At 33.2% G+C, this 288,358-nt stretch overlaps 16 protein-coding genes, 1 long non-coding RNA gene and 3 other non-coding genes across 26 annotated transcripts; 8 read left to right on the forward strand and 12 right to left on the reverse strand.

Moving 5' to 3' along the window:
- Positions 1–5,514: 5,514 nt before the first annotated feature.
- LOC102613537 (uncharacterized) lies at positions 5,515–10,166 on the forward strand. The gene is made up of 11 exons (XM_006493642.4): positions 5,515–5,687; positions 5,786–5,875; positions 6,280–6,375; positions 6,485–6,560; positions 6,653–6,751; positions 6,878–6,951; positions 7,051–7,158; positions 7,265–7,402; positions 7,710–7,806; positions 8,376–8,590; positions 9,690–10,166. The coding sequence occupies exons 1-11, from the start codon at positions 5,619–5,621 to the stop codon at positions 9,756–9,758; spliced, it is 1,131 nt and encodes a 376-aa protein (XP_006493705.2). The 5' UTR covers positions 5,515–5,618; the 3' UTR covers positions 9,759–10,166.
- Positions 10,167–10,794: 628 nt separating this feature from the next.
- Positions 10,795–10,978, forward strand: MIR2275B (microRNA MIR2275b). The gene is given in 1 exon segment (NR_161545.1): positions 10,795–10,978. It is a non-coding gene; the product is annotated as a microRNA MIR2275b (primary transcript).
- Positions 10,979–11,967: 989 nt separating this feature from the next.
- LOC102613832 (protein disulfide isomerase pTAC5, chloroplastic) lies at positions 11,968–16,690 on the forward strand. Of its 2 annotated transcripts, none has more exons than XM_006493643.4 (7): positions 11,968–12,445; positions 12,733–12,900; positions 14,001–14,096; positions 14,231–14,371; positions 15,517–15,760; positions 16,232–16,269; positions 16,371–16,690. In XM_006493643.4, exons 1-7 carry the CDS (start codon positions 12,083–12,085, stop codon positions 16,464–16,466), a joined length of 1,146 nt encoding a protein of 381 aa, XP_006493706.2. In that variant the 5' UTR covers positions 11,968–12,082; the 3' UTR covers positions 16,467–16,690. The 2 variants fall into 2 exon arrangements, with proteins under 2 accessions (XP_006493706.2, XP_006493707.2); XM_006493644.4 differs by having other exon boundaries at positions 11,969–12,445; positions 14,234–14,371.
- Positions 16,691–17,511: 821 nt separating this feature from the next.
- Positions 17,512–29,770, reverse strand: LOC102614323 (glutathione reductase, cytosolic). Its single transcript, XM_006493645.4, has 17 exons — positions 29,545–29,770; positions 28,977–29,139; positions 28,252–28,316; positions 26,467–26,536; positions 25,950–26,021; positions 25,045–25,248; positions 24,010–24,083; positions 23,817–23,900; positions 22,992–23,079; positions 22,771–22,852; positions 21,949–22,022; positions 21,409–21,516; positions 21,212–21,276; positions 20,200–20,313; positions 19,390–19,489; positions 18,366–18,419; positions 17,512–17,897 (listed from the first exon to the last, which is right to left on the reverse strand). The coding sequence occupies exons 2-17, from the start codon at positions 29,118–29,120 to the stop codon at positions 17,799–17,801; spliced, it is 1,497 nt and encodes a 498-aa protein (XP_006493708.2). The 5' UTR covers positions 29,121–29,139; positions 29,545–29,770; the 3' UTR covers positions 17,512–17,798.
- Positions 29,771–44,896: 15,126 nt separating this feature from the next.
- Positions 44,897–55,291, reverse strand: LOC102614613 (uncharacterized). Its single transcript, XM_006493646.3, has 18 exons — positions 54,614–55,291; positions 53,554–53,664; positions 53,322–53,378; positions 53,118–53,194; positions 52,927–53,026; positions 52,223–52,296; positions 51,112–51,212; positions 50,921–51,024; positions 50,275–50,328; positions 50,111–50,166; positions 49,959–49,997; positions 48,410–48,551; positions 47,997–48,181; positions 47,792–47,859; positions 47,560–47,632; positions 46,742–46,803; positions 45,425–46,652; positions 44,897–45,322 (listed from the first exon to the last, which is right to left on the reverse strand). The coding sequence occupies exons 1-18, from the start codon at positions 54,692–54,694 to the stop codon at positions 45,064–45,066; spliced, it is 2,871 nt and encodes a 956-aa protein (XP_006493709.2). The 5' UTR covers positions 54,695–55,291; the 3' UTR covers positions 44,897–45,063.
- An 11,415-nt stretch (positions 55,292–66,706) lies between these two features.
- On the reverse strand, positions 66,707–69,657 carry LOC102615119 (uncharacterized). Of its 4 annotated transcripts, none has more exons than XM_015525796.3 (5): positions 69,515–69,657; positions 69,273–69,396; positions 68,342–68,588; positions 67,183–67,305; positions 66,707–67,063 (listed from the first exon to the last, which is right to left on the reverse strand). In XM_015525796.3, exons 1-5 carry the CDS (start codon positions 69,592–69,594, stop codon positions 66,942–66,944), a joined length of 696 nt encoding a protein of 231 aa, XP_015381282.2. In that variant the 5' UTR covers positions 69,595–69,657; the 3' UTR covers positions 66,707–66,941. The 4 variants fall into 4 exon arrangements, with proteins under 4 accessions (XP_015381282.2, XP_052290140.1, XP_006493711.2 ...); XM_052434180.1 differs by having other exon boundaries at positions 66,707–67,066; XM_006493648.4 differs by having other exon boundaries at positions 68,342–68,603.
- Positions 69,658–94,876: 25,219 nt separating this feature from the next.
- Positions 94,877–194,451, reverse strand: LOC102616562 (putative F-box protein PP2-B12). Of its 3 annotated transcripts, none has more exons than XM_052433363.1 (5): positions 194,115–194,451; positions 97,970–98,071; positions 96,041–96,233; positions 95,499–95,617; positions 94,877–95,311 (listed from the first exon to the last, which is right to left on the reverse strand). In XM_052433363.1, the coding sequence occupies exons 2-5, from the start codon at positions 98,065–98,067 to the stop codon at positions 94,903–94,905; spliced, it is 819 nt and encodes a 272-aa protein (XP_052289323.1). In that variant the 5' UTR covers positions 98,068–98,071; positions 194,115–194,451; the 3' UTR covers positions 94,877–94,902. The 3 variants fall into 3 exon arrangements, with proteins under 3 accessions (XP_052289323.1, XP_015381278.2, XP_006493716.2); XM_015525792.3 differs by lacking the exon at positions 194,115–194,451 and adding an exon at positions 98,824–99,134; XM_006493653.4 differs by lacking the exon at positions 194,115–194,451 and adding an exon at positions 98,724–98,966.
- Positions 103,801–104,622, forward strand: LOC107175277 (uncharacterized). Its single transcript, XM_015526680.2, has one exon. The coding sequence runs from the start codon at positions 103,801–103,803 to the stop codon at positions 104,620–104,622; it is 822 nt and encodes a 273-aa protein (XP_015382166.2).
- On the forward strand, positions 107,242–107,880 carry LOC127899902 (secreted RxLR effector protein 161-like). The gene has a single exon (XM_052434050.1). The coding sequence runs from the start codon at positions 107,242–107,244 to the stop codon at positions 107,878–107,880; it is 639 nt and encodes a 212-aa protein (XP_052290010.1).
- LOC127899903 (F-box protein PP2-B10-like) lies at positions 110,222–113,154 on the reverse strand. The gene is made up of 3 exons (XM_052434051.1): positions 112,879–113,154; positions 112,392–112,405; positions 110,222–110,477 (listed from the first exon to the last, which is right to left on the reverse strand). Exons 1-3 carry the CDS (start codon positions 113,152–113,154, stop codon positions 110,222–110,224), a joined length of 546 nt encoding a protein of 181 aa, XP_052290011.1.
- LOC127899904 (uncharacterized) lies at positions 114,732–120,434 on the reverse strand. Its single transcript, XM_052434052.1, has 2 exons — positions 119,994–120,434; positions 114,732–114,885 (listed from the first exon to the last, which is right to left on the reverse strand). The coding sequence occupies exons 1-2, from the start codon at positions 120,128–120,130 to the stop codon at positions 114,732–114,734; spliced, it is 291 nt and encodes a 96-aa protein (XP_052290012.1). The 5' UTR covers positions 120,131–120,434.
- On the reverse strand, positions 124,787–126,488 carry LOC102615993 (putative F-box protein PP2-B12). Its single transcript, XM_006493651.4, has 3 exons — positions 126,125–126,488; positions 125,591–125,709; positions 124,787–125,493 (listed from the first exon to the last, which is right to left on the reverse strand). The coding sequence occupies exons 1-3, from the start codon at positions 126,392–126,394 to the stop codon at positions 125,094–125,096; spliced, it is 789 nt and encodes a 262-aa protein (XP_006493714.2). The 5' UTR covers positions 126,395–126,488; the 3' UTR covers positions 124,787–125,093.
- On the forward strand, positions 128,594–130,396 carry LOC127899702 (uncharacterized). Its single transcript, XR_008051660.1, has 3 exons — positions 128,594–129,046; positions 129,801–129,897; positions 130,011–130,396. It is a non-coding gene; the product is annotated as an uncharacterized LOC127899702 (long non-coding RNA).
- On the reverse strand, positions 162,623–164,244 carry LOC102628501 (F-box protein PP2-B10-like). Its single transcript, XM_006471365.4, has 3 exons — positions 163,888–164,244; positions 163,313–163,431; positions 162,623–163,220 (listed from the first exon to the last, which is right to left on the reverse strand). The coding sequence occupies exons 1-3, from the start codon at positions 164,086–164,088 to the stop codon at positions 162,821–162,823; spliced, it is 720 nt and encodes a 239-aa protein (XP_006471428.2). The 5' UTR covers positions 164,089–164,244; the 3' UTR covers positions 162,623–162,820.
- Positions 188,335–194,160, reverse strand: LOC102623496 (putative F-box protein PP2-B12). The gene is made up of 5 exons (XM_025092274.2): positions 194,017–194,160; positions 193,259–193,360; positions 189,592–189,784; positions 189,025–189,143; positions 188,335–188,835 (listed from the first exon to the last, which is right to left on the reverse strand). Exons 1-5 carry the CDS (start codon positions 194,025–194,027, stop codon positions 188,427–188,429), a joined length of 834 nt encoding a protein of 277 aa, XP_024948042.2. The 5' UTR covers positions 194,028–194,160; the 3' UTR covers positions 188,335–188,426.
- Positions 194,452–207,678: 13,227 nt separating the features above from the next.
- LOC102615696 (F-box protein PP2-B10-like) lies at positions 207,679–208,326 on the reverse strand. The gene is made up of 2 exons (XM_052434053.1): positions 208,247–208,326; positions 207,679–208,075 (listed from the first exon to the last, which is right to left on the reverse strand). The coding sequence occupies exons 1-2, from the start codon at positions 208,324–208,326 to the stop codon at positions 207,679–207,681; spliced, it is 477 nt and encodes a 158-aa protein (XP_052290013.1).
- A 7,780-nt stretch (positions 208,327–216,106) lies between these two features.
- On the forward strand, positions 216,107–219,234 carry LOC127899905 (uncharacterized). Its single transcript, XM_052434054.1, has 8 exons — positions 216,107–216,669; positions 216,906–217,230; positions 217,310–217,534; positions 217,625–217,717; positions 217,803–217,907; positions 217,988–218,245; positions 218,475–218,531; positions 218,705–219,234. The coding sequence occupies exons 1-8, from the start codon at positions 216,107–216,109 to the stop codon at positions 218,990–218,992; spliced, it is 1,914 nt and encodes a 637-aa protein (XP_052290014.1). The 3' UTR covers positions 218,993–219,234.
- Positions 219,235–242,633: 23,399 nt separating this feature from the next.
- On the reverse strand, positions 242,634–244,262 carry LOC102622116 (F-box protein PP2-B10-like). Its single transcript, XM_025092276.2, has 3 exons — positions 243,849–244,262; positions 243,352–243,470; positions 242,634–243,152 (listed from the first exon to the last, which is right to left on the reverse strand). The coding sequence occupies exons 1-3, from the start codon at positions 244,116–244,118 to the stop codon at positions 242,753–242,755; spliced, it is 789 nt and encodes a 262-aa protein (XP_024948044.2). The 5' UTR covers positions 244,119–244,262; the 3' UTR covers positions 242,634–242,752.
- A 16,238-nt stretch (positions 244,263–260,500) lies between these two features.
- LOC127900185 (small nucleolar RNA R71) lies at positions 260,501–260,604 on the forward strand. The gene has a single exon (XR_008052199.1). It is a non-coding gene; the product is annotated as a small nucleolar RNA R71 (small nucleolar RNA).
- Positions 260,605–283,060: 22,456 nt separating this feature from the next.
- On the reverse strand, positions 283,061–283,164 carry LOC127900113 (small nucleolar RNA R71). The gene has a single exon (XR_008052136.1). It is a non-coding gene; the product is annotated as a small nucleolar RNA R71 (small nucleolar RNA).
- Between the last annotated feature and the right edge of the window lie 5,194 nt (positions 283,165–288,358).

Consider the following 288,358-nt stretch of genomic DNA (forward strand, 5'->3'; position numbering starts at 1 on the left):
CTGAACATTGTCTTTTGCTATTAATAGCTGCATCAACATTAATCTTTACCCATCCTTGGGGTGGAGGGGTCCAGACTTTTGGTTTTTTCTTCTGCATTATTTCCGAGTTTAGTAGTTCTAGAAATTTTGTTCTTCTAAAACCTTCTTTAACTGCTTCAGCTTTGGTCATTACTAGAATTGGGTCTAACTTCAACCCTTAAAAAATAAATCTATTTCTAGCATGCCAATTCGCCCAACACATTGTCACCATAAGCTCTAAGTCAGCTTTACTAAGCTTTTTCTGTAACATCATCAAATCCCCTAAAAAGTCTGGATTTCCCATCTTTTGAATTGCACTTGCCATAGTTGAGAGTTGCCAGACCTTCTTCGCTGCTTTGCAAGTGATTAGAGCATGCAAAGTATTTTCCAATCTATTCCTACACTGCTTGCAATGAGCTTCTTGAACAATTCTACGCTTCCACAAATTCTTAACTGGTGGTAGTAAGTTTTTTGCTGCCTTCCATATGAAATCTTAATTTTTTTTCAGGGAGGATAAGGGTTCAGATTATACTTCAGTTCCTTCTTTTGATGTTAGAGCATTTTGGTGAATCCAGGAATTTCATATTTTAAAGCCACTTGGTATCCACTTTTGACTGAATATTTCCCTTTTCTATCATAATGCCAAATAACTTCGTTCTTTCTTTGTCTCCTTGGTAATGAGATGCTTAAAATTGCATCTGCATCTTCCTTTTGAAACATCTATTGAATGAAATAAGTCTTCCACTTATTTTCATTATCTATTAATATTGATACAGTGATATCATGAGGCATTTTTTTGCTAGAAAAAGGCTTGAATGTAGATGGTATTGGAATCTAGTTATCTTTGTACACTGAGATGTTTTTTCCATTACCAATTCTCCATCTGTATCCATTAAGAATTACTTGTCGTCCCCAAAGTATGTTCCTCCAAATATAGGATGGATTTGACCCCATTAGTGCATTAAGAAAATTAGTATTTTTAAAGGACCTAGCCTTTAGAGATGTTGTTGCTAGATTGGATTTTGAATCAATCTCTAACCTTGCTTAGCCACCAAGCCTTGGTTGAAACTCGAGATGTCTCTAAATCCCATTACTCCTCGAATCTTAGCTTGACTCATCATTTCCCATATGGTCCAGGCAATACCCATTTTTTCTTCTTCTTTTTTGTTTTGCTCCACCAAAATCTCGATATAGATCTCTGAATATCATCACACAAATCAATAGGTGTCTTGAAAACACTTATGGTATAGGCTGAAACAACTTGTGCCACTACTTTGATTAGAACTTGTTTCCCTCCATACGAGAAAAGCTTTTACTGCCAACTGGCAATCTTGCTCTCAACTTTCAGTTTAATCTCATTGAAAAAATTATTCTTTTTCTTCCCAATCATCGAAGGTAACCCTAGATATTTGTCATGCTTCAATACCACATTGAGTTGAAAAATTCTTTTGATGGCTGAAACTTGGTTTACATGAACATTGCCATTGAAGAACATGCATGACTTGTCAAAATTGAAGATTTGTCCCGAGGCAATAGCATAGCAATCAAATATGTCTTTGAGATGTTGGCAGTCTTTAGGCGAGGCTCTAGAAAAGACTAGGCTGTCATTTGCAAATAGGAGGTGAGAGATGGAAATATATCGAGCGAATATCAACCCTTGTATTCATTTTTTCCTCTCGGCCTATATTAACAGATTAGAAAAGGCTTATGCACATATTATAAACAGATAAGGGGATAAAGGGCATACTTGCCTCAATCCTCTTTGAGGGATAATCATACCCTTAGGTATTCCATTTATAATTATAGAGAAAGATGAAGTGGTAATACAATTCATAACTAAGTCTACCCACTTCATGGCAAAGCCTAATCTAAGCATTGTCTGTTTTTAAAAACCCTAATCCACCCTATCAGAAGCTTTATTAATATCTAGGTTCAAAGCAACCAAGCCCTTTTTCTTGCCCTTGCTATGCCTAATCTTATGGAGACATTCACATCCAACAACGATATTGTCGGTTATTAATGTGTTAGGGATGAATGCACTCTGTGACCAATCAATTACAACATGCAGGATAGTTTTCAATCTATTCGCAATAGTTTTGGCAATAATTCTATAAATGACATTATAGAGACTTATTGGCCTAAATTCAATCATTTTTCTAGGCTTCGCATTCTTTGGAATTAAAGAATATAAGTGTGGTTCAAGGGGGCAATGGTACATGCTTCATTTAGAATATGAAGGCATGTGTTGATGACTCCTTCCTTGACAGATGGCCAGTGCTTTTGATAGAAAGCACCCAGTAATCCATCAGGCCCTAGAGCCTTAGTTGGACACATTTTGTTTAGGGCCTCCATTATCTCCTTCTTTGTATATAGTTGAGTCAGGTATTCATTCATTTATATTGATAGCTTAGGAACCATTCCTCTTAGTGCCTCTTCTATTTGATCTTGAGTAGGATTAGAGGTTGAAAATAATTTTGCAAAGTACCCATAGAACTCTTTATCAATATCTTCATTCTCTGCTACTTAATTTCCTTGAGCATCTTTTATCCCCCAAATTTGTTCTTCCTCTTTGTCGATGAAGCTTTTTGGTGAAAAAATTTATGTTTTTATCTCTCTTCCTAAGCTAGTCCGCTCTAGACCTCTGCTTCTAGAAAATCTCTTCATCTAGTAAAAGATTGTGGATATGTCTTTCTATGTTTTTTAACTCTTCACCACTTTCATACTGTCTTTTTTGCTACTGGAGCTCCTTTATTCTGTTCATCAGCATCTCCAATTTCCTCTTGCTGCCCCCAAAAAATTTCTTACTCTCCAGTGCATTAATTCAGCTAGCAAGGCTTTACTAACTTGTTTAAAAAGTTCTACTACTTACCTCCTACCCATTCTCCATGTTTGACCCATTCTTCCTTAACAATGATCCTACATTCATCGTAAGAACTCCACATATCTTCATAATGGGTTCTTGATTATGTTCTTCTATCGTATTGCCTTCTATCATCCCCGTCTATTGTTTCCATAAATACTAGATTGTGATTCGAACACCAAGTAACCATGTTTATTGCAGCCTGGTCTTGAAAAAAATTTGTCAAGTCTTTACTACACAAAAATCTATCCAAACGTTCTTCAACTAAATGGTAACCAAATCTCCTATTAGACCATGTGAAAAAGTGGTCCAAATAACCCAAATCTCTCAAATTACAGTCCTGAACAACCTCTCTAAAATCACCAATCATACTAACTTCCTTATCATTTCCTCCATTTTTCTCATCCAAATGCAGAATCTCATTCAAATCTCCAAAACACAGCCAATGAGATAAAGACATACCTCTTAGTCTTCTTAGTAGAGTCCAAGTGTGTTTTTTTTTACTCGTTTATGAATGCTCGTACACTCTAGTGCATCTCATTTGTTTCCCCGTTTCGGTTTCTACCTCAACATCAATGTGGTGGTTGCTGAAAGATGTGATATTCACATTTGTTTCAGAATTCCATAGCATGGCTAAACCTCCACTCTTACTAGTAGTACTAACAACAAAACAATTTTTCATCTTCAATTTCTTACCAACTTTATTCATTTGTACATACTTCAGTTTAGTTTCATATAGGAAAATTAACTAAGGTCTATACAATTAGAGGAATTTTTTAAGAGCCATGAACGTCCGGTCATTCCCTATCCCTCGAACGTTCCAACTTAACATTTTCATAGCTGTCAACGAGGCTAATATTCAGCCTCCGCTGATTGAATTGCATTGTGAGTGTTTTCATCATTTTCCACCATTTTTGTGCCATTTTAGTTTATTTTGTAGTTGTGAGGAGACAAATTGCAAGTGCTTGCTTTAGCTATAGAGGTTTTGTAAGGGCTTAGGATTTGTGCTTTCTTTTAATTTGGGCTTGACTTTGGTAATTCACAACCTACCATTTTCCCCTAGATTGACCCTTCTTTTATGTGCCCTTTGGTGCTTGCACTTCGAGCTTGCATCTTTCACTTTCTTCTCTTGGGCCTAATATTTTTGGCTCCAAGAACACCATATTTTCTAATAGCTTTGTGACATCAATTAATATTTTGACTCTTGCATATAGGCCAATACATTCCTCATCATCATTAGTTTATACTTTTAGAACTTCTATGATCAGTCCCTATAGCTTTTGAACATTTTCTCGCTCCATGCACATTATAGATACATTGTGAATTTGTACCCAAAAAACAACATGTGTGAATTCTTCCTTCCTCATATTCCCGATTCCACTAGGTTCTTTAAACACAATCAAAGCCCTATTGAAATGCCATGGCCCTCCAGCTATTAGTTTTCGTTTATCTACTTCCTAGCCAAATTTGAACAAAAATATATTATTACCCAAGCTCTCGATTTTCACCTCTTTTGTTGTTTTCCATGCTTGAGTTAATGTAAATTTGATCCCTTCCATATGGATGTTTCTTGCTAACAATATTTTTCCCACTAATGAATTTGCCATTATGCAACCTCATTTTCCTTACATTCCACTTATGAGTGATAGCTTGCGTTCACTGTCATCTTGTATAGAAATTGTTTTGCATTTATGTATTAACTCCTCTGTGTCCATGAGAGTTGGATACTGTGTCCATGAGAGTTGGACACAAGTTAACTCTTTACCTACTAACTACCCGTGTTTGCTCCCAGTGTTTCACTCACCTTTGACCACTCTCTTGGATGCACTCTCCCGAATTAACACCCCTGACAAAATTAAACACTCATTCTAAAGAGTGAGATATGAAGCCATTAAAACTCCGACCTACTCCATTCTCTTGTTCTCTTTCTCTCGAAAGAGAACATTCAAGAAGGAGGTTTATCCATTTGTGACATTAATGAAGGCCTTAATTAAATGGCCAACCCAATAAAATTGACCTAAAAAAAAGAGAGTTCTAAACTGGATCTCGTATCTTTCTAACTTAATTTTATGCTAAATTATGTTTTATTTATTTATTTTCATTTTTTGTGTTTTGTTAATATGAGTATATTTTGGAATATCAAGCAAAAAGAGATTAAAGTAAAGTTTGTTTGAAACAAATAAAGGAAAAGAGCAGATCCATGAGTCGGTCGACGGTCACAAAGCAAAAATCAACTGGATTCAACGTGGGGCTACATGTTAAAAGCAAGGAAAGATGAAGAATTTGAAGATATATAAAGAGTTTGAGGATTTACGAGAAGTTTCTGATCATGTCATTATTCATTACTGTTTGTGTGCAAAAGCAGGGATTAGGCGGCAGTCAATGCGCCAACTGAAGGGTCTTCCAAGCCATAAAACATTAAACTGACTCCAAGCATACACTTTCATATCCTAAATACAACCGTTCCCAGCATAAAACAATGAACCTCATTCTGATTTGGGGTGTAATAAGAGTTAGTGTAAGTGTTTATAGAAGAAGTTTTTAAAATTTTAATGTTCTCGACTGAACCCAATTAACAGTAATGCAGACAGCCCAGCCCAATTCTGTCTTTCAATCAAAAATAATAGTAATAATACTGAAAAAAAAAAACGAAACGACGTCGCCTGCAATACCCGAATCTGATAGATAGAAATTTCCTCCTCCTCGTGAAACCTCAGATCAGACTGTGTGTTTCGTCACAATGGATTTTCCGACTCGCAGAATTTTCCATCTCATTGTTTTTTCTTCTCTCCTTTGCTTCCAAATTAGGGTTTGTTATTTCTCTTTTGTGCTTTTGTATTATTCAGTGTAAATATGAATTTTTGATCGTACGATTTTATAGTCTGTTTTGGTTCCAATTTTATCCAGGCTCAGGCTGAACCTTCCGGTTCTGTGTTCTTTATCGATAATCCGACGCGTCAATTTATTCGCACTCCTTCACAAAACGATGTCGCTCAGGTTCGTTCGATATTGCCATATTACCTTCAACAATTAATGAAATTTTGGTTGTTTAATTGATTATTTTAAGGCTAAGACATTGATCATTCACAATGTTAGGCAAGGACTGAATTTGAATTTTGAAATATTAATATGTGAGCATTTGATTAGCACACGTCAGATCGACTCTATGAGTGCTTTTTTTTTAATTTAATTTGTTAGTTATGGATATGTAATGAATCTATGGAGATTTCGAATTGATGATTTCAATAGTTTGCCTTGCATTCTTGTTTTCTACATTTAATGAATTAGATTCTGGAATAAAAGCAATGCATTGTAGTTTTGTTATTATTTGATATTAAAGGTTTATTATTCTTGCCTTTATTGTTTAAATATGTTGTTGTCCTATGGCTTTTCACTTTCAGTCTCGTTCTATGTCGCTTTCGGAAGTCAGCGCTGCTGTGTCAGTCTTGCTTGGTTTTGCACCGCCTGCTTCACTTTCAGCTGATGGCTCATCTAAGGTCATCAAAATTCTATGCTGCTTTTTATCTTTATCATTTTCAGCCTTTGTTTTTTGTGTCTTGTCTAGTTGACGTTTCCCTTAAGAAATTGTTTTTTTGTTTTTCTCAGTTGAATGAGGTTCTCGTGCCAAATCCATTCGATAGACCTCGCGCTGTTTTCATGTTGGAAGTCAGAGGAGTTGGTGGTACTGACCCTGCTTTGAATAATGAATTTTCAACTTCTTTTCACCATTTTTTAGTCGTACTTGAAGATGAATTGAATAAATTCTTTCCTCAGATCCTAAGCTCACGGATGACCTTGATAACACTCAGTTATTTGATGCCTATCACAGCAAGATTATTCCTGGTCCAAGAAAAGCTGATATTCAAATTCCAGGTAGCTTAGCTGTTGTAAACATGTGTATTTGCAGGTTTCTTATATGCATATTGACCATTCATTGTATTAAGATTATTTTAGCACAAAACTTGGTGAGGATTGTTAATTTTCTTTATCTTGTTTCAGATGAAGATCAAGTTTCAGTAGTGTTTTTGGATGAACTATCAGAAGATCGCACTGACAAGGAAATTCGCAATTTTGTTAGTCATCACTCAATCTCATCCTCTACAATAGTTGGTTAAATTATCCTTCTATATTTGCACAATCTATACATTTATCAGTTTCCTTTATGTATATAGGCATCTTGGTTGGGTGGATCATATGTTGCTGATACCTTGGAACCACTGAATGGAGAGTTGATCATCCCTGTGGCCGATGGCGACCATGTGAAACTTCACATGTCAAAGGTTCTATGCCAAATTCAAAATTGTGTTTATCTATTAATGCACTTGCTGATATTACTTTGTAGCATTTAAGCTTGAATTAGAAGAGTAACATCTCAGTTGTTTGCAGAAAGCAGAAAAGGATTTTGCATTGAAGCTTCTGGTTCTGTCCCAGAATATTAAAAGGGCAGTGGATGTACACGAACATTTAGCTCAGAGTATTCGAAGACCGGCTGAGTTAATGATGGGTAGTTTTGATGGCATTAAGGTGAGGGCACTTTCTCTTGGCATTAGAAGTTAAATTGTACTGTGCTTTTTATTTGTTACAAATTATACTGAACAAGGAAATCCAGAGGGGAAAAAAATGGTAGTTGCTGAAAGGGATCATGGAGTGTTTCTGTGTATGCATATAAACATTTAAGTTTGGTTAAGTAATGCATGTGTACAAGGTTGGCATGAATTTAAGGATACTCTCTTTTGGTTGATTGTGTATAAACTATCTTGATGTTTGTATTCATTACCATTTTATTGATGTTAGTATGCTTTACCATTTTCTTCTCTTTATATCTCTTTAGGCTTTGCAAGAGCAGTATGGGTTAGGTCAGCAAGGAATGAAGATACTACTTGCAACACTTTCCAGGATATTTGATTCCTTGCAAACAGCATATGAAGGTATGCTTTTGTTATTTACTGTGTAGTCTGCATGGCATGATAAAATCATTTTTAAAATGGCAGTCCTCCATCATACCAAGTTATTATGAAAGAGGAATAACCTCTTTTTCTGCCAGCCTACTAGCTTTTTGTGCAAAATATGGACCTCAATTTATGTCTGGCATAACTGCTGAAGTAATGGACCATCAGCATTTTTATTTCCTTTACCATTTGATCATATTTTATTATTTTTTATCCGCATTATTATGAATTTTCATGCAAAATTATTTGCTGAAAAAACTTGGTCTACTACATTGGATTTAACAGTTTTAATCTGTTTTATGGTTTGCATGATGACTTGAAAACTTTGCGTATAGAGATTGGTATTTGAGTTCTAGCCTTCAATCTCAAGCATTTGCCATGTATAGGAGGAGTTTTAAGATACTGTTGTTTATGGAAAAAATTAGCGACATTGTTGATCAAGTATTGTGTCTTTTGATCTCCTATACATTATTGTTGTTTATATATTTTAATTTGTTAATTAAATTTTCCATAATTGCGAATGTTTATTGTAATTGATGATTGGGCAGGTCAAATTGTTGGAGTTGTCTTCTTTAATGAGACACCATCTCCACAGTCGGAATCTGTGTTAAATTTGATGTATACTTCTAGGCCATCTCCACGAATGTTAGCAGAAACAGAAGGCTCACGCAACGCTACCTTGGCTGCTGCTGAAGTTTTATTGGTTAGACGGACTCTAGCTTGGCTAACAGGAATTATTCTTATTATTGCGACTCTCTTTGGGGTAAGACTCTATGTTAACAAGGACCTAGAAACTGTTTTGCATCTTAAAAATAAAAATTTTATGTTAGTGCCAGGAAGATGTAGTAATATATATATTTTTAACTGAATAGCTTTTTTAAATTCTATATATAAATATTCTTATAGAATAGAATATTGTCAAATATGAATTCTTTTGCTAATAAGATATTATTCGTATATTCAAAAACTAGTCCTGCATTTGAGACTAGCTTTTAACATGCCATAGTAATTCCTACAAACTTCCTTCTAGGTCAACAGCATTTCATTATTTCTGATTTTCTAACTTAAAGATAGCAGTTGATGCTTGATTAATGCTACAAAGTATGGTGCCAATTGCAGTTTTTGTTTCATTATCTTTGTATTTATTTATGTTTAGAAGAAATTGTGGCATATGTTTAAATAGAGGGTTAATCGTAGCAGTTGCAATAATGTTAAAGTAATTTCCAAAATTTGACAAACATGAAATCTACAAAATGTGTTGTAACTTGCAATATTTAGTAATATTAATTAGTTTTAAGCAGTGTTTTATTGCATGATAGTTGATTTAACTAGGCTTTTAGTTGAGAACAAAGTTTGTTGGTGTGCTGCAGAAATACATGTCTTATATTTAACTAATTTCATTATAATTCCAAAACTTGGGTTGTCTTCCAAAAAAAATATTTGTTCTTGTATACAACATGATAAACTGTTCCCGTACAAGTGAGTCACTTCTGAAAGGAAAGCCTGGAGAAAGAAGTTAACTGACAGTAACATTAGATTGTCTTGACTTTTGACAAAGTGACATGCCATTTGAAAAGCAAATTAGCATGAACATTTATCACATGACTGCAATTTAGTTCATAGGACTTGTTGAGAGATGGGGCTCATCAGTCACAACATATGTAGAAACTATAAAGGTTCATTAGGAACTCATCAGATCTCTATAGTTGTGATTGACACCTGGATGCTGCAACACAGATGATAATGTTGATATATACAGGCTTTTTGCACTCTCCATTAGAATTTTTTACATGGATTAATGCGTTAATTGTTTATCGCTGTGGCCGGCTATATAAGTTCTGTTTCTTGCTTTGTCGTTGTAGATTTACTTCCTTCTGAACATGCCACTTACAAGGGACACTCTTCTGTACTCCAATGTCAAGCTCGACTAAGTTGAAGAAAGCAACTTAATATATCTTTCAACTTTGAGAAGCTGCTCAGGACAGTATTGAACTCATTTACTTGTGGGTTTATCTGTAGATGTCTTGTTATTAGTGATGCTCTTTTTACATTGTTAGGAAGCCAATTCCTTGAACAGCGTTCTCTCTCTAGTCGCATGCTCTCTTTTAGTTGTTAGTAGCTGCATCGACGAGGGGCATTGGCTTATAAAGAATCACTAGTCATCTCTTTATATATCAATTGTAGGGGTGAGCGAAAGTGTAATTTGTGATAAAAGTTATGATGTGTATTTTGGGTGATTTTGCTTATGATGTTTGTTGAGTTAATGCATGATTTTGAAAACATTTGTGTATTCAGATCAGATTCAGAATAATTGAAAGGCCAAGATTCCCGTTTATAAACCCTCTTATGCGTTGTCAACAAATTTTCGGATTTGATGAAGGCGTAAGGAGTTTACGCCATAAAACGTTTTATGTAAACTTAGTAAAAGGAAGGTTTTATGTAAACTTCTACTACTTAGTACTTATAGTTTTATTCCTAGGATTGGTAAACATATTTGATATTAGATTATTACATTTAAAAAAACTAATTCAAAAATTTTAAAATTTCACCCATGTTAGACTTCTTGTTTTGAAGAAATTTTACTAAGTCAACTAATTGGCTCTCACAAACATGCGCATAAGATTTAGTATTTAATTTTAGTACTTGAAAACAGTTATTTTATGAATTTTGTAAATACAACCTCAAAATAATAATAATAATAATTGTATTGTGTTAAGAGCTATATTCAAGGTTTTTTTTTCAATGTTATAAAAAATCTCGTCCAGCAAGACCTATACGGCTGCCCTTTTTAACAGAAAGCAAATCTTAACTGATGTACTGCACAATCTGCTTCGCTGCAGCATGAAAGTTCATGCTTTCCAAGCCACTAGTGACAAATTTGCATGCCTCTTCCTCTCATTTATCATGCTTATAAATATCCCATTGCTGCATGAATAATTCAAGAAAAGAGTTTAGAGAAACTCCTCTCCATTTGCATTTCTTTATCAGTTGTATGTAAGAATTGGATGGAACTAAACAGATTAACTAGTAAATAGTAAGATCGAAATATTCTTTTTCTGTTTAGTTTCCTCCAATATTTTATCTCCAACTTCTAAACTATACAACGCAAAAATAAAGTTCTAAGTAATTGGAGGACCAAAACAGACATGTCCATTAAAACATTCTGTTTATTTGGTTCCTCCAATATCTTGCCCCCCAGCTTTTAACCTTGAAACACGAGTTCCGTATGGAATTATTAATTTATAAGTTGTATGTAAGAATTAGAGGCGGCTAAACAAGTTAGTAGAATGAAATTACATTCTGTTTAGTTTCCTCTAATATCTTATCTCCAACTTCTAAACTACAATAATTTTTTTTTTTCAATTTTTTTTTTTTTTTAGTTTTAATTTTTTCAAAGTCTGAATGAAGAGGCCGATATAAAATCGACCTGAACCTGTAAGTAATCCAAGAACAGTTCTCAAATGGAGTTACATTTCCTTTTCCATGATGTGGACCTCTTTCGTAGAAGAGCAAAATTTATGTATTTGTTGGTATTTTTAAACTTACAAGGATTTGGTTAATAATAATCCATAAATATCACAGAAATATTAGCTTCGATGTACAGTTTTTGCCCTAGTTACTAGAAATATAAATAAGTAAACAAATCTTTCTTGTTAATTGTTAATTATCACTACTAATTAAATTTTAATAAATAGAGGCGTGTTTTGAAATTATAATCATGAAGGATTTAACATGAAATTATAAGGGTTTAAAAATTTTTAACCTTTGGATAATGTGAGAGTTAGATTTAATTTTTTGAGTTAATTTTTATTTTTGTCATAACGAAAAGAAGAAAAAAGACTATAGCTTGCACTTTTATCCTTATCTGATCTAACTTATGAGAAAAAAGGATTAACAGTTTTAAAGTTTTTAGATCAATAGACAACCAAATATAACTTTAGATGAAATTAAAATTTTAATCTTAAAAATTAATCTTGTCCTGCCCTTATCCCACCAGGCAGCCGCCAAATGCAGCCTAGGAGTAGAGGCGCGTACTAAAATTTTTGGATCTCATTGATATTTTACAAATTACAAGGACCTAATAATAAAATATAAATAGTTCTGAAATATCTACCGTAGATTAGCTTCCCGCCACATGTAACAGAATCGTGTGGTTCAAACATTTAACGCAAATTATCTTCTTCCTCCTCTTCTTCTTTTTCTTCATCGTCTTTAGTCTCTGCACTTTTTCTCCATCAAATCTCGATTCACCGACATGTCGTCTTCTCTTATCCCTCTCTCTCTCAATCCTCCTCTTCTTTCCTTTCACCTTCATCGTACGACATGTAGTCCTCCTCTCCTCATCTCATTTTCCAGAGCCTCCAAATTCCCAATCCGCGCCACTTCTTCGAGCTCGGATCATGAAGAAATCCGGTGGCTCCGCGAGGAACAGCGCTGGCTACGCGAAGAGCAGCGGTGGTTCCGCGAGGAGCAGCGGTGGATCCGCGAGCGCGAGTCGCTGCTCCGCGAGATTTCGGAGCTTAAATTGCAAATTAAAGCTCTAGAGAATCGCAATTTAAGTGATGGAGCCTCCGTTTCTGTTTCCGATACCATATCAAACATCGCCGGCTTGTTACAGGTGAATATTGTAATCTTGTTAAGGTATTTGATATATATATATTAAAAGACATATTGTGAAAAAATGACTATTTTTAAATATAGTTATGCTTTTAATAGAATGATTCTGGAAATTAAAATTTTCAAATTCACTTACAATTTCTCTTTTTTATTTTAGAAAAAAATGATTTTCTTTTTTTCTTTTGGGGGGGGGGGGCAACTTTGCAGATAAAATTGATATCTAGGATTAATGATCTGAGTTTGATATTAGTTTAAATGAAGGTATGAATGTTTGTTTTATTGAAGCAGATGTTGAAGGAGAAAAATATGATTGCAGAGAGAGCGACAGTAGCCGAGAAGGAAAAATTTGAAGAAGAGGAACAACAAAAGGAAGTGGTTAAGGTTTTGGAAGGTGAGAAAAAGAAGAGGAAGGCATTGAGAGTAGGCAGTGAAGGAGAAGATGTCAAAGCGATGCAGGTGTGCTTAGCATTTTTGGAAAGGCGAGTTTTTTTTTTAATTATTGTTTTAGAATTGTGTAGAGTGTATGTTTAATTGTATTGATGCAGACATACAATTTACTAGGATATAATGAGGTATCTGGGTTGCAGGGTTTGTTTAATTGTGTTGCAAGGAATGAGCACAACTCTTTGATGAAATTAATTAATAATCCTTAAAGGTGGATACTTTGCTGCCTGGCATTCACATCATGTCTGATATTCATATTTCAGCAAAGTTGAAGCATCGACATATGTCATTTTGGATTTAAGGCCTTTTAATGGGTTAAAATATCTAAATTAGGGGAGTGGATTAGTAGGGAGGGATAGGTTGTTAGACAGAGAGTGAAGACTGAGATTAGTGAACTTATTGCATGCTTGAGATCAACATTTCAAGATCCTGCAATGGAAGGGCTTCTTTGGCTCTAAGTTCTGGACATTAATATCCATGATTCAGCATCAAAAGCATTGGTGTTGATATTCAAGGGTTAGCTTCTAGCATGGAACAAAATATAAATCAAAACAGAAGAAAAAAATGATTGGAAGACATGAAAGAAATCTAAAAGTCTTAATAGTTGAATTTGAAGCCTTAAAATTGATGAAGCTATTTGACAATTTAGATAGTAACATTCAGGAAAGTTGTATTAAATTTCTGGGAACAAGGCTGACAAATTAAATGCATTTTGATGTAAATTGAACCTCTTTTGTTTGTAGAAATCTATGTCAACATTCCTTGATTATCACATATGTTGTTTTCAGGTACTAATTTTAATTCAATTTTGATATGAAGCTTCCTGGATCGAGGTGACATGTTGAAAGTTTGCTGTATACTTCTATTATTCTCAAGTGTTTTCATTTAATATATATTCCTGATCATCTGTATTAGGTTTTTAACTATAGGCAGTTGTCTATCCTTTATATATTGGGTGTAAATTTGATACCAAATTCAGGTTATTTAGTTTAAAGTCTTTCCCATTCTCTTTTTCTTTTTCCTATTGTACTTGTTCATAAGTAATTGTATTAATGATTTTGAAAGTGGATGTGTCATAGGTTTTGATTTGCTCCATGGTTTGACCATGACAGGAAGAATTGCTAAAGTTGGGATTTTTCTCAGGCGAGGAGGACATGGAGTATTCTAGCTTTTCGACTGGAACTGAACGTGCTGTGAAGACTTGGCAAGTAAGTTGTAAATTTTTCCAAAGGTTATATCACACAGCTGATGCAAAATCCTCAAAATTACCATAAATTCAACAACATTCCCAATATACTGCAATATCTGTGAAATTATTACTTATTAGATCATATTTGGTTAGCAGGCAGCAATGGGTGTCACTGAAGATGGAATAATGACTTCAGAACTTCTTGAAAGTTTATATATGGAGCATCGAGTCGAAGATAATGACACAAACATGAATGCTGATCAGAAAGGAATCATTCAGACTATTCCACCGAAGGTAAGGTTAAGTTACAGTGTTTCCAACATCCTAGCGATTATGACTTTTGTGTGTTTTTGTTGGATCATTTGCTTATCTGGTTGGTGAATTCGCCTTTTAATTGCACAGCTTCAATGTGATTTGTGTGCTTTTAGCTAATATGCCAATCAGGCCATTCTATTTTAATTTATGGATTCATGTTTGCGCAGATATGCTTTTGATTTTATTCGTGTCTGCTAATTTGGTGCAACAGAAAATATCCCTACCAACCAATAGAGCCCCCTCTTAAGAGGGGGATTGTGTTGCTGTATTTCTGTTAATCATTTTATCTATGTATATCTGGTTAAATTTTGAAATGGCATATACCATAGGGGACACTACCTCCAAAATAGAACATGTACAGCTGATTCATCCAGGGGATTGAGAACCTGTAGTTCGCTGACAACAGTGTAAGAAGTTGGCTCATATGCACGTCTTAAGCTGTCTCAGAATTTTGCTTAGACATTAGGATTGAGAAGCTCAACTTGAATCACAATGCTATTATCTAATCTACCGAAAGAAATTAGATAGAAATGTTTTGGTGCGAAACCTTAGTTATATTACTTACATCGTTGAAGTTAGAAACCCAACTTGGATTTTGTGTTTCATTGACCACTCCTGACATTCTGTAAACATAGGTAGACCATGTTGATTCTAAAATTCGTCCTGGAATTTTGAAAATTGTCATAAATCTCCATTAGATCCCTCTAATTTTATAATTTACCAGAATCCTGCCCTAGGGCTGAAGGTCTCTGCCTATTAGTAAGTTTTCCTGGCTGATAATTAAGCCAAAACTTGGGGGATAATAATGAAATTTGCTCTTGATTTTAATATGCATTCTGGAAAGGGGGGAAATGGAAATCCAAAATGCATTCTTTTGTGAATTTTTAGTCTAATGGTTTGTGTTGATTAATTTTGTTGTGGATGCTAAGTGCACACTTGATACAACCAGCTGTAGATATTAGCAAATTCTGATTATTCATTAATAGTTGTTTTCCTTCTCTTAGTTGCCCTATATAGTTAGCTGATGGCATGATAAATATGCATATAAAGTAGCCGAAAATTGCCTTAGAAGTTTTGAAATTTCCTGAACGAACTTGAGTTCATTAAGTTTTAATGTCTTTCAGGAAGGCACAAATGGAGCTCCAATTGCTTCTATTACTGAAATCTCGGAAATTAAGCAGACAGTTGTGAAAGAAGGTGCAACAGAAGTTGATTTATCTGAAAGGCGAGTTTTCCTACTTGGAGAGAATCGGTGGGAAGAACCCTCTAGACTTGCTGGCAGGGGTAATCAAGATGCTGGAAGCAAAGCCAAGAAAGCCACAACCCAGTGTCTTACTTGTCGTGGGGAGGGCCGTCTGATGTGCCTAGGTACTTTTGTCACTGCTCAGATTGAATCTCCATTTTGAATAAATAAATTTTTGTTTTGGAGATGAAGAAAGAACATAGATTAGATACTGTCTTAGAAGAATTAGATCACAGCTTTAGTCAAAACTAATTCAAATCATGAAACTATCAGAGGACGGGATAAAGAATCTTGCTTCTGAAGCAGGATTTCTTATAATACAGAAACCTCTAACTATGCTAAATATTTTACAAGTTTCCTAATCAATGGAAGTGTCCAAATCACTTTTTGAAACAGTTTAGGTGATGTTAAGTTTTTCAGTTGCGATTAAATTTTGTTGGTTATATTGGTCATTATTTTGTCCGACGGAATTAACCATGACCGGGCATGACCTGTAGGTCAAGGTTATTTAATTTACAAAACAACTTTATGCATGTAACCCAACTTGCCTGCAAATCTTTTTTTAAAAAATATTTTTTTTATTCTTGTCCCCACAGAATGTGATGGAACGGGAGAGCCCAACATTGAACCACAGGTACAAGGATTTTTTCTCAATTTTTTTTTTTTTTGTATGTTTCAATGCTGTCGTTATTGTTCGTCAAGATTTGGTTCATATGAGTCAGTTCTGTGATGCAGTTTATAGAATGGGTAGATGAGGGAATGAAATGTCCTTATTGCGAGGGCCTTGGATATACAATTTGCGACGTTTGTGAAGGAAAAGCCGTGGTTTAATGTGCATAACAACATTTTTAATGCATGTAATATCATTTTTTGAACAATAGGTTTATCATAGCCAATGATACATGATATAAAGATAGCAATGATGATATCTAATGATATCTAAGCTGTGTATATGTGCTTAAATAATTTCCCGGCGGCTAAGAGATGGCCGTTCAAATTCAATGTTGTAGCCATCAGAATTCAAGTTTTGCAATCATGCATCATTTACTATTCTACCAAGTGCTCAGTAAATATTATAATCAAATTTGGATTGATCATTGCCAATCGACCTTCAATTTTTATCTCATTAGGTTCCAAAGTGGCTTGCAGTATTATATGTTTCATAATGAGTTATATTTGTCGATATACACCCTAGTTTGTTCAGTTTCACCTTCTTATAACGAGGAATAATTTGAAAAAAAACACAAACAATCAACTATATTTAATAGCCGCATTTGCACAAACAGAGAGAGAATGAGTATGGTTATGTCAACTCAAGAGCTTCAGGGCTTTTCTTCAACCAATTTAGCATCATCTGGATGGTGTGGTTCAACTAATTTGGGATTAGCTTATCCCCAACTGTGATGGCATCTTAAGAAGAGACTTGCTGGAGTCAGATGTTACAAATACAATCTCTGAAGACATTGGCAATAAGTGATATCAACCATGCACTTCTCTTCAGTCTGATAAGACAAGTTGATAATTCTTGTGAACAATGAACAGTCGAAGAGGCTTCAAAAGATAAAATAACCGTTTGCATTTCGCAGCAACAAATCGCCATAGGAGTTAGTCATGAAAATGATTATGAAGAGTGATGAACCTCGTTGAAGAATCTTGAAATAGGGAGACCTTATGTGATGGTTTCATCAAAGGATTGGAACTTCGGTAGAAAACAAAAAGTAAAAACATGAGGAATATAATCCTTTAACCATCGAAGGGTAAACCCAAATGAAAATAAAACTGAATAAATAATGCAACAAGCTCATTAGTGTGACTTGTGGAATTCAGGAAAGACCAAACTCGACTACTGGCATCCGCCGAATGATCATGAGAATCAGAAGGACACTATAGATATTATTCAAATAAAAAGATACGAAGATAAGGAATAAAATTACATTGTTGTTTGCACCATCAGAATGAAAACCATTGTACAATATTTTCAAAGATGAAACTTTTATTTAGGTGAAAATAAAAACCACAAAACTGGGCTACTCCTGCTATACCAGCATTTTCCCCCCCTTTTTTCCTGTGTTTGGTAAATGCGAAATACCTATATTCAAGCAAATAATGTTCCAACATAGTATAAATATCAAACCCGCTTCCTCTCTGATATTTGATTGAACCTTACAGATTTGTCTTTGGATTGCTGCTTGCGGCAGCAACACGTCTCGTCACAGACCGCATGGTCACGAATTCCTCAGCAGAGGAAGGATGTATTCCCACCTGTAGAGCCATCATTAATTACTTTAACAGTAACATAGCCACCAATAATAGTACTAAGAGCCCAAAAATTGTTGAAAGTGATATGGACTTGTCATCAGTGAAACGCAACGACTTAAAACCAAAAATTTATCACAAACTGGGATCATTCCATTAGTTTGGGGAAATTCATCCACACTCTTCCTCACAATGCTGACACGATCACATAGTTAACTCATGCACAATATTCATTGAAGTTACTCTATAGGTAACACCATTTTGAGACTCTTTGCATTTCAAAGACACCACTATTTGAATTCCCCACACCATTACTTCAAATCTAACTGGTCACATCATGTCAAAGGTCAAGTCAAAGAACAAATGAGAAAGGTCAAGTCAAAGAACAAATGAGATATATGTTTAGAGCCTATCAAGGAAAATATGCATTATAGGAAGCGATGCAAACATATAAATTATGCCTATCAAGCATACCGTGCTGTCAAATTGTGCCTTCGTAGCTCCACATTTCAGTGCAACAGCAATACCCTGTGAACAGAAACCCCCAATTTGATACCATGATTCAAAAATTAACAACAAATCTTAGACAGGATGATCCTAACAAGCCTCCAAGCCTAAAACCAGGGCAGTTTACCTTGCTCCAAATGGATCTTATAGTAAATCAAGAACTATATCAGATATAATCCAAATTGTTATATGTTTATCTGCAGACATTTATGGATTTGTCAAAAATATCATTTTAATGGCCTCCTCATTTGGCCAAATGTACATTGTTTTGGTGTCATGCATATCAAAAGAATTTTCAACAAACATAATACCATGCCAATTAATCTGATGCATTTAGCAATTTATATATAATCTATTGTATGGAGATTATCTATTTCCGCAGACTAGAAATAGATCAACTGCAATGCGAGAGTGGAAATTGGATTAATCTATGATATTGAAAATTACACTGTAGAACTGGGGTAAGCAAGCTAATCTATTTATATTATATACACTTCCATTCTGAACTCGTCCCGCTTGTAGATCCCCCTCCAATTGTCAAGGATATTTACACCAATAATCCCATTAAGTTAAATGTGGTAAGGTTACCCTCTAATAGAACATTTTCTAGCAAGAATTATGTCGTTGAGTCACAAAATTTCATTGGATCTGCTAATTCAAAGTTTTGAACTTTACCACACCAAGGATTATTGACAAATGACAAACATGTTTGGAATAATTTCAGAACTCTTCTGACAATGTCCGCCAAAATCACTACCATCCTCTTAAAATTCTATGCAAGTAGTAATCATTCGCTCTCCATCAAATTACATAACCAAAAGTACCCTTTTATTTATTACAAGATGACTGTTTATTCTTATTAACTACCAAAATTTATTATAATTAACTATCAAAATGAATCTCATCTCACTATTTAGGGTATTTTAGGAAGCTCAAAATGGAAATTTATGTCCAAGCAATCAACCTAACCAAGTCAAAAGCACGATCATACCTGCAATATCTCAGGTGCTTCTGGCCCACACATTGATGCTCCAAGAACTTTATCCGTCTCGGCATCCACCACTAGCTTCATTACTGTCTTCTCTTGCCGTCTAATAGCAAAATATACAAAAATTAACTTTAGACAGTCAAAGACCAAACATTAATACATAAGAACTGCATGCAGAACTATCTGGCATTCTACAAAACATAAGTAAAAGGTTAAAATCAATTAAAATAATAGCACTAATCAATAGAATTCATAGGGATAAACATACATAAGTTTCCTCAATTTTCTTGCTGGCAACCAATTTACTAAATATAAACAGCATAAGTTTCCTCAATTTCCTTGCTGACAACCAATTTATTAAATAAGTCAAAATAATAAGCGTAACCCCAGTACATTCAAAGACCATAACAGCAGATCCACATGATCAAGGCTATTTTTTACATAAATTTTGAAGGGGTCATCTGTCACTCCTTAACCTGTTGTCTTACTTTTTCACAAGATACGAAGTTGATATTTCCTCATGCAAAGGAAGAATAGATCTTACGAGTTCATAAGCCAGCGACCTCTCAGCTTAACTATTTCTATGGAATGTGCAAGCTGTGTTTATCATAAAACCCAATACCAATATCATTATTGATATCTCAGGGACTCTCTGGAGCCAAAAACAAATGCTGACTAGCAAAGATTTCTCATTCAAGAGGCTTTTAACCCCACTTCTTTGATGCATATTATTCTCTATAGCTTGGCAATTTGATCCATTGTAAGATTTTAATATTAATTTATTGAAATGAGATCTCAATTCACCATACATACCCAGAGATAGTGTTCCTCATGGGATTGAAGCTTGATGTGAAAACAAGGATATCACCCTTTCCTTGCTCTATGGCCTGCTCCTCACTGAGACCCACTACAGAGAGAGGAGGTATGCTGCAATAGGCGAAACCGTCAGTCTCAGAAGAAAAGAAACTAAAAAGAACTTTTTCATTTTCTTAGAGATTTTCAACCCTTGCACTTTCAATTGAAGCAATTTGCCCTGCGCTTTTCTAGTTTAAAATTACACCATTTGTTAAACATCCAGAGGTTAAAAGTGATACAATTAGAGAGAAGAAATCAATACATTGTAAATGTATTGGTATAATCTGAGAGGAGAAGTTAATACATTGAAAATTTGAGAGCTTCACCATACTATAACCACAGGAAAGTACTTCCCTTTTTATAATCCTTTGACTCTCAATTTATATGGAAGGGATATTTGAGATATGAAAGAAAAATCAAAATGAAATTACTTAAAGCAAAAGCGTGAGAGTGTAAAATGACAAAACCACTAAAATGAAACTAATGGCATCCTATTAGATCAAGAAGTCAAAGAGAGGGGATGCTATGAGAGGAGAATGGGGAATTGCCACTTAGGCAATCACTTTGTACAAGCCTGCAATGCACAACAAGAATATTTACCATGTTTTTCTTCATTATTGAATATAAATATATAATGAAAGATAAGCCTTCCTTTGATTGACATGCATCAGAATTTAGTTATGGTTACTAACAGCCTCTCAAGTAGTTGACCAGAAACATTACGTTTTGCTAAAGGCTAAATCTATGGTGCAAAAATCATCTGACAAGCGAAGTGTCTGGAAGAGGGAAAAATGACAAATAGCTTAAGAGTTGAGAGACCATTTGAGTTTGAAACACTTGAGTTTGAAATAAAATTGTGTGATCTAATTAACTTCAATAAAGTTTGGCTAAAGTGATTGTAAGTAGTAAATGTTAGAGAAAGGGAGGGAGAAAAGAGAGAAAAGAAAGAGAAAAAGAAACTAATTGTTACCAAAATACAGCACAGGGTACATCCCTGTAGTCTGGTTTGCAGGGTTGTCCACCAAAAACAGTTTTCTGCAGGAAGTGTAACAATATAATATTTCAGAATGACATACGATAATTAACATGCATGCCAAAAAGAGAGCCCAAATAAAAACTAAAATTTCAAATAATATTAAATTGAAAGAATGCACATGAAAAACGTACTGCAAAGCATGTTCCCTCCATCAAGGCGACAGGGGTAAGATTCATTCGATTAGTTACATCACCAACAGCCCATATACTAGGTACGTTTGTGCGTGAGTTCTCGTCCACCTGCAAGAAAATCAGGGGGGAAGACATCGCTGATATTATGATTCAAATAATTTACCCACTCCTTTTCTTAACAGATCAGCATTGCAACCATTTCATGCAATCTTTGAGTCTTGCACCATATATAGCAATAAACACTATGGATATACTCAGAACAACTATAATTAACAAACCAGCTATTGTCTGTTTTGTGACCTCAAAAGATTTTTTCTTTTTTAAAAAAAAAAATTGCAGTTCCGCATTAGAATTAGTTGTTCACACTGCATGGAGCCAGCTCAGGGCTCAAAACACAGAAAAAGGAACTGCTGGATAAAATTTCAGAGTTAAATAATTCAGAATAACAGATAAACAAACAGATGCATGAGGAAAAATGAATTGGATCAGTCACAAACATTGAATAAAGCAAAAGGAATATCAGAAGAGTAAGGAAGTGACCTTCACAGCTCCTGTTTGATCAACTTCCACACCAACAGCTTTCAAATTCAACCTTTTTGTATTAGGTGCCCTGCCTGTTAAATGCAAAAGTTTACTGATATTTTCTAGAAACAAGTTAAACAAACTTTTTCTTGTTCTTTCCTTTTTTTGATTTTTCTGAAAAGCCACTTTCATGTTTGAGTGAATTTATGTGACAGTACAGGACATACAGATAAAAAGAACATTAATGCAAGGGAGGTCAGCAGCACTCCCCATTTTTGTAAAATTCATAAACTTGAAAATACATGGAACTTCATTTAAAAAGAAAATTTGGGTAATCCAAAAAGGAATGTCCGCATACAGCAATGAAAATTTAACTGGATACTAGGATAACCAATTCAATCACTTTTTTTCATTTTAAGGTAGTACAGACTTTGGCTTACTTCACTGAAAGAACAATAAGCAGAAAGACATGCACACCAAAGATCTAATTTTTGGCCGTCCTAAAAAAGAAATGCTGTTATGCACATAAGGAGATGATACATATATATGTACAAAAGCATGTGAATATGTGTGTATAGGGTGGGAGAGGACTTAGTCAAACATCCGTGAAACAAATGCCATCAGGAAGATGATAATGTTTGTGAGCATGGGCATGTTTCATAAGTAAAGTGAAAGGAGAGAGGACACTTTGCGAATAAAATGAGGAAAAAACCTGACAGATGAATACATGAAGAAAAGGCCAGAATCTTCAAAATGGAAAGGTAATAACAAGCCTACTTTAGAATGAGCATTGAAGAATTGTTCAGATGTATTTCTACTCCTATATGTGAAGGTACTTACCAGTGGCAAAGAGTACAACATCTGCAACAATCTCTTCACCATGATCTGTAATAACTTTTATACTCTCCTCTGACTTAATCAACTGAAGATTAGATATTGCTATCAGCATAAGATCATATTAAATAAATAAAAAGTATAATATTAAGAAGATGATAACAAATGACAAAATCCTTAGAAAAATAAACAGGAGCCTAGTGAATCAAGAGAATTCCAATAAGTACCTCCTTTATGGTAGTCCTCGGGTGCAAATTAATTCCCCTCCCTTCCAGATTTCTGGCAACTACTGCCCGCATTTCATCATCAAACCCTCTGCAGACGACAAAGTAAAGAGTGTTGGAAACAAAAAGTTCAGACAGAATATCCTTATAACAAGAAGGAATGGAAGGGCCAGACTCAGTAAGAAATACTCTCATGATATAGGAAATGAAAAAGCAAGTCTATAACTTCTAATTATCATCCAAAATATAAGATTGGAAAAAAAAAAAAGCTACTGTTTTATTTCAGTAAAAAAAAATTAAAGGAAACAGTTCAGAAAAAGGCAAAGGGAAAGTGCCCGTTGTCAATTGCATACCCATTACATTTATTCACAAGCTAAACAATATGTGGGCTCTCCACTATGAGGCCAAAAAACAAAGAATATTTTGAAACTCAGCTATCAAATAAACACCACCTTACTCTGACATGGTTCACATCTCCATTCATAAGGATTGGTAAGTTTGCAATGCCAGGGGCTAACTACATCAATCAGTGCAAAGATAACTTAACAATTTCACAAAAAGAGGTTACATTTTCTACATGTCCTGATTCATTCAAAATTTTGCCAATAACAAGATATAGTATGATCCAAAGTTCCAACTGGCCAGACCCACTGAATACCAAAGCAAGAAATTAAGATACCACAGTAAATTTTGAATTCATATTTCTGAATAAGAGCATAGTGCACCTTGTAACTAATACTAAAAGACAATCAATCTAAGTTCACTGCTAACTTCTAAGATTGAGGGCCTGGCATCAGAGTGAAAATGAACATAAGCATGAAAAATAACCTTAATGGAAGTTCCTTTCTAAATAATAGATCCACAGTAGAACCCATCCCTCGCCATATGGAAGCAAACTCAACAGCAATGTACCTACATAACATGAGAGGATAATCATCTAAGATTATCAACAGGCCAAGTGAATGCAACTAAAAATTGTAAAAGAAACAGACAAAAACAGACTAAGGGAGAGTAGTCTCACCCTCCACCAAGCACCACAGCACGCTTGGGTAATTCTTCCAAGCTCAATGCCTCGTCAGAGGTTATAGCCAGCTCCTAAAAATTCAAAGGCAAAGGATGAATGAATGAAGAGAGGAAAAAAGAGTCTGCAATGCCAATATCTAAGTCATTAAGCAATAAATAGTTTTGTCTGGATCATAGAATTAAATTGAATATTTCAAACAGAAGTCACAACTAAGGAACAATGAATAAAAAAAAATGATCTGCTACCCATCAAACTAGAAAGATTTTCACAAGTGCAGAAAATGATGCAAAAAATATGGGAAAAAAACAATATGACTTAGATCAGATTGAGATAACCGGAAACTGAAGCTGACTGAACAGAATAATATGTTAAAAGAGAGAGAGACAGAAAGAAACGTAGTTTCACTCTTAGCTCACCTACAGTAGTTCTTGTGGGCCTGTTGCTAGAACTAAGATTTACAAATTTTCCTTTATGCACCAGCTTAGCTGAAATCATTCAGCTACTGATATCTAAATTTAAAGTAAGTTGCTGACTGAAGAGAAAAAATTTCTGGCCACTAGCACACACAGTTACATGACCGCATTACTACAGTACAAGTGTAGCATAGCTTGCCAGAAATTCCTCACATGAATCATCCAGTATGACCAGAACAAGGTTTGATAATATAGATATGAGTGATTCAGTGTACACACATAATTCATCCAATTTCCTTCAACAACTTGTGTACAGATGCTTCCTCCAAAAATACTTCAGAAGAACAAACGTTAAGCCTGACTTCTGATGGTGCAAAAATGCAATTTCATAGAACAAACTGAACTGGTTTCTATATATCAGAAAATTCCAAAGCTTATAGCTTTTATTTATTCGCGACAGAGGCAATAGATCCTTAATGACATCGCAAAAACTAACATATACACTGATAATAATCACTTCGCATTTTAAACCTACTTGTAATACGTGAAAAAGCAGCCAGCATGAATATTGTGATGAATTAATTTTCAATCATGCGATATCTGAAAACCAAAAGATTACCTGGCCAGGAATAGGAGCACGTTGAGCCCTACTTCCAGTTGCGATCAATATGTGCTTTGCTGAGTAACTTAACTTAGTGCCATCTAGTTGTGTGACCTCAACTTCATTTGGACCAACTATCTTTCCCTCCCCTTCATATAATTTTACCCCAGCATTAGATAATAATCGCTTGTAAATTCCATTTAGTCTGAGTATTTCATCTGTCTGCAATTTCAAAAAATAAGAAAAATTAGCAATCAAAACATACAAAAACGAAGAGTAATTCTACATCCATGTGTTAATCTGACTTATTAAAAAAAAAAGTAAAAATTAACCAAAAAAATTCTTAAAGTAGAGGTAGGGAAAAAAATGCGAGCTAAAATAAAGTATAAAATAGGCAGTTTTGTAAGAGAAACTTTCTGACTAACACTAATATGACTCATTTACCCCAAACATAATAGCTGAACCATAAATGAACTGAAAAAAAAGGAACAACTACATTCTGTAAACTTAATGCCAATCCATTCCTCAAAACCCATGAGATGTACATTCTTGTAGCATAAGGGGGGGGAGGGGGGGGAGGGGGGGGTGTGTGTAAAAAAAAAAGTTTGTCTTTTTTTTTTTTTTTCTCAGAAGAACTGAATCAAAGAAACCACAAAAGAACAAAAATTAAAACAGAAAGGCCTTCATCACATTCATTTACTCTTGCGTAATCCATATAAAATTTATACAAACCTATTTTATCCAAATATAAATCAACTGAAAGCTGCACTTAATTTCTAACATCAACACAGATGTTGTCAATTTCATTTGATTCTCCAAACTTGTTGCTAAACAAATAACATTATTGGGCAAATAAACATGAGTAATGGAAGACTATGACACCACAAATACAAAGGTTTTTGAACAAATAAATGAATCCAAACCTTCTTTTGCAGAAGTTTTTTCCAGTCGAAGTCAATTTTCTCATGTACCTCCCATCCATAACTCCTTGCATCCTAAAACACAAGCAGCAGAATCATCAAATCACTTTAAAATCAACATATAAAAGGGGGGAAAAAAAGAATTTCTTAAAACATAATACAAAAATTTAGCAACTACCAAAAACCAAAATTTGATGACCCAATTGAATGCATAAGTAAATTTCATATCCATTTCATGAAAATATTAAATAAACTCTCCTATTATGTGATTATCCAGTGTTAAAACATAAATATATATCTTAAAACATATCTTTAGGCGCAGATGATCACATCTACTAAAGGTCCATATAAAGATGAATCTTTTTCCACTGGAGAGCCCAAAAATAAAACAAAAAAGCAGGATGGTGAAAGACTTTTAGTTGCTGCTATCAAGAAAGAACTTCAGTTTCAGCTATGCAATCCCTAAAACCCCAGCAAAGTTTACCATCTAATCCTTATGTGAAATACAATCTCATCTCACCTCAAGTTCACCTCCAAATGATGCTCCATAGACCAATATCTTTTTGGGTACACAACCACGAATGACACAGCTGAAAAATAAGAAGTTGAGAGATATCATGATCATTAGCACTTTACTTCTATAGGTTAATTAATTTTCAGTCACTATTATTACCCGTTAATACTCAACAAACAATCAATCACATTTCAAACATCTAATAGATAAACATTGCTTTTGAGCAACAAGTCAAACAAATCATTATTCACCTAAAGACAGCAGCACCATATCTAAAAGAATTATATCCACAAATAAATTTTCCTAATTTAACACAATTAAGCTTCTTCACTGCTAACAACAGAGACCAGCAAGCAGCCCTAAATAAAAGACCCCACATGATATTCTCCCATTATTATTATTATTATTTTTTGGGGGGGTTCCATACTCAATTGAACGAAACATTTATATTGACTAATGCTCACGTTCATGCCAGGAACCACATCTCGTTAATGTTTGAAAACATCTAGCTCATTCATAACTTACCACAACTCTAGTTACTTTCAGAAATTACAAGTAATATTTGTTCATATATTGTCATTACACGGGACAGTCAAAGTTACTGATGCTCAATCTCTTTACCCATTTCATTTTGCAGGTCATTCTATGAAAAACTGAAAAAAAAAAAAAAAAAAATGATTCAGAGTCAATAGCAACATACATTAATTTATCTAGCTATAAAATTTCAACTGCATCTCATTGTCAACCTCATCTTAGAATTTTTCTCCCCCCAAACATGTAACTCATTTTTTTTTTTATCAGCATCCCATCGCAGTCAAAATGAATATAAAAATCAGTACCTGCACCCACTATTTACCACTTGAAAGGTGTCTCTCAATTAATTCAATTAAAGTGCACCAAATCACTTTCTTTTGGGTGAAGGAGGGAGCCACCTAATTCTTGGTTCAGCATTTACTAATACAACATGAAAAGGCTAATGGTCACAAGATGATGACACCAAAAGAACACCTAAAATTCGTCACTAAGACACTTGCTAAATCTCTCAATGTACCATGAGGGAGAACAATCAGAAATTTCCTCCAAAAACAAGTATAGATAGAAACTGTCCTTTTTATATTTGATCAGACTGAAAGTGATCATACACGACCCCCAAAGCCTCTCAATCCATGAGACAACAATCAGAAATTACATTTGCAACAAGTAAAAACAGAAACTCCCATTTTCCAACTTGATTAGACTTATGCTAAAGATCACAAGCCTGAGCAAGAGCCCCTTTATTTAGCACATAGTCCAGCTCTACGATTTAGATTGTACTTTATTAAAAAGCCCCACTTCCTATTATGAGGCGTCCAACTACATAAAAGACCCACGGTGATTTGAAGTAAATGATAAGGATTTCTGACAACCAGTACAACATGATCTTGTTCATTGCTTTAGCATCCAACTAAGACGTAATGAGATATTTCGAAATGTCCGATAATCTAATTCATCGCTAACAGAAGGTTGGCCATCTTGATTTTAAAAATTACTGCAAAGAGCATCTGAGTGGTTTATCATCCAACTAATGGTAAAAACTATATTGCAGATTATACCATATCCCACTAGCTCATCAGTTACCGAGAGAACTTCAGCCATATTGTTAAGTAGGTACCGCAAAGTATAAATGGAAATAAATTAAGTAAAGAAATATAAAATGAAAACATAGAAATTGAGATGTGATTTGAAGAACAAATATTATGATGGCAAGTGAGCTACTGAAAAGGACAGTAAAGCAATAGTCTATCAACTTACGTTCCACCAACTCCCCCAATTACTTCAGAGCTGATTGGATGAAAAGGAAGCTCGCATATCCCAACCTTGAAAGATGAAATTCAAAAAAGGTCAGCCAATAATTAACCATAATGAACTTTATTTAAATAATACTAAGAATTATGACGAATCAAAAGACCAAATGGGGACATGCACAATCCATTTCATAATGAAACTATCAGTTCAAAATAATTTAGTGCATTACTATTATGAATGCAAGTGTATACATACAAGAAATCAAGTCAATGAGAAGGGAAAAAGCATTTCCAAGAAGGTAAAGTAGAGTTGATCTTCCAGAGACCAACTGAAATCGAATTTGGCAAAACAAATCATTTGAAATCAGCTTTACCAATGGAATAAAGTAAGACATTGCAATAACTGGACCGAGGGAAAAAAAAAAAAAGTTTTCCTTAAGTTGAGTGCAACAAAACTCGCCAATCTGATTCTCTTCTTCTGACGAGTAAACATAACTTAGACCACAACTAGGTGGAATCTACTCAAATTGTAACGTAACGTTGTAACTCTTACCATATATCAGCATAATTTAAATTCTCATATATGCAGGAATCTAGACATTCTTCATAATACTAATTGAAGAGATTTCTAAAACAAAACAAATAGCACAAGTGTGTCTTCTTTTCTATCCATGTCCACAAATAACAACAAATATTTACTTTCACTGATTTAAATCTCATAACAACATATACCTTGGCTCCAAAATTAGCTGAAAATCGAGCAGCACGAACACCACCACTTCCAGCTCCAATAACAAACAAGTCGAAGTCAAAATGAGTTTGTTCTTCTTGATTGGGCTGGCTCAGCTCGCCATCGTTAAGCATCTTCCTTGCCATCGCTCTTTAATCAATTCAACTGAAGCCACACAAACAAACAAATTACAACCTAAATAAAACTATCAATAAACAAAAAGAGGAAAAAAAAAAGAGCAGCTAAGGGTAACATTGTGTCTGGATAATCAGAAAATGAAAATCACTTCATTATCATTAAACCGAACAAATTAAAAAAAAAAAAAAACCCCACATATTTTTAAAATCTGTTTGGTTTAACGAGAAAGCGGAAGAAAACGATAGAAAGAGAAATAAAACGTTAATGTTGATTTCGTTGCCTGTGATTGAATAATAGTAGTCTAAATTAGCCTCAGTGAAGTGGACGAAAGCCGAAGTTTATGATCTTAATGATTAATTCGGTTAATTTATTAATAATTTTCCTACGGTTTTTCTCGGGAAACAAACAGAAAAAATAAGGAAGAGATCGTACCTAAGAGATGAGTTAAGGAATTGAAAGAAAAAGCAGAGGCTGCTGCAGCAATGACAAATGACTATGCTGTCGTAATTGATTAAATAAAAACGAACGAAAATAATTTATTTATGAATGGAAAAACAAGAATGCGATCGCCGAAGAGCCACGAAAGTGGATTATAAAATTACTAATAATGATATAATAATATTAATAATTGTAATAAATTTAGATTCCCGACTTAATTAATATTTTAAATAGATTTGTAATTTTTGTTATGGTAATGAGAGACTAGATAGAGTGAGCAAATCGAAGAAGGAAGTGATTCAAAATGAGTAAATTTACGGATATAGCCAAAAAACTTGTCTAATTTACAATAATAGCCCAATCAATTTCCCTGTTTTTGGAGGTTATTGCCGGGTGTATTTCAGTTTCTACTTTGTCGGTTTCATGGGTTAATATTATTTGTTCTGAATGTGTTTTATATAATAAAATGTTGATTTGTTTGCGTATATGTGGGCACGCGTTTGTATTAAAATATATATATATATATATATATATATATATATATGGGAAATAATCACCGCACCATTTCTTTTTTGCCTTATTTTCATCCAACCATTAAAAAATTCTAACATGCTCTCTGCATCACCTTTTTTTTTAATTTGTATCAATTAGTCACTTTTTAACTAACACCGTTAAATAATTTAAATAAAATGATAATTTTACCCCTAAATAAATTAAAAAATTATTTTATTTTACAAAAACTTTGAAAAATAAGAAAATTATAATTATAAAAATACTCCTAAATTTAATAAAAAAAATAAATCTAAAAATTAGAATTTTTATTTTTAATAAAAATCTAAATAAAAATTATAATTATAAAAATAATTACAAAATTTTGGGATTTAATAAAAATCCCCTGAATTATTAAAATTTTGAGATTTGTTTTTTAATAAATAAATTCAGTTATTTTAATAAAAATTTACAAAATTATAATTTTTAATAAATAAATTCAGTCATTTTTATTAAAAATTTGAAAATTAAAATTTTTTAATAAAAATAATTATTAAAATTTTACAAAATCTAAATTAAATAAAAATTGTCATTTAATTTATTTAGGTGTAAAATTATCATTTCATTTAAATTATTTAACGGTGTTAGTTAAAAAGTGGCTAGTTGATACAAATTCAAAACAAAAGGTGGTGCAGATAACATGTTAGAATTTTTTAGTAGTTCGATGAACATAAGGCAAAAAAGAGGTGGTGCAGTGATAATTTCCCTATATATATATATATATATGTATGTATGTATCTTGGTAAATAAAACACTTTGTCGGAATAAACAAAACAAAACCTATCAAAAATTAATTTGTTATGGTATTTAAGGTTGATTCACGATTTTATAGATGAAACTCAAAAATTTAGGTGAGGTCGGGAAACTAAAAGCAACCATCTATCATCGATAAAATTTTAGGTTTCGCCTATGCATATTAAGTAATTCTCTAATTAGATTTTAGTATTATTGTTATTATATTAGACTTCGTAAAATCAATTTTTGTAAAAATTTATTTTTGAGGATTATGGGGACTGGGGAGGGTAGGGCATTTTATGTTTAGAAAATTGTCATGGTTGAAGTGTTTGTGCATATAAGGGTGTATCATGTAATTTGTATGATTTTGCTACTCATTGCAAGGTATTCAAGTAAGACAAGCTTCTGCCACTCAGTCTTTAGCTGAATGTGAGAGCATACGGTTCAAGTCCTTAGGTAACATTCTCCCTCAATTAATCATGATTGAATGAAAGTCAGCTGCAGTCTTTCTCTCTTGCGAAATGCAAGTGTAGCATACAACCCTTGGATAACGTATGTAAATTGTAGTCCAATAAGTAATTGTTTGTTGAAATAACAGTAGCAGTTATACTATACATAATTGTTTGCTAAAATAGCAATTGTAAATATCTGATGTAATATTAGTTGTTTGATTGTATTATTAGTATAAAAAAAAAAAAAGATAAACTTCCAACTGCAACATCGTTCCATAAATATCATTCACGAAGATCTCATAGATGATAATCAAGGGCAAGCTCAGGAATTTTTTGTATACTTGGGCTGAATTAATTTTTTTTTAAGAATGAAATTTATTTTAAAGACAAACAAACCTTAAAAAAAATATTGTTTATACATAAGTCAAAAAAGTAATTCAAATGCAATTAGAAACTATCGAATTTGTGCCTTACGATGCTACAAAGCCGTAGGTTTCCTATCTTCACGAGTTCATAATTTATGAAGAGAGAGAACATAAAAATTCTAAAATAAAATGGAATGTGGAAGAAGGAATTGAGGAAAATGATGATAGGAGCTGTTTAAAAATTAAAACAATGATGAAGTGGTAGTTTTGGAAACTGCAGTGGGAATTTAGTAAAATTATAACAGCAGCAGATATGTATATACTGTGGATGTAATGTTGCAAAATTGAAACACTGGCAGTTTTGTAAATAAAACGAAATTTTTCCCCAAAATTTGGCTGGATAAAGCCATCTTTCGCCTATAAAGAGCTTCGCCGATCGCCACCAATGACATCGCCTATAAAAGAACTTCGCCGAAGCCACTAATGACAATGACAACACTCGTAGGATGTTTTTGGAAGTTAGAATTGAATTGCATTAATTTTTAAGATTAGATTAGGTTAGATTGGATTATATATGTAATATTATCTTTTATTTGATATAATATTGGACAGGCTTATACTAATTTAATTTAATAAAGTTAAATAACTATTTAAGTAATGTAATATTTTTAAATTATATTGATAATTATTGACTTTAATATTTAATATTCAATGCTACTCTAAAGAGACAGTTAATTATTTTTTATGTTTAATATTCAATACTACTTTAAATAAATTAATGAATAAATTTTGATATTCTATATAAAATAAAATTACATGTTAAAATTTTATGAAATTAATTTCTATGTTTAATTTTTATTAAAATATTAGGTTAAATGAAAAATAAAAGAGTGATAAAGAGGATACAAATTCTTCATTTAATTTTATCCCACCTAAACCCATACAAATTTGAGGACAAATAATCCCAATTGTTTTGGGCTAAATTTTAGTTTATCCTATTAGTTCACGACAACCAAACATACATTGGGATTAGACTATTTTATTAATCTCAAAATCTAATCCAATCCCACAATTTAACCAAGCTCCTAAACATAACCCTAAGGACTAGAGGCGGATCCACTTCAAGCATTGGGGGGCTTGAAGAAAATAATTTTGAAAAATTTTAAAAAAATATTTGAGTTACCAATTAGCTTTCTTTAAATTTATTAAAGTAGTCCAGTTAAATTTACAAAAATAGTCTCATAATCTCATAAACTAAAATATTTAAACTTTAACTTTGAGAATTATACAAACTAATACTTTAATTAAAAATAAAATAAAAGCCTGCAATAGCTATACAGGTGGTTTGGCTATTATTTAATTTAGCTTCCTTGAAATATATTATAATAACCTCTATAAACTCATTAACACATAAAATTTTAGTTTTCAAATGTTATCACTATATAATTTAGGATTTAGCTACTGATAAATCATAATTTTGAATCCGTCGTGGTAAAGACAATACTTGCAATCTTGTATAGAAACCTATAATGATCATTTCCAAGATAACAAGGATCCAATCGGCAATAACTATGAGGATAAAAATCCTACAAAATCATATTGTTCGGTAAACATTTGTTACTTTGATTACGAAGGAAAGTTAATTTTATTTCACACTTGTATAATGAAAAACCTAAAATATCATTATTACTTCTGTGAAAATTATAATTCAAAAGTTATATTTACTATACATTACTAATTTTTATTTTACAACTAAAATTTCTATTTTAATTTTTTTTTTTACAAAAACTTATTACCAACCAATGGCTTACTCTATACTTTTAGTAATTTAAATAAATCCAGTAAATTAATAAAAGAGATCCATCAAATATGAAAGCACACTTTGGTCTTTGGAGCTGAAGAACCATTTTTTTCTAAAATATTTTTTATTATTATTTATTTTTATAAAAATAAGGAGTGAGTAAAGATCAAATTAATTTTTTTTTTAAACAAATAAGTAAATATGGCCAATCCGTAAATTTACGATCAAAATGGGGATGAGATGGGAAAGCAAATTTTGGAATCTGGACCAACGGATTTGAAATGTTTGAACATTGAATGAATGGGGTGTCTATTTCTGACTCTGACACATCCACAATCAGGTCAAGGTCTTTAAAATTATAACTGTAATTTAATTATTATTTTTTTTCTAAAAACGTGTAGAAAAATATTATTATTTTTTTCTTTTGAAATATTGTTCTAACAAACTATTTTAATCTTCCAAAAAAATAGAAAGATATTTTTTAATTAATTTTCATTTTTTTAATTGGAGTATGGGGCACAGAATCGAAAGCCACACGTGATAGACCATACAGTTCTTAATTTTCTACGGGGAACGATAATTCTGTCCTCTATTTTTCTGTTATTTATTTATTTTCTATTATTTGTTCAAAGCTTCAAACATAAAATCTTAAACTGAGAAAGCAGAATTAGAGAAATTGATCTTCAACATTTTGACCAAATCCACCGTCCACAACCCAACTGACATTTTCAGACAGTGCCTGTAGTATAATATTACTAGTGTGCCCGCCATGCACATCAAACTTTTATTGAATTAGTTTCATAAGATCAAATCGAACAATTAGATTGAATAATTCTAAAAGGTTTTAAGTAAATTGGATACTGTTAAAACCAAAAGCTTAGGGGGAAGCATATTAATAGTTATTAATATGCTTCCAACACTTTTGCACGCATTTATTATTCATTTGAAGAATTTACGAGGGTAGTTAAAATCAGCGGCCAAAATGTTTGAAAGGATTAGATGACTTGTGCTTTATTATAGGTGCAATAGTGCAAGTTTTCTGTCTTTAAACAGAAGGCATTTCATTGCTTTCTAAGCATCCCAAATTCGAGTGAGTAATTTAAGTGAAGAATTGCTTTTAGAGTAAGTAATTGGGAGATTTTTTCTCTCAGTGTATATGGGAGTACTGAGTATATTTAGATTTTGAAAAAAATATATATATTCAAATATTATATTATATTAATTACTAGTAAAATAATTATTTTCTCGTGCTTTCGTGAGTTTAGTCATTGTTGCCGAAACAAGCTTAAATTCTTGGTGTCTTTTTTAAAAAAAAAAAAAAATTGGTATACTTAATTTTGCAGTCCGCACATGACAAGTAGTATCAAAGCAATCGGTTTAAACTTGAGATTATTTGTAGCTTGTGCAATGATGTGGTTTTGTACATGTTTAAGGTAGTATTTACTTATCGGTTTAGAGTGAGAATCTTAAGAAATAGGAATCCGGAGAATGCGAGTGTAAATTAGGAGTGACAATACAGTGTTTACTTGCACTGGAATAGGAATATGGAATAAGAATTAAAATCTCATTTGTGTGTTTATTTTGTCCTGGATTGAAAGTGAATTGTTTCAAATACAGTTTTACCCTATTTAAAGAATTATAGTTTGTAATTACAAAATGAGTTAAAAAAATTTGTAAAATAAAGTATGTATTTGAGGTAGCGTTTATATTTTAGATTGAAATGAAAATTCTGAGGAGTGGAAATCTTGAAATTGAGAGTGTGGATGGGAGTGACAATAGATTATTTACTTGCACTAAAATAACAGTATGAAATCAGAATCAGAATCCAATTTATATGTTTACTTTTCTTAAATTATGAGTAAATTGTTTCAAATTAAAATCTTATCCCTTTTTTTAAAGAATTATAGTTTTTTATTACAAAGTTAATAAAAAATATATATGAAAGATAAAATATGTATTTTATTATATTTGTAAATTAATAATAATTATTAATATTCTTAGTTATGTAAATCACAATTTTTTATTAATTTTAATTATGTAAATTAAAAATTAATGATAACAACAACACAAATAAAACATTATTGTTAATAGCATAGTACATAATTAATATTTCCTTAAAATAAACTATTTATTATTATTAATTTTAAATAAATATAATACTATTATTTTCAAATAAAAATAATATTATTATTTTTAAGTAATTATAACTCAAAATCAATGTAAAATTATTATTTTTGACTAAATATAATAATATTATATTTAAAATAAGTTTAATATTATTTAAATAAATATGATATTATTACATTAAATTTAATAAGATAAGGGTAAAAAATTAAGAAATGAGAGTAGATTTTCACCCACTCCTCCCTTAAAATATGTAAGTAAACACTAGAGTGGGAGGAATCTATACTACTCACTCCAACTCTAATAAATAAATATAGCATGAGTTACTTAAATCTTATATCATAACCCTTCTTATGAAGTTAATTGTCCAAAAGAAAAACCAAATTAACAAATAACTTGCTTAACACAATGAACCAATCTTTATATTGGAACAACAATCGTGCGCAAGATTATTGTATTGTAGACATCATCTAATTTGCTTCCACAGACACTTTTCTATTCCTAGCTTCTTCCCTATGGCGTTCTAGAGAGATTCATCTTTCAATCTTCACAAAATTAAATAAATAAAAGAGCAAATGTGTTTGTTTTATTTTAAAAATCGGAATGAACGAAATTTTCATTTGGTGATTTGGTACTAGAATTTGTGTGCATAAGTATTTATATAACTTTGTCTTGTCTCTATGGCAAGTGGTGTAGGTCTTGTCTCTATGGCAAGTTTTTATTAATTACCTCTAGAGTATAGTCTTAATTTTCTGTTGTCTATTTTGGCTTTTATCTTCTCAATTCTATGGCTGGTTCAAGTAGTAGTTCAGAGTTAGATATGAATAATGATTATGCCCGACTAGCAATTGAAGAGGAGGAGGATGGTGGGCTAATCGTTGCTAGTGATGAGGCTATGGAAAATGGAGGAAATCAGACTTGATTCTCGCTATTGTCTAGTGGGAAGATTTTTGACAGAAAAGGTGATCAATTTCGGTGCAATGAAGAACACAATGGCATCCTTATAGCACCCTGGTAAGGGAGTTTGCATTAAGGAATTGTCTCATATGCTCTTCCTTTTCCAATTTTTCCATGAAATCGATATCAAAAGGGTGTTAGAATCTGGTCCTTGGACGTTTGATCAACACATTCTTATTGTTCGAAGACTCGGAGAGGATGAACAACCTCATAATGTACCTTTATTTCATACATCATTCTGGGTCCAAGTTTACAATCTACCTATTGGCTTTCAGTCAGAGAAAGTGCTGTAGAGTATTGGCAGCTACATCATATCCTTTCTGGAATCATATGTCAACAACCTTACTGGAATTCGGAGGAATTATATGTGCCTCAAGGTATCAATTGATGTAAGACACCCCCTTAAACGTCGAATGCGCATTAAGAAAGCAGGAGGAAAATGGTTTTGGGTGGACTTCAAGTATGAAAGACTGCACATCTTTTGCCACATTTGCGTTCTCCTTGGGCACACTAAGAGGACTTGCCCAACGCTCTATGAAAGTGCAGAACCTGTGGCTAAATCATATGGTTAGTGGATGAGGGCTCCAAATCGAAAAAACTCTATGAATTCTGGTGATCGGTGGCTAAGATCAGCACCACTAGGGAAAGAAGACCAGAGTTTTGGAAACTACACCAAATCTGCCGAAGTTATAGCAGTTGACTTCGATGGTGCCACAAAATCTGTAATTGATGGAAGTAATAATCATGGAATGGCAACTAATGGTGGGATTGTGCTCAATAAGGAAATGCAAATCATATTGACACCATGTACTTAATCGTGTAATATTGGAAAAGCTACGAAGGAAGGTGCTATGGTCACGACCATTTCAAAGGAAACTGAATCTGAATTTAACTCAGGCTTAATAGTAACGGACGCTAAAATGAAGAGAGCAGCATTTGGGCCACATGATAAGTTAAGACTTGATGTTTCAAACATTTCAAATTTGGTGGAAGTGATAGGGGATTTAAAAAACGAACTAGCGGTGGGACCTGTACACCAGGCCCACCGAGAGCAATGAGTTGTCTAAGTTGGAACTATTGTGGGCTAGGCCACCAACGGACAGTTCAAGTTCTGATGGATTTGGGCAAGAGCAAAAATCCTAGTTTTATTTTCTTAATGAAAACTTTGTATTGTAGAGACAAGCTAGAAGCCATTAAGGTTAAATTGGGCTATGAGGGATTATTTGTGGTAGATAAAGTGGGCCGGAGTGGTGGGCTTGCATTCTTTTGGAAGTCTAAATACAAAGTTAATTTACTAAAATATGGGAGAAATTTCATTAACATTGCAATTGAGGAGTTAGGTTTGGGGAAATGGCGTGCCACTAGTTTTTATGGCTTCCCTGAATCATACCGACGTCGGGATTTATGGAACTTGCTTCGATCACTTGCTTCCTTCTCAAAGTTGTCATAGGTTTGTTTAAGGGATTTTAATAATCTCTTAGAATCGAGTGAGAAACGTGGAAATCGAGCGCACCTAACCTAGAAGCTTCATGGTTTCCAAGACGCTGTGGCTAATTCAGAGTTAGTGGATTTAGATATGGAAGGGTACGAATTCACGTGGGAAAGGTTTCAAGGCACTACAGATTGGGTGGAGGAGTGTTTGGATAGAGCTTTAGCGACTGCAACTTGGATTCGACTTTTCCCCAAAGCTAGAGTTGTTTGCCTTGAAGCATCATGTTCCGACCACCTTCCAATTCTTTTAGAGCCAGTTCCTTTGGCTCTTAATTCCAAATTGCAACAATTTTGTTTTGAGAATATGTGGCTTCGTGAACCCGATTGTAAAGAGACTGTTAAGGCTAACTGGAACGATACAGGGGGCTATTTAATTCAAGATAAAATCTCTGCTTGTGGTAATGAATTGAGGCGTTGGGGAGACCACCTCACTCGTGACTTTAAAGGTCGCATTTTCAAGTGCAAGAAGAGAATGAGCCTATTACGAGGACGACGCGACCAAGCTAGTTTGGAGGAGTTTACAGAGGTTCGGAACCAATATAACGAGTTGCTACATAACCGCGGGGTATTTTGGAAACAAAGGTCCAAGTCACTTTGGTTGAAAGAGGGTGACCTGAACTCCCGATATTTTCATGCTCAGGCCTCAACGAGGAAGCAACAGAACAAAATAAGCAAGCTTCGGGATGACAAGGGCCAGTGGTGTACTCATCCGGACAAAGTTAATGATTTAATTAGGGAGTACTTCACACATTTATTTTCTTCTGGTTGTAGTGTGTATGATGAAGTTCTGGATTGTGTCAATGTCCAAATTAATGCTGAAAAGAACCAGACCCTCATGGAGCCTTTCACAGCTGCAGATGTTTGTGACGCCATCTTTAGTATGCATCCTGATAAATCACCGGGTTCTGATGGTATGAATCCTACTTTTTATAAAAAAATTTGGCATATTGTTGGTAATGATATATCTACAGCTTGCTTGGACTGTATTTCTGATCGTGCATTCCCTACTACTTTAAATGATACATCCATTGTGTTGATACTTAAAAAGGCACAGCCTGAACGGTTGGACGATGTGAGACCAATAGCATTGTACAATGTCCTATACAAAATTATTGCAAAAATGTTGGCTAATCGTATGAAGGTAGTTATGGGATCTGCTGTTTCTGAAGTTCAAAGTGCCTTTGTACCTAGTCGAGCAATAACAGATAATATCCTAATTTCGGCAGAAATTCTGCATTATCTAAAACGGAAGAGACAAGGTAAGGAGTGGGTAGCAGCTCTCAAGATTGATATGTCTAAAGCATATGACCGGATTGAATGGGGATTTCTTAAAGCAATTATGCTTAGAATGGGTTTTGCTGCTGATTGGGTGGACTTAATAATGTTGTGTGTTACTACTGTTAATTACAAGGTTATCCGTGAAGGTATAGAAGTGGGACCTATCGTGCCTAGCCGTGGACTTCGTCAGGGCGACCCTTTATCGCCGTACCTTTTTATCATTTGCGCAGAAGGGCTAAACTTGCTGATCTATCATTATGAACAGGCAGGACTATTACATAGTGTTATAGTGGTTAGGGGAGCACCTTCTATTACACACCTTTTTTTCGCTGATGATTGCTTCATATTCTTCAAAGCTGCTGACAAGGAGGCTTGCTTAGTGAAGAATATTTTGGCTATGTATGGGTCCACTTCGGGCCAGATAGCTAATTACAACAAATCCTCAATATCTTTCAGTGCCAACACCAAGGAGGAAGCTATCAGACATGTGTGTGGGATTCTTGGAGTTGAAGTTATAGAAGGCCATGGTTTCTATCTCGGTTTACCATCTTGTATTGGCAGGCACAAAGCTGCAATTTTCATATATATTTGAGACAAGGTGTGGAAGCGTCTTCAGGGGTGGAACCAAAAGGTACTTTCTAGAGCCGGAAAGGAGATTTTATTGAAGACAATAGCACGGGCAATGCCAAACTTTGCTATGAATGTTTATCTCTTGCCCCTTGAGTTGTGTAGCGACCTCGAAAAAATGATGAACTCGTTTTGGTGGGGTACTCGAGGTAATAGCAGTGAGGGCATCAACTGGTTGAGATGTGATAGATTATATAGACCAAAAGCATATAGGGGACTTGGCTTCAAACAACTCCATAATTTTATATAGCAATGCTAGGCAAACAAGGATGGCGATTACTATCTAATCCCCAGACTCTTGTAAGTAAAATTTTAAAAGCTCGCTATTCTCCTAAATCTTCCTTTGTTGAGGCTTCATTAGGCAGCAACCCAAGCTACGCTTGGAGATCGATCATGGCTGCTCAAAAAGTTATTATTCAGGGCAGTCGGATCCAAGTTGGGGGGGATGGGGGACAACACACTACTATTAGTAATGCTCCTTGGCTCCCTGATAAGGAGAATGGACTTGTTACGACAGAATTGACAGAAGACGTTGCTACAGCCCCTGTAAGTGGCCTTATGATACCGAACCAACGACGTTGGGATTATGATGTGATAATGGACATATTTAACAGAAGGGACTTTGAGCTTATCCTTCATATCCCTCTTAGCTCACGACGTGCTAGTGATAAGTGGTATTGGCTTACTGATCTGAAGGGGATATACTCAGTTCGCAGCTGTTACAAGCTGCTAGACTCTATCAATGAGCCTCCTGACAGCTGTATTTGGCCCAAAATCTGGAAACTAGCAGTTCCTGCAAAGGTCAAGAATTTTATTTGGCATGTTGCAACGAATGTTGTTCCTACTGTTGATAATCTCATTCAACGACGTGTAGAGGTAAACTTCATATGTCTTATATGTAATGCATCAAACGAATTACTTTTGCATATTTTAATAGAATGCCCTTTTGCTAAAACATGTTGGCTGTTATTACTGGTTGGGTTTGTGGGTGCCTGGGTGGCTACACGAATTTTGGTTCTTGGTTGGAGAATTTATTTACTCGTTGTAGCAATGCTAACTGTAATCTTGCGGCCATGATCTGTTGGAGTCTTTGGATTAATCGAAATGGCAAGGTTTGGAGGAATAAATATGGCAGGGTATCTAACATCCTTAATATGGCAGGCCAGCAACTATTCCAGTGGCAGCAAGCTAAGAAAAACACATTCCTTTATATATGAACCTACTGCTTTAAATCATGGTTCAATGTACTGGGAGAGACCTCAGGAGGGTTGGTTTAAATGTAATGTTGATGCTGCGACTTTTCACTCGAGGGGAAAGGTTAGTTTTGGGGCTGTCATCCGGTGCTCAGAGGGCAGGTTTTTTGCAGCAAAATGTGCTCTTTTGCTGGGACGTTTTGAGGCTCGTGAGGCAGAAGCACTAGGTGTCAGAGAAGCTCTCAGTTGGATCAAGAGTATTCATGCTCTTCCAATTATTATTGAAATAGACTGTTTGGAGGTGTTCAATGCTATAACCGACAATACTATCTATCCTAATGGTTTCGGTCTTGTAATAGATGATTGTAGAGCATTAGCTCGCTCCCTAAGAGAAGTGTCTTTCTCTTTTGTTCGTCGATCTGCGAACACTGCCGCCCATATTGTTGCAAAGGTGGGGGGTTCTATGTCAGGTCCGGGTGAGTGAAGACATGTTCCACCTCCCTACTTGTCTACTGCTTTGTCTATTTAATGAAATTCATATTTCCCTAAAAAAAAAAAAGAGCAAATGAAAATTTAAAAGAATTTTCTTAGTCGAAAAGAAACGGATAGAGCCACGAAGGAGAGCAGACTCCGAACGGAAGCTTTTAAAAAGCATTTTATCACAGACTAAAAACAGATTACCTAGGATTCACACAATATATAATAAAATAAATTAATAAATAACTTTACTATTAATAAAATTTATTGTCCGAATATTCAGTCAAAGAAAAATGCTTACACCACCTCAATCCTAGTAGAAACCTATTTTGTCGGTAGGTCAAGAGGAGCTCATAGATGACAAAGGTGGTGTGCAAGAGTGGGTACTGGGTAGTATAAATTTTTCTCCCACTTAAGATACTAGTTATAAAGTATAATATTATCTATGAATACCCACTCCATATCCAAACTTGAAAATTTGACAAAACTATACAGCAAATCTTTTAACACAATTGCTATATATAGTGCTATCAAGGAAAACATAAATGGGTTTCTTTTTGAAATTTGGTCCAAAAAGCCACAAATACTGGAAAATCATTATCGTTCTTTCCAAGTGTATGTCACATTCTTAATTTCTGATGCTCGTTTTAAAATTTGCAAAAAAGGGGGAAGGCAGATCATAAAGTGACAAATGAACCCACATGGTGGCTTTCTTTTTTCTTCAAAGTCTTTTCTCTGCATCTTCTTGTAACTTTAGTAAATGTCAAAAGCAGGACACTTATTGGACGAGATTGCTGGGACCATACGTCTTGACAAGGAGAAGCCGAAACAAAGACTGGGTGACATGCAAAGAGGTCCAACCACAAAGATCCAAGAATTAGGACCACCGTGGATACACATTATCAATGATTACAAATTTTTCACTTGAAAACTGCTCTTTCCAACTCTCACTAATGCACAATCATATTGAACATATACAGTTCCGTAATCATCGTAATTTTTAAATAGTTTTATTTCATTAATCACGTAAATTTAAATTACGAATTGTTGAAAATAAAGAAATAATTTAAATTTCACCTTTTTTCTGTTGCAACCGAATAAATTGCTTACGAGATCCTTTTTTTTTATTCTTAAAAATATTCAAAACCTAAATTTGTGTTATAGGAAAAAAAAAACATGAATCTATTACTGTACGAGCATTTTCTTTTATTTTTTTTTAAACTCATCTCCCGGTTTTTCTTTGTGATCAACACTTACTAGTGGAATGAAGTATCGTTAAAGATTGGATTAGGCTAACCAACAAAGTGTTGGCTCCACCGGCAATGAAGTCCTCTTAAGTGACTTGACTGGGTTTGTTCCCCAGTTCGAGTTGCAGGGAAGTCGCCTTTGTTAGGAAAACATATGCCTCTCGGTTCGAGCGGGGACTTCTAGTCTGGATTGTGATACGGGCTTAAAGATGCCTCCCATAGTTGGGGCCCTCCCCAAGATACCTCGTGGTTAAGATAAAAAAAAAAAAATGATTGGATTAGGCTTCAAACTTCTCCTAGTCAATTTTATTGGAATTAATTATCTTTTCGGTGGTTAAGCCGTATATGAAAACAAAACATCACCGTAGGAGAATGGAAAAAATTAAGTCCTTTAATTTTGTTATTTAATGTGGTCACAAAACCAAATTTATTATAAATTGTTCTTTCCTGAATCTTCCGTAGGTTTGTAATGGCTTGTTGCACTGCTTTCAAAATCAAAAAAAGAAAGAGAAAAGTGAAAAAACAGGGGAGATTTTCTAGTAGGCCCTTTATAAATGCAACGATGGACAGAGACCAAAAGGATGGAAAGATTGAGGAAGAGTTGAAGAAGCCGTGTGACGAAAAAAAAAAAAAAAGGAATATCATGCCAGTACGAGTATATTGGGTATTATGATAAGTTTATGAAGTAAACAAATTTGAAAATTTATTTAATATATTCTATTAAATGATAATAAAAAATCTATGCCGTCCCTAATCAATTAACTTATTTTACAAACCGCAAACATACAGGCGTGTTATGACTATTGTCGCCAGTCAGTTCAGTTAATTAAATAATTTATATATTATTTAATTTTTAATTTTGTCTATTTTCATATTTTCTTGGCCTCAAAACTGAAAAATATAAAGAAATTGGGTAATATGGCATTTGAAAATTTAGTGAAACATATTTTGTGTTACTGATAAGAAAATGCATTGTCTTATATGAGAAATACAAATAATGTATAATCCATAATGTAATAAAAAAAAAGAGTTTGTTAAATAAATAAATTTATCGAGTATTTTAGTTGTTTCAAATATCCCCATGCCGTTTTTGACCACTTTCACACCTAAAAATTTGAGGGGTGCTTCTAGTTAGGGTAATTTTTAAAAATCTCCCCTGAGGTTTGAGGCTGTTGCAAGTAGATGGTGAAAATTATTTTATTTGTAAAAAGCCCCCTACCGTTAGTTAAAATTTTCATTGACTAACTGTTAACTTTGAAAAGACAATATTACCCCCAATATTTACAATTCTAAATATTTACAATTTCATAAGTAATTAAAACAATTATTTTCACCATGATCAAGTTATTGATATTTCCTTAAAATCTTAAAAAAATAAAATTACAAATCTTAAAATAATTTTTTTTAAGTTTGTAATCAAATTACAAATCTTAATTATTTGATATAAAAATGTAATTTTTTAAAGTTTGTAATAAAATTATAAATCTTAATTATTTGATATAAAAATATAATTTTTTTTAAGTTTGTAATTTTAATTTTTTTAAGATTTTAAAAAAATTTTAACTGACGTGAACTTTTTTTTAAGTTTATAATAAAATTACAAATCTTAATTATTTGATATAAAAATGTAATTTTTTAAAGTTTGTAATAAAATTACAAATCTTAATTATTTGATATAAAATATAATTTTTTTTAAGTTTGTAATTTTATTTTTTTTAAGATTTTAAGGAAATTTTAACTGACGTAAACTATTATTGAGGGTAATATTATCTTTTTAAAATCAACAGTTAGTCAATGAAAATTTTAACTAACGGTAAAAGGTCTTTTACAAATAAAATAATTTTCACCATCTACTTGCAACAGCCTCAAACCTCAGGGGAGGTTTTTAAAAATTACCCCTTCTAGTTATTAATAAATTGAATCTCCCACGACTTTCAACTATCTGTACTTTTTCACATTTCATCTGGCACCAATTCATGAGCTTTTTAGCTTGGAGCAATGCAAGCCAAACACCAAATAATCGAAAGCAACGAAAGGACGAATCCACATATGAGTTTAAGCTACAGAATTAACTTGGTTTTTATTGCTTGTCTATGAAAGAAACACTTCCTCAAAGCCTCTTCCGGCATTTTATCTTTTTAGCTGGAAGAGGGTTCAACGAAGCAAACAAATTAACATCTTTACAAAGATGGGGTGGGGGGCACTTACATTTGATAGTTAGCATGAACAATGAAACACAGCAGCTCCGAAACACTTTGCTTTGTTTGCTATCTTTCTAACTCCAAATTCGTGCGATATTGCTGCAGCAGAAGGGGATATGCTTATTCTATCCATTATATTGATCTCAGGAGCCTGGAGAACTGTTTTAGGCATAGATAGCGCCCACTGCATGCCCCAAATTGAGAGAGGCCTCATATATATAAGGGACCGGAAGTGCCCGTCCATTGTCCATGCCTCAGGGGTCTGAAACCAGTATCTGCATATAATGTAAAATACAAGAATAAATATAGAGTAATGCAGTGTTAACCTCCATCAAATGTATACCATAAGTTTTTAACATGTGTTACAAGGAACTTACCCATAGCCCTCTTCTGACCAGCCTGCAGTGAAGATGCCTTCGGCAGTAGTGAATGCCTCTTTCTCCATTCCAGCAAGGATCATGGTAGCTGCCACACCGTACGTTACACCTGTCCATATTTCACGTGACTGCATGCAAGTCTCATCCACTTTCCCATTTGGATGCATTCCATTTACAGCACCCATCCTACCACCTTTAACTTTCATTACATTGAAATCAAAAATTTTCTGGAGGGTACTTTTGATTTGAGCCTCATCAAAAAGCGAGGGTAGGCCCGAAGATGCTGTATACCATTGTCCTGCTAGCTGATCAGTTTGTATAGATTTACTATTACTGCTTGAACCACTATCATAATTAAAATAGGAACCATTCCATAGTTTTTCTTCAAACACTGATTTTGCCTTCAAAAATTTGCCTTTGCAGTATTCAGCAAAAGGCTTGTCACCAAGTTGAAGGGCCATTGCTGCAGCAGCTTGTAGTGCAGCAAGCCATAAGCAGCCACAATATGCACTTACGCCATGCACTGTCCAAGTATCATATGTTTGGTCAGGGAACCCATCGTTTTCAATTAGGCAATCACCATCTCTATCAAACTGCTCCATATACTCCATTGCAGCACGGACAGCAGGCCACACATCAACTCCAAATGACATATCACCAGTTGCAGCAAAATCTCTATAAACCTGAAGCACAAACTTTGGATTGAGATCCTTCCATTGGCTTGTGTCGTGTATATTATATGCATTCATTTCATTCCATGGGTCATGTGTTCCCAAATCATGAGGAACTGCTCCTCTAAGCTTACGAATTCCTGTGTTACCCTCTGCCAAGAACTTTACTTTTCTTCCATCCTCAGACAACACAGCTTTTGCAAAGTCCCGCTGAATATTGAGTTCAATCTTTGGAAACAACTCAAGAAGAGCAAAAGATGCATAGAAGTGCACATCGTATGTACACCACATGACATACTCTACTCCTTCCAAGTACAGAAACCGACCACCATCATCACTGTCATTTTCTTCATTAAGCAATGTGATAGGATGATGTTGGGAGTAACTGTTGCTTCCCTCATGATTAACTACTGATTCATCTTCGCTGTAATAGTCACTAGTTGTAGTATACTTAACAAGAGCACCATCACTTAAGTTAACTTCAGCTTCAGTTCCTTTAACATCTGTCTTTTCTCCATTTCTATGGTTTCTCTTGTCTGGAGCTGGCAAACGAGAATCTGTAAAAACTCAATGCAGTCATAATGCTATCATTATGGCCAAAATCCAAATTAAACATATGAAAAATGCAGTTAGTACAAATGATTACCAATCCAAACTGTTCCACCAGCCACCAAGAAGTAGAGCTCGTTAAATAATGTGAACTTATACCTGCACACCAAAAGATCAGGCATGATTCATCACTATCATGAGTTAAGTAACAGTGTGACCCAAAAACATAATCGTCATAAGGTTAAGGGCCCCCAAAAAAAAAATTCACTTTCAAGGCTTGTGGATGATACACTACAGCTACATAACATAAACAAAAATTACAAGAATTTAATGAATACACTGGGCAAGTAAAGAAAAACTACTTGGCTAAACTGGTTCCAATACCACGTCAAGTAATCACTCCATGCATAAGCTTAAAGTAATAGATGACTCAACTATTGCATTTAAACTCTAAGATTAAAAAAGGAAGCTTAAACTTCAAACAATAACAGTGTAGCCGAAACAGCCAAAGCCATTGTAGAAAATCAACTACATACAAGGGTCCAAAATGCAACTTTTGTAAAGAGGATATTGACATGCATTAATGCCAACAAAACCAAAATGTTAAGACATTACAACCTCCTGTTCTTTGAGATGTATATGAAACATACATGTGCACACCCACAGACATATTCAAGCTCTGAATGATGTACATCAATGCGTGTATTAAAGGCATCATCTACATACATTCTCAGGCTTAAGATAGGATGAGGGTACTGTTTTCGAAAATTGATCTAAAAGAGTAAAATTTCAGGCATTTAAGTATGAAGGACTTCATTAGCTTTGCACTGAGAGGACCCTTGATACAAAAGCATTTTCCCAAACCAAACAAAATGGTTGTAATTACAAGATTATTATAGTTGTATGTAGATTTACCATTCTGGAAGCCTATCATCCCTGAGGATTGGATTCTGCCATTTCTCAATATCTTCTTCCCAACGCTTATAATCTGCATCAAGATTTCGAAAAGCTATGTTAGGTTCCTGCATGAAATACAGTAATCCGCAAACACTTTCATCATCATCATCATCATCATCCAAGTACACTTAAGCAATTAACAAAGAGAATACATTTGAGTATAAAACACATCCAAACCAGAGGTACATACTCATCAAAGCATCATGCACCAAGTCCTGAGCTACCCCTTCAGAAGTGCCATAGAACTTCGTGTATCTCCTGCCAGGATGAGGGAACAATAAAAAAACAAAAATCAACAGTAAAACACCAGAAAATATGGCAAGATACATTTTATATTATGATCAAATGTAACATTTTATGCACAGTTTATAAAACAGGGATTAACTGAATATTACCTGTGGTATGAGCTCCCCTTTAAAAATTTTACTTTTGGTGATGACCAAGCAAGAGCAAATGCAACGGTGCACTTTCCATGAGGTTCCACCCATGCAGAAGCTGAAACTGCAGCACAGAGTGCTTCTCCAGGTGATGATGGCATGCTTGGTCCAGATTTGAAATTCTCCCGATCAAATTGCCCATCCTTGAGATGCAAACATAAATGCGTTAACTAAAATTGTATGGTATGAGCAATGCCTAGTGAATTAATACCTGATAACCAACTTGTTAAGAAGACTACCACAGGGATGACCATAGTCAGTAAGGTGAATGTACACAGGTCCAAATGGACCATTGGTTAATTTAAGCAAAATGCTAACGCAAAACATGCCTTGTAGGATTTAGGAGTCTAAAAAATGCAAGAAATCTTTACCTGCACCATCGTACCCCACATACCCTTCGCCGTGACACAACTCCCTTCTGATAGCCCAAAACATGGCAGAACGGTGACATTTACATTTTGAGTTTCACATGCAGCTACAGCAAAAGTTACAGGAGGATTCCCCCTTGCAGTCCTGAAATATTATCAGAGTATGCAGTCAGTAAAGAAGTTTAAACAGCTTGATAAAATTTAACCAAGACAACAACTTAAAGTCGAGGAATTTGCTTGAGTAACTTTTATGAAAAATTCACAAAATTACAAGAAGTAAACAATAAATTCTAAGTGGTTAAATAAACATGAATTAGTTGTAGACTACGGGACTCGAAGGGGGGGGGGGGGGGGGAAGAGAAAGCCAAGAAGAAAGTTAAAACAAAAATTGCTTGGGGGGAACCGCTTGAGATATAACCATAAATAAAGCCTTCTAAAAGATAGGATTAATATTGAGAATGAAAAAATGAGCATGGGCAAAAACGACTAACAAAAAGGTCTAAACAAATATTTGCAGAAGGAAACTGCATTAGAAATGTAGTTCCTGTACTCCTTAAAAATTTCATATCCTACGGCTGCATACAATTTTTACACACCTCAGGTCATTTTCTAAACACTGCAACCACTGGAATTTCTCAGATAGTATCAAATTTCATGAGAATGGACTTGCCTGTCTAAACAGGTAGAAGGGACTAGGAACTGAAAAAGTTTTGAGGGAAGAAATTGATGTCAGACAAAGCAATGAATCTATATCATATATTATCTAAGAAACATGAATCAACATGAGAAAAGACATCCACAATGAGAACATACAACACAACCACAAGAAGCAGAGAAAAAAGTGGGGGGAGGGGGGGATCTCTCTCTTCCTCATCCTACAGGAATTTGGAGTATGAAAGCTTCTAACGATTACGCAGTCCTTATGGAAAACTTGTTGATTACCAACATTTTATAATCAAACCTTAAAACAAATAAACAGTGGAAAAAACCCTGTTTACCTGTTTGACACCACAGACCCAAAAATTCCTGGATCAAATTCTCTTATCTCAAAAGAAAAAATAAATTAAAGGGGTGAAGTGACCACTTATAAATACATCAAGCGATCAGATCTAGCAATATTGGGCATACTTCCCCCTGCTGCCTTTGCCACCACCTTGGTTAGGGCGGCGGAAAGCGAGGGATAGGCCTTAATTGATCTTACCTTGAATGTAACTACAAATTCTGCAGGTAAGAATATAAACTAAACAAACAGAACATTAGAGCATATCGCGATTTTCATACAATACACTTGCAAATTCCCATCTCATAAGAACCTCAAAAGATATTCTCTTTTATGCCCATTCTTTACTTTTTCTTGGATAAGATTTTTTTTTTTGAAATTTAAATAGTTATGCTTTTCTTGCCTAGATGTATGGGAGGAAGAGATCAGAGGATAATGATAGGCAGGATGTTAGTATGCTCGCCTTCACTTTCATGTCTTAAAACACTGAAATGACCAAGAGAAATATGCAAACCAACCGTCAAATATAGCTAATAAGGTTTGATGACTTGCTTGTGATGTAGAAGTACACCAGAGACTCCATCGTCGCCTCTACCAAAGAAAAGCGAGGAAAGTTAATACAAAATTCAAAACAGTTAACGAAATAAGCAGCCTTGCTATTCAATAGAAAAAGAGAGTGAGAACATAGGTAATATATTACTCACAAGAAGGGTTCATTGACATGATCTCCTGACAAATGTGAGATTCCTCCAATTGAATTCTGCGCATAACAAACAAAGAGGACTGAATATCCAGGAATTGACTACATATATATATATTTTCCAATTTTGTACCATGCAACAAATATGATATTAAGATAAAATCGTACCGCCCATGTAAAAAGAAGGCTGACTTTTGCCCTATCCTTCCCGGTGTTCACCAACTATATCCCCAACAAGAAATAATGATCAGATATTAAACTAATCAAAGAAGTAGCAACAAATGAAAATATAAGTAAAAATAGAAAAAGCAAATGAATCAACTACATCAGCAGACACCGAACTAGTGTAAGTAGCAATGCCAAAAACTGGACAGATATATGATAAACTGACACCCTGTAACCAACCTCTCAATTTCAAATTCTGACACAAAAACATAGAACTACTACATGTCAGCAAGCACCACATGGCGCAGATGAAGACATTTTAGATCTGGGGAAGAGATTGACAATTATGGTCAACTAACAGATTTGTCTTTATTTCTGTCAGAGCCAGAAAACAAAAAATCCACTTCCAATAGCTAAATGGTGCCAAATGCCACCATTGGTTACAAATTCTGGACACAATTTTCATTCCATGACTTCAGATGACAGAATTTCCTTGCTTCACCAAAGGAACTATTCAGGAATCTTCTGATTATATACAATTAGTTACACCCCACTAGCTTGGATCCATATATTTCTAAGAAAAGACTTGTGAAGATACCAAAAATTGCCATCATTTGACTATCTTATTTAAGAATTTGAATGAACATACCGTGTAGACAAAAACAGCAGTGGGAAGACTGCTATCTCTATAGTTATGAGGTATGAAAGGGGATATTTGTCGACAAGATATTTTCAATTCCGGGTCAGGTTCACCTACAATACAAAAAGTAGAATACATATAAATAAGAAGAGGACAAGAGGAATGCTCATTGAACAGAAAGTATGATAAGAAAATGATACCATCATATATTGTCCATGCCCTTGGGAATAACGCATGGTAGGTTGAATGCTGACCACTAAGATTCCAGCCCCAAGAATCAATACCCTGATCTCCAGCTTTTCTGATGGAGCATGTGTGAAATTAGTACAACAGACATCAATTTTTTCTAAGAAGCATAGATAAAAGGCTACATATAGATGCAACAATGTCATACAAAAATTCTGCCTCCACTTATTAATTTTGATTCAACTCACATGATGAAAGACTTTCGTCTTTTATTTTTCATGTTCATTGAAAGTAAGCTCAATGAACTAGATCTTTAATTTTTCATTAATATAGACCTTAGGCACAAGTTCAATCTAAATATAGACAAACCTCGTTTAAAAAGTAAATAAAAATAAAAATAAACATGAACAACATTATTTGGCATGAATAGTTGATCCACTGAAGTACGCGCATAGCCACAAAAGAGAATTAACACTATTAGCTCAAGAAATGCTTGAAAAATAGCATGTGCAGAAGAACAAACTTACAAATGGAAACAAGAAGTCTATGAATTCCTCGGAGGAACAAGGAGCAAGGAGAGAAGAAATAACCCCTTAGGGATTGTCAAATGGTTACACTTCTGACAACCTCGAGGTGCCTCTCTCAGATGGGAGATCTAAGAATACATCCACTCACCACAAGCTGTACGGTTCCCTCACCACTAAGACATGACAAAAATGGGATGCTCTCAATCCCCTATGGGACATCTGCTGCAACTCTTTCAGCAAGACAATTCACTGTAATAACTCTGTTATCTCCCACCAGCACCCGAAGAAATTAAGGACCCCCATCCCCTTAAAGATCATCTAGAGTAGTATGAAAGCCATCTCCAAATTTGCCAAGGAACACAAACCCCACTGAATCTCTCTTTCCCAGCAGAGAGTATAAATACCAAGAAAACATATACAAAGCTAATTCGACGCAATATCCCACAAGCTTGATTGTGGCTTTCAGTTGTGGATGCTAAAATAATATTTTATTCTATTAATCTATCAACAGACTTCTAACTCAGAACATATGATTGCCAATACGTGTATTGTGTTTCAGAAAGAGAAAAACCAAACTCAATTAAATTTTTCCCCTTACCCTAAGCCTTCATGCTGGCCCGGTGCCAAAACAGATGCATAATGTTTATTTCCTCCATCTCGAGATATAAAAATCTGCAATTCCACAATAATATATATCATTGAAAGTACATTCATTGTTCAGAATCCACCTTCTTCAGCATCGTACCATTTTAACGGATACATACAACCATATAGAGCACAAGATATTTAACAGCCAATCTTTCCCATAGATGTCATGTTGCAACACATGAAAATGCATCTGAACAATATAACTCAAGCATAACAGGCAAATATATGATGGGCAATGAAGTTTAGATCACAAAAAAGTTACATGCAACCTAGAATCTTGAATTAAACAGCAACCAAAGAATCTCTAAAGAAATTATCAAGCATCCATCTATTATTTTCTTCTTTTTCAAAGTTGTTTCAATAAAACTAGTAGTTTGGAGAAGCTCAGTTTGATTTGTCAAGCATGCATTTGTCACCTTTTCCGAAATCCTACATTCTAGATGGAATTGAACACTATTCAAGCCCCAAACAAACAATCCTACCACGCCCGCAAGGCCACGCGCCCACACGCACGCGCACACAAACCCCACGAGAGAAGGGACATCCATCAGAAAATATCACCACAAACAAGCATACATGTTTGATAAAATAGCTTATTTGTTTTAAAAAAAATAATAGAGCAGGCAGATAATAAGTGTAAGAGAAGATCTTTACAGAAAACTGATTGGCCATGACAGGTGAAGGTTCACATGTACCAGGAACAATCTGCCATTGCCTGAATTCGCCCCTGAAACCTCTCGATATGCTACCACTCCTGTGACATGAACAGAGGTTGATGAAATTCAGATATATAATAAGATTCGACAGTAGAAAAACTTAAACGATAGCAATGGTCAACTACGTACCCCATTCCTCCCAGAGGCACCCCCTGTGACGCCGATGGCTTACAGCTTATTCGGGTGAAAGGATCAATAGGTGCTTTCTACACAGAACAAGGAGTCATAGTTCAAATTAGCAATCAAGCTTCATTTGGATAATTCATTCACTTTTCGTATGTTATTAAGAGTAAAATACTCTAATTGCAACATCAAGGAAATTAAGAGCATTACCCTTCCATGTGATGCCTCTTCCCTGACATAGGACCATAGCCGTATACCAAGTCGAACCTACATGTATATTTACACACAAATCAGAATATGTAAATCAGGCAAGCGAACATATATCTTAAACAAAGAAAAGGACACAATAAAGAAAAATAGTGATAGATCTTGCAGAAGCGATATAACAGTAGAACTGCATGCCTCTTGAATCAATCAATAAGTATAACAACATAGCATTTACCATTTTAATTGCTTCCATAAAAGTAACACTAAATTCTTTGAGAATATTAGCATGGCTGTTCAATCTCCTTCTCCAAGCTTGCTCAGGTGGGGCAGCACTATCAAAATCAAGCTGCAGAAAAAGTGCAAGTCAAAACATTAGTTCAAACAAAACTGGAAACCAATACAAAGCTTGCAAGGAGGGAAGCAATGCGAAATGAAGGATAAGGGAAGAAGAGAAGAGACAAGGCCACATACTTCCTTCTATTAGTTCAATTGATAATAGCCAAAGAAGAAGCTTGCTACCTGATAGTATTTGGTGTCCCCTAAGGAGGTAATGAATAGAAACTAACTTAATTTAGTACCTTTAACCAGACTTATCTCTTGATCCCTAACACCCATTCATTTAATGACTGGGTTTTTTTTTTTTTTTTTTGGGAGGGAGGGGATTTACAAAATTACTTATCCTTCCCATTTCATTTCCTCTCATAATCTTAAAACCAATCAAGGAAAATGGTCCCCTCCCCCCTACATGCTTCTCTATCCAGCTTCACTTGCATTTTTCAACAAGATCACTCCCTCTTCTCTTTTCCTACTAGCCCACAAGTAAATCTCCATGTCCGACTAAACGAAAACTTAATTACCTTGAATGATCACAAAACAAATATCACTTATAAACAAAACAGATGTCCCATCAACTACCAGTCATAATATTTTGTAACGAATTTTGGATTTGTATACCGGAAAAATTCATCATTCTGTCTCATCTAAAACATCATCACTATCCAGTTTAGCCACAAATTTCGTTCTAGCCTAAACCAGAAGGGAATCTGGAAAACAGACTTATTCATTTTATTCTAAGCTTTATACACAGAACAGGATCAAATATTCAAAAACTTTGAACCTCAAAAGTCAAAGTCTTAACACAAAACGAAATAATCGCAAGTGATTATGATAGAATCAGCAATTTCAAAATAGGAAAAAAACAAAAAAAAAAAGGTACCGGAAAATTCTAATAATAAAAAAAAAACAAAGTACAAAAACAAAAAAGAATTGCAAGTGAAAAGCTAGCAAGAACTTACCAGTTGCAAAGTGGCTCGGCCGACGTATTCTTCAGGAGGCCACGAATGCTTTCTACAGTGAAACAAATTTCCACTAACCATAATTGTTGTCGACAAATTTTACCAAAATATCCTCCTTTCTACACTCAAATTTAAAACACGTTCTTCCTTTAACTGTAAACAAAATTTAAAATCAGAATCTAAGCCAAGCAAAAACCAGAACCAGCTTGTCTTCAAAGATAGCTTCGCTTCCCTTCGCCTTCGCTTAAGCTAAAAACAAAAGAAATATCGGTGTCGTCGACTCCACCGGATGAGGAGTCTAAAGAATAACAAATGTGAAAGTATCGGATCACAAATCTGGGGAATCGAATTTGTTAACAAATAAAATAAATTAATATAAGTCTTCTCGGGAGTTGATTTGATAAAAAAAGGGAGAAAAGTGATGGCGTGACGCGTGGACGGATCAGCCGCCTGTATGCGTAAACTGATGCAGTGACGGGTGACGGGGATCGCCAGGTGGAGTAGTTTGCAAAAGTCTGATAATTTCTATTTCTTTTTGTAAATTTCCTATAATTTGTACAATTTGAGTTTGTTGTCTCTGTGACTCTGTCCACGACTACGAGAGCTTTTAATTTTCTAGTCGGAGAAAGAAAGAGAGAAGAGAGAGAGCGCCATAAATTCAGAAAAGCTTGCGTAAGCAAGCAGCGTTGGCTTTCGCTTTTTGGTTATTTATTTATTTTTATTTTTTTTGTGTTTTCATTTTCTGAAATTATTGATGCGTGTGGTTTGTTGCTCTCAGCTCTATGTAGTGGGGCTTTTTTTTTTCTTTTTTTTCGCTTTTTTTTTTGTTTCTGACGTGTAAATATAAAATTTACTATTTATCCATATATACATATATATATTGGGATCAGACTGCGGTGCAACTGTGATACCGTGCTACAATTACATCCAATCGTTGGATGTACTTAGATTGATGTAGTCTATTGACATCTAATGACTGGATACAACTATAATAAAGTACCATAATTACACCACAAATTTCTCCCATATATATGTTCACAGACGAAAGAAATCTAAAAGACTTAATATATTTGCAAATATTGTAGCTGAAGATTTGCTTTAAAAAGAAATGAAATGATGTCAGGTTACAATTCCGCCGCGATTTTAATATAATTTATAAGGCGTTATAAAATTATTAATATGTATTTTTCTTACTTTTATAAAGCAAAGTCATTTTTGTGTTATTTTCTTTTATATTTAAGAAACAATAATATTTAACGTCTTCTAATTAATTTATAATTTTATTATAATTTATAACTGTTATAAAATTATGTTACGTATATATTTTTAATCTTCTAATGATGAAGATGCTCTTTAATATATATTTTTTTCTATTAGATTAATCTAGCAAATCTCTTCATGTCATTTTCATGATCAAGAAAAGAAAAATAATTTTAACATATTTTTACAATATGATATAAAAAGTTTGATGGGTATTTTAATAAAAATAAAGTCTTCAAATCTAGAAATTAAGATTTGAAAATTTGATGCAAGTCTGTACACGCACTATCTGGCGTCTACAGAGTCCAGAGTATCAAACTGGTTCAAACTTTCAAACCGTGTGCCTCCTGCCAAAAAAGTTCCAGTGGTTTGTAGAACACTAAAAGAACTTGGTACTAGCCAATAAAAATTGCTCCACATAATAGTATTTGCATTTTTTCTTGTATATGATTTTTTTTTAACTTCTCGTTCAACTGAAAATTATTAAAATATAATTAAAATTTTATCCTCTATTCAAAAGATATTTTTATTTCTCTTCTTGAATAAAATTAATTAAATATTTTTCAAATTCTTCACATATGACATTAATTACTCCAAGTTTAGAACAAGAACAAAATAATGTACAAATTTTGCACGAAACATGTACAAATCAAGGACAAAATAGAGACAAAAAAAATAAAAGAAAAATTATTTTTAGAAGATAAATTAATTTTCTTTTCAAATTTGAAGTGATTGCAATCAAATTTTATTTTCTATTCCTTTACCTTTTAGTATTTTGGCACAGATAGTCACTGAATGAAAATTGTTCGAAAACTTCTTGCCTAAACCCATAGACATTCTTAATTTTTTTTTCTTTAATAGGTAATGCTGGTTAGCAAAACATAAATTACCCTTAGTAAAAAAGACAATAACTTGTTTTAACAAATGCCTTTACTCAATCAATTTTTTGTCCTCATTTTTGGAGGTAAATAATTTTTTTTGCAATGGATTAAGCCTTTTTCTTAAATTACATAAAAATATAACCGAGTTAAAAAAAGAAGTTTTTTTTTTTAAAGAGCATACAAGGAAAGTTATTCAAAAAAAAATTTCTCCAATTGTAGAAAATAATTCCGAGAAAAAAAGTCTTATAAAAATGAGTATTATTTATTCAATAAAATAACTTAACTTCTTCATATTAATCACTAATCAACACTATTAACAATAATTTTAATTAAAATTGTTAGATGGTCTTGGACCTCTCTCAACTCCAAAAATTAGGTCAAAGAGATTAGGTTTTCTCTCACACTTATAAAGTCACTACCGCCCATTCCACATTAATGTGGGATAACTCAATAATCTCCCCCTCGCACATCAGACACTGAAAAATAGACACATGTTCTCTTTATTAGACTATTGAGTGGAGATGTTGGTAGACCTAAACTTTAAAACCAGTGATAAGTAGTTTTTGGGGGTTGAGAGAGGTCTAAAACTATCTAATAGAAATCTAAATGAATAATTTTTATAAATTTTATAAGATGCATAGTTGTACAATCTGGTCAAATAAACGAATGAAAATGTGGTGCATATGATAAGAGTGGGTGCATACAACAATAATTTAAGCTGTAGCGCATGATGCTACATGTTGCTGATGCTTTCTCTAGTTACCCACTTTTCCACCGCCACACAATTTGGACCAAAAAATTGTCCACCGAACGACAATGAAAACGAAAAGGAAACTTGAACTTCGAGTTCCGTTGACAATTAGACAACCGACACTGCACACAAGTTCACACAATATGATTGATAAAAACAATCCTAATTGTTGTTTGTTATATGTTAAGATCTTGGCTCTACCTTTATGATCTGTCAAAGGCCACTTACCTAGATTCGCAAGGTCTTCTTGTTTATCATTTTAGCTTTTAGTGGTTTATATTATTAACATTAAACTTATTTTAACGTGTGAATAATTAATAAACAAAATTACTAATGTAAGTAATATACTACGTTTTTAAAGGGTGTTTGAGCTAAGTTAAGTTGTACTGATCTTTTTATAATTAATATTATGTCAAGCGTAAATTTATAGTAATGTATGATTAATAACTAGTTATTTATATGTTCATTACAATAACTATCAATTGCATCATTTTAATTAAAAAAATTAAATGAAACTTAACTTAATTTTGAATTCAAATCTTAAATTTTTTTAATTTGGGTTTAATATCAAGTTGAATTGAGTTGTGATAATCTTTCTATATTATTTTGCCGCGCATTCATTTATCTCAGTATATGATTAAGATTTAATTATATATTATTTCTTATTTAAATACTATCAATTACAGTATTAATAAAAACTCAGTTCAATTTCGAATATGAATTCTTTACAAAATAGTTCATGCATTTGTTGCGAGGACAAAGAGATCAAGTTTGTAAAGGATACAAATATCCCTTCGTTAAAGCTATTCTTGAAGTTGTACGGCGGATAGATTGAAAAGGAGCCAAAAAAATTTAATGTTTGGGTCTGAATCCATTGGTGTCGTGTACTAAAAATTACTTGTTCTTTCTTTACATGGTCTATGATCGAACTTTAAGAAAAATATAATAGCTTCAAATGTTTGCCATTGAAATGGGAAAGATAAAAAAAAAAAAATTGCTTTCGTTAAGTATGTTTTTCTATAAAATGTTATTATTTAAATTTAAAAAAAGCACAAAAATATTTTAGTAGAATTTTTATTTTTATTTTTCATTTTATACACATGTGTCATTATTCTTTTTGTTTTGTTTCTATTTTATCGCCCTCATATATATGGATTGATTTACCAATATAATGATAAGCATATTAAGACAATTAATTGTGGTTATATTAATAATTAAGATGTTGTGATTTTTTATTTACAATTTATGTGAAATAAAATAACTATTCATCAAATACATGCACGTGCGTGTGTTATCGGTAAATATTCTTTGATTCACAAAATAAAAATGTGTTTAACATTAGTTTTAGAATAAGGAGAAGAATACAAATATTCGAACTTAAGGATCTGATAAAATGGCGACAAAATAATTGTAAAATCATATACTTTGTTAAATAAAAGTTAACATTATTTTTTAATTAATCGTATAATACTGTATGGTTTTAACGTAGTTTGTGTCACCATTCTATCACTACTAGCACTCTTTATTTATTTTCCAAAGGTGAAATACAACGGATACAAACACATACTAAAGTATGTCATTACTTTAGAAATTCAAAATCCACGCAAAGTGTTAGATTGTTGAAGGTGGTTGTATAAAGATCATATGTTTGGTATTGACTTTAATAAGATTAATTAATTTTCATTTAAGAAGGATTAAAGATTAGGCTATGATTACAGTATTTCAAAGATATCATGCTCCATATTCTAAATATCATTGAACAAATCAAATAGTTATTTGCTAGAGTCTAAGGTGTAGAATATAATATTATTGTCCCGTAGTCCCTAAAGCTTAATATACATATATATTTTTAAATTACCTAAAGCTTAATAGTTATAGTTTAAGAATATAAACATTTTCATATGCCCAACCCCCGGAGTTATTATTTACAGCACATCTTTCATGGAAGCTTCTCAATATAGTTTTGTATTTAGCCGATCTAGAGGTGCTCATGAGGTCCTTGAGAGCTTGAATTTTAGAGAATATAAACACATTTTCGTATAAGTAGGTAAATTTTTTTTAATTTATTTATTTAATTAATTGCATTTTGATTTATAACTAATATAACATAAATCGCTGGTAGATGGATAACATGTGAGACTTCTGTGGAAGTAGACTTGTTTAAGAGTCGTTCTGCCAAACAAATTAAAGTCCCTTCCAAAATTCCAATCAGCCAGCGATCAATCTGGGCTTAATCATTCAATCTGGGTCCCGCTAACTACTTTTCTTGTTAGCTTTACAAGTAACGAAATAATAGTTCCTTGATCATTAATTTATGGGTGTCAATCAATTGAGTTAGTAAAATTTCTTTAATAAAAACATAAAATTTTAAAATTTGTATCAAGCTATATAAATGGAAATTAAGGACATTGGATTACCTTAAATTAAATAAAAATAATAATATTCTTCAATATTAATTCTCTACCACAAGGTAATAATCACATTCAATACTTACCATCGTTGATTTATGAATAAAAATTTTAATTTTAAAGCATGAGAATTTTTGTGGTACGATATTTTAAAAAAGTATTAATAACATTTAAAATACTGTGGATATTGATGTACCTATTTTTGTTGTACACCATCATAAATGATCTCCACGTGTGCAATGTGCATAACCAATCGAGACAAATGTCAATTTATCTTTTTGTTGTAATGAAAATTTTTATATCATTAATGCTCTTATCAAGAGCGGAATTTATTTATTTATTTATTTTTAATGCAGTATTAAAAAGAGGACAATATACGCAGCCTTATCTAATCCGGATTTGGATCAATGAATCCTTTTCCAAGTACAAGACAGGCTTATTGTATCTTTTTAAAAAGAGAGGGACAAATACGTGGACTTGCTTTTAAAAAGTGGCACCCAGCCATTGGCTTCACAAAGATGAGTAAGACTGAATGAGTGTATTCAATCAATCATTGTCCTAAGGCTATGTTTAGAGTAAATTAAATTGGATTATATTGAATTAGATAAGTATGTTATTAATTGTTGAAGTTGATATTTAATATTTAATGTTACAGTAAATGAAAACTGAATAATTTTTTATGTTTAATATTAAAATAACATACTGGTTAAAATAGAAATTTGAATTAAAATTTTGATATTTAATCTTAAATCAAATACAAGTTTAAAATAGTTCATTGGAAAAAACTTTCAATTAAAGTAAAATCTCCTTATTATCATATTGTTGAGACTAACTACTTTTATTATTATAAGGAGATTATAACTCAGTGAAGGTTAAAAGCTATTATTTTAACATAATTGTCCTTAGTATAAGTAAAATAAATGTTAATACATTAATAATTAATTAATGGAGCTGTAAGTTGCACGAAGCTCTAAACATACTTGAGAAGTTAAAAATATTTGACTGCAATTAAAAAGGGGGTCTATACTAGCGAGTTACTATATATCCACAAGTTCAAAGATGTGGTAACAACTCTAAAAAATAAATGATTACTTAAACAATTTTAGAAAAAAAAAATTTATTTCATGTAAAACATTTAATATAACATATACATTTTTATTATATAAAAATAATTATTGTTATGTAGAGACATTACTTGATCTAGAAAAATATTTTAAAATTTTAAAATTTTAAAAATATAGAAGCTTCAACCCCTTCTCGATTTTCAAAAGGTTTAATTTAGTTTATCTTTTAAAATTCTTAAAATATAAAAAAATGCACATTTTTCAATCATATTTATATTTTCTCTTTCATTTTAATAAAAAACTTTCCTGAATTATAATAAATAATTTAACAAAATTTTGTAAGTTTTAAGTTGGTTTTCATTTTTTAATAAACAATTTTAGTTACTAAATTGTAATTTATTTTCTTGTAATTTATTTTTGATAAAAAGTTTAATCATTTTCTTTTAATTCAGGTTAACGTGGACTAGTGAAGTAGTTAAAGAAAACAAAAATTAAATAAGACAATATTAAAAAAAAATTAAAAAACAAAGGGTATTTGTATTCACTGTTTTCTTATTCAAATTTTTTTAAAATTGTATCATTGTTTGTGCTAGTCCCTTTAGCCTCATGCACGCGTGATATGAATGACACTATATATTTGTTTGTGAAGATAGTACTCATAAATATTTTAATTAACCCTTTTTAATATACAAATTTGTGAATATTTATTTTTAAAATATTCTATCACTCAAAACATTATTTATGTAATATATATTTGGATAAGTATGCCAAATGAATGCTTAAATTTTAAGGTAAAAATTGAATTTAGTCAATATCATTATCGAAGATAAAAGTATTTGTTCCCTTAAAAGTTGCCTTAGTGGATAGTAAAGATGGCCAATGGGCCGGGCGTCACGTGGCACGGCACGGGCACGACACGAGCATGTTTCGGTGAGGCACGAGGCACGGCACGGCACGCACGTGGGCCGTGCCAGGCCTAGAATTTTAGGCATGCGGGACTTAAAGCACGACACGATTAGAGATGGGGCAAAGCACGACACGTGAAAAAATATGGCTCATTGATCGGCTAGCACGGGGCCCGTGGGTCATCAATAGCACGTGGGCCAAAATATATCTAAGTAATTTTTTTTTAACAAAAAATAAATATAAAATGTTATGAAATTAAAGTAAAATATCTTGAAATTAAATGTTTTAATATATTTTTTAGCATAGACTTTTAAAAATTAATTTAAATCATTAAATCTTAGTTTAAATAAATATTCTAATTTTTATGTTTATAATTTATTAAATGAATAAGTAAATATCATGATTTTAATAAATAAAATTATAAATATAATAATTTTATTTATTATATTTATTAAATGAATAACGTTATTTATGATATTTATTTATGTTTATAATTTATTAAATGAATAAGTAAATAATTAAATATCATGATTTTAATAAATAAAATTATAAATATCATAAATTTATAAATTATAAATAAAAAATAAATTTCTTTACAAAATTAATAATGAAATATTTTTCATATTAATATTAAATCATAACTTAGTTAATATTTAATAGAGATACATTTCATTTGTGAATGAAATATTTTTCATTTTAATTTTAATTAATTATTATTATGATCTATGGAATTAAATTTATGTATTGTTGTGTTACGAATTATGATTGATTATTGTGAATAAAATATATAGTTGTGAAATTGTGATAAACTAATAATAAATGTTAATTGCTCTCTTAATAAAAATTAATATGATTATGATTATGAATATTATTATTATTATTATTATTATTATTATTATTATTATTATTATGTTGGTGGGCTTAAAAAAGTATGTTAGGCACATGGGCTTGAATAAAGCACGCCAAACATGTAGGCTTTTTTAAGCATGTTAAAAAAAAAAAGTTTGTGGGTTTTTTTTGGGCACGGTCCACGACACGGCAAGAGTAGGCTCGTGCCATGGGTCGTGCTGGGCTCAACTAAAAAAAGGTAGGCACGGCACGACACGGCCCACCAATTTAGTGGGCCGTGCCGTGCCGGCCCACGAGCCCTTGTGGGCCGACAGTTGCCGGCACGGCCCATTGGCCATAGTTAGTGGATAGGAAAAGAAAGATTTATGGCTTTTCCTTGTGAGTTGTCACCTAAAGAATTGATAAAAAAAAAGAGTGGGACTATTAGCGCCCTCTATATATCTCTTAAAAGAAAGATTTGTGGCTTTCCTTGTGAGTTGTAACCCAAACCATTGCAAAAAATTAAAAAAAAAAATTGTTCTTACAAGCAAATTCCTTTTCTGTGTGATGGAATTACATTAATAACTAAGAAAATAAGAACTTAAGTAGGGAGTTTAAAAATTAACTTGAAGGTTTAGATAAGGTACATAAGGATCTCTTATTTGAGATATACTCGAAAAAAGAATTCAATTGTACAGTGATAAAACTTTAAAAAAAAACTTACCTAAAATATAAGATCCTTTATTACATGGATCTTATCATGGAAGGATCAAAAAAAAAAATTTCACCCCGGTCATAAATACAATTTATATAAAAAGTAAAATAAAGATGCTTTGGATAAATAAGATTCACAATATAATTCTTATTAATGATTATCACAAATTTGAACAAACAATAAACTAATTTAATCAAAAATCATTTTCAAGCACAAAACTTTACTCTTTATTTACAAAACAATAATGACAACAGATCGATTTCAAAAATTGAATAAAAATTTAAAAATTTTATTTGATGTAGTTATAACGAATCCTAATGATAGAAAAATTAGGGAAAATGATCTCTTTAATAAACATATTTGTGAATATTTATTTTTAAAAATATTCTATCACGAAAAGCTTTATTTATATGGTTTCTATTTGGATAAGAAAGTCAAATGAATGCTTAAATTTTAAGGTAAAAAATTGTATTAATCTATATCATTAGCAAAAATAAAAGTATTTGTCTCTTAAAAGTTACTTTTAGTGTGTAGGAAAAAAAATATTTGTGGCTTTCCTTGTCAGCCAAAGGATGAAAAAAAACAAACAACTTTGCTTGCAAGCAAATTGCTTTTATTTGTGTGATGGAATTTCACTTCCATAATGACCGTTATTGTTTAGCATCAAGTCATCAGCAAGCATCATAATATAAAAATTTAAAAAAAAAATCAACAAGTATCATAATATAAAAATAACTACTGGTTGCATTTTGTTTTAATTTTGTTGGCCAAAGGAAGTTGGGAAGAATTTGATTCCCTTGTTGAACTCTAGAACAACAGAGAATAATATCAACCTAGGCGACCATTGACCATTGTAAATATGTTTGCTCCGTTTGTCAACACCTAAACTCAACAAATTTCTTCAACTTGAAGAAAAAGTGTCAATATCAAAAATCATTCATTCGTTATATATCCTATAATACTTTAATGCCTCGCAAAATGGTACATCCAATGACAAGAAGGCAACATAAAATTCCCGTTTGGGTTGGGGTTGTTCGAGATTTTAGAAAAAAGTTGTAGCCAAAAAAGGATATTATCTCCAAATGATAATCTAGTTTATTAGTCTTTCATCGTGAAGGCAAGGGGTCAAAGGTTCTAACACAAAGGATACATTTAATTTGGGGTGAATTGCTTGTGAAAAAAAGTTACTTATTAGTAAGTAAAAATGCTATTTAATATATAAAAATTCTTTTGTAGTAAATTAAATTAGAGTAATATTAGGGATCATTGTAGTTGAGTCTCAATTTAAATCTTAACTGATATGGCATTCATCTATTATGTGATAGGATATTAGTTTTATAAGTTAGCGAATCCATTATCTAATAAATTAGTGATATATTATAACGGTTGAAATTCAGGTTGGAACTGAACTACTAGCATCCCCAATGCCATTGATAAAATGATATAGATTAGCTCTGGACGACCATAAATGTGGATATCAAAAGACTTTTGACTATATAAATGTCCATGCGAAAAAAAAGGCTCTATTTATCTACTACTGTTATGGAGATCTAGAAATAATCTTAATTATGAATCTAATGCATAAGAAGGTAGTAAGTGATTCAAGGTGTAAGTTATGTGAAGAATCTGGTGAAACTATAATACACTCTTTATTTTATCTAAAAAAATAGTCATACATTACACGCTCTATTACTGTGAACAGGCTAGGATGGCATGGAGGCTGACACATTTTGATGATGAGGTTATTTTACATAATCGATTTAATTGCCTTCCTGATATTTTTGAATATATAAAATCAGTCTTGATTGTGAATGAGTTGAATATCTGTTGGTTTTGATTATGTGGGGAATATGGGGTGCTAGAAATAAGGTTTTGTATGAGGGGATTGATGTGTCTTCTTCCAGTGTTGTCTCTTGCAACCTCGGATTGTGGGATTCTGTTGTAAATGGCCTTATGGAAGCTGTCAGTGCAGTTTTAGAGCGTCCACTTTTAATGTCTGTGGCATCGAAGCCTCCACCAGTTGGATGATTTAGAGTTTTAAACTTAATACAGATGATGCCGCATGTGCTGTGGATACTCAGTGCGAGATAGTTGGTTATGCCGATGAGGGTACGAAATCATGCAGGGTCTAGTTATGGCGGTAGAGGTGGATGTTGGAGTGTATTCTGATAATGTTGATGTTGCCCACACAGAAGCCTTATGTTTTAGTTTACGGCTCACTAGGAAGATTGGTTTGTCTTCACAGATTGTTGAATCGGATTCATTACCGGTCATTCAGTTTGTGTTGGCTAAGTAATTTTGGATCATTACTAATTTACAATGTCTGATTTTACAGAAACAAGATTTTTACGTAGGTGGAAGAATTTCTACCACATTTGAGTTGCTTTCTTAAACTTTACTCCAAAGTCACAAATAGTGAGAGTTTTATTTTTAAAAAAATAAGAGAAAATATCTACCATCAACTCGTTTTTTCTAACTTTTTTAAAAATACACAATTTTTTTCTGTTGGAATCCACCTAAAGTTACATTTTGTTTTACTTTTCCACTTCCGTTTGGAATCCGTTAAGAAAATTAACGAAAATTTAACCAAATGACCATTTTACCCCCCAAAGCGAAAATTACAATTTCATCCTAAAAATGTCAAAAATAATTAGATTAAATCTGATTATTTCCCCCATCGATCAATAAAGAAATTAATTTCATAACCATCAAATGCAGGTTTTTTTTTAAATATGTCTGTAATTAAAATACTAAATTATAACAATAATATTAGAAATAATCCAATCTCGCAAACTATCAATTGAATTTAAAATAAATAAAATTTTATTATTCATTGAGTTTTAATCTCTAGTAGTTAAGATTTTTTTATACTTTATTAACATATCAATAATGATATTCATTAAACGAAAATTACAAACGAAATTTTTCGTTAGTTTTATTATTAATTTCATTTTGGAGGGTAAACTGGTTATTTGGTTAAGTTTTCATTAGTTTTCTTAACAAATTTCAAATAAAAGTGGAAAAGTGAATAAAATGTAACTTTAAGTGGATTTCAACAAAAAACAAAATTGTATATTTTTAAAATAGTTGAAAAAAACGAGTGAACGATGAATATTTTTCCAAAAAATAATTGTTCATTAGATCATAGAAATAAATTATCTCGGCAGAGGGGTGGTGGCGCAGTTGGCTTTCGCGTCAGTCTCATAGCTTCTGAGTTATCCTGAGGTTGAGGGTTTGAGTCTCTCTCACCCCATCATGGCTCTTTAATTACAACAAAGAGTACAGCAAAAGACTGCCACTGCAATTACAACAAAAATATAGCAAAAGACAGTCACAGCTGCAGTGGCAGGAGACGCATTCAGTAATCATATGACCATAACTTCCAAATTACAAAATGAAATCTAAGCATTGAACTTTTGTTGCAAAAGTCAGTTTAATCAAAATTGAACCATGATGAGCAAGCTGAAGAAACATATTTTCTAGTTTATGAACAGACTTGAAACAGATGAGCAAGATCAGTGCCATTCTATTCCTCCGAATGTTGTAGATCCAACTCCTTCCCAGGCTTCACCATAGCCCACTGCTTCGCTGTCAACACCTTCCATATCACTGTCCCACCAGCCAAAACCATTTGCATCTGCTACCAGATACCACATGTCAATGTATTATTGATGATCAACCAAACAAATAGGGTCAAAATTGTCTAAAACAAGAGAATAACGAGTCTACTTGTGCAGGGAAATGAGGGGTACTAACAGTGATTATAGCAAGGTCTTGATTTCTTGTTTGTTATTGAGCTCTCTCCTCTTCCTTTCTGCTTAGACTTTGAATCCTCTCCTAGCACTACAAAAGGCTTCCGAGTTGTATGCTTCTGTACATCTGCACAAGGTACACTGAGAAACTCTTAAGCAGAAAAAAAAAAAAAACATCAAGGCAATTGATGACTACCAGTTGGCCTACTTATATGTCACGCAATAAGAGATGTGAAAATGACATAAACAAGATCTTAACATTCCATAACTTCTAAGGAAATCAAAATACAAGTCAACAAGATACATTCTCAGACTTGACATTCTAAACTCCATTTATTTTTCTTACAATGCTTATACCGTTTCTCTCATGTGCTATACAGATATTGATTTGGTGGATATATGTTATGGCTGGTCTCTTTCCATGTCTTCTGCAGTATACATCGATCTGTGCGCGCTAATTAGATAAGTTAATATATTAGGCGCAAGTCAGATTGACATGCTATGATGCCCAGATGAGTCAGATGAAATTTGCAAATGTAAGAAAATAGGTGCCCCGGCTTGGTAGTGATACCAAGTCCAATCATATATGAATTAAAGTTCCATGACAGTAAGACATATAAATAAACTATGTATGTTAAGCATTCTATGTAACTTTAATCAGCTATCAATGCAATATTTAGACCAGCAGGTGACATGTAATCAGAAATTGGGCACTCAAACATTTCAGCCGCTCCTTCCCCCCTGAGAATTGGGGCGGGGCATAGACACATTTGTCAAAAAGGACTTGTAACATTACTGGATTCCTACAACTAAGCGTGAAAAAATTGTCCTGTCTAAGAAGCACATCTTGTGCTATGTGATTTAAATTATGTAATTGTCTTTCTCGATCCGAGATAAATTCTTGAATTTTCTTTATCTTTATCTACTTTCTTTTCTATGGAGCAACATTGTGCTTCTCGTGACCATTTCCTTTAATTTTTGGGTTTCTGAGCACACGTTGCACCTCAAAATTTTATCAGGTTATTTGATCATTGTGAGGCAGAAATTGCAAAATGGTTGAAAAGGAATCCCATATTTACCCCTGAGTTTTGAAGTCCGCGAATTAACAATGATTCAAAGCAAAAGGAAATTGCCAACTAGCTTTCAGAATGCAAATAGCATACCTTCAAATGGCTTCTTCCTTTTTCTTGATTCTTTTGCATTGTATTCGTCAGGAATTTCTATTTCATCAATGCTAATTGGACATGTATCATCATCGCCTTTACTAGTATGCTTGAACTGTTCTAAAACCGCTTTGTCAAGAACATTGCTTCTTTCTTTTTCCTCTACTTTCTTGACACCCGTCTGCCCATTGGTGGTACCAGCGGAGTTTCTGGAACCCACTGGTGTCAGAAATGGACATGACTTTCCCTGTGAACAACTACTCTGTAAACCTCAAATAAACTCTCCAAATTACACAGGACATACCAGTAATGAGTTTGGTTGCTAAAAACAGGCAAATAAAATCTTTAAAAAAAAGTAAAAATTACTCCTAAATTTTTTCTTTTCCTTTCTTTTATTTTTTGACAGAAAAATTTTAGTAAAAGCTTGATGGGCATTGATCTCTTGTACTACCCAAAAAGTTTTACCAGCAGATACTATCAGCAGGAACAACTAAAGTCATTTCTATTTATCTCTTGTAGTGTTTGAAATATATAAACTTGCTTTTGTGATTAGGTTAGAAAAGCATTTGAAATTCCCTTTAGGAAAAGCAATTAATAGGAGCTCTTTCATAAAGTGTTTTTTTTTTTAACAGAAAATGCAAGCTTTCTACAAGATCACTTACAAGCGCACTCAAAGTAAAAACAATAAAACGACATAATTCAGCTACATTTCTTTCAGACAAAGTAATTTCATACCATTAATATATAATTTTCAAATTGCAAAAAGAAAAAAAGTTTTGAAAATAAAACTCTGCTTGGTATCCTTAAAAACGCTTAAAATTAACAACTCAAAAACATGAAAAATGTAAAACCAAGAAACTTTTTTTTCCCCTTTTGGTGTCAATTTCCAGCATTTTCTCAGCAGCCAAAAGGGGGTGAAATAGAAAAGTACCTGAACTGTTTTGGGTAGCACAGAACTTTTGTGCAACTTCCGGTCAAGAAAATCGGATAACGATACACACGAATCTTTCTTTGTAACTAATTCGTCATTCACGTCTTCTTTAGTGTTCTTAAACCTAATTTGTCACACTCAAAATTACAAATGAAGTACGATCTTTAGCAACAATTTTATGAAAAAAAACTGAAAAAATTTGAAAAAGAAAAAAGAAAGGGAAGCGGGTCGTGTTATCTTACGGATTTGAAGACCGAGAGAGGAACGATGAAGTAATGGAGCGTTGCCCTAAAGCCCTAATTTCAATTTGCTTCGATTTCATTTCTGTGCTTGAGTTTTAATTTTTGTTCTTGTTTTTGTTTTCGTTTTTAGCTTTATCGCTTTTGTTTGTTTTACAATTTCGTTTGCCTAAAAGTTTTGCGCGCGCTTTTGAGGGCTGGCGCCAGAGGTTTCAAACTTTTAGCAGTTTTTACCTTTTTGGGCCTACGCCCAATTCGTAGTTACAATGAAGCCCACTAGGAGCTCAGTCAACTAGTCAAGATGGTAAGCAATATTAATGATGATATTCAAAGGTAGTCATTAATAAAAAACATGATAAAAATAGGACTTACGTAAATAAAGATAATTAATAACACCATTGTTGACGATGATGTGGTTGTGAGAAATATGTGAATAAATATCATTCCTGGACAAGAACTCTAGCTCAACAGCCAGTTTTAGGCCTAAGCTTAATTCCTTGTACAATGATTCAATACTTGTTGTAGTGCGAATCAAAATCATTTGGGCGACACATCAACATGCCATCATCTTCGTCTTCATTGAAGAACTCACCCATCTTAATCTCCATCCACCCATCTCTCCTTTCTTGAGATAGTCGAGTCATATTTCTTGAAGGATCTAGAAACATGCTTTCGCCTTTCCTCATTATCGATTCCTTCAATGTAGACGCCAAACTCTATTCGTATCCTTTCAGATGCGTATGCATATTTGAAATCAGAAAACTTGAAAATAAGGTGAGGCACACAGTTGGTTCTAAGGGAAGAACTTCTGGTATCTATCCTTGCTTCAACGTTAAAGCACCACACGAACTTGGCGTCAGCCACCTTCGAAAACCTGTAAATGCATTGAAGCATGGAGCAAATTAAACAGCTCATGGAGTTGATTGTATCTACCAAAAGATAAGAATACAAATGTGTCAATGCCAACATTGAACGAAGCTAGCCGCTGGTAGAGAAGTAAATGTCCAGCACTCTTTTTCATATATAGAAAGCCCTTTTGCCCCAACCATGTAACATTTTTTACCACTCTCCTCCTCCAGGCGAAGTTCTGTTAAAGGAGAATTATAGAAGAGGAGCAAAAAGCATAATGGGATTTACCATCTTTGGTGATGACTTCAAGGTGTTTTAGCTAGTCATTTTTCAGATGTTACAAATAGGGGTGGGCAAAAATCGGGTTCGGGTCAATCCGATCGGGTTTCAGGTTGGGCAAATATTAATTCGAATACAACTCGATCTTACAACCCGATCTGATCCAATATGTATTCGGGTCGGTTCTTATCGAGTAAAAAAACCGGGTAGAATCGGGTTAGGGTTAACGGATCGGATTGAGTTCGGGTTATTTCAGTTCTAATCGGGTTGGGTGAAAGCTTCAAAATTAACGCTAATTATATACCATGAAATGAAAGCTTCAAAATCAAAAGTCACAAAGGGCAAAAACTTGGGTCGAGTACTTGGGTTGGAGGCTTGGCCTTGGAGCAGCAGATCACAGACATGTTTTCGATAGCAGATCGGTGGCAGTTGGCGGCAGCAGATGGGTGGACTTGCAATGGCAGATCACGGACGGCTGGACACGCAACGGCGGGGACTGGTTGAAGTTCGGAGAGACAACAATAGATCGCGACACTGGAGGTGGAGCGTGTGTGGCCTCCGTTGGCGGTGGCCATTAGGAGTCAGCAGATCGCGACACTGCTTTGTGTGTGTGTATCTTGTGAGTTTTGTACTTTTGTTTGTGTGTTCTGTGTTGTGAATCTGTTCTACTGTGAGTGTGATTTGTGTGTGGTGTGCGTGCGTGCGTTTAGGTTTAGGTTTAGTTAGTTTTTTTTTTAAGCAATCGGATCGCCCAATCGGATTTATGATTTTTCATTCGATTGGGTTATATTCGCAACCCGATCCGATCAAAACCCGAAAGTTTTCGGGTCGGTTCAGGTCGGGTTGGGTATTTTGCCCACCCCTAATTACAATGATATGTGGTGCTCACTAATTATGTATAAGGTTTATGACCAATTGTCCAATCATATTTCACAAGGCTACTGTTGTGTTTTAAATATGTTGATGCCAAAAAAGACTTCAATAACTGAATTTATTTTTAATGGGAAAAATAGCAAAAGCTGAGTTTGCACAGTGAATTGAATAGGATTTCTCAACTTCTCATTCACAAAAAATGGTCAGGATTTACTGGTGGGATTCCGACAAGAATTTTCTAATGTAAAAGTTAGATCTTTAGTGTAAACAAGAATTTAATAAATAAAGAAATTACACATACAAATGTAATGCATAGTGCTATCCAGTTATCCTAAAAAAGGATAAGATCAAATTTACTCTCTTTCTCTTATTTTTACCTGATCTTACCCCCTCTCCTGATGTCAATTGTTTGCTTAAATACCTCTCAGGAGGCAGACAATTTTATTCCCCTTAAAATTCACCTATCTTCTTAACATGGGTAGTTAGTTCACATGAAATAAATGAACCCAACAGAGTGTAAGTACAAATGTGCACAACTTTGGACATTCAACTTAATTTCGTTGCCTAAGTCTACAAAGACAGCAAGCAGCAGCAAAATTACGTCACCTTCCTCTCAAGAATTAGAAAGCAGGAGGAGCAGAATCATTTTGCTAAATTTAATGGGCTAATTAATATAGAGCAAATGATTTGATTATTAAGTTGCAAATTAAACTAGATAATAAAAGAAAAGTCAAGTTTGACTTACCATAGTACCATTGTTGATGATGATAGGGTTGTGACACAGATAAAAATAAAGATCCTTCTTGGACAGGGAAGTGATCAGGCTCAAAGATTAAGCATAGACTGAGCTGGAAATGATGTAGAAACTTCTCCCACACAGAATCAGAATCTGCAATGCAAGCATCGCTAGGAGTTGTAAGAGAATTGATTAGGGAAATGCAATTGGGATATCCATTTTATTTCTCTTCTTTCAAACTCACAGTACCTACAACTATAAGTAAGATTTGTTCTTTGTTAAGCTATGTAAGTTCAATGAACAAGGCAAGGTTATTAAATATTAAATTATTAGAAGCAGTAGATGAAATTTTTGACATTTGTTCCACAAGCCTTGAACAAAAACAACAAGAACGCATAGCTTAATGTTAATGCTTGGTTGTAAAGAACGTATAGACATGGTTAGCTTTTCCAGAATGTTATCTAATTCATCATTGCAAGAGAATTAAAAATTCCTATGTAAAAACTGGAAGCACCATCAGTATAGCTAGAGTGGATTGTATATATTTTGTCTCATCCTGTAGTTAGGTTGTTTGGCCACCAAGGAAATTTTGATAATTAGTTAATTAGTATGCACTACTTAATCTTTTAATAATTACACCATTTATTCAAATTATCGTTACCTCTATTGAAAAATCTTTATAAAAATATCATTTTTCTTCTTCTTATAAAAAGTGGTTGGATCATATAATTCAAAAGATTAGATGGTGTATAGTAATATCAGAATTCCTTACTCGTTTCATGAATTTTCATTAAAGCATTGGTGGTTCAAATATAAAATTTCCACTTATATTTGAAAATACGTGAATCAATATTGGTTGCATTAGAAAACGACCTCTATTTTATAAAGCATTGATCTAGCTAGTTATGGTGATTGGTGAGTGATACTATCATGTCCAATTAGTTTGCAACCAGGGTCCAAACCAGGTTCTGGCCTGGGGGCTTGATAACCCCTCGTCAAAAAAAAATTCAAAAAGGTCAGGGGTATAAATTGAAATTTAGCCTATTTCTATGCGAAAGTTACATTTTTGACCCCCTTGTGTTTACAATATTTTCTTGTGTCTATCCTTGAACGTAAATTTCTAATTCTGCCCTTGTCTGCAGCTTCAACTCTATTTTCATGACAAACTCAATAATTGTGTCACATGTATCTAGTTTTCTATGCTATGATTAGCGAAGTTGTTCGCTAAATTATTTATATCTCATTTATGTATATTCTAAATAATAAAACATTGTAGACGTGACTTATACATTATGCACAGTGGGTACTCGAGTTACTTTTGCTCCCCGAATTTCAACTTAATCATAGATCATTTCCAAGAGAAATGTGTTTCAAATCAAAATTTGACTTTCGAAGATGGATTAATTTCAAAGTTTCATCCCTTTGAAATATAATTATAACCATGAAAAAATAAAACAATGTGCCGGTTTGCCAGGTGATACTTTTATTGAACAGTACCTAACAAGAAAAAATATATAACACCACAAACAAGAAAAACAATGAAAAAATAAAAGTTGATTTGCGAGGTGATGAAATATAATTATAACCATCAAAAGCAAAACCAGATATCCCTATTTCAATCTTTCTCTCTCATAGCTATGGTAGTAAAAAATCACAAATCTTTGCTATTGTTCTTACTTTGCCCAAGAAAAAGTTTGCTTGTCAAATGGGGAAAAAAATCTAGAATACTACTTTTGCTTTGCATTTTCCTTTTATGGTTTTACAAATTTTCATATTTATGCAAAAATGAGGAAGCATGGGTTGTAATTACCTTGCAACCTACCTCCCTGCCTCACAAAAACAAACAAAGAGCAACCTCGGCATCAGTCATCACCTTACGTAATCTCAACTTTCACTGTCCATCTCAAACTCCATTAGCTTCAACCTTTACAAATCGCAAGTAAAAAAGCCTTTACTCTCTCTGTCTGTATCATCTAATGCAACTTTTTAACCAAACCCATTATCTCATGCAGTCATTCAATCAGTCACTTGCTCACAAACTCTCCCAAATACAGAATTTTACTCAACACTTAGGGCCTTAAACAAAATTAGAAGAAAAAGAAGAACAAAAGCTGGAATTAAAGGTTTAGGTTGCAATCCTCTAGTTTGCGTGATGACGTCAGGGAGTGGACGGTTTGCGTTGCGTCGTCGCCATTCATGGTCATTGTGGCCGGCTCAAATTCAATCAATGGGTCTATGATTTGGGTGTTGCTTTGCTGTTTGCTCCGTGGTGGTAATGGCCGATTATGTAATGTAGGGAACAATTGACCGACTAGGGTTTGGGTAGTAGCAGTAGCTGATCAATTAAGAGTGTGACAATGAGTTTTGCTAGGTTTTGAGTGCTGATTGTAAGAGTGACGATGATTGTGCCTAGGTTTTGAGTGCCGTTTGTGAGAGTGAGATTAACAATGACTATGGTGAGTGTAGGCTGATTGATTGAGTGTGACAATGAGTATGACTATGTTTTCAGTGCTAATTGTGGAGTGAAAGTGATGATGAGTGTGCATCGAGTTTAAGTGCCTTTGTAAGAATGAGAATGACGATGGTTGTGGTGAGTTGTGTAGTGTTTAGCACTTATAAATTTTTGTTTTGTTTAGATTTTGGTTAAACACAGTTTTGTCTTATATATATTTTTTTATTTCAAACATCATTTCACAAGCTAAACATCGCATTTTAGATTTTCAAAAAATTAAAATAATAATCTTAAATTTGGTAAAACATGGTCAATATCAAACTTCCATCATAATGTTTGTGATTGAGTTAATTTTTATCATGTGCATATCATAAATTCTTGATAGACAAATATTCTGTCACAAGTAAATCAGTAATCGTTTAATGAACCAAAATTCTATTACAATTCCATCATACTTACATGATTAAATGATTTATGTCATAAAGTGGTTGTTATCTGTTTCCAGTTTTCTTGTAGTGTAGCCATGGCCGCCCCTTGTAACCAAACAATCGTAGCTTAGTGCCGCATTTTGTTGTCGGCATAGCCAAACAGCCAAACGATGGCCATGAAATCTCAGTCGTATGTGATACCTCAACCTTGAAACCTCAATAGCAATGGCAGCCGCCGGTCACAAAAGCTTAATGAAATTGTCTTAATTCTGAATTTCTAAATAATTTAAAAAATAAATTCCTGAAATTGAAAACCGAATTTTCCCAAATGAAATTTTTTAAATTCTCAATTTCTATTTTTTTATTTTCGTATTGAAATTAATTGTTGAAAACAACCACAAATTGTTCTTAGTGATTTAACATGAAGAGACTTTGATACCACTTGTTAGAGCAATAATCTTTTTTGTGAAAACCATCACTTATAATCTAGGAACATTCATGTTATATAACTAATAATCAATTAACCAATATGTGAAGGCATACCTGAATCTATAATGCTTAATTGCTCTAGAGTTATGTGGTTTACCTTTCAGATCAAAACGTTCTCTTAGAGAATCCTTTAATTTTCTCTGTGTACTATCTCTAATGGTGGGATGTCAGAAAGAATATAATGATTATACGTGTGACTTATGGACTATAATCACTTTTATATATATATATAATTTTTCATGTTATCTTTAGGTATTCCAATTTCAACCCATGATAGAAATTGAAATTACCTTTAAGTATCTACAATTAAAGGTTCAAACTCATATCACTTTTGATTGAACTTAACATTATATGACAGTTCGCAATACATAATTATTCACATATAAATCTAATGTTTGATTAAGGATCCAACATATAATTTTTGTTTTTCTAGAACTACTTAATTATCATTTATCGATAACTAATTCAAATCCGTATTTTACAAAAATATGAACGTTCACACTTTAAAATGAGTGTTGGTTTAGGTCACATTTGGGATTAAGGTTGGGTAATTATAGCTTTTAACGTATTTGATAAACACTAGCTACTATAATGGAAGATAAATTGATTTAATTTTACACTTTCTGATGAAAAATTTATTATATTTCAACTATTTTTATCAAAATTATTATTTAAAAATTATATTTATTATATACTATTAATTTTTATTTTAGAATTATAATTTTTTATGCACCAGGTGTAACTTGAAAAATACAATACATCAATGCTAATTAGGGCCTTGATTGGATTAACGCTTCTGTACTTGTTATTATGATCAATGCATTTTTGAACCGTCTAGTGGAGTGGTTGAACTAAAGTTTACGTGGTGCATTGATATACGTGAAGGAAAAGATAGAGACCAAAATTTTTCAACGAAAACAATCTTTTGATGAAAAGAGAAGATTATATTTTGGGTCCGCCTAAGTTATGTTTAATATAACTTACGGCTTGGCCGTAAAATTTGGTCCAGCCTCTTATGCTTTATGCTTTATGTTATTTATAATTTATTCATAAATATTATAAAACTTTTTGGATTGTAAAATTTCATTTAACTCCTTATACTTAATTTTATTTTATTGAAACCTTAGAGTATGAATTCATCCTTATAATTTTAAATTTCTAAAATAATCTCCATTTAATTAAAAAATATAATAATTATTAAATGAATTATAATAATAATAATTATTTAATTATAATCATAAATATAATTATATTTTAAAAAATATAATCATCTATTTAAAAATTGATGATTTGACATATTCACATTATGCGATTAATTTGCTTAAAGTTATCCAATAATGCACCACTTTCTCCAATGACTTCCATTAATTGCAATTAATTTTCTCTTGATCACAAAACTTTTCGTACTTTTTTTGCTTGGATGTTCTATTAATGGTGCCATGCCAAAATGTTTAGACAACACCAAAAGTGGCAATGGAAATTGATGTGAGCTTTATTCACAAAAATATTGGTACTGTTGCGTATCAATTTAAAAGCAAGTCATTGGGGAGTTACTATAAGTACACCCACTGAAACTCTTAGCATCATGGGGCTTTTTTTGCAACTGTTAATTGGCTCCATAAATTCTATTACATAAAAGAAATAGTAGGGACTTGTGACTCTAATTGATCCCTCAAATTCGTTTCCTTATGATTTGTAATTCACAAAAAGAATGTAATAAATAAATAAATGATAAATAAATAAATGTTTAACTCGCATATACATATAAATAATGTGAATACGTAAATTGTTTAAAGTTCTCTATCAATTTTCTCTTTATATTGTTAAAAAATATAATCATCTATTTAAAAAATATAATTATTATTTTAAAATATAATTATATTTATCATTATAATAAAATAATAATTATATTTTTTAATTAAATGGAGGTTATTTTGGAAATTTAAAATTATAGGGGGGAAAATTCGTACTCTAGGGTTTCAATAAAATAAAATTGAGTGTAAGGGGTTAAATGAAATTTTACAATCCAAAAAAATTTATAATATTTATGAACAAATTATAAATAACATAGAGTATAGGGGCTGGATAAAATTTTACAGCTAAGCCGTAAGTTACATTAAAGCGGACCCTTATATTTTAAAGAGTAATGCTACATATCTCAAATTTTTTATCCCAAAAAATTATCTCAAATGATGTGTCATTTATCAATTAGTTGGTAAGATAATACAATTAAAACGAGCATTCAAGTAACGACAATTTGACAGTCAATATATTAAATGAGCAGTTTGCCAATTTGGAATTTTAAATGGTATTATTAAGAATTATCAATGCCAGGGTTAGATACGACACTACAAATTTTTGACACGTGCTATGACGTTTTGGAAGTAGGAAATTTTGCCTTCATTTTGCATGACATTTGGTTTTCTGAATTGAGTTGATTCTCATAAGAGAATAATTATTATAAACTATGAAGACGGGAAGCATTACCGATAGAAATTTGCTGCTAGAAGTAGAGCTCAAGTGCATAGTAACATTAAAGATCATTCTTGAACGAGAACTCAACAGCAGAAGATGAGAAAGAAGTAGAAATGATGTCAAAATTTCTTTGAACCTATTTTTGAACTTGGCCATATGCTCCAAACCATGCAATGATTTCCCAGTGACTAAATTAATAATTAAATGTAAATACAAGAACAAGAAGCATCGTTAATACAACATCTTTCAAAATTGTACAGCATTGACTATTCCACCCTAAGGATTTTTCAAAATAGTACATTGTCGACTATTCCACGCTAAAGACCTATGAATACATCTTTACATTATATATTCCTCAGACAATGACATAATTCATTCTATCAACTATTTTAGTACTGATAAGGTATGTGACAACGCGTTGGTAAGATCTCAAATAGAAAGCTCTGTCGTACGACCCACAACTCTCTATTTGAGATGAGCGAGATTGCATGCACAGATGCACTTGATCAAGATCTTCGAAATCAACTGACCCATATTGATTAATAAGAACTTATTTAATATTAAAGTGCTACGATATAAAATCTACATCTGTTGTGAAAAGTCTCGTCGGTAAAGTAAAAGTTAACTATATTTGATAAATATGATTTTAAATAATACTTTTAACAAAGTAAATGAAACAATCACAAGATAGAACATTCAAATCCAATCGTCAGGTACCAATGGGCCTTTAGTCCAATGGGAGAAGCCTTACATTTACAATGTTTAGTGCAAGGGTTCGAGCCTCCATAAGAGCATTATGGAGATTAGTTTCAGTTCTTCCTCAATTATCAATTAATTGACTGGAGACAGTCTCTCCCTTACGAAATGTGAGTGGAGCAGGCACCCCTCGAATATTAGAGAGGGTTTAAAATATCTGGGCATATACTTCAGTGTGTCAATATATGATGGTGGTCCCAGTTATATAGTATGATTGTAAATATTAATTGTAATGTTTGATGTAATGTCAGTAATATCTCTGTATAACAGACTTCAAAAAAAAAAAAAAAAAAATCCAATCGTCAGGTATATCTCCCCAAGGTATAAAACGATGTACTACGGCCACGGGAATGTAACATTTTTTCCCACTCTCTTTCTCCAACACAAGCCTCTGTTAAAGAAGAATGACGCGATATTGTTAGCTATCTTTTTTTATGCAGTCGAAGAAGGTGCAAAGCATATAATGATACGTATATACAAGTTAAAATTAAATCACCTTTGATGAATAACTGTAAGGTTAATTTTGGATTAACTCATCCAGTTAAATAATATTTTTTTAAATATCCTCTAGATTATGATTTTTTATGATGTTATTTGAATTTTTACGGTATTGATAATGAGTTCATTATAAATCCTTGAATTTAAATGTTTTAATCTTTATTATTGATTTAATTTTATAAATTGTAACTAATTACTTAATAATTAATAGATGATATTCAAGTTCATAGATATACTTTTATTTTTATAATGTGACAAATATTTTATAAAGCATCAATAACATCAAAAAAATTGAAAATACAAATATATAAATTAATTTAATTGTGTAAATAACAAATATGAATTATTTAATCTTAACAACACGTGATAATACAGATCATTTCTTTCATTTATAATTGGAACAATATAATTTTGAATTCTAAGTTTTATTCGTTGGCTAAGATTGGTTTGAATTAACTGTTGCAATATTTACTAATCTAATAAGCTTTGTTGACAAAGATATAATAATGAGAGGATAACCAAAGATTAAGTTATGTTAATATTAAGATACATATATTTTTAAAGAAAAATCTAAAAGTTTCAATAGACTATTCTAGTTTCTTTTTATTTTTTAATCTTTAAAAAACATGCTTAACAGATTGATAACTAGTAAGTTAAATTCTAAATAATTAAAATTAGAATATTCTCCTTACTAACTTCTAATTTTGTGAATAATTGATTAAATCTAATGGTACATATTTATATTACCACTGTTTTTTTATAGTATCATCATAGAATAATCCTCCAAACTATTATAAATCTTGATTTATCGTTATTTTTGTCAAAAAGATAAGGAAAAAATAGGGATATGTTGATAAAAGTTTTTGTCTTCTTAACAAAAATAGGGAAAAAGTAAGATTTATAGTAATTTGAATGTATTTTGAAAATTGTCATTTTATACGAGATAATCCAATATTACCCTTTTTAACTCTAAGAAATAAATCGTCTAAGTTCGACTTACCAAAGTACCATTGTTGATGATGATGGGGTTGTGACAAAGATGAAGATAAAGATCCTTCTTAGAAGAGAAAGAAGTGATCAAAGATGAATCAGAGACCGAACTGGAAATGATCTCTTTGTAATCGGACGGCAGAAACTTCTCCCACACAAAATCAGAATCCGCAGCTGATTTGAAGACACGACATGCCACTGAAAATCTGCAAGCATCGCGAGGAGTTGTAAGAGATATGATATGGGACATGCACTCTGCCGGTAGAGTATCGGTGATATCCATTTTACTTGTCTCTCCTAATGCCCACAATTAACTCGCAGCACCTAATAATTCTAATCCTGATAATAGTAATGCCTTGCCTTTATATTCAAGATTGCTTCTTCAAATTGTTTAAGTAAAAAATGGACCTAATCTTAAATTGATTTTTAAATGCCTCCAAATTGGACCAATAGCCGTAGACAAAAATTTGAACTTGGGTTGCAGATAAAAAAAAATAGAAATTTATTTATTGCATTGAATTCGAGCCTTAAATGTCCAAATCTTATCTAAGTAATGTATAATACACTTTTTTTTGGGTAAATCTTACTTAACATTATATGAGAAATTTTTAAATATATTAAAGGTAATATAATTAGCTAATACATGTATAATAGTGTAATTAAAATTTAATATAACTTTCATTTACATAATTAATTTTTTAAAATAACTATATATATATATATATGTATATGTATCATTATACTATTTATTTATAATATAACTAAGATAATACTTCTCTTATATTCTAAAATTTTCATAATATATAAAACAAAACATTTAGTGAATTATTCATGAAATGAGGGATTGAAACGTGATTCATGGAAAAGGGTCTTTGTTTGGTGGTGGGGCCTTAGCCTATGACTTGGGGTCAGCCTAAGCCGCCTAGGTCCTAGGCCTTGGCCCCGGTTGTTGGAACATACGTGCAGCAAAATGGTGCTCCACGTCAACCAAGTCAAATTTTATAGGTCTTATCTAAATAATAACAAGGGTCCGCCTAAGTTACGTGAATGTAATTTTCGGCTTGATTGTAAGATTTTGTTCAGCCTCATATACTCTATGTTATTTATGAATATTGTAAAATATTTTGGATTGTAAAATTTCGTGTAACCCTTGATATTCAATTTTATTTTATTGAAATCATAGAGTACGAATTTGTCCCTTTATAATTTTAAATTCCCAAAATAACCTTCATTTAATTAAAAAATATAATAATTATTAAATGAATTATAATTATAATTATTATTTTATTATAATCATAAATATAATTATATTTTTTAAATAGATGATTATATTTTTTTAACAATATAAAGAGAAGATTGATGGAGAACTTTAAACAATTTGACGTATTCACATATTTATATGTATATGCGAGTTAAACATTTATTTATTTATTACATTCTTTTTGTGAATTGTAAATCATAAGGAAACAACTTTGAGGTAGTAATTAGAGTCACAAGTCCCTACTATTTCTTTTATGTAATAAAATTTATGGAGCTAATTAACGGTTGCAAAAAAAGCCCCATGATGCTAAGAGTTTCAATGGGTGTATTTATAGTAACTCCCCCAATGACTTGCTTTTTAATTGATATGCAACAGTACCAATATTTTTGTGAATGAAGCTCACACCAATTTCCATTGCCACTTTTGGTGTTGTCTAAACATTTTGGTATGGCACCATTAATAGAACATCCAAGCGAAAAAAGTACGAAAAGTTTTGTGATCAAGAGAAAATTAATTGCAATTAATGGAAGTCATTGGAGAAAGTGGTGCACTATTGGAGAACTTTAAACAAATTAATCGGATAATGTGAATATGTCAAATCATCAATTTTTAAATAGATGATTATATTTAAAAAATATATAATCATCTATTTAAAAAATATAATTATATTTATGATTATAATAAAATAATAATTATTATAATTCATTTAATAATTATTATATTTTTTAATTAAATAGAGGTTATTTTAGAAATTTAAAATTATAGGGGGCAAATTCATACTATAAGGTTTCAATAAAATAAAATTGAGTGTAAGGAGTTAAACGTAATTTTACAATTCAAAAAATTTTATAATATTTATGAATAAATTATAAATAACATAAAGTATAGGGGGCTGGACAAAATTTTAGGGCCAAGCCGTAAGTTACGTTAAACGTAACTTAGGCGGACCCTAATAATAATAATCGCATGAATAGGGACAACGGAAATTTCCAAAGTTTTCCATATTTGGAAAGAATACAAGGATAATTTTATGGTGCTCAGTTACTTATTCGAAAAAGAGACGAAAATAATTTTTTTTACTAATACCTTATTTTGGGAAGTATCAGGATGAGGTGGAATTTTAATTCCCTCCTATTTTTTAATTTTAATTTTAATTTTTTAAAATTATTAGTAAATAAATAATAAAATTTAAATGATAAAATATTAGTGTAAATAATAAATATCAAAATATTTATACAAATAATATAAATTTTAGTTAATATAAAGTCTTTGATATAATTTATACTTAACCACAGCCTAAAGCCCATAACCCCACAAGCACACAATTTAGAAATCAAATCTTGAGTGACCTTGTTATTGTCTCACGAATCCTTTCCAAATTATTCTTGTCGCAACCAGCACTTAACTCGTCCTCATCTCATTATAACCTAGTAGCACGTTGAGTGCTCATCTCATTTATTTAATTATCTATATCCATTTTATTTATTTCATGATTGATATAAAAAAAATTTCTTTTTTCTTTTTGTTGTAGGATTATGAAGATCAATAAAGATAATTATCTTAATGATTTGTATTTTGTAGTATGACTTCTGTAATGAACTAATGTTAATGTAAGACATATTACCAAATTTTATTTTAAAATTTATTTTAATATGATTAAAGCAAGTTCAAAAAAAAGATCAATTATTTAGAAATCAAAGACCTTCGAAGATCCCTATTATTATTCAAGAATCCCTATCCCTTCCTCTTAAGTAATTCTATCTGGAACAGGAAGGAGATGGGGTATATATGCAAACTATCAAAGATGGTACGAAGATATCGGTTCCCTCCCCTTCCCTTCTCATTGTCATCCCTACTCATGAAATGTGGTTGCAAAAAATTCATATCAATGCTTTAACTTTGTTCAAAATCGCCACAATGTCGAATGAAGAACAAGAAAATTCAAAAGGGCATGCAACGTGTGTTTGCTTACTTTAGAAAGGAGATGGGGAGTGGGGATTGCAAATGGACCGGCTTAGATCGGGTTTCACCATGCTGACGCCTAAGTTTTCAAGAAAGTCTTGGCCCTTGGAAGCCCAGGCCTAACTTGGGAAGGTTGGGCTGGATTTTTCAATCATTTTTATAAATGAATTTTTTAAATTTATTTATAACCGAAGTAGTGATATTTGACCTCCTTAGACCTTAGTATTTTTTATTCTCAGAATTGTCATTATTAAAAAATAAGTATTTTTTTTCTCTTCAAGCTCTCAATAGATTAACTTCTCATCTCTTTCATCTTTCTTTAACGGATTCACCATTTGAATCAAATATTATCTTTTAATCATATCCCAAATTGAAATTAAATAAAATTTTAGGTTTATCGCAAAAAATAACATTAATATCATTAATAACACCAAAATACATCACTTATTCATCAAATTTAACAAAACCCAATATTAAAATTCATTATACGCCGGTGGAAGTGATCCATTGATGGACTAATGGTGAAGAAGATAAGCGGTAGTGATGATGAACATGTTGTTGATAAAGGTATGTGGTGGTTGTGATGGTTATGTCAGAGAGAAGGGGTGGGGCCGGGGGAGGGAGTATAAAATAAAATAAAAAATTTGTAAATAAAAATAATTTTAAAAAGTAATAAGATAAATTAAAGGTGCGTTTAGAATTGAAGTTGGACAACTGTAACTTAGAAGTTACAACTGTAAAGTGTTTGGTAAACATTAACTGCTATATCTTGAAAGCTATGTTGATATAAGTTTTAAAATCACTTATATAATGGAGAATCTATTATATCTTTAATAATTTTATCAAAATTATTATTTAAAATTTATATTTACTATATATTATTAACTTTTATTTTATAATTACTTTTTTTTCTACAACAGCTGCAGTTTAAAAATTACAACACCTCAATCCCAAAAGCACCCTAAAAAAAATCAAAATTTTAGAAGTTAAATATCATTAAGCTAATAACTATTACTAATTTTTATTGAGTTGTGGGCCAAATTAATTTTCACATGGCTTCCACAGTAATCGGTCTCATCATAATTTTTTTTAATTAGAAATTAAGAATTTGGATTGATCTTGTATTTATAAATATCCATATGTAGCATACTATTGGAAAGCTAATTGTATTAGTGTCACAACTTTGGTATTTAAAGCAGCACAATTTTTCTGCCAAATAATTCAATAATTCAATCTAGCAGTCAGCCATTTTTGTGCGCAAGCTTAATTCCTTGTATAATGAGGCCAGATTTGGTGAAGTTATCAAAATCAAATAGAATGCACGGGTCCAACTACCTTGCAACAGTTGCAAGGTACCCCAAATTTTACCCTTTTCCGATGCAGCCGAAAAATCTAGTGGCTACACTGTTCAATGGCTGCAATCCCTAGTGTTTATTATAAAATCATTAAAAACAAAGAGTTTTTAAATATTTACTTATATAACTCATGTTGTTTTTAAATTTTTAAAGTATGATCCATTGATCTAGTTTGGTCATAAAAATGAGTGACAGTGTAAGGACAACAATGTAATATTACATAAAATTTTTTAAACACATGAAAAATTGATAAATATAAATAATATTTTATTTATTATATAATATATATTTAATATAGAATAAATAAATTGAATATGTATTAAAAATGACTTATTAACCTTTCAATACTTCAAAAAATTATAAAATGAAAACGGTAAAAAATTGAAAATAGGAAACATGTAAAAAATAGGTTGTAACACTTTATTATTTTAATATTACAAAACTTTACTTTTTTACTAAGTTTTTGGTTTTAGTGTTAGTTGATGTGTTAGTTTATTTGTACATACAATATGTTAGTTTACTTATAAAATACCAATATTAGTTTGAAATTTAAGGGAGCCATTTTAATGTTTTAAATTTTAAAATGTAGCTTAACAAAATTATAAAAAGATAAACAAAGAATAATATAAAAGGAAGTTAGTTTATTTATTATTTTTTTAAGAATATTTCAAAAGCTTTGAGTTTTATGTTTCTTGGGAATTATCTTTTTTTTTTAATAGATATTTGAGCTTGTGAATCTTATTGTAATTATAATTTACTATTTATACCTGATTTATAAATAAGTAAATAGTAAATTTATTAGTTTCTAAATGCTCTTTTAAATGTAGAGTGCTTGCTTAATTTTTATTGTAACAACCTAAACCTTTTAACGATGGCTAATCAACCATCGCAAAAGATCCTGCAAAGATTATCGTTACTTTCTCTATATCCCTCTTGGCCATCATGACTCAAAGAATTAAGAGTTTGTTTAGCACACTGTATTGTATTAATTAACGTAGGTGTATTATATTATGTTATATTGCATTAGATGTATATTATAATAATATTGTACAATGCTTGGTATTACACTGCATTGTATTAATTTTATATTAATATTAAACTAACATTATTTAAATTTATTATTAATTATATTAAATTATTATTAATATATGAATATAATATGATATAATAAAATAATATTATAATATAATTTATTTTTATATTTTTATTATAATAAAAAATATATTTAATGCTCAATTAAGGCAGAATAATAATAATGAGAATTATATTTATTAAAATAACAAAATTAATAAAGTTTAATAATGATGACGACGATGACATTTATATTAATATAATAACTAAAATAATAAAATAAATAAATTTTAATAATAATATTATCAATAAAATTAATAATAACAATAATTAAAATAATAAAGCTAATATATTCTAATTTATTATTAATGAAAATAATGTTAGCCTAAATGGCTACACATAATGTAATTTTGATGATAACAAACATGTGTTTTAAGTGATTTGATAAATATTGTATTTCACATTTTCACTAGTTTTTGAAGGATAATATTTATGATGAAGTGAATCACGTGAAATTAAGTTCAAGACACTCAACGGAGAACGGCGAAATAACGAATAAAGTTAAGAGCTCAACAGACAAATTATTGAGAAAATTTTTGTAAAGCCGATATGATTTAATTGATGCATGATTTAGTATTTGAGAAGCTCAAGAGTTTATTTAAATATTTACTTTTCATAAACAAAAAAGTTTTATATTTATAAGTTAAAGTATTTAGTGAATTTGAGTAATTTGGACTAAAATAAAAAGTTTTACAATTTTTTATTTTAATAAATATTGTTTTGAATTCGGAGTTGGACTTATGTGCAAACATTTATAATATTTTAGACCATACTATAATTTATAAAAGTTTGAAGACCCGAATGTAATCCAAAAATTTGAAATCCAAAATTGGACAGAGAGTGAGCGACTAACCGCTTGAGGCTAGCGGCTAGCCGCATGCGGAAAATCTCATATTTTCAAATTTTGGACTAAAGTGAAAGGTTTTGAGAACTTTAAAAAATTAGGGTATTATGCTAAATTTTGAAAAAGATCTCTTTGAAACATATTATTCAAATTGGGGTCATATCATAGTTTCAGAAAGTCTTGGGAATGACAAGCATTATTTAGAAATTCTAAAATTGGACTCTTTGGTAAAATTTTATGGGCAAAAATATAATATTGTGAACATTATTACTGTAGTAAAGTTCAAATTTAACGGTGACATCACTGTTCTGGGCGGCTAGCTAGATAAATCAAGCGGCTAACCGTTTGGTTGCGGGAATTCGCCTATAACGGCTAGTTTTCGGGCTTTAACTATAAAAATTCAACTCCAACTTCATTTTAGAGACTAATGCAAGCATAAACGAGATCGTATAACATATATTGAGCTTCCATTTCACAAATCATCATTTATTGAATCATCATTGAGCTATAATTTGTTTATCCACTCTTAAAGAGAATTTCATTATTGTAATTTTCATTTATCATCAAATTGTGAGTGTAAAAGTGTGAGAAACACTTGAGGTGAAGAGATTGGGGAGATAATCTCTTGATTGTAAAGGTCCATTGACACTTTGAAAGTCAATTATAAATATTTGAAGCCTTGAGAGGCTTGAATAGTAAAATCCTCAAGCTGGGTGAGCTTGGAGGCGTGGACATAGGTGGAGATTGCCGAACCACGTAAAAATCTTTGTGTTTGTTTTCTCTTCCCTTACTATTTTAATATTGTGCTTGATTGAATTTATTGTTTTCGTTTCCATTAAGACATTAGATTGAATTGTTGTGTAGTTTGCTTAGCATAAATTTTAAAATCACAATTCACCTCCCTCTTGGGTTGCATAACTAATAATAATATAAATATTAAATAATAACGACGTTAGTGATAGTAATAATTAAAAAAATAATAATTAAAATAATGAATATAATAAAATTTAACAACAATAATAATAATATAATAATACAATAATAATAATAACAACAGTTAAAATTCTTTTCAAATGCCATTTTATCAAAAAAAGATTTATATATAAAAATTTATAACTTCTAGTGCCTATTTATTTTTTCATAAAACATAAGGTAATGTGGTGTAATTAAACGAAAAAGACAAAAGTTAATGGTATGTTGCAGTCGTGGCAACATAGTTTTATCCAGAATAGGTACACACCAAGATGCCATCATCTCAATTTTCACTGAAGAACTCACCCATCTCAATCTTCATTCACCAATGTCCCTTGTCTTGAGGAATTAAGATTCAGTCCTGAATTTTATTTATTTTAAGTAAATAATCAATGGTTAAGATTTATTTTGTGTTTTTTTTTTCTAAATTTCTCTTGCTTAACAGTCATTGATTTGGTGCTCAACAAAAACTAAACTCAGCATTGAATCCTTATATTGTCTTGAGATAGCTGAGCCATTTTTTTTTTTGGCCTTTTTTTATTATCGATTCCTTCAAAGTAGACGCTGAAGTCCATTGGTCTTCTTTGAAATCCATATTTGAGCTCAACAAATTTGAAAACAAGGTAAGCACTAAGTAACATAGTTGGTTCGAAGTGACAAAATCCTGGCTTTTATCATTACTTTGAGATCAAACCACCATAGATACTCGAGATTAAAATTATAGTACAAGTGGTATTCAAGCTCTTATTTTTCAAATTTGTTGCTTAAGATTCAGTCCTGAATTTTATTTATTTTAAGTAAATAATCAATGGTTAAGATTTATTTTGTGTGTTTTTTTTTCTAAATTTCTCTTGCTTAACAGCCATTAATTTGGTGCCCAACAAAAACTAAACTCAGCACTGAATCCTTATATTGTCTTGAGATAGCTGAGCCATTTTTTTTTTGGCCTTTTTTGATTATCGATTCCTTCAAAGTAGACGCTGAAGTCCATTGGTCTTCTTTGAAATCCATATTTAAGCTCAACAAATTTGAAAACAAGGTAAGCACTAAGTAACATAGTTGGTTCGAAGTGATAAAATTCTGGCTTTTATCCTTGCTTTGAGATCAAACCACCATAGATACTCGAGATTAAAATTATAGTACAAGTGGTATTCAAGCTCTTATTTTTGCAACTTTAGCTGTGGTTTATATAGGCAAATCTATGGAGGGACATTTTTGACTCGTTTTTGAAATACTCTTTTTTTATATCTTAGAATAAAGGCAATGTATGCTTAACTCAAGATAATCTACTTAGGAAAAATATGTGTCCAAACATAAATCTACAAATACAGCATACACAATCAAGAGTCGTAGAAGAAAATTATGATATTGGGGAATTGTAGGAAAGAGATCTAAAGGGTATTTTTCATGAAATTCCTCTTTAGCCTTATTATATCATCCCCCCTCCCTGCGAATTAATATTCTTTTTATATTGTTTTGTTCATTTTTGTTCATTCAATTTGAATAGCAAATACCGAGAGTGATAATTAGAATACAAATTCTTATAGTATCACGGCGGGTGATTAAAAAAGAAAAAGAAGAAAAGAAAGATGCTTTATAAAATTATTCCCCTTTTAGTTGATTTTAATCAATTCTTCAATTCAATAATTGACCAAAAAAGAATATTAATATAATAAATTGCATGGTCGTACCTCAATCAAATATTGATATTTAGTTCTATGCAATAATTCACCTCAATGAATTCCTCTATTTTACTTTATTACCATTAAGTAAAAGCCAATTATCCATGATCGATTGATTCATTCCAACTCATTGATTAAATCAAGTAGAAACATCAGAAAAAAGGAGCTTCATCTTTACAAACAAGATATATAGCCTTATTGTTTTGAATAGTTTTTCACCAAAAAAAATAGTTATCCTTTTCCCGAGACTCAATATGCGCCTCATACTTGCTCTCCATGCATATTTTCAAACACCCAAGCAGTCACACGTATGAAGGATAAAAATATCTCTGACATAACAATAAGGAACACTAATAAAATAACACAGATGGCACAACAGCCGGGGTACTTCTTATAAAATACTCAGGTTGTATTTTTTATCATAACAAACAACACACACACACACCATAAGGGCTGAGGTTTCTTCCACCTCCAGCCACCATTACTAAGTGCTTGCAAGCTCTCTAACCTAAGATAACCCAACTCTGACTTGAGCATCAAAGTGTAGTCGCCGGCCACCCTCGGCTCCACCTCTAAACTCTTTTTCGTTGTTTTGTAGGTCTAAGGCAATTTGGCAAGTTTTCTGAGTCTGGATTAAAACCTCTCACCCTATCTAGTATCCCCCCACTCTTCCATCACTCTTTAAAAACTAAAACAACCCCTACACCCCAAACAAGCGAGGCACCCTATGTCCCAACAAAAATAAATTCATTGTTCTTAATTTGGTTTTGTTGTTTTAACCCACACACCCAAAATCTACTAAAAGCAAATACTAACCCTTATCTTATAATATTACTCAAAGTTTTTCACCCTCATCTCCTTAGGATGATATTCCATATTTTTTAATGTAAAAATTACTAAAAGGCAAAATTTACTTAATTATTTATACAAAACATATGTATAATTATTGCATTATAAGTATCTACATTTTTCCCCTTCTCTTTTTAAAATCTTTTGACAACTCTTGATTTTAGGAACTACTTGTCTGGTACATGTAAACATTAATAGTACGAAAGTGGCCTCAGAGTGTAAAAAGTCAATAATAATTTCCAAAAGAGATTTAATTAACAATGTACCCGACAAAGAAATTAAGTGTTTTGCTAATTGGAAATTTTGCTCAAGACCCTCAACTTAACATCATTGAAAAAGCTTATTTTGTTTCTGCCCACCATGGATGGTAACCCCAAGTATTTCTAATGTCTAGAAACAACATTAAAGTTAAAGATTGCTTTAATTGCTATCACTTTTTCCATTTTTGTGTTCCCACTAAAAAACATAGATGACTTGTCTAAGTTAAAGAGTTGCCTTGATGCTGTAGTGTAGCAATCAAATATTTTTTTCAAGTGTTGACCTTCTACCACATCTGCTCTCATGAAGATCAAACTATCATCCGCAAAAAGTAAGTGTGATATGGTGGTGGTACTCCCAAATTTCAGGCCATGTATAATATTCTGTTCTTCAACTTGAAGTAATAGGCTGGAAAACACCTCTGCACACATGATAAACAAATAAGGAGACAAAGGACAGCCCTGCCTTAGCCCCCTTTGAGGAGTAATCAGTCCTTTAGGCACCCCATTTATAATCACTGAGAAAGAGGTTGATGTAATGCACATCATTATCAAATTAACCCAATTATGAGAGAAGCCTAGCTTTAGCATTGTTGCTTCCACAAAACTCCACTCCACCCTATCATAGGCTTTACTAATATATAGTTTTAGAGTAACTAAGCCATGTTTCTTCCCCTTCTTATGTCTAATTTTATAGAGGCATTCATACCCAATGATAATATTGTCGGTTATTAACCTATTAGGAATGAAGACACTTTGTGTAGGGGATATGATTTTCTATAGATGACATTACACAAGCTTATACGCCTAAAATCAGAGACTTTCTTAGGCTTCTCTATTTTAGGGATTAGAGCAATGTAAGTGTGATTTAGAGGAGCAAGGGTACCTTTTTCATTAAGAACATTGAGACAAGTGGAGATGACACCTCTGCTAACTAGCTTCCAGTGTTTTTGGAAAAACACAGCCGGGAGACCATCAGGGCCGGAGGCTTTCGTAGGGCACATTTGGGCAAGGGCTACTACAATTTCATCTTCCGCGAAGGGTTGGTCCAACTCTTCATTCATCTCCTCTGAGATTTTCGATTTTAATCCAGTAAGAGTAGCATCTATGTGATCTTGGGAGGGCTTGGTGGTGGTGAACATTTTTGCAAAATAGGAGCATAACTCCTTTTCTACCTCCCCTTCATTGTCTCTCCAATTTCTATTTTCATCATTAATTCTCCAAATCTTATTCTTCCTTTTTTCTTGAAGAAGCTTTAGAGTAAAAGAATTTGGTATTCTTATCACTCTCTTTAAGCCAGTCAGCTCGAGATTGTTGTTTCCAGTAAATCTTTTCCTCCATCAGCAAATTGTCAATTTGTTTCTCAATTAGCTTTATCTCCTCACCATTCTCCTCCTGATTTGTGTTCTATTTCAACCCTTCAAGCTTGGTTACCAAATTCTTCATCTTCTTTTTATTTCCTTTGAATTCGTTTCCGCTCCACCATTTTAATTGCATCATAGAATTTTTTGCTGCTCTTGAAAACGCTTGAACAAGATTCCCCTTTTTCCAGTCTACATTTCTCAGCCACTCTTTTTCGATAATCTCTTGACAAGCCTCGTAGGGACTCCAAAAATCCTCATAATGAATTCTTCTAAAGTTTCTCCTTCTATAGCTCAATTAACTGTCTCTATCAACAACCTCCATTGTGATTGAGCTATGATCTGAGGTCCATGACTCTAAATGAACAGCCACCAGGTCATGAAAATGATCTTTCCAATTTGTACAACAACGACATCTATCCAATCGCTCCTCTACATACCGCTGTCCATACCTCTTATTTGACCAAGTATATATTCTCCTCGAAAATTTCAGATCTACTAAACCACTATCTTTTACAGCATCCCTGAAATCGTTTATCATTCTCACATATCTATCATTACCCCTTCTTTTTTCTTTTAAGCGTAAAATTTCATTAAAGTCACCACAACATAACCAGGGAGAAGATGATAAACCTGCCAAACGCCTCAACAATGACCGGGTATGCCTTTTCTAACTTGCTTCTGGACTGCCATATATCCCTATGCATATGAAATTCTTCCCGTTTTCAGTGCTCATTCCAGCGTCTATGTGGTGACAACTAAAGAAAGCAATATTAACATCTATATCTGAATTCCAAAGCATTGCCAACCCTCCACCTAATCTACTTCTATTCGCCGAAAAGCAACAGTCAAACTTTAGCTTTATTCTAACTTTATTCATTTGCCCAAACAATATCTTCATTTCACACAGGAAAACAATTTGTGGTCTGTGCTCTTGGAGAATTTTTCTCAATGCGAGTAACGTTCGGGGATTCCCAAAACCTCGAGCGTTCCAGCTAAAGATTTTCATGGATGGCGGCAGGGCTGAATGCCAGCCTCCGCCGATAATTCTTTCATGCTTAGCTCCACAATCTCCATTTCCTCCATGCTAGTTCCCTTCCAACTCAGTTTAAGTTTTGCTGCAGGGGAATGAAAATAGCTTCCCGTATTGATCTCCTTTCGTGGGCCTTCAATTTTCTGTTTTTTGTGTTTGGGCTTGTCATCTTGACTTCACCCATGAGCCTTTTCTTAGTGATAGGCTCACTTTTACTGGCTTCTTTTCCATTGTGGTTCCTAGCTTGTAATTTCCATCTTCTAATCTTGGGCTTTTTCATGTGTTTTCTCGGTCCATTATCCACAACTTCTTCATCCGAGCTTACATGGCTATTTTGGGCATTCTCTCCTTGTACATTTTCCAAGGCTAAAATCCCTAAATTTTATGTTTCGTCTTCCCCCCTTATTTCCCCCCCTTTCCTCCTGCCATTTTCTTTCCTATCTCAGAACTCTCTGTGCATCCAGCAGTGGGCCTCTGACTTTGGCTACCTTCAATCTACTGTCTCGGTTTTCCCCCTACATGGATTACTTGCTCAATAGCCCCTTCAGCCACGTGTTCACCTTCTATTGGTTCTATGCACCCACCCGCTTTCTTTTGGGTAAGCTCTGCCCCAGTTTCTTCTTGTCCTTTCCCTTTCCTTTGTTGTTTTTATGACTGATCGTTATGTTCTTGGCTTGTAAAATTCCCGGTTTTTCTGTCTTTGTGTTGATTCCATCCTTCATGGTTCTTGTTTTGCTTAAAGCGATTTGAGAATGTAATCGCTTTCAACCAAGAGCCAAATGGAAGATCCTCTTTAAGCTGTCCTTTGTAATTCCCACATTCTCTAAATTGATGTCTCAGCTTAAAAATTGGTGGGTTGGTAGATGAAGTTAATTAAAAGCTATGTATCCTCTAAAATGGCATAAGCTTGTCGTTGGATTTGCAAAATTAATTGTAAGTGGCTTTCTATTTAGGAAGCATTGTGATCACAATCACTTCTTTAGGTTTTCTTTTATGAACTTTCTTTCTCTTGTTGTGAATGAAGAATATGGAAATGGACGATCTTTTTTTTTTTTTTTGGGTTAAAGTGAAAAGATGTTGTCTTTGTTCAAAGGTTCGCCTATATGAAAAGATAAAATTACCCTTTTGATGCCATTACATTCTAATGGAAATTAACGATTTAGTGGATGACTGATATATTTTGTAAATTTATGGTGGATGAATGATACAACCTGAAAGCATTGTAATAATATGCTTGATAACAGAACAAGTTAAAAGTGTAAGCGTGATAAATTTTCCTTCAATTTAATAAGGATTTTTTTCCTTTTTGATAAATTTCAATTTATTCCCCTAACTAATTGATTATTTTGAAATTATTTCTTAAATTATTGAGAACTTTAACTTATCCTTAACAATTCTTAAGAAAATAAATTTTTTTCCATCAACATATTCATTTGACCTTATATTTTGAACAATAATTGAGGAGAAGCTAAAGTTTATAATAACTTCATAGGTATTTTGAAGATAATCAATTTATTAAAAAAAAGTGAAATTAACCTTTCTTTTTGTGAAAAAATGTTTTTTTTCTTTTCTTTATTTAAACAGTAATAATAATATGAGGCTTTCGGACCCTAAAACTTAATTAAATTGATAAGGATATTAAATTACAAGAATTAATAGTCTCAAAAAATCTGGAGATCAGCGGGAGAATTTTTAATTTTTTTATCCATATTTCTTTCGGATGATGTTCTGCATTTCTTGATGTAAAAAATTGCTAAAAAGAAAAGAAAAGAATTTAAACTTCAGCTCTGCTTATCACAGAATGTTGTCAAGGAAGTAATTGCACTTATCAGCTGTTAATTTATATATATACTTGTGATTCAAGGCATCAGCCTTTTTTTTGGCCTGAGCTCAATTCCTTCTATAACGAGGCCATGCCTAGTGCCAAATCTATCAAAATCTAATAGGCTACATAATAACGTCCCATCGTCTCCATTTTTATTGAAGAACTCACCCATCTCAATCTCCATCCATCCATCTCTTCTGTCATGAAATAGCTGAGGCGTATTTCTTGAAGGATCTAAGAAGAGTCCTTGCCTTTCCTCATCATTGATTCCTTCAACGTAGACCCCAGATGCTAATAGTGTACTTCCAAATCCATCTGTGGACTTGCCAAACTTGAACACAAGGTAAGCTGCATAGTTGGTTCTGTTGGACAAAATTCTTGTCTCTATCCTTGCGTTGACTTCGAAAAACCAAAAATAAACGAGCTCAGCCACCTCAGGAAACCTGCCAATGCATAGAGCAAACGAAATCGTACTGTTAGAAAAAGCTTCTCCCCATCCTTATGAGTAGTATTTGAACACTAAATATGTTTTGTTTTAATTCATGAAATTTTACCGACTAAATTAGTTGGCTTCCTCAAAACTGTTGGTGAACTAATTGATTATAATACTAAAGATGAAAGATAAATTACCTAGACTTCGGTAGTGAAGTCCATTTCCAAAAATTGGCTGTACTTCCCCATTCTATACAAAGGCCTCTTGCCCCAACCATGTAACATTTTTTCCCGGTCTCTTTCTCCAGTGCAAAGCTCTGTTGAAGGACATATAATGCCCATCTGTTAGCTAGATTATAATTTTTCGAATTTATACTATATGGTACGGTTATGCATATACAACCGGATGAGATAAGATTTAAAATAAGATGTTAATTTTTAGAACCTCATAAGATTAAGGAGTATTACTTAACTATATAAGAAACTTAAAGTCAGATATTTGGTGACTTCAAAGTAGTTAAAGCTAACAAATCATTTTTTGGATACTATCTATACAATTTACAATAAGCTAGGCTGGGCACACAAAATCAATTATATAAACCAGCCAATCAAGCTTTTAACACTAGCTTTATGTTTGTCATTTCTCAATTTGAACACTAGCTTTAAGTTTCATTGCTTCAATTACCAAATTTAGGAGTCATAAGCATAGGCTGTGAAATTGAGAGGTGATGAAAGCTTACCATGGTACAATTGTTGATGAAGACGGGGTAGTGACAAAGATGAAAATAAAGATCTTTCTTAGGCAAGGAAGTGCTCAAAGATGAAGAAGAGACAGAGTTGGAAATGATCAACTTGTAATCGGACGGCAGAAACTTCTCCCACACCAAATCCGAATCCGCAGCTGATTTGAATATATGAGATACCGCTGCTAGTCTACAAGCATCGCGAGGAGTTGTAAGAGAAATTATGTGCGAAATGCACTCTACTGGCAGAGCATTTGTAATATCCATTTTACTCGTTCTGTTTATTCATTAGACAAAAAGTGAGCTTTTATAGGAAACACTCACAAGCCCTTCTTTGTGAAGCTGTTGGTTTGTTTCAACGACTTCTTTGGGAAGTTGACGGCAAATATTATTCAACTATCTAAAATATCAAATAATTACAACAAGTTTCAAAAGATAATAAATAATTACAACTTTTTGTCAAAAATTTCTTTAGTTGAGTTAGGGCTAGTTAGGATTGAGATAACTGATAAAATAAGTTATTTTTACCATACTAATAAGCCACTAAACCAAAAAAAAAAAAAAAAACTAGGTGTTTGGTAATTGTGTTACTAATAGTGTTATGAGTTTTGTATGATAAATTATGTTACCAAATTGTTGTTTCAATGTAAAATATGTGAGGATAAATATAGACAAAAGTATAAGTTGTCTTTTATTTTTCTAGATTAATTTAATAAGTTGTCTGAAAATAATTTTTTTTTTAAATGCACAAATTTATATGAAGCGCAGAAGAAAAAAACTCAACAAGTTAAAATTTAATGAACTTTATAAGTTGTCCATATAAAGTATGATAAAATTTATAGCAAAATACATAAATTTTAAAAAATAAAAATTAATACATATTACTTGCTCTAAAATTTTGATGCTCTTCAATTTCTGCAACTGAAACATACTGAATACGCTATTCTACTATGGATAAAATAATTTTTTTTCTTTTACAGTATTGATAATTTGATCTCTGTATCTAGAAGTTTAAAATAAAGATCCTTTTTTTATCTGTCATTTTCTTTTAAGTACTTAGTTTTTCTGCAATTATTATAACAAGAATAGTAATGAAATTTTTTTTTGAACATTTTGCACAACAGGGCCCGGCCCAATAAGGAAATACTTGCCCAGCCTAAACCTACGCAAACTTTGAACCCAATTTTGAACCAATCAACATGAAATGATTTTCTAAATATACACAATACAACTTTGATCATAGAAGTAGGATATTATGCCCACCTAATGATCTTGAATACATATTAACATTAACGTATTCATCACAAAATGTTGCTGTGTCAAATATATAATTCAATCTATCAATCAATTTTAGGCCTAAGCTCAATTCCCTGTATAATGAACCATCCTTGGTGCTGGATTGACCACAATCAAATACACTACTCGCCAATAAGCCACATCTCCATTTTTATTGAAGTACTCACCCATCCCAATCTTCATCTACCCATCTCCTCTATTTTGAGATATTCAAGCATCATTGCTTCCAGGATCTTCGCCTTTTTTCATCATTGATTCCTTCGCTGTGGACTCCAGACTCAAACTCTTCTTTGAAATCCATAACTGGACTTAATAAACTTGGACAAAAGGTAAGCAGCCTAGTTGATACATTAGGACAGAGTTATAGTCTCTATCCTACCTTTGACGTCAAACAACCATAAACACACACTTGACTTCAGCTACCTTAGGAAACCTGCTATTGCATTGACACACGCATGGAGTAAATGAAATCATAATATATGCTACTGGTAACTAAAGCCTCTTTCCTCCCACGTGAATAGGGATTGAACTTTAGACCTTTCCTTTGAAAAATTTTACCGATTAAACTAGTTGCCACCTAAAAGTGCCGATGAAATTGATGGTAATACCAAAGGTGACAGTGCAAATTACCTAGATTTTGGTAGAGAAGTCCACTTCCAGTGGTTGGGTGTACCTTCCCATGCTAGACAAAGCCCTCTTGCCCCAATCGCTAACCTTCTCCAGTGCATAGCTCTGTTGAAAGACAATGACGTACGGTGTCAGCTAGATTAATTTTCCCATTTTATTGGCCAGTGTTGCAGATACTCGCATAAAACATGGAATGGTTTTGCAAACAATTGGATGCGAGAAGCTTACTAGAAGAACTAATTAGGTATTAAAAACTCATAGCATTAAGTATCTAACTAGATAACTATATAAGAAATCTCTAGTCGGCTGCCTGGTGACTTCATATACAGTGAAGTTTTTCCTGCTACTTCATATTACTATCTATGATGAAGTAGAAGGTTTATATAGCATGCAAAAAAATACAATTAGAAGTACTATGTAATTTTTTTTTTTTTGGCATCAAGTTTATATACCCTCAGCCAATAAAATGATATTATTATTTTTAAATGATAATATATATGCGCATGGTTTTGTATATTTGACATAATTTCATTAGCTAAGACTTCATATTTACCAAGAAACACAAAAAAGTGAGTCACCTAATTCCTCTAGAACTAAAAAGCAGGGGTAATTGCCATGCCATTAATTAATATATTCCCAAGTGCAGGACTAGAATCATTGCCTAAAAAGGATATTTTATCGTCATCTCATTTGGACCCTAAAACCAAATTCCATTTTAGCTAGATGATTAAAGAAAAATTGATCAAGTTTGACTCGCCTTGCTATCATTGGTTATGAAGATGGGGTTGTGATAAAGATAAAAAAAAAAAGATCCTTCTTGAACAAAGTGGTGATCAAAGATGAATCAGAGACTGAACTGAAAATGATCTCTTTGTAGTCGGACGGCGGAAATTTCACCCACGGAATCCGCAGCTGATTTGAAGACATGACATACCAGTGATGATCTGCAAGCATCACGAGGAGCTGTAAGAGGAATGACGTGGGAAGTGCTCTCCGCAGGCTGCTGATCAACAACAGGGATGCCCATTATTTTACTTTAATTTCTACGGTCTCTCTTCGGTTTCAACTCACAACAGTACTAATATCTTAATGTTTATGGGGCCAATGCAAGACTTTGCTAAGGTATCTGCGTAAGTCAAGTCAAGTAAATTGACAATGTTATTAAATTCTATCAACACACACACACACATATATATTATTATTAGATGAGTGGATGAAAGTTGCTAAAATGATCGAACACTTGGTCCACACGTTTTAAACAAAAGCACATTGATTTCAACAGTTGAAGTGAAAATGTACTCGTACTTAGAGATGGCAAAACACCGGGCAGGTCCGGGTATTGTCATGATCGGACCATGCCCGAATGCAACCGGTCTGAGTTCGGGTCCGGGCCGGATTTTAATCCGGGTATTTGAATTTTATATTTTTTAATATTTTATGTGTATATATTTTTTATTTTTTGGTAATTTTGTAAGTTTTAAATTTATTTCAATAAAATTTGACATGAAAATATAAACTTTAAGTGTTTAAAACTTTATATATGTATAATAAATAAGTCAAATAAATATAAAATATTTAAAATAATATATATTTTATAATTTTTTTAATAAAATCAGGGTTTCGGGTTTATCAAGTGATGTCCAAGACCGACCCGGCTTCATACCCGGCCCGCAACGCCCGGGTACGGTCCGGGTCCGGACTGAGCGGATATTTTTGCCACCTCTACTCGTACTGTCGGAAGAGCCACATGATGAGGCTAGCTAGAAATTATGGACATTAACTGGGGGAAATGTTGTGTGATTAATTTATTCTTTTATTCTTTTTAACAATATACATAAATTAAAAAAATTGTTTTGCAAATAAATTAAAATAAAACTATCTTTTTTATGTTTAAAAAAATAGAATAACAGAAATTGTTGTTATTATTATACGCAACAGTGGTGGATGCACTGGCAAAGGAGTTACGATAAGAGCAGAAATACAATATCAGATTGTTTAATTATCACTTCTAAAATTGGATTATTACCTATAATTTGGATGCTAGAATGTTAAATAAGTGATTATTTGATAATATTATGAACTCCCTACATGTGCATTGTCTAAATCCAGTAGAGACCGCAATTTGGATAATAATCCCTCCATTTCACACGATTTGATTTTAAATAAGTAGGTTTCAATTGACACACATTTCACATAATCTATACCAACCCGTTTCATAAATAGGCCGAACACAATTTTAATCTAAGCATTTCATTTATTCAATTATGATTTGCTAAATAAATTGCATATTATAGTTTTAAATTTTAAGGTATAACATCTGAAGGTAATTTTGGAATTGACTGACGAAAAAGACAAATTGAATAGTAAATATTATATGTATATTATTTAATATTCAGGTAATATTAGATATTATTTTAAGCTAAATTAAAATTAAAATTTAAGTTAATTGAATAAAATGAAGTGATTTGTTTATTTATTTATTAAATGGGTCAAAGATAAATCTTGATATTATAATTCGTTTAATACAAAGAGACACAGATTTACTAGATTTTGACTCAATTCATATGGATTCAACATGAATTCAACCCATTAGCCCAGATTATCATCCCTAATATTCATAAAGTTATAAAATTACTCAGTTGAATGTGCTATAGTAATAAAAACAATTGGAGATATCCGACGGATCGTGCCAGTCATCCAAATCAGGCATATGAGAGCAAGTGGCCCGACATGGCATGGTTACTGAGTTGGTGGGCTGTGCTGCAGCACTTTTTGAAAGGTTGGTCCAATTGGGCCCACAGCACGATTTTGTGTTATTTGTTTTTTTTAAAAATTAATTGTAGTTGAAAATTTTATGGAGTGAGTGAGCTAAATCTTGCGAATCTCTCCAACGAAACATTGATGGAGAGCTTGATTTCCAGCCTATTATTTCTAAAGCTTAGCAAATAACGCTCATAAAAATTGGTAAAAAGAATCAAATGGACCATACCCTTACTCAAGGATAAGGAATGATAGGCTTACTCTCTCTCAAGGATATAGTGAATTAAAAAGGGTGGCAAAATGAATAAATGAATTGAATTCAAATTGAATCATAAATGAATTAGTCAAAATTTTACTGATTTGAATTCAATTCGTTTATTAAAGGATTTTAAATCTCAAGATTCGGATTCGATTCGTTTATTAAATGAATATTTAGCTCGATTCATTTAATTAGTCTAGTGAAATTAATAAACGAATTGAATCGGATCTGAATTCGTTTACAATTCGTTTAAAAAAAATATAATTAATAAACAAAATTAAGCAAAATAAAAATATAAAAAAATCCACAAATTTAATAGTCTACAAAATACAAATAATCTATAACATATTCTATGATTGAATATACAATCATCCAAACACCAAATTACAAGTTCTTAACAACACAAATAACAATAATTCAAATTCAAATTATAAAGTAAGGTGATTTCATTAATTCTCTTCATTATGTCTTTGTCACCTTGAAAATAAAAATCCTTCACCAAAAAGTAAATACAATGATATTAACATGTTGTAACACTGATAATAGTCATCGTAAAATTTCAAAATATCAAATATATAGTAAATTTATACTATTGTTAAGGAAATAATAATAATTAATTCTCTTCTGAAGTAAGGAAACTTGACCACTGATGTATACCTTTTGAAAGTTGAACAAATTAAGCATATGTTAATATCAAACATGATGACCACACTTAGAAAGATTTGAGAAGAAAAGCTAGGCCGTAGGATAAGATGAGCAACGGAAACAATAATTAATATTATTAAATAAATTCTCAAACATTTCACTTTAGCTTTAATCCATTTTATCAATTATGAAATGGAAATTTAAAGACAACCAATCATAAGGTTGAATAACTTCTAAGCTCAAAAAATGAATCATTACTAAAGGTTGTATCTTGATGATGACAGTGCATTTGAAAAAAAAAATGCAAAAGAAAAAGAATCATATCAATTCAAAATGTGTAGAGATGAATCATCTCAAGTGATGGAGAAGTCTAAAGGAAAAGAATATATAATAAGTGAGATATGCCTCTAAATAGGTCAAAAATTCAAAAAAAAGAAAAAGAAAAAGAGCTTACTACGTGAGTGTGAGTTAGGTGAGATAGTACAGTTGAGAAATTGTGGAGAAAACAAAAAGAAATTGCTGAGGGTGAATTGTGAACACTGGAGACAAGAGAGGGCTTCCGCAGCTGAGAGATGAAGGGAAAGAAAGAGCAAAACAGTGAAATGAAAAAGGATATTATCATTTTCCCACCAAAGGTATTCTGACACATCATGTCAGTACTACGGTTTGGTAAAACTATCAATTTACCACCAAACATTTAAACTGTTAGCATTTTCCCACCATTCCGTTAAAACTCAGTTAATATGTAACGGAAAATTCCTCAAAGGTCAATTTTACCCCTGGAGCATAAAAGACCATGTAATTAACCTTTTATGAATTTTGTAATTAAATCATCATTTGTTGTTCTTCCTTTTTAAAGGACAAAAATTACCCTTTATGAATTTTGTAAAATTGACCATGTGGTGTTAGGTACTTCATAAATTGATTTAATTTATTTAATTTTTAAAGGAAAATTTTATTTATTTAATTTTTTGTGTAAAATTATTATCATCATATCAAAGATTAAATTGCTTCTTTTGCACATTCTTTTTGTTTCCCTTTCATAAATTGATTTTTAGTAGTAGAATAAATTGTCTTTAGCTTGTCAATTTAATAAATAATTTTGCCCTTTAAAAATTAAATAAATTAAATCAATTTATGAAATACCTAGCACCACACGGTCAATTTTACAAAATTTATAAAGGGTAATTTTTGTCCTTTAAGAAGGAAGAACAACAAATGATTATTTAATTACAATATTCATAAAAGGTTAATTGCATGGTCTTTTACGCTCCAGGGGTAAAATTGACCTTTTTTATAAATTTTCTATTACATATTAACTGAGTTTTAACGGAATGGTGGGAAAATGCTAACAGTTTAAATGTTTGGTGGTAAATTGATAGTTTTACCAAACTGTGGTACTGACATGATGTGTCAGAATACCTTTGGTGGGAAAATGATAATATCCCAATGAAAAATTAGGGCCGGCTGCCTAATTCTTGTTTCACTTTATGAGTTGTTTTATTATCGCTCAAAATCACAATATTAACCGTCAAATTAAAAAAAAAATTAAAATAAATTTAAGGACAAAAAAGTAATTTAATTAAACAAATTTTAAACGAATTGATCTGTATTCGATTCGTTTATAACCCAATTATTAAACAAATCCTAAACAAATAAATGAATCAATATCTTCAAACCTGAATTTGATTCATTTAATTAGCAAATCATAACAAATTCATCCATTAATTAAACGAATCAATTTTTTCAAACCCAAACCCATTTAATTCGCATCGAATCAAATTGAATAAATGAATCATGTGTTGGAATTTCCTTGTGTCAATAAGTTCCTTTTATGGTCCTAGTCTTTAGGAAGTTTGTTGGTAATGTTATTTGCAAGATTGTGTTTACCTAGTCTTTAGGCTAGAGTTACTGGAAAGTGGCTGCAATATTTGCTGAATAATGGCTGCTATTATTTCGTTAAGTTTGTTCATGTAACGCCTATAAAAGGCAACCTCATTGTGAATAAAATCAGTAGTACTTTCATCCATTTATTCTTGCTTTGAGTGAACTATTTCATATTCACTTATAACAGTGGTATCAGAGCTTGAATTAGAAAAGTGGGATTGCTAAAGTTAGTAACAGCAGCTTACTTGGCTCTTTTTCACTCGTGTTGTTGCAGCAGAAATTCATGGCTTCTGAGAATTTTGTTCAACCTGCAATTCCCCGCTTTGATGGTCACTATGACCATTGGAACATGTTGATGGAGAATTTCTTAAGGTCCAAGGAGTATTGGCAGGTTGTTTCAACTGGAATAACTGAACCACCAGCCGGTGTTGTTTTGACGGATGCTCAGAAAATAGAGCTTGAAGGGCAACGATTAAAGGATCTCAAGGCAAAGAATTACTTGTTCCAAGCTATTGATCGCTCAATCTTGGAAACAATTCTTAACAAAGACTCCTCCAAACAAATTTGGGATTCCTTGAAAAAGAAGTACCAAGGGACAGTAAGGGCAAAGCGGGTACACCTCCAGACACTTCGAGCTGAATTTGAATCTCTACGAATGAAGATGGGAGTGTCGGTCTCAACATACTTTGCAAGGACAATGGCAATCGCAAATAAGAGACGAATTCATGGCGAGCAGCTCGAGGATGTTATCATAATTGAGAAGATTCTTAGATCTTTAACGGCAAAATTTAACTATATTGTTTGTGCGATTGAGGAATCAATGGATATTGACACACTTTCGATTGATGAATTGGAAAGCACTTTGCTAGTCCATGAGCAAAAAGTAATCCGACAGGATAAGGAAGAACAGGCATTACAGGCAGCAGCAAATCTCAAACCAACTGGAGGGGGTAAAGGAGGTTGGAAAGGCAAGAATGGGCAGAACAGATCAGAAGAAAAGGTTGATGATTCTCAAGGAAAAGGAAAGGATTATGATGGTCAGAATTCGACAAGACATAAACCAAAGTCTAAAGACAAATCGAATGTTAAATGCTTCCGTTGTTAGAAGTACGGTCATTACCGCTCCGAGTGCCGTACTAATTTAAATAAGAATCGTGGCGAGAAATCTAACTTTGTAGAAAATAAGGAAGAAGAAATTTCCCTTCTTATGGCATGTCATACAAAGGAGGAAAGTCACCAAAATCTATGGTACTTAGATACCGGTTGCAGCAATCATATGTGTGGAGATAAATCTGTTTTTTCTGACTTGGATGAGACTTTTCAGAATACTATAAAATTTGGTGATGACTCCACAGTTTCTGTCATGGGGAAAGGAAGGGTTGCAATCCAAACCAAGGAAAGTTCTCATTCTATCTCAAATGTTCTATTCGTTCCTGAACTGAAAACTAACCTTCTCAGTGTTGGCCAGTTACAAGAAAAATGGTATGAGATCTCTATCAAGGAAGGAGTTTGCCGAATCCACGATGAAAAATTGGGCTTAATTGCTCAAGTGAAAATGACTGCAAACAGAATGTTCCCATTGTATCTTCACCATACTGTACACTCATGTTTTGCTGCAAATTTCAAAGATACAGCATGGTTATGGCACTTTCGTTACGGGGATCTTAGTTTTGGTGGATTGAAGACCTTGCAGCAGAAAAATATGGTGGTAGGCCTTCCACAATTTGAGCAACCTTCACAACTTTGCGAAGAGTGTATTGTCAGTAAGCAACATCGAGATAATTTCCCAAAAGGAAAATCTCGGAGGGCAAAGAAAGTGCTGGAGCTAGTGCATTCTGACTTATGTGGGCTAATCAAGCCAACATCAAATGGAGGTAAACGATATTTTATCTCATTTATTGATGATTTTAGTCGAAAAACCTGGGTTTATTTCTTGCAAGAAAAATCAGAAGCTTTCACAACCTTTCAAATGTTTAAAGCACTAGTTGAAAGAGAAGCTGACAGCCAAATTAAAATACTGCGTACTGATCGTGGTGGAGAGTTCAACTCTCAAGAATTTTGAAGCTTCTGTGAAAATCATAGAATTAGAAGACAATTGACAGCAGCCTACACACATCAGCAAAATGGTGTATGCGAGAGGAAAAATCGTACAATTCTTAATATGGTACGAAGCCTTCTGCAGAGGAGTGGTCTTTCTAAAAGTTTTTGGCCTGAAGCAGTTGTTTGGAGTGTTTATATTTTGAACAGAAGCCCCACAATAGCTGTTCAAAATATAACTCCTGAAGAAGCATGGAGTGGATGTAAGCCGGCAGTAGATCACTTTCGGGTATTTGGATGTATAGCATATGTCCACATACCAGATGAGAAAAGAAGAAAATTAAATGACAAAGGTGTAAAGTGCATTTTTCTTGGTGTTAGTGATCATTCAAAGTCCTACAAATTATATGATCCCATCATCAAGAAAATTGTCATTAGTCGTGATGTCATTTTTGATGAAGAGAAGACATGGATGTGGAGATACAGTTCTGTTGGGCAGCAAATTCCAGCAGATTTCGATGGTGAAATTGAAGAAAATTCACATCAACTTCAGCCTTCAACAGTCTCTGCTCCTGACCTGCCGCAAAATAGAGTCTCAGCAGAAACTCCACCAGCAACAAATGAACTTGATGAACAAGTTGAAGCTACAGATTCACGTTCTCAACGTGATAGAAGAAGGCCTGCATGGATGTCAGATTATGAGGTAACATGATTTATCACTCTTGAGAATCCACTCATACACTTTGCCTTGTTTTCAGAATGTGATCCTACAACTTTTAAAGAAGCTGTCAAAAAACAAAAATGGCTAAAAGCCATGGACGAAGAAATTGCATCCATTGAAAAAAATAATACTTGGGAGTTGACTGAACTTCCAATGGGGCAGAGGACAATAGGAGTCAAGTGGGTTTACAAGACAAAATTGAAGGAAAATGGTGAAATTGATAAATACAAGGCACGCCTAGTCGCCAAAGGCTACAAGCAAGAGTTCGGCGTGGATTATAAATAAGTATTTGCTCCCGTTGCAAGACTTGAAACGATCAGATTGATTATTGCTCTTGCAGCACAAAATTCATGGCATGTTTTTCAACTAGACGTGAAATTAGCATTCTTGCATGGGGAGCTACAAGAAAAGGTATTTATCGAACAACCTCCTGGATATGTGAAATTAGGTAGTGAGCATAAAGTCTATAAATTGAAAAAAGCTCTATATGGACTAAAACAAGCACCCCGAGCTTGGTATAGTCATATAGACGCTTATTTCTTGAAGGAAGGTTTTCGAAAATGGCCATATGAGCATACTTTGTACACAAAAATTGGAGATGATGGGAAAATGCTTATGGTATGCTTATATGTAGATGATTTGATTTACACGGGAAATGACAGAGTAATGTTTGAGAAATTCAAGGAATCCATTATGCTTGAATTTGATATGACTGATCTTGGTTTGCTGCATTATTTTCTTGGCTTCGAAGTCATACAATCTGATGCTGGAAATTTTATTTGTCAAAAGAAATATGTGGAAGAGATCTTAGAAAGATTTCAAATGAAGAACTGCAACTCTGTCACTACTCCAATTGAAAAAGGATTGAAGCTTGTTAAGGATCCTGCAGGAAGAATAGTTGATAGTACCCTTTACAAACAGATTGTTGGAAGCTTGATGTACTTAACGATAACTTGACCTGATATAATGCATGCAGTTAGTTCCATCAGCAGATATATGGAGCGTCCAAGAGAGGATCATCTTTTAGCTGCAAAGAGAATTCTTCGATACTTGCGTGGTACTGCTGAATTTGGGTTGTTCTACAAAAAAGGTAAAAAATCATATTTGTATGGCTTTGCAGACAGTGATTATGTTGGATATTTGGATGACAGAAGAAGCACATCTGGATATGTATTTATGTTTGGTTCAGCAGCTATTTCATGGTCATCTAAGAAGCAACCAATAGTTACTTTGTCAACAACTGAGGCTGAGTTTGTTGCAGCAGCTTCTTGTGCATGTCAAGCACTTTGGCTGAGAAATATTCTTCATGAACTTCAGTTTAAGCAACCAAAGTCAACACAAATCTTCTGTGATAATAGTTCAACAATTAAACTTTCAAAGAATCCGGTTCTACATAGAAGATGCAAGCACATAGATGTGAGATACCATTTCTTGCGAGACTTGACAAAAAATGAAGTCATTGATCTTGTTTATTGCAGGAGTGAAGACCAAGTGGTTGACATCTTTACTAAACCCCTCAAATTAGCTAGTTTTTTGAAGCTGAGAAAGTCACTTAGAGTTTGTAAATTACAATTTGAGGAAGATTCTGCAGAATGTTTAAACTGAATGTTAATAACATTTAGTTTAAGGGAGGGATTGCTGGAATTTCCTTGTGTCAATAAGTTGCTTTTATGGTCCTAGTCTTTAGGAAGTTTGTTGGTAATGTTATTTGCAAGATTGTATTTACCTAGTCTTTAGGCTAGAGTTACTGGAAAGTGGCTGCAATATTTGCTGAATAATGGCTGCTATTATTTCGTTAAGTTTGTTCATGTAACGCCTATAAAAGGCAACCTCATTGTGAATAAAATCAGTAGTACTTTCATCCATTTATCCTTGCTTTGAGTGAACTATTTCATATTCACTTATAACATTATGATCCATATTACTACCCCAAGAACCAATGCCCAGTTTGTAATTAAAATTATAAATTGGATCATTAAGGAGAAGTGGTAGTTAATGGATTTACTAGTTTGGTCAAAGTTGTATCATATTTAGGGGTGGATTTCCCTTGGGACCAGTGGGAATATTCAAGTCCCTAATACATATTTACACTTGAATTCTCACACTCCAAATTTTTAAAACAAATCAAAAGAGATGGGCTTGCAAACTAGAATCAAGCCTAAAAACATCAATATTAATTAAATTTTTAAATATTAATATTAATATTAGTGTGGAGAGAGCATTTTCAGCTATGAACATTCTGAAGAATCGGTTACGAAGCCAAATGAGAAAGTAATGGATGAATGATAGTTTAGTTGTTTACATAGAAAAAGACTTATTTAATAATATTGATAAGGAAGTTGTAACGCAACATTATCAATGTATGAAAACTCGAAAAGGACAATTGTAAACATATTTTGAAGTATGAAAAATCTTTCAAATTTATATATTTTTTATTATTTGAATTTTTTTATATTGTCATTGAATAAGCATCCAGTCAATCAATATGTTGACTCCGCCCTTGATCATATTCGACTAGCCAGTTACTATTTACAATTTATGTTCAGTCATAATTGGCTGGCATGCTTTTCTTGTTTTTATTTTGATAAAGGAATAAGGTTCATTATGCCTTCCTTATGAAAATGTAATTTTATCTTTTATCTTTTAATAAAATTTCATTGGCTTTGTCGAGATTGATTATATATATATAACTCAAGATTCATTCCCAGCTAGGCGGAATATTACCTCTAACACACTCCATTACGTGCATGCTAGTGTTTTTGCTTTGTCCTCATCACGTGGTTAAGTGCATGGGAATCTGGTTCTGATACTATATAAAAACTCATGGACCCCACTTTTACTCTTTTTACTCAAAAGTTAGTTCAAGAGTTGAGGATTATTCGAGCCTTAACCTAAGATTTAATCTTAGTCAATGTGAAGTATTGTCCCCAAGAGAAATAATATGTCCAATATTATAATTTAATAATATGTCTGATATAATTTTATACCTAAAGAGTGAGGCTATTTAAATCTATTAATTTACTCTTTACATCTTCTTTTTAATTAAAGATTGGGCCAGGCTATTTGAATCTATAAAAATACTCACTAAATCCACTTTTAGAAATAATTTTTAATTATTAAAATACTCCTAAATCAACTTACAATTATAGACACTAAACTGGATTTGTGATTATGAGGATTTCTTAGTAACGTTAAATTAAAAGATCTTATTTCTGTTCAGGTCAGGTACCATGCTATAACCTACCTAGGCACCATCAGAATTAAAAAAAAAAAAGATAAAAAGAATAAAAGAAATTTAGCCATATGATTTTCTTTGGAAAAGTTTCGAGTTCCAAGAAGCTGAATTCTCAGAATGGTGTTGGCATGCTGTCATTTGCACGAAATTCATGCATGAAAGGATATTACTATCTAAATATCCCAGAGATAACATTGTAACCAAACTCTTTTGTAAGAGAGGTGTTGACTGTTTGTTTTCACATAAGGTACCTTCTTAATTGTAAACATGAAAATACAAAAACACCTCGGTAGTGTCAAAATCCAACGGCCTTCAAAACTGATCGAAACATCTATGTGACATATTTACAAAGAGATAATAACTAAGAATGCCGTATGCGCCCTTATTTTAGTTATGCCAAAATACTGCTCCAAATTAAGATTTGTAATTTAGAAATGATTTCCAAGAAAAAGTTATGACTTTAGAGCAATATCGTCAAAAACACTTTGGCCTAATAAAATAGTATGGTATGCGCACCTAAAGAGCTCGAAGACATCTAAAATCGGCACGTGTTTCACAACATAATTTTGACTGAAAGAAGTAAAAAGTTGCATTTATCTACGACTTTTAGGCCTGAGCTCAACTCCCTGGATAATGATACCGGACTTGGAGCGATCACAACCGAACGCACTACAAACAACCGTTCAATCTTCTCCAGTTTCATTAAAGAATTCACCCCATCTCAATATCCATCCATCCATTTCCTCTATCTTCAGATAGTTTAGGCACATTCGCCGGAGGATCTAGCACCACTTCACGCCCTTCCCCATTATCACTTCCGTGAAAGTAGACACCAAAATCCACGGGTCTTGTTTCAAACCCATATCTAGTATCGATAAACTTGAACACAAGGTAAGTGCATGGAGTTCCTATCCTGGCTTTGACATCAAACCAACACACAAAGTTGAGTTTAACCACCTCGAGAAACCTGCCGATTAACGTATTGCACGTGTATTAAGCAATTGAAGGCATACTGGAAATTAAAGGTATGGATGACAAAATCCTCCACGGGTTTGAGGACTCATGGAGCCCCACTCCAAATGAGAAAAGTTTTTAATAATTTTTGGGGAATAAGATGGGGAATGAGAGAAAAATAATCCCTAAATTTTTAACAGAGTGGAGTTTGATTTTTTACTCCCCACCCCACCCCCAATCCTCATTATATATAAATATTTTTTTAATTCTTATTTAATAATTTTTGTTTTACAAATTTAATGTCAATTAATAATTTTATTTTTATTTTTATGTCAATTAATAATTTTCTTTTTATTTTTATGTAATATAAACAAGATATAACTAAAAGAAAACTCTACAATATAATTTTTTTTCGACTTTAAAACATTGCTATGTTTTCTTTTCTTTTTGGGAAATTATCAGTCATATACCCTTAAATGACACCAGCATCAAACGTGCTACAACACTTTTCAAGTGTATCACTCGTATACCCTAAGTTGATAAAACACTTTTGTCGTCCACCAATCCGTTAACTGCTATTTGCGAGCGCTGACATCACAAGGGTAATCTAGTCTTTTTTAAAGAAAACGACATGTCATCCCATTTACCTAGTAAAAAACGACATGTCATATGATATATTTTGATAAAAATGGCATGTCATCCTATTTATCGGATAATTGTTAATAATTACTAAAAAAAAGCTACTTTACAACCAAATCTACTCTTCCAAAATTTAACCTAAATTATTGAAGATCTACTCCTCCAAGCTCCAACTTGAATTTTTTATGATATAATATATATAATTGTAAATAATATGTTGTTAATAATTTTTTATGATATAAGATGGATATTTTTTATGGATAATTGTTAATAATATGTACCATTAATAATTCATATTTTTTTAATAAAAAAATTTATTGTTAATAATAAAATTAAAAAAATTGTGTATTGAAAATTTACATTAATTTTCAAGGAAAATTTATTTATTTTTATCTCATTTTGAGTTGAAAGGGTAAAATAATCATTTTGCTCAAATTCTGTTAAGTTCTTAACGGTAGTAAACGAAAAGGTGGACACCATAACTCTTTTGTCAACTTAGGGTATACAAGTGATATAAGCGAAAAATGTTGTAGCACGTTTGATACTGGTGTCATTTAAGGGTATATGACTGATAATTTCCCTTTCTTTTTTATAGTGCTGCTCTCTTCAAACATTTTTTTTAATTTTGATATCATTTTAAGATATTGTTTTAAACTTTTAGATTTTTTTAAATAATTTAAATATTTTATAATATGGTGATGATTTTATTTTAAATTTTAAATTTTAAATTTACTTAAATTATATATTTATACCTACTATAAAATAAGTAAATGAAAAATGGGATGGGGATGGAAAAATCATTCTCTACACGGGAATTCCCCATCCCCAGCCTCACTAAATTTACTAGGGAATGGGGTAGGCCTCCCCACCCCCACCCCACCCCATTGCCATTCCTAATTTGAAGCACTCTCTACTCATGTGAACAAGATTTAAACACCCAAATTAAATATTTTATCTAGACTAAACAGATTTTATAATTTAAGGAACTTGTAGTCACGAAATTGCTGATGAAACGCATTACTTTGACTCTGGTAAAGAAGTCCATTTCCAATACTTTAGTGTATCCCCCAAGCTATACAAAGCGCTCTTGCCGCAGCCATGTAACATCTTTTGCCACTCTCTTTCTCCGGTGAAAAGCTCTATTGGAGGATAATGACAATGTTGGCTAGAAAATCTTCGGTTAAGAATACAATTGGATGTGACAAACATTACAAGAAGCACTCAAATATTGAACATTTTGAAAATACTTTATAATTGGGGTTATTAATTATTAGGAACTATAACAAACTTCAAGTCGGCTATCTGATCACTCAGGGTAACTATAAAACAAAGTAGGATTAGGCAGTCACCATGTTTGCTTTGACATTTTGATAAAGTTCCTGTTTTAATATTAGCTACACTCACACACATATATATTGTACATCAAGAGTGCATATACAGAATCAGCCAATAAATTGAAAATACATATGTGCAAATATATTTCAACTTAAAACTTTAACATAAATTTTGAATTATGGATCTCATACAACTTAGATATTACAATTAGATTACATCAAATTAATAACTATGAATTTGTGTTAAAAATTTTAAATTAAATATAAAGTCCAAACTTCCTGTTTATATGACATAGTTTCATTAGGTAGCTTACACATACAGCAAGCAACACAAAGATTGAGTCACCCTTCCTTTATGAATTCCTAAAGCGGGGCAGATTATTGACTATAAAGAAAAGTCCTCTATATGCTGCAAAGCTAGATGAGTCGAGTTTGACATACCATAGCACCATTGTTGATGATGATAGGATTGTGACAAAGATGAAAATAAAGATCCTTCTTAGACAAAGAAGTAATCAAAGATGAATCGGAGACCAAATTGGAAATGATCTGCTCGTAATCGGACGGCAGAAACTTCTCCCACACGGAATCTGAATCCGCAGCTGATTTGAAGATGGGACATACCGTTGATGATATGCAAGCATCGCGAGGAGTTGTGAGAGAAATGATGCGCGAAATGCACTCTGCAGGCAGCTGATCAGCAACAGCGATGTCCATTTTACTTTCTCTATCATTCTTCTTTAATTTGCAACTCACAACCCCTTATAGAGTAAGCAAGACTTCTTTGACAACCTATATTTGTAAGTCAAGTCAATATAGAAGGTTATTAAATTAATTAGAAGTAGCGGATAAAAGATTCCAAAATCACACGGTTTGAAGTTTCAACAACAGTGATGTGATGTCCATTTACAATTGGAGCTATAATGTGGGGTAATTTGGAAAATTGGGTTAATTCGGATTATTCCTCGTCAATTAACTATCATTAAATCATTTGCTTTATTTTTAAAAATCTCAATTTATCTCCTATTTTTGTTAGGAAGACAAAAAAAATTCATCAACTAATCCCAAATTTTCCCTTAATTTTTGAACAAAAATAAAATAATTTGAGGTTTTCAAAAATAAGAAGAAAAATTTAAAGATAGTCAATTTATTAGAGATAATCTAAAATTTACCCAGAAAATTATATATGTACATCTACACAAATGAATGTGTTACTAAGGTCACCCCAGCTTCTCAAAAATGTAAATGGATTAAAAAATTTTAAATCATAGTCAGCTCAGCCCTTTTTCTTTGAAGTATTAAAAAGACATCAGTGTCTATTCTTCTCCAATTAATTTTTTATCCCCTTTAATTTGGTCTTGATTGTTCTGTTGTTACTTGGTGGCAGGATGCGCCATAGGAGATTTAGAGCGTTTCATCTAAAAGAGTTAATGGTTTTTCTCCTAACTACGAATTCACGTCACGGGCACACCTATCTTTCTTTATTATAATTTGCATTTTGCATTTTTGTTTCAGTTGAATGTGTGTAAGAAATAAAGTTAATTATGTTCCCTCTAATTGTGTCTACTTCTTTTTTCAATAAAAATCTTTTCCTTGACAAGGTTCACCTAAAATGATCTTTTTGGTCCTTACACATTTTTTAGGTGGAGCTACTTAAACCTAATATTTTTTCAGAACAAATCATATTTTTACTATAGGATTTTGGATATTCATATCAAAGAGATTATTGGATATTAAAAATATCTTGAATTGGATTCCTAAATCACAACGTCAGGATCCCATAATACGGAAAACTGATCAAGAAGCCTATGTGACATATTTACAAAAATGAGAGAAGTAATGAATAATTACACACTCTTGTTTTAGTCATGCAAAAATACAGCTCCAATAAAGAAATGATTTCCAAAAAAATAAATAAAGACGTGAAGCAATATCGTCAATACAGAAAGGCCAACATAAAACGTTGGTCTTATAAACAATCTGCTATATATGCGGCCTATGCCAACTTAAACAGTAAAGAGCTGAATATATAAACATTGCCAGTGTATAACAAAAACATATCGTTGTAATGGCATTTATCCGCCATTTTTAGGCCTAAACTCAATTCGTTCGATGATTATACCATGCTTAGACCTGTAGCCATCAAAGTCAAAGACACTAAAAACGACAATTACATCATCTTCATTTTCATTAAAGAACTCATCCACCCATCTCCCCTGTCTTGAGATAGTTGAGGCATATCTTTCGGAGGATCTAGCACCAGTCTATCTTTCCCCATTATCGTTTTCATCAAATTAGGCACCAAACTCTACAGGTCTTGTTTCAAACCCACATCTGAGATCGACAAACTTGAACACAAGGTAAGCTTCATAAATAGTTTTCAAGGACAAAATTTTTGTCTCTATAGTTCCTTTGATTTCAAACACCACACAAGCTTGAGTTCTGCCACTTCAGGAAACATATAAATGCATTAGGATAATGTGCATAGATCAACATAAATGATAGCTTTTGTTTGTAAAATTATTAGAATGTATCCTCTCATAATTTGAATTCTCTTGAGTATTTAAACATTTTGCCACATGCCTGTGTTTGGGGCGGAAATTTTACTAACCACGTGTCACACTAATGGGCTTCTTCCCAACTGAAATAAAGCTGGGCTTGAATGGAAATTCTGAGTAATTGGTTTGCAAACAGCTTAATTTGGACTCTTAATGCTCGCCTATGAATACACATCTCACATATTCATAGGGGGTGATGTTACAACCTAAAAATCAATGTTAAGCCCAATGACCCAATTGATCAGCCCGTCAGGCTCAAGCATGGGATACATTACATGCTTCTTAGATTTCGTGCCAGGTATTGTCTAATGGAAACATGCAAGGGAAACGTGGAATTTAGTCAGGTTAGTTATACAGGACATTCAAAGGTAGTGTCTATTCTTACAGCCGAATACAGTAAAGAGGTGGCAATAAAATATTGCCAACCAATTTCGACAAAGGAGATTATTTTATTAAACTTAATCAATTTTAACAAATAAACTATTATTTTAAAGCAACTAATTTTGATAAAACAAAATAAATTATGTTTTAAAGCCAACAAAATTGACATTTTGGGCTTGGCTTGCCTATAAATAGGGGAGTTGAAAGCATGGAAAGATGATGAATTAAAAGAGTTTTTTTTAGAATTTAAAGAGAGTATTTTGAGAATTTGAGACTTTGGATGCGTGGGGGTGTTGAGTTGTGAAATAAAATAATCAAAACTTGAAACTCTACATAACTAGTAAATTATTTTCTCTCATCTTCTCGCGTTGACTTAGGCTAAAAGCTAAACTACGTAAATTCTTTTGTCTCATATGTTATATTTGTTTCTCAATTTCATTTTAGTCATGTATCAACTTCACTCACCAATTCACTAACAATTGATATCAGAGCCATTGATTGTAATTATTCGAATTAGAGATACTATTAAGATATATTGAGCCACACGTCACAAGAATGGGGCCCTTCTCGATTGTAATAGAGTTGGATTTGAATGGAAATTCAGACTAATTGGTCGACAATCCACCTTATTCTTTTGTGTAGTTTGAAGAGTAAGGTTCAAAAGCGTATTCCGGCATTGACATGGTTCAAATAAGCTCTTATTGCAACTTTGACTTTGGCTTGAGTAGTCACAAGTGCTTGTATGTGTAAAATTTCACAACAAGAAAATTCTAAGGAAAGACTGGTAGGATCGCAGTGATCCAACTTAAACCTAGACTCTTCAGACTTTTATCACCTCGGTGATAGAACATTCCTAGGCATGTACAAAACTATACAGTTACTCCACTCACACCTTCAGCCACTCCTGTTGTGAATAGTTTTTTATACGTGAATAGTTTTTTATACGTGAATAGTATTATATGTGTGAATAGTATCTCTACTCTGAATAATTGTGATCAATGGCTTTGATATCAATTGTTAGTGGATTTGTGAGTAAAGCAATTACATGAGTAAAATGAAACTGAGAAATAAATATAACACAGGAGACAAAAGAATTTACGTGATCTGACTTTTAGCTTATGTTGATGGGAGAAGATGGGAGGAAATATTTTACTAGTTGTGTAAGTTATAAGTATTGCAGTATTTTACCTAAACTCTCAAATTACTAAATTAAGAACTTAAAGTTCTAAAAATACTCTCTTAAAGTTCTCAAAATACTCACTTAATTCATGATCTCTTCATGCTCTCAACATCCTTATTTATAGGGCAAGCCAATCCTAAAATGTCAATTTTGGTTAGTTTTAAAAAATAATTTATTTTGTCTTATCAAATTGGTGGGCTTTAAAATAATAACTTATTTTTTAAAATTGATTTATTTTAATAAAATAATTCGCTTTAAACTAACATGTTTTCTTTTATTTTTTTAGGCAAGTAATTTGATTATGCGATATGCTCACCTACGACTACAATTATCACATAATCAAAAGGGGTAATGTTACTACTTAAAAATCAATATTAGGCCCAATGACCATGTTCAGCCCATTAGGCTTAGGCATGGAATATGTTACATGCTTCTTAGAGTTCGCGCAGGGTATTGCCTAATGGAAACATGTGAGGAAAACGTGAAGTTTAGTCAGGCTAGCTGTTCAAGAAATTCAGTGGTAGTGTCTATTTTTACAACCTAAACACAGTAAAGTGATGGTAATAAAATATTGCCAATCAATTTTGACAAAGCAAATCATTTGATTAAAATAAAACAATTTGAACAAATAAATTATTATTTTAAAGCTCACCAATTTTGATAAAATAAAATAAATTATTTTTAAAGCCAACCAAAATTGACATTTGGGCTTGGCTTGTCCTATAAATAAGGAAGTTGAGAGCATGGAGAGATTATGAATTAAGAGAGTAGGTTGAGAACTTTAAGAACTTAACAGTAATTTGAGAATTCTAGAGTATTGGGGTGTTAGATAAAATATAGTAATACTTGTAACTTTGTCCAACTAGTAAAATATTTCCTCCCATCTTCTTTCGTGGACATAGGCTAAAAGCCTAATCACGAACATTCTTTTGTCTCATGTGTTGTATATATTTTTCAATTTCATTTTAGTTGTATATCTACTTCACTCATTAATTCATTAGCAGCGATATAAGAGCCATTGATCGTAATTATTCAGTATAGAGATACTGTGTAGAGTATTTGATAACACAAGAATTATTGATTGAATAATTGCAATCAATAACTTTGATATCATTGTTAGTGAATTGATGGGTGAAATAGACACACTAAAATGAAATTGCTAAATAAATATTTGGTTCGACTTTCAGCCTACGTTCACGAAAAAAGGTGAGAGGAAATATTTTAGTAGTTTTGTGGAGTTATAAGTATTGCAATAGTTTATCTCACAACCCAATACCCTGATACACCCAAACTCTCAAATTACTAACTTAAGAACTCTAAGTTCTCAAAATACTTTCTTAATTCATGATCTCGCCATGCTTTCAACTCCCATATTTATAGGGCAAGCCAAGCCCAAGATGTCAATTTTGGTTGGCTTTAAAAAATGATTTATTTTGTTAATTTTATCAAAATTGGCGGGCTTTAAAATAATACTTTATTTGTTAAAATTAATTAATTTTAATAAAATGATTTTGCTTTGTCAAAATTGGTTGTTAATATTTTATTGCCACCACTTTATTGTATTTAGGCTGTAAGAATAGACACTGTCGCTGAATATCCTAAATAGCCAGCCTGACTAAATTCCATGTTTTCCTAGCATGTTTCCATTAGGTAATGCCTGGTACGAGCTCTAAGAAGCATGTAACACATCCCATGCATGAGCTTGATTGGCTGAATTGGGTCATTGGACCTAATATCGATTTTTAAGTAGTAATAGTTTATTAGTAATAGTGTATGCCATTATGATTTACTAGTAATAATCAATCATCTAAGTGAATTTAGATTAGATGAATCAAAGATCAAGAGAAAGTCTTGATTCGGCACTGATATATACCACTTCATGAAACCTACAAATGTATCAGGATAAAATGCAAAGATCAACATAAATTATAGCTTTTGTTATATAATTACAAGAAAATATTCTCTCATAATCTCAGCTCTTCTAAATTTTTAAATGTGTGCCACATGATTGTTTAGTAATGTACGCCGTTAGGATTTAACTATTGATCATCACTCATCTAATGTTGTGTTTACTTGCTGGAGTGGGAGTGAGGAGTGTGGATTCCTTCCACTCCAGCGTTTACTTACTTAAAATGAGGAGGGATTGGGAGTCCCACTCCGTGGGCCCCACCCATTTTTGGAGTGGGGAGTGGGAGTGGGACTCCCATTGGGGGAGGTGGGAGTGGGAATCCACTCCCACCTCTCCCATTTTTACCCTTTTTTATTTTATTTTATGTTTTATAATTAATAAAATAAAATAAATAATATTATATTTATTTGAATAATAATATTATATTTATTTAAATAATAATATTATATTTAACTAAATAATAATTTACATTGATTCTAAGTTAAAATTATTTTAAAATAATATTATTATATTAATAGAGAATTAATAAATATAATATTATTATATTTATTTTAAAAATAATAGTACTATATTTATTTAATAATAATAATAATAATAATAAATACTTTATTCTAAGAAAATATTAATTTTGTACTAAATAATATTATATTATTATTTTATATAATAATAAATTTAATATAATTATATTAAATAAAATAAAATAACATTTCATTTCATTTTATATTAAAATTACAATTAATAATTTATTGTTCATAATTAAGAATATTAATAATTATAATAAATTTACAAATATAATAAAATAAATATTATTCATTAAATATATTTTTTATTAGTTTTGTAATTAAAAACTATAATTCTTTAAATAAGGATAAAATTGTAATTTGAAACTATTTACTCCCAATCCAAGACAAAGTAAACACATAAATTGGATTATGATCTCCATTCTATGCTTCTATTCCAGTGTAAGTAAACAACCTACTCCCACTCCCACTCCCACTCCACACTCCCAATCCTAGGATTCCCATTCCCCAGAATTCCCAATCCAATCCAAAAAGTAAACGCTACCTAAATGAATTTCGCTTAGAAGAATAACAAATCCTGCGGAAATCCTAAGAGGGCCTTAGTCAGCACAAATGGTGATTCCTTGTCATGTGCAAGTCATTTATGAGATATTTGAATGGGCAACAAGTCATCCATGGTGTTTAAATTTAGTCATTTCATAAGAAGATTGAATAGCTGAAGCAAAAGTAGAGCAATTATCGGCACTTACTATGCCCAAATTAGGGGAAAAAGAAATTCCATCACAGATTAAGAATCAAAATCAATTATAGACCAGCCAATCCAAATTTTGCTTGAAACAAAAAAGATTATTAATTTCACCAATTTCTAATTTGGACCAATGACTAGAGTTCCATATTCTAGTTTAATCAGCAGATCAATAATGCACTAAAATTTATTGCTTAATTAATCTTATAACATATGCTTTGCGTATAAATTTGATATAAACTTAACCAAAAAAAAAAAAAACTAAGTCAAGTGATTGATAGGGTTGTGACAAAGATGAAAATAAAGATATTTCCTAGACAAAGAAGTGATCAAAGATGAATCAGGGACCAAATTAGAAATGATCTGCTTGCAATCAGATGGCAGAAAATTCTCCCACATGGAATCTGAATCCGCAACTGATTTGGAAATGGGACATACCACTAATAATCTGCAGGCATCTTGAGGAGTTACGAGAGAAATGATGTGGGAAATGCACTCTGCAGGCAGCTAATCAAAAACAGTAATGTCCACTTTACTTTCTCTATTCATTCTTCCTTAATTTGCAACTCACAAATGCCTTGAGAGTAAGACTTCTTTATTAAGCTATACATGTGAGTCAAGTCAATTTATGTCCTGTTTAGTGTTGAGGTAAGATGGTTATAGCTTAAAAGCTATAATATCAAGGGATAATTTGATAATATTGTAGCTTTTAAAATAATTGTTATTAGCTGTGTTGTAGATATAATCAGCTGTGAAAAGAATTAATTAAATATTTGATAAAAATTACTTTTAAAAGTACTGTAATTTTTCAAAGCAGTTGTATTTGTTTGGTAAATTTTACTGTTAAACTACAGTAAGAATATAAATAGCTGAATTGGACATAATATTGAATAACATTTATTTACATATTTATAAACATGTATATATAATTTTTTTTAGTGTATATATATAATAATTGATAACTAGAATAAATATCTTATATTTTTCATTTTATTTTTCATTTTGTTAACTTAATAGAATTGGTAATAACAAAAGTCCTTCAAAGTTAAAGATTTGATTTCTTAGTTAATGAGGATAATTTTATACTTTTATAAAATTTATGAAAAGTATAAAATTGATTCACAAAATCAAATTTTGAAAAGTTACTCATTTCCTACTTTTCAAAATATGCTATAAGATGGGATATTTTTACTAAAAGTGGTTTCTAAAAAAATTTAGCTAGCACTAAAATTGTTTTTAGTTTTCCAAAATTACTTTTTAACCTCCCAAAAGCAATCTCCAAAGTGTTTGATAAACATTAGTTGTTGCTTGAAAATTAAGTTGATTTAATCCACAACTTGTATGATGAAGAATCTATAATATCTTTATTATTTTTATCAAAATTATTTTTAAAAGTCATATTTACTACATATTATTAACTTTTATTTTATAATTATAGATTTTTTTCATAACAGTTATAAGTTAAAAGTTATAATATCTTAATACCAAATAGACATTTAGAAGGTTATTAAATTAGGGGTAGGACTATTAGCAATTTAGCATCCCTCCAAAACTTTTATAAAACCTCATATTTATACATGTACAGCTTTGCCCTTCATAATTTGAAAATAAACTGATCCAATCAAACCCCACACATCTTTCCTTGTAAAGAGAAAAAAAAAAGAAGACAAATAAATCACTAGTTGATATCAATCTTCGGTATATATATGATATATGATATGATCAAGGATATCCTTTTTTAAATTAATTATATATTTAATTAGTTTCTTCAGATAATTTAATTTGCTTATATATATATATATATATACACATACATATATAGGCAGATGGTAGATGATGCTAAGAAGGAGCCTAATATTTGAACTGTTGATGGTGAAGAAGTGGAAATTTATCATCGACGAAGTTAACAAAATGGTAGCAGAAAGCGCGTTGAAGCAACAGAAAGTAAATCACTATCAAAGTAATTTTTTCATGCATAATTTTACAAAGGGTAAAAGCCCATTTAGTCCCTGTATTTTAAGATTAGTATCCATTTAGTCCCTATATTTTTTAAAATACCTCGAAACATCCCTGCCGTTAAAGTATTGATACTCTTATTGTTACTTTTTTATTTCTTTTAGCTTACTTTTACAATATTACCCTTCAATAATAATTTTTTTGTTTGGACACTAATAAAAATAAAATAATTAAATTACCAATTTAATCCTAAAAAATAAAAATAAAAAATTGAATTAATTTTTAATTGTCAAAAATTGTGTGCAAACTACCAAGTGCTCAAACGGTGCTTACAAAAAAAATTAAAATATTTTTTTAAGGTTAAATTGGTAATTTAATTATTTTCTTTTTATTAATATCCAAAAAATTATTATAAAAGGGTAATATTGTAAAAGAAAGCTAAAAGAAATGAAAAATAAAGGTAGGGGTATCAATACTTTAACGTCAAGGATGTTTTGAGGTATTTTTAAAAATACAGGGACTAAATGGACACTAATCTTAAAATTCAGGGACTAAATGAGCTTTTACCATTTTACAAATACACATATAGTTTTTTCTTATGAAAGATAGAATTGGTGACACAAAAAGTCAATATCAAATTTAAAAATATTCTACAAAGAAAGAGAGACAATGGGGAGTCGAGACCTTATAAGAGATAGAGAGAGAGAGAGAGAGAGAGAAAGGAGTCTGTACGAGAAACAAAGGTGTAGGTTATAAGTGGAATTAAAGTGGGTGCTTTTGAAAAAAAAAGTAAAATTTTAAAAGTTTTTAATGAGGTATCCTAAGAGGTGGGTTTTATAAGGACTTCATGGAGTTGCTAATAATCTCTTGCTCTAACCGTAAAACATTTCTTCCTGCTTTTTTTCTCCAGCACAAAGCTCTGTCAAAGAATGACAATTAATTTTAGCTTTAAAATTGAGATTATATCAAAGAAGAAGAAAGTTTTAGGCCCTATTTGGTATTTGAGGTGGTGTAGTTCTTGAACCATAGTTACTGTGAAATAAAAAAACTATGAGATAAAAACTAATAGTATATAATAAATACAACTTTGCATAATAATATTTACAAAAAGAAAATGAAGATATTATAGACTTTTCATCATATAAGTGTAGGATCAAATCAGCTTAGATTTGCAGCTATAAGAACAAATACTGTAACTTAAAAGCTATAGTTACCAAACCTCGATAACAACTTAGTTGCCACGGATTCCTTATCATAGCAATTCGTTTATCGCATACTCCTATGGACAAGAAGTCATCATCCATTGTGTTCATCATCCATTGTGTTTTAACTTACTCATTTCATAAAAAAATTGAGTAGCTGGAGCAAAAGCAGAGCAATTTCTGCTGCGTACTTTGCGCTAAGTCAGGGAAAAATAAATTCCGTCACAAATTAAGAATCAAAATCAATTATGGACCAGCCAATCCAAATTTTGGCTGAAACAGAGAAGATTCTTAATTTCACCAATTTCTCATTTGGATCAATGACTAGAGTTCCATATTCTAGTTTAACCAGCAGATCAATCGCACAATAAAATTAATAGCTTAATTAATATATAACATATGCTTGGCATGTAAGTTTGATTTGCACATGTAAAAAAGGAAAAAGAAAAAGAAAACCTTGTCAAGTTTGAATTACGATAGATCCACTATTGACGATGATGCGGTTGCGACAAAGATGAAAATAAAGATCCTTCTTAGACAAAGAAGTGTTGAAAGATGAATCAGAGACTGAATTGGATATGATATGCTTGTAATCAGACCGCAGAAAATTCTCCCAGTCGGAATCTGAATCCGCAACTGATTTGTAGATGAGACATACCCACGGATAATCTGCAGGCATCACGAGGAGTTGTAAGAGAAATTATGTAGGAAACGCACCCTGGTGACGGCACAAATGTTATAACCATTTTACTTCTTGCAACTCGTAGCAAGACAAGGAGTGAGTTTAAAATATATATAGCAAAGGTAAATACACCAGAGTTTTTTGTTAAGTTAATGGTAAATTTGATCGATGATCCAGGAACCTAATGTTTGCTTAGTGTCAGACAATTACTCGTGGCTTTAAAAGATAGCAATTAATTACAACTTCTTTCAAAGTGAAAAATTGTAACATTTGCTAGAGAACAGTAATCAACTGAGCACTTATTGTGATTTATTTGAGTGATTTCGTCTTCTATAGTGGAAAGTTCTGTTTATGTTGCTAATAATAATGTGAATAATGCTAGGGAGCCCAACTTTTTATCCCAATTTCATGAGTATACAAAGTTTATTAAGACTGTGTCATGTTTGTCGACATATAACTCGAAGAGTTGTGCCATTTCATGATCACGAGATTTCAGGCTCTTAACATCAAACCATTTAACTAATCTTTTTACAGAGAAATTTTACAATACAATTGAGGTTTTACGAATTATGTGGAACCAACAACTATGTTATTCTAAAGGGAGTCTCAGTATCCCTTATTAAAGACTTGGAGTATATATGATTACTTTTCAAATCTTGAGAGTGTATCCTTTATTAAAAACTTGAGGTTTACATGGATATTTTCTCAAATCTTAAGAGTGTAGGTATCTGTTTCCCAGAAATAAATGAAGACTTAGAATAAAATCATTCTTTAATAATAACTCTGGTCTTAAAAGTAATTTGCTTACAAAATCATCCACAACTGTAGCTAAGATCCTATGAATATAAAGGATCCATTCCAATGGCTCTTGATCATTGTCTTTTACAAAGGACAGATCCAAGTTTGTCTTGTTAAAGTCCTCTGAGCTTACCCCTGAGAGCTCTACACCAATAGTATTCTTGGGGACTTGCTGAATCCTCCTCACAGGTCACATTATTCAGTTCCGCCATGTGCCATGTCACGGCTTGCTTGATGGAGTGAGTGCTTGGCCCAAGACTACGTACTCACTGAGGCAATAAATCGAACATCCGATTCATTTTCGCAAACATTTGTCTCAGTCTAATATTCATGCATCGAGTTGGATGTGCAACAAAATGGAGCTCCATCTGTCAAGTCTTGTAAATTAAATGTTGTAAAGAAATAGCAATGCTTAACTTTGTTCAAAGTCATTATTATCTTGAAGAACAAGAAAATTCAAGTTAGCTAAGGAACGACAGGTGATTCAAGGTTATTTTACAAGTCATTAATAAAAATACATGAAAGCTCAATTAATATGGATATCATCATTAACCTAGTGCATTCAACAATAAAATTATGCCACCTCTCTGTTTTTGCTATTCCTTCATGAATGAAAAAAAGAAGTATTTGTCGCGTTCTTGGTTGATTGACCCACCTAAAGAGCTTACATGCGTCACCAAATGACTAAATGTTGCATTGTCAAAACCATAATTCAATACAGCTATCAGCCACTTTTAGGCCTCAGCTCAATCCCTTGTATAATGAGGCCGTGCTTGGTAATGAAGCCATCAAATTCAAATAGACTACACACCAACATGCCATCATCTCCATTTTCATTGAAGAACTCGCCCATCTCAATTTCCATCCACCCATCTCCCCTGTCTTGAGATAATCGAGCCATATTTCTTGAAGGATCTAGCAACAGTCTTCGCCTAAGCCCGTTATCGCATCCTTCAATGTAGACCCCAGACTCTACTGGTCTTCTCTCAAATCCATACTTTGACTCTACGAACTTAAAAACAAGGTAAGATGCATAGTTGGTTCTGAGTGACAAAATTTTGGTCTCTATCATTGCTTTGACATCAAACCACCACACATACTTGAGTTCAGCCACCTCAGGAAACCTGTCAGTGCATTGACACATGAGCAAATTACACTGGTGACAAAATCGATTGTACACTAAAAAATGCAAACGTGCAATGCCAACATATATGAACAAACCTAGACTCCGGTAGAGAAGTCAATATCCAATGGTTAGGTTCATCTCCCCATGCTATGGAAAGCCCTTTTGCCCCAACCATGTAACATTTTTTCCCACTCTCCGGCTCCAGCGCAAAGCTCTGTCAAAGTATTCATGGTGTTAGCTTTTCTATAAAATCAGTTTTGGTGTATAAGTTTCTCCATTTCAATGCTTACTAAGATTGCATCTGGGTGTTAATTAATAAAAGCTTAGAACTCAAAACATCAAAGATAATATAAAATTGTGTTTGTACGGAACAAGATGAAAATTCAAGTAAAAAATTTGATGAGTTCAAGGTATAGTTAGCATGTCGTTTTTTGGATATTACAATGAACAAGAAGTCAACCATCTTGTTTGGTTAAACGTACATCTGATGAAGCTCTTGGTGTTAATATTAATATTCATAATACTCCAAAATAAAAATTTTCTACACAAATAGCAGAATAAACTGAGGTAAAACATTAATATATAGTATATGATTTGTTTAGATAGAAGCTAAGTCAACTTTGACTTACCATAGTACCATTGTTGATGATGATGGGGTTGCGACAGAGATGAAAATAAAGATCTTTCTTAGACAGGGAAGTGATCAAAGATGAATCAGAGACAGAGTTGGAAATGATCTGCTTGTAATCAGACGGCAGAAAATTCTCCCACACGGAATCTGAATCAGCGGCTGATTTGAATATAGGAGACACCACTGATAATCTGCAAGCATCGCGAGGAGTTGTAAGAGAAATGATATTGGAAATACACTCCGCAGGCAGAGCAATTGTGATATCCATTTGACTTGCTGGCTTTTAATTTCCTGCTCTTTAAAACTCACGTCACCCGATACTTCTTTGTTAAGCTTTATTTGTACAAGTTCAATGGAGAAGGTTATTCAATATTAAAAGGGTCCGCCTAACTTACGTTGAATGTAAGTTACGGTCAGCCTGTGAAATTTCATCTAGCCCCCTATGCTCTATATTATTTATATTTTATTCATGAATATTATAAACTTCTTGAAATGTAAAATTTCATTTAACCCCTTATACTCAATTTTATTTTATTGAAACCATAGAGTATGAATTCGCCCCCATAATTTTAAATTCTCAAAATAACCTCCATTTAATTAAAAAATATAATTATTGTTAAATGAATTATAATTATAATTATAATTATAATTATAATTTTATTATAATCATAAATACTTTTTTAATAGATTATTATTATTATTAATAACGATAATAAAAAATATTATAATTAATTAATCTATTAACAATAATTAATAATATTTTTTATTAAATTGTTAGTAATAATAATAATAATTAATGATAATTAACATATTTATGATTATAATAAAATGGAATAAACATTGAGTCTATATTTATGTAGAAGACTCTTTTATATTTCTATACTTTTTAATTTCAAGTACTTTCAGGATTTTTTGTTACTTTGATAAATAATGGTTTCGTAGGCATCTCATTATTAAACAGTCATTTTTAAGTGCTTTTTGCTAAGTTGTTACACCTTGGAGGATGTAAACACATTTTTCTTGCTTCTATTTTTTAAATGCAAAATTATTTTTATTGGGTCAAGCTTAAAATTTTGACAGAAATTGTCATTCATTGGTCTCTTGAAATCCGATAATGAGTATTTAAAGTCGAAGGTAGCATTAGCAATACATTTACTATTAGTTAGATAATCATTAATTATTATTATTATTATTAACAATTTATAATGCTTTTTATTCTTGTTATTAATAATAACAATAATCTATTTAAAAAAATATTTATGATTATAATAAAATTATAATTATAATTATAATTATAATTCATTTAAAAATAATTATATTTTTTAATTAAATGGAGGTTATTTTGAGAATTTAAAATTATGGGGGCGAATTCATACTCTATGGTTTCAATAAAACAAAACTGAGTATAAGGGGTTAAACGAAATTTTACATTTCAAGAAGTTTATAATATTCATGAATAAAATATAAATAATATAGAGCATAGGGGGCTAGATGAAATTTCACAGGCTGACCGTAACTTACATTCAACGTAAGTTAGGCGGCCCCAAATTTGAGTTATCGCATATGCAAAGTTCATTTACAAAACTTTTATTAAAATTTATAATCCCGAATTTGTACTCTGCCGGTAGAGTATCGGTGATATCCATTTTACTTGTCTTTCCTAATGTCTACAATTAACTCGCAGCACCTAATAATTCTAATGCTAATAATAGCAGTGCCTTGCCTTTTCATATGCAAGATTGCTTCTTCAAATTGTTTAAGTCAAAAATGGACCAAAGTCATTTAATCTTAAATTGATTTCTAAATGCCTCAACATTGCACCAGTAGCCGTAGACAAAAATTTGAACGTGGGTTGCAGATGAAAAAATAGAAATTTATTTATTGCATTGAATCTGAGCGTTAAATGTCCAAATCATATCTAAGGAATGTATAATATACTTTTTTTTTTTGGTTAAACCTACTTACTTAATAATACATGAGAAACGAATATATTAGATGTCATATAATTAATTAATATCTGTATAATATGTGTAATTAAAATTTAATATAATTTATTTACATAATCAATTTTTTAAAATAACTCTATATATATCATAATATTATTTATTTATTATATAATTAAGGTAATACTTCAAATATATTCTAAAATTTTTCATAATATAAAAAACAAAAAGTTTAGCGAATGATTCATGAAATGTGGGATTGAAAGGTGATTCATGAAAAGGAAAAAGGGTCTTTGTTTGGTGGTGGGGCCTTAGCCTGTGACTTGGGGTCAGCCTAAGCCGCTTAGGTCCAGGCCTTGGCCCCGGTTGTTGGAGTAAACGTGCGGCAAAATGGTGCTACACGTCAACCAAGTCAAATTTTAAAAGTCTTATCTAAATAATAATAATAATAATAATAATAATCTCGGATAACGGAAATTTCGGCAGCCTGGGTCTTAGAAGTTTTCTTTATTTGAAAAGGAAAATGATGAACGAACTCAATGAAGATAAAGGGACGACAGAAACACAAGTTTGAATTGCCGTTTCACTCGTTTCAAGCGTTGATTTTTGCTTCTTTTAATATTGTATGGACCCACACGAAATATAAAAAAATGAGTTTGCTTCGTTTTACTCACTTTTTTACACACACTCCCTAACCACTCATTTTACTCTCCCTCCATTGAGTTTGCTTCATTACCAGACATCAGTTTGCTTCGTTTTACTCCCCCTTTTACACACACTCCCCAACCACTCATTTTACTCATCCTCCATTGAGTTTGCTTCATTACCAGACTCCCCTCCATTGAGCAGGCTTCGTTCGTTACCAGCCATTTTTTTTTTCTCGCCCAGCCCCAGATCTAGAACGAACACGATCGCCCAGCCCAGATCTACTACGACGTCGCTGCTTTGGAGACTTGTAGTTGTTGCTTGCTGCATCCGTAAGCATTTCTTTTTATTTTTTTTTATTTTTTTATGTTGTGGATGATGAAATTTTGAGATTGACAGTGTTAGCATTTCTTCCGTAAGTATTTTTTTTTATTTTATAATTATAACTTTTTTTCTTGCACGATCGGACAAAGATGATAAGAAAAAGATAAATAATTGAAAATTTTGTATTAAAAAAATTGGAAACATGGGTGAGTTGTTGTTGGTGGTGTTGGATTTGATTTTGTTTGCGTGTGTGAATGTGTACCGTAGCTCACATGGTACGGCCTCGTGTTCATTTAATTCGTTGCTTCAGTGCTTCTTCTTCTTCTTCAGAGACACTGAACGTCAGAGCCTCAGCCTCTGGTTTTCATTTTCTCACTCGTCTTCATAGATACTAACAAGGCATTTATTACTGCTCACTGCTCTGTTTTTGAGTGTCGACTCTGTGAAAATTCATTTGTTTGGTTATTATTGATTGTTGAGTTCCGACTTTGGATCTATGCACTTGGGTTTTCAAAAGGGTAACCAGATTTGCTTTTAAGTTATTTCATTTTTTTTTTGTTTTTAACTCAGATCGGATCCCGCTCCGCATTGCTTTAGATCAAAATTTGATTTTTATTTTCTTTTTGCCCTTCTTTTGACTTGGTACTATGTTGGGAAATATTAATTGTTCAGAAAATGTTTGCTGGATGTTTATTTTCTCGTTTTCTTTTGGTCTGAATTTGTTTGCTGGATATTCATTTTCTCGTTTTCTTTTGGTGCAAGTTGCTGTGATCTGTCTCACTTACAGTTGCAGAAATTAGTTTCTTGGTTGATGCTGGCCTTTGTGCTTTGTTGTGAGGCTCCCATTCTTTTTCAGAAGGTTAAAATGTTACTCTTTTTTTCCCTCCTGGTTTTGAAATTCTCTCTTATTGTTAGCAGTTGAAATTCTTAGCATAAAAGTCTAGAATATTGATCTAAAATTTTCCAATGTAGAATTCAAATGCCTACTCAAAACTGTTATGTTGTTTTCAAAGGACGAAGCCGGACATATACAATTCTTGGCCTGAATGTCAGATGCAAGTAAATGGATTCAAAGGGAATTCTTATAAATCTTATACATCTTTGTTGGATGCCGAAATAGCCTACAATGATTATATAAAAAGGCATGATAAATTGCGAGAGACATCCAATATGTTAGAAACTACAAAATTTATTGTGGAAACACTCGAAAAGGAGGTGCAAACTGAAGTGCCTACATGTGACAAAGCTGTGCAAAATGATAAAGGCAGAAATGATTGTATTATTCTGCATATATTATCCATTGTATGTTATATTTTAGGGATAATCGTTGCTATATGTATTTTGCATAAATGAAATTGTACCCCATGTTATGTATAAATTTAAATAATTTAAATAAAATGATTGTTGTGTATGAATTGTTCCCACGGTTTCAAATTTCCTAAGTTTTTCCTCATTTGCTTGAATTGATGCTTCATGCAAAATCTATAACATTTTGTATTAAGAAACTTATATAACATTTTGTCCAGTAACGAAAATTCCTAACAATTTAAATATATAAAACACATCCACAAATTTTTATAATTTATTCCATTATCTCCAACAATTTAAATTATAAAATCCTAACAACTTAAATATATAAAACACATCCGGAAATTGTTATAATTTATTTCATTATTTTCAGCAATTTAAATTAAAAAAATCCTAACATATATAAAACACATTTAGAAATTGTTATAATTTATTGTATTATTCCAGTCATTTAAATTAAGAAAAATCCTAACATATATAAAACACATTAAAAAATTGTTATAATTTATTTCATTATTTCCAACCATTTAAATTTAAAAAATCATAACATATATAAAACACATTCAGAAATTATTATAATCTATTCCATTATTTCCAGCCATTTAAATTAAAAAAAAAATCATAACAATTCATAACAATTTAAATATATAAAAAGTAAAAATCTAAGAATTTTTGCAATTTAAATTAAATATTCTAACCATTTAAACATCTCTCACCTCTGTTTGTAGATCTAGATCTAATTTATTCCTTGTGATAATTGAGATGCAGAGACGGAATTTGTGAGTTGCAGAGATCGAACTCGTTTGAATTTTGCCTTCTTGAACACAGAGAACTCACGTAAATGAGAGAAATAGAGAGAGACTACATAACTCAAAAAGTAATCTCCCTTTCCTTTCTTTTCGTTACTTTTCTTTCTTTTTTTTTGATTATTTTATTTTTTAAATTCAAAAAGTAATAGACAAAGGGACAAAAGCTGCTTGATTCACGTGCCAATTTTTGGTTTCCATTAATCCCAGTTGATTCACGTGGCAATTTTTTCTGTCGTCCCTTTATCTTCATTTCGTTCAAATAGCAGAACTCATTTGAAAAAGGTATAAGGATGATTTTATATTTAATTTTATTTAAAAAAGAGAAGAAAATAATTTTTTTACTAATATTTTATTTTGGAAAGTAACGGGGGGATGGGGTGGAATTCCAATTCTCTCCCAAGTTTTTTATTTTAATTTTTAATTTTATTTTTATGCCATTATTAGTAAACAAATAATAAAATTTAAACAGTAAAATATTAAATATTGATGTAAATAATAAATATTAAAATATCTATAAAAATAATATAAATATTAATTAATATAAAGCCTATAACCCTACAAGCACACAATCTAGAAATCAAATCCTAAGTGACTTTATCACGATCTCACTCATCCTTTCTAAATTATTCGTGTCGCAATTAGCACCTATAATCCTACAAGCACACAATCTAGAAATCAAATTATAAGTGACTTTGTAACGGTCTTACTCATCCTTTCCAAATTATTCGTGTCGCAATTAGCAACTAGCTCATCCTCATCTCATTATAACCCAGTAGCATGCTGTGTGCTTATCTCATTTATTTAAATATTATAATCATTTTATTTATTTCATGATTGATATAAAAATAATTTCTTTTTCTCTTTGTTATAGGATTATGAAGATTAACAGAGATAATTATTCAGATGATTTGTATTTTGTAGTGTGATTTTTGTAATGGACTAATGTTAATGTAAGACATATTATCAAATTTTATTTTAATATGATTAAATCAAGTTCAAAGAATAAAAAAATATTTATTCAAGAATCAAAGACCCTCAAAGATCTTCTGTTATTATTTGGGAATCTCCGTTCCTTCCTCTTAATCAATTCTAATTGGAACAAGGAGACGATAGAGATATATGCAAAATATCAAAGATGGTATGCAGATATCGGTCACCTCCCCTTCTCATTCCCATCCCTACTCATGAAAGGTGGTTGCAGAAATTTCATATCAATGCTTTAGCTTTGTTCAAAATCGCCACAATGTCGAATGAAGAACAAGAAAATTCAAAATGGCATGCAACATGTGTTTATTACTTTACAAACGAGATGAGGAGTGGGGATCACAAATGGACCGGCTCAGATCGGATTTCCCCAGCCGACGCCCAGGCTTTCAAAGAAAGTCTTGGCCCTTGAAAGCCCAGGCCTAACTTGGGAGGGGTGGGCTGGATTTTTCAATCATTTTTATAACAAAAGAGGTGATATTTGACCCCCTTAGTATTTTTATTCTCAAAATTATTATTATTAAAAAATAAATATTTTTTTCTCTTCAAGCTCTCAATAGATTAACTTCTCATTTCTTTTATCTTTTTTTAATTGATTCACCATTTGAATCAAATATTATCTTTTAATCATATCCCAAATTGACATTAAATAAAATTTTAGGTTTATCGCAAAAATCAAAACCAATGTCATTAATAACAACAAAATCCACCACTTGTTCATCCAATTTAACAAAACACAATATCGAAATTCATCATATGTTGGAGGAAGTGATCTAGTGGTGGATTGATGGTAAAGAAGATAAGCGGTAGTGGTGATGAACTTATGAATAAAGGTAGGTAGCGGTTGTGATGGTTATGTTAGAGAGATGGGGTGGGGCCGGGGGAGGGAGAATAAAATAAAATAATTATGAATAAGGATAATTTTGAAAAGTAATAAGATAAATTAAAAAAAAAGCCTATTAAGATAATTTGAGGGTTAAATATCATCACGCTTGTAACAAATATTAATTTTTATTGAGCTGTGGGCCAAATTAATTTTCACATGGCTTCCAAAATAATCGGTCTCATCATTTTTTTATAATTAGAAATTAAGAATTTGGATTGATCTTGTATTTGTAAATATCCATACGTACCATACTATGGAAAAGCTAAATGCATTAGAGTCACAACTTTGGTATTTAAAGCGGCACAATTTTTCTGCCAAATAATTCAATGAGTGATGATATCTTCACCCGATTTTTTTTTTTTGTGAATCCACCCTATTTTAAAAAAATAATTATAAAAGTTGCACATTATTTTTAAAATTTTTAAATCAAAAAGAGTTTTGGAGAATTAATTAATAATTCACTTTTTTGTGACTTAAATTTATTTAGTACATTTGATTACGAAGATTGTTTTGACATAAGTTTAAATTGACTATTTTACCCTTATAAGGTAAAGTTATCAAGAATTCAATTCACCTTCAATATTTTTCTAATTTATACCAAACTTATTGTTTCTAAATGCTACTTTATTAATATAATTATTATTTTTAATTAAACTAACATAGTGTCTTGATAGCACAATTGTCATGTAAATTACAGGCTGTCAAATTTAAGTCATTTACACGTAAGGGTGAGGAAATAATAATTAGATTTCATTTAAAAATATTATATTATAAGTCACAAAATTAAATACCTAAATTATAAGATATAGTAACTCATGTTTTATGAGGCTAATTTTATCTTTTTATACCATAATAATAAAATAGTAAAATAAAACTTATATTAAAATTTATGATTAAAGATGGTCGAATAACCTAAGAAAAAAATTAACGGAATGATTTAGTTGATTAACTGTACAAGTTTTTTTATTAATTTATATTTTTAAAAAATATTGTAAACTCATTGTAATTATTTCCTAGAAGGGGAGAGGATTTACAAAAATAGTGGGGGTGGAAATATCCCCATCCTAATTCAATAATTCAATCTAGCAATCAGCCATTTTTGGGCGTAATGTCACGAACCGCAATCGTGGCACCCAAGATATACGCTTGTACGCTAGTGTCGATGATGGTTGTGCAGATTGTTGGAGACGTGCTTCAGGGGCGTGCGTGTGGGGAATACAATGGCCCTAGACTCTTTGGAGTTCAGGCAGGCCGACCCGGTTGAGTTTGGGGAGCTTGTCGCTAGTCGAGGACTTAACCTTGAAGAGGGGTTTAGGCGAAACCCTACACACACTGGTTGGGAACTGGAGCCGTTCTCCTGACGAGCCCAAGGCAGGGCAAAACCAGTCGAAATTGTGCTACTTCCACTAGGCTTACTCTCATAGTATGGGATGCGGGAGTGCCGCACGGGCTTGAAACCTCTCGTCCCGTGACAAATGGTATCAGAGCCGCGCTTGTCATCTCTTGATGCCCTCGTTACGAGCTCGCCAAGCGCTCCAATGCCGCACCACGTAGGTCCCCACCCTTTTGGGCACAAGGGTCGACAAGCGGGACGAACATGTGGGTTCTCACACCCCCAAGTGTTCGCACTAAGTTGGACAGTGTCTGCACGCGGGTCCTCTACCTGGATTGAGGACGAGTAGGCAGGGAGTTCATGGGTGAGATTGTCAAGCCGATCTTCACGTTTTCGCGCGGAAGTGCACATTTGCGAGCGTACTCTTGATGCACGAGGACGTGCATGGTCATGGTGGTGGGAGAATGTCACGAACCGCAATCGTGGCACCCAAGATATGCGCTTGTACGCTAGTGTCAACGATGGTTGTGCAGATTGTTGGAGACGTGCTTTAGGGGCGTGCGTGTGGGGAATACAATGGCCCTAGACTCTTTGGAGTTCAGGTAGGCTGACCCGGTTGAGTTTGGGGAGCTTGTCGCTAGTCGAGGACTTAACCTTGAAGAGGGGTCTAGGCGAAACCCTACACACACTGGTTGGGAACTGGAGTCGTTCTCCTGACGAGCCCAAGGCAGGGCGAAACCAGTAGAAATTATGCTACTTCCACTAGGCTTACTCTTGTAGTATGGGATGCGGGAGTGCCGCACGGGCTTGAAACCTCTCGTCCCGTGACAGTAAGCTTAATTCCTTGTATAATGAGGCCTGAAGTGGTGAAGTTATCAAAATCAAATAGAATACACGGGTACACGCCAAGATGCCATCATCTCTATTTTCACTGAAGAACTCACCCATCTCAATCTTCATCCACCCATCTCCCCTATCTGGAGGAATTAAGATTCGGTGCTGAATTTATTTATTTTAAGCAAATAATCAATGGTTAAGATTTATTTTGTATTTTTTTTCTCTCAGGCCTAACAGCCATAAATTTAGTGCTCAATAAAAATTAAACTTAGTACTAAATTCTTATATTGTCTTGAGATAGCTGAACCTAATTTTTTTTTTAAGGGTCTAGTATTGCTCTTTGCCTTTTCCGATTATCGGTTCCTTCAAAGTAGATGCCGAACTCTATTGGTCTTCTTTGAAATCCATATTTGAGCTCAACATATTTGAAAACAAGGTAAGCACTAAGCAACGTAGTTGGTTTGGAGTGATAAAATTCTGGCCTTTATCCTTGCTTTGAGATCAAACCACCACACATACTTGAGATTAAAATTATAGCACAAGCGGTATTTAAGCTCTTATTTTTGCAACTTTAGCTGTGGTTTATGTTGAGTATTAGAAAATGCATATTTATAAAGGAGAAAACCGTCATTTTACATTTCAAGTCTTACTAACAACCCTTACTTTTATGTATTTAACATTCTTATGATTTAATTACGTGTGTTTTATTTTAATTAAGTAATTTATGTATTTTAGGGGCATTATAGTCATTTCACAATAAAGGAGAGATCAGACGGCAAAACGGACATCACTTTTGAACTCAGGACGGTCGAAAACCTTAGGAGGAGCATAAAAGGAAAAATGACACTATTCACATGTACGGTACTATTCACGTGTACGATACTGTATACGTTACTGTTCACGACACTGTTCACATAGACGGATGATGACGTGGCATTGACCGATGATGTGGCATTGACTGATGAGGTGTCACGATCCTGTTGGACTAAAATTCTTATGTACTGTTGATGGTGACGTGGCAGCATATCAGTGGACGAAAAATCTCGCGTACGGTGCATGCATCACACAGGATTATTTTCAACCAAACCGCGTTACTGTTCATCCGGGTCAAACCGCGTTACTGTTCAAAGTCGGGTCAAACCGTGTTACTGTTCATCCGCGTGGTCAAACGTGGACTGTTGACTGATGACGTGGCGCAATCCTGAGCGTCCAAACTGTTTTTAATCCGATGGCCATGATTTACTCCATGTATCTATAAAAAGGGGGCCTCCCCCCCCTAATTTGATATCTCTGAATCCATTTTTGGGATCCATTTTCTGTAATTCCCTCTCCATCTTGTATTTTCTTCATATTTTAATAAATTCCCATTTTGCCCCTAGTTCAACTATGAGTGGCTAATTTTCTTTCAAGCTTGGGTTGAAGGTGAAGTCTCAACATGTGTCATGGGCTTAATTTGGTAAATTTATTTTCTCTTCCCCTCTAATTTTTGTGGATGTTTTGACTTCTCGTCGACAAATAATAATAGTCTTGTCTAGATACCGCCTTGGTTACACCGGCCCTCTAGTACAAGGTTATTATTATTTGGCACGATAAGCCCTTAGCACCATATTGATTAGAGCGTGGTTCATGAGGTGTGGATTCCCCCCTCATGATTTAATTGGCATTAATACGGATTATTTAGCCCATGATGCATGTTGATACGGATCCAGATACCCAAGTACGTCATTTCAATAGAATTCTCTTCAATTTATTCTCACCATTTCAATACCAATTTTAGAATTTATTCTCTCCATTTTAATTTAAGTTTTAGCATATTCCAATCATTTCCACCACAAATCCAATCACCCATTCACAAAATTAATTCTACACAATTAAAATCCACCTCCTCGTGGGATCGACACTCGTCACCATTAATCTATACTACAACAGATTCGTGCGCTTGCGAGTACATTAAAATTTGCACAACAAGTTTTTGGCGCCGTTGCCGGGGAGGTAAGTAATTTTAATTCATAGAATTAATTTTTGTGAATAATTTCTTTTATTTGTTTTCTTGTATTTTTTTTTCTTATAAAAAAAAAAAAGAGAGTAAATCTACATTTAAAGGTTAGTATTTCTTTTCTTTTTCTCTTCTTTAAAATTCTGTAATTTAATTTTCAATTTATTTTTTCTTTGTAATTTTTGTTTATTTTATTAATTTAATTTTTAGTTAATTTCACGTATTTGTTTTTGTGTATTTTTATAGAAAGGTTGTAATAGCGCAATAAGGTTAGTATCGTAATTTCTCCCTCTTCTTTATTTTTATTTGTTTTGTTCCCATCTTTATTTTTTGTTTTGTTTGCATCTTTATTTTTATTTTATTTATTTTGCATGCATGGTCGTAGGTCATTATTACCTAATCTTGAACCTATAGACCTTGAATTAGAAAAAACACTTCGCACACACAAACACGTTAAAAATAAAATGGATTTACAAGCACCACAGGAGAGGCCATTTAAGGACTATTTTAGTCCCTTAGCTAATTTGAGCACGTCATGCATAAGATACCCAAATGTAGCTGCTAGGAGTTTTGAATTAAAACCTAGTGTGTTAAATTGTCTCCCTACATTTTATGGCCTAGAAAATGAGGATCCATATAATCATTTGAATGATTTTCATGCCATTTGTCAAACATTCAAATATGAGAATTTTTTAGATGATGATGTTAAACTTAGACTACTCCCATTTTCTTTAAAAGATAGAGCTCGTTCATGGCTTAATACATTGCCTGCTAATAGCATTGCATCATGGGAACAAATGGTTACAAAATTTTTAAATAAATATTTCCCAGTGCATAAAACCAATGCTATTCGCAGGGAAATCTCAGAGTTTACTCAGAGAGAGGACGAGCAGTTTTTCGAGACATGGGAGCGATTCAATGGGCTACTCTTGAAGTGTCCACATCATGGGTATGAGAAATGGCACCAATGCCAATACTTTTTGGAGGGATTACTACCAAATGTGCAAGAATGGCTAATGGCAACAAGTGGAGGAGAGCTAATGTCAAAAAGTGCATCAGAAATTTGGGAATTCTTCCAGCGACAAGCAGATAATTCCCAACAACGGAGTCGATCACTCAGGACTACTAGAAGATATAAAGGAGTGAATGAGGTTCAAATTGGCGAGTCAACTTCGGGAATCAAAGAAGTCAAGGAGATGGTTGAAGGTCTTGCTCGACAAATAGCATCGTTATCGACTGCGAAATCAACAGAACCACATGACCAGGACTCATACTCAGATCAAGCCAATGCCATAGGTGTAATGAGAAAGCCATCAAATTACAACCCATACTCCAACACATATAACCCTGGATGGAGAGACCACCCCAATTTTTCATGGTCTCAAGGATTCCAACAGAATGGACCAGCAGCTCCAGCTCCACCAATGCAACAAATTCCTCAAGTTCCTCAAGCCTCTCAGCCCCCATTCAGACCATACAATCAGAACCAGAACTACTCTCAACCCAGACCATGGGAGGATGCATTCCAAAATTTCAGGAATGTTACTCACTCCACGATTGAGCAACAGAACCGCACCATTGATGGACTACGAAATGAGTTGAGAGCAGGCTTCAACTCACAAGCTCAATCGGTTTCAAGCCTCGAGAAGATGGTGGGACAACTTGCTTCTTCAGTTCAAACCTTGGCAATGACCGTTGAGAAAGGTAAGTTTCCAAGTCAACCAGTGCCTAATCCTAAAGGAGTACATGAAGCAAGTACTAGTTCACCACAACAGCATGGAGAGGTCAAAGCAGTAATGACCTTGCGAAAAGGAAAAGAAGTCGACAACAAGGTGGAGATGCCAGTGACAAAAGAAAATCAAATTGTACCTGTGAATGTTGAGGACTCATCACCGGAGGAAAAAGAAGAAACCAACCCACGAGAATATGTTCCGAAAGCTCCATTTCCTCAGAGGTTAGCGAAAGGAAAGAAGGGAAAATCCACAGGTGAGATTCTTGAAATCTTCAAACAGGTAAGTGTTAACATCCCTTTGCTTGATGCTATTAAACAAGTTCCATCTTATGCCAAGTTTCTTAAAGACCTTTGTACTAAAAAGAGAAATATGCATGTCCAAAAGAAGGCATTTTTAACAGAAAACGTTAGTTCTATACTCCAACATAAAATTCCTTTAAAATGCAAAGACCCAGGCTCCCCCACTATCTCATGTAGTATAGGGAACCACACAATTGAGAATGCTTTGTTGGATTTAGGAGCTAGTGTAAATCTGTTACCTTACTCTGTGTTTGTGAAACTTGGACTGGGAGAATTACACCCAACTCCAGTGGTGTAACAACTTGCAGATCGGTCCACGAAAATACCTCGTGGTATTGTGGAGGACGTGCTTATCCAGGTAGACAAGTTTTATTTTCCTGTTGATTTCATTGTAATTGACACTCAACCAATACAGGATTCAAGAAAGCACATCCCCATTATTCTAGGCCGACCTTTCTTGGCAACTGCAGATGCTCACATTCAATGCAGGATTGGAAATATGCAGTTGTCTTTCGGCAACATGACTATGGAGCTGAACATCTTCAACATTGCCAAACAACCTCACAATGCAGATGATGGAATTGTTGATGTGGATTTAATAGAAGCATTAGTTGATGACACTTTTGTTTCAAACCTTAGTGATCCTTTACAAACATGTTTAACTCACTTTGGTTTGGATTTTGATATTGACAGATCGGTCGATGAGGTCAATGCCCTGCTTGACTCAACACCATCTATGGACACTAATAAATGGAAGTCAAGAGTTGAGCAACTAGCACCATCAGAGAAGCAACTCATTCCATCATCAGAATCACCACCGAAACTCGAGCTCAAACCATTGCCCAACACTTTGGAATATGCGTTTTTGGGAGAAGAAAGTACTCTACCGGTAATCATCTCAGCATCCCTCAATGACGAACAAAAAGGTAAGTTGTTAGATGTTTTGAAAGAGCACAAAGGGGCATTAGGATGGACCATAGCAGACATTAAAGGTATAAACCCAGTAGATTGCATGCATTACATTCACCTTGATGAAAATGCTAAAACTACTAGGGAGATGCAACGTCGGTTAAATCCTAACATGAAAGAAGTTGTTAGAACTGAGGTCCTTAAGCTATTAGATGCAGGTATCATTTACCCAATTTCTGATAGTTCATGGGTCAGTCCTGTACAAGTTGTCCCTAAAAAGTCAGGAGTCACAGTAGTTACCAATGCTGATAATGAATTGATACCCACTAGAGTGACTACAGGATGGCGTGTATGCATTGATTATAGAAAATTGAATTCTGTCACACGTAAAGACCATTTTCCTTTACCATTTATTGATCAAATGCTTGATAGATTAGCAGGCCATGAATTTTACTGCTTTCTAGATGGTTACTCAGGATATAATCAGATTCCCATAGCACCAAAAGATCAAGAGAAAACTACTTTCACTTGCCCTTTTGGCACATTTGCATATAGGAGAATGCCATTTGGATTATGTAATGCACCTGCTACATTTCAACGATGCATGCTAAGCATTTTTTCTGATATGGTTGAACGATTTCTTGAAGTCTTTATGGATGACTTTTCTGTCTTTGGTGACTCGTTTGATCAATGTTTACATCATCTAACACTAGTTCTGCAGAGATGTGTCGAGAAGAACTTGGTCTTAAATTGGGAGAAATGCCATTTTATGGTAAAACAAGGTATTGTTCTCGGTCACATCATTTCGAGTAAAGGTATTGAGGTTGACAAAGCCAAGGTGGATTTCATTTCTAATCTTCCTCCACCCAAAACAGTCAGAGAAGTAAGATCTTTCCTTGGGCATGCTGGTTTCTATAGACGTTTCATTAAAGATTTTAGCAAAGCTTCTAGACCCTTATGCAATTTACTTGCTAAGGATGTACCTTTTGTCTTTGATGATTCATGTCTTGTTGCGTTTGAAAAATTAAAGCATTTGTTGACATCATCACCCATCATTCAGGCCCCAAACTGGAGCTTACCATTTGAGCTAATGTGTGATGCATCTGATTATGCAGTAGGAGCAGTATTAGGACAAAGAGTTGATCGAATTCCCCATGTTATTTACTATGCTAGTATGACATTAAATGATGCACAGTTGAACTATTCAACTACTGAAAAAGAAATGCTAGCAGTAGTGTTTGCATTGGAAAAATTTCGATCATATCTTATTGGTTGTAAAATAATTATATTCACAGATCATGCTGCTCTTAAATATCTTCTCACAAAGAAAGATGCAAAAGCCAGACTAATTCGTTGGGTGTTACTTTTGCAGGAGTTTGACTTGGAATTCAAAGATAAGAAAGGGACAGAAAATGTTGTGGCGGACCATCTCTCTCGTCTCCATTTTGACACAATTATAGAACAATTACCATTAAATGAGTCATTTCCAGATGAACAATTAATGAGTGTGGAAGTATTACCTTGGTATGCTGATATAGTTAATTATCTTGTTACAGGTAAACTTCCAGAGCATTGGACCAAGCAAGACAATGCTAAATTCTTTGCAGAGATAAAGAATTTCTTTTGGGATGACCCGTATTTGTTCAAGTATTGTGCGGATCAAATTGTTAGACGATGTGTCCCAGAAAGTGAAATTCAGAATATCCTTTCATTCTGCCATGAACAAGCTTGTGGAGGCCATTTCAGTGCTAAGAAAACCGCGACTAAAGTTTTACAATGTGGTTTTTATTGGCCAACTATATTTCGAGATGCTTACACTTTCTGTTCTTCATGTGATAGGTGTCAACGAATGGGGAGCATTACGCGAAGGAACATGATGCCACTAAATCCAATTTTAGTGGTTGAGATTTTTGACGTATGGGGTATCGACTTCATGGGACCCTTTCCCCCGTCTTTTGGCCATCAATACATATTGGTTGCTGTTGACTACGTATCGAAATGGGTAGAAGCAATTCCATGTAGGACCAATGATCACAAGGTGGTGATAGCATTTTTGAAAAGCAACATTGTTTCACGCTTTGGATTCCCACGAGCGATAATCAGTGATGGTGGTGCCCACTTTTGTAACAAAGCATTCAAAGCTCTTTTGACAAAGTATTCAATCACACACAAAGTGGCAACTCCGTATCATCCGCAAACCAGTGGCCAAGTTGAGATATCCAATCGAGAAATAAAGCACATATTAGAAAAAACGGTGAGGCCAGACAGGAAAGATTGGTCATTAAGACTTGATGATGCATTATGGGCATATAGAACGGCTTTCAAGACCCCGATTGGGATGTCACCCTACAGGCTAGTGTATGGAAAAGCTTGCCACCTACCTGTGGAACTCGAGCATCGTGCGTATTGGGCCATCAAGAAATTCAATTTTGACATGCAGCAAGCCAGCTTAGAAAGAAGATTACAGCTGGCAGAACTTGAAGAAATTCGCAATGACGCGTACGAAAATGCCAAGATTTACAAGCAACGAATGAAAGTCTTCCATGATAAGCAAATTATGAGAAAATCGTTCACTCCAGGTCAGAAAGTGCTTTTATTCAATTCTCGCTTGCACCTATTCCCAGGTAAGTTACGCTCTCGTTGGTCTGGCCCATTTATTGTTCATACTGTTTTTCCACATGGGGCAATTGAAATTAAAGACCCAAAGAATGGTGTCACGTTTAAAGTTAATGGTCAAAGATTAAAGCCATATCTAGAGTACCAACCACATGAAGAAGACACCGAAATAAATTTGAGTGACCCACCAAATTTGAATTGATTTTTTTTTCTTTTCTTCTCGTTGATTTGATTTTTCTTTCTTTCTTTTTATTATTATTCTTTTGCTAATTGAAATTGTTTTTGCATAAGTGTGTTTATTTTACCATTAAGTTTTCTCTTATCATTTTTAATCATGAGTCTCATACTTAGACCGTTCCTCCTGAACATTCTTAAACCACTTCAACGTGTCAAAACTCATCTCAAAAGACAGATTCAATTTTGTAAAACACATCGCATTTGGGCTCTACAACCACCAGAGTTAGTAGCCTATGTTGAGGGTTTAGAACACCAACTCAGAGACATTGAGAGAAGTGTTTACGACATCCAGTTGGAGCTTGAGGTAAATTCAATAAGAGGACGATTTTAATTTTCTTTGTGTGTTTTAATTTGTTTTTCTATTTGTGTGCTTTAGTTTGTTACCCCGGTGAAGTGGCGGATAACGGTACTCCGTGACAATCAAGTCGGTTACTTCAGTTTCCCATAATAACTGATATTATGAGGCGAAGGTATGGACAGAAACGAGATTCTAACGAAGCTTCACAAGCGATTCCCTTCACTTCCTCAGAATGCCCTCCTTACGATCTATAAAGCTCGGTCCGAACGCATGCGATTACTCATGAGAAATAACATACCTGCTGACATCCGTTGGTTAATCGAGGCTAAAGTACGATCGGCAGGTGAGTTACCTCCAAAATTTATTGCATACATGCCTGGTTGTGGTAAAGGAAATTATGCAAGAAAACGACGAGCTCGAAGAATTTCTGTTGCTTGTCATAAGTGTGCCAGAATGAGTTGCAATAAAAACCCATGTTCTTTAGGAATGGTGTCTGATAACAGGGAAGATAAGATTCAATTCATTAGGGATGGCTTGAATAAGGAGTCATTGGATGATATCCTTTTGTCTCTTGAAACGCATCCCAGTGGATATGTGCAAGGAGCGATTCTCCAGTTATGGCCGTTATTCCAGAAAGAGCATGCACGATATAGTCTCGGGAATCTGACTATAAACGACCCTGTTTGCCAGTTTATAAGAAAACTGGATAGGAAGCCTATCCTCGACCCATAGAGGGCGTTCAAGCCGTTTCTGGACGTAAAACCAGAGGAAGATGTGAGCCACAGTCGCAACTACGTGTAAATATCCTTTTACTTTACTGTTATTTTATTTCATTTCACTGTTGTTTTATTGTTTGCATTATTGTCTTTAATAATTTTATTACTGTTTGCTTTTTCCTTTTTACTGTTTTCTTTTTGACTCGCGAGCCATGTGCTTCATGCGTTATTTGACACTAACATGTTACCTCATTCACAGCTGTGACCCACTATCACCAAGACTCTTAAATGTGATTTCTTTTGTCAAACACTCACAAATTGTTTTTGAGAAATATCACAATGTCAGCTACTCCCAATAGACAATTCAAGAACATTTGTGTGCTTTCTGAATTTACATATGGCAAACATAAAGAGTTCGTTGAGGCAGCCATAGATCTTGGTCGAAGCATAGCAGCGAGAAATTTACATTTGGTTTATGGAGGAGGTAACCGAGGGTTATCAAAAATGGTCTCAGAAGCAGCTTTTATCAGAGGAAGTCAAGTGTTAGGCATCATCCCAAGAGTCTTAAAACCTTTGGGCAGTTCGTCTGACTCATCAACTGGAGAAGAGTTAGTCGTCTCAGGTATGCAAGAAAGAATAACTGAAATGCTTAATCATGCTGATGCATTTATTTTCCTTCCAGGAGATCTTGCAACACTAGAGGCACTTATCACGCTAGCATCTTGGGCCCATCTGCACATCCACCAAAAACCCATCGGTTTGTTAAATGTCAATAACTTTTATGATGGCTTTATCGCATTTCTTAACCATGCAATAAAAAACTATTTCATTCCCTCTAATGCGAAAAAACTCTTTATTTGTGCTCACACTGCTAATGAGCTACTTGATATGTTACAAGCTTATCGACCGGAGCCAGACCCCTGGACCTTTGTGTTGGAGCGTCCAAATAATGATGGTAACAGTAGCCGCAGTAAGAAGTACAAATTAGATTTAACTCTCCGCCTGTAAATATTTTCTTCTGTGTTGCACCACCCAGGTGATGTCTTCTAAACTCTACTTCTTTCATTTCAAACATTGAGGACAATGTTTCGTTCTGGTTGGGGGGAGGGAATAGTCGACAATTGTGGAATTTTGGTTAAGTTTTTACTAATTTTTTGTTGTAGAAACTAACTGTTGCTAACTTTTTGTGTTGAAGATGGCTGAATATGGAGTGTAGTTACTCTAGAAACGCATCTTCATTGTTTAAAAACAAATTCAAAAAAAAAAAATTCAAAAAAAAAAAAATTAATTTCAGACATTTTCTTTTTCTTTATTATGTGTTTATGTTTATTTTTCTTCTTTAATTTCTCCTCTATAAATATACATTTTCCAACTTTTGAGTCAAAGATGGCTGAATATGGAGTGTAGTGCCTCTAGAAACGCATCTTCTTAATTAAAAAAAAAAAATTTTTTTTTTCTAATAAATTTTTCTACATCATTTTCACATTCCTGCATGCATATTTTTCTTTCATGTTTAGAATAGGTTGGGGGGTAGAATGTTGTTAAAAAAAAAAAATTTGTGTTATTTGTTTTAACATTGGATGACATGATTAATTTCAAATTTTATTATTTGTATTATCTTTGGTCTTAAGTGATGTTACGCTATGTTTGCTACTTTACATGTTGATGTCGGAGACAAATATGAGTTGCTTGAAGGAATGAACATGTCATAAATAAGTGCCAAGTGAGTTGTTAAGCCTATCATTTTCTTGGAGAGTAACCCTTTTGCCCATTCTCTATACAGCTTAGCAGTTTATTATTTTATACACGATCTCTACATTTTTTTTGAGTTAACCATTTAAAAAAAAATGGTAAAAAAAAAAAAAAGAAATAAAAAGAAAAAAAGAGTGTGTTGCTACATTTGGAGGCCCATCTAACTAGTAGATATGGAAAATTATTTAGAGCCCTAAAAGACGATGGAGAGGCCATCTTTGATCCGTTTGAGCCTTTCAAGCCATCCCTTTTATTTAATATCCATAGTTAACCCTTTTGAGCCTTTAAAAAAAAAAAAAACATTTTCTTTGTCAACTTATCATCTTGACCCACTCCGATTTGGAGTATTACCTGATATCTTATAAGTTCCATCACCTATGTATGTTTGAGAAAATGTAAATAATTATTTTGTTCAGTGAAGTTATGCCAAATAAAAGCAAAAAAAAAAAAAAAAAAAAAAACAAAAACAAAAACAAAAGTTGTTGTTTCAAAAGAATAAAAATAGGTGAAATCCACCTTGCAACTTCCAAAAAAAAAATTCTCTGCATTTTTCTCAAACATACACTTTGTTTTCCTTATTTTCCTTCTTTGTTAGCCATGTCCCTAGCCTACGTTTCGTCCTAATAAAAGTCCTTCTTGATTTTAGGGAACTATAGTTTGAAGTAGAAGCTAGTTATATGGGCTAAAAAGATGTAGTGATGCATAATTAAAAAAAAAAAAAAGATAAATAAAGTGGGTTGACTAACATTTTATTTGACTTGAGATCGTATTATTTCTAAGCTGAGGGCATATTTATTTCATCTTGGTGAGAGCATGTGATATCACTTCTTTATTATTTTCTCTCTCAATTACCATTCATTGGAGTGACTATTTTTATTGGGATTAATTTATTTGTGAGAGTGTCACTACTTCCAGTGAGATTTTGGGGTTTGACATGTCATTCTTGAGAGTAGCTAAAACAAAGTCTACTGGGCTAATTCATGTGGATGGTTGATGTGGGTGTGATGTTGCTTTAGACTGGAGATAATGCTTATACTTTTATTTGATTGCTATCATTAATATGATGGAATAAATACGAGTGTTTCTATTAAAACAAAAAAAAAATTATTTTGAATTTGAATTTTGTTTTCGCTTTATTTGCTAGGGACTAGCAATAAGCTGGTTGGGGGGTGTGTTGAGTATTAGAAAATGCATATTTATAAAGGAGAAAACCGTCATTTTACATTTCAAGTCTTACTAACAACCCTTACTTTTATGTATTTAACATTCTTATGATTTAATTACGTGTGTTTTATTTTAATTAAGTAATTTATGTATTTTAGGGGCATTATAGTCATTTCACAATAAAGGAGAGATCAGACGGCAAAACGGACATCACTTTTGAACTCAGGACGGTCGAAAACCTTAGGAGGAGCATAAAAGGAAAAATGACACTATTCACATGTACGGTACTATTCACGTGTACGATACTGTATACGTTACTGTTCACGACACTGTTCACATAGACGGATGATGACGTGGCATTGACCGATGATGTGGCATTGACTGATGAGGTGTCACGATCATGTTGGACTAAAATTCTTATGTACTGTTGATGGTGACGTGGCAGCATATCAGTGGACGAAAAATCTCGCGTACGGTGCATGCATCACACAGGATTATTTTCAACCAAACCGCGTTACTGTTCATCCGGGTCAAACCGCGTTACTGTTCAAAGTCGGGTCAAACCGTGTTACTGTTCATCCGCGTGGTCAAACGTGGACTGTTGACTGCTGACGTGGCGCAATCCTGAGCGTCCAAACTGTTTTTAATCCGATGGCCATGATTTACTCTATGTATCTATAAAAAGGGGGCCTCCCCCCCCTAATTTGATATCTCTGAATCCATTTTTGGGATCCATTTTCTGTAATTCCCTCTCCATCTTGTATTTTCTTCGTATTTTAATAAATTCCCATTTTGCCCCTAGTTCAACTATGAGTGGCTAATTTTCTTTCAAGCTTGGGTTGAAGGTGAAGTCTCAACATGTGTCATGGGCTTAATTTGGTAAATTTATTTTCTCTTCCCCTCTAATTTTTGTGGATGTTTTGACTTCTCGTCGACAAATAATAATAGTCTTGTCTAGATACCGCCTTGGTTACACCGGTCCTCTAGTACAAGGTTATTATTATTTGGCACGATAAGCCCTTAGCACCATATTGATTAGAGCGTGGTTCATGAGGTGTGGATTCCCCCCTCATGATTTAATTGGCATTAATACGGATTATTTAGCCCATGATGCATGTTGATACGGATCCAGATACCCAAGTACGTCATTTCAATAGAATTCTCTTCAATTTATTCTCACCATTTCAATACCAATTTTAGAATTTATTCTCTCCATTTTAATTTAAGTTTTAGCATATTCCAATCATTTCCACCACAAATCCAATCACCCATTCACAAAATTAATTCTACACAATTAAAATCCACCTCCTCGTGGGATCGACACTCGTCACCATTAATCTATACTACAACAGATTCGTGCGCTTGCGAGTACATTAAAATTTGCACAACAGTTTATATAGGCGAATCTATGGAGGGACATCATTGACTCGTTTTCGAAATAGTCTTTTTTTGTAGCTTAGAACAAAGGCAATGGATGCGTAACTCAAGATAATCTACTTATACTTCTACTTAGGAAAAATACATATCCAAACATAAATCTACAAATACCGCATATACGATCAAGAGTCGTAGAAAAAAAATTACGATATTGGGGAATTGTAGGAAAGAGATCTAAAGGGTCTTTTTCCTCAAATTCCTCTTTGGCCTTATTATATCCCCCCCCCCCCCCCCCCCCACACCAAAAAATATTATCTTTATATTGTTTTGTTCATTTTTGTTCATTCAATTTGAATAGCAAATACCAAGAGTGATGATTTGAATAAAAATTCTTATAGTATTACAGGTGGGTGATTAAAATAAAAAGAAAAGAAAGATACTTTATAAAATGATTCCCATTTAGTTGATTTTAGTCAATTCTTCAATTCAACGATTGACCAAAAGAGAATATTAATATAATAATTGCATGGCCGTATCTCAATCAAATATTGATATTTAGTTCTATGCAATAATTCGCTCCAATGAATTCGTCTAATTTACTTTATTATTATTAAGTAAAAGCCAATTATCCTTGATCCGTAGATTCGTTCCAACTTATTGATTAAATCAGATAAAAATATCATAAAAAAAGGACTGCCATATTTGCAAACAAGATATATAGCCTTATTGGTTTGAACAATTTTTCACTAAAAAACAAAAGTTATCCTTCTCCTCAAACTCAAAGGAATATATATATATATATATTTTCTAGTTACGACAGATTCGATTGTCCATACTCATCTACCAATCAAATTGAACAACTCGCTATTCCTCTTGTAAGGATTTCAATTTGGAAAAAGAATTAACTACTTTTTATGAATAAATTAGTTAATGTCAAGAATATTATTGGAAGGGTATTATTGTAAAAGGAGAAGAAACATAAGGATAAGAATATAACATATTTAACTGTAGTAGTGTCTTGACATAATTTTTAAAATAGAAGAATTAAATGGATACTTAAATGAGTTAAATCAACATACAGAAACCAAATGAGCATTTATCCCAATAACAAAATTCAAGACAAATATGTGACTACTTCAAGATAGATAGCCTGTTATTTTTCGGATGGTTCAATGAACAATAATAAGTCAACCACCATGTTTGGTTTGATGTACATTTGATGTTGTTCCTGTTGTTAATTAATATCAATATTCATAATACTCCATAAATTTGCTAATACTTGATCTCTGGTGCTTAACAACTTTTCGAGATAACATTCAATAGCTGAGGTAAAACGGAATATATAGCAGAATTAATTGCTCTACACAAAATGAGAAAAACCATCTCAACCTGACAAAGTAAAATTTTTGTGCATCGAGTATATAAACAATCAGCCAATAAAATGATAATACATATGGGCATATTAGTTAAGTCTAGATGTACAAGCAGCGTGCAGCTTATGTAGCTTAATTAGTGTATACAACATATGAGTTATTTAGCTGACAAAAAAGTCAACCTTGACTTACCATGTTACCATTGTTGTTGATGATGGGATGGTGATAAAGATAAAAATAAAGATCCTTCTTAGACAAGGAAGTGATCAAAGATGAATCAGTGATAGAGTTGGAAATGATCTGCCTGTAGTCAGGGGCAGAAACTTCTCTTACATGAAATCTGAATCTGCAACTGATTTGAAGCCGGGACATACCACTGCTAATCTGCAAGCACCGCAAGGTGTTTTAATAAAAAAGATATTACAAAAGAAAAACTATGTTCTTACCACAGAGAGAACAACATTAAGTACCGAACAAGTTAGTCATTTACACCCCGTATTAGCATTAAACTAAATGATAAGGCTACGATTTGGTATCAGAGCATGTTTTAATTAGTTAATTCTAATTAAAAGATCCAATAACTTATAAAGAGGATAGAATATTTAGATTTGGAACTTAGCGTTTATTATGGTAAGAAGATAACTATAACTATAACTATACATACATAAAGTATAGATTGTAATACAGAAGGAAGTTTTAAACACGAGTTACGTACAGAAAATGTTCAGTTGAATAGTTTAGCAGATTGATAGTTAATTAGAAATTTGAAATCAAAATTAGATAATATTAATAAGAATTTTAAGATAATTTAGGAGAAAATAGAGTAGTTCTCAAGAATCTAGAAGAAAAATTAGATTTTATAAAAGATCAAAATATAGTAAAATTAGATCAAATCTCAAGAATATATTGAAGAAAGATTAAAATTAAAGTAATTAGATAATAAGAGTTCAGAAGTAATACCGGCTTCATAGAAAGATTTGAAAAAATTAAAATTAACATTGAAATAGGAAGCCTTCAATCTAAAAAAACTGAGAGATATAGATATTACTAACAAAGGAATGCAAATATTCAATGGTAGTAAATTAGAAGGTAATTATTTAAAAAGAATATTCAGTAAAAGAAAAGAAGAAGATGATGTTAAAATAGAAAGCCTTATAGATTTAGATGAACTAATAGAAAGGTTTTGTATAAAACAAATTAGCTCTAATCAATCCAAATATAATATATAAAAAGCAAAATTTATTTAACAAATAGTTGCTATATTAAATTATAGTGAAAGATATATGTCATGTACGAATGAGAGTGAACTGATAAAATTATATCTAATAGATAAATATTCCTATAATAAGATTAGTGATAAAGAACTCAAACACGACCATTTAGGATTAGTTATAATAGTTGTAAAAGGATTACATAGAGAGAATTTAGATGTAAAAACCTTAGTTTATCTTTACGCTAAACTAAGCTTTTATTACATAAGCTGGGGTAAAATATACTATCCCTCCCTTATTAATCACGTCTAGATCAATTTACAAACATACAACAAGGACTTTTAACCATGAGGTTTTGAGATTTGACATATCATTTTTAAAAATGACTTTGTTATAGCTTTGATAATTGATCATTTTACATGATCTTTAGGCTGAACATAATGCTTATATTTTTATTTGATTGTTGTCATTAATTCAATGAAAGAAGTAAGCTCAATTTAAAAAAAAAAAATTTAATTTGGGTTTGAAATTTCGCTAAATTTTTATTGCTTAAAGTGCTAGTGCCTAGCAATAAGTTGGTTAGGAGATGTGACTGACATTAAAAAGTGTACATTTAATAAGGATAAAATTATCAGTTTTTCACTTATTGTGTCGATTAATGTGTTCATTATTCCTAAATTATTTTAACGCTCCCCAAAAATATTTTTATGTTAAATTAATTTGTAATATGTTTATTTTATTTTAATTTTATATTGTAGATATATTTCAAGAATAAAGAGAAGTTGGAACTGAAAGTGGAAACAAAAAGAATTGCTGCAGCTATTTGAAATGCTCTATTTGAAATGCTTTATTGAGAAGATATAATTAATAAAAAAAAGAAAAAAGAAAGTGCGTTGATAATGCTTGTAATGGTCAGGTGGCCATTTTGCCACTTGATCATCACTTCTCTATGTATATATATTATAATAAAATAAAATAAAATAAATATTAACAAAATAAAAGAAGAGGATTCATTCCTCGCCTATAAAAGACAAGAAAATGCAAACAATAGTGGGGGGAGTAGAAGGAGAGACGAGGGAGAAACTGAGGAATATTTTTTCTTTCTTTTCTTCTCTTTTCTTGTTTTCTTGCGTAGCAATTTTCTTGTAATGTATTTCAGAAGTTTGTCAAATAAAAAGAATGTTTTGTTTTCTTTCAATATGAGTGGCTAATTTTACTAAGCCGAAGTGAAAGATCAAAGGTGAAACTTAAAGTTTCAAATTATTAAATTAATTACTTTCTCAAATAAGTTTTAAGTTTATTTTATTCTTTTCTGGTTGTTTTTATGTCATGTTAATTTGCAGATCTTCCTGAATCTGTATGATGTTTTGACATAATGTCGACATATTAAAATAATTGTGGCATATTAGGTACTTGATTCCATATTTATCCACACATATAATTTGTTAAGAATTAAATGACATAATAATTAATTGATAAAAGTGAGGTAAAATATAAAAATGAGAGAGTATTAAAACCATAGTTTGAAAATTGAAAGTGGATCCTGTAACTTTAGCATATTATTATATTGATTCCTATTAATTTCTTTTCTCATTTAATTTTCTTTACTTAATAAATTGACTACTAGATTTTAAATTTCTTGTACTTCGACTTCGGACTCATTAGATTATACTATAATTGGACACTCTTATATTTGAGAGTAATAACACTTTTGGGTCGTGTCAGTTAGATTGAGGAAAATCAGTCAGTGAAGAGAGCTTGTGATGTGTCACGCAAATTGCTATCCGAGTGAAAGGAGAATTGACCGTTTAATTTGAAATTTTCAAACAAGTTATATACTAGTTAATTATGTTCAAATTAAGAGAGGGGGACTTGAAAATTGTAATAAATAATATATGTAATAAAAATCAGTTTTGTTCAAGTTATATTTAATAATTAATTATATAATATAAATTATTAAAAATAAAAATATATTTATTTTTAATTAATTTTAACAATAACAATAAACAAATTATTGTTACATCTAATCTTAAATTACATCACATATAAGGCAGTATTAAATATAGTTCAATCTTATCTTATCTCATCCCACTCGATCATATCAAATCCTATTATATCCTGCATACTAAATACAATCTTATATGTATATTTCAAATAAGTTATAAATTTGAACAATTAGATATGGGTTAATTAAGAGGGAGGGTCTTAAAAGTTACAATATATAATATAAAATATGTCCTATACAATATTGATTCAAAAATACTTTGGCATGGATTCAAAAATACCTCTCCTTAATTAAATGAAAATCTTTTTCTTCATAATATACCATTTAAAAATAAAATATTAATAAAATAAACTGGCATCATTTAAATTCATGATAGAAATCTATCATACTATGAAAACTATGCTAGACCATATTTAAATAAATCAATAAAATAAAATGATGTCATTTAAGGTCATGACAGATGCCTATCATGCTCTATAAATGATATCGGATTACAGAAAACAAATTATTAAAAATGGTATTTTTGTAATTAATATTATCTTACACATTTTAAAATTGCATGTTTATTACAAAACACGATGTTTCAATCCATGACAAATTTTTGTCATTATTGGCAAACGATGTCGGATTGCATGGTGAAATGACATGTCTTTTAAATTCTTGAACATAAAAAATTCAAGCATGACATGTGTCTATCATCTATTTAGGTCAGAAAGCTATAAGTTACGGGTCCACCTGTAATAAAGTACTGCATGAGATATAGCGGGAGTTTAATTTTTATTCTAAATTTATTGGTTGTTGGATTACTTTATAAGCAATCCAACGGCTTAGTAATTTTAGGCATAAAATGGGTTACCGAAACAGATTGTGGAACTGGCAAATATCCTGGTAATTATCACTTTGCTCCCTCATCTTTTAACCAAATATTAAAGACTTCATTTAATGTAGGCGACTATCAAAGACCCCCTAACATAATAATATATTTTAAAACATGTAATGTTTTAAATAATGTGAATAATATGTATATTAGTGTAAACTATATTAATTATAAATGAATGCAATCATTTTTATAATGAAATTGATCAAAAACCACTTATATCATTGTTTATTATGACATTATAAATCTACAAATGTTTTACAATATAAAAATTAGGGAGACCTCTTTAATTTTTTTTTTCTTTTGCAAATTTGTGCATCTCTGGTAAACTCTATATTATTGATAGTACCAAGTATTGTCATTACTCAAAATATTTTTGTTTTCAATATTATTTTTACTAGTGACTAATATAAATAGTACAATTTAGTTCTGGATATGGGTAACTATAAGATGAAAAATCTTATTAAAAATATTTCACACAAATTTCTAAGAAATTCATTAAATTACTTTTTATGGTCTCATTTACTCACTAATTTGAAGTCACAAAAAATTCTATGAATTGTTATAGGAGCTTATACACGATTACATGTAATGTTAATATTTAATGATAGTGTTTTATTACTAGTATTATGATTAATGATACTATAACTCTTAACATCCATTATTAACGTTGTTAATAAGTATCTTCGTTAGTCTTACTATTATTATGGGTAAATTGAACACAAATATTATAATTTTATCAATATCACTTTTCTCTTTAATCAAAATGAGCGTATAGTCTAAATATAACAACATTTTATGGTAATAAACTATTTAATAACGTATTGAGAAATGTTGTTAATTGTCATTGTAAATTATTGTCGACATTATATTATAAAAGTTAAATAATTAATAATGTAACTATAATATTACATTGTTATTTAAAATAAAGTATGTATCTCTTTGTATATTTATGCGAGTAGATTTTTGAGTTAATATTCAGTGGACCGTTGGACTTTACCATAAAGTGCATGTATACAGATTATCAAATACCATTAAATTATAGTTTATAATGTACATATAAATTGTAAATTAAAAAAAATTATATAATATATTACTCTAAATAGTATTCAATTATTTTTTTTATTTTGATATAACACTAAAAGAATTTTGCTTCATTTAGGTAGGAAAACTACTGCCTAAATGAAAACATATTTACACATTTTCATAATTTTTTGATATTATTTAAAATTTCATATTTTATATTATTATTCTTGATACTTTTTTTTTCAAAATAACTTTATTTATTGTTCAGAAACCTTAAAAGGATATAGAAAATTTATTTAAAATTTTTTTTTTATCAAAAAACAGATCCTTTGGGCCTAAGGTTTCGTTTGTAGCTTCATACATTAAGATCTATATTTTTTAATCATTATTAATTTTTTTTCACGATTAATGTTCTTAATTTTTTTTCTTGTCTAGTTAAAGTTTTGTAATTAACTTAAATTGTATAACATTTTGAATTGTCACTTAATTGTTTTTTAATAGTCTTTTTTTTAATGTTTTATTCTTCCAATATAGAAGGATTGGCAAGGGAAAATTGTGGAGCATTTGATGCAGAAACTGCTATTGGCATCCTGTCAAGTGGTTGAATCCAAGTAAGGCTGGTGAGCAGCCCAAGCTTCAGCTGGCTATCTCCAGATCAAATGGGGAAATAGAAATAATAGAAATGGTTTTCTATAATCCCTTGAGATTATTTTATCTTTTTTTCTCTAATGGTGCATAGTTGAGTAGTGAGCAAGAATTGGCATTGGTTGTAAATGCATTTTTTTTTAATTTGTTCTCCAAAAGAAAGGTAGTGTAGAGATCATTTCTCTTAAAAATTATAGCATTGAATTTTTCTATTAGAGAAATTTAATTTTAATATTTAATATATTTTCTTTTTTCTTGATTGCAATGATTTTCTAATGTGTTATAAAAATATTATTTGATTTGAGTTGCTTTTACTTTGTTTAATGTACTCGGTAAAGATAAATTAATGGCGGCTTAATAGAACTGGATTTAAGTCAATGTTACTTTGTCAATCTTAAGCGAAAGATTGATGAGAAATTAAAGAAATAATTTTTAAAACTAAATATAATGATGAAAATTATATGTTGCACAATTGTTTTTTTAAAAAAATCTAAGCACAATTATGTAAAATAATAAAATGAGCATTAATATGTAAAAGATCAAAAGTTTAAAGTATACATACGATTAAATTCAAGAAATATCATGAAGTAACAAAGACCGTTGGGGGCTGGGGGGGGGGGGGGGAACTGGATTTATACGGATTCATAGTGTTGAAAAAAAATTGAGGGTTGCAACAATGATTTTTCAAAATTATATTGTAAGTTGATATTTATTAAAAAAAGAGGGGTCAAAGGTAATTTACCATAATACTTTAATGTTTTACTCTAATAAAATGCGACTCGTAACAACCACCTAAAATGTAGGCATACAGTAAAAACATTTGGAATATACAACCAAAAAAATGGTGGAAGTAACAGTTGAAAAGCTGAACCCATAAATTAGAACGACTTACAGATAATTTGATAAATTTTAATGGGAAGTAGAGACGTGAAAAATAAACTTGAAACACACACCTACATGTTGGAATTTAATAAAAAGTCTTGGAATATAGAACCAAAAAATAGTGGGAAAAAAGTGGGAGAGTTAACCTAAAAGTTGGAATTACGCAATGATAGTTTGATAAATTCCAGTGGAAAATAGGGACTAAGAATTGAATTTGAAACTCACACCCAAAATGTTGGAATTGATTAAAACAAAAAACTGAAATATGTAACTAAAAGGTACTGGAAATAAGAGTTGAAGAACTTAACATAAAAGTTGGAATGACTTATTAAAAATTTGGTAAATTCTAATGAAAAGTAGGAATCTAAAAAATAAACTTGAAACTTCTATTCAAAATATGGAAATTCATTAAAAAGAGTAGGAAAATAAAACCAAAAAGTGGTGGGAACAAGACTTGAAGACTCACCAATAATTTGATAAATTCCAACTATAAGTAGGGATCCAAAAAGTGAAATTGAAACGTACACCCAAAATATTGAAATTCAATAAAAAGAGTAGAAATATAAAACAAAAAACTAGTAGGAAAAAGAGTTGATGAATTTAACCGAAAAGTACGAACAATTTACCAAGAATTTGATCAATTTCAATAGGAAGTAGGGATATAAGAAGTGAACTTGAAACATCCATCCAAAATATTGATATTTAATAAAAAGAGCAAGAATAAATAACCCAAAAGTGGTGGGAATATGAATTGAAGAGCTTAACCCAAAACTCCAAATAACTTAGCAAGAAATCGATAAATTTTAAAGAGAAGTAGGGATCTAAAAATAAACTTGAAATATCCATTCAAAATATTGAAATTCAATAAAAAGAGTAGAAACATAAAAGGAAAAACTGGTGGTAATGACAATTGATGACCTTAACCTAAAAGTCGAAATAATCTAACAAAGAAATTGATAAATTTTAACAGGAAATAAGGATCCAAAAAGTAAACTTAAAACTCTTACCTAAAATATTAGAATTCAATAAAAGGAATTGGAATATAGAATCAAAAAGTAGTGACAACAAGAGTTGATTAACTCAACCCGAAAATTGGAATAATTGACTAAGAATTTGATAAATTCCAATGCGAAGTAGGGCTCTAAAAGTGAACTAGAAATATCTACCGAAAATGTTGAAACCCTATAAAAAGGGAGCCTCTATGTTACATTGAATGTACCATACACAACCAACAAGAACCACATAAATTGTGGGACCCACATAATTGTGTGGTTTTTGTTAGTTGTGTATGGTACATTCAATGTAACATAGCAAAATCCCTATAAAAATAGTTGGAATCTAGGACTTAAAAGTGGTGGGAAAATGAGTTGGAATAACTTACTAGAAATTAGATAAAGTCTAATGGAATTTAGGAATGTTGAAAATAAACTTAAAATATCCACGTAAAAGTTGGAATTTAATGAAAAAAATAAAAATATAGAACCAAAAACTAGTGGAAAAATGAGTTGAAATAACTTACCAAAATTTAGATAAATCAAAACAAAAAATTGGAATTTGAAAAGTAAACTTGAAACATGCAATATAAATATTGGAATGTGACAAAATAAGTGGGAAGATAGTTATTTTGTGACATATTTATAATACTTTTATAGTTTCTTGTACTATTTATAAATTTAAAATTATTATATTCTTTTGCTTCATTTAATTACAATATTTTTTCAAATTTTTTTCACATTAAAAACAAATTAAAATGTAATATTTATTATGTTAACCGATTAAAAACCGGTTGTACCGGTTGCGTGCATGCGCTGTACTGTAGGTTGACTCGTAAGTTACAAATATGTCATAAATTTGTGACATATTTTTATGTGTCAATATATGTCATGTTCGCATGATAGACCTGTGATGTAACAATATCTATCATAGATTCGCTTTTTTTTAGTAGTATTAATATCATTAATACATAAATTTATAAAATCATGATATTTATGATTTTATTTATTAAAATCATGATATCATCTATTCATTTAATAAATTATAAACATAAAACAAGTAGAGTATTTCCTTTTGAAACTAAGAATTAAATGACTTTAAAGACTTACACTAATAAAATATATTGAAAATTTTAATTTCAAGTTATTTGTAAAATTATAAAATTTTAAGTTTACTTTTATTAAAAAGTAAAATGTTCTTATTGCAAATCTTTTCATATGCCGTGCTTTAATCCATTTCTAATCATAATATGCTTTTAAGGTTTACGTGTTTAAAATTGTCAGTCTAGCACAACCCACATGCATGTCGTGTTGTGTTGCGTGCCATACCAACGTGCTTGTGCCGTGCCATGTCTGTGTTGTGTCACGTGTCGTTCGATCCATTACCATCTCTAGTGGTTAGTAGTTCTTTGTAAGATTCAAGTGAATTAATTGTATTATTTCACCAACTAATTAATAAATGCGAGATCATTTGAGATAAAATTTTTAGGATAAAAAATTTAAGATGTATGTCATCATTCTTAAATAGATACGCCATAAGATGGACTCTTCTTTGGTAATTAATTAAGCTATGTCAAAAGTGGACAAAGTTGTTAAATATTAAATTATTAGAACTATTTGGTAAAATTTCATACATTGTAACATGCTGCAACGTTTGGATACTTGTTTGAAAGTGTTGGAACAGGTGCAATGCTTTTGAAAAGCTAAACCAATAGCCATACACTGATACACAAAAATGTCAACATCGGGTTGCAAACAAAAATCTGGCATGCATATTGTTTATGCATAATTGTAAAGAACTCATAGAAACGCTTAACATTTTTCAGAAACTTATTAAAATTGAATCAAAGGAACATATAAATGCTAATCACCCTTCCTTTATAAAAATAACTTAAATCAGATATTTCTAGTAGTTTCGAAGGTCAATTAAGCCATGACTATTAGTACCATTGTTACAGATGAGGGGGTCCGTTGCGCTAAGGATGAAAATAGAGATCCTTCTTCGACAAAGGAACTCGACAGAAATGATGATGAGGCTTCATTTCAAAATGACATGATGGTAATCAGACGGCAGAAAGCTCTCCACGATAGCTTACTGTCAAAGTACTTGAACAAAGGTTCTTTCTTCTAATTTTCATATGGCTCCAGGATATTGGGTATCATCATAATACATATAAAAAACTAAATGCAAGCATTAGTAGTGCAACTTTGGTCTTCAAAGTAGTACATCACCGAATTACTGAAGTTATTGTGTCAAAAAGATAATTCAAAATAGTTAATTATCAGCCATTTCTAGGCCTAAGCTCGATATCTTCTATGTGGAGACCATGATTGATAATGAAGCTATCAAATTCAAATAGACTACACACCAACATGCCATTATCTCCATTTTCATTGAAGAGCTATACCATCTCAATCTCCATCACCCATATCCCCTGTTTTCAGATGGTAGAGCCATATTTCTTGAAGGATCTAGAAATGGTCTTCGCCTTACCCCATTACCGCTTCCTATACTGTAGATGCCAAAATCTAGTAGTCCTTTTTCAAATCCATAATCGCACTTAAAAACAAGGTAAGCGGCATGGTTGGTGACAAAATTTTGGTCTCTATACTTGCTATGACTTGAGCAAATTAAATTACTGATGAAATCGACTGCACCACTAAATATAAAAATGAAAGTGTGCAATGTGAACATAGAACAAACCTAGACTCCAGTCGAGAAGTCAATATGTGGTTAGTAGGTTCATCCCCCCATGTTGTGGAAAGCCCTTTCAGAATCATGTAACATTGTTTCCCGCTCTCTCGATCCAGCGCAAAGCTTTGTCAAAGTATTGACGAAGTTAGCTTTTCTATCAAATAAATCAGCTTTAGTGTATAGGTTCCTTCATTTCAGTGGCTATAAATATTTCAACGGGACGTTGCAGACATGCATGTCCAAACTTTACAGTAAGAACATAACAACTTAGAACTCAAAACATCAAAGACAAGCTAAAATTGTGTTTAAATGAAACAAAAAGAAAATTCGAGTCAAATATGTGATCACTTCAAGGTAGTTATCAAACATAATATTTGGTTTAATGTACATCTGCTTGTAATCGGACGGAAGAAAATTCTCCCGCATGAAATCGGAATCCACAGCTGATATGAATGCAGAAGATACCACTGATAATCTACAAGCATCACGAGGAGTTGTTCGAGAAATGATAATGGAAATGCAATCTGCCGGCAAGAGTATAATTGTGGTATCCATTTTAGTTACTTGTGTTCAATTTCCTTTCTTTGAAACTCAGATCTCCTAATACTAATAGTAATAATGTCTTTAAATATACGGAGCATAAGCTAAGACTTCCAGGAGCCTGACTGAGTAGCTTTATTCAGCTAGCCACCCAAATTAGAATTTTGGAATTTAAAAAATAATTTACACGATCCCATTACCTTTTAGGAAAAGAAAGAAAAAAAAGTATGTGGCATAGGTAAGACTTCTTCTTTGTTAAGCTATGTAGGCTCAATGGTGCCTAAGCAAGAATTCTTCTTTGTTAAGCTATGTAAGTTCAATGGAGAAGGTGTTATCAAAAAAAGTTCGATGGAGAAGGTTATTAGATATTAAATTATTTGAAACAGCTGATGAAACTTCCTACTTTCTACATTGTTTGGACGCTGCTCCTCAAGGTTTTAACTTTGAAAAAGGTCTAGTGAGAAAGCACCAATAGCCAGTAGAAAAAAGTGTGAACATGGCCACACTTTTTTAATAATATTGTTTATGAATAGAGTTGGATGGGCGGCCAGATTAGCTCCATCTGTCAAATCTTATAAAAGGCACTTGTAAAGATTAAAGAACTCAGAAGTAATGTTTAACCAGCTGAATGATTGTAGATATCAGTAAATCCTCTTATTGTAATATCAGTAGTAAAAAAAAAACAAAAGATAACAAGCAAGAGTAATGATGATTAATAATTTCAATATTATTAGCAGGTAATTAATAACATAAAAAGGACGGATACAAGCTCACTTATGTCTAAGGCATAACACAGTTAATTTGACCAGTGTTACGCAATTTCTGTTGTGCATGTGATCAAGTTGGATTAGAGTGTGGAATTCTTTGATCTGTTGTGAATGTGATGAAAGTGGGATTAAAGTGTGCGTAAGGTTATTAAGCTCTAGCCAGGACAATCAATACTCACCGTTTTAGTTATGCCGCACTACTACTCCAACCAAGAAAGGATTTCCGTAAATAAATAAATGCAGACTTGAAGCAAAATCATTCATTAGGTTGGTTATAGTTGAATGTAGATGCAGCCACAAATGCTGAAAAGAAAATTGTAGGCCTTGGGGCCATTATTAGAAACTGGAAAGGGGAGATAATGCCTGCAGGAATTCGGAATACAGCTTTATACGGGGATGTTGAATATGCTGAAGTTGAGGCTATGATCAATTCCATAATCAAGATGGCAATAGACACTAGTTTGGTGCCGCTGATTGTTGCATCGGACTCGAAGAATATTAATATTTTCAATTTGGTTAAAGGTCTAGAAAGAAACATAAAGGAAATATCATGATTATTTACCTAGGTAAAAGATTGTATGGTTTGTGAAAGAAAGCTTTAAAATTGATTATTTATTGAGAAGTAGTAATAAGACTGCTCATAAATTAATTAAATATACTGTTAGCAATAATTTGATTGGAGGAAATTCCAACTCAAGTAAGTCTGTTTCTTTAAGTGTTTAATTGAAGTTTTCCGTTTCAAAAAAAGAAAATCATCCATTAATAATAACTCTGCTCTTAGGAGTAATTTGCTTATAAAATGATCCACAAGTGTAGCTAAGATCCTATAAATATAAATGATCCACTCCAATGGCCCTTGATCATTGTCCTTTACAAAGGATAGATCCAAGTTTGTCTTGTTAAAGTACTCAGAAATTACCCTTGTGGGAGCTCTATATTATTCTTGGGGACTTGCTGAATCCTCTTCGCAGTCACTTTATTCAGCTTAGTCATGTACCATTTCACTGCTTGCTTGATGGAGTGAGTGCTTGGCCCAAGACTACATGCTCACTAAGGCAATAGATCGAACGTCCGATTCATTTTCGCAAACATTTGCCTCAGTCTAATATTTATGCATCGAATTGGATATGCAACAAAATGGAGCTCCATCTGTCAAATCTTATAAATTAAATGTAGTTGTAAAGAAATAGCAATGCTTAACTTTGTTGAAAGTCATTATTATCTTGAAGAACAAGAAAATTGAAGTTAGCTAGAAACGACAGGTGATTGATTCAAGGTTATCTTACAAGTCATTAATCCAAATACGGGAAAGCTCAATTAATCTGGAAATCACCATTAACCTAATGCATTCAACGATAAACTTATGCCACCTCTCAGTTATTGCTATTCCATTATGAAAAAAAAAAAGTATTTGTTGAGTTCTTGGTTGATTGATCCACCTAAAGAGCTTACATCATCACTAAATGACTAAATGTTGCAGTGTCAAAGCCATAGTTCAATAATTCAATACAGCTATCAGTCGCTTTTAGGCCTCAGCTCAATTCCTTGTATAATGAGGCCACGCATGGCAATGTAGCTATCAAATTCAAGTAGGCTACACACCAACATGCCATCACCTCCATTTTCATTGAAGAACTCGCCCATCTCAATTTCCATCCACCCATCTCCCCTGTCTTGAGATAATCGAGCCATATTTCTTGAAGGATCTAGCGACAGACTTCGCCTTAGCCCATTATCGCTTCCTTCGATGTAGACCCTAGAAATTACTGGTCTTCTCTCAAATCCACTCGTTGACTCTGCAAACTTAAAAACAAGGTAAGCCCCATAGTTGGTTCTGAGTGACAAAATTTTGGTCTCTATCATTGCTTTGACGTTAAACCACCACACAGAGTTGACTTTAGCCACCTCTGGAAACCTGTCAATGCATTCATACATGAGCAAATTACACGATCATACCACTAAAGGTTAAAAATGCAAACGTGCAATGCCAACATATATAGAACAGACCTAGATTCCGGTAGAGAAGTCAATATCCAAGTGTAAGGTTCATCTGCCCCTGCTATGGAAAGCCCTCTTGCCCCAACCATGTAACATTTTTTCCCACTCTCTGGCTCCAGCGCAAAGCTCTGTCAAAGTATTCATGATGTTAGCTTTTCTATAAAATCAGTTTTGGTATATAAGTTCCTCCATTTCAATGCTTACTAAGATTTCAACTGGGTGTTAATTGCAGACATATATGTCCAGACTTTATCCTAAGAGCATATGTAAAAGCTTAGTACTCAAAACATCAAAGATAATTTAAAATTGTGTTTGTATGAAACAAGTGGAAAATTTAAGTCAAAAAATTTGATGAGTTCAAGTTATAGTTAGCATGTCAATTTTTCGGATATTACAATGAACAAGAAGTCAACCACCATTTTTGGTTAAATGTACATCTGATGAAGTTCTGGGGGTTAGTATTAATATTCATAATACTCCAAAATAAAAATTTTCTACACAAATAGCAGAATAAATTGAGGTAAAACATTAATATATAGCATATGACATGTCTAGAGATAAAAGATGAGTCAAGTTGGACTTACCATATTACCATTGTTGATGATGATGGGGTTGTGACACAGATGGAAATAAAGATCCTTCTTAGACAAGGAAGTGGTCAAAGATGAATCAGAGACAGTTGGAAATGATCTGCTTGTAATCAGAAGGCAGAAAATTCTCCCACGCGGAATCTGAATCCGCAGCTGATCTGAATACTCGAGACACCACTGATAATCGACAAGCATCACGAGGAGTTGTAAGAGAAATGATATTGGAAATACACTCTGCTGGCAGAGCAATTGTGATATCCATTTGACTTATCGTCTTTTAATCTCCTTCTCTTTAAAACTCACATCACCCAATACTTCCTTGTTAAGCTTAATTTGTATGAGTTCACTGGAGAAGGGCAGAAGGTTATTAAATATTAAATTACCGAGAAGCAGTGGATGAAAGTTCCTCCTTTCTACTTTGTTTTGACGCTTGCTGCACGAGGGTTGGAACAGGTCTAATGAGTTAGAAAATGGCACCAATAGCCGGTGGAAAAAAATGTCAACATGAGTTTCACGAAAACATAGAATATTAACAATAGAGTAATGTTAGAGGCACAACCACTTTATTTATATAAATTGATTTGTCATAAGAAGATTGGTTATATAAAATTATCATGTATTTATATAATTAAAAAAATAATTATTATATTTTTTAATAAATCTTTTCATGCCATACAAATTTGTAGACACTAAATTATACAAATTGTTCGTGGCTTTATTATTAAGGGAAAAGGACAAACACACTCCCAACGTTTATATAAAGGGACAAAAACCCTCCTAATGTTTTAAAAAAGATATTTACACCCCAATTTATTATAATTTTACCATTATACCCTTCTAGCATATAAAAAAAAATTATTAGATTATCCAATTTGTCTATATATTATTAATAACATTATAAATAGACAAATTGGATATTATAAAAAAAATATAAATATACCCTCATTGCCCAATTCCTCTATTTAAATTTTTATCAATAACTAATTTTCAAAAAAGACATCTATACACCTAAAAAATTTGTAAATAAATTATAATTTTAAAAATAAAATTAGTTATTAATAACCAATTTTATTTAAATTTTAAACTTGTATATTTAACAATTCTCCACATGTCAATCATTTAAACTTGTACATTTATAACCAATTTTTTATGTTATTTATTATGGTATTAATAACCAATTTTATTTTTAAAATTATAATTTATTTACAATTTTTTTAAGTGTGTATAGATGTCTTTTTTGAAAATTGGTTATTAATAAAAATTTAAATAGAGGAATGAAGCAATGAGGGTATATTTATAATTTTATTAACAATATATAGACAAATTGAATAATCTAATATTTTTTTTTATATCCTAGAAGGGTATAATGATAAAATTATAATAAATTAGAGTATAAATATCTTTTTTAAAACATTAAAAAAATTAAAAAATTGGTTATTAATAAAAATTTAAATAGAAGAATGAAACAATGAGGGTATATTTATAATTTTATTAATAATATATAGACAAATTGAATAATTTAATAATTTTTTTTATATTCTAGAAGGATATAATGATAAAATTATAATAAATTAGAGTATAAATATCTTTATTAAAATATTAAAATTCTTTTTTATCTTTTTACCTAAACATTGAGATGTATTTGTCCTTTATCCTATTATTAATCAGGCCGGTCATCCATCTCCATTCACAAAAAATAATAACGAGTAATTAATAACATAGAAAGGATGAAAGAGGTTAAAAGCACCACTGTCTCTAAAGGAGATTATTTAATTTTCTGCTGTAAATGTGATAAAGTGGGATTAGACTTGTGTAATGTTTCGAAGCGCTTGTCAGAACAATCAAGATCACCTTAATTCTTTGACCTCCGTCATTTCCACACCCCCCCCCCCCCCCCCCCCCCCCCATAAAGTCAATTGGAAGGTTATTACAAAAATATGAAGTAGGTAAGAGAATTTTTCTTTTAGATTCTTACTTTAATTATTACTTAAACTTAGGTGAGCACGAAAATAAAATTCATTCATAAGTGCAAAGCTCATTTACATCAAAATTTGACAAAATATATACTGTTTCGAAACTCTTTTCTTAGGATGATCAATACATACTAACAAGTCTCTAATCTCAATCAAATTTTCTCCAAATTCAATTGTTTTTAGACTCAATTAAATTGGGAGCTGTTGTCATTAAAAAAACCAATAAAAATATCTAGGAGAATAACATTTTGGATCGTATTATTATTATTATGATTTAAAAAGTTTAGATGAGAATAAGAAATCTTACCTTAATAATACTATTTGGGAAAGAAGTAAAAGGCCAAATAAAAACGCCACGTGTTGATATGGAGTTTTATAGCTGAAGTCATTAAAACAACGATGGCTTACACCGAGTACCCCAGTCCCTCTATAGGATACCCAAGGTATGGTGAGTAAGGATAAAAAAAGTCTGAAAAATATCTAAAAAAATGTCAGGAGATGAAAGAGACATTAACCAAAAAAAAAAAAATTGACTGATTCTTCAGAAAAAATTTAAGAAATCAATGAGGGAATATTGTGCTGAAAAAGATGGGACATAGACTTTTCACGATTGCAAACATGCTAAAAGTTTGTTACAAGGACAATTGGGACCATCTGCCCTCTCTTGCCATGCCTGCAAATCTCCAGCAGCTTTAACAGAGGTACGTAGGACCACCCCTTTATGTTTAACACACATATGCATTTTAAACATGCTCTCCACTCATATTTTGAAACACCCAAGTAGTCATACGTATGAAGGATAAGAATATCTCTAACATGACAACAAGGAACATCAATAAAATAACACTAGGCGGCACGGCAGTCGGGGTACTCTTTATAAAATACTCAGATTTTATTTTTATCATAACATACAACACACACACCACAAAAGCTGATGTTTCTTCCATCTCCAGTCACCATTATGAGAGCTCGCAAGCTCTCAAACCCAAGATAACCCAACTCTAACTTGAATGTCGGAGTGTGGTCGCTGACCACCCTTGATTGTACCTCTAATCTATTTCTCGTTGTTTTGCAAATCTAAGGTGATTTGGCAAGGTTTTTCGAGTCCGGATTAAAACCTCTCACCCTATCCATTATCCTCCCACTCTTTCATCACTCCTTAGAAATCAAAACAGCCCCTACACCCCGAACAAGCGAGGCACCCTATGTCCCAACAAAAGTAAATTCATTGTTCTTAGTTTGGTTTTGTAGTTTTCACTCACACACCCAAAATCTACTAAAAACAAATACTAACCCTTATCTTATAATATTACTCACATATTTTCATCCTCATCTCCTTAGGATGATATTCCATATTTTATTATGTAAAAATTACTAAAAGGAAAAATTTACTTAATTCTTTATACAAAACATATGCATAATTATTGCATTATAAGTATCTACATTTTTTCCCTTTTCTTTTTAAAATCTTTTGACAACTCTTTGATTTTAGGAACTACTAGTCCGGTACATGTAAACATCAACAATACGAAAGTGGCCTCAGAGTGTAAAAAGTCAATAATAATTTCCAAAAGAGATTTAATTAACAATGTACTCCACAAAGAAATTAAGAGATTATAGTGATAAGAAATTACATGATTAAAAAAATAATTTGAAAATCATATGTATTTAATAAATAACATCTTAAAAAGTATTTTTTTAGGATGAATTTTTTGGGACGTGGTTAATTTTTAACATGCGGAGCTCTATTTATAAATTAAACTGAGGATATTTTAGAAATAAAATTCAAAAGGAGTGTAATAAGAATCTTAAAGGGCTGCTCAAAAGATCCATTGTATTGGGCCAGGCGCATTTAGACTTCTCTGACAAATTCCAGTAAACTTGGATTTGTTTTCTCTTCTAACTATTGAGAAAATTGTGAAGAGTTTTTTCTCAATCGTTTTGGCCTGTATTTATAGATCGACATGGTTGGAGATTTGATTTTAGATCTAATCTTCACTGTTTTATCTTTGAACGTTGTATTTCTCTCTTAAATTTTGTAACTGTTTTTAGTTTTATTCAACTTTTGGCACATAATTTTATTTGTAATCACATGCCACTAATTGCCACATCTTTAGATTAGATCAATAATCTCTTCCTGGTTTCATATAATTATTACGTAGCTTTATGCTGTGGTGCTTACAGTAATGATAGTTTATTTACCTGCCTTATATTATACTTACTTTATAGCTTCGTAGGTAATCGTGTTGAAGGTAAAGTATTTAATGATGAGCTGCAAAAATGATCCAATTCAATCGATCTTAAACCGTAACGTTATCTGCAATAACATGCACCAAAAACATAATTATGTAATTTCATCGATCTTGAACATCAGTAACACATTTGCCTAAATCAAGTTTAATTACCCATAAAAATAAAACGAAACACAACCACAAGAACACAATTAATCCACACAATTCTTCTTATTCTAATTGAAGGGCTAAGTAATTAAGTAACTCCCGATGAGACCTTGAGATTATTATTAATTGGGTTAATTTCTGTGTACCTCCCTCATGAGGTAACAATCTTTAAATTGTCATTATCTTACTTTTAAAAATATCAAATTACCCCCAATAATTATTAACTTTATCGATTGACCACAGTTAACTACTTAAAGTACAAAAATATCCTTTTTAACAATTTTATTGACTAACAATTTTAACCCTAAAAGAATATTATTTAAAGTAATAAAATAATAAAATAAAAGTATAATTTTGGTTTCGATAGCTGTGATTTGGTTCCCATGGCTGGCGCGGCCAAGGGTTTGGAAGCACGGCTAGGAATTTGGTTCTCATTTTGGTTCTCATGGCTACATGTGACCATGAGTTTCGCTGCCATGGTCGTGTATGGCCATGACATTGGTCGCCTTTGCCGCATTAGGTTCCCATGGCTATGCGTGGCCACGCGCAGCCATGGGTGCCATGGCCATGGCAGCCAAGGGTTTGTGTGCCAATCTTCAAATTGAGTGAATCCATGATTCATGGCAACTGTGTGAGTTTAGTTCTTGTGAATCCCATGTCTTGAAATAATGTCTTTATCTTATATGGCCAAATAAGATGCCCCAAACAAACTCAACGTACCTCGTGTATATTTTGACATAGATTCCTTTAGCTTCCCATCCTTGTTAATAAATTTCTTGAAAATGATCAGTTTTTAGCAGATTTTGAACGGATGTATGAACGCTACAAAACCAAGCCAAGAACAATAAATTTATTTTTATTGGGAAGTGGGGTGCCTTACTTGTTTAGAGTGTACAAGCTATTTCGGCTTTTTATAGAGTGACGGGGGATTGTGAGGGCGATGGATATGGTGGGAGATTCAACTTCAGGTGCAGAGAGCTTCCAAAAGTCACCTTAAACCTGCAGAACACCGAAAAAAGAGATCAGAGGTGGAGTCGGGGGTGGTCGACAACCACACTTCGATGCTCAAGTCAGAGTTGGGTTTTCTTAGGTTAGAGAGCTTGCAAGCACTTAGTAATAGAGACTTAGAGGTTGAAGAAACCTTAGCTCTTGTGATGTGTTTGTTAGATGATTTGATAAAAAATAAACCTGAGTTTTTATAAGGTGAACCCCAGCTGTCGTTCCACCTGGCGTTATTTTATTGGTGTCCTTGCTGTCATATCAGGAATATTCTTATTTTTTATATGTGTGGCGGCTTGAACATTTAAAAAATATACTTGGAGAGTAAGTTTGAGGTGTATTCACATGTTGGGTATAGTGGAGTAGTCCCGCGTACCTCTGTAAATATGTTGTAAATTTGTAGGCATGAGAAGAAAAAATATTGTGATCCCAACTATCATAGTATCAACCTTTTGACTTATTTGCTGGCGTGACAGGCGGCTGTCTCCTCTTTGGTAGCGCGAGATTTTCTCGTTGATTCTTTATTTTTAGCTAGAAAATCAGCCACATTTTTTTGGGATAATATTTCATTCATCTCATGAGACTTTTTTAAATATTTTTCTAACCTTTTTGCCCTTGCATATTGATCTTTTCGACCTTGGTCTTCATTTTCATTTTCAACCTTTTTCTAGGAAGATGTTCAGTGACATGAGAATTGCCCCCAGACAATTATCCCTACCTGGTTGGAGGTTACTTACGGGCTTAAAGGTATTGTGGCTGAAGGTGTTTGGGAAGGATATTTCCTACAAGGATTTGAGAGGGCTTTATCAGTTGAAGAAACTAACTAGCCTATCTATTGCTTATTTTGCTACTTGGGGGGTCCATAGTAATTTGGTGAACTCAAACCCCTTATTGAAAAAGGGTTATATATATGGTTGGTTCGTACTTGAGGGTGAGTGGGGGAGAGGTATCCCAGTTGAGAGTGAGGGTGTGCAAGTCCAGAACTCCTTTAACGAAGATAGTACGTGTTTTCTTCTTCACATTTCCCTATATATAAACATTTCTTATTCGGTGCTTCTTGGGACTTTTGTAGATATCACTTGGTTTAAAGGAACATGCCCAATTCGCGAGGTAGGAAGAAAAGTGAGTTATGTTATAGAGAGGTTCCAGTCTTTATAGAGTGAGAGTGACGTTTTGAGCACGATCCGGTTGGTGAAAGATGGCTTGATTGATGAGTGTCTTCCATCCTCTTCGGGGGGCGATACATGTACGGCTGCATGGTGTAGTTGGAGTACCCTACCTTCACTAGTCTTGCAGGGTATCCCCATCATCTGCACATATTTTCAACTGCCATATCCTATACTTTTTAATGTCTTTTTGCTCGTGATGATTCTGATGTTCATTTTACTGACCATTCTTTTTTTTTTAGTTGCTTGGTGACGGATAGGTATAGACCCGTTTACCGAGGATTTCAATACTTTTTTTAACCGCATGAGTGGCAGTTCCTCTGGTACCCTAGGTACTTCAGCAAAGGGTATCCGACGTCTTGTCGTTCTAAGTACTAAGGGCAAATTGCATGATTCTTCTTTTGGTGGCTCCCGGGATACTCCAGTTAACTATAAGAGAAAACTTGGCTCCTTGTTCATGATCTCAGGAGACCTCATAGAGGGAGAGTTTGATCCGGTGGCCAACAAGAAGATATCTTATGTGACTGACTGTTTTCTCCATACCTCTGAGTGTATTTCTATGAATATGGCTGCTGAGGCGGATATATTGGATCTAAATGAGCGCTATAGTCAAGTGTTCAAGGCTTGTTATGATGTGAGTGCTTCTCACCCTTCTTCTTCTTATCCCCCCTATTTTTTTTCTCATTTTTTTGTTGCAGGCGGCTTTCTACCTTAGCCATAGTCTTTGAGACTTTAGCGGTACCTCGGTTGCATAAGCGAATGTTGAGAAATTAAAGAAGGAGCTTAAACTCAGCTGGTCTTGGGAGGAAAAGCTTGGTGAAGAGGTTAAGGCCTTGAAAGAGTGCTTGGACGACCTAACCCGAGAAAACATTCGCATATCCAAGGACTTTGAAGAGGTTGAAGTTAGGTATGATGAGTTATTATCTCGCTAGAATGAGATGGTCGACAAAGCTTTCACTCACATCATGATGGAGGTTTAACGTATAGACCCAGAGCTAGAAGTACCTCGTGTAGAGAAACGGGTGGACAAGTTAGCCATTCTGAAGATGATCGAGGATAGAAGGGTAACCCAGGCTACTCCAGCTCTCAGCTCTCAACAATCTTCTGGAGTATTTCAGGTACCTCAGATAGATCTTCGATCCGATGGTGCAGTCCATGAAGGTTGTACCTCTTTGATCTCCGGAGTTCCTACTGATCCTTCTATTGAGAGGAGTAATGGAGACGATGTTCCCCCATGATGCATGATACTACTTGCTATTATCATTTAAAGTTCATCACCGGGCGTTTCAATAGCCTTCTTTCTTTCTTTTTGTACTTTTTGTAGTGTAATGTCCCCTTTTGTTGTATTGGGATAATTGTCTTTTGGAAGCTTGCCTCGACAATTTTGCTACTGTTTACATTAAACTTCTGTAATATACTTGATTTGGCATGTCATTGAATTCTTTGTTCATGATCAACTATGTAGAGTTGTGGAGGTCCCTCAGGTACCCCAGGTACCTCTTGATATATTTGTGGTGTTTGCGTGTGATTCCCGTAGATATGCTTACTACTCTTCTTAATAAAGATTATGACGTATCTCAAATAATTTAATAATTCAAGCATCATCATGATACAAAATGAAATTCATAAGTGACGCAACTAAGATGTAGGTAAAGAATTCGGTTTTGCTTTCTCAAAGCCTTTTTTTTTTTCGAGGACCTTCTTGGCCCATTTTTTTCACAGAATTGGTCAAAAACTGCTTATTTTGCCATCAACTTTAAGCCAATATTAAATAAGATAATGCAAATAGAGGAGGCTTCTTGCCTACCTTATTTCTTTTAGGCATTCAACTCTTGTGACTGCTGTTTGTTTTGGGTTGTCTATTCTTTACTTAGCTTAAGTAAAAAAATAAAGATGTGGGGGTGTGCGTACCTTAACGAAATCTCATAGCATTAAGGTATGTTGGTTTACCTCTCCCTCAGGCCTTCTTCGACCCTCCCTTTTTAAATTTATTGTATTCTCTTTTATTGGCTTTGATCTCGCATAGATCTTCATGATTAAGTTAGGTAAGATATCTCAGGCTCCTCATATTATCTTGTAATGAAGCAATTATAGATTAAAGGTGCATATAAGACATGGCGCAATAAAATAAAGTCACATTAATGGCGAAAATTTAACCACAGTCATATTTGATAATCGAAAATGAGAACACACATCACCCATAAAGTAAAAAACATACTTATAAGCAATAGAAGCAAAAAAAAAAAAAAAAAAAAATCCATTACATATCACATGCTCATTGTCCCAATGAGAATGAGGAATCATGGAAATACTCGCTCACTGGGATTTAGGGAATTTAAAAATGTTTCCTTTTGTTGGTTATTTTTATAATCAAATGCTATTGATGTCAATGTGCAAATGAACACAACAAGTAATAAAGTGATAAATATTTAAGATCGTCTCCACAGGGATTGATGTCACTTGAAATGTTATAGCAATCACAATAGTGCAACTAAATTTAATCCGAAGTTAACAAATGTCGAGTGGGTTTTATTGTAATTGATGATTATGAGAGAATAAAGTAAAACAATATCGTAATGAATTAAACCAAATTAAATGTGCCTAAGATTCAATTGAGACTATGGTAGTTGAATGATCAAACTCTCCTCATGGGCTTACTGCTTTTCATCATATTAACACCAGTTGTTACGGCAAGTGCTGCAACACTGGGCAGAATTAATCTGCATCCTCAGCTATTGTATATTGGAACTCTCATACCTTTAAATTTATTAACAATGACCAGTACTAATATAATTATGGTATGACATTATGATCCTTTAGTCTCTCCACCCTACAAGATAAGCACCTATGTCTAGTGTGTCACAAATCTTAACTTCAAGTATAGCCCTTATGAGATTCAAGATAACTTAATCCAAGAAACTTAAATTAAGATCAAGTAATACTCTGATAATATCCGCTAAGACATGCCCTTTTACTGCTCTATCTTAACTGGAACTATTAAATGGGTGGTCAACCGAAATAACAGTTATATTAATAATAGCTACTAGAGTAAAATGCTACAGCAATGACATAACAACACATAAGAACAGTCAAGAACCCATTGGATTGTTTGTCACTCAACTACAAGTAAATCTAGTTCATATTCTGAATAAGAAAAACAAACATAAATATGTTGTTCACGGGATACATCAGAACAATCAAAGGAAGAAGATAAATATAAGTTGAGCACGGTGAAAGATAAATCCAAATAATTCTGCAAGATTCCTCAATGTTGCCGAAACAGCACTCTTTAATTCTGATATTCTTTTCCTTTCCTCTCTAATGATTCTAATGATAATTCCCTTACCGCCTTTCTATATGGTTCGCGCCTCCCTTTTATACTACAAACTAGGGTAAAATAAAAGTTCGTGGGCTTGCATGAGTTAAATTAGGAAACATGCAAATCGCGATTCTGCAGCTGACCCGCGCCTAATTTTGCTCCCACATTACTCCCAGATTGCTATAGCACTGGTTGCTCTAACATCAGCTACAACACTGCACTATTCCCGATTGTGCTTTACTTCTTTTGCGTCCATCTTCTTTCCTCCTCTTGCTCATCTAATGTATCACAATTCCCTCATGAATTAAGACTTTCTGAAAACCTACAATTATGCACTTGTTTTTAGCATAAATTACTTTGATTCAAGCAAAACTTATTAAAACTCAACTAAAATGAATGTTTATGCAAAATATAACCAAAATGTGATAAAAACACCTTATTTGTTCTCTAAGTGATCTTGATTTAAGTATAGAATTGATGTAATAATTCTATTTCCTAGAGTTATCACACCCCCAAACTTAAACCATTACTTGTCCTCAAGTAATGACAATATACTAACACTTTATGCAAACAATCATGCAACAATACTTTAGCTCTTTTATCAAATTTGCAAGGATTCTTCCACCTTCAGATCACTCTCCCAATCATGCAAAATGACCATAGTAAATCAGTTTTGTACTTAAGCTTCTTTCTGTCCATAGTGTGTGTGTGTTACTTTGATTGAATTCCAGAAATGCCATAACATCACTAAGAGACTGCATGTAATTCATCAGTGACAACATTTCATTCATATATGGGGTAGCATAAATTTCACATATTCAAACTGTGATAATTATAAGCTTGAAACTGGAGAGTAAAACTGGAGAGTAAAACTGAAGAGTATTCAACCCCCTCACTGCAACATTTATCTTTCATATGAATGTTAATTAATTGTAATGATGACAATTATCAATTATCAACATTTATCAATTGTAATGATGACACTCAATTACTGAAATAATTTGATATACCCATTAACGGCTTTCCATATTACAAACATAGAAAAAGAAAATAGGAAATAGATAGAGTGAACGATAGGGCTTAAGACATTGTCTTCATATTAGTAGTACTTCCTCAACATCGCGGCGTTCCAGGTATGCTTCACAATTGTTCTGTCCATGTGGAGCTTATATGCCCCAGATCCTACCGGCTTGTCTATGCTATATGGGCGTTCTCAGTTTGCTCCGAATGATCCCTCGGAGGGTACCCGGGTGTTCTGGGTTACCCTTTGTAGAACTAAATCCCCTTTCTTGAATGATTTGGATCGTACCTTCTTGTCATATAGGCCTGAAATACAGTGCTGATATATTGCAACCTTTAATTCTGCTTTAGCCCTTTTTTCTTCAACAAGATCAAGGCTAGGTGCAATCAAAGAGGCGTTCTCGGCTTCATCAAAGTACGCAGTCCTGTAAGAGAGTATCCCGATATTTGTTGGAATGACCGCATTAGTCCTGAATGTGAGAGAAAAGGGGGTTTCTCGAGTTGAAGCATTCTGAGTTGTCTGATAAGCCTAGAGGACACCAGAAATCTCGTCTACCCAAGCTCCCTTTCTTTCCTCCAGTATTTTCTTTAGAATACACTAAATGATTTTATTAATGGCTTCAATCTGTCTATAGAATTGTGGGTGAGTCGGAGAAGCAAATTAGTTGGCTATTCCAAGCTCTGAGCAAAAACTCTGAAATTTTTCGTTACCGAATTGCTTCTCGTTGTCGATGACAATGGCATTAGGAATACCATACCTGCACATGAGGTTCTTTCAAACGAAATCGGTGGTTTTCCTTTCTATAATGCTTGCTAATGGCTCCGCCTCTATCCACTTTGTGAAATAATCAACGGCTACAATTGCATATTTAGCTTGCTCTCTTGCAGTTGGCAGTGGGCCAATCAGATCTATACCTTAAACAGCAAAAGGCCACGGAAAAAACATGAGAATTAACTTTTCTAGGAGAAGATGGGGTACCTTGGCAAATCTCTGGCACTTGTTACAATTCTTGAACATGTTCTTAGCATCTTCCTGCATCGTATATACATAGTTTACCCTTCATTATATAATTGTTAGTTATTTTTATTTCTTATTTATAATTAATTGAATTGTTTTATTGAATAAGGAATTAATCGGAGATTATGGATGAAAAGTACATAAAGGATAACAATTGGACGACATTGAAGATCAAATCAATTTGTGGAAGCAATTAAGCAGATGTGCAAGAAATCCTATTTGAGGAAACCAAAGCCAATAAATTGAATATCCATGCTCGTGCAAATAAAGAAGAAGTTTAAAAGCTAAATTGGGTAGGCATTTGGAAAGCAATTTAAAGGGACCCGTACTTGGCTTTCAAAAGTGGAAAGTAATAGCTTATGGTGGCGTTAATTTGGAGGATGTGTTTTATAATTGAAAAAGGATTTCAATTAGAATTCAAAAAGGATTTCTTTAGAATTTTTGGAGAAGAATTCGATCAACTAGCATTATAAAAAGAGGAGCCGCCAGAGAGGAAGAAAAATGAGAGTATTCGGCAAAAGAGAGAAGAAAAATAGCAACAGCAGTTCGGCTTCCCATGGCTAAATTTATTTATTTTGTTACTCTCAATTCAAGTATGTAACTAATTTTCTTATACTGAGGTTAAGGATGAAACCCTATTCAATGAAATAATTATCTTTTTATTTAATTAATTTCCTATATATGTTTTTTAATATTCATGGTTCTTATTTTACATGATTAATTTGATATTATTAAAATCTTTTCATCGATTCTATTATGCATTATTGATTGTTAAGATTAATATTTGACTAAATTTATGCTTGGATCTATAAAGTTTATATATGATTATCTTTGATTCTGTGTCTTTCATTAAATTGTTTACACAGAGTGCTTAAAAAGACTTTAACTTTTTGTTATTCAATATATTTACATGGGACGTTTAGATATCATAGTATTAAGCAGAAAAAGAACCTACACAAGATTAATTTTAATTGGACTTAATTGTTATATCCATGAGATGACATAGATCGATTTTGAGCTGTCACTCTAAAATTGAGGATTAATTAATATTTAGATAATTACTAATTGAATAGTGTCGGATTCTAAAACCTTGGTAATTTTTGTCTTATAAATTCTCCTTTACTTTAATTGTTTTCTTAGTTTAATTCTTCTTAAAGTCCAAATTGCCCAACTAGGTTATGATTAATATTAATTTTAAAATTAAATTAGACTTTTCAATTTATAACAATCCCTGTGGGTTCGATCTTGTTACCATTATTGTATTTTTAGATTCGTGCGCTTGCGAGTATATCAAAAGTTTTCACCACAGTAGGCCAATAAAATCCTTGGCGAAGGGCCTTCTGAGCTAATGATTGTGCTCCATAGTGGTTATCGCAAATTCCTTCGTGTATCTCCCTCATGACATACTTGGTTTGCTCGTTTCCCAAGCACTTTAAGTAAGGGAGGGTGAACCCTCTCCTGTATAAGGTATCCTCGATGAGACAATATCGTGCAGCTTTATACTTCAGCCTTCTTGCTTTACTCTTGTTTGAGGGCAGAACCCCATTCTTGAGGTACCTTATGATTGGTTCCATCCAGGGTACTCTAGCAATTGTCGACCCCACTTCTTCTGGCTTAGGTACATTAATACTAGGTGTAGGTATATACTTAGTAGTGATAGGACCAGCCGACTGAGTTGTGCTAAAGGAAGCCATTTTGGTGAGGTTGTCAACTTCACAATTTTCCATCCGTGGTATTCTTTCCACTTTAACCTTAGTAAATTGGGACATTAATTTTCTGGTTCTCCCGAGGTACCCCTTCATATTTTCTTCCTTAGCTTGATATTCTGAGGTGATTTGATCAACCACCAATTGAAAGTCACTTTTGATGTGGACCTTTTTTGCACACAAGACCTTCGACATCCTTAGTCCCACTATTATTGTTTCATATTCGACCTCGTTATTTGAGGCCTTGATTCTGAAATGTAAAGCATATCATAGTTTCACTTTACCTAGATCAAGGATTATTATTCACGCACCACTTCCATGTGAGTTGGAGAAAGCATCCACATATATCTCCCAAACATGCTCCTCTTCAATAGCTGGTATAGTTTTGCTCGGGTACCCCGAGATCCCTTCACCCCCGGAGTTACTGGCGAATTTTGCGATAAAATCGGCAATGGCTTGGGCTTTAATAGTTGAGCATGGCTTGAAGATGATATCGAACTCACTTAATTCAAGAGACCAGCGAAGAAGTCTTCTGGACATGTCTAATTTCTGGAGGATTTGTCGAAGGGGAAGATTTGTAACCACAGCAATGGCATGGGCCTAAAAATACGGTCGGAGCTTTCTTGTAGAGATAATTAAAGCCAAAACTAATTTTTCTGTAGCGGGGTGTTGCTATAAATTCAAATGCTATTAGTGTCAATGTACAAGTGTACACAACAAGTAATATAATAATGAGTATTCAGGATCATCTCCACAGGAATTGATGTTATTAGATTTGTTACAACAATCTCAATAGGGCAGATTTTTGTTCTAAATTAAAATAAAACAATTAATGAGACTAATATACTAATTAAAATAAAAAAGCAATAAATAAAATGCAACAAAGTAAATTATCACGTCAAACTCAAGGATAAAACCAATGGGAATATAGAGTAGATGAATGAATAAACTCTCTTAATGGCTTTGACTATTTTTCTAATATTTGTCCGGTTGTTGCAGTATCTGCTATAACACTAGACAAATCCTTATGTATCCACAGTTGTCGCATGTTGAATATCTTATATCTATATGCAACCTAACATTGATAAGTTGTTATGCCAACATTAGATATAGTATTACACGTTTAGGTTATAATTACCCTACAAGATGAATCCCTATATCTAGTTCATCATTAATCTTAAATCAAGCATGGCCATGTTAGACTCAAGTAAAACTCAATCCAGGAAACTCAATCTAAGACTAAATATTGCTCTGATATGTTCCACTAAGATATGCCTTTTTATGACTCTTTCTTAGCTAGTATTATTAAATGGGTGATCAACCGAAATAATGAATAAAAATAAATATTATCAAAACAAAATGTTACAACAAACATGCAACAACACATATATTCAGTCAATAAACCATCAAGATTGTTTATCACTCAATCATAAATAAATTTAGTTCATGGTTTGCCAAAGAAAAATAAAGAACAAAGTTTCGGCCATCAAACACATCCCCATGAATAAATAGAAAACAAGAAAACAAGAGAAGAATAAGAAGGACTGAGCTCCTAATTGATTTTTGTAAATTCTCTTCTTGTGCAGCCCTTAATCTCTCTCTTAAATTCTGTTTTTCTTTTGTTTCTTTGTGGTTTTTCTCCTTGGGTGACGGCTCTTCCTTTTTCTTATGATGTGTGCTCCTTTTATAGTTGAAAATTAGGGCAAACAGAAGCCTAGATCGCGTGTCTTCCAGATTAGGAAACTGTAGATCGCAATATTCTGTAAAACTTTCTCTGTCGTTGTTCTAGGATTGCTCAACAATGGCAATGGTTGGTACAACAACGGTTACTACAGCAACGACTATAGCAACTAGATTGTTCTAAATTTGTTTTAATTCTTTTGTAGCCATGTTCTTTCCTTATTTTTGCAAGCCTATTGCATCAACATTCCTTCCTTAAAATTTGAGCTTCCGATCACCTACAAATATGCATATGATCTAAGCACACAAATTATTCTAAATCAAACGAAATTTATTAATAATCAACTAAAATGGATGTTCATGCAAAATATCATTAAAATGCAATAAAAACACATCATTTACTCTCTAAGTAATCTTGATTTAAGTCTAAAAGTGTATGATAACTCTTATTTCATAGAGTTATCACAGGGTACCTCTTTTCAGCGTTGATCATTGCCCTACTTGTGTAATATATAGTTCGTTGTACCCCACCATCGTCTTCTCTTAGTAAAACAGAGCTAGTGGCATGCTCGGAGACGACGAGGAACAACAGAAGCACTTCTCTGGGCTTAGACTTGGCGAGTAAATGCGAATTAACGAGGTACTCTCTAAGCTTCTAAAAAGCCTCTTCGCACTTGGTGGTCCATTGGAGTTTCTTCCCCGCTTTCAAAGCTTTAAAGAATGGCTTGCAATAATCAGTGGCCTTAGAGATAAAATGACCTAAGGTGGTTACTCGGCCGGCTAAGCTCTGGACTTCTGTGATGGTACTTGGTGATGAATGCTATTTTATCTTGATTGGGCTTGTACATTGGAATTTGGTTATACTCGGACAATCTCTTGTCCTGCCGTAGCATCGACTAGCTAGTCTACCTGGGGAAGAAAGAGGTTATCCTTAGAGTATGATTTGTTCAAGTCTGTGAAATCCACACACATGCGCCATTTTCCGTTGGACTTCATGACTAAGACGACATTTGACACCCAGTCGAGGTACACTGCCTCCTTGATAAACTCGGCTGCTAGTAATCAGTCCACTTGTTGTTCAATGGCGTCATAGCATTCCTGGTTGAAAGTTTGACGTTTTTGCTTGACAGACTTATGATGTGGATTGACATTGAGCTTGTGGCAGGTAATAGAAAGTGGGATACCCAGCATATCTGCATGAGACCAGGCGAACACATCAAATTTTTCCTTTAAAAAGTCAATAAGGTTCTCCTGGTGTTGGTTAGGGAGGTTGGAGCTGACTTTGACCATCTTGGTTGGGTCATTATTGCATATTTAAACAAACACAAGATCCTCAATTGGTACTCCTCGCTTTTCATCCTTCGGCATCCGAGGATTCGGGGGTATCTCCACCTCTCCAATTAACGTTGAATTGGGACTTTGTGGTACCCCAGGAGCTACTATATCTAGTTTCATTGGTCCAACTTCTTGTCGCTGTTAAGATTTTTTGGACCGTTGAGCTTTCTTATGTACAGCTCTTCGGCATCTAGCAAATGCTTGCTTGGATAAGCTGATAGGTGGCCTTGTGATGACAGGGTAACCCTTAAGGAACTTATTAGTGGCAATTTGATAAATCACTTTCAAGGTGACAGAATAGCACCCTCGAGTCGATTGCTGATCTCTTTTGATGGTGACAATTTCCCTAGCGGTTGGAATCTTCATTGCGAGGTAATACATAGAGATTGCCGCTTTAGTTGTTGCTAAAATCAATATTCCTAAGATAATATTATAGGCATCGGGGTGATCGACAATAAGGAATTTGATCATATGGAAAACTCGGTGGGGTACATTGCCAATTGTAATAGGCAAAGTGATGATACCCTTGGGGATGATCATATCTCCTGCAAAACTAATGAGTGGTGTGTCATATCGAGTGATTTTTGATGATTCGATTAACAACTGATCTAGGGCGCTTTTAAAGATGGTGTCTACAAAACTGCCAATGTCCACTAGAGTCCTTATTACCTTACTGGTGGTGACTTTTAACATTATAACCAAAGCATTATTATAGGGGTATGAGACACCTTCTGCATCTTTCTCTGTAAAAAGAAGATGGATGAGCTGATCGAGTACCTAGGATACTCTAAAGTGATTTTGACAAGTGACGTTGACTTCCTTACCAGGACGATCCAAGATTGACGACTTGCTGTAATGCTTGATGACCCGTTTAGATTTCCCCATAAGGGTAGGACCTCCTGTTATCATTTGAACATAAAGCCGTTTCTTAGACCCCTGGGGTACCTCAACCTCGAGACTAGGGTTAGTAATCTGTTTACCCTTATCTTGCTCTAAGAACTTCCTAACCTCATGCATATCGGCCACAAACTCCTTGAGGTACCCGCTCAAGATTAAGGACTCAATTTCTTACCACGGGTGAAAACACTCGGCAGTGCTATGGCCGAAATCTTTATGGAACTCATAATATTTCAAACTACGTTTCATAGTAGGGTACTTTCAAATTGGCTTGGGTTGGCAAGTATATCCATATCTGGATCTGGTAAAAAATCTATGTTGAAGACTGATTCAAAGGATGAGAAAAGTCCTATCGGGGTTTTTGTGGTATTGTCCGTCATTCTGGAGGTGTCAGCATAACATACTGAGGTACCCGGGGTACACCAAGAATATTCAACCCTCTCCCACATGAGGTTGAACGAGGTGGGCTGTGTACTTAGGGTGTTCAAGAGGGTGCTTGAGGTGCCTTGGCTTTCTTTGGTTTCTCCTTGCTTTTTGCAACTTTTGCTCTATCTCCCTCCCACTTCAAGTAACACTTCTCATCAATCTCTATTTGTTGTAGAGCTTGAGAACGAGCTTCCCCGAATAAGAGGGGGTCGTGCTTTTGGAATGACCGCCACAACTTACCCAAACGCAAATTCTTCTCAAAATGAGTGAGAGTGTGTTGGTGGCCAAACTTATTGATGCGCAACACCTCTTGGTGGAAGCAGATTACCGTTTACATACTTGGCTAAAGACTCTGATTCTCCTTACTTGATGAAAGCAAGCTTGGAAGATGCTATATCTTGGGAGGAAGCATAATAAACTCATTAACAAAATATTTTAACAACTGGTCTAAGGAGGATACAGTACCTGCCTTGAGTGATCGGAACCATAATTTGGCTGGTCTAGTAAGGGTATGCAGGAACATCCGACATATAGCATTGTCACCCACAAGCACACGTACCGACAAACTTAGAACCGTGTGGAGGCTTTTTGTGCGCTCCCCACAGATGGTGCCAATTGTTTTTAGTAGATTTTTGATGGGTGTATGAACGCCACAAAACCAAATTAAGAACAATAAATTTATTTTTATCAGGAAGCGGGGTGCCTCGATTGTTTGGAGTGTACAGATTGTTTTGGCTTTTTATAAAGTGACAGAGGATTGAGAGAGTGGTGGATATGGTGGGAGATTCGACTTCAGGTGTAGAGAACTTTCAAAAGTCACCTTAAACCTACGAAACATCGAAAGAAGAGGTTAGAGGTGGAGCCAAAGGTGGCTTGCGACCACACTCTGACGCTCAAGTCAAAGTTGGGTTTTCTCAGGTTAGAGAGTTTGCAAGCTCTCAGTAATGGAGGTTTAAAGGTTGAAGAAACCTTAACTCTTGTGATGTGTTTGTTAGATGATTTGATAAAAATTAAACCTGAGTTTTTATACATGTGGTGGCTTGAACATTTTAAAAATATGCTTGGAGAGCAAGTTTGAGGCTTATTCACGTGTTAGACATAGTGGAGTTGTCCCGCGTACCTTTGTAATTCTGTTGTAAATTTGTAGGAATGGCAAGAAAAAGCTACTGGTGTCAACTGTCATATATCAACCTTTCGACTAATTTGCTAGCATGATAGGCGACTGTCTCCTCTTTGGTAGCAGGAGATTTTCTCGTTGCTTCCTTATTTTTAGCTAGAAAATTAGCCACTCTTTTTTGGGGTAATATTTCTTTGATCTTCTGAGATTTTTTAAAATATTTTTCTGACCTTTTTGCCCTTACTTGTGTACCCCAGGTACCCCACAGAGCATCTAGGGTACTCGGGGTAAGCCACTTTCTTAATATCAACACGTGGTGCTTCGTCATTGGGCATTCTATTTCCTTCCCAAACAATATCTATTAACCAAATAAGAAGTTTCATTAATTTGAAGTCAGATCTTACAAGGGCACAATCACATTGTCGCTCAACTTAAAAATGTAATACCAAAACTGTATTGGATGAAAGGCAAGGTAATTTTGTTGGGTTAATTGATTAATATACCAGTATAAGCTTGTAAGCTGTTATGCCACAACAACTTAAAACGAAGTGCAAAGATTTTCTTTACCGATTGCATCCCATTCGAAAAACCTTTCATCTTCAAATCCTCCTTTTTGGTGTGTGCCAATTTGTAAATATATTATTTTGATAGATTTGGATCTCATGTAGAGATGGCAAAAATACCCGCCCGGTCTGGACCCGGACCGTACCCGGGCGTTGTGGGCCGAGTATTACCCGGCCCGGGTATGCAGCTGGGTCGATCTTGGGCATCACTTGATAAACCCGGAACCCGGATTTTATTAAAAAAATATTATGAAATATATATTATTTTAAATATTTATATTTACTTGACTCATTTATTATGCATATATAAAGTTTTAAACACTTAAAGTTTATATTTTCATGTCAAATTTTATTGAAATAAATTTAAAACTTATAAAATTATCAAAAAATACAAAATATATACACATATAATATTAAAAAATATAAAATTTGGGTACCCGGATTAAAACCCGACCCGGACCCGGACCGGTTACATCTAAGTAGGGTCCGATCATTGTAATATCCGGACCCGTCCGGGGTTTTGCCATCTCTAATCTCATGGTAGCGAGTTGGCAGCCTTGGCCGCATGCTGCCGTGATTTTGGTTGCCATGGCCGCATGCGGCCAGGGGTTTCGTATCTATGAGTATAAAATGAAAATTTTTAAACTATTTATGTGTGTACTATAAATATTTTAAATTAACACTTATTAATTGCATTATGCCTTATGATGGCTGCTGCTTCAAAGGCATGGAACAGTGCATCAATGTCATCACTATCCTCCAATTCAAGCTACAAATTAAGTAGAAACATTAATTTAGATCACATTTAGTGGCAGTGGCAATATTAAAACCAAACGAAAAAAATTACGACAATATTTTTGTGATCTGACAAAACCGTCACAAAGATAGATCGACATTCATATTAAAAAATGATTCTACAGTACATAGAATTCAAAATAAATTTTAATTTGTAACTATGTTTTAAATAAGAGAAACTTTAATAGTATACTAAAGGTATTACATCCAATTAACATATATATAAAATGTGTAGTTTAATTAAATATAATTACAAATTACATGATGATTTTTTAAACAAACGTACACATATCATATATCATGTCATGTATGAGTGTATGTCTTAATGAGTACAGTGCCAGTAATGTTCTCTAAAATCTCCCTTAAAATAATAAGATACTTGTGACATTTCTCTAAATCACTTCGATATTGCCATCGTTTTCCCAAAATGCTATCTTTTTCCGAAAATTTTAATTAAGTCTAAATTAGGGAAATAATCAGTACTTGGTCAGGGGTTTTAGAATGACCAAAGCATTCCCCATCGATCACAAAAGGGAAAGACCCATTACATTTTTTATTTTTGTCACAATAAATAGTCAAGAGCTTCTTTCATTGGAATGTAAAGTCCGAAGTTGAATTACGCCTAATCTTCATCCTGCAATCGAAACAAATTAATTAACACGATTAATGATGATTTACTTTGGTTTTTTTTAAATATAATTAGTCAAATTGGCTAATTAATTAGCCATGATCAAAACTCCAAAACCAAAAGCCGTACCCCCTTAAGCTATAAAATTCGTGATGTTCATTGTACAACTTAATCTCTAATATTTTTCAGTTGGTGGAGGAAAAATAGAGACCTGGCATCTGTTTTTTTTTAAAAATAAATTAAAAAAATATTGGCCAATTTTGCTACTTTTGGATGAGTATGTAATAGGGAAGTAGATGCAGTTTATAAAGTCATATTTCAATGAAACATGAAGCTTCAATTTATATCCATTCTAATTATTTTAAACTATTTATCTAACAAACATAATGGGGTCCCACCAACACTTCACATGCCTCTTTTATAAATACCTTGACGCAATCAATTTATATTATAGAACTTAACCATAACCAACCAATGAAAAAATTAAAACTAATTGCCAGAACAAGGGTACTTGAAAAACTTAAGGTGTGCTTGGTACCACTTTTGGCTAACTGTTTTTTGTTTAGTGAGAATATAATAGCATCTCAAACAAAATAAAAAATAAAAAAAAATTCAAAAATCAAATGATTATTGGTTTTCACTTTTTCTTCATAAAGGCAAAGGAGGCGAATTTAGCTCTCAATCTTTTTGTTTTTTGTCATTATGAGTCTTACACTTGTAATGCAATGATTACACACTTATAATGCAATGATTACCATAAAATTTGGTAGATGCCGGATGTTTGTTAGATAAATGATTTATTATTATGTGGTACATTTGTAATAAAAAATACTATGCACATTTAAAATTATAGTTCGTACACTACTTTGCATATATAATTATATTATTAATAAAAATATAAATTAAGCGTAATTAATATAAATAAATGTAATAATCAACAAATAAGTTTTAAAATTCTCATAAAAAATCATTTAAAGACAAAATTTATTTCTTTAAAAACCAAGGAAATTTACAAAAGGAAAATTATCATTCGTATACTCTATAGTTGTTTTATTATAAAAAATATTACAACACTTTGAGGGTGTATCAATCGTCCACCATAAGTTGACAAAATGTATTTTTCGACCACTAAATCGTTAGCCGTCGTTTAAATAGGATGACACCAGAGGGGTAATTTGGTCTTTTCATATGATACGAGTGATAATTTAAGAGTATACAAGTGATAATTTCCTTTAATTTAAGTTTTAAGGGTAAAATCGTCAATTTACTATAATTCCGTTAACTTTCAAACGACAGCTAATGGTTTGGTGGTCCGTAGATAGCTTTTGTCGATTTATGGTGGACGATTGATACACCCTTAAAGTGTTGTAATATTTTTTTATAACAAAGCAACTATAGGGTATACGATTGATAATTTCCCTTTACAAAATCAATGGATGTTATTTTTAAAAAATTTTGACTAAATTTTTATTTTAAAAATAAATTAAAATTAGATACATACATACATACATACATACAATATGCATACATAAACATAACAAGTTTTGTTACAACTTCAAATAGAAATTCATGCACAAAAGAAAAAGAAGAAAGTAGTAAATAAATATAGGAAATTAAGACAAAAATGGACCTTGCTCTTGAGAGTGAGATGGATGAAATTCTACGGCGGCCTCTTATTATTCTTAAGGGGAGAAGCTGGCTTGGACATTTTTCTTCCTCATAAATTGAAAATCTTTTAGGTCTAGTTTGATATTGTTTGATATTTTAAAATAATTAATGTTAATTAACCTAGAGATATAATCAGCTCTGAATAAGATCAGTTAAACATTTGATAAATTTTATTTTAAAAAGTGTAGTGGACTTTAAAAGTAGTCATATGCATTTAGTCAATCTTACTATTAATCTATTATAAGAATTTAAATAACCAAATTAAACATAATATTGAATAAAAGTTTCTGGTACATTTATAGACATGAATATAAAATAGTTTTTATTGTATATATATAAAAGTATATAACTAAAATAAATATTTAAATTTTATTTTTATTTTGTTATCCCAATATAATTGGCAAAAATAATAATAATAATCTCTTTAAATTTAATAATTTTATTTCCTAATTAATGAGGATAATTTTAGATTTTATATATAAGGATATACATGAAAATTCTATTCAGTATAAAACTGATTCTCAAAATCAAATTTTAAAAAACTACTCCCTCCTACTTTTCAAAATCAGATATAGGATGAGTAATTTTATCAAAAGTGATTTTTTAAAAATTTATCAAATATCAGAATTAATTTTTTATTTTTTAAAATCACTTATAGCCTTCTAAAAGCAATTTCTTAAAAAAGAACAAATCAAGCGTGTTTGAACTTTGACGAGCTTTCGTTTTCGGGTCACAAATATATCAAAGCAAATCAAAGACCAAGAATTAAAGAAAGAAGAGTTTGGATTGGTGGGTTGGTAGATGACGTTAATTAAAAGCTATATATCCTCTAAAATGGCATAAGCCTTTCGTTGGATTTGCAAAATTAATTGTAAGTGGCTTTCTATTTAGGAAGCATTGTGAGCACAATCACTTCTTTAGGTTTGCTCTTACAAACTTTAATTTCTTTCTCTTGTTGTGAATGAAGAATGGGGAAATGGAAGATTTTTTTTTTTTTTTGTGGTTATAGTGAAACTATGTCGTTTCACCAAATAGAAAAGATATTGTTTTTGTTTCGAAATTCGCCTATATGAAAAGATAAAATTATCCTTTTGATGCCATCACATTCTAATGAAAATTAACGATTTATTGGATGACTGATATATTTTGGAAATTTATGGTGGACGAATGATACAAACTGAAAGTATTGTAGTATGTTTGATAACAAAACAATTTAAAAGTATAAGCCTGACAAATTTTCCTTCAAATTAATAAGGATTTTTTTTCCTTTGGACAAATTTCAATTTATCCCCCTAACGAATTGACTATTTTCAATTTTTTTTAAATTATTGAAAACTTTAACTTATCCTTAACATTTCTTAAGAACATAATTTTTTTTGACATCAACATATTCCATTTGACCTTAATTTTGAACGGTGATTGAGGAGAAGCTAAAGTTTAAAATAATTGCATAGGTGTTTTGAAAATAATTAATTTATTAAAAAAGTGAAATTAACCACTTTCTTTTGTGAAAAAAAAGTCTTTTTTTTTCTTTTTTCTCTTTATTTAAACAATAATAATAATATGAGGTTTTCGTACCCTAAAACTTAATTAAATTGATAAGGATATTAAATTACAAGAATTAATTGTCTCAAAAAATCTGAAAATCAGCGGGAGAATTTTTTGATCCATATTTCTTTCGGATGATGTTGTTCATTTCTTGATGTAAAAAATTGCTAAAAAGAAAAGAACAAAAATGTAAACTTCAGCTTCGTTCATCACAGAATGTTATCAAGGAAGTAACTGCACTTATCAGCTGTTAATTTATCTATATATACAAGTAATTCAATGCATCAGCATTTTTTTGGGCCTAAACTCAATTCCTTGTATAACGAGGCCATGCCTAGTGCCAAATCTGTCAAAATCATATAGGCTACATAATAACGTCCCACGATCTCCATTTTTATTGAAGAACTCACCCATCTCAATCTCCATCCATCCATCTCTTCTGTCATGAAATAGTTTAGGCGTATTTCTTGAAGGATCTAGGAACAGTCCTTGCCTTTTCTTATCATTGATTCCTTCAACATAGATCGCAGATGCTAATTGTGTACTTCTAAATCCATCTGTGGACTTGCCAAACTTGAACACAAGGTAAGCGGCATAGTTGGTTCTGTGGGACAAAATTCTTGTCTCTATCCTTGCGTTGACTTCGAAAAACCAAAAATACACGAGCTCGGCCACCTCAAGAAACCTGCCAATGCATAGACCATACGAAATCGTTCTGTTAGTAAAAGCTTCTCCCCATCCTTATGAGTAGGATTTGAACACTAAATGTGTTCTGTTTTAATTCAAGAAATTTTGCCGACTAAACTAGTTGGCATCCTCAAAACTGTTGATGAGCTAATTGATTCTAATACTAAAGATAAAAAGTTTGAATTACCGAGACTCTGGTAGTGAAGTCCATTTCCAACAACTGGGTGTACTTCCCCATCCTATACAAAGGTCTCTTGCCCCAACCATGTAACATTTTTTCCCGGTCTCTTTCTCCAGTTCAAAGCTCTGTTGAAGGACACATAGTGACCATAAGTTTGGGTAGAATATAATTTTTCAAGTTTCTACTATATGGTACGGTTATGCATATACAACTGGATGAGAAAAAATTTAAAATAAGATCTTCATTTTTAGGACCTCAGAAGATTAAGGAGTACTATTTAACTATATAAGAAACTTAAAGTTAGCTATATGATGACTTCAAGGTAGTTAAAATTAGCAAATCAATTTTTGGATACTAAGAATTTACATTTAGCTGGCTGGGCACACGAAATCAATTATATGAACCGGCCAATCAAGCTTTTAGTAATATAAAGATACTTTCGTCATTTCTCAATTTGAACACTAGCTTTAAGTTTCACTGCTAATTCAATTAGCAAATTTAGGAATCATAAGCATAGTCTATAAAATAGAGAGGTGATGAATAATAGTCAAAGAGTAATGACTCAAAGCTTACCATGGTACCATTGTTGATGAAGATGGGGTAGTGACAAAGATGAAAATAAAGATCTTTCTTAGACAAAGAGGTGATCAAAGATGAAGAAGAAACAGAGTTGGAAATGATCAACTTGTAATCGGACGGCAGAAACTTCTCCCACACCAAATCCGAATCCGCAGCTGATTTGAATATAGGAGATACCACTGCCAGTCTACAAGCATCGCGAGGAGTTGTAAGAGAAATTATGTGCGAAATGCACTCTACTGGCAGAGCATTTGTAATATCCATTTTACTTGTTCTGTTTACACATTAGACAAAAAGTGAGCTTTTATAGGAAACACTCACAAGCCCTTCTTTGCGAAGCTGTTGGTCTCTTTTAACGACTTCTTTGGGAAGTTAGCTGCAAATATTATTCCACTACCTAAAATATCAAATAATTACAACAAGTTTCAAAAGATAATAAATTATTACAACCTCTTGTCAACAATTTCCTTAGTTGAGTTAGGGCTAGTTAGGATTGAGGCAGCTGATAAAATAAGTTATTTTTACAATACTGATAAGCCACTAAACAACTAGGTGTTAGTGTTATGAGACAAATTCTGTTACCAAATTGTTGTTTCATTAAATAATATACAAGGATAAATATAGACGAAAGTATAAGTTGTCTTTTATTTTTCTAGACTAATTTAATAAGTTGTCTAGAAGTAATTCTTTTTAAGCGCACAAATTTATATGAAGTGAAAAAAAAAACTCAACTAGTTAAAATTTAATGAACTTTATAATTACTCCATATAAAATATGATAAAATTTGTGATAGAATACATAAACTTAAAAAAAAATAAAAACTAAAAAATATTACTTGCTCTAAAATTTGATGCTCTTCAATTTCTGCAATGGATAAAAGATTTTTTTTTCTCTATAGTATTTATAATTTGATCGCTGTATCTAGAGGTTTAAAATAAGATCCTGTTTTCTCTCTGTCATTTTCTTTTAAGTATTTATTTTTTCTGTTTATAAAATATAAAAAAAAAATTTAGTTTTCCTGCACCACAGGACCCGGCCCATTAAGGAAATACCTGCGCAGCCTCAACCAACGCAAACTTTGAACCCAATGTTGAACTTATCAACATGGAATGATTTTCCAAATATATATAATACAACTTTGATCATGAAAGTAGCATATTTTGCCCATTTAATGATCTTGAATACATATTAACATTAACATATTCATCACAAAATGCCGCTGTGTCAAATATAAATTCAGTTTATCAATCATTTTTAGGCCTAAGCTTAATTCCTTGTATAATGAGCCATCCTTGGTGCTGGATTGATCACAATTAAGTTGATGTGTGCAGATAGCAACAGCCAACCAAGCTTCCCACGTACTTGGACCATGCATGGACTTAGTTTTTAGCTTGTTTTGAAAATAAAAGGGTTCTGGACATGCGGACCACTAGCTACATGTGCAATATTGCCCGTCTTTCCCATTATTTCCGTATATATACCATGCATTATATTGAATTTGTGTGTATCTTTTGTTGTTTATAGGTAGTCAGTAATGTGAATCGTGTGCTCCACTTGGCTTTTATAAAAAACCTAGTAGATGTTTGAATAGGGTAGGGAAAAAGGAATATTTTCCCCAAAGCTACTATCTTCTCTAAATTCGTTTCTCTCCACTCGTTATTGTTACTTCGAATCCTTGCAAATTACTTATCAAAGTGGGATCAGAGCATCGATCCATGGCCACAAGCAATAAATCCAATGCTGAATTTCGTGAAGAGGTCCAAGAAATCCTTGCTAGACATGAGTTCAATTTTGACCAAGTTCACGCCATCCTTCAAACAATCCTTACGGAACTTCAATCCTTGCGCCTCCAAAACACTTCCCAAGAAAGGGAGACCAACCCATTTACCACAACTCACATCCCTTCACACCAGCCAACCTCACTTTCCATCTCCAAACCAGATCGGTCCCATACCCAGCTCAAACTTTCTTTTCCAAAATTTAGTGGTGACAACCCTACCAGATGGATTTATAAAGCCAAACAATACTTTGATTTCCAAAATGTTGCTTCGAAACAGTAAGTCCAATTAGCCTTTTTCCATCTTGAAGGAATAGCGCTCCAATGGCATCGCTAGCTAACCAAGTTCAGAGGACTATAGACTCCGACTGAATTTACCAAAGCTATATTGCTCTGTTTTGGTCCAATCAATTATGAGGATCCTTCTGAAGCTTTAACATGCCTAAAACAAACTTCGTTGGTGGCTGAGTATCAGGAAATTTTCGAAAAGCTTTCTCAACAAGTCAATGGCTTAGCTAAAACTTTTGTAATTGGTTGTTTCGTTGCAGGTCTTCAAGATGAAATACAACTCAATGTCAAGATTAACAACCTTGTACCTTGGTTGACACCACTGGTGTGGCAAGACTGATTGAGGAGCGGAATTCTCTCAACCGCTGCACTAAACACTTTTCTCAACCACCACCTATTTCTGTGATGCAACAACCAATCCCAAATAGTTCTGCTGGGATCTTGGGCCCCCCCCCCCTCTAAGGCAAACTAAACAGTCAATGCCATCACTCCTCTTATCCAGCGGTTGAGTAACCAAGAAGCACGAGCTCGACGTGAAAAAGGGCTATGTTATTATTATGAAGAGAGATTCGTTCCTGACCATCATTGACAAAGGCCATAGCTGTTCATGATTGAAGATCCTCCACCATCCCCCCATCCCCTCCCCCCCCACAACTACTGGTTAAGTGAATGGGGTACTTTGACCTTATGAACATGATGATTTCAAGGGGTGGGGAATGACATGTGTCTGGATAACAAGCAGCAACCAACCAAGGCTTCTAGCTTGTTTTGAAAATAAATGGGTACTGAACATGTGGACCAGTAATTACATGTGCAATATTGCCCATCTTTCCCATTATTTCTGTATACCATGCATTATTTAGTTTGAGTGTATCTTTTGTTGTTTATAGGTAGTTAGTAATGTGAATCGTGAGCTACCATTGGCTTTTATAAAAAGCCTAGTAGACGTTTGAATAGGGTAGGAAAAAAGGAATATTTCCCCCAAAGCTACTGTCTTCTCTAAATTCTTTTCTCTCCACTGCTATTGTTACTTAAGAATCCATGTAAATTACATATCTCAAGTACGCTACACACCAACAAGCCATCATCTTCATTTTCATTGAAGTAATCACCCATCTCAATCTTCATCTACCCATCTCCTCTAGTTTGAGATAGTCAAGCCTCATTGCTTCGACGATCTAATAATGCTCTTCGCCTTTTCCATCATTGATTCCTTCACTGTAGACTCCAAAGCCTAAAGTTCTTCTTTTGAAATCCATAAATGGACTTAATAAACTTGGACAAAAAGTAGGCTGCCTAGTTGATGCATTAGGATAGCATTGTAGTCTCTATCCTACCTTTGACATCAAACAACCATACACACACTTGACTTCAGCTACTGCAGGAAACCTGCTATTGCATTGACACACGCATGATTAAATGAAATCATAAATATATACTGATAACTAAAGCCTTTTCCCTCCCATGTGAACAAGGATTGAACCTTAGATATTTTCTTTCGACGTAAGAAATTTTACCGATTGAACTAATTGGTAACCAAAAGTGCCGATGAAATTGATGGTAATACATAATACCAAAGATAACAGTGCAACTTACCTAGATTTTGGCAGAGAAGTCCACTTCCAATAGTTGGATGTACCTTCCGATGCTATAAAAAGCCCTCTTGCCCCAACCACTAGCCTTCTCCATCGCAAAACTCTGTTGAAGGACAAGACAATGTTAGCTGGATTAATTTTCCCATTTTATTGGCCAGTGTTGCAGACAAATGCATAATACATGGTATGGTCTTGCATGCAATTGGATGTGACAAACTTTATTTTAAGAACTAATTAGTTATTAAAAAGTAAAACTCATAGCATTAAGTATGTAACTAAATAACTATATAAGAAACCTCTAGTCGGCTGCCTGATGACTTCATATGTAATGAAAATTTTTTGTGCTACTTCATATTAATTATTATTTATGATGAAGTAGAATGTTTATATAGCACGCAATCCCATTTCACCAAAAAAAAATACAATTAGAAGTACTATGTAATTTTATTATTTTTTGGGCATCAATTTTATATACCATCAGCCAATAAAATGATAATATATGTGTGCATGGTTTCTTATATTTGACATATTTTCATTAGCTAAGTCTACATATACAGCAACAAACACAAAAATTGAGTCACCTAGTTCCTCTAGAATTAAAAAGCAGGGGTAATTGCCATGCAATTAATTAATATATTCGAAGAGCAGGACTAGCATCATTGCCTAAAAGGCATTCTTTATCATCATCTCATTTGTACCCTAAAACCAAATTCCATTTTAGCTAGATGATTAAAGAAAAATTGATCAAATTTGACTTACCCTGCTATCATTGATTATGAAGACGAGGTGATGATAAAGATAAAAATATAGATCCTTCTTAGATAAAGTGGTGATCAAGGATGAATCAGAGACTGAACTGAAAATGATCTCTTTGTAGTCGGACGGCAGAAACTTAACCCACGGAATCTGAATCCGCAGCTGATTTGAAGACATGACATACCAGTGATGATCTGCAAGCATCACGAGGAGTTGTAAAAGAAATGCCGTGGGAAATGCACTCTTCAGGCTGCTGATCAACAACAGTGACCCCCATTATCTTACTTTAATCTCTACTGTCTATCTTTCTTTTTCAACTCACAACACTACTAATGCCTTAATATATATGGGCCAAAAGCAAGACTTCATTGTTAAGGTATATGTGTAAGTCCAAGTCGAGTCAATTAACAATGTTATTAATTCTATCACCCAAAACGAAGGGGGAAAAAAAAAGACTATGTTATTAAATTAGTGGATGAAAGTTCCTACAATGTTAGAACACTTGGTCCGCACGGTTTAAACAAAAGCACATTCATTTCAACAGTTGAAGTGAAAATGTACTCATATTGTCGGAAGAGCCAGATGATGGGCTAGTTAGAAGTTATGGACATTAACTGGGGGGAATGTTATGTGATTAATTTGATCTTTTATTCTTTTTAACAATATACATAAATTAAAAAAAAAAAGTTTTGGAACTAAATTGAAAAAAAAAACTATTTTTTTCAACAGAAATTGTTGTTACTATTATACGCAACAGTGGTGGATACAGGGGCAAAGGAGTTGCGATGATAGTAGAAACACAGTATCAGATTATTTAATTATCACTTCTAAAATTGGATTATTAACTATAATTTGGACGCTAGAATGTTAAATTAAGTGATTATTTGATAATATGATGAACTCCCAGACTTATGCAGTGTCTAAATAAAGTAGAGACCGCAATTTGGTTCATAATCCCTCCATTTCACACAATTCGATTTTAAATAAGTAGGTTACGATTGACACATATTTCACATAATATATGTCAACCCGTTTCATAAATAGATCGAACACAATTTTAATCTAAGCATTTCATTTATTCATTTATGATTTGCTAAATAAATTGCATATTATAATTTTAAAATTTAAGCTAACATCTAAAGGTAATTTTGTAATTGACTGACGAAAAAGACAAATTGAATAGTAAATATTAAATGACTATTATTTAATATTCAGGTAATATTAGATATTATTTTTAAGCTAAATTAAAATTAAAATTTAAGTTAATTGAATAAAATGAATTGATTTGTTAATTTATTTATTAAATGGGTCAAACATAAATCTTGATATTATAATTCATTTAATAAAAGAGACACATATTTACTAGATTTTGACTCAATTCATATGGATTCAACATGAATTCAACCCATTAGCCCAGATTATCATCCTTAATATTCATAAAGTTGTAAGATTACTCAGTTGAATGTCTCATAATAATAAAAACAATTGGAGGTATCCGACGGACCGTGCCAGTCATCAAAAACAGGCCTATGAGAGCAAGTCGCCCGACATGGCATGGTTACTGAGTTGGTGGGCTGTGATGCAGCACTTTTTGGAAGGTTGGCCCAATAGAGCCCACAACACGAGTTTTGTGTTTTTTTTTTAATTAATTGTAGTTGAAAATTTTATGGAGTGAGCTGAATCTTGCGAATCTCTCCGACGAAACATTGATGGAGAACTTGAAAACAAATAACGAATAAATGATAAAAATTGGTAATGATAGGCTCATAAAAAAGAAAGAGTCAAATGTACCATATCCTCACTCGAGGATATGATAAGTAATGAGGCTTATTCTCTCTCAAGAATATGGTGAACCAATTAGTTTGGCAAAACAAATAAATGAGTAGAATTCAAAACAAATCATAAATAAATTGGATCAAAATTCTACTGATTCAGATTTGATTCGTTTATTAAAAGAATATTCGGTTTGATTCGTTTAATTCGTTCAGTGGAATTAATAAACGAATCAAATTGTATCCGGATTCGTTTACTATTCATTTATCCTATTATGAATCCATAACGAATTGAACCGAATCTGGATTTGTTTACAATTCGTTTAATTCATAATGAATTGTAAACAAATCCAGATTTAGTTTAATTCGTTTAGAAAAATGTAATTAATAAACAAAATTAAGCAAATTAAAATATAAAAAAATCCACAAGTTTAATATCCTACAAAGTACAAATAATTTATACCATATTCTACGATTAAATATACAGTCATCCAAATACCAAACTATAAGTTCTTAACAACACAAATAACAATAATTCAAATTATAAAGTAAGGTGATTTCTTTAATTCTCTTCGTTCTATCTTTGTCACCTTGAAAACAAAAATCCTACATCAAAATGTAAATAAAATGATATTAACATACTGCAACATTGATAATAGTCATTGTAAAATTTCAAAATATCAAATATATAGTAAATTTTTAGTATTGTTAGGAAAATAATAATAATTAATTCTCTTCTGAAGTAAGGAAATTTGACCACTGATGTGTACCTTTTGGAAGCTGAACAAATCAAGCATGCATTATTATCGGACATGATGACCACACTTAAAAAGATTTGAGAATAAAAGTTGGGCCTTAGGATAAGATGAGCAATAGAAACAATAATTAATATTATTAAATAAATTACCAAACATTTCACTTTAGCTTTAATCTATTTTATCAATTATGAGATGAAAATTTAAAGACAGCCAATCATAAGCTTGAATAATTTTTAAGCTCAAAAACGGAATCGTTACTAAAGGCTACCTCTTGATGATGACAGTGCATTTGAAAAAAAAAAGTAAAAGAAAAAGAATCATATCAATTTAAAATGTGTAGAGATAAATCATCTCAGGTGATGGAGAAATCTAAAGGTAAAGAATATATAACAATGTGAGATATGCCTCTAAAATCTAAATAACTCAAAAATTAAAAAAAGAAAAAGAATTAGAGCTTACCATGCGAGTGTGAGTTAAGTGAAATTGTGTCGGCTGAGAAATTGTGGAGAGAACAAAAGGAAATTGTTGAGGGTGAACCGTGAATAATGGCTGCCCTAATTCTTGTTTCACTTTATGGATTGTCTTATTATCACTCAAAATTACAATATTAAGCTTCAAATTTAAAAAAATTTTAAAATAAATTTAAGGATAAAAAAGTAATTTAATTAAATGAATTGACCTGTATTCGATTCGTTTATGACCCAATTATTAAATAAATCCTAAACGAATAAACAAATCAATATCTTTAAACCCAAATTCGATTAATTTAATTAGTGAATCGAATCGAATTCACCCATTTATTAAATGAATCAATTTTTTAAATCTAAACCCATTTAATTCGTATCGAAACAAATTGAATAAATGAATCCTGACCCATATTACCACCCCTAGAACCAATGCTCATTCTGTAATTAAAATTATAAATTGGATCATTAGAGAGAAGTGGTAGTTGATGGATTTACTGGTTTGATCAAAGTTGCATCATATCATCATATTCGGCTAGCCAGTTACTGTTTATAATTTACGTTCAGTCATAATTGGCTAGCGGGCGTTTCTTGTTTTTATTTTGATTAAAGGAATAAGGTCCATTGTGGCTTCCTTATGTAAATGTAATTTTATTTTTATTTTTTTAATAAAATTCTTCATTGGCTCTGTCGAGATTGATTATATATATAACTCAAGATTCATTCCTAGCTGGGAGGAATATTGCCTCTAACACCCTCCATTACGTGCATGCTAGTGTTTTTGCATTGTCCTCATCACGTGATGAGAGTCTGGTTTAAATACTATCTAAAAACTCATGAACTCCACTTATACTCAAAAGTTAACTTAAAAGTTGAGGGTTGTTCAAACCTTAATCTAAAATTTATTCTCAGTTAATGTGAGATATTGTCCGCAAGAGAAATAATATGTCTAATATTATAATTTAATAGTATGTCTAATATAATTTTATACCTAAAGGGTGAGGTTATTAAATCCACTAATTTACTCTCTACATCTTCTTTTTAATTAAAGATTGAACGAGGCTATTTGAACCCACAAAACTACTCATTAAACTCACTTTTAGAAATAGTTTTTCATTGTTAAAATACTCCTAAATCAAATTACAATAATGGACACTAAACTGAATTTGTGATTATGAGGATTGCTTAGTAAGGTTAAATTAAATGATCTTATTTCTGTTCAGATCAGGTACCATGCATTAACCTACCTGGACCATCATCAGAAATTAAAAAAATGAAAAAAAAAGAATAAAAGAAATTTAGCCATATGATTTTCTTTGGAAAAGTTTCGAGTTCCATGAAGCTCAATTCTCATAATGGTGTAGGCATGCTGTCATTTGCACGAAATTCATGTTGGGTAAAAATTAGGTTTTTAAATTTTTATTAAACCTTTTGAAGATCGCTCTCATATAATATATAAGAATACGTAATCCAGAAATCGTACCTTGAAAATCCGAGTTGGCTTTTCTTGCTGAAGTGTTTTAGGCTCCTAGATCACGATCCGCCACCACCACTCCTATTAGATCACAATCCGTCACCACCACGCTTGTTAGATCACGAACAGTCTCTAATGATCTTTCAGGTTATGACTCAGGTTCGATCTGCACTTGACGTGTGGACGCCTTTATCACTACCAAAGCAACTAGCACGAGAAAATTTTTCTCTCAACAATAGAGAGAAAAATCTTTTTCTCTGATCTGTATAAAGTGGCTTCCATCCTTTTCTTTAGGGAAAAATAAGCCTTTTATATCACCCTTTAGTGAAAACCCTAGGCTCCAAATAATGCCCTAAATAAAACTCACGTTATTTTCTTTTTCAATAGGGGACCCACCTTGTAAAATAACATAAGGCCCCTTATACAAAAGCTAATTAAATGGAGCCTCCCACTAAATGATATATTTAGGCTTTTGACCCAAATAGCTAGTTATCTTACTTATTAGTCCAGTAGTGGTGCAGTCAATTAAATGAGCTAACCCGGGGATCATTTGGGAACATACAATAGTGGCTACAATAATTAGGCCTGTAATTAAACTAGCCCAATTATTTAATTCCAAATCTACTCCACTAAAAGATTGAAACTGACTTCCATAATTGTATGCTCGAATAATAATTCGTCCCAAGCCACATTGATTTCTTTACTGCACAATCCTTTGTACCACATCGTTAATTAAATTGATATCTCAACTGTCCAATCAATTTAATAACATCTTATTCCTTGATCCTTACTGGTTTTCTCTAATGATCATTTTCAACATACTAAATATGTTGACACACTCTGGCCAGAGAATTCTATGATCAAGTGCCGAAAACCCATCAAGAGATGTGTTGTACAAATTCTATATTGTTAATCCATAACTCCAATACTCATAATTGCTCCCACCAAGATACCGGGTAATCTTGACCACAAGGATGTGTCGTGCCCATTGGTAACTCAAATGGAATAACAATTACAATCATGAAATCATAATTAACTCAAGATTAAGATTACAGTAAAATCAACGCCTATGAGATTTAATAAGTCTGACAGTTATTACAAAGTTAATTAAATCTCATATGTGATCCTGTTCAATGTAGTCGTACTACATCAATAAATTCATACATGATTAAGACAAATCATTCAATGAATTTATTACAGTCTATACCTAAATAAAGTGCCCAACTTTATTTATCAACTGCGAACTAAATTTATTTAATCATAAGATAACTTGTATTTATGTCTTCTGTGAATCCACATGGTGATCATATAAATACATATAATATGATTAAATGGACTTTAATACAAGTATTAATGCAATTAAGATATTTGAATAAAATATCTCATTTATTTTATTAATCAGAAAAATAGTTTATTACAATTAAATAAACGCATATGCTTTTAAAGAGCATATTTTCCCAACAATCTCCCACTAGCTCTCAAAGCATATCTGGCATATTGCACATGCTCTAGGGCTCTAAGTGCAGGTTATAAAGGTTTCCCACTAATGGCCATTGTAATAAGATCTGCCATTTAGCATCTAATGCCATTTGGGGTACTGTCATATAACCTTTCTACACTATTCCCTTATAAGATGATACTTCCTTTCAATATGTTTTGTTTCTTGTGGTTCCTTGGTTCCTTAGATTGAGCTACCGCACCACCATTATCACATAAATATTAAGGGGTGCAGTTACAACAGGTACCACCTCAAGATTTCGTAGGAACTTGCGGAGCCATATAGCTTCTTTTGCAGCTTCAGATGTAGCCACATATTCAGCTTTAGTTGTTGAGTCTGTGATACAAGATTGTTTCACACTCATCCAACTAATAGCTCCACTTCCCAATGTAAACACATAGCCGGAAGTTGATTTTCTGGAATCCTTATCTGACATAAAGTCAGAATCAGTATAACCCACTGGAATGAGTTCATCACCAGAATACACAAGCATATAATTTTTAGTTCTTTTCAGATACTTTATAATATGCTTGACTGCAGTCCAGTATTGAGGTCCAGGATTAAATTGATATCTGCTAACCATCCCTACCGCAAAACAGATGTCTGGCCTAGTGCAAAGCATGGCATACACGAGACTTCCCACAGCGTCTGCATAGGGAACTCGTCTCATTCTCTCTATCTCTTCAGATGTTTTAGGTGATTGATCCTTAGAGAATGTAATTCCATGTCTGAATGGTAATAAACCAGTCTTGGAATTTTCCATGCTAAATCTAGCCAATATCTTATCGATATAGACCGCTTGAGACAAGGCTAAAGTTTTATTCTTCCGGTCTCGTAGTAACTTGATACCAAGAATATAACTTGCCTCCCCCAGGTCTTTCATATCAAATTATTTTGCTAACCAAATCTTTATTGTAGTCAATACTCCTATATCGTTTCCAATCAGGAGAATATTGTCTACACAAAGAACTAGGAAGGCTACAAATTTTCCCTGAATTTTCTTGTACACACATGGTTCATCAATGTTCTGAATGAATCCAAGTGATTTAATCGCTTGATCAAATCTGATGTTCCATGACCGGGATGCTTGCTTCAATCCATAAATGGATCTCTGCAACTTACATACCATGTGTTCTTGGCCTTTTTGTATAAATCCATCTGGTTGCTGCATGTAGATGTTTTCTTCAAGATGCCCGTTAAGAAAGGCAGTCTTGACATCCATTTGCCAAATTTCATAATCTAGCACTGCAGCAATGGAGAGCAGAATCCTGATGGATTTAAGCATAGCAACCGTAGAAAAGGTTTCCTCATAATCGATTCCTTCTTTCTGAGTAAACCCTTCGGCTACTAATCTTGCTTTAAATGATTCCACCCTTCCGTCTACTCCTCTTTTTCTCTTGTAGATCCACTTGCAGCCTATAGGTTTTACCCCATTTGGTGCCTCTACAAGTTCCCAGACTTTATTGGAATACACAGATTCCATTTCTTGATTCATGGCCTTTTTCTAAAATTTAACATCTTTATCTATTAGAGCTTCGTTGTAACTAGTGGGATTTTGTACATGTTCATCTGAGATAGCCATATAGGTTTCTCCCAAAAATATGTATCTCGCAGGTAACCTAGTTACCCTCCCACTACGACAAGGTTCTAAAAGTGATGGTTGTTCAAGGATAATCCTGTGCTGATCAGCTGGTTGTTGTTGTTCTTCCTGTTCTATAACAGGTGTTGAAAGCTGAGCATCAACCTGATCTCTTTTATTTCTCTAGTTTTACCTTACTCTTAGGTTATAAGTCATTATAGAGTCTTCCTCAAAGAAAGTAAAGAATATTTCTATAAATACATTCCTATCTTGAGGACTATAATTCAGACTTTCCCTTATTCCTTTAAGATACCTAAAACATGCAAGCTTCTGAACACGAATCCATCTTGTCTATCTCTGATTCTAGTAGAAATACTAGTAAACTCCAAATACGAATGTGTCTCAAACCATGTTTGTGACTTTTTCATAATTTCTTGGAGTAGTAGACACCGAGATAGATGAAACTAAGTTCAATAAACTTTGTAGTTTTAAATACTAGTATCTGGAATCAAAAAGGTAAATGATAAACCACTTAGTATATATCTTGTCTTATCCAAAAGAATCTTGTTTCTTCATTTAATTACACTATTGTATTATAGTGTTCATTGACAACCAAATAGTGCTTGAATTCTCCATAGAGATATTCTTTGTTTCGATCATATCGATGTTCTTTTATGTTCCTGTCTAATTGCTTCTGTCTTATCCATGTACTCTTTTGAATTTCAAAAGCAATGGAATCATGACGCACTTAGACAAACATAAATAAAATGAATATTCATCAACAAGTTTGATAGAATACTCACAACCTCTTATAACATGTAAACTGATTAGTCCGTATACATTTGTATGCGCTAAATCATCAAATACAATGTTATGCTTTTAGTTCATACAGAGCATCCTTGTCATATTACTTTTCTAAATAAGATTTATAGAGTTACAATGATCAATCTTAATAGGCCAACAAGTCTATCATTAATAATTTTCTTAAAATCTTATTATAGTTTATATGACTTAAGCATAAATATCAGAGGTAATTTTGGTTTGAAGAAACATTTCTTTTCTTAGATAAATGCATATACTCTTTATCATGATATCTTACTTTGAATAGATCAATGGACTTATATGATATAAATTGTCTTTATAAATAACCAAAATAAATAATAAACAGAGGATCAAAAAATAACAGTGTACTCCTGTTTATTAAAACAAGTCACCGAAATTAATATTCCTCTAATAATTGGAAAAACAAAGACAAATATCAAAACTAAAGTCTTGTAAAATTGATCTAGTCTTTCAATTGATATAAACTAGCATGTCCTCAACTGCTGTTTGAAGCTTTCTTCACTTAATCTCTTGGTTTCCTGAAAACCAAATAAATGAATTATAAATAAGATTAGTTATCTCAGAATTCATTATTGTATGAATCAATAGAAATCTGAACTAATTAGGAAGCTTAAAGATTTCCTATACTTGATTTTAATAATCTTAGGACAATCTTTCTTCCAGTGACCCTTCTGTCCACATTTGTAACACTTGCCTTTTGGCTTGCCACTTCTTTTAGTGGACAGTTTGCCGATTCCAACTCTTGCTTGCTCATTCTTGTCTTTCGACTTAAGCCTTGAAGAGAATCCTTTTTCAGGAAGTTTTCTGCTATGATAAAATTCTTCTATAGCATGTAATTCGTGCATTAATTCAATTAAGGTCATATCTTTATTGTTTAAGATATAGCTGACCTTAAACTCTTTGAATGTATCAGGTAAAGATTCAATCACAATGTTAATCTTTGATTTATCATTGATTTGAACACCATGAATCTCTACCTCATTCAAATAGTCCATCATTTCGAGGACATGATCACGAACTTTTGTGCCCTCTTCCATCTTAGTATCCGTAATACGTTTTAATGCTGCTTCTCTGGCAAAATGGGTATTTTGCCCAAACATCTGATGAAGACTAGCCATTATTTCAGTGGTTGTTTCCATGCTCCGATGTTTCTTATGCAGTTCCACAGAAATCGAAGCCAATATATAGCGCTTAGCCATTTTGTTAGCTTCGCACCATTTCTCATAAGGCTCCCTCTGATTTCTATAATCGTATAACGATGGTTCAGGAGGGCAAGGCTGGGTCAACACATATTTGCTTCCCTTAGCAGTGAGAATATTAAATAGATTGCGTTTCCAATCTAAATAATTTTCGCCAGTGAGTTCATTTTTAACAAGGATAAGTAATAATGGGTTGATGGAAGTCATTTTCTGAAAAAATAAAATAAACATGCATAAATACTTTGAAACAATATTCACAATAAATGACAAAAATGCAAAAAACCATAAATGCATTTTAATTTATTGTAACGATAATCTAGTACCGCTTTGACAAGCTATCCGTTGGGGAAGTCATGTCTACACTTACTAGACCCAATTATCCATTAGATTATTTACTTTCATGTAGAGACATGATAAATAATTATCATTATCCCTTTGGGCCTAAATTTGTTAACAGAGCTTCGTTGGGAAGGTTAATAACAAACTTTAGTTGAGTGTATAACCATTGTTTCAATCTACGTATTTTTCATATCAATAGTCACCGTTGGGGCGAACAATCGATTGAAAAAATATTTCAATTTTATCTTTGAAGAAGTTCATCAAATAAAATATCCAATATATATACCCTCCGTAGGGAGCATCACCGTATCATGAAGTCGATGTATATATATAATTTTATTATTGAACTAACAATGGAGCCCGTGGGAAAAATTATCTTGAATTTTCCCTCTCCCACTCAATATTTTAAAATTGATTTTTCCTTTTAAAACATACATATTGTTAATTGCATGCTTCCTATAATATTATCTAGATGATATCAAATATTATTAAGCATATGCAAATTTCAAACAATATAATGAAATTCATTATTAATGAATGACATGTATCATTATGTATAGAGTGGCACTACCTATTCTATATGACATGTTATCATGGCATGTTATTATCCATAACAAAACATATAGAAAAACAATTAAATAATCTTAATTCATGGCTTTCCTAATAATGAAAAATACATTAACCCCAAGCCCAATCTTCATTGGGCTTCTTTGTCAATGTCCATCTTCCATAATCTTGTCTTTGTTAATGGACTAGGAAAAATTAGGCTTTTAAATTTATAATTGGTCCAATTTTAATTTTGAAAAAAAATAAATAAATAATTAAATTTTTTTTTATTAAAATAAAACTTTTGGACCAAAAAATAAATTTAATGTGTTCAATTTTATCTATGCATTTTAATCCATTAAGCCCAATTTTAAATTGGGCCTAAAACTAGGATTCTTTAAGCCCAAAACTGTTTTTGGATTTAAACGCAAAAAATTGAAACATTTCTGCCCGAAAGAAAACTCATGAAACTATAGGGACCTCCATGATAAAAACCATGAAACCCTAAAATCATATTTTTCTTTCTTTCATCTTCCCCAGCCGCCATCTCCACAAAGGGCAGCGACTGTTCACGCATCTCCGACGCCGATTTGCTGCCGCCGTGTTGCCGGAAATGCTCCAAACTCGCGCACGCAACTTGCTGCTCGTGCAGCTCGCGCTACTAGCCACGCTGGCCGCGCGCGCTGTTTGCTGCGCGCGCAGCCTGTGCCAGCGCGTGCTGCGCGCAAGCCACGCTTCCCGCGAGCGCTGGCTGCTGCTGGCAGCGTGTGCTGCGAGCCGCGCGCTGCTGCCGCTGCGCGTGCAGCGCGCGCTTGCTGGCAGCATGTGCTGCTAGCCGCGCGCTGCTTGCTGCTGGTTGCCGCTGTCAAAATTTCCGGCCTCCGTCGCTCCGATCTTGAAAATCCGAGATTAATTTACAAATTTCCTAGGCCAATTTTGGCTTACAAAAATTCTATAACAGTAAAATAAATCAAGAGGGAAACATGGTGATAAAAAACCACCCCTCCTGTTACAGATCCAAAGAAAAATACAACGAAAAATCTAACCATGAATTAAGACAAATCAAAACATGCTTCATTCATATATTAAACAAATAATATGTATCTGAATAAATTATGCCACTCTAATACATAAATTTCAAGAATGATTTCATACGAAATTCTTATATATTAATATGAGATGGCTCTGATACCAATTGTTGGGTAAAAATTAGGTTTTTAAATTTTTATTAAACCTTTTGAAGATCGCTCTCATATAATATATAAGAATACGTAATCCAAAAATTGTACCTTGAAAATCCGAGTTGGCTTTTCCTGCTGAAGTGTTTTAGGCTCCTAGAGCACGATCCGCCACCACCACTCCTGTTAGATCACGATCCGTCACCACCACGCTTGTTAGATCACGAACAGTCTCCAATGATCTTCCAGGTTATGACTCAGGTTCGATCTGCACTTGACGTGTAGACGCCTTTATCACTACCAAAGCAACTAGCACGAGAAAATTTTTCTCTCAACAATAGAGAGAAAAATCTTTTTCTCTGATCTGTATAAAGTGGCTTCCATCCTTTTCTTTAGGGAAAAATAAGCCTTTTATATCACCCTTTAGTGAAAACCCTAGGCTCCAAATAATGCCCTAAATAAAACTCACATTATTTTCTTTTTCAATAGGGGACCCACCTTGTAAAATAACATAAGGCCCCTTATACAAAAGCTAATTAAATGGAGCCTCCCACTAAATGATATATTTAGGCTTTTGACCCAAATAGCTAGTTATCTTACTTATTAGTCCAGTAGTGGTGCAGTCAATTAAATGAGCTAACCCGGGGATCATTTGGGAACATACAATAGTGGCTACAATAATTAGGCCTGTAATTAAACTAGCCCAATTATTTAATTCCAAATCTACTCCACTAAAAGATTGAAACTGACTTCCATAATTGTATGCTCGAATAATAATTCGTCCCAAGCCACATTGATTTCTTTACTGCACAATCCTTTGTACCACATCGTTAATTAAATTGATATCTCAACTGTCCAATCAATTTAATAACATCTTATTCCTTGATCCTTACTGGTTTTCTCTAATGATCATTTTCAACATACTAAATATGTTGACACACTCTGGCCAGAGAATTCTATGATCAAGTGCCGAAAACCCATCAAGAGATGTGTTGTACAAATTCTATATTGTTAATCCATAACTCCAATACTCATAATTGCTCCCACCAAGATACCGGGTAATCTTGACCACAAGGATGTGTTGTGCCCATTGGTAACTCAAATGGAATAACAATTACAATCATGAAATCATAATTAACTCAAGATTAAGATTACAGTAAAATCAACGCCTATGAGATTTAATAAGTCTGACAGTTATTACAAAGTTAATTAAATCTCATATGTGATCATGTTCAATGTAGTCGTACTACATCAATAAATTCATACATGATTAAGACAAATCATTCAATGAATTTATTACAGTCTATACCTAAATAAAGTGCCCAACTTTATTTATCAACTGCGAACTAAATTTATTTAATCATAAGATAACTTGTATTTATGTCTTCTGTGAATCCACATGGTGATCACATAAATACATATAATATGATTAAATGGACTTTAATACAAGTATTAATGCAATTAAGATATTTGAATAAAATATCTCATTTATTTTATTAATCAGAAAAATAGTTTATTACAATTAAATAAACACATATGCTTTTAAAGAACATATTTTCCCAACAATTCATGCATGAAAGGATGTAACTATCTAAATATCCCAGAGATAATTTTGTAACCAAACTCTTTTATAACAGTGGTGTTGACTGTTTGTTTCCACATAAGGTACCTTCTTAATTATAAACATGAAAATACAAAAACAACCTCGGTAATGTCAAAATCCAACAGCCTTCAAAACTGATCGAAAGATCTATGTGACATATTTACAAAGAGATGTAATTAAGAATGCTGTATGCGCCCTTATTTTAGTTATGCCAAAATACTGCTCCAAATTAAAATTTCTAATTTAGAAATGATTTCCAAGAAAAAAAAGTTAATGACTTTCAAGCAATATCATCAAAAACACTTTGGTCTAATAAAATAGTATGGTATGCGCAACTAAAGAGCTCGAACACATCTAAAATCAGCATGCGTATCACAACATAATTGTGACTTAAAGAAGTAGAAAGTTGCATTTATCGACCACTTTTAGGCCTGAGCTCAATTCCCTGGATAATGATACCGGACTTGGCGTCATCAAAACCGAACACACTATACACAACCGTTCCATCTTCTCCAGTTTCATTAAAGAACTCACCCATCTCAATCTCCATCCTTCCATTTCCTCTATCTTGAGATAGTTTAGGCATATTCGCCGGAGGATCTAGCACCACTTTACGCCTTTCCCCATTATCACTTCCGTCAAAGTAGACACCAAAATCCACTTGCCTTGTTTCAAACCCATATCTGGTATCGATAAACTTGAACACAAGGTAAGCTGCATAATTAGTTCTAATGGACAAAATTTTAGTTTCTATCCTGGCTTTGACATAAAGCCAACACACAAAGTTGAGTTTAGCCACCTCGAGAAACCTGCCAATTAACGTATTGCACGTGTATTAAGCAAATGAAAGTATATTGGAAATTAAAGCCACTCTCTACTCATGTGAACAAGATTTAAACAACCAAATTAAATATTTTATCTAAAGAGATTTTATAATTGAGGTAACTGGTAGTCACGAAATTGCTGATGAAACGCATTACCTTAACTGTGGTAACGAAGTCCATTTCCAGTACTTTGGTGTATCTCCCCATGCTATACAAAGCGAACTTGCCCCAGCCATGTAACATTTTTTGCCACTCTCTTTCTCCAGTGAAAAGCTCTATCGGAGGATAATGACAATGTTGGCTAGATTAATTTCCTCATTTTAGGGGCCAGGTGTTGCAGACAAATGGATAATAAAATCTTCGGTTAAGCATACAATTGGATGTGACAAACATTACAAGAAGCACTTAAATATTGAACATTTTGAACATGTTTTATAATTGGGTTTATTAATTATTAGTAACAATAACAAACTTCAAGTCGGCTATCTGATCACTTCAGGGTAACTCTAAAACAAAGTACGATTAGGCAGTCACCATGTTTGCTTTGACATTTTGATAAAGTTCCTGAGTTAATATTCTTTACACACACACACACACACACACACACACACACATATATATATTGTACATCAAGAGTACATGTACACAATCAGCCAATAAATTGAAAATACATATGTGCTCATATATTTCAACGGAAAATTTTAACATAAATTTTGAGTAATGGATCTCATACAACTTAGATATTACAATTAGATTACATAAAATTAATAAGTCTGAATTTGTGTTAAAAATTTTAAATTAAATATATAGTCCAAACTTCCTGTTTATATGACATAATTTCATTAGGTAGCTTACACGTACAGCAAGCAAGAGAAAAATTGAGTCACCCTTCCTTTATAAATTCCTAAAAGTGGGGCAGATTATTGACAATAAAGAAAAGTCATCTATATGTTGCAAAGATGAAAATAGCACCATTGTTGATGATGATAGGATTGTGACAAAGATGAAAATAAAGATCCTTCTTAGATAAAGAAGTAATAAATGATGAATCGGAGACCGAATTGGAAATGATCTGCTTGTAATCGGACGGCAGAAACTTCTCCCACACGGAATCTGAATCCGCAGCTGATTTGAAGATGGGACATACCGTTGATGATACGCAAGCATCGCGAGGAGTTGTGAGAGAAATGATGTGCGAAATGATAATATAATGATAGGTTATTATTATTTTCATCTTTTTATTTTCTTCAAGTTAGCATTATTTATCTTCATAGAAAGGGCCATTCTATAATGTCGTAACTAAATTTACGGCATTGATGCTGTAATTGACGTGCACCGTTAGATTTAAATAAAAAATCTCTATCATTAATTCTAAATAAATAGGTAACTTGTTACCTAAGTAGTAGGTAATTTACCTAAGTTTCAAGTTACATTTACTAATGTTATATGTGATTTACAACTTTTATTCAACATTTACAAGTTAATGCTGATTTACAAATTTTATGCAACATTTACAAGTTTTTGTTTAGTTTACAAGTTTTTCATGCAATTTACAACTCCACCATTAATTTACTTATTTTTCTATCAATTTACTAGTTTTATGTGTAGTTTACAAATTTTTTGTTTCATTTCATGCTTAATGTCAATTTACAAGTTTTATGCCATTTTTTTAAGTTTTTGTTTTGTTTACAAGTTCTTCTTACAATTTACAACTCCAACATTAATTTACGCATTTTTCCATCAATTTACTAGTTTTATGAGTGGTTTACAAGTTTTTTGTTTCATTTCACACTTAATGTCAATTTACAAGTTCTATGTCATTTTTTTAAGTTTTTGTTTTGTTTACAAGTTCTTCTTACAATTTACAACTCCAACAATTTACTAGTTTTATGTGTGGTTTACAAATGTTTTGTTTTATTTCACACTTATTGTCAATTTACAAGTTTTATGTCATTTTTTTAAAATTTTTGTTTTGTTTACAAGTTCTTCTTGCAATTTACAACTCCAACATTAATTTACCCATTTTTTCATCAATTTACTAGTTTTATGTATGGTTTATAAATTTTTTGTTTCATTTCACACTTGGCGTTAATTTATAAGTTCTATGTTATTTTTCTAAGTTTTTGTTTTGTTTACAAGTTCTTCTTACAATTTACAACTCCAACATTAATTTATCCATTTTCCCATCAATTTACTAGTTTTATGTGTGGTTTACAAATGTTTTGTTTTATTTCACACTTATTGTCAATTTACAAGTTATATGTCATTTTTTTAAGTTTTTGTTTTGTTTACAAGTTCTTTATACAATTTACAACTCCAACATTAATTTACCCAATTTTCCATCAATTTACTAGTTTTATGTGTGGTTTACAAATGTTTTTTTTTTATTTCACACTTAATGTCAATTTACAAGTTTTATGTCATTTTTTTTAAAGTTTTTGTTTTGTTTACAAGTTCTTCTTGCAATTTATAACTCCAACATTAATTTACCATTTTTCCATCAATTTACTAATTTTATTTGTCGTTTACAAATTTTTTGTTTTATTTCACACTTAATATCAATTTATAAGTTCTATGCCATTTTTCTAAGTTTTTGTTCTGTTTACGAGTTATTCTTGCAATTTACAACTCCAACATTAATTTACCCATTTTTCCATCAATTTACTAGTTTTATGTATGATTTACAAATTTTTTGTTTTATTTCACACTTAATGTCAATTTACAAGTTCTATATCATTTTTCTAAATTTTTGTTGTGTTTACAAGTTTTTCTTGCAATTTGCAACTCCAACATTAATTTACTAGCTTTGTGTGTGGTTTACAAATTTTTTATTTCATTTCATACTTAATGTCAATTTACAGGTTTTATGTCCTTTTTTAAGTTTTTGTTTTGTTTACAAATTCTTCTTACAATTTACAACTCCAACATTAATTTACGCATTTTTCCGTCAATTTACTAGTTTTATGTGTGGTTTACAAGTTTTTTGTTTCATTTCACACTTAATGTCAATTTACAAGTTTTATGTCATTTTTCTAAGTTTTTGTTTTGTTTACAAGTTCTTCTTGCAATTTACAACTCCAACATTAATTTATCCATTTTTTCATCAATTTACTAGTTTTATGTATGGTTTATAAATTTTTTGTTTCATTTCACACTTGGCGTTAATTTATAAGTTCTATGTTATTTTTCTAAGTTTTTGTTTTGTTTACAATTCTTCTTACAATTTACAACTCCAACATTAATTTATCCATTTTCCCATCAATTTACTAGTTTTATGTGTGGTTTACAAATGTTTTATTTTATTTCACACTTATTGTCAATTTACAAGTTATATGTCATTTTTCTAAGTTTTTGTTTTGTTTAAAAGTTCTTTATACAATTTACAACTCCAACATTAATTTACCCAATTTTCCATCAATTTACTAGTTTTATGTGTGGTTTACAAATGTTTTTTTTTATTTCACACTTAATGTCAATTTACAAGTTTTATGTCATTTTTTTTAAAGTTTTTGTTTTGTTTACAAGTTCTTCTTGCAATTTATAACTCCAACATTAATTTACCATTTTTTCCATCAATTTACTAATTTTATTTGTCGTTTACAAATTTTTTGTTTTATTTCACACTTAATATCAATTTATAAGTTCTATGCCATTTTTCTAAGTTTTTGTTCTGTTTACGAGTTATTCTTGCAATTTACAACTCCAACATTAATTTACCCATTTTTCCATCAATTTACTAGCTTTATGTATGATTTACAAATTTTTTGTTTTATTTCACACTTAATGTCAATTTACAAGTTCTATATCATTTTTCTAAATTTTTGTTGTGTTTACAAGTTTTTCTTGCAATTTGCAACTCCAACATTAATTTACTAGCTTTGTGTGTGGTTTACAAATTTTTTATTTCATTTCATACTTAATGTCAATTTACAAGTTTTATGTCATTTTTTAAGTTTTTGTGTGTGGTTTACAAATTTTTTATTTCATTTCATACTTAATGTCAATTTACAAGTTTTATGTCATTTTTTAAGTTTTTGTTTTGTTTACAAATTCTTCTTACAATTTACAACTCCAACATTAATTTACGCATTTTTCCGTCAATTTACTAGTTTTATGTGTGGTTTACAAGTTTTTTGTTTCATTTCACACTTAATGTCAATTTATAAGTTTTATGTCATTTTTCTAAGTTTTTGTTTTGTTTACAAGTTCTTCTTGCAATTTACAACTCCAACATTAATTTATCCATTTTCCCATCAATTTACTAGTTTTATGTGTTGTTTACAAATGTTTTGTTTTATTTCACACTTATTGTCAATTTACAAGTTTTATGTCATTTTTTTAAAGTTTTTGTTTTGTTTACAAGTTCTTCTTGCAATTTACAACTTCAACATTAATTTACCCGTTTTCCCATCAATATACTAGTTTTATGTATGGTTTATAAATTTTTTGTTTCATTTCACACTTAATGTCAATTTACAAGTTCTATATCATTTTTCTAGGTTTTTTTTTGTTTACAAGTTCTTCTTACAATTTACAACTCCAACATTAATTGACCCCTTTTTCCATCAATTTACTCATTTTATGTGTCGTTAACAAATTTTTTGTTTTATTTCACACTTAATGTCAATTTACAAGTTTTATGTCTTTTTTCTAAGTTTTATTTTGTTTACAAGTTTTTCTTGCAATTTACAACTCCAACATTAATTTACGCGTTTTTCCATCAATTTACTTGTTTTATGTATGGTTTATAAACTTTTTTATTTTATTTCACACTTAATGTCAATTTACAAGTTTTATGTCATGCTTCTAATCCTATGTATGATTTATAATTTTTTAGTTTCATTTCATACTTAATGTGATTTTACGAGCTTTATGTTGTTTTGTTTAATTTTTTTATTTCTTCTAATTCTGAGACCAATTTTCAAAGCTAACATTAATTTACTTAATTTTCTGTCAAGCTATCCTATGTGTGGATTACAGTTTGTTTGTTTAATTTACAGTTAATGTTAATTTATGAGTTTTATGTCATTTTTCAAAGTTTTGTAATTTTTACAATTCTGAAGACCAATTGACCACTCCAATATTAATTCGCTTATTGTTTTCAACATTAGTTTAGCTTAGTTGACCCGACCCATATCCTATGCGCAATAAATTAGAGAGTTAGACTATTGGCAATCTTTTGGAAGTCTTTGAAAACCTTTTTGTGTATTTATAATTTTAGATTGTATGAGATTTGAATAATAGTAACACATTTACAGTGATTATGAATTTAACTGAGGAGCCCGTAATGGATCAATAGTGTATTTGCAAGGATGGCAATGGGTCCAGTCGGGCCTGCGCTTAGCCATTTCCGAGCCTGACTCTATAATTGAAATAAAAATTTCAAGCCTAAAAAAGCCCGATTATTTGAAAGTCTAGGCCTGATCACACTTTCTTTTAAATTTTTTAATTTTTAGTTAATTTAAAATTTAAAAATTGAACGTAGCCTCCCCATATACATTACAATATAAAATGTCAGAAATTGTTTGAAGTAGCATAAAAATAAAAATTACTCAAGGTCGTAACCATATTATTCCATAAATAATAAACTTAATTTATATATATATTTAAGTTTTAGGATCAGGCCGGGTCGGGTCGGGCATATAGGTCCCGATCCCTGATTTGAATTTAATCGAGCTCTAATATTTAGGCCCGAGCCTAACCACTAAATTCGAGTCAAAGGCCAGAAAATTCAGGTCAAGTCAATTAAACTAAAAGTTGAGCCGAGTCTTCCTTGCATATATATATATGTTTGCATCTTGATTTTTATTTTTATTTATCATATAAACTCTTCTATAAATTTATTTTATATATATAATGCTGCGTGTATTTGTCATTAATCGGAATGAGGAATGAGAATCAGAATAAGTTGTTTACTTGACTTACAAGAATCGAAATCGAAATGGACTGGAATCTCATTGATGTGTTTATTTTATCTTGGAATTGGTTTCGAAATGAGTTAGATTGTAACAAATTACTAAAAAGTACTTAATGAATTATTATCATAATTATTATTTTATATTTTAATTACAGTGATTATTTATTAAAAAATTATTATTATTATTATTAATTATAATATATATTAATAAAATCATAAATCTATCATTTTTCTTTAAATTAGTTTATAAAAATCGACCATGTTCCTTTCCCAAATGAGAAATTGGGTATAAAATCATAAATTTAAAATTTAACTAAAAATGATAAATCCAAACCCAATATATATATATATATATATCAATTTTATCTTTAACTTATTTAAAAATAATAATGTTATATAATTAAGATATAAACAACAACAAAAAATTATAAAATTTAAAATTTATTAAAACTACATCGTTTCCATGTAATATTCATTTTCTTTTTTAAGTGAAAGCGGTAAAAAAGGCTCGCTTTCAAATCTCAACGGCACCATAGAAATCTATGACGAGAAAGACAACATGAAAAATTAAAACAGTCCATATTCGTCATTCTATAATGCCGAATCTCTCTCTCTCAATTCTCCGAACATGCAAAGCCACACTACAAGAGTTCTTATTATTTACGACATCACATATACAACATTCTTTGAAGAAATGCTATAACAAGTAATATTCACAGGTTTTATTTAAAAAAAGCTGTGAAAAAATCTTAAGTTTTGATTGACTGTGGCGTTAGAATTAGAAACGCGTTAAAAAATTAAACAAAGTTGAGATAAAAGAAATTATTTATTACTAGCTGGCCCACACTAAACTCCATGCACCCTCCATTACTCCATTCTATATATTTTGCTTATTACGAAACCCACGCCAAAAGCTTTTTTTATCATTTTTTTAACTCAAACAAAAAACCCAACTCACGCCAAAAGCTCACCCAAATCTAGAAACCCACGCCAAAAGCTTTTGTTATCATTTTTTCAACTCAAACAAAAAACCCAACTCACCACGCCAAAAGCTCACCCAAATCCAGAACGATTACTCATTATTTGAAATTTCTTGTAAGTCTTCTCTCATTATCTTAGTTGCATATGTTAATTTCTTAATCTTTTAAGATTTTTTTCTCAATTTCTTAAGATTTCAATTTATTTCAGCTTGGGCTTTGATTTTACAGAGGCAAAAATTATCTTCAGCCTCCTATTCTGGTAATTTCTTAATCTCTATCTTCATATTTCAATTTATTTGATTTCAACGAGATTGTTCTAGCTGTTTAATTTTTTTAATTTGGTTAAATTACTATGTTCTTTTTTTTGAGATATTTGATTAAATCGACTAAGTTGAGATTTGAAATTTTTTATATGACACTTTAATTGTTCTTTTTAAAGTGTGCCGTGTACTTGGTGAATTTGAGCTTTAAGAAAAAACTTATAATATTGAATGTTGTTGAATCAAATTCCTCTGCAAACTTTTATTTTATATATATATTCTTCAGTCTATGATATATATAGTTATTGCTACCTATCAAATTGAAGAGAGAAGTAGAATCAATAAATGTGTATACATTGAAACCCCATACCATACTATGTCTTCTAAAAAAATAGGCATATCAATCACATTATAATTACAGTACATAGCTACTTGTGTAACCTGTTTGACAATTTGCACCAAAACTACACCTTCAATACAAAAAGAGAATACATGGAAGCTAATATTCAGCTTTAGATTGAGACAGTGTTGGGAATTCCCTTTCCGGTCAGCCCACCTTCTCTAGAGCGTTCTGAGGTGTTAGTCATGCTGAGGGTCAGTTTTACATAATTTTTTTTATTATTCTTTGTAGCCTAGTTCTTATTATTTTTATAATTGTCAAATGCAGATTAACTATAGACATTAGCGAAAAAAGGCTCTTCATGGATAAATCGTGGCTGTCTCTTTCAAGGTTTTTCCATAGCCTTTTTCTTAATTTAATTAAATCCGTCAATTAATTTTCTTGGGATAAAATATGATATTTGTTAGTTAATTTTACTAAATTTAATTAAATCTATTAGTTAATTTCTTGGGATAAAATATGATATTTGTTTGTAGATTTTCTGAGGAGTATAGAAATGGGGCTAAAACATTTGTCAACAAGGCTAAAGAAAGTGCTGGGAATGTTGATTATATCATATGTCCTTGTGAAAAATTTCGAAACCTTCGTTATCAGCATGTTGATATAGTTTATGAGCACTTAGTTATAACAGGAATGAATCCTGCATATGATACTTGGGTTTTTCATGGAGAAAATCCCAATATGCATGTACACAATGAAGATGCTCAAGTGTCAGATACATATAGGATGTATAGAGATGTCTACGATCAGGTTAGTGATACTGAAGGAGAATCTCCTGAAAAAATAGAAGAAGTAATTTTGCAAGAATTGGAAAATGTTGAATCTCCATTATATCCAGGGTGTACAGAATATACAAGGTTATCAGCAACTGTACTTTTGTACAAACATAAATCTGTGCATGGTTTATCGGATAAAAGTTTTAGTGATTTACTTCAAATCCTTAGAGGTATGCTACCTGCAAATAATACACTACCTGACTCTATCTACTCAACCAAAAAGTTGTTAAAGGTCTTTGACCTTGGGTATGAGAAAATAGATGCATGCAAAAATGATTGTTGCTTATTTAGAAAAGAGAGTGAGCATCTGGACAACTGTCCAAAATGTGGTTCCTCAAGATGGAAAATTAATCAGCGGACTAAAAAAATTAAAAAGGGAGTTCCTGTGAAAGTTTTACGATACTTTCCAATTATACCAAGGTTTAGAAGAATGTTTAAATCACTTGAAATACCTAGAAGATATAGAATTTATCAAACATTAGAGATGAGCTTGAATACCTAGAAGATATAGAATTTTCAGAATCAGATACAGATTCTAACTCTGAATCTGATTCTGATGCTACAACTGCCCTCTCCCCTCATATGAAAAAGAAGACAAGGGGCCCTGCAAAGATAGATTTTGTAGCACCTATTGATGGAAAACGTATTGAGGTCATTTTTAATGAATATGGACAACCTATTTGTAGAAATTCAAATAGGTTATCTTCTTTTATAGGTTGTTTAGTGCGACAAATGGTACCGTTGACCTTGGATAGTTGGCATAGAGTGGAATCAGACTTAAGAGAAAGACTTTGGACTTGTGTTAAGGTAGCATCCTACTTTTGTGGTAAATATTATTTAACTCATCAGATTTAATTATTAATGTTATTTTTCCCTTTAAATGCAGCAACAATTTAATGTTGATGGAAGTCATAGAAGATATATAATGAGTGCAATGGGTAGGAGCTGGAGGAATTACAAATCAGTTTTAACACGTAAAATCAGAGCATTGGTTAAAAGCAATGATGTAACAAGAAAGCTTGAGGCATTGAAAAGCTTGAAACCAAGGAACATAAAATCTGAGCAACAATGGCAAAAGTTTATTAAAGAGAGAGTTTCTGCTGAGTTTAAAGTAAGTTTCTTTCCCAATTAATGTACAAGTATAGTTTCTTATTCATGCACAAGAATAGTGTCATTAATCTAACATATCTTCTTACTATAGTTGAAGAGTAAGAGGTTTAAAAAAATGAGATTAAAACAAACTAACATCCACAGGACAAGTCGAAAAGGGATGGCTCGTTTAAGACATGAAATGGTTAGAAAAATCATATCATTAAGTTTATTTATTATTAAACAAAAAATTAGATGACTAATCAAATGTTCTCCACTACATATTTTAGATGCAAGAGAGACCAAACTCACTGATAACTAGGGTTGATGTGTGGATTTGTGCACATACTAAGAAGGATAGGACTGCAATTAATGAGGATGTTGCTGAAAAACTGGTGATATATTCATTTATGGTTTTTTAGTTCTTTATTCTTATTTTTTTGCCATTAACAATCAAAATTCTCCATGGATTCAGAAAAAAATTAATGAATATCAGAGGACACAAGTGAGTGAAGATGCCTCAACAATTCACGGTGATGCTCTGACCCATGTGCTAGGAAAAGAACGTAATGGGCGTGTACGAGGGGCTGGATCTGGAGTTACGGCAACGTTGATGAATTTAGAAGCACTTAGCAAGTCTCATACTGCACAAATTAAAATGGAACTAAAAGATCTCAAAAAACTATTCGAGGAACTCAAGGCTGCATTCATTAAGAACACTAGCAAACAAGAGGTAATAAATATGATTAAGAAAATTTATGTTCCATATAGTTAGAAGCAACACTTGATTAATAATAGTTTTTTCATATGTTTTTAGGATCGAATTGACATAGATAGCATGATGAAAAATTCTTGAGACATTCGACTAGTAAGTTAATATTTTACTATTAGCTTTGAATTATGTAATATATAAACCAAGTATTTTGCTTACGTGAATTGTTCTTTCTTTATGATATTTTCAGGATCACAATGAGACAAGCCACAAAAGGAAATGTTTGGAAGACACTTCACATGCGAAAGTAAGTGATGATTTTTATGAGTTTTATAAATGCTATGCATCATTTATTGTTGATCCTCAAAACTCTGTTTAACACTAAAATGAATAGATTAGAACTTTGAGCTTGGAAAAACCGTTTGAATTTATTCATATTATTTGTTTGTCTCTAATCAGATTTTTTATTTGTTATTATAGAAAGCTAAAACATGTGGAAGCACTTTCACAAATATTGAAAATGCTCGTTGTAGATTACTAGATTGGATGGGAATAGGAAAAGTTGTAGGGGAAGGAACAATTGCATCAAGAGATCCACTTGCCAAAGTACATCATATATGTCTTGGACCAGATTGCTGGAAAGTTTGGGTGACAATTGCACTAGTTGAAGATACTCACTTATATCGTGCTACATCTGAGTTTCATGTTCTTAGTGATGCAATTGGAAGCACAATTGCTTGGCCAAAAAACTACATCTTGTTGGAGTAGGCTTATAGTTTCTAATTTTGTTCGTACATATACTTGAATCTTACAAGTCAGGGAAAAAAAAACACTAACCTGGGCAAGAGTTTCAGTTTACACTTTGAGTATTATATTTGGTGTAGAGATTTAACAATCTTCAACCAAATTTTTGTTGTATGGATGCCAAGTTCAAATGATTTTATGGAGATTATTTTCAATTGATTGAACTGTTATCAATTTTACTGGCAGCAGATTTCTATATTTATTTACTAATTTTTGCAGCAATTTACTCTTATAGCAAATGGCCTAGAAAACTGCATTTTAATAATGCCGTTATTATTATTTTATGCAGCGTTTCTTACAGCAGTTGAAAAATGCTACAAAAGTTTAATGGTATTTACTGCATCCTTCATTAGGACATTTTTATAAATGTTGTAATTGTGTTTTTGCAGCATTTTTGAATGGTTGTAAAAGATAATATTTCTTGTAGTGCCAAAATCTGCCAAATCCGAACCCAAATCTACTGGCACCGTCCAACCATTCATCCTAATCCGAGGTGCAATACCGGATTCTAGACAATATGCATCTCATTTTAGATCGGTAATTCGATGAGTTCAGTTGACCTCGAGAACGACTTGTTTTGCAGTTACATGACCTCGATGAGTTCGGTTAATGAAAATATTGTCAGTGCAGTTTTTGATGGGTCAAATCAATTTGGTAATTTTACAAATTTGTTCTTTTGCAAATTTTACAAAAGCCTTTTCAATTTTGCTTGTTTTAGAGGAATCCCATTTTGTTAATTTGATTTTTGATGGCACTTATCCATGTTGTTGACATGCCCACTTGCCAATTAGTTCATTAGTCAGTCAGTTAAATGGTGATTCTATTAAAGATTGCTTTTTGGCATTTGTTGCGCTTCCTCACTTATGTTGTACAATTGTTTTGGTTTGGTGGTGATTTAAGGTCATTCGGAATGTCATTTATGCCATGCAGAGGGGATTTCTTGCTCAACTTCAAATGGGATCACAAGCACTTGGATCAAAAATCCTTCTTTTGATGCTCACAGAGCTCCTGACTTTTCTGCCATAAGTTTCTCCCCCTTATTCCCTACATGACTTTTGGATTTTTCTGTAATAACTAGTTTGTTTAATTTTTTAAATTGAGTTAATTGCTTTGCTAGCGAATTGCAAAGTCAACTACGACTTAAAGTCTTTCATGTATTTTAAATTGTTGGATGCACTAGCATGAAAAAAGATTGATATTGATAGGCTTTTTCAATATACTGTTTGAATTGATTTTGCTATTCCATGAGGTATTAATTTACATTATTTGTGCTTTGGCAGTAAATATGTGTTTTCTTGCTGCAATTGAACACATTTTTCGTTTACCTGCAAAAGAAATTGAATATGGTTATTATGCTTGATGGTTGGAATAGTATTATGCATTTTGTTTTTGTGTGTGTTAATGTTTTTGTGCACAAACACAAATTCAGTTGCAATTTAGTTCCTCATTCATCTAATTACCCAAAAACAGCAGAAAATATAACCTAAAAACAGCAGTAAATATATCTAAAAATAGTAGAAAAATTAACTAAAAGCAGAAGCCAATTTACCCAGAAACATCAGAAAATCTAACCTAAAAATAACAGCAAATGAAGCCCAAAACACCAAAAACAATTTAACCAAAAATGGCAGCAATTCATCCCAAATACAAAGAAAATTTATCCAAAAACAACAAAAAATTTAACTGACAAACAACAGTATATTTACCCAGAAACAGCAAAATATTTAACCCAAAACCAGCAGCAAATGAAGCCCAAAACACCAGAAAAATTTACCTGAAAATAGCAGAAAATATAACCCAAAACAGCAGTAAATTTATCTAAAAACAGCAAAAAAATAAACTGAAAAAAGGGGCCAATTTACCCAGAAATAGTAGAAAATCTAACCTAAAAACAGTAGCAAATGAAGCCCAAAACATAAGAAAAATTTAACAAAAAATGGCAGCAATTCATTCTAAATATAGCAGAAAATTTATCCAAAAATAGCAGAAAATTTAACTGACAAACAGCAATATATTTACCTAAAAATAGCAAAATATTTAACCCAAAACCAGCAGCAAATGAAGCCCAAAACACCAGAAAAATTTACTTGGAAATAGCAGAAAATATAACCCAAAAGAAGCAGTAAATTTATCTAAAAACAGCAAAAAAATAAACTGAAAAACAACAACCAATTTACCCAGAAACAGTAAAAAATCGAAGCTAAAAACAGCAGCAAATGAAGCCCAAAACACAAGAAAAATTTAACCAAAAACAGCAACAAATCATCCCAAATACAACAGAAAATTTGCCCAGAAACAAAAGCATATCAAACCCAAAATTTTTTATTCGTAACTTAGTGATCAAGAAGTGCATAACAATGATAATTGAATGCTTGATACAGAGCAGCATTTAGAAACTATTCGTATGGTCTACACCTTTCTCAATAAGCATTATAAATTTAGTTTCAAATCAAATAACAGTATCAGAAAATAAAGCTTGCAGCCAATAATGGAGAAAAAAGACAGTGTTAGAGGAAATTTTCAAGAATCTGAGCTTCAAATAAGCGAGTATTAAAGACTTAACGGGAAATCCCCATTCAATTCCCATATAAAAGAGAAAGAAGAATGTCTATGTGGTTTTTAACTAAACACTGACATTAAGCAAACCCAAACACTTTACACAGGAACTTCTTAATTCTGTGAACAAATGTGGAAATTATGACCATGAAAGAAAACTATGCAAACCAAAACACATTGCACAAGAACTTCTTAATTCCGTGAACAAATGCGGAGATTATGACCATGAAAGAAAACTATGCAAACCCAAACACTTTGCAGCGACTTCTTAATTCTTAGATTTAATGCCGTGAACAAATTATGACCATGAAAGAAAACTAAAATGTTTAGCAATTTGAACGAGACAGAGGATTAAACTTGCCTTGCACAGGTGACGACGACCAAACCAAGATAAAGGCAGCGACGGCAAAGACTCAGCAATTCGAAGAAGATAGAAAATCAAGACAAAAAATCAACTCAAGAATGGCTGCAATCTGCAGACGTATCGAGAGGTTTCTTTAGGAATTCGTTAATTAGGGATTAACGAAAAGATATGAACGGAAGTTTTCTCTTTCTATTTAGGAATTCGTTAATTAGGGATTATTGTGAATCGTTGATTTAATCTAACGGTCCATAATAATTATGGCATCATAGAAATTTTTGTTTAAATTACCTTTTAGTCTTCTAGATTAATTTAATAAGTTGTCTAGAATTTTTTTTAAGCACACTAATGGCGAATTGAATTTGTTTCAAATCATAAATTAATCGAATCAAAGTTCGATGGATTCAGATTTAATTCGTTCATTGAACAAATTAAACAAATCATAATCTCAGGATTCAGATTCGATTCATTTAATAATCGAACATTCGTTTACAATTCGTTTAATTTGTTTACTTTACAAAATTAAATTAAATAGTAATGAAAAATTTTAATAAAAATTTTGATAGATTCATCTAAATTTGCTTAAAATCTAATTAAAAAAATCAAATCATTTACAACTAGATCCAAGCAAAACACGAATGCAATCCAAAAACAAAAAGCTGAAGACACTCAAAGGCATAAGGAAGGATGGAGTTGATAGTTGAATCAACGGCAGGTGTGGCTATTCGAGACCTTGTCACTGTCGTAACTAAGAAAAATGAAGGTTGTCGGAAAATTTTGACTTTGATCTAATTTTTGGGATTTTTGGTTTGGCTTTCGTTTGGGTGAATGAAGAAATAGGTCTTCAATTTCAAGTGAAAGAGAACAATGGAGGAAGGAAAATAAAGAGTGGCGCTAGGGTTGGTTGATGAGCAATGATGCCCTTGCTTTCATTTTCATTTTTATGTTTGGCTTGATATCATTTCATAATTACAAAACTAAGTTATACCTTGAAAAGCGTAAACAAATTTTTCTAAATTTTAATTGAATATAAATAATTTTTCAAACCCAAACCCATTTAACTCGACTTGAATCAAATTGAATTAATAAATCCTAACCTAATGTCGCCCCTAATATAAGTATATATACAGAATTGTATTAAGCATAAAACTAATTTTTAAATTAGATTTTGGAAAGTTATTCCTAACTTGCTTTTAAAATTAGGTATGGGATGATTGATTTTACTAAAAGTGATTTATGAAAAAATTTAATAAATGCTTAAATTAACTTTTAACTTTTTGCAATCACATTTGAACCTCTAAAAAATAACCCCTGAATGGGCCCGTAAACAAGAACAAATTAAGGGTGTTTGAACTTTGACAAGCTTTAGTTTTATGGTCCCAAATATATAAAAGCAAATTAATGACCAATAATAAAAAAGAAGAGTTTGGGTTAGTTGGTTAGTAGATGAAGTTAATTAAAAGCAATGTATACTCTAAAATGACATAAGCTTTTTGTTGGATTTACAAAACTTATTGTAAGTGGCTTTCTATTTGGGAGTCTTTGTGATCACAATCACTTCTTTAGTGTGTACGCGCGTGTGTGTAGGGGCAGGTTTTGCAAGGCAAATTGGAGATTATAAATGTCATATATTCTGTAACTATTCTTCCACAACATTACGCAAGTAAATTAATTTTGATGGTTATGTTAAAAGTCCAACACCAATTTCATGATCCAATCCAATTACATTTGTTCAAAACCAAGTTCAAAGCCCAATTCATGGAAGATTTAAGAATTATGTAGAGAATAAGAGATATATCTAGTCTAAAAATATCTAATGGAGGTAAAAAGTCTAGATAATTCTTGAATATTTCAAGATATTTGTAAAATTTGTCAAATTTGTCAAATTTTTATAATTTAATATTTGTGTGGTTTATATTAGTTTTACGTTACTATAAATATGCCTAAAGGCATTGGTGAAGGGTGAAGAATTAGAAGAGAGAAAAAAGACTGACCCGTGAGTGTTGTGATATCTCTTTATGAACTATCAATAAAGTCCTTTAGTTTAGTAAAATTCTTTTATTGCCCAAATAGTTACAATTGTTATCAGAGCTAGTTGGTTGGGAGCTATTGTAGCGATGCTACCGAAAGTTCACAACAGTCAAGGACTATTGTGGAGAAGCTATAAAACTATAGCGTGGACAATCGAGGATCGTTTGGCAGAGTTTTGTTGAATTGTGAGGAGTTTGAAACTCTGTAAATTCATTAGTGAAGATCAAATTTGCTTGGCATTGTCCAAGTTTTACAAACAAGATGGGTGACCTTCGAGTAGTTAAAGGAGTTAGGATGCTCGATGACAAAAAAATTAGTAAGTGGCCAATATTGATGGAGTCCTACTTACAAGGCTAAGACCTCTGAAAGATCGTTTGCGGTAACGATATGAAACCACCAACTGAGGATGTCACTTTAAAGAAGTGGAACATTAAAGTTGGGAAGACAATATTTGCCATATGGAGTATGATTCAAGAAAAGATGTTGTGACACATAAAAAAGGCTAAAATGTCTAAGGAAGCTTGGGATATTTTTGCAACATTTTTTTCATAAAAGAATAACACATGGTTACAACTTCTGGAGAATGAGCTATTATCAATTTCACAACGAAACATGACAATAGATGAGTACTTCAACAAGATAATGTCCCTATGCTGTGAAATTTCTATATTAGATCCTACTACTGTAATTTTTGAATTTAGAATGAAGAGAATTATTATTAGTTTCAGGCCCGAGTTAACTCGGGAGCTTTATTAAATTTGTCCAAAGTTGGCTACCGCAACCAACTATTGAGGAATTTGAAAACTTACTTGCCAATCAAGAAGCAATTGACAAGCAAATGAGTGGGGCCTTGTTAAAGAATAACGAGGAAGTGCTCTTCACTGATAAGGAAAGAAATCAATTTAGACGACATAGTAGTGGAAAATCTAAAAGTGATGTTGACAAGTTAAGAGGATAACAATAAGAAGATAGCTTACAGACAAGAAGAGCACAAAAGAATCTTGGCAATGGTGGCTAATACAAGTCAGAGAAGAAGTTCTAATGGAATTACTACAATTGGGAAAGAGAGACCACAAGGCGAAGGAATGTCGATCTAAAAAAACGTCTGCAGAGAGTAATGTTATTACCTCTAATAAAAAAAAGGATAGTGATGAACAATGAGAAGTTAAAGCATCAATCAACATCGAGGAGGAGGAGCTAGCACTTGCAGTAGCAATATTTGGTCAGATTAATTACGAGGGTGATTGGATCGTTGACTCAGTGGTCAAATCACATGACCAGTGATAGAGAGAAGCTACAGGACATAACTAAATATAAATGAGGTCATGTGATAGTAATAACAAATAACTCATGACTGCCATTAGTTTATATTGGCATTATAGTTCTTGAACCATGATATGGTCTATGAAGTGTCACTTTAAAATGTGTATTATGTTTTAGGTATGAAGAAAAACCTACTCTCAGTATCATAACTAACACCATCAAGAAACTATGCCCTATCAGTCCTCATGATGTCAAGTTGTATCAAGACCTAAAGATCTCGGGGACATCTATTATAGAAAGACAAAAGTTAAAGTCAATCTATGAATTATCAGCAATGTCTATTATGTAGATAAGACTCAAAGGAATGAGATAGTAGATTTATGGCATGCTTGATTGGGACATGTTAGTTATCACAAGTTGAATGTGATGATAAATAACTCAATGCTCAGAGGCTTGCCTCAACTCGATGTGAGAATAGACATGGTGTGTGCAAGATATTAGTATGGCAATGCTTACCAACTCTAATATGAGAAGTCAAAGTTCAGAATAAAACAACCACTAAAGCCAACACTTTGACGTGTTTATGCCTATCAAACAATTTTCTATTAGTGACATGCGATACATAGTCACATTTATCGATGACTTCTCCAGTTATATTTGGGTCTTCTTTATGAAAAAAAAAAGTTGACATTTTTTCAAAGTTTATGGAATTCAGAGACATAGCCAAAGGAAAAGTAGAAAAGAAGATTTATTGTTTATGAATAAACAACAGAGGAGAGTATACATTATTTAAGCTCTCCTAGTATCTCTGAGACTATAAAATACTCCATCAGTTCATTTATATCAATACATTATAACAAAACAATGTAGCAGAAGTAAAGAACCGGCATTTAGTGGAGATATGTTGGAGTATGATACATATGAAAAGCGTGCTAGGGAGGTTTCAAGCTGAAACTATAAATACGTTAGCTCATGTGATCAATAGACTTCTTGAATCGAAACTAAGGTGTGTATCACCTTACAAAAAGTTCTAGAATGTAAAGCCTATAGTCAACCACTTTATTGTATTTGACTTGTCTCCTATGTTTTTGTACCAAGCTATTTGTAAAGCAAATTTGACAAAAAGGCAATTCGTTGTAGCTTTTTTTAATATGACAATAAAAAAAAGGATAGATGTGTTGTGATCTTACTAGTGGATGGTGCTACATAACACGAAATGTGGTGTTTGATGAAGCATCTTTATGGTGGTCTTCAAAAAAAGAAGAGCTAACAAATTAAAAAGAAATTTCTGATCAAATGATGGAACGGATCGTCAAAATTCGCCCGAGCCAAGAAAAATATGAAGATTCTGATAATCTTACAGATGATGATATCAAGCATGATAAGGTGCAAAATTCTTGGAAACTAAGTGTTCGCCAAGGCCCTATTAAAGACAAAGAACCAAATGAACTAGAAGTAAGAACTCCTGAATCTCAACTTAGAAGATCTACAAGAGTGAGGAAGTCAAATCTCATGTACGCTAATATAGTGGTTTAGAAGAAGAAAAAATAAAAAAAATATGAGATATTTGACGAAGCGGCAAAGAATTCTCATTGGATGAAGGCAACTGAAGAAGAAATTATTGCATTGAAGCAGAATTATACTTAGGATATTGTTTTGAATCTGAAAGGTGTAAAACAAATATATTGCAAATAGGTGTACAAGATTAAAAAGCGCCCAAATAGTTAGTTGAAAGGTACAAGGCTCGATTGGTAACTCAAGGATTCACACAACAATACAGGTTAGACTATGAAGAAACGTTTAACTCGATGGCAACGCTTACAATAGTAAGAGTTCTACTTGCACTTAGAGCTAGTAAAGAATGGAAATTGTGACAAATATATAGAAAAAAATGCTTTCTCGCAGAGAATTGGATTGAGAGATCTATATGAATCAAGAAAGAGGATTTAAGAATTAAGCTCATATAAAGTATATATGCAAGCTGAGAAAGGCACTTTACGGTTTAAAGCAAGCTTCAAGGGCATGGTTGCTAAATTTCTATCTCATAGTGGTTATTCAATAGCATATGTAGACTCTAGCTTATTTCGTTAAAGTTAGTGAAGGAAAGTTAGCAACTATACCGGTGTATGTGGATGATTTGATTCTTGGTGACGATGAAGAAGAGATTCGGTGCACAAGAGACAAGTTATCAACTCGTTTTCAGATAAAAGAGCTTGGTCAGTGTTGTGCAAATTTTAATGTACTCGCAAGCGCACGAATCTGTTGTAGTATAGATTAATGGTGACGAGTGTCGATCCCACGAGGAGGTGGATTTTAATTGTGTAGAATTAATTTTGTGAATGGGTGATTGGATTTGTGGTGGAAATGATTGGAATATGCTAAAACTTAAATTAAAATGGAGAGAATAAATTCTAAAATTGGAATTGCAATGGCGAGAATAAATTGAAGATAATTCTATTGAAATGACGTACTTGGGTATCTGGATCCGTATCAACATGCATCATGGGCTAAATAATCCGTATTAATGCCAATTAAATCATGAGGGGGGAATCCACACCTCATGAACCACGCTCTAATCAATATGGTGCTAAGGGCTTATCGTGCCAAATAATAATAACCTTGTACTAGGGGGCCGGTGAAACCAAGGCGGTACTAGACAAGAATATTATTATTTGTCGACGAGAAGTCAAAACATCCACAAAAACTAGAGGGGAAGAGAAAATAAATTTACCAAATTAAGCCCATGACACATGTTGAGACTTCACCTTCAACCCAAGCTTGAAAGAAAATTAGCCACTCATAATTGAACTAGGGGCAAAATAGGAATTTATTAAAATACGAAGAAAATACAAGATGGAGAAGGAATTACAGAAAATGGATCCCAAAAATGGATTCAGAGATATCAAATTAGGGGGGGGAGGCCCCCTTTTTATAGATACATGGAGTAAATCATGGCCATCGGATTAAAAACAGTTTGGACGCTCAGGATTGCGCCACGTCATCAGTCAACAGTCCACGGTTTGACCACGTGGATGAACAGTAACACGGTTTGACCCGACTTTGAACAGTAACGCGGTTTGACCCGGATGAACAGTAACGCGGTTTGGTTGAAAATAATCCTGTGTGATGCATGCACCGTACGCGAGATTTTTCGTCCACTGATATGCTGCCACGTCACCATCAACAGTACATAAGAATTTTAGTCCAACAGGATCGTGACACCTCATCAGTCAATGCCACATCATCGGTCAATGCCACGTCATCATCCGTCTATGTGAACAGTGTCGTGAACAGTAACGTATACAGTACCGTTCACGTGAATAGTACCGTACATGTGAATAGTGCCATTTTTCCTTTTATGCTCCTCCTAAGGTTTTCGACCGTCCTGAGTTCAAAAGTGATGTCCGTTTTGCCGTCTGATCTCTCCTTTATTGTGAAATGACTATAATGCCCCTAAAATACATAAAATACTTAATTAAAATAAAACACATGTAATTAAATCACAAGAAGGTTAAATATATAAAAGTAAGGGTTGTTAGTAAGACTTAAAATGTAAAATGACGGTTTTCTCCTTTATAAATATGCATTTTCTAACACTCAACACACCCCCCAACCAGCTTATTGCTAGTCCCTAGCAAATAAAGCGAAAACAAAATTCAAATTCAAAATAATTTTTTTTTTGTTTTAATAGAAACACTCGTATTTATTCCATCAGATTAATGATAGCAATCAAATAAAAGTATAAGCATTATCTCCAGTCTAAAGCAACATCACACCCACATCAACCATCCACATGAATTAGCCCAGTAGACTTTGTTTTAGCTACTCTCAAGAATGACATGTCAAACCCCAAAATCTCACTGGAAGTAGTGACACTCTCACAAATAAATTAATCCCAATAAAAATAGTCACTCCAATGAATGGTAATTGAGAGAGAAAATAATAAAGAAGTGATATCACATGCTCTCACCAAGATGAAATAAATATGCCCTCAGCTTAGAAATAATACGATCTCAAGTCAAATAAAATGTTAGTCAACCCACTTTATTTATCTTTTTTTTTTTTAATTATGCATCACTACATCTTTTTAGCCCATATAACTAGCTTCTACTTCAAACTATAGTTCCCTAAAATCAAGAAGGACTTTTATTAGGACGAAACGTAGGCTAGGGACATGGCTAACAAAGAAGGAAAATAAGGAAAACAAAGTGTATGTTAGAGAAAAATGTAGAGAATTTTTTTTTTTTTTTTTTTTGGAAGTTGCAAGGTGGATTTCACCTATTTTTATTCTTTTGAAACAACAACTTTTGTTTTTGTTTTTGTTTTTGTTTTTTTTTTTTTGGCATAACTTCACTGAACAAAATAATTATTTACATTTTCTCAAACATAAATAGGTGATGGAACTTATAAGATATCGGGTAATACTCCAAATCGGAGTGGGTCAAGATGATAAGTTGACAAAGAAAAGGTTTTTTTTTTTTTTTTTTTTTAAAGGCTCAAAAGGGTTAACTATAGATATTAAATAAAAGGGATGGCTTGAAAGGCTCAAACGGATCAAAGATGGCCTCTCCATCGTCTTTTAGGGCTCTAAATAATCTTCCATATCTACTAGTTAGATGGGCCTCCAAATGTAGCAATACACTCTTTTTTCTTTTTCTTTTTTTCTTTTTTTTTATTTTACAATTTTTTTTTTTAAGGGTTAACTCAAAAGTAATTTAGAGATCGTGTATAAAATAATAAACTGCTAAGCTGTATAAAGAGTGGGCAAAAGGGTTATTCTCCAAGAAAAATAATAGGCTCAAAAACTCACTTGGTACTTATTATGACATGTTCATTCCTTCAAGCAACTCACATTTGTCTCCGACATCAACATGTAAAGTAGCAAACATAGCGTAACATCACTTAAGACCAAAGATAATACAAATACTAAAATTTGAAATTAATCATGTCATCCAATGTTAAAACAAATCACACATTTTTTTTTTTTTTAAACATCATTCTACCCCCCAACCTATTCTAAACATGAAAGGAAAATATGCATGCAGAAATGTGAAAATGATGTATAAAAACTAATTAGAAAAGTTACACGTAAAATGATAGAAAACGAAAATGATTTTTTTTTTTTAAAAGAAGATGCGTTTCTAGAGGAACTACACTCCATATTCAGCCATCTTCGACTCAAAAGTTGGAAAATGTATATTTATAGAGGAGAAATTAAAGAAGAAAAATAAACATAAACACATAATAAAGAAAAAGAAAATGTCTGAATTTTTTTTTTTGAATTTTTTTGAATTTTTTTTTTCAAACAATGAAGATGCGTTTCTAGAGTAACTACACTCCATATTCAGCCATCTTCAACACAAAAAGTTAGCAACAGTTAGTTTCTACAACAAAAAATTAGTAAAAACTTAACCAAAATTTCACAATTGTCGACTATTCCCTCCCCCCAACCAGAACGAAACATTGTCCTCAATGTTTGAAATGAAAGAAGTAGAGTTTAGAAGACATCACCCGGGTGGTGCAACACAGAAGAAAATATTTACAGGCGGAGAGTTAAATCTAATTTGTACTTCTTACTGCGGCTACTGTTACCATCATTATTTGGACGCTCCAACACAAAGGTCCAGGGGTCTGGCTCCGGTCGATAAGCTTGTAACATATCAAGTAGCTCATTAGCAGTGTGAGCACAAATAAAGAGTTTTTTCACATTAGCGGGAATGAAATAGTTTTTTATTGCATGGTTAAGAAATGCGATAAAGCCATCATAAAAGTTATTGACATTTAACAAACCGATAGGTTTCTGGTGGATGTGCAGATGGGCCCAAGATGCTAGTGTGATAAGTGCCTCTAGTGTTGCAAGATCTCCTGGAAGGAAAATAAAAGCATCAGCATAATTAAGCATTTCAGTTATTCTTTCTTGCATACCTGAGACGACTAACTCTTCTCCAGTTGATGAGTCAGACGAACTGCCCAATGGTTTTAGGACTCTTGGGATGATGCCTAACACTTGACTTCCTCTGATAAAAGCTGCTTCTGAGACCATTTTTGATAACCCTCGATTACCTCCTCCATACACCAAGTGTAATTTTCTCGCTGCTATGCTTCGACCAAGATCTATGGCTGCCTCAACGAACTCTTTATGTTTGCCATAGGTAAAACCGGAAAGCACACAAATGTTCTTGAATTGTCTATTGGGAGTAGCTGCCATTGCGATACTTCTAAAAAATAATTTGTGAGTGCTTGACAAAAGATATCACATTTAAGAGTCTTGGTGATAGTGGGTCATGGTTGTGTATGAGGTAATATGTCAGTGTCAAATAACGCGTAAAGCACGTGCTCGCAAGTCAAAAAGAAAACAGTAAAAAGGAAAAAGCAAACAGTAATAAAATTATTAAAGACAATAATGCAAACAATAAGACAATAGTGAAATAAAATAACAATAAAGTAAAAGGATATTTACAGGTAGTTGCGACTGTGGCTCACATCTTCCTCTGGTTTTACGTCCAGAAACGGCTTGAACGCCCTCTATGGGTCGAGGATAGGCTTCCTATCCAGTTTTCTTATAAACTGGCAAACAGGGTCGTTTATAGTCAGATTCCCGAGACTATATCGTGCATGCTCTTTCTGGAATAATGGCCATAACTGGAGAATCGCTCCTTGCACATATCCACTGGGATGCGTTTCAAGAGACAAAAGGATATCATCCAATGACTCCTTATTCAAGCCATCCCTAATGAATTGAATCTTATCTTCCCTGTTATCAGACACCATTCCTAAAGAACATGGGTTTTTATTGCAACTCATTCTGGCACACTTATGACAAGCAACAGAAATTCTTCGAGCTCGTCGTTTTCTTGCATAATTTCCTTTACCACAACCAGGCATGTATGCAATAAATTTTGGAGGTAACTCACCTGCCGATCGTACTTTAGCCTCGATTAACCAACGGATGTCAGCAGGTATGTTATTCCTCATGAGTAATCGCATGCGTTCGGACCGAGCTTTATAGATCGTAAGGAGGGCATTCTGAGGAAGTGAAGGGAATCGCTTGTGAAGCTTCGCTAGAATCTCGTTTCTGTCCATACCTTCGCCTCAGAATATCAGTTATTATGGGAAACTGAAGTAACCGACTTGATTGTCACGGAGTACCGTTATCCGCCACTTCACTGGGGTAATAAACTAAAGCACACAAATAGAAAAACAAATTAAAACACACAAAGAAAATTAAAATCGTCCTCTTATTGAATTTACCTCAAGCTCCAACTGGATGTCGTAAACACTTCTCTCAATGTCTCTGAGTTGGTGTTCTAAACCCTCAACATAGGCTACTAACTCTGGTGGTTGTAGAGCCCAAATGCGATGTGTTTTACAAAATTGAATCTGTCTTTTGAGATGAGTTTTGACACGTTGAAGTGGTTTAAGAATGTTCAGGAGGAATGGTCTAAGTATGAGACTCATGATTAAAAATGATAAGAGAAAACTTAATGGTAAAATAAACACACTTATGCAAAAACAATTTCAATTAGCAAAAGAATAATAATAAAAAGAAAGAAAGAAAAATCAAATCAACGAAAAGAAAAAAAAAATCAATTCAAATTTGGTGGGTCACTCAAATTTATTTCGGTGTCTTCTTCATGTGGTTGGTACTCTAGATATGGCTTTAATCTTTGACCATTAACTTTAAACGTGACACCATTCTTTGGGTCTTTAATTTCAATTGCCCCATGTGGAAAAACAGTATGAACAATAAAAGGGGCCAGACCAACGAGAGCGTAACTTACCTGGGAATAGGTGCAAGCGAGAATTGAATAAAAGCACTTTCTGACCTGGGGTGAAAGATTTTCTCATAATTTGCTTGTCATGGAAGACTTTCATTCGTTGCTTGTAAATCTTGGCATTTTCGTATGCATCATTGCGAATTTCTTCAAGTTCTGCCAGTTGTAATCTTCTTTCTGAGTTGGCTTGCTGCATGTCAAAATTGAATTTCTTGATGGCCCAATACGCACGATGCTCGAGTTCCACAGGTAGGTGGCAAGCTTTTCCATACACTAGCCTGTAGGGTGACATCCCAATCGGGGTCTTGAAAGCCGTTCTATATGCCCATAAGGCATCATCAAGTCTTAATGACCAATCTTTTCTGTCCGGCCTCACCGTTTTTTCTAATATGTGCTTTATTTCTCGATTGGAGATCTCAACTTGGCCACTGGTTTGCGGATGATACGGGGTCGCCACTTTGTGTGTGATTGAATACTTTGTCAAAAGAGCTTTGAATGCTTTGTTACAAAAGTGGGCACCACCATCACTGATTATTGCTCGAGGGAATCCAAAGCGTGAAACAATGTTGCTTTTTAAAAATGCTATTACCACCTTGTGATCATTGGTCCTACATGGAATTGCTTCTACCCATTTTGATACGTAGTCAACAGCAACCAATATGTATTGATGGCCAAAAGAAGGGGGAAAGGGTCCCATGAAGTCGATACCCCATACGTCAAAAATCTCAACCACTAAAATTGGATTTAGTGGCATCATGTTCCTTCGTGTAATGCTCCCCATTCGTTGACACCTATCACATGAAGAACAAAAAGTGTAAGCGTCTCGAAATAGTGTTGGCCAATAGAAACCACATTGTAAAACTTTAGTCGCTGTTTTCTTAGCACTGAAATGGCCTCCACAAGCTTGTTCATGGCAGAATGAAAGGATATTCTGAATTTCATTTTCTGGGACACATCGTCTAACAATTTGGTCTGCACAATACTTGAACAAATACGGGTCATCCCAAAAGAAATTCTTTATTTCCGCAAAGAATTTGACCTTGTCTTGCTTGGTCCAATGCTCTGGAAGTTTACCTGTAACAAGATAATTAACTATATCAGCATACCAAGGTAATACTTCCACACTCATTAATTGTTCATCTGGAAATGACTCATTTAATGGTAATTGTTCTATAATTGTGTCAAAATGGAGACGAGAGAGGTGGTCCGCCACAACATTTTCTGACCCTTTCTTATCTTTGAATTCCAAGTCAAATTCCTGCAAAAGTAACACCCAACGAATTAGTCTAGCTTTTGCATCTTTCTTTGTGAGAAGATATTTAAGAGCAGCATGATCTGTGAACACAATTATTTTACAACCAATGAGATAAGATCGAAATTTTTCCAATGCAAACACTACTGCTAGCATTTCTTTTTCAGTAGTTGAATAGTTCAACTGTGCATCATTCAATGTCATACTAGCATAGTAAATAACATGGGGAATTCGATCAACTCTTTGTCCTAATACTGCTCCTACTGCATAATCAGATGCATCTCACATTAGCTCAAATGGTAAGTTCCAGTTTGGGGCCTGAATGATGGGTGATGATGTCAACAACTGTTTTAATTTTTCAAACGCCATAAGACATGAATCATTAAAGATAAAAGGTACATCCTTAGCAAGTAAATTGCATAAGGGTCTAGAAACTTTGCTAAAATCTTTAATGAAACGTCTATAGAAACCAGCATGCCCAAGGAAAGATCTTACTTCTCTGACTGTTTTGGGTGGAGGAAGATTAGAAATGAGATCCACCTTGGCTTTGTCCACCTCAATACCTTTGCTCGAAATGATGTGACCGAGGACAATACCTTGTTTTACCATAAAATGGCACTTCTCCCAATTTAAGACCAAATTCTTCTCGATACATCTCTGCAGAACTAGCGTTAGATGATGTAAACATTGATCAAACGAGTCACCAAAGACAGAAAAATCATCCATAAAGACTTCAAGGAATCGTTCCACCATATCAGAAAAAATGCTCAACATGCATCGTTGAAATGTAGCAGGTGCATTACATAATCCAAATGGCATTCTCCTATATGCAAATGTGCCAAAAGGGCAAGTGAAAGTAGTTTTCTCTTGATCTTTTGGTGCTATGGGAATCTGATTATATCCTGAGTAACCATCTAGAAAGCAATAAAATTCGTGGCCTGCTAATCTATCAAGCATTTGATCGATAAATGGTAAAGGAAAATGATCTTTACGTGTGACAGAATTCAATTTTCTATAATCAATGCATACACGCCATCCTGTAGTCACTCTAGTGGGTATCAATTCATTATCAGCATTGGTAACTACTGTGACTCCTGACTTTTTAGGGACAACTTGTACAGGACTGACCCATGAACTATCAGAAATTGGGTAAATGATACCTGCATCTAATAGCTTAAGGACCTCAGTTCTAACAACTTCTTTCATGTTAGGATTTAACCGACGTTGCATCTCCCTAGTAGTTTTAGCATTTTCATCAAGGTGAATGTAATGCATGCAATCTACTGGGTTTATACCTTTAATGTCTGCTATGGTCCATCCTAATGCTCCTTTGTGCTCTTTTAAAACATCCAACAACTTACCTTTTTGTTCATCATTTAGGGATGATGAGATGATTACCGGCAGAGTACTTTCTTCTCCCAAAAACGCATATTCCAAAGTGTTGGGCAATGGTTTGAGCTCGAGTTTCGGTGGTGATTCTGATGATGGAATGAGTTGCTTCTCTAATGGTGCTAGTTGCTCAACTCTTGACTTCCATTTATTAGTGTCCATAGATGGTGCTGAGTCAAGCAGGGCATTGACCTCATCGACCGATCTGTCAATATCAAAATCCAAACCAAAGTGAGTTAAACATGTTTGTAAAGGATCATCACTAAGGTTTGAAAGAAAAGTGTCATCAACTAATGCTTCGATTAAATCCACATCAACAATTCCATCATCTACACTGTAAGGTTGTTTGGCAATGTTGAAAATGTTTAGCTCCATAGTCATGTTGCCGAAGGACAACTGCATATTTCCAGTCCTGCATTGAATGTGAGCATCCGCAGTTGCCAAGAAAGGTCGGCCTAGAATAATGGGGATGTGCTTCCTTGAATCCTGTATTGGTTGAGTGTCAATTACAATGAAATCAACAGGAAAATAAAATTTGTCTACCTGGATAAGCACGTCCTCCACAATACCACGAGGTATTTTTGTGGACCGATCTGCAAGTTGTAACACCACTGGAGTTGGGTGTAATTCTCCCAGTCCAAGTTTCACAAACACAGAGTAAGGCAATAAATTTACACTAGCTCCTAAATCCAACAAAGCATTCTCAATTGTGTGGTTCCCTATACTACATGAGATAGTAGGGGAGCCTGGGTCTTTGCATTTTAAAGGAATTTTATGTTGGAGAATAGAACTAACGTTTTCTGTTAAAAATGCCTTCTTTTGAACATGCATGTTTCTCTTTTTAGTGCACAGGTCTTTAAGAAACTTGGCATAAGATGGAACTTGCTTTATAGCATCAAGTAAAGGGATGTTAACACTTACCTGTTTGAAGATTTCGAGAATCTCACCTGTGGATTTTCCCTTCTTTCCTTTAGCTAACCTCTGAGGAAATGGAGCTTTCGGAACATATTCTCGTGGGTTGGTTTCTTCTCTGTCCTCCGGTGGTGAGTCCTCAGCATTTACAGGTACAATTTGATTTTCTTTAATCACTGGCATCTCCACTTTATTGTCGACTTCTTTTCCTTTTCGCAAGGTCATTACTGCTTTGACCTCTCCATGTTGCTGTGGTGAACTAGTACTTGCTTCATGTACTCCTTTAGGATTAGGCACTGGTTGACTTGGAAATTTACCTTTCTCAACAGTCATTGCCAAGGTCTGAACTGAAGAAGCAAGTTGTCCCACCATCTTCTCGAGGCTTGAAACTGATTGGGCTTGTGAATTGAAGCCTGCTCTCAACTCATTTCGTAGTCCATCAATGGTGCGATTCTGTTGCTCAATCGTGGAGTGAGTAACATTCTTGAAATTTTGGAATGCATCCTCCCATGGTCTGGGTTGAGAGTAGTTCTGGTTCTGATTGTATGGTCTGAATGGTGGCTGAGAGGCTTGAGGATTTTGTGGAATTGGTGGAGCTGGAGCTGTTGGTCCATTCTGTTGGAATCCTTGAGACCATGAAAAATTGGGGTGGTCTCTCCATCCAGGGTTATATGTGTTGGAGTATGGGTTGTAATTTGATGGCTTTCTCATTACACCTATGGCATTGGCTTGATCTGAGTATGAGTCATGGTCATGTGGCTCTGTTGATTTAGCAGTCGATAATGATGCTATTTGTCGAGAGAGACCTTCAATTATCGCTTTGACTTCTTTAATTTCTGAACTTGATTCGCCAATTTGAACCTCATTCACTCCTTTAATTCTTCTAGTAGTCCTGAGTGATCGACTCCGTTGTTGGGAATTATCTGCTTGTCGCTGGAAGAATTCCCAAATTTCTGATGCACTTTTTGACATTAGCTCTCCTCCACTTGTTGCCATTAACCATTCTTGCACATTTGGTAGTAATCCCTCCAAAAAGTATTGGCATTGGTGCCATTTCTCGTACCCATGATGTGGACACTTCAAGAGTAGCCCATTAAATCGCTCCCATGTTTCGAAAAACTGCTCGTCCTCTCTTTGGGTAAACTCCGAGATTTCCCTGCGAATAGCATTGGTTTTATGCACTGGGAAATATTTATTCAAAAATTTTGTTACCATTTGTTCCCATGATGAAATGCTATTAGCAGGCAATGTATTAAGCCATGAACGAGCTCTATCCTTTAAAGAAAATGGGAATAATCTGAGTTTAACATCATCGTCTGAAAAATTCTCATATTTAAATGTTTGACAAATAGCGTGAAAATCATTCAGATGATTATATGGATCCTCATTTTCTAGGCCATAAAATGTGGGGAGACAATTTAGCACACTAGGTTTTAATTCAAAACTCCTAGCAGCTACATTTGGGTATCTTATGCATGATGTGCTCAAATTAGCTAAGGGACTAAAATAGTCCTTAAATGGCCTCTCCTGTGGTGCTTGTAAATCCATTTTATTTTTAACGTGTTTGTGTGTGCGAAGTGTTTTTTCTAATTCAAGGTCTATAGGTTCAAGATTAGGAAATAATGACCTACGACCATGCATGCAAAATAAATAAAATAAAAATAAAGATGCAAACAAAACAAATAAAAATAAAGAAGAGGAAGAAATTACGATACTAACCTTATTGCGCTATTACAACCTTTCTATAAAAATACACAAAAATAAATACGTGAAAGAAATTAACTAAAAATTAAATTAATAAGATAAACAAAAAAAAATTACAAAGAAAAATAAATGGAAAATTAAATTACAAAATTTTAAAGAAGAGAAAAAGAAAAGAAATACTAACCTTTAAATGTAGATTCACTTTTTTTTTTCTTTTTTTTTAATAATAAAAAAAATACAAGAAAACAAATAAAAGAAATTATTCACAAAAATTAATTCTATGAATTAAAATTACTTACCTCCCCGGCAACGGCGCCAAAAACTTGTTGTGCAAATTTTAATGTACTCGCAAGCGCACGAATCTGTTGTAGTATAGATTAATGGTGACGAGTGTCGATCCCACGAGGAGGTGGATTTTAATTGTGTAGAATTAATTTTGTGAATGGGTGATTGGATTTGTGGTGGAAATGATTGGAATATGCTAAAACTTAAATTAAAATGGAGAGAATAAATTCTAAAATTGGAATTGCAATGGCGAGAATAAATTGAAGATAATTCTATTGAAATGACGTATTTGGGTATCTGGATCCGTATCAACATGCATCATGGGCTAAATAATCCGTATTAATGCCAATTAAATCATGAGGGGGGAATCCACACCTCATGAACCACGCTCTAATCAATATGGTGCTAAGGGCTTATCGTGCCAAATAATAATAACCTTGTACTAGGGGGCCGGTGAAACCAAGGCGGTACTAGACAAGAATATTATTATTTGTCGACGAGAAGTCAAAACATCCACAAAAACTAGAGGGGAAGAGAAAATAAATTTACCAAATTAAGCCCATGACACATGTTGAGACTTCACCTTCAACCCAAGCTTGAAAGAAAATTAGCCACTCATAATTGAACTAGGGGCAAAATAGGAATTTATTAAAATACGAAGAAAATACAAGATGGAGAAGGAATTACAGAAAATGGATCCCAAAAATGGATTCAGAGATATCAAATTAGGGGGGGGAGGCCCCCTTTTTATAGATACATGGAGTAAATCATGGCCATCGGATTAAAAACAGTTTGGACGCTCAGGATTGCGCCACGTCATCAGTCAACAGTCCACGGTTTGACCACGTGGATGAACAGTAACACGGTTTGACCCGACTTTGAACAGTAACGCGGTTTGACCCGGATGAACAGTAACGCGGTTTGGTTGAAAATAATCCTGTGTGATGCATGCACCGTACGCGAGATTTTTCGTCCACTGATATGCTGCCACGTCACCATCAACAGTACATAAGAATTTTAGTCCAACAGGATCGTGACACCTCATCAGTCAATGCCACATCATCGGTCAATGCCACGTCATCATCCGTCTATGTGAACAGTGTCGTGAACAGTAACGTATACAGTACCGTTCACGTGAATAGTACCGTACATGTGAATAGTGCCATTTTTCCTTTTATGCTCCTCCTAAGGTTTTCGACCGTCCTGAGTTCAAAAGTGATGTCCGTTTTGCCGTCTGATCTCTCCTTTATTGTGAAATGACTATAATGCCCCTAAAATACATAAAATACTTAATTAAAATAAAACACATGTAATTAAATCACAAGAAGGTTAAATATATAAAAGTAAGGGTTGTTAGTAAGACTTAAAATGTAAAATGACGGTTTTCTCCTTTATAAATATGCATTTTCTAACACTCAACAGTCAGCTTAAGCACTTCTTTAGGCTAAAGGTCGATCGAACAGAAGAGGGGATATTTCATTACCAACAAAAATATGCTAAAGACTTCTTGAAGAAGTTTGGAATATTAGAAAGCAAGCTAATCTCAACACCAATGAAAGTCAATGCAAAATTATGGACACATGAAGGCAAAGATTTACAAGATGAAATGATATATTGACAATTGGTAAGAGGCTTAATCTACTTAATGTTAACTCGACCAAATATTTCATATGCAATGGGAGTAATGAGTCAGTACATGCAAAATCCAAAGAAGCCTCAATTGGAGATGGTTCGATGAATACTAAGATATGTGAAAAGTACAATCCATTTCGGTTTATTATACAAGAGAGGTGAAAGTTGCAAACTAATTGAATATTGTGATGCTAACTTGATAAAAGAAGATCAACTACTGGGCATGTTTTCAAAATTGGATATGAAGTAGTTTCTTGGTGTAGTAAGAGACAACCAACTGTATCACGATCAACCACAAAAGCAGAGTATAGAGCAACGGTGATAGTAGCTCAAGAAAGCAGTTGATTGATGCAGCTAATGAAAGATTTACACCAACCAATAGATTATGCAGTACCATTATATTGTGATAATCAATCTGCAATTAGCTTGGAGGAAATGCAAGAACTAAGCACATGGAGGTGCGTTATCACTTCATCAAGGAAAATGTCCTGCAAGATGAAGTTGAAATGCAGTATGTCAAGATGAATAATTAAGTTGCGGATATGTTTACAAAAAGTCTTAGTACTATAAAGTTTAAAGAGTTCCGCTAGTAGCTCAACATGGATCGAAGGATTAAACTTGGTGTTAAGGGGGAGTGTTAAAAGTCCAACACCAATTTCATAATCTAATCCAATTACATTTTGTTCAAGCCCAAATTCAAAACCTAATCCATGGAAGATTCAAGAATTGTGTAGAGAATGAGAAATATTTTTTGTTTAAAAATATCTAATAGAGGTAAAAATATCTAAGTCTTGATAATTCTTAAATAATTGGAGATATTTGTAAAATGTGATTGTCATATTTTTATTATTTAATGTTTGTGTGGTTTGCATTAGTTCTAGGTTACTATAAATGCTCATAAGCACTTTGTTGTAGGCATCAAGTAAAGAGTGAAGAATTAGAAAAGAGAAAGAACAGAGTCGTGAGTGCTGTAGTGCCTCGCTTATAAAATATCAATAAAGTCCTTTAGTTTAATAAAATTCTTCTGTTGTGTAAATAGTTTTAGTTTTGAGCAGTGTAGTCCTCCTCGGTTTTTAACAAGTTTAATTATTCCATCTACAAATTTATAAGAGAGAGAAAATCTTAAGAAAAAATATTAATGAAATTAATACCTTGTGTCATCTAATCTTGATCTTTTATTTCAATCTAATCTAATGGTTGAAAATTTGTGTTTAAAAATCTCTCTCTCTCTCTCTCTCTCTCCCTATATATATATATATATATATATATATATATATATATATATGAGTCATTCTCTAGTGAGACACACTACGATAAAAACTATAGATTTCAATATGTTAGAGATTATATTTTTTATTTTTTATTGGCATCCTCATTTTAAACAAATGAGGATATCCTCACTATAGAATTATTATTATTATTATAATTATATAAAGGTTTTCGTGTAAGCCAAATACTGTAATTGCCCAACGACCCGACAAAATAAAGTAGTATGAACTAAGGGAGAATCATCAAATTCAAGACAAGTTTGACGTATAAACTTCTTTGGCTCCAGGCATACTAGGATTACTTTTCTTAGGACAAGCAGCCAATGAGTGTGATAATAGGCCCTACCACATCTTGTTTCGCTAGTAGCCACTGCAGTCTACACCCACACACACAGACATACATACATTTATACACGAACTCTCACTTGTTGTGAATAAAGAGTGGAGAGAAATGGACTTTTTTGTTTTTCAAGTTACAGTGAAATGACATTATTTCACAAAATAGGAACAATGCCGTCTTTGTTAATATCTTCGCCTACATTAAAAGATGAAATTACCCTTCTAACATCATCACATTCTAATGAATGCTAATGATTTAGGGCATGATTAATACATTTTGTAAACTTAGGGCGAATAAATAATACAACTTAAAAGTATTGTAGAATGTTTGATAATAGGACAATTTTAGGGTATTCATATAATAATTTCCTTTTAGTTTACTAAGGATTTTTTTGGATAAATTTCAATTACTCCCCTAGTGAATGGACTATTTTCAAAATATCTTTCAAATTATTGAAAACTTTAATTTATCCTTAATAATTCTTAAGAAAAATATTTTTTTCACCAATATGACCCGTTTGGAAATAGTAATTGAGGAGGAGTTAAAATTTACAATAATTTCATGGGCTTTTGAAGATAATCAATTGAAATAATTAAAAATACTGAAATTAACCTTTTTCTTTTGTCAAAAAAACGTTTTTTGTTCTTATCTTTACTTAAATAATGATGATAATATGCCATTTTCGGATACTAAAACTTAATTAAATTGATAAGGTTATCAAATTTCAAGAATTAATTGTCTCAAAACTCTGAAAATCGGAGGGAGCATTTTTTTAATTCTTTGATCCTTATTTCTTAAGGTTAATGTTCTGCATTTCTTAAAGTAAAAGAATTGCTAAAAAGTAATCCAAAAATCTAAACTTCAGCTTTGTTTATCACAGAATGTTCTCAAGGAAGTAATTGAACTTATCAGCCATTAATTTATACACGTATCAGTATTATACGTTATGCAATGCATCAGCCTTTCTTAGGCCTAAGCTCAATTCCTTCTATAACGAGGTCATGCCTTGTGCCAAATATATCAAAATCAAGTAGGCTACATAATAACATCCCATTATCTCCATTTTTATTGAAGAACTCACCCATCTCAATCTCCATCCATCCATCTCTTCTGTCATGAAACAGTTGAGGCGTATTTCTTGAAGGATCTAGGAATAGTCCTTGCCTTTTCTTATCATTGATTCCTTCAACGTAGACCCTAGATGCTAATTGTGTACTTCGAAATCCATCTATGGACTTGCCAAACTTGAACACAAGGTAAGCTGCATATTTGGTTCTGTGGGACAAAATTCTTGTCTCTATCCTTGCGTTGACTTCGAAAAAGCAAAAATACACGAGCTCCGCCACCTCAGGAAACCTGCCAATGCATTGATACAAGCATGGAACAAACGGAATCATATTGCTAGTAAAAGCTCCTCCCCGTCCTCGTGAGTAGGATTTAAACACTAAATATATTTTGTTTCAGTTTTAGAAATTTTACCGACTAAGTTAGTTTGCATCCATAAAACTGTTGATAAATTAACTATTATCATGCTAAAAATAAAAGTTAAAATTACCTAGACTCTGGTGTTGAAGTCCATTTCCAACAACTGGGTGTACTTCCCCGTTCTATACAAGGGTTTCTTGCCCCAACCATATAGCATTTTTTCCCGGTCTCTTTCTCCACTGCAAAGCTCTGTTGAAGGATATATGATGACCATACGTTGGCCAGATTATAATTTTTCGAATTTTATACTATATGGTACGGTTATGCATATACAACTGGATGTGACAAACTTTAAAATAAGATTTCAGAACTTCATAAGATTAAGGAGACTATATAAGACACTTAAAGTCTGCTATGTGATGACTTCATGAGAGTTAAGGAGGGCAAACAAAGTCAATTATATGCACCAGCCAATCAAGCTTTCAGTAAAACAAAGATTCTTTCGCCATTTCGCAATTTGAACACTAGATTTAAGTTTCATTTCTAATTCAATTAGCACATTTAGGAGTCATAAGCATAGTCTATAATTTTGAGAGGTGATGGATAGAGTAAGGACTGAAAGCTTACCATGGTACCATTGTTGATGAGGATGGGGTGGTGACAAAGATGAAAATAAAGATCTTTCTTAGACAAGGAAGAGATCAAAGATGAAGAAGAGACAGAGTTGGAAATGATCAACTTGTAGTCAGACGGCAGAAACCTCTCCCACACCAAATCCGAATCCGCAGCTGATTTGAATACAGGAGAAACCACTGCTAATCTACAAGCATCGCCAGGAGTTGTAAGAGAAATTATGTGCGAAATGCACTCTACTGGCAGAGCATTTGTAATATCCATTTTACTTGTTCTGTTTACGCATTAGACAAGAAGTGAGCTTTTATAGAAAACTTTCACACGCCTTCTTTTTGAAGTTGTTGGTTGCTATCTTTCAACGACTTCTTTTGGAAGTGAAGGGCAAATATTATCCAACGACCTAACATATCAAATAATTACATGAAGTTTCAAAATATAATAAATAATTACAAATTCTTGTCAACAATTTTCTTAGTTGAGTTAGGACTAATTTGGGATTTATTTAGTTGTTAAGATAAGTTATTTTTACTATACTGATGAAACAAGCTGCTAAACAAATAAATGACTAGGTATTTAGTAATTGTGTTATTGAGAGTGTTGTAAGTTCATTTGATAAGTTTTGTTATTAAAGTGTTGTTTTATTGTATAATATAATATGACCAAAATTGACAAATGTTTTAAAATTTTTTGTTATTTTTCTTGATGAATTTTAATAAGTTGTTTAGAATCAATTTTTTTTTAACACAAATTTACAAGCAAAGAAGAAAAAAAACTTAATTACTAAAAATCTAATAAACTTTATAGCTCATCCATAGAAAATATGATTAAATTTTTAACACAATATAAAAATTTGATAAAAATAAAGTAATAAATACTACGTTCACATTATACTAAATGCTATAATACATCAAATCTTCCTTTTCTTCTAGTAGTGTTACTTTAGGGGTCATTGATTTCTACTGTAGGGTAATCATAAATAGAGATGGCCAACAGGCTAGGCGGCACGTGGAATGACACAGGTACGGCACGTGTCCGCATAGCACGGCATGCATGAGCACGTCTTAGTGGGGCACGCAGCATAAACAACACACACGTGGGTTGGGTTGAGTTTAGAATTTTAGGCATGCAGACCTAAAAAGCACAACAAGATTAAAGGCGGGCTAAAGTACGACATGTAAAAAGGCCTACAATAAGCACGTTTCACTTTTTAATGAAAGTAAATATAAAATTTTATGATTTTATAGATAACTTGAAATTAAAATTTTTAATATATTTTATTAGCATTAATTTTTTAAATTCATTTAATTATTAGTTTAAAAAAATCTAATTGATTTATGTTTATAACTCATTAAATGAATAATTGATATCATGATTTTAATAAATAAAATTATAAATATCATGATTTTATAAATATGTATTAATGTTATTATAGACTATGATATATGACTCTGTGTAAGTCTTAGTTAAGAATTAAGTTAACCCCTAAAAAAAATTATTACTATTATTGTTGTTGTTGAATACCAAAAAAGAATTCTAATATTGTAGGGTCTAACTTATAAATTAATATTATATTTTCTTATTATTATTAGTTTATTAGTATTGAATATGGAATTGAGTATTGAATTTTTTATTTTATTAAATTTGAGTAAAAGCACATGAATCCAAAAAAATGCATAGACTTGAAAAAAGTATGCTGACAACTTGGCATGCCTATTAAAAAATTTAAAAAAAAGAAAAAAAAAAGCTTATCGTATTTTTTTCTCAAGCAAGGCATGGTACGTGTGGATACGGCACGAGTGGGCGTGACACGTGTATCGGGCGGGGCCTAAGTTAAAAAAATTAGGCAAGGCATGGCACGGCATGAAGCACATGGTGAGCATAACACACTGCACAAGCATGATCATGCATGAGACTTCATTCGGCCATCTCAAATTGTAAAATATGAAATAATCTTTTTAATAGAATAGTAAGTTATAATAGGAATATAAAAACTATAAAACTTATGAAATGAGTAAATATTAAAATATTTAGTAAACATTTTTTTTTTGTAAAAGCTTATTAAATAAGTTATTTTTTGTATTTAATCTCAATTCCAAATGGAGCCCTAGTCAAGCCCCTCCTTCCTTATCCTTAAAGTTAAAAGGACATTTTTATTATTATTTTAATTATATGTTTATTCTTAGATAAATTATAGAAAAAGGACATCAAAAAGATCCAAATTTTTTATTCTTTTCAATTTCTGCAAATGGAACACATTGAATACGCCATTCTACTGTGGATAAAAGATTTTTTTCCCAGAATATTAAGGATTTGATCTCTGTATCCGGAAGTTGAAAAAAGGTCATCATTTCTAGAATTTAGTTTTTCTGCAATAATTTATAATAAGAAATAAGAATAGTTTGCACAGCAGGACAGAGCCCATTAAGGAAATACTTTCCCAGCCTCAGCCAATGCGAACTCTGAACCCAATTTTCAACTTATCAACATGAAATGATTTTCGAAAGATGAAGCATCAGTAATATACATAATACAAATCTGATCATAATAGTATATTATGCCCACCTAATGATCTTGAATACATCTTAACATTAACATACTCATAAAAAATATTGTTGTGTTAAAGAAACGATTCAATCTATCGATTATTTGTAGGCCTAAGCTCAATTCCTTGTATAATGAGGCCATGCTTGGTGTTGGATCTATCAAAATAGCTAGGCTAGACACTAACATGTTATCATCTCCATTTTCATCGAAGTACTCACTCATCTTGTTGGGAAAGGGACTATCAAGCAGTTATAAATTAAGTGGAAATAAAATTTTTTTTCTCTTTGTATGATTAAAATAGGATGCACACCACAAATAAATAGACAAAAAAATAAACTAATGAATCCAAAACAAAAACCAATCACAAGAGACACAAATTTTTACATGAAAAATCCAAAACGGGAAAAATAACGGGACCGTATTCCAACATAATCTTCTACTATATTAATGAGATTACAACAAAAATTCTTCTTTAGATAATACTAGAGGCTACCACTATCAAGAATCTTACTATTCTTGGCTTACAGTAACAACCTAATAATTATTTCTTTAACAAGTGAGTATCTTAAACAATAGTCAACGAGAGGATAAAATAAAAATCAAGACCTGTAGAATTGTAGAGGACAATTTCAAGAACTTACCCTCAAAATTTGAGAGAAAACAAAGTCAATTTTACCTTCCGATCGCCCAATTAAAGATTGAAAAACTTACCCCCAAATAGCCTCAACTCTGCTCTCTCGTCCCTTCTCTCTCGCCTTTTTCTTCTGTCAAAAAGTTGCTGCCGCCTCCACTTTCTCTTCTTTATATAGGCAAATTTCATTATAAAATTTCACTTAACCCCTCATTGTGTTTTTAATTATTTAATTACCCAAACCTATTAAACTTTGGGCTTGGGCCACTTAAATGAGATGAACCCAACAAATCTCCCCCTCTGGATCATATGGAGGGCACCGCCAAGCCCGCTTTTTACATACAACTTTTTAGTTTCTCCTTAGGAAGTGTCCCTGAGATATCTGAAAATCCACTTCACTGTTGTCCAATGTTCCTTACCCGAATTGGAGAGAAACCAACTGACTACACCAACTGCATGAGTAATATCTGGTCTTGTACAAATCATGTCGTACATCAAACTACTAACTGCCAAAGCATAAGAAACTCCTTTCATCTCTTGCTTCTCTTTCTCACTTGTAAGACAATGCTCAGAACTAAGCTTAAAATAACTTGCAAGTGGAGAACAAACATATTTTGCCTTGCCCATGTTAAATCTTTTAATAACTCTTTCAACATATCCTTCTTGAGATAACTATAACTTCCTAGCTTTCTATTGTGAGAAATTTTCATGCCAAGAATATATTTCACCGGTCCTAAGTTCTTCATTGCAAACGACTTACTAAGCTCTCTCTTCAGATGGTCAATCTTACTCACATCCTGCCCAGCAATCAACATGTCATCCATATAAAGCAAAAGAATAATAAAATTATTATCACCAAACTTCTTCATAAAAACATAATGGTTACACATAGTCTTGCTGAAACCATGATTCTCCATAAAAGAATCAAACTTCTTTTACCACTACCTTGGTGCTTGTTTCGGCCCATATAAATGTTTCTTCAACTTGCACACAAGTTCTTCTTTGCCTTTGTCATTGAATCCTTCAGGTTGCTCCATGTATCTTTCCTCCTTTAAGTCACCGCGTAAGAAATCTATCTTGACATCAAACTATTCAATCTCCAAGTTTAAGCTAGCTGCTAATCCCAGAACTACTCAGATAGAAGACATCTTCACTACAGGAGAAAATATTTCTTCAAAATCAATACCTTTCTTCTGACTGAAACCCTTCACAACCAATCTAACATTATATCGTTGTTATGAGTTGTTTTTTATTTTCAACCTGTAAACCTATTTGTTCTTCAGTACCCTTTTTCTTTTAGGTAGCTTCACTAAGTCATAAATGTGGTTTTCATTTAAGGATTTTATCTTCTCTTGCATAGCTTTAACCCACTCATTTTTATACTGGTGATACATGGCTTCTTCAAAACATTCTGCCTCCCCTCCATCTGTCAGCATCACGTATTCATGTGGAGGATATCTAGTGGAAGGTCGTCATTCTCTAGTATATCTTCTCAATTATGGCTCAACTAGTAGTGCTGGTGGTTTTGGAGGTGCCTGGTCAACTGGTTCTGCTGGACCATCATTATTATCCTCTTCAGCTCCCCCATGATTATCAGGAACTACAGATGGAGAAACTAAAGTTGGAATAATATGAATCTCTTGAGATGACTGAGACTCGTCATTGTTCTCTACATTACCAATAATATGATCTTCAAGGAACACAGCATCTCTACTTCTGATCAATTTTCTTGCCACTAGATCCCATAACTTGTACCCAAATTCTTCATGCCCATAGCCTAAGAAAATGCATTCCTTGGCTTTATCATCAAGCTTTGATCTCTCATCTTTAAGGATGTGAACGTATGCTCTGCAACCAAACACTCTTAAGTGTTTATATGAAACATTTTTGCCAGTCTAAACTTTCTCAGGTACATCGTCGTCTAATGAAGCTGAAGGAGAAAGGTTAATCAAGTCAATTGCAATATGCATAGCCTCCACCCAAAAAGATTTAGGAAGCTTGGCATTGGAAAGCATACATCTAACCATCTCTTTAATTATTTTGTTCATCCTTTCTGCAACGCCATTCTGCTGCGGGATTTTTGGTACAGTCTTCTCAAGTCTGATTCCATGAGATCTGCAATACTACTCAAATTGCCCTCTCTACCCACCAATATTATCTGCCCTAACACATTTTAACTTTTTTCATGTCCTTCTCTCAACACAAGCATGGAAGAACTTAAATATATCAAGCACCTGGTTTTTAGATTTTAAAGTAAAAGCCCACGCTTTTCTAGAACAGTCATCAATAAAAGTTACAAAATAAAGTGCATCTCCTATTAATCTACTTTGCATCATGCAAACATCAGTGTGAATCAAATTAAGGATTTGTGACTTTCTAGATAGAGAAAAGCTTTTAAAAGCTACTCTGTTTGTCTTTCCAGATAAGCAATGAACACAAGTCTTGAGGGACATATCTGCGAAGCTGGGTAGAAATCATTTTCTGCCAAGAGTTTCTAACCCTTTCTCACCAATGTGACCAAGTCTTTTATGCCATGTCTCAATGTCAGAACCTTTTACAGCCACATTCACATCTTCTTTCTTGACTTGGCTTTTATCACATAAAAAGTGTTTACTTTCCTCCTCTTAGCTAACACTAAGGAGCCTTTGGCGAGCTTCCATTTTCCTTTACCAAATTAGTTAATATAATCATCATCATCATCAAGTTTGCATGTAGAGATCAAATTGAGGCAAAGATCTGGTACATGTCTGACATCTTTAAGCAACAACTTATAGCCAATGTTAGTCTCCAATCAAATATCTCTCATGCCCACAATCTTGGATGCCCTTTCATTTCCCATCCGAACATGGCTATAATCACCATTAACGGTAATCACGATGTGCAGTAACATGAAACGAAGCACCCGAATCAATCACCCAATCACTGGTATGACAAGTGAGATTTACTGAGCTCTCATCATAAACAATACCCAAATCACCATCAATTATGACTGCAGTGTTCTATTGTCATTTTTCTAAGCATCACCATTTTCTTTTGCTAGTTCTCTTTTCCACAATCTACACTCCCTTTTGACATGACCCATTTTATGACAATGAAAGAACTTTATATTTCTCTTCTGGGACTTAGATCTTCCTCTGCAGTTATCATTATTCTACTGGTAGAAATTTTTGCTTTGCCTCCTCCCCCGCCTTTCTTGCTTTTCTGAAACAAGTTCATCTGACTTAGAGGGAACTGCTTCAACATTCTTTCTTATAGATTCTTCATTCCGCAGCCTATTTATAACTATATCCAAAGTTAATTTCCCATTTGACGTTGAATTATTCATTGACACCACTAATGTCTCCTAACTGTTAAGCAAACAACTAAGCAACAACAATGCCTGTAACTCATCATCTAAAATAATCTTCATAGTATTCAACTGATCAACCAAGTCCTGAAACTTATTAGTGTATTTAGTTATACTGCGCCCTGTTGTGCAAATTTTAATGTACTCGCAAGCGCACGAATCTATTGTAGTATAGATCAATGGTGACGAGTGTCGATCCCACGAGGAGGTGGATTTTAATTATGTAGAATTAATTTTGTAAATGGGTGATTGGATTTGTGGTGGAAATGATTTGGAATATGCTAAAACTTAAATTAAAATGGCGAGAATAAATTCTAAAATTGGAATTGAAATGGCAAGAATAAATTGAAGAGAAATCTATTGAAATGACGTACTTGGATATCTAGATCCGTATCAACATGCATCATGGGCTAAATAATCCGTATTAATGCCAATTAAATCATAAGGGGGGAATCCACACCTCATGAACCACGCTCTAATCAATATGGTGCTAAGGGCTTATCGTGCCAAATAATAATAACCTTGTACTAGAGGGCCGGTGAAATCAAGGCGGTACTAGACAAGATTAGTATTATTTGTCGATGAGAAGTCAAAACATCCACAAAAACTAGAGGGGAAGAGAAAATAAATTTACCAAATAAAGCCCATGACACATGTTGAGACTTCACCTTCAACCCAAGCTTGAAAGAAAATTAGCCACTCATAATTGAACTAAGGGCAAAATAAGAATTTATTAAAATACGAAGAAAATACAAGATGGAGAAGGAATTACAGAAAATGGATCCCAAAAATGGATTCAGAGATATCAAATTAGGGGGGGAGGCCCCCTTTTTATAGATACATGGAGTAAATTATGACCATCGGATTAAAAATTGTTTGGACGCTCAGGATTGCGCCACGTCATCAGTCAACAGTCCACGGTTTGACCACGCGGATGAACAGTAACATGGTTTGACCCGGATGAACAGTAACGTGGTTTGGTTGAAAATAATCCTATGTGATGCATGCACCGTACGCGAGATTTTTCGTCCACTGATATGCTGCCACGTTACCATCAACAGTACATAAGAATTTTAGTCCAACAGGATCGTGACACCTCATCAGTCAATGCCACATCATCGGTCAATGCCACGTCATTGATCCATCTATGTGAACAGTGCTGTGAACAGTAACGTATACAGTACCGTACATATGAATAGTGCCATTTTTCCTTTTATGCTCCTCCTAAGGTTTTCGACCGTCCTGAGTTCAAAAGTGATGTCCGTTTTGCCGTCTGATCTCTCCTTTATTGTGAAATGACTATAATACCCCTAAAATACATAAAATACTTAATTAAAATAAAACATATGTAATTAAATCACAAGAAGGTTAAATACATAAAAGTAAGGGTTGTTAGTAAGACTTAAAATGTAAAATGACGGTTTTCTCCTTTATAAATATGCATTTTCTAACACTCAACACACCCCCCAACCAGCTTATTGCTAGTCCCTAGCAAATAAAGCGAAAACAAAATTCAAATTCAAAATAAATTTTTTTTTTTAAATAGAAACACTCGTATTTATTCCATCAGATTAATGATAGCAATCAAATAAAAGTATAAGCATTATCTCCAGTCTAAAGCAACATCACACTCACATCAACCATCCACATGAATCAGCCCAGTAGACTTTGTTATAGCTACTTTCAAGAATGACATGTCAAACCCCAAAATCTCACTGGAAGTAGTGACACTCTCACAAAGAAATTAAAACCAATAAAAATAGTCACTCCAATGAATGGTAATTGAGAGAGAAAATAATAAAGAAGTGATATCACATGCTCTCACCAAGATAAAATAAATATGCCCTCAGCTTAGAAATAATACGAACTCAAGTCAAACAAAAATGCTAGTCAACCCACTTTATTTATCTTTTTTTTTTATTATGCATCACTACATCTTTTTAGCCCATATAACTAGCTTCTACTTCAAACTATAGTTCCCTAAAATCAAGAAGGACTTTTATTAGGACGTAACGTAGGCTAGGGACATGACTAACAAAGAAGGGAAATAAGGAAAATAAAGTGTATGTTTGAGAAAAATACAAAGAATTTTTTTTTTTTTGGAAGTTGCAAGGTGGATTTCACCTATTATTTTTATTTTTATTCTTTTGAAACAACAACTTTTGTTTTTTTTTTTCTCTTTTTTTTTTGGCATAACTTCACTGAAAAAAATAATTATTTACATTTTTCTCAAACATAAATAGGTGATGGAACTTATAAGACATCGGGTAATACTCCAAATCGGAGTGGGTCAAGATGATAAGTTGACAAAGAAAATGTTTTTCTTTTTTTTTTTAAAGGCTCAAAAGGGTTAACTATGGATATTTAATAAAATAGATGGCTAGAAAGGCTCAAACGGATCAAAGATGGCCTTTCCATCGTCTTTTAGGGCTCTAAATAATCATCCATATCTACTAGTTAGATGGGCCTCCAAATGTAGCAACACACATTTTTTTCTTTTTTTTTTAATTTTACAATTTTTTTTTAAGGGTTAACTCAAAAGAAATATAGAGATCGTGTATACAATAATAAACTGTTAAGCTGTATAAAGAATGGGCAAAAGGGTTACTCTCCAAGAAAAATGATAGGCTCAAAAACTCACTTGGTACTTATTATGACATGTTCATTCCTTCAAGCAACTCATATTTGTCTCCAATATCAACATGTAGAGTAGCAAACATAATGTAACATCACTTAAGACCAAAGATAATACAAATACTAAAATTTGAAATTAATCATGTCATCCAATGTTAAAACAAATCACACAAAATTTTTTTTTTAAAACAACATTCTACCCCCCAACCTATTCTAAACATGAAAGGAAAATATGCATGCAGAAATGTGAAAATGATGCATAAAAACTAATTAGAAAAGTTACACGTAAAATGATAGAAAACGAAAATGTTTTTTTTTTATAAAGAAGATGCGTTTCTAGAGGAACTACACTCTATATTCAGCCATCTTCGACTCACAAGTTGGAAAATGTATATTTATAGAGGAGAAATTAAAAAGAAGAAAAATAAACATAAAAACATAATAAAGAAAAAGAAAATGTCTGAAATTTTTTTTTAGTTTTTTAATTTTTTTTTTACGATGAAGATGCGTTTCTAGAGTCACTACACTCCATATTCAGCCATCTTCGACACAAAAAGTTAGCAACAGTTAGTTTCTACAACAAAAAATTAGTAAAAACTTAACCAAAATTCCATAATTGTCGACTATTCCCTCCCCCCAACCAGAACGAAACATTGTCCTCAATGTTTGAAAGGAAAGAAGTAGAGTTTAGAAGACATCACCTGGGTGGTGCAACACAGAAAATAATATTTACAAGCGGAGAGTTAAATCTAATTTGTACTTCTTACTGCGGCTACTGTTACCATCATTATTTGGGCGCTCCAACACAAAAGTCCAGGGGTCTGGCTCCGGTTTATAAGCTTGTAACATATCAAGTAGCTCATTAGCAGTGTGAGCACAAATAAAAAGTTTTTTCACATTAGAAGGAATGAAATAGTTTTTTATTGCATGGTTAAGAAATGCGATAAAGCCATCATAAAAGTTATTGACATTTAACAAACCGATGGGTTTTTGGTGGATGTGCAGATGGGCCTAAGATGCTAGCGTGATAAGTGCCTCTAGTGTTGCAAGATCTCCTGAAAGGAAAATAAAAGCATCAGCATGATTAAGCATTTCAGTTATTCTTTCTTGCATACCTGAGACGACTAACTCTTCTCCAGTTGATGAGTCAGACGAACTGCCCAATGGTTTTAAGACTCTTGGGATGATGCTTAACACTTGACTTCCTCTGATAAAAGCTGCTTCTGAGACCATTTTTGATAACCCTCGATTACCTCCTCCATACACCAAGTGTAATTTTCTCGCTGCTATGCTTCGACCAAGATCTATGGCTGCTTCAACGAACTCTTTATGTTTGCCATATGTAAATCCAGAAAGCACACAAATGTTCTTGAATTGTCTATTTGGAGTAGCTGCCATTGGGATACTTCTCAAAAAACAATTTGTGAGTGCTTGACAAAAAAAAATCACATTTAAGAGTCTTGGTGACAATGGGTCACAGTTGTGTATGAGGTAACATGTCAGTGTCAAATAACGCGTAAAGCACGTGGCTCGCGAGTCAAAAAGGAAAAAATAAACAGTAATAAAATTATTAAGGACAATAATACAAACAATAAGACAATAGTGAAATAAAATAACAATAAAGTAAAAGGATATTTACAGGTAGTTGCGACTGTGGCTCACATCTTCCTCTGGTTTTACGTCCAGAAACGGCTTGAACGCCCTCTATGGGTCGAGGATAGGCTTCCTATCAAGTTTTCTTATAAACTGGCAAACAGGGTCGTTTATAGTCAGATTCCTGAGACTATATTGTGCATGCTCTTTCTGGAATAATGGCCATAACTGGAGAATCGCTCCTTGCACATATCCACTGGGATGCGTTTCAAGAGACAAAAGGATATCATCCAATGACTCCTTATTCAAGCCATCCCTAATTAATTGAATCTTATCTTCCCTGTTATCAGACACCATTCCTAAAGAACATGGGTTTTTATTGCAACTCATTCTGGCACACTTATGACAAGCAACAGAAATTCTTCGAGCTCGTCGTTTTCTTGCATAATTTTCTTTACCACAACCAGGCATGTATGCAATAAATTTTGGAGGTAACTCACCTGCCGATCGTACTTTAGCCTCAATTAACCAACGGATGTCAGCAGGTATGTTATTCCTCATGAGTAATCGCATGCGTTCGGACCGAGCTTTATAGATCGTAAGGAGGGCATTCTGAGGAAGTGAAGGGAATCGCTTGTGAAGATTCGCTAGAATCTCGTTTCTGTCCATACTTTCGCCTCAGAATATCAGTTATTATGGGAAACTGAAGTAACCGACTTGATTGTCACGGAGTACTGTTATCCGCCACTTCACCGGGGTAACAAACTCAAGCTCCAACTGGATGTCGTAAACACTTCTCTCAATGTCTCTGAGTTGGCGTTCTAAACCCTCAACATAGGCTACTAACTCTGGTGGTTGTAGAGCCCAAATGCGTTGTGTTTTACAAAATTGAATCTGCCTTTTGAGATGAGTTTTGACACGTTGAAGTGGTTTAAGAATGTTCAGGAGGAACGGTCTAAGTATAAGACTCATGATTAAAAATGATAAGAGAAAACTTAATGGTAAAATAAACACACTTATGCAAAAAGAATTTCAATTAGCAAAAGAATAATAATAAAAAGAAAGAAAGAAAAATCAAATCAACGAAAAGAAAAAAAATCAATTCAAATTTGGTGGGTCACTCAAATTTATCTCGATGTCTTCTCCATGTGGTTGGTATTCTAGATATGGCTTTAATCTTTGACCATTAACTTTAAACGTGACACCATTCTTTGGGTCCTTAATTTCAATTGCCCCATGTGGAAAAACAGTATGAACAATAAATGGGCCAGACCAACGAGAGCGTAACTTACCTGGGAATAGGTGCAAGCGAGAATTGAATAAAAGTACTTTCTGACCTGGAGTGAACGATTTTCTCATAATTTGCTTATCATGGAAGACTTTCATTCGTTGCTTGTAAATTTTGGCATTTTCGTATGCATCATTGCGAATTTCTTCAAGTTCTGCCAGCTGTAACCTTCTTTCTGAGCTGGCTTGCTGCATGTCAAAATTGAATTTCTTGATGGCCCAATATGCACGATGCTCGAGTTCCACAGGTAGGTGGCAAGCTTTTTCATATACTAACCTGTAGGGTGACATCCCAATCAGGGTCTTGAAAGCCGTTCTATATGCCCATAAGGCATCATCAAGTCTTAATGACCAATCTTTTTTGTCTGGCCTCACCGTCTTTTCTAAAATGTGCTTTATTTCTCGATTGGAGATCTCAACTTGGCCACTGGTTTGCGGATGATACGGAGTCGCCACTTTGTGTGTGATTGAATACTTTGTCAAAAGAGCTTTGAATGCTTTGTTACAAAAGTGGGCACCACCATCACTGATTATTGCTCGAGGGAATCCAAAGCGTGAAACAATGTTGCTTTTCAAAAATGCTATCACCACCTTGTGATCATTGGTTCTGCATGGAATTGCTTCTACCCATTTCGATACATAGTCAACAGCAACCAATATATATTGATGGCCAAAAGAAGGGGGAAAGGATCCCATGAAGTCGATACCCCATACGTCAAAAATCTCAACCACTAAAATTGGATTTAGCGGCATCATGTTCCTTCGTGTAATGCTCCCCATTCGTTGACACCTATCACATGAAGAACAGAAAGTGTAAGCGTCTCGAAATATAGATGGCCAATAGAAACCACATTGTAAAACTTTAGTCGTTGTTTTCTTAGCACTGAAATGGCCTCCACAAGCTTGTTCATGGCAAAATGAAAGAATATTCTGAATTTCATTTTCTGGGACACATCATCTAACAATTTGGTCTGCACAATACTTGAACAAATAAGGGTCATCCCAAAAGAAATTCTTTATCTCTGCAAAGAATTTAGCCTTATCTTGCTTGGTCCAATGCTCTAGAAGTTTACCTGTAACAAGATAATTAACTATATCAGCATACCAAGGTAATACTTCCACACTCATTAATTGTTCATCTGGAAATGACTCATTCAATATTAATGGCTCTGTAATTGTGTCAAAATAGAGACGAGAGAGGTGGTCCGCCACAACATTTTCTGTCCCTTTCTTATCTTTGAATTCCAAGTCAAATTCCTGCAAAAGTAACACCCAACAAATTAGTCTAACTTTTACATCTTTCTTTGTGAGAAGATATTTAAGAGCAGCATGATCTGTGAACACGATTATTTTACAACCAATGAGATAAGATCGAAATTTCTCTAATGCAAACACTACTGCTAGCATTTCTTTTTCAGTAGTTGAATAGTTCAACTCTGCATCATTCAATGTCATACTAGCATAGTAAATAACATGGGGAATTCAATCAACTCTTTGTCCTAATACTGCTCCTACTGCATAATCAGATGCATCACACATGAGCTCAAATGGTAAGTTCCAGTTCGGGGGCTGAATGATGGGTGATGATGTCAACAAATGCTTTAATTTTTCAAACGCAACAAGACATGAATCATCAAAGACAAAAGGTACATCCTTAGCAAGTAGATTGCATAAGAGTTTAGAAACTTTACTAAAATTTTTAATGAAACGTCTATAAAAACCAGCATACCCAATGAAAGATCTTACTTCTCTGACTGTTTTGGGTGGAGGAAGATTAGAAATGAGATCCACCTTGGCTTTGTCAACCTCAATACCTTTGCTCGAAATGATGTGACCGAGAACAATACCTTGTTTTACCATAAAATGGCATTTCTCCCAATTTAAGACCAAATTCTTCTCGATACATCTCTGCAGAACTAGTGTTAGGTGATGTAAACAATGATCAAACGAGTCACCAAAGACAGAAAAATCATCCATAAAGATTTCAAGGAATCGTTCCACCATATCAGAAAAAATGCTCAACATGCATCGTTGAAATATAGCAGGTGCATTGCATAATCCAAATGGCATTCTCCTATATGCAAATGTGCCAAAAGGGCAAGTGAAAGTAGTTTCTCCTGATCTTTTGGTGCTATGAGGATCAGATTGTATCCTGAGTAGCCATCTAGAAAGCAATAAAATTCATGACCTGCTAATCTATCAAGCATTTGATCAATAAATGGTAAAAGAAAATGGTCTTTACGTGTGACAGAATTCAACTTCCTATAATCAATGCATACATGCCATCATGTAGTCACTCTAGTGGGTATCAATTCATTATCGGCATTGGTAACTACAGTGACTCCTGACTTTTTGGGGACAACTTGCACAGGACTGACCCATGAACTATCAGAAATAGGGTAAATGATACCTGCATCTAATAGCTTAAGGACTTCTGTTCTAACAACTTCTTTCATATTAGGATTTAACCGACGTTGCATTTCCCTAGTAGATTTAGCATTTTCATCAAGGTGAATGTAATGCATGCAGTCTACTGGATTTATACCTTTTATGTCTGCTATGGTCCATCCTAATGCTCCTTTGTGCTCTTTTAAAATATCCAACAACTTACTTTTTTGTTCATCGTTTAGGGATGATGAGATGATTACCGGTAGAGTGCTTTCTTCTCCTAAAAACGCATATTCCAAAGTGTTGGGCAATGGTTTGAGCTCGAGTTTTGGTGGTGATTCTGATGATGGGATGAGTTTCTTCTCTGATGGTGCTAGTTGTTCAACTCTTGACTTCCATTTATTAGTGTCCATGGATGGTGCTGAGTCAAGTAGGGCGTTGACCTCATCAACCGATCTGTCAATATCAAAATCCAAACCAAAGTGAGTTAAACATGTCTGTAAAGGATCATCACTAAGGTTTGAAATAAAAGTGTCATTAATTAATGCTTCTATTAAATCCACATCAACAATTTCATCATCTGCATTGTGAGGTTGTTTGGCAATGTTGAAAATGTTTAGCTCCATAGTCATGTTGCCGAAGGACAACTGCATATTTCTAGTTCTGCATTGAATGTGAGCATCCGCAGTTGCCAAGAAAGGTCGGCCTAGGATAATGGGGATGTGCTTCCTTGAATCCTGTATTGGTTGAGTGTCAATTACAATGAAATCAACAGGAAAATAAAACTTGTCTACCTGGATAAGCACGTCCCCCACAATACCACGAGGTATTTTCGTGGACCGATCTGCAAGTTGTAACACCATTGGAGTTGGGTGCAATTCTCCCAGTCCAAGTTTCACAAATACTGAATATGGTAATAGATTTACACTAGCTCCTAAATCCAACAAAGCATTCTCAATTGTGTGGTTCCCTATACTACATGAGATAGTGGGGGAGCCTGGGTCTTTGCATTTTAAAGGAATTTTATGTTGGAGTATAGAACTAATGTTTTCTGTTAAAAATGTCTTCTTTTGAACATGCATATTTCTCTTTTTAGTACAAAGGTCTTTAAGAAACTTGGCATAAGATGGAACTTGTTTAATAGCATCAAGCAAAGGGATGTTAACACTTACCTGTTTGAAGATTTCAAGAATCTCACCTGTGGATTTTCCCTTTTTGCCTTTAGCTAACCTCTGGGGAAATGGAGCTTTCGGAACATATTCTTGTGGGTTGGTTTCTTCTTTCTCCTCCGGTGGTGAGTCCTCAACACTCACAGGAACAATTTGATTTTCTTTTGTCACCGGCATCTCCACTTTGTTGTCGACTTCTTTTCCTTTTCGCAAGATCATTACTGCTTTGACCTCTCCATGCTGTTGTGGTGAACTGGTACTTGCTTCATGCACTCCTTTAGGATTAGGCACTGGTTGACTTGGAAACTTGCCTTTCTCAATAGTCATTGCCAAGGTCTGAACTGAAGAAGCAAGTTGTCCCACCATCTTCTCGAGGCTTGAAACTGATTGGGCTTGTGAGTTGAAGCCCGCTCTCAATTCATTTCGTAGTCCATTAATGGTGCGGTTCTGTTGCTCAATCGTGGAGTGAGTAACATTCCTGAAATTCTGGAATGCATCCTCCCATGGTCTGGGTTGAGAGTAGTTCTGGTTCTGATTGTATGGTCTGAATGGGGGCTGAGAGGCTTGAGGAATTGGTTGCATTGGTGGAGCTGGAGCTGCTGGTCCATTCTGTTGGAATCCTTGAGACCATGAAAAATTGGGGTGGTCTCTCCATCCAGGGTTATATGTGTTGGAGTATGGGTTGTAATTCGATGGTTTTCTCATTACACCTATGGCATTGGCTTGATCTGAGTATGAGTCATGGTCATGTGGCTCTGTTGATTTAGCAGTCGATAACAATGCTATTTGTCGAGAGAGACCTTCAATTATCGCTTTGACTTCTTTAATTTCTGAACTTGACTCGCTAATGTGAACCTCATTTACTCCCTTAATTCTTCTCGTATTCCTGAGTGATCGACTCCGTTGTTGGGAATTATCCGCTTGTCGCTAGAAGAATTCCCAAATTTCTGATGCACTTTTTGACATTAGCTCTCCTCCACTTGTTGCCATTAGTCATTCTTGCACATTCGGCAATAATCCCTCCAAAAAGTATTGGCATTGGTGTCATTTCTCGTACCCATGATGTGGACACTTCAAGAGTAGCCCATTGAATCGCTCCCACGTTTCGAAAAACTGCTCGTCATCTCTCTGGGTAAACACCGAGATTTCCCTGCGAATAGCATTGGTTTTATGCACTGGAAAATATTTATTCAAAAATTTCGTTACCATTTATTCCCATGATGCAATGCTATTAGTAAGCAATGTATTAAGCCATGAACGAGCTCTATCTTTTAAAGAAAATGGGAATAGTCTAAGTTTAACATCATCGTCTGAAAAATTTTCATATTTAAAAGTTTGACAAATGGCATGAAAATCATTCAGATGATTATATGGGTCCTCATTTTCTAAGCCATAAAATGTGGGGAGACAATTTAGCACACTAGGTTTTAATTCAAAACTCCTAGCAGTTACATTTGGGTATCTTATGCATGATGTGCTCAAATTAGCTAAGGGACTAAAATAGTCCTTAAATGGCCTCTCCTGTGGTGCTTGTAAATCCATTCCAAATTTATTTTTAATGTGCCTGTGTGTGCGAAGTGTTTTTTCTAATTCAAAGTCTATAGGTTCAAGATTAGGTAATAATGACCTACGACCATGCATGCAAAACAAATAAAATAAAAATAAAGATGGGAACAAAACAAATAAAAATAAAGAAGAGAGAGAAATTACGATACTAACCTTATTACGCTATTACAACCTTTCTATAAAAATACACAAAAATAAATACGTGAAATAAATTAACTAAAAATTAAATTAATAAAATAAAAAATTACAAAAAAAATTGAAAATTAAATTACAGAATTTTAAAGAAGAAAAAGAAATACTAACCTTTAAATGCGGATTTACTTTTTTCTTTTCTTTTTTTAATAAAAAAAATATAAGAAAACAAATAAAAGAAATTATTCACAAAAATTAATTCTATGAATTAAAATTACTTACCTCCCCGGCAACGGCGCCAAAAACTTGTTGTGCAAATTTTAATGTACTCGCAAGTGCACGAATCTATTGTAGTATAGATCAATGGTGACGAGTGTCGATCCCACGAGGAGGTGGATTTTAATTATGTAGAATTAATTTTGTAAATAGGTGATTGGATTTGTGGTGGAAATGATTTGGAATATGCTAAAACTTAAATTAAAATGGCGAGAATAAATTCTAAAATTGGAATTGAAATGGCAAAAATAAATTGAAGAGAAATCTATTGAAATGACGTACTTGGATATCTAGATCCGTATCAACATGCATCATGAGCTAAATAATCCGTATTAATGCCAATTAAATCATAAGGGGGGAATCCACACCTCATGAACCACGCTCTAATCAATATGGTGCTAAGGGCTTATCGTGCCAAATAATAATAACCTTGTACTAGAGGGCCGGTGAAACCAAGGTGTTACTAGACAAGATTAGTATTATTTGTCGACGAGAAGTCAAAACATCCACAAAAACTAGAGGGGAAAAGAAAATAAATTTACCAAATAAAGCCCATGACACATGTTGAGACTTCACCTTCAACCCAAGCTTGAAAGAAAATTAGCCACTCATAATTGAATTAGGGGCAAAATGAGAATTTATTAAAATACGAAGAAAATACAAGATGGAGAAGGAATTACAGAAAATGGATCCCAAAAATAGATTCAGAGATATCAAATTAGGGGGGGGAGGCCTCCTTTTTATAGATACATGGAGTAAATTATGGCCATCGGATTAAAAACAGTTTGGACGCTCAGGATTGCGCCACGTCATCAGTCAACAGTCCACGGTTTGACCACGCGGATGAACAGTAACCCGGTTTGACCCGGATGAACAGTAACGCAGTTTGGTTGAAAATAATCCTGTGTGATGCATGCACCGTACGCGAGATTTTTCGTCCACTGATATGCTGCCACGTCACCATCAACAGTACATAAGAATTTTAGTCCAACAGGATCGTGACACCTCATCAGTCAATGCCACATCATCGGTCAATGCCACGTCATCGATCCATCTATGTGAACAGTGCTGTGAACAGTAACGTATACAGTACCGTACATATGAATAGTGCCATTTTTCCTTTTATGCTCCTCCTAAGGTTTTCGACCGTCCTGAGTTCAAAAGTGATGTCCGTTTTGCCGTCTGATCTCTCCTTTATTGTGAAATGACTATAATGCCCCTAAAATACATAAAATACTTAATTAAAATAAAACACATGTAATTAAATCACAAGAAGGTTAAATACATAAAAGTAAGAGTTGTTAGTAAGACTTAAAATGTAAAATGACGGTTTTCTCCTTTATAAATATGCATTTTCTAACACTCAACATGCCCCTCCTTGTGTTTAAAATTAACAAGCTTTTTCATCATATTGGCCTTATTTTGTGCTGTTAGCTACTCATAAATCGTCTCTAATTTTCTCCAAATAACATCAAGCGTGGATTCCTTCGCAACATGGTGGTACGGTCTTTGATCAATCCATGATCTAATAGTACCTATAACCTTCTAGTTTAATTGAGCCCATTTTTTATCATTTAAATCTGCGGGTATAGCTTTTTCACATTCAATGGATTCATGTAAGTCTTTCATGTACAACAAATCTTTCATCATAGACTTTCAAATATAATAATTTTATGATTTTAATTTAATCATGCATGTCGAGGATTCCTCCATCTCAACCACACGAGTAATAAAACACACAATCTGACGCTCTGATACCACTCTATTGGGAAAGGAACTACCAAGCAGTTATAAATTATGCGGAAACAAAACTATTTCCCTCTTTGTGTGATTAAAATAGGATATGCACCACAAATAAATAGGCAAAAAATTAAACTAATGAATATAAAGCAAAAACCAACCACAAGAGACACATATTTTTATGTGAAAAACTCAAAGTGGAAAAAATCACGGGACCGTAGTCCAATATAATCTTCCACTAAATTAATGAAATTACAACACAAATTATTCTCTAGATAATACTAGAGGTTACCAACATCAAGAATATTATTATTTTTTACTTACAATAACAACCTAATAATTGTTTCTTTAACAAATGGGTATCTTAAATAATAATCAACAAAAGTATAAAATAAAAATTAAGATTAATGAGATTGTAGAGGGCGATGCTAGAAATTTACCCTTAAAATTTAAGAGAAAACAAAATTAATTTCACCTGCCGATCATCCAATTAAAAATTAAAAAACTTCTCCACAAATAATATCAACCCTACTTTCTCTTTCCTTCTCTCTTGCCTTTTTCATTTAACCCCTCAATGTTTGTTTAATTATTTAATTATTCAAACTTATTAAATTTTTGCCTTACTCCACCTAAATGAGATGGACACAACATATCTCAATTTTCATCCACCTCTCCCTTGAGATAGTCTTGCCTCATTGCTTCAAGGATCTAATAATACTCTTTGCCTTTTCCCATCATCAATTCCTTCGACCACCTCAAGAAACCTGCTACTGCATTGACAAATGCATGGAATAAATGAAATCGTAATATATTCTGGTAATTAAAGCCTCTCTCCTCCGACGTGAATAAGGTTTCAACCCCAAATCTTTTCTTTCAGTACGAGAAATTTTATCAACTGAATTAATTGGCGCTAAAAAATACTAATGAAATTGATGGATACGCCAAAGATAACAGTGCAAATTACGTAGACTTTGATAGAGAAGTCCAATTACAATACTTGGGTGTACCTTCCCGTGCTATACAAATCCCTCTTGCTCCAACCACGTAACACTTTTTCGGTCTCTCCTGCTCTACCGCAAAGCTCTATTGAAGGACAATTACAATGTTAGCTAAGATTAATTTTCCATTTTACTGGCCAGTGTTGCAGACAAATGCATAGTACATGGTCTGGTTTTGCAAACAATTGGATGTGACAAGCTTTACCATAAGAACTAGTTAGATATTAAAAACTCATAGCATTGGTATCTAACTAAACAACAACATAAGAAACCTCTAGTCGGCTGTCTGATGACTTTATATATAATGAAGTTTTTATCTGCTAGTTCAGATCACTATTTTATGATGAAGTAGAAGGTTTATATAGCCATTTCACAAGAAAATACAATTAGAAGTACTATGTTTTTTTTTTTTTGGGGGCATCAAGTTTAGATACCATCTTCCAATAATATGATAATATATATTGCATGGTTTTGTATATTTGACATAAGTCCATTAGCTAAGTCTACATATACAGCAAGAAACACAAAAATTGAGTCACCAAATTCCTCTAGAATTAAAAAGCAGATGTAATTGCCATGCAATTAATTAATATGATCCTAACAGCAGGACTAGAATGATTGCTTATAAAGGATTCTTTATTATCATCTCATTTTGACCCTAAAACCAAATTCCATTTTAGCTAGATGATTAAAGAAAGATTGAAAAAGTTTGACTTACCATGGTACCGTTGAAAAAGTTTGACTTACCATGGTACCGTTGTTTATGACTTAGACTAAGTAGTGATCAATGATGAGTCAGAGACAACTGGAAATGAACTCTTTGTGATCGGACGGCAGAAACTTCACTCACGGAGTTTGAATCCGCAGCAGATTTGAAGACATGACATACCAATGTTGATTGCACTCTGCAAGCAGCTGATCAACAACAGTGATGTCAATTATTTTACTACAATTTCTACGGTCTCTCTTCCTTTGCAATTCTCAATAGTACTAATGCCTTAATGTACAAGGGGCAAAAGCAAGACTTCATTGCTAAGGTATATGTTTAAGTCGAAATCGAGTCAATTAACAATGTTATTAATTCTCTTCAAAAAAAAAAAAAAACAATGTTATTAATTCTATCACCCAAAAAGAAGGAAAAATAAATAAATAAAAGATGATGTTATTAAATTAGTGAATGAAAGTTGCCACAACAATGTTAGAACACTTGGTCCACACGATTTTAACAAAAGCACATTGATTTCAACAGTTGAAGTGAAAATGTACTCGTACTGTCGGGAGAGCTTGTTGATGGGGCTAGTCGGAAATTATGGACATTAAATGGGGCGAATGTTGTGTGATTAATTTGTTCTTTTGTTCTTTTTAACAATATACATAAATTAAAAATTATTTTGCAAATAAATAAAAAAAAATCTGCTGAAAAAATAGAATAACAGAAAATTATTGTTATTATTATGCACAACAGTGGTGGATACAGTGGCAAAGAAATTATGATAATGGCAGAAATACAACAAAGATTGTTTAACTATCACTTTTAAAATTGGTTTATTAACTATATTTAGATACTAGAATGTCCAATAAGTGATAGCCTGTGCAGAGTCTAAATCTATTAGAGGCAGCAATTTGGTTCATCATCCCTTCGTTTTACACAATTTGATTTGAAATAAATAGGTTTGGTTTGACACATATTTTACTTGCGCGATATATGTCAACCTGTTTCATAAATTGGTCAAACACAATTTTAAGCTAAGCAATTCATTTATTCGTTTATGATTTATTTAATAAATTACATATTTACTTTTATAATTTTAAAATTTAAGCTAACATCTAAAGGTAACATTTGACTGAGGAAAAAGACAAATAGAATAGTTAACATTACATGTATTTTATTTAAAAGTGATGATACAACTACAAATTCTTGTACAAACTGACGTGGCATTAATTCATTAGTTGAATGAAAATATAAAATAATAAAAATAAATTATGTGGGCCAAGTGATATTTAATTCAATCAATTTTATCATGCCACATCAACTTGTACAAAATAAGTTTATATAAGAGTTTGTGGCTATATCATTACTCTTTATTTAATATTAAGGTAATATTAGATATTATTTTAAGCTAAATTAAAAATAAAATTTAAGCTAATTGAATGAAATGAAATTATTTATTTATTTATTTATGTAGTGAATAGGTTCAAACATAACTTTTGATATTATAACCTGTTTAATAAAAAGGTTGAATACAGATTTACCCAATCTTGACTCCAATTTATTTGGATTCGACATGAATTCCACCCACCAGAGTCAGATTATCACTCCTAAAATTCAGACAATTATAGCATTACTACTTGAATGTCCCGTCGTAATATAAATCATTAGAGGTGTCCAATGGACTGCGCAGCCATCAAAAATAGGCTCACAAGAGTAAGCAGTTTGGTATGGCACCGTCCACAGAATTGGTGGGCCTTGCTGCAAGGTTGGCCTAGCATGGCCCACAGCAAGAGTTTCATGTTGTTTGTTTTTTAAATTAATTGCAGTTGAAAAATTCATGGAGTTAGCCCTATATTTATGATATTTACAATTTATTTATAAGTATCATAAACATTTCTACATTGTAAAATTTCTTTAAACCCATTACACTATGTTTTATTTCATTGAAACCCTTAGAGAACCAATTGCCCCTTATAATTTCAAATTCCCACAATACCCTCCATTTAATTAAAAATATAATAATTATTAAATGAATTATAATTATAATTATAAATTTTTTATAACTAGAAACATAATTATAATTTTTAAATAGATTATTATTATTATTATTATTAACAAGAATAGAAAATATTATAATTAATTAATCTATTAACAATAATTAATAATAATTTTTTCGTTAAATTATTAATAATAATAATTAACAATAATTATTATTAATAATTAATTTTTGAATAATAATAACAATAATTAAAATACAAAATAAAAATTATGATAAAAATTAATTAAAAATTTTATAGTAATTTGTTACAATTTAACTTATTCTAACTTTGATTTTAAGACAAAGTAAACACATAAATCAATACAGCTCATTATAATTACGATTCCTGTAGTTGAAGTAAATAAATTATTCTAATTCAAATACCTTATTTCGATTCTAAGTATTCAGATTCTAACTCATTATGTTTCCAACTAATTTCAATTTTTATTTAGTGAACGCACTATAAATTCATAATACTTATGAAATTAGCTAATCTTGAACGCACTATAAATTTGAACGCACAATAAATTCAAATTGAGGTTCCTCCAGCAACCTCTTTCAATCTCGTTGAATCATTAACAAGATGCACCCGTTTTTATATAATATTCAAGATTATTGTACTATAAAATTAGCTAATTTCATAAGTATTATGAATTTATAGTGCATTCACTCAACATCAATCGAAATTAATTGGAAATATAATGAGTTAGAATCGGAATAATTAGAATCGAAATGAGAAATTGGAATCAGAATAATTTATTTACTTGAACTGCATGAATTGTAATTATAATGAGCTGTATTACCATTTATATATTTATTTTGTCGTAGAATCAAAATCAGAATGAGTTAAATTGTAACAAATTACTATAAAATTCTTAATTAATTTTTATCATAATTTTTATTTTGTATTTTAATCATTGTTATGATTAAAAAATTAATTATTAATAATAATTATCATTAATTATTATTATTAAAAATTTAATGAAAAAATTATTATTAATAGATTAATTAATTATAATACTTTTTATTCTTAATAATAATCTATTTAAAAATTATAATTATATTTATAGTTATAATAAAATTATAATTGTAATTATAATTCATTTAATAATTATTATATTTTTAATTAAATCGAGGGCATTTTGAAAATTTAAAATTATAGGGGCGAATTAGCACTCTAAAGGTTTTTAATGAAATAAAATAGAGTGTAAGGGATTACACGAAATTTGACAAAACAAAAAGTTTTATAATACTTATGAATAAATTGTACATAATATAGAGTATAGGGGGCTAAGGAAAGTTTACGGCCCAGCTGTAACTTACGCGAGCCGCAACTTAGGGGGATCCCCACTAGAATCTTGCGAATCTTTCAGGCGAATACATTGATAAAGAATTTGATTTTCAGCTTTTTATTTTTAAAGCATAGCAAATAAAGGTCATAAAGGAGTGAGCAGAATTGAACTGGATCAAAATAATCGGTTCGGTTCGTTTTTTTCCGATTCGGCATTTCTAATTGAAAAACTAAATAGTTTAAACCGAAACCAAAGCGGATGGTTCGATCGATTTTCGGTTCAAAAATTTAGAACCGAAATCGAAGTGAAATCCAATCGCAGTTTTGTAATTTGAAATTACATACACACATAGCACATTACTGCCGAATCATCGAACCCTAATTTCTACCTCAGGATCTGCGGAATTGCTGCGGCCTGCTGATAACAAAATCTTCGCTGCTGCCGTTTCCTTTTGTTTTGTTGACGCTGCCGCTTCCTTCAGGCTTTGGTTTTGCTGTCGCTTCCTTTTGATTTTGCTGCTGCAGCTTGCCGATAACTATTTGCTTCCTTCTGGCTTAACGATCTAGCAACCATAGCTACTACCTTCAAGTTTGAAAGCGTCTCCAGTCCACTGCTGCTGCGGCTGTCGCTTCCTTTTGGCTTCAAGATGTAGCAAACATTGCTGCCGAAGCCCATAGTAGTGGTGAGAGCAGAAGCTCAGGGAGTTGGGTTTGTTTTGATTAAAGAATAAACAGATATCAGCTCAAGTCTTTCTCTAATTTCAGATCCAATAGCTGATACTACCACATCCAGTCCACCCAGTCAAACACTAATCCCCTTCTTACATATGCGAAAGAGTAAAGGCAACATTTTTTTGGATCATCAGCAACAACTTTCCACTTATGTATGCCTTTTTGTTGTTTTCAGATAACAAAAAAAAGAAATTTTCTTTTTCCCTTAGCTGTTCATTGAAATTTGTGTTAAAAATTTCATCTTCGAACTGATTCTGACCAAAAACAGAGCGGAATTTGAACAGGGGTTTATTTGTTAATTCACTTGATGAGAGACTTTTTTTTTTTGTTTCCCCTGTTTTCATTCAATTTAGATATTGTACTTGGTCTTCGTCCAGTATTGCTGTTGGTCTTTCCTGGAGGTAGCCTCTAACAATTGAATATTATCTTGCTTTATGATTTGTGAATGGAAGCTAGCAAGTAGTGATAATACAGCCTCAATTTTCTTTAGTTGCTCTACTCTTTTTTTTTTTTTAAATTAACTTGCATGGTTATTTTCGTTATCTTAAATGCTTTTTACAAATTTATAACACGTTATTTAAAGTTAAGAGCTAAGGGTCACAACTCTTTTTATTTTCATTGATTGTGATGGTGATAGATGATTCGGTTTGATAACGGTATTGAGGAAATTATAGATTGTAATTTGTATACATGCGTTTGTACTGGTAATATTTTAAGAAAACAAAATTACTAAATGTGTACTGGTGATGAAGAACTAAAATTTTCAACTGGAACCGAATCGATATGCCGAATACAAACTGAACCGAATCCAAACTGAACCAATCAATCGGTTCCGGATCAGTTCTTAGTTTTTTTCGGTTCATTTTAGTTTTTTAAAATTTTGCACCAAGTAAGATTGAGATTTTCAGTTTATCTCGATACTGAACCGATCCGATACCCATTAAAAAGTGATAAAAAGAAAAAAATCAGATGGACCCTATCCTTACTCAAGGAGTGATAGGCTTAGGCTCTGTTTGGTACAGCTTATTAAATAGAGCTTATAGCAGTAGAGCTTATATCAATAGAGCTTTTGGACAAAAAGTCATTGGGTGTTTGGTTGTCAATAAAAAAAGCACTTTTGAACCATTAAACTGTGTGATATTTTTTATATTATATATTTTTAGAAAAGCTCTATAGCCTCTACTCCCAAAAGCTCAAATTTTGGGCTTTTACTAGTAGAGATAAATTAGCTTATTTAAGTTAAAAAAACTCTATTAAAAAAATAACCAAACACCATAAAAATTTTTAAAAAGTGCTTATACGATTAAATAAACACTTATAACTCTTAAATAAGTCATACCAAACAGGCACTTATTCTCTCTTAAGGGTATGGTAAACCCACGCTCAATCCATGATTATAATTAAAAATTGGATCGTTAGGAATTGGATCATTAGGGAATGTCAAAGCCGGTGGCCTAGCTAAATTCAAATTGGCTTTGGCAGCCGCCCAAAGAAATAAACACAAGAGAAATAGAAGAAAAAGAAGAAAGAGAGAAGAAAAAGAGACGAGGGAGGTGCCGCCCAAAGGAAATGAAGCACACGGCTTTGACAAGAGAAAAAAGAAAAAGAAAAAAAAGAAGAAAAAAAATATTATTTTAATAGCCAATTTTGGCTATAAAATGGGAGAGCTCCATTTCAATTTTTGCATCTAAGTCCATTGAGAGAGAAGCATTGCTTTCCTTTAGTGTTGAGAATATTAAGAGTTTAATAAATTCTTGAGTGATTAGTGTTTTGAGAGTTTGGGTGTATTAGGATTTTGGAAAGTGAGTTAAAATACTACAATACTTGTAACTCCTTTTCACTAATAAAATATTTCATTCTGTCTTCGCCCGTGGACGTAAGATAAAAGCCTAACCACGTAATTTCTGGTGTCCTCTTTTTGTGCTTGTTCTTTATTTTCTTCCAATTTTATTTTAGCTGCGTGTCTGCTTCACCCACCAATTTTCTAACAGTGGTATCAGAGCTATTGGTTGTATTTTTTGGAGTCGGGTACTGTTCATATATACGATACTATTCACGTGAAACGGTGGGAGCGATCTAAGAATTTTACGGTGTAAAGCAGGGAATAGTGGTGTGAGTAAAACAACTGTGTGGTTTTGTACATGTCTAGGAAAGTTCTGTCACAAAAACGATAAGAGTTTAAGGAGTCTGGGTTTTAAGTGGGACCATTGTGACCCCTCTAGTCTTTCCTGAGAACTTTCCTGGTGTGCATTCTCACACATACTCACAACTATTCAAGGTGGTACACTAGCTTGTGTGCGGTATTTATCAACAAAATGGAGGCAAAGTATAAAATTGAAAAGTTTAACGGAAATAATTTTTCGTTGTAGAAAATGAAGATGAAAGCTGTATTGAGGAAAAATAATTGCTTGGTAGCAATTGGAGAAAGGCCCATGGAGATAACTAATGACAAGTGGAACGAGGTAGATGGCAACACCATTTCTGATCTACTCTTGGCACTTGCAGACAAAGTATTATCCAGTGTGGCAGAGAAAAATACAGCGAAGGAAATATGAGATACTCTTACAAAATTATACGAGGCCAAGTCACTACACAAAAAAAATCTTCTTGAAGAGGAAACTCTATACTCTTCGAATGGCAGAATCTACAATAGTGACCGATCACATCAACACCTTGAAAACTCTATTTTCACAACTCACAACGTTGGGTCATAATATAGAGGAAAATGAACGTGCAGAGCTTCTACTTCAAAGTCTACCAGATTTATATGACCAACTCATCATCAACCTAACGAACAACAATCCAGTGGACAATCTAGTTTTCGACGATGTTGCAGCCTCCGTATTAAATGAGGAGAGCAGACGGAAAAATACGAAAAACATACGAGTAAGTTCGCAGCAAGTGGAGGCGCTATCGGTGACGAGAGGGAGATCAACGGAACATGGCCCCAGTGGGAGTCAAAATCATGGAAGATCAAAATTCAGAAGTCAGAAGAATGTTAAATGCTACAAATGTGGCAAGAAATGGCACGTCAAGAAAGAGTGTTGGAGTAACTAGAAGAGAAAAGATGGCAAAGAACCTTAGTCATCAAATGCTCAAGGGTGTGTAGCAAGTACCTCGGATGATGGCGAAATTTTCTACAACGAGGCAACAACTGTTTCAGAAGACAGAAAACGACTATCTAATGTCTAGCTTGTAGACTCAGGAGCTACCTGGCACATGACCTCTCGGAGAGAATGGTTCCACACATATGAACATATCTCAGAAGGATCTGTATATATAGGTAATGATCATGCCTTAGAGATCGATACTATCAAAATAAAAATATTTGATAGTATAATTCGTACAATTGAGGAAATACAACATGTCAATGGCCTGAAGAAAAATCTATCTTTGGGACAAATGGATAGTCATGGGTACAAAACTCATGTGGATAATGGAATTATGAAGATTGTTAAAGGAACACTTGTATTGATAAAGGCAGAAAAGATCGGTGCTAATCTATTCATGCTTGAAAGAGAAACACTACAGGAGGTTGATGCGTGTGTCGCATCAAATGGAGAAGAGTCAACGATGATGTGGCATCTCAAACTTGGCCACATGTCAAAATAAGGTTTGAAGATTCTCTCTGAGCAAAAATTACTTCCGGGGCTCAAATCGGTAAGTTTACCATTTTGCGAGCATTGTGTTATAAGTAAGCAGCATAGATTAAAATTTAGTAGATCTATTGTTAGAAGTAAATGCATTCTAGACTTGATTCATTCTGATGTTTGGGAATCACCGGATATATCCATGGGAGGTGTAAAATACATGGTGACTTTCATTGATGATTATTCTAGAAGATGTTGGATGTATCCAATTAAGAAAAAGCCAAATGTATTTCTAGTGTTTAAAGAATACAAAGTGCGGGTAGAACTTGAATCTAGTAAAAAGATCAAGTGTTTGAGGACGGATAATGGTGGAGAGTATACAGACGGCAAGTTTCTTATTTTCTGTAAGCAAGAAGGTATTCAGAGGCAGTTCACGGTGGCATACACTCCTCAACAAAATGGAGTGGCAGAGTGGATGAACAGAACTCTTACAGAAAGAATAAGAGCTATGTTGAGGACTGATGGTCTACCCAATTCATTCTGGGCAGAAGCAGCCAAAACTACCTGTTATATAGTAAATTGATTGCCATCTACAGCTATTGGGCTAAAGACAGTGATGGAGATGTGGACTGGAAAGCCAACTGATTATTCCTACCTACATGCATTTGGATGTCCTATGTACGTGATGTACAATGCCCAAAAAAGAACAAAGTTTGATACAAAATCTAGAAGATGTATCTTCTTGGGGTATGTTGATGGAGTAAAGAGGTATCGTCTGTGGGACCCCACTGCCCACAAGATTGTCATCAATAGAGATGTTATTTTTATAAAATATCAACTGCAAATGAAAGATGGAGATGATGGCACTGTAAAAGAAAAGTCAGAGACTGTGCCGGTATATGTCGAAAATAATCCAGAAGATTTAGATTCTTCAGAAGCAGCACCAGAGCACGAAGAACAAGAACCAGTCGAGTCTAAGGCTCTAGAAGTTCGTCGGTCAACTCGTGAGAGACGACCGCCGGCGTGGCACTCGGAGTATGTCACAGAGATCAATGTTGCGTACTGTCTTCTAACAGAGGATGGAGAGCCATCAACTTTCCGTGAAACCTTAGAAAGCTCAGATGTTCCTTTGTGGATGACAGCAATACAGGAAGAAATTGAAGCTCTACACAAGAACAAGACATGAGAACTTATACCATTACCACACGGAAGAAAAGCCATTAAAAACAAATGGGTCTATAAGATCAAGCGTGATGGCAATGACCAAGTGGAGCGGTATCGTGCGAGATTGGTGGTAAAAGGATATGCTCAGAAAGAAGGTATTGACTTCAATGAGATATTTTCACCGGTGGTTCGACTCACAACAGTCAAAGTAGTCTTGGCGATGTGTGCTACACTTGACTTACATCTAGAACAGTTAGATGTGAAAACTGCATTTCTTCATAGAGAACTTGAAAAAGAAATATATATGCTCCAACCAGAACGTTTTGTAGAAACAGGAAAGGAGAATTTGGTTTGTAGGTTAAACAAATCTCTATACGGTCTCCAACAGGTGCCGAGGTGTTGGTATAAGAGATTTGATTCCTTCATCATGAGCTTTGGATACAACAAACTCAGTTCAGACCATTGTGCGTATTACAAGAGGTTTGAAGATAATGATTTCATCATTTTGCTGTTGTATGTGGACAACATGTTGGTAGCAGGTCCCAACAAAGATCGAATTCAAGAATTGAAGGCACAGTTGGCTAGGGAGTTTGAAATGAAGGACTTAGGACCAACAAACAAGATTCTAAGGATGCAAATTCACCGAGACAGAAATAACAGGAAGATTTGGCTTTCACAAAAGAATTACTTAAAGAAAATCTTGCGGCGCTTCATCATGCAAGATTGTAAGTCAATTTTTACCCCACTTCCTGTTAATTTCAAATTATCCTCAAGTATGTGTCCTAGCAATGAAACATAGAGGAAGGAAATGTCTCGAGTACCGTATGCATCAGCAGTGGGAAGTTTGATGTTCGCTATGATATGTACTAGACCGGACATTACACAAGCAGTGGGAGCAGTCAGTCGATACATGACGAATCCTGGTGGAGAGCATTGGATAGCTGTGAAAAGGATTCTGAAATACATCAGAGGAACCTCAGATATTGCATTATGTTATAGAGGATCAGAGTTTACTGTCAGGAGCTATGTGGATTTAGATTTTGCAGGAGACATTGATAAAAGGAAATCCACTATTGGTTATATGTTTACACTTGCGGGAGCAGCTGTAAGCTAGGTTTCTAAACTGCAGACCGTTGTGGCTTTATCTACAACAAAAGCAAAATACATGGCAGCTACACAAGCTTGTAAGGAAGCTATTTGGATACAAAGGTTTTTCGAGGAGCTTGGGCACAAACAATAAAAAATTTCTGTGTTTTGTGATAGTCAGAGTGCCTTGCACATTGTAAGAAATCCAGCATTTCATTCTAGGAGAAAGCACATAAGAGTTCAGTATCACATCGTTCGTGAAGTAGTGGAAGACGGAAATGTGGATTTGCAGAAAATTCATACGAAGGAGAACCTAGTAGATGTTTTGACCAAGCCGATAAATACTGATAAGTTTGTCTGGAGTAGATTCTTTTGTGGCCTAACAGCAACGTAGGCAACATGATTATGGCGAAGCAGAAAGGATGATGTGGAGATTGATTGGTTCTCAATCAAATCTCCAAGTGGGAGAAATGTCAAAGCCGGTGGCCTAGCCAAATTCAAATTGGCTTTGGCAGCTGCCCAAAGAAATAAACAAAAGAGAAATAGAAGAAAAAGAAGAAAGAGAGAAGAAAAAGAGATGAGGGAGGTGTCGCCCAAAGAAACCGCCCAAAGGAAATGAAGCACATGACTTTGACAGGAGAAAGAAGAAAAAGAAGAAAAAAATATTATTTTAATAGCCAATTTTGGCTATAAAATGGGAGAGCTCCATTTCGATTTTTGCATCCAATTCCATCGAGAGAGAAGCATTGCTTTCCTTTAGTGTTGAGAGTATTAAGAGTTTAATAAACTCTTGAGTGATTAGTGTTTTGAGAGTTTGGATGTATTGGGATTTTCGGAAGTGAGTTAAAATACTACAGTACTTGTAACTCCTTTTCACTAGTAAAATATTTCCTTCTGTCTTCGCCCGTGGACGTAGGCTAAAAGTCGAACCACATAATTTCTGGTGTCCTCTTTTTGTGCTTGTTCTTTATTTTCTTCCAATTTTATTTTAGTTGCGTGTCTGCTTCACCCACGAATTTCCTAACAGGGAAGTGGCAGTTGATGGATTTGCTGGCTTGATTTAGGATGTATCATATCCGGCTAGCAGTTATTCTTTATAATTTATGTTCAGTGCTAGTTGGCTTTTCTTATTTTTTAGTTTGATTCGAGGGAAAAGATCCATTATGCCCTCCTTATATAAATGTAATTTTATTTTTTCTCTTTTAGTAAAAAGCTTCACTTGCTGCGTCGAGGTTGGTTATATATCTAACTCAAGATTCATTATCACTCGAGGTGGTGGGATATTCTTAGTGGAGGTGGGATATTGTCTCTAACACCTGTCACGTGCATGTTAATATTTTTATCTAGTCCTTATCATGTAATGAGATAGTATGAGCCTATCTGTACATGAGAGTTTGGTTCTGATACAACATAAAAGTTCATGGACCTTATTTATACTTAAAATCTAACTTAAAAGTTGAGAGTTACTTAAACCTTAACCTAAGATTCATTCTTAGCTAATGTGAGATATTGTCCCGAACAGAAATACTATAACTAGTATTACAATTTAATATTATATATAATATAATTCTATAAATTGTGAATTTACAAACAGTTTGTGGATATTTAGCTCAAACAATTTTTTTAGTTTTTTTTAAATTAGTTGTGGAAATTAAAACTAGTGAGAAAGCAATTCAAAATTTTGAATTGATTCCTAAATTCTGAAAAATATTTTTTTAATACCATCTTAAATGCAAACACAAAAATACATAAATAGTAGTGTAAAAATCCAACAGCTTTCAAAACTGATCAAGAAATCTATGTGACATATTTACAAAGAGATATGTCTGAACTATTTTTTCTCTATTAACAATATATCTAATGAGTCTAAGTACTTATTTAATCCTATAAGTTCTTTTCAAAATTTTTTTGTTATTATTTGATTGTTTTTAAGTGGAGTTTTTGAAGGTTAAATCAACTATTTTTTCTCTATTAACAAAAACTCAAAATTTGGGTTTTTGAAAATGGAGGTTGAAAAGATTTTTTAAATGATTAAAATGTCTAAAACATCATTTACATATATATGATAATCTTATTTTATTTCTATTATAATATAATCTTAAAAAACTTGTCTATTAAAATAATTTTATAATTTTTAATAAAAGTTCTCGTTGTCAACTAAACAGTTAAATTTTTTAATAAAATGCATTACTAGTAAAATATCTACTAACAAAAATACTATTTAAATTAGTTCTATTTGAAAAATTATATCAAATAAAGATGTAATTAATTAAATATGTTGGATGTGCTCTTATTTTAGTTATGCCAAAATACTACTTCAAATTAGAAATGATTTCCAAGAAAAAGTTATGACTTACAAGCAATATCATCAAAAACAATTTGGTCTAATAAAATAGTATGCTATCTGTAACTAAAGAGCTCGAACACATCTAAAATCAGCATGCGTATCACAACATAGTTGTGTCTTAAAGAAGTGAAAAGTTGCATTTATCTACCATTTTTAGGTCTGAGCTCAATTCCTTGGATAATGATACTGGACCTGGAGCGATCAAAACAACCGTTCTATCTTCTCCAGTTTCATTAAAGAACTCACCCATCTCAATCACCATCCACCCATCTCCTCTGTCTTGAGATACTTAAGGCGTATTTACCAGAGGATCTAGTACCACTTTACGCCTTTTCCCGTTATCATTTCCCTCAAAGTAGACACCAAAATCTATAGGTCTTGTTTCAAACTCCTTGTCAAATTTTGATTGCAAATAAACGGCCTCACATAAGCTAACAATCGGCCCACTTATGCAAAGCCCAATTAATCTTCCTTTAATCCTCCATGTGCTGGCCACCATCAGCCATCGATTATTTTCCACTTCAGAAATTGAAAGCCCTTTGCACGTGCACTCCAATTGGCAAAAGTAAATCTTATAATTATTTAATATTTCTCAATTGGATTAATTGTTTTGATTTCTTCTACTCGGTTTCATTTGGCTATATTTTTGTCTTCCAATTTAATCTTTATTCTTTTCCAAATTTGAACTTTTTCATGCCGTTTTTATCCATAATCTCCAATTAATTCTCTCTTCAACAAAATAATTCAATTAATTAAAAATAACAAATAAAATAACTAACAATTAAATAATTAAGGGTAAAATATGTATATAAATAACGCCCATCATAGAGGGTATCAGCAACCCATTTCCCAAGAAAACTCGATTACAAGTGCTGTGAATTTTTTTTTTTCTGTTGTACATCAATACTATACACACAATCGACCAATAATTTGAAATAAATAGATAATACAGATTATATCAAATCAATAACTTTAAATTTGTGATAGGTCCCAACCAAAGTTAGCTAACAATCACAAGAGTTTTTTTGCTTATGGCGAGAAAAAGACCTAGATGAACTGATTTAATTGATTGCATAGTCTTTTATTATGCTGGAGCCTTTATTTATAATACTAAACATAACAAACTTAACTCACAATCACGGCTGCAATCAAAATACATAAATTGAAATAACACCCTTGCTACTTTTGTGAAACACAAAGCTAAACAACAACTACTATGGATTTGATCTCATCCACAATCCTTGCACGATCGTTGAAAAATGTCAAATTCCTTAATTCTTGCTCTAACAACTTTGATTCATTATTCTCACATGAAATCATGCATGCATGAACCATGCAAGGACAAAGCTCAAGTCTTCACGCATGTACTTGGGATTTGGCTTATGCCCTTTGTTGGACTTGCGTGGCTCCAGTGATTGATCCTTATCATTATGCCCTCCACGGAGAGCACCCTTGTCCTCAAGGGTCATGTGAGGAAATTGACATTGCAAAACTTCTGTATTTTCCCATGTTGCATCTTCAACTGGCAACCTCTTCCATTGAACTAATTGTTGTTCAACCACTGCCACCTTTTCTCAACCAATGGGTATCAAGAATAGCAAAAGGTTCCATGACTATCAGGCATTTATCATCAATTAAGGGTAAGTCAGTACTGCTACTGAAATCTCCGATAGCTTTCTTCAATAATGAATCATGAAACACTGGATGAATGTGAAAGCTTTCAGGCAACTGAAGTTCATAAGCATCTGGGCCAATTTTGCGTACAATTTTATAAGGCCCGAAATACGTGCATGCTAATTTTTTATGAGCCCGCTTGAACACCGAGGATTGTCTATAAGGCTGTGACTTTAAAAACACCAAATCACCACTTTGAAATTCCACATCGCGACGTCCCTTGTCAGCCACCTACTTCATTTGATTTGCTGCCATGAACAAATTATGCTTCAACTGGCGCAGCAAGTCATCTTGGGTAAGCAATACCTGGTCCACTTCATTCACAAGAGATGACCCAACATGATAGAAAGGTACAGTCGGGGGTGGTCTACCGTAGAGAGCTTGGAATGGTGTCATGCCTGTAGAAACATAGAATGTAGTGTTATACCAAAACTCAGCCCATGGTAAAAATGAGTGCCACTTCTTCAGCTACTGATGCACAAAACACCTCAAATATTATTCGAGGCAACGATTAATTACCTTGGTTTGGCTCCGTCTGCAGATGGTTGACAGAACTAATTTTTTATTTGGTGCCGAACAAATTAAAAAATTCATGCCAAAATTTACTGATGAAAATTGGGTCGCTATCTCTAATTATACTTTTAGGCATGTCATGTAACTTCATCACATGTTCAAAGAATTTCTCGGCCACTGTCTTGGCAGAAAAAGGGTGAGTGAAAGAAATAAAATGAGCAAACTTACTTAGTTGATCCACCACGACCAATCTAGTATCCTTGCCTTGTGAAGATGGTAAGCCTTCGACAAAATCCATTGAGATATCATCCCAAACTTGGCATTGTATGGGTAGTGGCTGTAGATGACCAGCGGGCTTGAGAGTGTCAATCTTCACTCTTTCACAGACTTCGCATTTACTCATATAGTCTCGTACTGCTTGAAATGTTGCTGGCAAAAAAAACTGCTGTGAAAGGCACTTGTAGATTCGCAGGACTCCCAAATGACCACAAATTTTAGTGTCGTGAGCCTCAAATAGAAGTGACTTACGTAAAGCACGTGGAACCACCACTCTTTCCTTAAAGAATAACAGCCCATCACGAACCGTCTATGGCCCCGAAGTTTGGTTTTGAGCTACCGTCAATATAGTGTGCATATATTTATCACTACTAGTGGCTTCCTTGATTCCATCCCTAATAGCAATCTGTGGCACAAACAAGAGATAAAGAAGTGGATTGTTAGGTTGTCGGGATAAGGCATCGGCGGCTTTATTCTCACGCCCTAGCCTGTACACAATCTCGTAATCATACCCCATCAATTTACTCATCCATTTATGCTGCTTGGGTGTAGCTACTTGTTGTTTCAAAAAAATATTTAATGCTTTGTTGATTGGTTTTGATGATGAACCGATGCCCAAGCAAATAAGGTCTCTACATTCTGACAGCCTCCACAATTGTTAACATCTCCTTATTGTAAGTAGACCACGCCTTTTTTAAAGTGCTTAAGGCACGACTCATGTAAGCAATTAGCCTCCCTTGCTGCTGTAGTATCGTCCCAATTCCTTCACCAGACGCGTCAGTTTCCACAATAAAAGTCTCATGAAAATTTGGCATGGCTAATGTTGGGGTACTGCTTGTTGAGTGTTAGAAAATGCATATTTATAAAGGAGAAAACCGTCATTTTACATTTCAAGTCTTACTAACAACCCTTACTTTTATGTATTTAACCTTCTTGTGATTTAATTATATGTGTTTTATTTTAATTAAGTATTTTATGTATTTTAGGGGTATTATAGTCATTTCACAATAAAGGAGAAATCAGACGGTAAAACGGACATCACTTTTGAACTCAGGACGGTCGAAAACCTTAGGAGGAGCATAAAAGGAAAAATGACACTATTCACATGTACGGTACTATTCACGTGTACGGTACTGTATACGTTACTGTTCATGACACTATTCACATAGACGGATGATGACGTGGCATTGACTGATGAGGTGTCACGATCCTGTTGGGCTAAAATTCTTATGTACTGTTGATGGTGACGTGGCAGCATATCAGTGGACGAAAAATCTCATGTACGAAAAATCTCAGCATATCAGGATTATTTTGGTTAAGTTTTTACTAATTTTTTGTTGTAGAAACTAACTGTTGCTAACTTTTTGTGTTGAAGATGGCTGAATATGGAGTGTAGTGACTCTAGAAACGCATCTTCATCGTTTAAAAAAAATTAAAAAACAAAAAAAAAATTTTAGGGGTATTATAGTCATTTCACAATAAAGGAGAAATCAGACGGCAAAACAGACATCACTTTTGAACTCAGGACGGTCGAAAACCTTAGGAGGAGCATAAAAGGAAAAATGATACTATTCACATGTACAGTACTATTCACGTGTACGGTACTGTATACGTTACTGTTCATGACACTATTCATATAGACGGATGATGACGTGGCATTGACTGATGAGGTGTCACGATCCTGTTGGGCTAAAATTCTTATGTACTGTTGATGGTGACGTGGCAGCATATCAATGGACGAAAAATCTCACGTACGGTGCATGCATCACACAGGATTATTTTCAACCAAACCGCGTTACTGTTCATCCGCGTGGTCAAACCGTGGACTGTTGACTGATGACGTGGCGCAATCCTGAGCGTCCAAACTGTTTTTAATCCGATGGCCATGATTTACTCCATGTATCTATAAAAAGGGTGCCTCCCCCCCCTAATTTGATAGCTCTGAATCCATTTTTGGATGTTTTCTGTAATTCCCTCTCCATCTTGTATTTTCTTCGTATTTTAATAAATTTTCATTTTGCCCCTAGTTCAATTATGAGTGGCTAATTTTCTTTCAAGCTTGGGTTGAAGGTGAAGTCTCAACATGTGTCAAGGGCTTAATTTGGTAAATTTATTTTCTCTTCCCCTCTAATTTTTGTGGATGTTTTGACTTCTCGTCGACAAATAATAAAAGTCTTGTCTAGATACCGCCTTGGTTACACCGGCTCTCTAGTATAAGGTTATTATTATTTGGCACGATAAGCCCTTAGCACCATATTGATTAGAGCGAGGTTCATGAGGTGTGGATTCCCCCCTCATGATTTAATTGGCATTAATAAGGATTATTTAGCCCATGATGCATGTTGATACGGATCCAGATACCCAAGTACGTCATTTTAATAGAATTCTCTTCAATTTATTCTCGTCATTTCAATACCAATTTTAGAATTTATTCTCGCCATTTTAATTTAAGTTTAGTATATTCCAAATCATTTCCACCACAGATCCAATCAACCATTTGCAAAATTAATTCTATACACAATTAAAATCCACCTCCTCGTGGGATCGACACTCGTCACCATTGATCTATACTACAATAGATTCGTGCGCTTGCGAGTACATTAAAATTTGCACAACAAGTTTTTGGCGCCGTTGCCGGGGAGGTAAGTAATTTTAATTCATAGAATTAATTTTTGTGAATAATTTCTTTTATTTGTTTTCTTGTATTTTTTTTATTAAAAAAAAAGAAAAGAAAAAAAAGTGAATCTACATTTAAAGGTTAGTTTTTCTTCTTTTTTCTCTCTTTTTTTAAAATTCTGTAATTTAATTTTCAATTTATTTTTCTTTGTAATTTTTTTTTGTTTATCTTATTAATTTATTTTTAGTTAATTTATATCACGTATTTGTTTTTGTGTATTTTTATAGTAAAGTTGTAATAGCACAATAAGGTTAGTATCGTAATTTCTCTCTCTTCTTTATTTTTATTTGTTTTGTTCCCATCTTTATTTTCATTTTATTTGTTTTGCATGCATGGTTGTAGGTCATTATTACCTAATCTTGAACCTATAGACCTTAAACTAAAAAAAACACTTCGCACACACAAACAAATTAAAAATAAAATGGATTTGCAACCACAGGAGAGACCATTTAAGGACTACTTCAGTCCTTTAGCTAATTTGAGCACATCATGCATAAGATACCCAAATGTAGCTGCTAGGAGCTTTGAATTAAAACTTAGTGTGCTAAATTGTCTCCCCACATTTTATGGCCTAGAAAATGAGGACCCATATAATCATCTGAATGATTTTCATGCCATTTGTCAAACTTTTAAATATGAAAAATTTTCAGATGATGATGTTAAACTCAGATTATTCTCATTTTTTTTAAAAGATAGAGCTCGTTCATGGTTAAATACATTGCCTGCTAATAGTATTGCATCATGGGAACAAATGGTAACTAAATTTTTAAATAAATATTTCCCAGTGCATAAAACCAATGCTATTCGCAGGGAAATCTCGGAGTTTACCCAGAGAGAGGATGAGCAATTTTTTGAAACATGGGAGCGATTTAATGGGCTACTCTTGAAGTGTCCACATCATGGGTACGAGAAATGGCACCAATGCCAATACTTTTTGGAGGGATTACTACCAAATGTGCAAGAATGGCTAATGGCAACAAGTGGAGGAGAGCTAATGTCAAAAAGCGCATCAGAGATTTGGTAATTCTTTCAGCGACAAGCGGATAATTCCCAACAACGGAGTCGATCACTCCGGAATACTAGAAGAATTAAAGGAGTGAATGAGGTTCAAATTGGCGAGTCAACTTCGGGAATCAAAGAAGTCAATGAGATGGTTGAAGGTCTTGCTCGACAAATAGCATCGTTATCAACTGCGAAATCAACAGAACCACATGACCATGACTCATACTCAGATCAAGCCAATACCATAGGTGTAATGAGAAAGCCATCAAATTACAACCCATACTCCAACACATATAACCCTGGATGGAGAGACCACCCCAATTTTTCATGGTCTCAAGGATTCCAACAGAATGGACCAGCAGCTCCAGCTCCACCAATGCAACTAATTCCACAAAATCCTCAAGCCTCTCAGCCCCCATTTAGACCATACAATCAGAACCAGAACTACTCTCAACTCAGACCATGGGAGGATGCATTCTAGAATTTCAAAAATCTTACTCACTCCACGATTGAGCAACAGAATCGCACCATTGATGGACTACGAAATGAGTTGAGAGCAGGCTTCAATTCACAAGCCCAATCAGTTTCAAGCCTCGAGAAGATAGTGGGACAACTTGCTTCTTCAGTTCAGACCTTGGCAATGACTATTGAGAAAGGCAAGTTTCAAAGTCAACTAGTGCCTAATCCTAAAGGAGTACATGAAGCAAGTACTAGTTCACCACAGCAGCATGGAGAGGTCAAAGCAGTCACGACCTTGAGAAAAGGAAAAGAAGTCAACAACAAAGTGGAGATGCCGGTGACAAAAGAAAATCAAATTGTACCTGTGAATGTTGAGGACTCATCACCGGAGGAGAGAGAAGAAACCAACCCACGAGAATATGTTCCGAAAGCTCCATTTCCTCAGAGGTTAGCTAAAGGAAAAAAAGGAAAATCCACAGGTGAGATTCTCGAAACCTTTAAACAGGTAAGTGTTAACATCCCTTTGCTTGATGCTATTAAACAAGTTCCATCTTATGCCAAGTTTCTTAAAGACCTTTGTACTAAAAAGAGAAACATGCATGTTCAAAAGAAGGCATTTTTAACAGAAAACGTTAGTTCTATACTCCAACATAAAATTCCTTTAAAATGCAAAGACCCAGGCTCCCCCACTATCTCGTGTAGTATAGGAAACCACACAATTGAGAATGCTTTGTTGGATTTAGGAGCTAGTGTAAATTTGTTGCCTTATTCTGTATTTGTGAAACTTGGACTTGGAGAATTACACCCAACTCCAGTGGTGTTACAGCTTGCAGATCAGTCCACGAAAATACCTCGTGGTATTGTGGAGGACGTGCTTATTCAGGTAGACAAGTTTTATTTTCCTGTTGATTTCATTGTAATTGACACTCAACCTATACAGGATTCAAGGAAGCACATTCCCATTATCCTAGGCCGACCTTTCTTGGCAACTGCGGATGCTCACATTCAATGCAGGACTGGAAATATGCAGTTGTCCTTCGGCAATATGACTATGGAGCTAAACATTTTCAACATTGCCAAACAACCTCACAGTGTAGATGATGGAATTGTTGATGTGGATTTAATTGAAACAATAATTGATAATACTTTTCTTTCAAACTTTAGTGATGATCCTTTACAAACATGTTTAACTCACTTTGGTTTGGATTTTGATATTGACAGATCGGTCGATAAGGTCAACGCCTTACTTGACTCAGCACCATCCATGGACACTAATAAATGGAAGTCAAGAGTTGAACAACTAGCACCATCAGAAAAGAAACTCATCCCATCATCTGAATCACCACCGAAACTCGAGCTCAAACCATTGCCCAACACATTGGAATATGCATTTTTGGGAGAAGAAAGTACTCTACCGGTAAACATCTCATCATCCCTAAATGATGAACAAAAAGGTAAGTTGTTGGATGTTTTAAAAGAGCACAAAGGAGCATTAGGATGGACCATAGCAGACATAAAAGGTATAAATCCAGTAGACTGCATGCATTACATTCACCTTGATGAAAATGCTAAATCTACTAGGGAAATGCAACGTCGGTTAAATCCTAATATGAAAGAAGTTGTTAGAACAGAAGTCCTTAAGCTATTAGATGCTGGTATCATTTACCCCATTTCTGATAGTTTATGGGTCAGTCCTGTACAAGTTGTCCCTAAAAAGTTAGGAGTCACAGTAGTTATGAATGCTGATAATGAATTGATACCCACTAGAGTGACTACAGGATGGCGTGTATGCATTGATTACAGAAAGTTGAATTCTGTCACACGTAAAGACCATTTTCCCTTACCATTTATTGATCAAATGCTTGATATATTAGCAGGTCATGAATTTTATTGCTTTCTAGATGGCTACTCAGGATATAATCAGATCCCCATAGCACCAAAAGATCAGGAGAAAACCACTTTCACTTGCCCTTTTGGCACATTTGCATATAGGAGGATGCCATTTGGATTATGTAATGCACCTGCTACATTTCAACGATGCATGTTGAGCATTTTTTCTGAGATGGTTGAACGATTCCTTGAAGTCTTTATGGATGACTTTTCTGTCTTTGGTGATTCGTTTGATCAATGTTTACATCATCTAACACTAGTTCTACAGAGATGTATCGAGAAGAACTTGGTCTTAAATTGGGAGAAATGCCATTTTATGGTAAAACAAGGTATTGTTCTCGGTCACATCATTTCGAGCAAAGGTATTGAGGTTGACAAAGCTAAGGTGGATCTCATTTCTAATCTTCCTCCACCCAAAACAGTCAGAGAAGTAAGATCTTTCCTTGGGCATGCTGGTTTCTATAGACGTTTCATTAAAGATTTTAGCAAAATTTCTAGACCCTTATGCAATCTACTTGCTAAGGATGTACCTTTTATCTTTGATGATTCATGTCTTGTTGCGTTTGAAAAATTAAAGCATTTGTTGACATCATCACCCATCATTCAGCCCCCAAACTGGAGCTTACCATTTGAGCTCATGTGTGATGTATCTGATTATGCAGTAGGAGCAGTATTAGGACAAAGAGTTGATCGAATTCCCCATGTTATTTACTATGCTAGTATGACATTAAATGATGCACAGTTGAACTATTCAACTACTGAAAAAGAAATGCTAGCAGTAGTGTTTGCACTAGAGAAATTTCGATCTTATCTCATTGGTTGTAAAATAATTATATTCACAGATCATGCTGCTCTTAAATATCTTCTCACAAAGAAAGATGCAAAAGCTAGACTAATTCGTTGGGTGTTACTCTTGCAGGAATTTGACTTGGAATTCAAAGATAAAAAAGGGACAGAAAATGTTGTGGCAGACCACCTCTCTCGTCTCCATTTTGACACAATTACAGAGCTATTAATATTGAATGAGTCATTTCCAGATGAACAATTAATGAGTGTGGAAGTATTACCTTGGTATGCTGACATCGTGAATTATCTTATTACAGGTCAACTTCCAGAGCATTGGACCAAGCAAGATAAGGCTAAATTCTTTGCAGAGATAAAGAATTTCTTTTGAGATGACCCGTATTTGTTCAAGTATTGTGCGGATCAAATTGTTAGACGATGTGTCCCAGAAAGTGAAATTCAGAATATCCTTTCATTCTGCCATGAACAAGCTTGTGGAGGCCATTTCAGTGCTAAGAAAACAGCGACTAAAGTTTTACAATGTGGTTTCTATTGGCCATATATATTTCGAGACGCTTACACTTTCTGTTCTTCATGTGATAGGTGTCAACGAATGGGGAGCATTACATGAAGGAACATGATGCCACTAAATCCAATTTTAGTGGTTGAGATTTTTGACGTATGGGGTATCGACTTCATGGGACCCTTTCCCCCGTCTTTTGGTCATCAATACATATTGGTTGCTGTTAACTATGTATCAAAATGGGTAGAAGCAATTCCATGTAGGACCAATGATCACAAGGTGGTGATAGCATTTTTGAAAAGCAACATTGTTTCACGCTTTGGATTCCCTCGAGCAATAATCAGTGATGGTGGTGCCCACTTTTGTAATAAAGCATTCAAAGCACTTTTGACAAAGTATTCAATCACACACAAAGTGGCGACCCCGTATCATCCACAAACCAGTGGCCAAGTTGAGATCTCCAATCGAGAAATAAAGCACATATTAGAAAAGACGGTGAGGCCGGACAGAAAAGATTGGTCATTAAGACTTGATGATGCCTTATGGGCATATAGAACGACTTTCAAGACCCCGATTGGGATGTCACCCTACAGGCTAGTGTATGGAAAAGCTTGCCACCTACCTGTGGAATTCGAGCATCTTGTGTATTGGGCCATCAAGAAATTCAACTTTGACATGCAGCAAGCCAGCTCAAAAAGAAGATTACAACTGGCAGAACTTGAAGAAATTCGCAATGACGCATACGAAAATGCAAAGATTTACAAGCAACGAATGAAAGTCTTCCATGATAAGCAAATTATGAGAAAATCGTTCACTCCAGGTCAGAAAGTGCTTTTATTCAATTCTTGCTTGCACCTATTCCCAAGTAAGTTACGCTCTCGTTGGTCTGGCCCATTTATTGTTCATACTGTTTTTCCACATAGGGCAATTGAAATTAAGGACCCAAAGAACGGTGTCACGTTTAAAGTTAATGGTCAAAGATTAAAGCCATATCTAGAATACCAACCACATGAAGAAGACACCGAAATAAATTTGAGTGACCCACCAAATTTGAATTGATTTTTTTTTCTTTTTGTTGATTTGATTTTTCTTTATTTCTTTTTATTATTATTCTTTTGCTAATTGAAATTATTTTTGCATAAGTGTGTTTATTTTACCATTAAGTTTTCTCTTATCATTTTTAATCATGAGTCTCATACTTAGACCGTTCCTTCTGAACATTCTTAAACCACTTCAACGTGTCAAAACTCATCTCAAAAGGCAGATTCAATTTTGTAAAACACAACGCATTTGGGCTCTACAACCACCAGAGTTAGTAGCCTATGTTGAGGGTTTAGAACGCCAACTCAGAGACATTGAGAGAAGCGTTTACGACATCCAGTTGGAGCTTGAGGTAAATTCAATAAGAGGACGATTTTAATTTTCTTTGTGTGTTTTAATTTA

This window comes from Citrus sinensis, chromosome 9 (assembly GCF_022201045.2).
Source record: "Citrus sinensis cultivar Valencia sweet orange chromosome 9, DVS_A1.0, whole genome shotgun sequence".
Taxonomy (NCBI): Eukaryota; Viridiplantae; Streptophyta; class Magnoliopsida; order Sapindales; family Rutaceae; genus Citrus; species Citrus sinensis.

Excerpts from the sequence above, each read along its gene's own strand:
- LOC102615119 (XM_052434179.1), bottom strand. The coding sequence starts at position 69,594 with ATGAAATCGAAGCAAATTGAAATTAGGGCTTTAGGGCAACGCTCCATT. Across the intron at positions 68,604-69,272 it reads TGCTACCCAAAACAGTTCAG|AGTAGTTGTTCACAGGGAAA; the intron begins GTACTTTTCTAT and ends TGAGGTTTACAG. Across the intron at positions 67,306-68,341 it reads AAGGAAGAAGCCATTTGAAG|ATGTACAGAAGCATACAACT; the intron begins GTATGCTATTTG and ends TACCTTGTGCAG.
- LOC107175277 (XM_015526680.2), top strand. The coding sequence starts at position 103,801 with ATGGCTTCTGAGAATTTTGTTCAACCTGCAATTCCCCGCTTTGATGGT.
- LOC102622116 (XM_025092276.2), bottom strand. The coding sequence starts at position 244,118 with ATGGATATTACAAATGCTCTGCCAGTAGAGTGCATTTCGCACATAATT. Across the intron at positions 243,471-243,848 it reads TCATCAACAATGGTACCATG|AGCTTTGCAGTGGAGAAAGA; the intron begins GTAAGCTTTCAG and ends ATCCTTCAACAG. Across the intron at positions 243,153-243,351 it reads ACTTCAACACCAGAGTCTAG|GTTTCCTGAGGTGGCGGAGC; the intron begins GTAATTTTAACT and ends ATGCATTGGCAG.
- LOC102615993 (XM_006493651.4), bottom strand. The coding sequence starts at position 126,394 with ATGGATATCACAATTGCTCTGCCTGCGGAGTGTATTTCCAATATCATT. Across the intron at positions 125,710-126,124 it reads TCATCAACAATGGTACTATG|AGCTTTGCGCTGGAGCCGGA; the intron begins GTAAGTCAAAGT and ends ATACTTTGACAG. Across the intron at positions 125,494-125,590 it reads ACTTCTCTACCGGAGTCTAG|GTTTCCTGAGGTGGCTGAAC; the intron begins GTTTGTTCATAT and ends ATGCACTGACAG.
- LOC102614613 (XM_006493646.3), bottom strand. The coding sequence starts at position 54,694 with ATGGTTAGTGGAAATTTGTTTCACTGTAGAAAGCATTCGTGGCCTCCT. Across the intron at positions 53,665-54,613 it reads GCCGAGCCACTTTGCAACTG|CTTGATTTTGATAGTGCTGC; the intron begins GTAAGTTCTTGC and ends CTTTTTCTGCAG. Across the intron at positions 45,323-45,424 it reads TGGTCAGAAGAGGGCTATGG|ATACTGGTTTCAGACCCCTG; the intron begins GTAAGTTCCTTG and ends CATTATATGCAG.
- LOC102613537 (XM_006493642.4), top strand. The coding sequence starts at position 5,619 with ATGGATTTTCCGACTCGCAGAATTTTCCATCTCATTGTTTTTTCTTCT. Across the intron at positions 6,376-6,484 it reads CAGCTGATGGCTCATCTAAG|TTGAATGAGGTTCTCGTGCC; the intron begins GTCATCAAAATT and ends TGTTTTTCTCAG. Across the intron at positions 7,807-8,375 it reads CTTGCAAACAGCATATGAAG|GTCAAATTGTTGGAGTTGTC; the intron begins GTATGCTTTTGT and ends ATGATTGGGCAG.
- LOC102623496 (XM_025092274.2), bottom strand. Across the intron at positions 189,144-189,591 it reads TCATCAACAATGGTACCATG|AGCTTTGAACTGGAGAAAGA; the intron begins GTAAGCTTTGAG and ends GTCCTTCAACAG. Across the intron at positions 188,836-189,024 it reads ACTTCACTACCAGAGTCTCG|GTTTCTTGAGGTGGCCGAGC; the intron begins GTAATTCAAACT and ends ATGCATTGGCAG.
- LOC102614323 (XM_006493645.4), bottom strand. The coding sequence starts at position 29,120 with ATGGCAAGGAAGATGCTTAACGATGGCGAGCTGAGCCAGCCCAATCAA. Across the intron at positions 25,249-25,949 it reads AAAAACTTCTGCAAAAGAAG|ACAGATGAAATACTCAGACT; the intron begins GTTTGGATTCAT and ends TTGAAATTGCAG. Across the intron at positions 18,420-19,389 it reads AAGCACCTGAGATATTGCAG|GGTATTGCTGTTGCACTGAA; the intron begins GTATGATCGTGC and ends TTCTGTTCACAG.
- LOC127899902 (XM_052434050.1), top strand. The coding sequence starts at position 107,242 with ATGCATGCAGTTAGTTCCATCAGCAGATATATGGAGCGTCCAAGAGAG.
- LOC127899904 (XM_052434052.1), bottom strand. The coding sequence starts at position 120,130 with ATGTGGGAGAATTTTCTGCCATCTGATTGCAAGCAGATCATTTCTAAT. Across the intron at positions 114,886-119,993 it reads CCTATCAATCACTTGACTTA|TGGCAGAACTCAAGCTTGTG; the intron begins GTTTTTTTTTTT and ends TGTTTCCTGAAG.
- LOC127899905 (XM_052434054.1), top strand. The coding sequence starts at position 216,107 with ATGATATTTGTTTGTAGATTTTCTGAGGAGTATAGAAATGGGGCTAAA. Across the intron at positions 217,231-217,309 it reads GACTTTGGACTTGTGTTAAG|CAACAATTTAATGTTGATGG; the intron begins GTAGCATCCTAC and ends CTTTAAATGCAG. Across the intron at positions 218,246-218,474 it reads AGAACACTAGCAAACAAGAG|GATCACAATGAGACAAGCCA; the intron begins GTAATAAATATG and ends TGATATTTTCAG.
- LOC102613832 (XM_006493643.4), top strand. The coding sequence starts at position 12,083 with ATGTCGTCTTCTCTTATCCCTCTCTCTCTCAATCCTCCTCTTCTTTCC. Across the intron at positions 14,372-15,516 it reads TTCAGACTATTCCACCGAAG|GAAGGCACAAATGGAGCTCC; the intron begins GTAAGGTTAAGT and ends AATGTCTTTCAG. Across the intron at positions 16,270-16,370 it reads AGCCCAACATTGAACCACAG|TTTATAGAATGGGTAGATGA; the intron begins GTACAAGGATTT and ends TCTGTGATGCAG.
- LOC102628501 (XM_006471365.4), bottom strand. The coding sequence starts at position 164,088 with ATGCTTGTCGATTATCAGTGGTGTCTCGAGTATTCAGATCAGCTGCGG. Across the intron at positions 163,432-163,887 it reads TCATCAACAATGGTAATATG|AGCTTTGCGCTGGAGCCAGA; the intron begins GTAAGTCCAACT and ends ATACTTTGACAG. Across the intron at positions 163,221-163,312 it reads ACTTCTCTACCGGAATCTAG|GTTTCCAGAGGTGGCTAAAG; the intron begins GTCTGTTCTATA and ends ATGCATTGACAG.
- LOC127899903 (XM_052434051.1), bottom strand. The coding sequence starts at position 113,154 with ATGGACATCGCTGTTGCTGATCAGCTGCCTGCAGAGTGCATTTCGCGC.
- LOC102616562 (XM_015525792.3), bottom strand. The coding sequence starts at position 98,993 with ATGGGCATCCCTGTTGTTGATCAGCAGCCTGCGGAGAGCACTTCCCAC. Across the intron at positions 95,618-96,040 it reads TCATCAACAATTGTACCATG|AGCTTTGCACTGGAGAAAGA; the intron begins GTAAGCTTTCAT and ends GTCCTTCAACAG. Across the intron at positions 95,312-95,498 it reads ACTTCACTACCGAAGTCTAG|GTTTCCTGAGGTGGCTGAGC; the intron begins GTAATTTATCTT and ends ATGCATTGGCAG.
- LOC102615696 (XM_052434053.1), bottom strand. The coding sequence starts at position 208,326 with ATGGCTGGGGCAAGTTCGCTTTGTATAGCATGGGGAGATACACCAAAG. Across the intron at positions 208,076-208,246 it reads ACTTCGTTACCACAGTTAAG|GTTTCTCGAGGTGGCTAAAC; the intron begins GTAATGCGTTTC and ends GTTAATTGGCAG.